The sequence below is a fragment of the Semicossyphus pulcher genome, unplaced genomic scaffold (genome assembly GCF_022749685.1).
Source record: "Semicossyphus pulcher isolate SPU_LCO1_2020_fin unplaced genomic scaffold, fSemPul1.0.p SCAF_16, whole genome shotgun sequence".
Classification (NCBI taxonomy): Eukaryota; Metazoa; Chordata; class Actinopteri; order Labriformes; family Labridae; genus Semicossyphus; species Semicossyphus pulcher.
Genome location: NW_027211670.1, coordinates 2,657,501 through 2,940,000, shown reverse-complemented (window position 1 = coordinate 2,940,000; position 282,500 = coordinate 2,657,501). Strand labels below are relative to the sequence as shown.

The 282,500-nt window shown below is 44.8% G+C and overlaps 9 protein-coding genes across 14 annotated transcripts; 4 read left to right on the top strand and 5 right to left on the bottom strand.

The window, feature by feature from the left end:
• Window positions 1–30,880: 30,880 nt before the first annotated feature.
• On the bottom strand, window positions 30,881–54,484 carry mtr (5-methyltetrahydrofolate-homocysteine methyltransferase). The gene is made up of 33 exons (XM_069664407.1): window positions 54,442–54,484; window positions 53,259–53,470; window positions 52,711–52,800; window positions 51,469–51,538; window positions 51,255–51,347; window positions 50,842–50,948; window positions 50,554–50,613; window positions 49,578–49,672; window positions 49,326–49,426; window positions 48,830–48,891; window positions 48,553–48,620; window positions 48,301–48,380; window positions 47,766–47,878; window positions 47,524–47,664; window positions 47,149–47,334; window positions 46,891–47,070; window positions 46,646–46,762; window positions 46,072–46,212; window positions 45,189–45,278; window positions 44,533–44,685; window positions 43,953–44,060; window positions 43,243–43,343; window positions 42,695–42,762; window positions 40,320–40,440; window positions 39,963–40,044; window positions 39,328–39,426; window positions 38,621–38,696; window positions 38,381–38,536; window positions 37,719–37,918; window positions 37,205–37,408; window positions 36,881–37,073; window positions 36,417–36,529; window positions 30,881–31,503 (listed from the first exon to the last, which is right to left on the bottom strand). The coding sequence occupies exons 1-33, from the start codon at window positions 54,482–54,484 to the stop codon at window positions 31,414–31,416; spliced, it is 3,813 nt and encodes a 1,270-aa protein (XP_069520508.1). The 3' UTR covers window positions 30,881–31,413.
• A 1,006-nt stretch (window positions 54,485–55,490) lies between these two features.
• On the bottom strand, window positions 55,491–65,724 carry bms1 (BMS1 ribosome biogenesis factor). Of its 3 annotated transcripts, none has more exons than XM_069664399.1 (23): window positions 65,646–65,724; window positions 64,099–64,279; window positions 63,762–63,952; window positions 63,558–63,637; window positions 63,247–63,435; window positions 63,018–63,160; window positions 62,476–62,597; window positions 61,735–61,928; window positions 60,891–61,033; window positions 60,301–60,779; window positions 60,032–60,133; window positions 59,797–59,948; window positions 59,600–59,681; window positions 59,265–59,332; window positions 58,923–59,123; window positions 58,623–58,811; window positions 58,185–58,365; window positions 57,794–57,852; window positions 57,538–57,663; window positions 56,842–56,989; window positions 56,545–56,720; window positions 56,109–56,270; window positions 55,491–55,871 (listed from the first exon to the last, which is right to left on the bottom strand). In XM_069664399.1, the coding sequence occupies exons 2-23, from the start codon at window positions 64,269–64,271 to the stop codon at window positions 55,644–55,646; spliced, it is 3,588 nt and encodes a 1,195-aa protein (XP_069520500.1). In that variant the 5' UTR covers window positions 64,272–64,279; window positions 65,646–65,724; the 3' UTR covers window positions 55,491–55,643. The 3 variants fall into 3 exon arrangements, with proteins under 3 accessions (XP_069520500.1, XP_069520502.1, XP_069520501.1); XM_069664401.1 differs by having other exon boundaries at window positions 58,923–59,120; XM_069664400.1 differs by having other exon boundaries at window positions 65,656–65,715.
• Window positions 65,725–86,154: 20,430 nt separating this feature from the next.
• Window positions 86,155–87,896, top strand: adoa (2-aminoethanethiol (cysteamine) dioxygenase a). Its single transcript, XM_069664961.1, has 2 exons — window positions 86,155–86,694; window positions 87,421–87,896. The coding sequence occupies exons 1-2, from the start codon at window positions 86,359–86,361 to the stop codon at window positions 87,868–87,870; spliced, it is 786 nt and encodes a 261-aa protein (XP_069521062.1). The 5' UTR covers window positions 86,155–86,358; the 3' UTR covers window positions 87,871–87,896.
• A 5,010-nt stretch (window positions 87,897–92,906) lies between these two features.
• egr2b (early growth response 2b) lies at window positions 92,907–95,368 on the bottom strand. Its single transcript, XM_069664414.1, has 2 exons — window positions 95,023–95,368; window positions 92,907–94,703 (listed from the first exon to the last, which is right to left on the bottom strand). The coding sequence occupies exons 1-2, from the start codon at window positions 95,183–95,185 to the stop codon at window positions 93,547–93,549; spliced, it is 1,320 nt and encodes a 439-aa protein (XP_069520515.1). The 5' UTR covers window positions 95,186–95,368; the 3' UTR covers window positions 92,907–93,546.
• A 51,851-nt stretch (window positions 95,369–147,219) lies between these two features.
• Window positions 147,220–179,476, top strand: LOC138593410 (uncharacterized). The gene is made up of 48 exons (XM_069664408.1): window positions 147,220–147,274; window positions 150,115–150,369; window positions 150,625–151,171; window positions 152,003–152,195; window positions 152,292–152,656; window positions 153,343–153,468; window positions 153,542–153,739; window positions 154,314–154,454; window positions 155,511–155,771; window positions 156,220–156,400; window positions 156,481–156,647; window positions 156,738–156,887; window positions 157,127–157,305; window positions 157,622–157,794; window positions 157,930–158,154; window positions 158,615–158,724; window positions 159,239–159,454; window positions 159,674–159,800; window positions 159,883–160,102; window positions 160,197–160,344; window positions 160,509–160,683; window positions 160,773–160,950; window positions 161,373–161,499; window positions 161,576–161,695; window positions 162,226–162,376; window positions 162,457–162,569; window positions 162,797–162,947; window positions 163,498–163,746; window positions 163,895–164,107; window positions 166,459–166,640; window positions 166,783–166,966; window positions 167,836–167,978; window positions 169,765–169,946; window positions 171,398–171,657; window positions 171,769–172,006; window positions 172,116–172,299; window positions 172,651–172,777; window positions 172,966–173,052; window positions 173,696–173,881; window positions 174,441–174,715; window positions 174,814–174,962; window positions 175,265–175,349; window positions 176,068–176,188; window positions 177,468–177,599; window positions 177,700–177,987; window positions 178,127–178,259; window positions 178,376–178,523; window positions 178,594–179,476. The coding sequence occupies exons 2-48, from the start codon at window positions 150,125–150,127 to the stop codon at window positions 179,005–179,007; spliced, it is 8,967 nt and encodes a 2,988-aa protein (XP_069520509.1). The 5' UTR covers window positions 147,220–147,274; window positions 150,115–150,124; the 3' UTR covers window positions 179,008–179,476.
• A 2,175-nt stretch (window positions 179,477–181,651) lies between these two features.
• On the top strand, window positions 181,652–197,401 carry bsk146 (brain specific kinase 146). Its single transcript, XM_069665014.1, has 5 exons — window positions 181,652–181,844; window positions 192,325–192,584; window positions 192,696–192,898; window positions 193,157–193,348; window positions 193,431–197,401. Exons 2-5 carry the CDS (start codon window positions 192,413–192,415, stop codon window positions 194,223–194,225), a joined length of 1,362 nt encoding a protein of 453 aa, XP_069521115.1. The 5' UTR covers window positions 181,652–181,844; window positions 192,325–192,412; the 3' UTR covers window positions 194,226–197,401.
• Window positions 197,402–200,217: 2,816 nt separating this feature from the next.
• LOC138593493 (transcription factor 20) lies at window positions 200,218–210,444 on the bottom strand. The gene is made up of 6 exons (XM_069664521.1): window positions 210,281–210,444; window positions 206,477–208,953; window positions 204,959–205,052; window positions 204,541–204,590; window positions 204,305–204,376; window positions 200,218–202,796 (listed from the first exon to the last, which is right to left on the bottom strand). Exons 2-5 carry the CDS (start codon window positions 208,946–208,948, stop codon window positions 204,329–204,331), a joined length of 2,664 nt encoding a protein of 887 aa, XP_069520622.1. The 5' UTR covers window positions 208,949–208,953; window positions 210,281–210,444; the 3' UTR covers window positions 200,218–202,796; window positions 204,305–204,328.
• A 1,972-nt stretch (window positions 210,445–212,416) lies between these two features.
• mprip (myosin phosphatase Rho interacting protein) lies at window positions 212,417–258,123 on the bottom strand. 4 transcript variants are annotated; one of them, XM_069664041.1, is made up of 25 exons: window positions 257,241–258,123; window positions 251,048–251,125; window positions 250,198–250,263; window positions 240,676–240,827; window positions 240,509–240,593; window positions 240,254–240,425; window positions 239,483–239,927; window positions 235,830–235,956; window positions 234,570–234,668; window positions 231,329–231,385; window positions 230,839–230,907; window positions 230,192–230,281; window positions 229,751–229,860; window positions 229,087–229,633; window positions 227,852–227,989; window positions 223,494–226,091; window positions 219,721–219,868; window positions 219,123–219,240; window positions 218,111–218,270; window positions 217,899–218,006; window positions 216,093–216,179; window positions 215,827–215,989; window positions 214,913–214,998; window positions 214,526–214,599; window positions 213,447–213,528 (listed from the first exon to the last, which is right to left on the bottom strand). In XM_069664041.1, exons 1-24 carry the CDS (start codon window positions 257,364–257,366, stop codon window positions 214,567–214,569), a joined length of 5,862 nt encoding a protein of 1,953 aa, XP_069520142.1. In that variant the 5' UTR covers window positions 257,367–258,123; the 3' UTR covers window positions 213,447–213,528; window positions 214,526–214,566. The 4 variants fall into 4 exon arrangements, with proteins under 4 accessions (XP_069520141.1, XP_069520143.1, XP_069520144.1 ...); XM_069664040.1 differs by lacking the exon at window positions 214,526–214,599 and having other exon boundaries at window positions 212,417–213,528; XM_069664042.1 differs by lacking the exon at window positions 214,526–214,599 and having other exon boundaries at window positions 212,417–213,528; window positions 226,032–226,091.
• Window positions 258,124–259,377: 1,254 nt separating this feature from the next.
• On the top strand, window positions 259,378–269,003 carry dhrs7cb (dehydrogenase/reductase (SDR family) member 7Cb). The gene is made up of 7 exons (XM_069664500.1): window positions 259,378–259,545; window positions 262,156–262,312; window positions 263,330–263,442; window positions 265,089–265,299; window positions 266,796–266,888; window positions 267,562–267,723; window positions 267,872–269,003. Exons 2-7 carry the CDS (start codon window positions 262,159–262,161, stop codon window positions 268,078–268,080), a joined length of 942 nt encoding a protein of 313 aa, XP_069520601.1. The 5' UTR covers window positions 259,378–259,545; window positions 262,156–262,158; the 3' UTR covers window positions 268,081–269,003.
• The last annotated feature ends 13,497 nt before the right edge of the window (window positions 269,004–282,500 follow it).

Below are 282,500 nucleotides of genomic sequence, written 5' to 3'. Positions count from 1 at the left end.
TTATTTAGACAACCTCTGAGTCCAATGTTAGCCTGATGTTAGCCCAATGTTAGTCTGATATTAGCCCGATGTTTGCCTGATGTTAGCCTGATGTTAGCTCGATGTTAGACCGATGTTAGCCTGATGCTACTACTGGAGCTCAGCCTATGGTAACGTTGACTGTTGTGAGGATGGCGGCAGCACTGACGATCATGATGGCACATGTTCGAGACGAAGCTTTAGCCAGATTATAGCACCATTGTCTGGGTAACAGTATACCTCTGCATTTTATACTAGTACATTGGTCGCACCGGTGTAAAGGATGCAGCCCACTTTTTAGATGAAAAAAAAAACTATCAAATGTGCATCTTAGACACCGAATTTTACGGTAAGTAAGTCGATAACTTCTCTGCAAACAAACAAAAGATCATGGCGTCTTCCTTGTTCATTACTCTGGTAAAAAAAAAACACCTTCAGCGGAGCCCACCTTATCTCCACCTGCCCGTATATGTATGTCACCTGGTGCCCGACCTGCCCAGTTCTTTCAAAACAAAAGCACAAAAAAAGCTCAAATATTCTAAATATTCGCACTGATGTTTTCAGACATATCTTCCTTTAAAATAATAACAACTAATAACTAAATGAGTAAATGTTAAATGAACATTAAAACTTAACAATGTGAATATCTCCATCACTAGCAATGATTTTTCATCTAAAAGAGCTAGCTTTATTTAGCCCTGTAGGAAAGTCTGGATGCCGATAAATTATTCTCTATTTAAACTGTTTCCAGCTCATTAATTACTTTAGTTGACTTTAGACATCTTATTATACACCCTTCAAGCTGTTCTGGCTGTTACTCACAGCATACAGTCTGTCTTTTTAAAAAACACGAGGCTCTCAGTTAAAAAGCACACAGACAGATGACCAGTTGTGTGGCTCAGTGAAGAGGACACATACAAAGAGATCATAACAGCAGAGCAACATCACATTATATACAGATGACCTGATTTTATACTTCTGAGAGTCTGTGAGCACAAACACAGGGTTATTTTTATGTTTATACTTTAGCCAAAAACATCACTCAGTGTCCCTTTTTACAACTAGCAGTGATGAACTTCCAGAGCCATTTGTTCCTTTCATTTTCACAATAATAGCATTGTAGCATCCTTTTATATGAAGAAACACTGTAAGTGAGAGAGGTGCAGACTGTGTGTCTAACTGAAATAAGTCTGACTGAAATAAGTCTGTCTAACTGAAATAAGTCTGACTAACTGAAATAAGACTAACTGAAATAAGTCTGACTAACTGAAATAAATCTAACTTAAATAAGTCAGACTAGCTGAAATAAGTCTGACTGAAATAAGTCTGACTAACTGAAATAAGACTAACTGAAATAAGTCTGACTGAAATAAGTCTGACTAACTGAAATAAGACTAACTAACTGAAATAAGTCTAACTGAAATAAGTCTGACTAACTGAAATAAGTCTAACTGAAATAAGTCTGACTAACTGAAATAAGTCTAACTGAAATAAGTCTGACTAACTAAAATAAGTCTAACTGAAATAAGTCTGACTAACTGAAATAAGTCTAACTGAAATAAGTCTGACTAACTGAAATAAGACTAACTGAAATAAGTCTGACTGAAATAAGTCTGACTAACTGAAATAAGACTAACTAACTGAAATAAGTCTAACTGAAATAAGTCTGACTAACTGAAATAAGTCTAACTGAAATAAGTCTGACTAACTAAAATAAGACTAACTGAAATAAGTCTAACTGAAATAAGTCTGACTAACTAAAATAAGTCTAACTGAAATAAGTCTAACTGAAATAAGTCTGACTAACTAAAATAAGTCTAACTGAAATAAGTCTAACTGAAATAAGTCTGACTAACTAAAATAAGACTAACTTAAATAAGTCTAACTGAAATAAGTCTGACTAACTAAAATAAGACTAACTTAAATAAGTCTAACTGAAATAAGTCTGACTAACTAAAATAAGTCTAACTGAAATAAGTCTAACTGAAATAAGTCTGACTAACTAAAATAAGTCTAACTGAAATAAGTCTAACTGAAATAAGTCTGACTAACTAAAATAAGACTAACTTAAATAAGTCTAACTGAAATATGTCAGGCTAACTGAAGCTAACCGTTTATTATGTTCATGTGTTTCATATATTTTCTTTAAGTGGTGATATTTGGTGACATCGAGCACGTCACTGAGTGAAACAGGAACCCTTCCTCCCTGCTGAGAGTCAGACACATGCTTCCTCCTCCTCTTTCTCTCTGTTCATCCTTTGAACCTGTTAAAGGTCACCTTCAAAGCATGCTTAGCGTTTAAAGCACACACACATACACACACACACTGTGCTGTCTCTCACCTTCTGACCCTTTAATCATCCATCCCCCGCGCCGATCTTCCTGTATTGTGCTGGTTCTTGTTCTCTGTTTCTGCATCACAGACTGAACATCACCAGAGCTGCTCACTGAAGCTGTAAAAATCCAGATCATGAGTGCAGAAGACCCCGAGTCCACTCACAGTTTGTCAGTTGAGTCTCTGAACTTTATTATTGTATCTGCATCATTGTACACAGAGCAAACAAACAGGTATGAAAGGGGGCAAGAGAGAGGGAGAGAGAGAGAGAGAGAGAGAGAGAGGAGGGGAGAGAGGGGAAGAGAGAGGAGGGAAGGGAGGGAGAGAGGGAGAGAGAGGAGGGAAGGGAGGAAGAGAGAGGGACAGAGGAGGGGAGAGAGGAGGGGAAAGAGGGACAGAGAGGGAGAGAGAGGAGGGGAGAGGGGAAGAGAGAGGGAGAGAGAGGAGGGGAGAGAGGAAGAGAGAGGGAGAGAGAGGGAGAGAGAGGAGGGAAGGGAGGAAGTGAGAGGATGAGAGAGGGACAGAGGGATAGAGAGGGACAGAGAGGGAGAGAGGAGGGGAGAGAGGGGGAGACTGTCAATAATCCATCCTAGACAGAATCAACCTGTAAATATAAACAGGCTCTCTCTGTAGTTTTATCTGACAAACAGGAGGAAGCATTGCGTTTGTAGGGGACTATTTTCAGCGGCGGATTAATCTACATGTGGTGTAGTGAGTATTTTGGGCAGCAGGTCGGTGTGTGTGGGTGAAGCAGAGTGCCTCATTGATGTGATTTCAACAGTGGAGCTCCATGACACAGAGGAAGAGCAGATATGTGATTATTATGTCATTTGATGTTTTTATTTGTTTTAATTGTGAATTCTTCTGTAGCTCAACATCTTTGCAAATGATTAAAAATTCAATAACTTTTCAGGCTTCAATAAAAGATGAATTGATTGTGACACAAACAACACTTGATATGAGACACACTCACTGCTGGTCTGAGTCAGAACGTGTGTTTTACTGACCGGGAGAAAAATAAAGACTCTTTTTGTTATAGCTGCTGAGGCTCATGGGTAATGTAGTATTTAGTACATGCCATTATATCAAACTGTGGATACAGATGACGAGTGTTTCCTGTTCATGTCTTAGTCTGAATGATCTCTCCCTTTGAATTTATGATGTCTTTAAAAACTCAAAGTTAAACGTGACTGTGAGTCTCTGACTGACGTCAGAGTGTAAGTGCTCCATTTAATCATGGTCCTGTTGTAGCCCTGTTGTTGCCCTGTTGTAGTCCTGTTTTAGCCCTGTTTTGGCCCTGTTGTAGCCCTGTTGTTGCCCTGTTGTAGCCCTGTTGTAGCCCTGTTTTGGCCCTGTTTTGGCCCTGTTGTAGCCCTGTTGTTGCCCTGTTGTAGCCCTGTTTTGGCCCTGTTGTAGCCCTGTTGTTGCCCTGTTGTAGCCCTGTTTTGGCCCTGTTATAGCCCTGTTGTTGCCCTGTTGTAGCCCTGTTTTGGCCCTGTTGTAGCCCTGTTGTTGCCCTGTTTTGGCCCTGTTTTGGCCCTGTTGTAGCCCTGTTGTTGCCCTGTTGTAGCCCTGTTTTGGCCCTGTTGTAGCCCTGTTGTAGCCCTGTTGTTGCCCTGTTGTAGCCCTGTTGTTGCCCTGTTGTAGCCCTGTTTTAGCCCTGTTGTAGCCCCGTTGTAGCCCCGTTGTAGCCCCGATGTTACCCTGTTGTAGCCCCAATGGTGCCCTGTTGTAGCCCTGTTGTAGCCCTGTTGTAGCCCTGTACACACTGTGACCTCTGCTGTCATCACACACTCAGAGTTTAGACCTGCTGGCTGTAAATCACAGAGCTCTGACCAACATCATGTCCAACATTAATTATGAATCCACCAATCAGCTGCACTGCTCAACTGAATTATTCAGCAGCAATGCACACATTTAACCACACTTGAGAGATAGAGTGTGTGTGTGTGTGTGTGTGTGTGTGTGTGTGTGTGTGTGTGTGTGTTTGGGGGATTAGCTTTGCTGCCAACTTGGCCCCTCCCTCGTTGGTTTGGCGTCTCTTTAAGAACTCTTTAGCTGCTCTTTTTTTTGTTAAAGCACCAAAGTACAAATCTCTCCACTTCCTGTTCAGAGCTGAACTCTTCTCTCTTAAAGTGTCGTTCATGTTTCTCAGTGTTTGTGATCTCATGTGGACCGACTGCTCGCTGGGTAAAGGAGGAGAGCAGGTGAAAGACCAATCAGAGCCCAGAGACAGGTGGACGAGCTGTTACAGCATTTGCTTGTCAGACTATTTCTCTGTTGATTTTGTGCTGACTGACTTCCTCTCTGCTCACACTTCAGCTCCACAGTGAGTAGAACAGCCTTCATAAAGACATTTAACATTTGAATTAGATTCAGTTTCACACTGATGACAGCGGGACACTTAGAAAAACTACATTATGGTATCATAAATATGCAGTTAGCATGTGAGATCATCATTATTTAACTCCTGTCATGTCTGCTTCTTAGCTCATGTCTTTCATTCACTCCAGTCATCACTTCCTGTTTTATTTTGAAACTCTCTCCTGTCTGGCCCTGATCACACCTGGTATCAACATGTGGTTTTTGTGATCGGATCACAGCCTTAACTACGTGTGAACGCTCCCGGGACGGATGGAGGACACATTCAGATCACTCAGGCCACAGGTAGTCTGGGACGCATTTATCCACATACGTCTGGCAGTGTGAACGCACATGTGTCCTGGGCCACATTAAGCACCACCCACTCTCCCTGTATCCACGGCAACGATCACGTGGATATGGGAGACCATTTCTGTCTCATTGAACATTTCTCTGCCGTGTCTCTTAAAAATATTATTTTTATTTATTTCTCATGTCACCGCAGCGTGTGTAAACATAGATTTACAGTGTGCACGGAAACACACACAGATCATGTGTTTATTCAGTGAGGAGACTGTTTTTAAGTTTTTAATACAGAACAATCCCGAACTGCCGAGGGGGAGAGACGGCGCAGGTCGGAGATATGATCCACAAGCATTTTATCAAGGTTTAAAAATCAAGTGATCCACATGAAGTTAATCAGATGTTATTAGTGAGGAACAGATCTGTGTGTGTTTCTCATGCTCTGCCCCTGACTCCATAGGGTCGTGATCTGTCCGTATTTCCCGTGCACAACCTTTATAAAGAATAAATGACACCTTGCTGTGAATGAGATGAGCCGGAGGTGACCCACGCGTAGTTTATCAGAGTTATTGTGCCGAGCGGGGAGGAGACAGACGTGTAGGTCATATATTTCACTGATAAACACAGAGCTAGAGGAGCATCAGGCTTCAGGATCAAAGTTTCATATCACGTCATCACTTCAGTCCATACTCACCCCTCCCTCCCTCTCTCCCTCCTTCTCTCTCTCTTTCTCTCCCTCCCTCCCTTTCTCTGCCTCCCTCTCTCCCTCTCTCTCCCTCCCTCCCTCTCTCTCTACCTCCCTCTCTCTCTCCTTCTCCCTCCCTCCCTCTCTTTCTCTCCCTCCATCTCTCTCTCCCTCCCCCTCCCTCCCTCTCTCTCTCTCTCTCCCTCTCTCCCCCCCTCCCTCCCTCCCTCTCTGCTCGCCCATGCTCTCCCCCTCCCCCCTGTGAGTCTGCATCAAAGTGTTTTGTATTGTATGAAGTCTTATGAAGGCGAATGAGGTGAACGAGGTGAACGAGATGAACGAGGCGCCATGTTTATTTGCATACAGAGCTGGAAAGTGAGATCCGATCAAAAGTGGTCACTGAAGACACATTTGAGGGTCTCGTTGATACTCGGTGTGAACAGGTTTGCTCGGATCACCCAGGCCTCTGCTTCCTGCTCTCGCTGTGTTTCGGTGTGAAACTTCGCCCGCCCGCTCGGCCTCCTCTGTCTGTATTTGAGTCCTTCACGTGTTCTCTCTATACACAGACCTGACACCACCTGCACACCACATCACCCGCTATATCAGCTAACAACAACCAGCTGACCAAATGCTACGTTAACTAGCATGTTGAGCTAACTAGCATGCTAAGTGTAAGTAACGTGAGGGTTCGATGTGAGGCCAGATGGAGAAGGATAAATTCCTTCTGTTCTCACACTTTGTCAGCTTCACAACAACACTTCCTTGTTATTAATCACATGTCACTGACCTGACCAATCAGAGGCCAGGATGACTCAGCTCAGGTAAAGCCACAGAGGCAGATTCAGCACGTTCTAAAGATGCTGCAGGAAATATTCATGTAAACGATAACTGTGTTCACTTATATTTAACTATATATATTATAATATATTTTATATTACTTATATGTGATAATGATATTTAGAGCTAACATGTGCTTTACTCTGTGAACAATATAACAATGAACATAATATAATATAATATGATATAATATAATATAATATAATATAATATAATATAATATAATATAATATAATCAGACAGTCCTCTGCAGACTGTCGGTGAGGAAACATCCAGAAATAGAAGAAGTTATTTTCTGCTTTAAAGGAAAAATCAAACAGTTTATTTTCTGCTGATGAAGAGATCTCACTACCACAGTGACAGGAGGAAGGTGTGTGTCTTTACTACACACACACACACACACACACACACACACACACACACACTTTCCTTGAGATGTCAGACACACAGGAAACATACACATGCGAGAAGAACAACATTTTGAGGAGACGTCTTTAGGGCAGAAACGATCCTCCTCTGATCACACGACGACGCCACTGCTGTCAGGATACACCTATAGTTATACTGCTGCTGTCGCCGCTGCCCCTGCTGCCCCTGCCCCTGCTGCTGCACTGATGAACTAATATTTTCATCAATGTAACAGAACCTCAGGACATTCCATCACTGACTTACTCGTTCATGAGCATCAGTGCAGCCTGTCATAACCAGAACAGACATCAGAGCTACAGAAACATGACTGTCAGATACTTATGTGTCATTAAATGTTCTTATCACACTGATTAATTAATGCTCCATTAAAGCAGTCACTGTGATCACTGTGGAGCACAACGTCTATCACATCCACACACAGAACAGACACGTCATGGAGAACAGAGGTCAATACAGGAACTGTTAACTACCTTATTCTACTCATCTGTTATAACCACAGCCAGCCCCCCATCCACACACACACACACAGTGTTGTGTTGATGGACGGTAGGGATTTGTGGCGCTCAGAGAGAGGACATAACATTTATGAAACTGGAGGAACTCATTAAACTTTCATCGAGAGAAAAAGAGCTCATCACTTTCTGTGTGTGTGTGTGTGTGTGTGTGTGTGTGCGCTCACAGCTGATGGAGGACTATTGCTTTTTCCGCTCTCATCTCTCCCCCTAATGTAACCCCCCCCTCCCTGCAGCTCACAGGTCGACTCCCCCTCAGACTCAGTGTTTACTGTCTCTCTGGTTTAAAGGAACATTTCAACACAAACTGAGGACCTGACAACGAGCACACAGTCCTTCTGCTGTCGCTCAGCCAGACGGAAAAGAACAAGAAAACATCTTCAACAGCACAAACACGGCCCAGAGGTTACGTTCAGTGACTGAATTAGCTGAGGGGACACCTAGCAGACAGCTAGCAGCTCCCACCTGTCACTCAAAGAGGCTACGCCCCTAATGCTGCATCACTTTAAGCCTTAATATAATGTAAACAGGTGAGTTGTATAAAGATTCTCCCCGTACAGTTGTCATGAAGAGAGAAATGAGCTATAGAGACCCAAACTGTTTTTTGTACCAGGCTGTAAACATGTTTATTTCTGCTGTAAAGTTTAATATGGGGCTCTATGGGGACTGACTCACTGCTGGAGACAGCCCCGAGTGGACACCAGAGGAACTGCAGCTTTGGCAATATAATATAATATATATAATCAGACAGTCCTCTGCAGACTGTCGGTGAGTTATTTTCTGCTTTTTCAGCCCTGGAGGACGATGCTAAACAAAAAGGAGACTTAGATCCTCAGCAGAGACTTCAGACCAGGATAACACAGCTCCTCAAACACTCGGGTCAGTTTACCTGCTGCCACATGTTACCTGTGTTATATATAATATCTACTGTCTCCATGTTCTTCATACCCTCCACATGTCCTGCTGTTATATTACCATCCCTGTGTTCCTGCCTCGGTCTGTGTGTGTCCGGGCTCTGCACATTTTCTTCCTTACATGGAGCTCTGAGCTCTGATGCAGCAGGACGCTGCTGAAGTGGCAGAATGAGTGCACTAAGTTTTATAGTCTCACAAACAGCTCTGCTCCATTGCACACAGGCACAACGCTCCTCTCACTAACATATCATCACACATACACACACACACACACACACACACACACACACACACACACACACCCACAGGTTAAATGAGATTACTCTCTGCAGTAACCTGACTCCTGACAGGCAGCGGGCTCCTCACATGTCTGTCTGTTTCTTCTCCTCTTCTTTATATTCGGATGCTCACTCCATCGTTACAGTATGACACTAACACACAAACATATGAATTAAAAGTTGTCAGGTGTTTATTTAAACCAAACCATCATCTCCACCTCACTCTGACCCTGAGCTAACCAGACTGTAACCATCACAGAGAGAGGTCAGAACACAATCACCTGTGTGATGGTGATGTCAGCTCACCTGAAAGCACAGGTGTTGATGGTTTTCAGTGTAGTGAGTCCCCAGAACCCGCGGGTCAACACCTCTCCTCTGCTTCAGTGTTTCAGCCGCACCAACATAAATGAACAGGAGCTGAACATTCTCATCACCCTGACACAGTGTGCAGAGAAACCACCTACGACATCACATGTGATTAACAGTGATCAGAAAATGAACTGAGCCAATCACTGTGACACTTTTATCACCACAATGGAACTTCACTAACACAGTGGAAAGTCTGGTGATAGAAAGGATGCAGATATATTTGTGGTGCACTGTGAGCAGCCTTGATGTAAATCAAGTCTATAGCATTAGCTAATGAAGACTTCATAGTGAGCGGTGGCAGGATATATGCACAGGCGTTGTCTGAGCGTCCGAAAGCCAGCCAGCGGAGTTTGTTTAGTTTCACTACAGCACGTCAGAGACGGAAAAACAACAGCAACATGAGTGAACACAACACGAGCGTGGAAACGTGAGTTTGTTAACCGTGATGATGTTTGTATCTGTACTTGTTGAAAGTAAATCCGCGCTGACGGGCTAGCTGTTGTTGTTGTTGTTGTTGTTGAAGCAGCTAAGCTAGCAGCACGTCACCAGATTGCACACGGGATCTCGTCTGCGCTGATACGATGCACAGAGGGTTGAAACAGCGGTGTTCTGACAGACAGGTTTCCTTTGATTACACGAGCTCGTTGTTGACAATGTTTCGTTCTGCATGGGAAGGAAGAGGTGTGTCCCTGGGACGCGTTGAGAGAGTTTTTTTATGCTACTCAGCTGTGGGTCGGCTGTGGTTCAGTGGTAGAGTGGGTCGTCTCTCAATTGGAAGGTTTGGGGTTTGATCCCTGACTACTGCAGTCACATGTCTAAGTGTCCTTAGGCTAGACCACAGACTGTATAAAAAGATGGGCGACCTGACAGCTCCCTAACAGTGAGTCCAAACCCTCTCTATCGCCCCCTGCTGAGTGGCTGCAGTATAGCTCATAAAGCCCGCCTCCTCCATGTTAACAGATGGGACATGAGTCAAACTATAAAATCAAAACACACGTCAAATACATTTTTCTCAAACATGGTTTCTGTCATTATAGTTAGTTCTTATCATGCTGATTTATGTCCAAGTGTTCATTTTTCTGACAAGTTAACTTTTAATTAGTTATTTGATGCTGTAAAAATGATGCTTGACAGCTCTGTGGACCAATACGGCTCCTGCAGCTGGAGGAACGGCAAGTGGAAATGTAACTAAAACAATCACTACAGTCATTGAAGTTTTAATACCTGTGAACGTTAACCTCAGACCAACACAAGAAGCTGTTCTGCTGTTAAACACGCCGGCGTGTGGGATCCTTGCTGTTCTTTCAGTAAGTTAAGTGTGTGTTTGGGTTAGCGGAAGTCGCTACGCCGGCTCCACCCGCGGATCTCTACTGCGCAGACTCTGGCTCCAAATGACGTCACCATCGCAAGATGGCAACACCTATCATTGGCATTAGGCAAGACACTGAACCCCAAATACTTAGACCTCTGCCATCAGTGTGTGAATGTGTGAATGCGACCTGTAGTGTAAAAGCAGCTTTGAGTGAACAGAGAAATATGCGCACAGTCTATTTACCATTTAAGACAGAACACAATTCAACGAAACGTCATTGAAACACAAAATATAAAACGTCTCTAAAACATCTCTGTGTGATTGTGGACGTGTGGACTTTTATGTCGTGTTCGAGTGTTCGTGTGTCTCGTTGTAAAATATGACATCATCGTGTGAATAAACACATAATGATTTTCACATGTTACTTTGATGTCTGCAGGCTCTGCAGGTTGTGTATGTGTGTGTGTTTGTGTGTGTTGACCCTTTAATGTCGCTGCTTTGTCTCTGCTCAGAGCATCTCTACAGCCTGCTTTTCTCTGTAACACACACACGCACACACACACGCACACGCACACACACACACACACACACACACACACACACACACACACGCACGCACTCTTTGTGCTGAGACATCAGCAGTCACACTGAGCAGGTATTGATCTGCATTAAGAGGGCTCTTTGTGTGGGGGGGTTTGCTCCTGTGATGTACAAATACACCATATGCTCAGACGTCCTCCCTGTGTTACGATGTGTAGGCCTACAAGCTGCTGTGTGAGCAGTGTGTACATGTTAATCAGTCCTCCAGGAGTTCACAGCCTTTCACTGATTGTTGAGGCCTACGATGTCGGATTTCACTGCAGCTTTTTAAAACGATGCAACAAACAGATTAATCACGACTTTACGATCAGCGATCGGCGTTGTGATATTAAAATGATCGGTTACAGGTCCATGGGTCCTCTCATGTCTGCTTTCATCATAAATGATGAACGTCCCCATCTCGGGACGAGAGCAGTCATAGCCTGACATCACACCATGTGTTAGGTCGGCGCTGTATTTACAGAGGCATACTGCAGCTCGTCTGTTATAGCTCTTCTCCTTCACTGAAGTAAACACAATCTGAAATCGTTTATTGTCACTGTTTGAGACACAGAGTTCAGGATCTTAAAGGCATGGTACTGTGACTGATTTCTACCTTAACAGTGTTTTTCACCCAAAAGGGGGCATGGTCGTTCTGGCAAACAGGAAGTGACGTTTCGCTGCTCTCATCTATTGGCTGAGCGTGACTAAATTGGTGACTAAATGATGTAATCTTCACACGCATGGAGAAACAGGGTTATTGGTTAAATTTGCAGAAAAGTTTCCACAATCAGCGGAAATTGTGAGGTCGAGAAAAAGTTGCGACAGTTGATTCAGTTTGTGTGAATTCGCAGGAATGCAGCATCAGAACTCCCTGCAGGGACTGAACCACATGCAGAGGCTCATATTGACCTCCTATCAGCAATATTACTGTGTGTATCTGTATAATACCACACAGACATGACAAAAAAAGGCCATACTTCCAGTATGCTTTTCAAATTAAAAGCCCGATCTGGCATTTCTGCGGAGGGACTCCCCTCGTTCGTACACAATGCTTTTATTTTGACGTTTCTCCACGATCGTTGTTTGGGAGGTAAAGTCAGACGAAGTACATCATGATAGTAACAGAAACATTTGTACTGCTGCAATCTGTCTCTCTGTCTGTCTCTCTCTCTGGTACTGATTTAGCAACAAAATAAACAAAAAACAAGTAGATAACCAATCAGCTATTAGTAACATAAGACATGTTAATACAGATGAGCTGAAGACATGTTGATGCACATGAACAGCAGCTCTGTCATGTAGCAGAGTCCCTGCATTGCATCAATAATATATGAGCATGATATGACCAGCAGCAGAGCAGATACAGATCCTTTACAGGACCTGATGTTCAAACTGATACTGACTGACACATCAGGAGACATCAGCAGACTGAGGACGACCTGCAGACTGAGGACGACCTGCAGACTGAGGACAGACCTGCAGACTGAGGACGACCTGCAGACACAGACCTGCAGACTGAGGACGACCTGCAGACACAGACCTGCAGACTGAGGACAGACCTGCAGACTGAGGACGACCTGCAGACACAGACCTGCAGACTGAGGACGACCTGCAGACTGAGGACAGACCTGCAGACTGAGGACGACCTGCAGACACAGACCTGCAGACTGAGGACGACCTGCAGACTGAGGACAGACCTGCAGACTGAGGACGACCTGCAGACACAGACCTGCAGACTGAGGACAGACCTGCAGACTGAGGACGAACTGCAGACTGAGGACGACCTGCAGACACAGACTTGCAGACTGAGGACAGACCTACAGACTGAGGACGACCTGTAGACACAGACTTGCAGACTGAGGACGACCTGCAGACTGAGGACAGACCTGCAGACTGAGGACGACCTGCAGACACAGACCTGCAGACTGAGGACAGACCTGCAGACTGAGGACGAACTGCAGACTGAGGACGACCTGCAGACACAGACTTGCAGACTGAGGACAGACCTACAGACTGAGGACGACCTGTAGACACAGACTTGCAGACTGAGGACGACCTGCAGACTGAGGACAGACCTGCAGACTGAGGACGACCTGCAGACACAGACCTGCAGACTGAGGACAACCTGCAGACTGAGGACGACCTGCAGTCTGAGGACGACCTGCAGACACAGACCTGCAGACTGAGGACGACCTGCAGACTGAGGACAGACCTGCAGACTGAGAACAGACCTGCAGACTGAGGACAGACCTGTAGACACAGACCTGGGTGACCACAGGGTGTACAACACGCACGTACCTGTGCTCAGGTCATCATGTATACAAACTTTAAATCCTCAGATCAATCAATCCATCAGTCCAGAGAGTCAGCTGACCCTCCTCCTCCTCACACACCTGTCCAGTATCCCCTCATTCAGCCTGAGCACACACACAGTGAGAGACAGAGCTACACAGGTATCTCAGCCTGACATGAATGTGTTGGTTAAAGTAAAAGAGTCAGATTATAGAGTTAGCATGCTCTGTGCTGTTGAATGAGTGTTGCTAAGCTAACAGCCTGTGCTCTCCTCTGCAGGAAGCAGCTGACTGATGATCACGTCTGATCATTAGTCACTTACAGGTAATTAAGTATTTAATGAAGCAACGTTTTCCCAGGTGTCAGTGAATGTTTCGTCCTCTCTGTCCTCTGCTGCTGCAGGTGAGCTGATCATCGTTTACCTGACTCCCATCAGAGACTCTCTCTAACACACTGACCAGCCCTGATCAGACAGTGTAACACAATCAGACTGATGCAGCTCTGCAGTCATCACACACACCGTGAGCACCTGGATACAACATGATGCAGTCCTGGAGTGTGACTGTGTATCAGAGCCCTGATGTTAGAAAGGACCACAACATACTAGAACAATGAGTTTGGATGAGGGGAGGGGCAAAAGGTCAAAAAAGGTCCTTTTTCTCTGTCTGTCTGTCTCTCTGTCTGTCTCTGTCTGTCTGTCTGTCTCTCTCTCGGGTACTGATTTGGCAACAAAATAAACACAAAACTGGTAATATACCAGTAGTAATAACCAATCAGCTATTAGTAACATAATACAGATGAGCTGAGGACATGTTGATGCACATGAAAACCAAACATTTTGTTCACAGGCTGTTAGAGGTCAGACTGTCGCATATTTGCTCCAACAGTCTGTTTGTATGTCAAAACTCCTCTGATAAATACTAATTAAATTATTATATATGAAGAGTTTCTGTTTAAGGACTCCTGCCATTATACATGTACATGTAGCTTCTGTGAACACGAATCAGGGGTCCGTTTCACAAAGCAGGTTCAACAAACTGTGAGTGTAACCCTGAACTCTGAGTTGATCTACTCTGAGATAGGAAACTCTGAGTTTTCGGTTCCAGAACAGCTGATTTGAGTTAGTTTGATCAACTCGGAGTAGTTTCACCTGGAGTTAAGCGCGTGCACCACAACTATAAAAAGACACCATCAATGGAGCCCCGATTCGACGAGTCACCATGGCAACAGGGAAGGGGGGCTGTGTTTTTCACCCCACTAGAATTGGACATCTTAATGCGCTCATACGGCGAGTTTGAACATGTTTTAAAAAAGAAGTGCAACACCGCTGCAGCTGCAAAAGAGAGGAAGAGGGCGTGGGAGAACTGCTCGGGTCAATGCGTAAGTGTAAATGTAGTCCTTTGCAATCACAAAAATATTACAAAATATAACTGCTTCAATGGTAGCCTATTAATTTATTTCATTTAGGTGCAATCCCACGGGGGAGAAGCGCACTTGGCAGCAGCTTAAGATGAAATATAAAAACATACAGTTGCCTCACTCAGGTGCTCTGCATCTCCGACATTGTACAAAAAACTCCCATTTGCAAAGAAACGCAGCTTAACACACAATATCTGCTGGGATGTGAGAGCCTGACTACGGTTGGTAATGTTGCACATGTAAGGACGGATTAGGTTGTGTATGTAGATGATGGACTGTGACGTGAAACGGTACCGCTCAAAAAGATAATTGTCTGGAAATGCTAGAACATCTATGAATGGTCTGATAACCATCACCCGACGAATATTTAATTCTCTGCGCAGTAATGCTGCACCTTCATCCACGGGATCGTTATCAAAAGGACATGCCATGTTAGTGAAACAAGTCGCCACCTACTGTGCCTACTGGACTTCTAATATAGGCCTACTGACTGATTTTTTTAATGATTTTTTAAAATAACAGACGGCAGAACTATGCTACGCCAAAACTCGCCTGCTGACTGAATGAATGAGGAAATCAAATACCGTATGTGGCTGAAAGAGGGCGGAGACAGAGAGACACTCGAGGTTCATTGAGAAAAACCTGGTCCCGACCAGGTTAGGTTCATAGAGTCTGTTACTACGGTAACTGACCGAGAGCTTAAGTTACCTCTCTCTGTGAAACAGGCTGGAGTTACCCCTCTTTCTCTGGTTTGAGTTACCTCCCTTTGTGAAACGGAAAACTCAGAGTTTCCCTCATTTCAGGGTTAACAGACTCAGAGTTTTCACTAAACCTGCTTTGTGAAACGGACCCCAGGTCATTCAAAGAACCTGTAAAATCTTGGTTAAATCTGTACGTTCATAATGTTTACTTTAATGATTTAAGAACACTGAATTATGAGTCGCTGGTTTGCCTCGGTTGGTAGAGCAGGTGCCCCATGTATAGAGGCCACAGTCCTCGTCGCACTGATCGCAGGTTCGACTCCTGGTCTGCTGATCCATTTGGTGCATGTCATCCCCCCCTCTCTGCTCCCCACATTTCCTGTCTCTCTTCGGCTGTCCTATGAATAAAGGCAAAAAGCCAAAAAAAAAATCTTTTAAAAAAAAGAAAGAACACCCAATTACATGACAAACACATTATTTTATGATTTTGACCGCTCTTTTTCACACAGATTTTATTGTGAAAATCTCTCTTTCTTTTCTTTATCTGACCGCTGTGATTTGTCTTTGTGTCCTAACTCTACAGATTTCTATTTTTACCTCAGATTAAGGTCACACACAGAGAATAAGAGAGCTCAGATCAGAGTGATGTTCAAACATCAGACCTGATCTCAGGTTTACAGCTCGTCTCTCTGCAGGCCGACGGCCACAGCCTGCTGAGACGCCTGATGGGAACCAGTCTGTACATTACCCACAATCCTCCACTGCAGTAACCATCCTCACCTCAGACTCAGGTAAACAAATACAGGTGATAATTCAAACATGTATTCTCACTGTTTATGTGTGCAGACTAAACAGAGAGTCCCAGTCCTCCACAGTAAACAGCTCCACCTGGCAGAGAACCAGCACGCTCCGAGCTGTTTCAACCACAGACTGCATAAAAAGATGGCCGACATGTCAGCTCCCTAACAGTGAAGCCAAACCCTCTCTATCGCCCCCTGCTGACTGGCTGCAGTATAGGTCATAAAGCCCGCCTCCTCCATGTTAACAGATGGGACATGAGTCAAACTATAAAATCAAAATACACGTCAAATACATTTTTCTCAAACATGGTTTCTGTCATTATAGTTCTTCTTTCTGACAAGTTTACTTTAATTAGTTATTTTATTATGCTATAAAAAGGGGGTGTGGCCTTGTGATTGACAGCTCTAACTGCTGTTAAACACGCCGGCGTGACGGATCCTTGACGTTTTTATCAATAATTTAAGTGTGTGTTTTGAGGCTATCACAGGGCTATTTTAGCTATAATTCCGTACAAGGAGAGCAGATGGAGACGCGTCATCCATCTTTGTATCAGTCACAGGACGATCCTGTCACAGATATACAAGGAGGGACTTTTTTGTCAGCTAATGTTTTGCTAATGCAAATTGTTTGCTAGCTAGCTTGTGTAGCAAAATACTTTCTTGAGTGTATAAAGTGTACAATTTACTTGTCCGGTGTTTAGTTTATCAAAGAAGTGGAAATTAAAACGTTTAAATATTCATTTAAAATATGTCAGAAAAATCCTTTTCCACCAGCTAGTCCGTGTGCACAGTTAAAAAGGAAGTCACAACACCAGATCCATGAAGTGAAGCTAAGTTACAGCTAGCTAGCTAACCTTAGCTTGTTTGTTTGCTAACGTTTTGCTAGTGACAAACTAAGTGGATGTGTTTGGTAGCTAGCTTGCAAAATGATTTCGCCAGCTAACGTGATCCATGATGCTCATGGTGGATTCATGTTACGCATATGCTCTAGACCTGCCCTGTTTGTAAAGAGTCCTCAGATCACTTGGTACGATTTGGAGATTTATAAATAAACACTGATTGATGCTAAATTGTATTATGATAAAGAGTGCCCATTTTAGCCACCAATGAATAATGTAGCTAACAGGACAGAGCTAAGGTGGCTAACTGATGTTGTTCACGTCAGTCACGTTCAGTCTGTTTGTAGCGTCTCTGTTTTGGTCGTCGTCTCTCTTTAACAGGAAACTGACTGCAGTTCACCAGATGACCACCGGTGTAACAACAACCCTCTGAAACCTCGTCACAGCGCCTCCCTGTGAGATAATCTCTGTTTTTACCGTGTTCAGTTAACCAATAAAGATGTTCCAGTCTGGTGTTATGAAGTGTTCTTTTATGATCAATCAGTGGAAATACAAATAAATCAGACGGTTTAACATCTAATAACTAACAGACTGTATTTAAGCTTTAATTATTCAAACTATGTTCATGTTTCTGTCTGCTGGTGTAAAAACAGACTTCAGTGTTCTGTATTTGTGTGTTCATGTTTCTGTATCCACACAGACGACCAGAACACACAGCTGCAGCAACACAACCAAAACACAGAGCTGCTCATACTGAGGGTTCAACACTGTGCGCCACCATACACACACACTACACACACATTACACACACATTACACACACACCACACACGTTACACACACATTACACACACACTACACACAAACACTACACACACAATACACACACATTACACACAGTCAGTAAGATAACATAATATAATAATGATGTGTGCAGGTTTACATGCAGTGTGGACGTCAGTGCACACTGAGCCTCAGCACATCCAACATGTTGATCACACAGTCATGATCCTAACATCCTGCATCAGAGCCCTGCTGCTGACACACACACACACACACACACACACACACACACACACACACACACACTGACAGATCATTATTAAAGACAGTCTTTGATAGACATCAGAGTGTCTGCCGGCTGCCTCAAAGAAACACAAATATTCACTCAGAGATTTTTCACGCGTGACTTCACACCGCAGCTCCTCTCATGTTCAAACAGGCTGCTGCCACACACACACACACACACACACACAAACACGGAGCATCGTCTCAGAGCTGAAGTGCAGCAGATGCAGAATCTTCACGCATTCACTGAGCACCGCACTGCGCCCGCTATAAAACACACACACACACACACACGCTGGCATGCGGCTGAACTCCTCTCTGACACCATGACAGCACCTCCCTGCACCTTCTCCTGCCTGCTCTTCCATCCTCTGCAGGATGCGGACTGTGTGAGGAGGAGCTGTCAGCCTTAATGCGGTAAACTCCCCGCCTGCCCACACACACACACACTCACACGGACACACACACGGAACGGAGCAGACAGCCGCAGTGCCCCGCAGCCCCCGCACACACCGCGGCTGCAGCATCACTTACAGTCCGCAGGAACTGGATCTCGTCCTCTCCTTCTCCTCCGTCAGACATGTTCGCGGTCACTCGGAGGCTCGCGCTCTGTCTGCGTGCGGAGTGCGGGCGGTGTGTGTGTGTGAGAGAGACTGAGAGTGTGTGTGTCAGCAGCACAAACAGACGCGCAGTGGACCTGCTCTCCCATTGGATGGCGCGCGCTCACCGAGGGAGGAGCTGCTCAGGTGTGTGCGTGCATGTGTGTGTGTGTGTGTGTGTGTATGAAGCTCAGTCCATCAGTATGTGAAGCCTGTCTCTTTAAATTATATCAGCTGTATTAAATAAATTTTCTACAGCCCCGTGTTTTACTGGAAAACATGAAGAACTTATTTAGATTTTTTAGGAAAAAGTTAAAATGTCAAAAATCTTCAGTTCAACTTTAACCTCCAAGTTAAGAATCTATCTATCTATCTATCAGAGCACAGACATGTGTGGTAGCAGTAGGCTGCTAGGCTACTTAGCTAGTTCCTTTTGTCGTGTGACAATGTGATAATAGCTAGCATCCAGTTCATATCACTTCTTCCTGAACATAACACACAGGGTTAGTAAATGTTAGCGTTACCAACAGACCACTGAGTTTCAAACGACGTCGGCCATCTTGGTTGTTCTTGCTTTAACCAAGGGGCGTTTTTTGGACATCTGGGGCGTATGGTGCGTTCCATTTACCTCGGAAGTCGGAAGTGGGAATGACGTCACACCCGAGTTGCGCTCTAGCTCTAGCCATTGTTAGTAATACCAGTTGATAACAACGCATTATGCTGTATTTTGCGCATGCAAACACGATAACAACATGTCCACTGATAGAAGGTGGTATGTGAGTACGGCTGATTTAATGAGACACAAATAAGACAGAAGTGATAATAAACAGTTAATATTACAGCTTTCATTTACTGTTGATACACGGAGATGTGAGGTCGGGGTTGGTGAGGTTCCTCCGACTTCCGAGTACAAATGGAAGCACCATTAGCCAAACAGACCTGGGGCTAACCGCACACCTTGTAGGGGGGTACGGGGGCAGCCGGCGGTTGTTGATTTTGTGGCCATAATTAAACTGTTCATCTCATCAAAATAACAAATCTCTCTCACTCAATCTCACATATACAGTACAGCTCTCTCTCTCTCTCTCTCTCTCTCTCTCTCTGTCACAGACACACACACACACACACACACACAGGCTGCTACACACATTTAAATAAACTGAAACATCAAGACAACATCCTCTGCCTCATGAAAAATGTTATTTTTTGACATTGCTTGCCTTAGTTACTGTTAAAGCTTGACCAGATGTACTGCAAATGCAACAAGCCTCTCATAATCTCGAGGCTGTATTACTACTGTATTCACAGTATTCCATTGCAGACATCTTGGGGGCAAACAACATGCGACAGAAATAAAATAGCAGGTGATTATCAATAAATGACAACTATGGGCAGAGCCCAAAGAGCTGCGGCCTTGTTCCAGATTGTAGGGCAAACACATGTTGAGAATACCACAAACAAGAGCCAAAATGGCATAAAAAAATCAGTTTGCAAAAGCCGTTCAGCGTTCAGATTTCCCGACTCCCTCGAATGCATCAGAAATGATCGATCCAATCTCCGTTCAACAAACGAGCATTTTAAAAGTTGTTTCTTCCGTGTCAGATCCGTGTTGTGGAGGATTACAGCCCCGAAGTTCTGAGCCAACGAGCCGTGTACAGGGAAGCTATGTCAAAGCTATACAACCGGGGACTCAGGCCCTCCCTACTATACCCCGCTCGGCTCCGCATCACACTTTCCAGAGGGGACAAGAAGTGGCTACGCTCTGCCGACGAAGCAGATATATCGACGGCCTCCCCTCTACATTACATTCATCATAAAGGTCTGACGACTGATTATTACCACTATAAATCCTTCTAGGCTCCACCGTATTTGGGTGACGAGGACCGGCTGGCCCTCGCTGCCAGGGTGGGGTAACAAGGACAACTGTTTTGTGAGTACTCTCCCAAGCAACAAATGCAACAAACTATTAATAACTTTTGAGGGAAGACTTGCGGGTAATGTTTACACTTAGATTTTATGAAACAGTGTATTTTATTTTATTTTTTTTAATTTATTGTACACTGTCCAGAGCCACACAAGAAATCCCAGAAGGGGCTGTGTGTTGTTTTTTCTTTTCTTTTATCATATATGGTTGTGCCCCCAACAAATTTAAACGTTAATTTAGGAGTGTTGAGTTCATTTGAAACAACAAGAAAGGAGCTGAAGTTGACGCAATGTGGGACAGGAAGATTTTCGTTTGGTGGATAATGGATGTTTTAAAGAGCTTGCTGCTATGTTCTTTGGCAGCTGTCTTGTTCTGGAGAGGGAGGGTGGGGGGTGGGTCTTTCAATGCCGGTACCGTTTTAGGGGTCTTTACAAGCCCTGGTTATACACGGGTCGCCTCAGACCTACTATTTGCTTTATGTTCCTATATCAAGACTGATACCAGGAATTTTGATACCATTTGTGCTTATCAACCTACACTTGCAGCTAAGGAGAATGGATAGCCACTTAAATTTCTTGAGCTGGAATGTCAAGGGTTTAAACCATCCTGTAAAAAGAAAGGTGTTCTCCCACATCAAACAATTTAAAACAGAAATTGCTTTTTTACAAGAAACTCACATTCGTAGTTTTGATAATACTCGTCTCATGTCGTGGTGGGCGGGGCAGCACTTCCACTTTACTTTCCAGGCCAAGGCCAGGGGGGTTTCAATTCCTATTAAACAAAACATTCCTTTTGAGCATCATAATGTAGTATCAGATAAAAACGGTCGTTATGTCATTGTCTCAGGGAAATTATATAATGCAAAGGTAGTGTTCGCCAACGTGTATGCTCCAAACGCGGATGATGTGGCTTTTTTTGAACGTTTTTTCTCCTCCTTGCCTGACCTAAGCTCATACTCTCTCATACTTGGTGGGGATTTCAACTGTTGGTTGGATCCTGTGCTGGATCGATCCTCTCCCAACCCTGGCATAATGAGTAAGTCTGCCTCACTCATTCAGTCCTTCCTATCCAATTATGGTGTCTCTGACGTGTGGCGCTGTCTCCATTCAAACAAGAGAGAATATTCCTTCTTTTCACACGCCCATCATACCTTCTCAAGGATCGACTATTTTCTTATTGATAACCAATTGATCCCATCGGTCCGCTCCTGTGACTATCGGAGCATAGTGATATTAGACCACGCCCCAGTTTTACTATCTATGACCCTTCCTGGCCTTCCTCAAATAAATAGACATTGGCGTTTTAACTCGACCCTATTATCAGATAAGGACTCTGAAAGCCTACCTTAGGGGACAAATTATTTCCTACACCGTGAATATGAAAAAGAGTGCCCACAAAGAACGACTAGAATTAGCCACTAAAACTAAAGAAATAGATCAGCAATATGCTCTATCTAAGAACCTAGACTTATACAAAAGGCGAGTGGAACTCCAAACAAATTTTGACCTCCTCTCAACACATCCAATCGAACGTCAACTTCTAATGAGTAAGAGTTTGTTTTATATTCATGGTGACAAATCTGGTAAGATTTTAGCCAATCAGTTGAGAGGATTTAGAGCAAAGTGGCACATCACAAAAATTCAAATGGATGGTGGCAACATCACCCAAGATCACTCCAAAATTAACTATACATTCAGGAATTTCTACTCCCGACTTTACACATCAGAGTTCCCTAATGAAAACATTTTGATGGAGAATTTTTTAAATCGCTTAAACATCCCCACGATTTCCTCTGACAACAAAATGAGATTAGATGAGCCAATATCAAAAGAGGAGATAGCTGCTTCTATCTCTTCACTGCAATCTGGAAAATCCCCAGGACCTGATGGATTTCCTTCATTGCTTGCAACTCAACTAAGCTCAGTTCTATCTGATTCATTTAAACAAGGTAAACTTCCTTTATTATTTAATGAAGAATGTATTACCCTCATTGCAAAGAAAGGCAAAGATCCAACGGAGTGCTCCTCCTATAGGCCAATCTCCTTAATAAACGTTGATGCCAAAATTCTGGCTAAAGTTCTGGCCCGTAGGCTGGAGGACCATCAATCGTATCCGAGGATCAGACTGGCTTTGTCAAAAACCGCCATTCCTATTTTAATACACGCCGCCTATTCGACATTCTGTACTCTCCCTCCGACCCGGTCCCTGAGTGTCATCTCTCTCGATGCGGAAAAAGCGTTCGATCGTGTGGAGTGGAAGTACTTATTTTCTGTTTTGGAAAAATTGGGCCTCGGACCAAGCTTTATCAAGTGGATAAAATTACTGTATCTTTGCCCTACTGCCTCAATCCTAACCAACTCTCAACAGTCACAACCTTTCAATCTCCAAAAAGGTACTCGCCAAGGGTGCCACTTAAGCCCACTACTTTTAGATCTGGCCATAGAGCCACTAGCAATGGCAATCCGTAACTGCGAGGATATTTCAGGGATTCGGAGGAACGAAGTCGAACATAAAGTGTCCCTCTGCGCGGATGATCTTTTAATTTTCCTATCAAGCCCGGAGACCTCCCTACCCCCTATGCTGTCACTACTCAACCAATTCGGCCAATTCTCAGGATACAAAATACATTTACAAAAAAGTGAACTTTTCCCTGTTAACAAAAAGGCACTTGTATCAGAATATACTAACCTCCATTTTAAGATTGTGAAAAAACAATTTACTTACCTTGGTGTTACAGTCACAAGAAAACACAAGTGTCTTTTTAAAGAAAATTTCCTCACTCTGTTAAGTCATGTGAAACAGTGCCTAACTCAGTGGTCACCCCTATCTACATCTCTGGTGGGCCGAATTAACTCTGTCAAAATTAATATTCTCCCTAAATTCCTATATCTTTTTCAAGCTATACCAAGCTTCATTCCTAAACTTTTCTTTGACTCTCTAGACTCAGTTATATCGTCCTACTTATGGAAGGGCAAGCGCCCTCGACTAAACAAAGCCCATCTTCAAAAATCTAAACGCGACGGCGGCATGGCACTGCCTAATTTCTGCTTCTGTGGCAATGGAGTTGAGTTCTGCCCAAAACCTCTCCATCCCAGCACTGCTTGGATTTCCACTCCCTTTCCCCCAATTAAAACAATTGATAATCCGGTTGTCAGGCATACCATGAGAGTGTGGGTTCAGTTCAGAAAACACTTTGGATGGCTTTTCTCTCTCAAGTCCAATTTTATCTAACCATCTTTTTCAGCCTTCCTCACTTGATTCTGCGTTTCAGTAATGGCACAGAAAGGGTATTGAGTGTTTTAAAGATCTTTTTATCAATAACAGCTTTGCAACATTTGAACAACTCTCTGAAAAGTTTAACCTACCAAGCCCCCACTTCTTTAGGTACCTGCAAATCAGACACTTTCTCCATTCACTGATACCTAGTTTCCCTGAGGCATCTGATACTGGCACCGTTGACGCTTTTCTTGGTCTACATCCGTCACGTAAAGGTTTAATATCTATTATATATGACAAACTGGCAGGTATAAGACACGCCCCTCTCGACAAAATTAAAACTGCCTGGGAGCAGGATTTGAACCTCTCACTGACAGACGACGTATGGGTTTCAATCTTCAAGCTGGTTAATTCAACATCCCTTTGTGCCCGTCACTGTCTCTTACAGTTTAAGGTCGTGCATAGGGCCCATGTGTCCAAAGTCAAACTATCTCGTATGTACCCAGATGTGAATCCCTGCTGTGACAAATGTAAGGGAGGTGAGGCCTCCCTCATTCACATGTTCTGGACGTGTCCTAGTCTGGAAAAATACTGGAGAGCCGTTTTTCATACCTTATCCACAATCCCAAATTTTGACCTAGCACCTAACCCTCTGGGCACCCTTTTTGGTACAACTGGAGAGGAAGACGTGCGCCTGACACCAGCCGGGCGCCGCATGCTGTCGTTACTTTTACTAAGATGGAGTGATGCTGCCCCGCCCACCCACGCTCACTGGCTTAGGGACATTGGGCCGGTTTCACAGACAAGGCTTTAATTAAGCCAGGAGTAGGCCTTAATGTGTACTAGTTAAACCAGGACATTTAAGTGGCTTTCACGGATGTGGCTTAAGTTTAGCTTAGTTAGTCCGTGACTATGGAGTCCGGGAGTAAGGTAAGTAAGCCTAAATGAGAACACCTTGGTTAAGCCTCATGAGGTTAAGTATGAGCACATGCTGTTGGTCTAATGGTGCTCATAAAAACCCGGAATGGAATGGAAAACACCATTACTGGTGTGAATCTTGAGACGAAACAATGGCAGAGGCAAAAAGAAGTCGTTCAAAAAACTTTAGTGAGTATGAAAAAACTCTACTAAAACAAATTGTGTCAAACCATCCAGTCATTGAAATTAAATGCCATACTACTGCTTCTGAGAAAAAGAAAAAGACTAGTTGGGCTGCAATTTGCAGTGAATTCAACGCGAATGAAAATGTCACACAAAGAACAATACAACAACTTCAGGTGAGACATCTTCATTATATCAGTATTCGTTATATTCATATTTTTCCAACATCACTTATACTGAATGATTACTGCCTTTATAGACTCTGTGGAAGAACCTGAAACTGGCTTTAAGAAGAGAGACTGCAGAGACCAGAATACAGCGATTTAATACAGGTGGTGGCCCCCCCCAAAAAGACAAGACTGATGAATTGAGTGACTTGCTGTCAGGAATAATAGAGCATCAGCAACCTCTGGATGGTATACCTGATGATGACCATTTGGACAGTTCAGATAAAGAACTTAGCACAAATGGTAAATATGACAAAGTAAATTGGTTACTTTCTTTGGTAAATATATTCAAGTCGATCTTTCTTCTTATTTTATTCTAAGGACCATATGACTTTATTTGTGCTTCTAACGGTGTTCTTTTTCCAGAGGAAATGAGTCAGAACAGCTTGGAAGAGCCGGTGCACAGCGAGTGTATACCCTCCACATCTGCCATTGCATCTGTGAGAGAAGATGCTGCCACCACCTTTCATCAGAGAACAAAAAAGATGACCATGCATGAAAAGTTAGCCAGAGAGATTTCATGAGCAGAAAATGAAATATCTGAAGGAAGAGCATGAAATGAAAATGAAAATTCTACAGGTTGAATTGGATATGAAGTTGGAAGAGAGAGCTATGGTCCAAAAAAGATACAGTTCTGAGACAATTGTGATCACCAGCCATGGTGAACAATATGACATGTAAAGAAAAATAAATGTTTTGTCATGTGGATATCCATGAGCGTCAGTATTGCATCACCACAAACTACATCTTAAGCCAGCCATGGTTTTGACACTTATTTAATTTAGCTGCACACTATTTTTATATTGTACAGAAAAACATTATCAAAGCAAAAAGAACCCATAATGAATACATTCAATATTTAAATGCGCTCATCTAGTTGAAATGCTGCAATGTGAAAGCATGTCTGTATGCGGGTCCTCGTTGGTCATTGTTTGCCTCGGCCATGGGTACATCTGCTTGGTCCTGATCTTCCATTGGAGGATCAGGACAGCAATGCTGCTTCAGGTAGTTATGCAGCACTGCTGTAGCAATGATCACCATGCAGCATCTTCTTGGCCTGAAACGAAGTATATTGCGTAAACACTGGAATCTATTTTTCCATACTCCAAACATACGCTCAACCATCCCTCTAGTGCGGATATGAGCTCTGTTGTATCTTTGCTGCGCAGCTGTTGTAGGATTTATGTATGGGGTAAATAAAAAGTTGCTCTGACCATATCCACTGTCACCAAGGAGTAGTCCACTATGTTGTCCTCTCTGAAGCTGAGCACACAATGAAGAGTTGAGGAAAATCCTTGAATCATGAGTAGCACCTTTCCAACGGGCAACAATGTTTGAAAACTCTAAATTAGGAGTGCATACACCCTGAACATTGATGGAAAACCAGTTCTTACGGTTTCTGTACTCCTCAGCATCGGGAGTTGATGGACACTTGATGGGAACATGACATCCATCTATATAGCCAATCACTCCTGGGAAGTGCCCATATTCATAGAATTGCACTTTGTAGTTAGCTTGGCCAGCAGCATCAGGAAACCTGATGTAAATACTCCTCAGTTCACAAATGGCTCTGCATACTTTGTGAACTATTCTAAATACAGTTGCTTCACTGGCACCACACAAATCACCAGTTTCACGATGAAAGATTCCAGATGCCAAAAACCTCAAAGTGATCAGAACTTGGAGAGCAGTGGGTAAAGGCCTTCCTCTTTGAGACAGAGTGGAAAGTCTAGGTTCAAGCAAACATATCATCTCCAATGCATTTTCTTAGTACATACGAAAGCGGTCTCGAAAAGTTATTTCATCAAAGTAATTTAATGGATCACTCCTATCCACAAGTACTTGTCTGGCTGGCCTCTGTACTGCATGTCGGTCTTCATTAAGATAGTCCAAATAGTCCATGCTTCTTCACAAACAGGACTAAGCAGAAGTTAAACCTGCCTCTTTGAAGGATTAATTTAAGCTTCAATTTAGTCCTGGAGTAGCTCTAGTCCTCCCTCTTGCAATCAGCTTAGTTTAATCCAGAATAGGCTAAGTCTATGACTATTTTAAAATAGGTCTGTGCAAGTTGCTTTAAGTTAAGACAGCTCAAACAGGCACTTTAGTCTGGGACTAGGCTTAAGCCTTGTCTGTGAAACCGGCCCATTATGTCCTGTCTAAACCTTGAAAAGATCCACTACTCAATTTTTAACTCAAATATTAAGTTGCAAAGGGTGTGGGGACCTTTCTTGAAATACTTTCAGAACCTCCAGTCAAACTAAAGGTGTATATCCTGACTCTCTTTTTTGTCATGTCATTCTGTTGATTTCTGGCAGTAACATTCTGTATATTGTTTATTACTTGCTAAACCCTCCTTCTTTTATTTTATTTTATTTAGCCTGATATGTACCCTGTTTTCCTTCTCTTTTCTAAATATAGAACCCGACTTTCAGCTCTTTCCTAATTTACTCCTAAAACGAAATAGGCTGCCCTTTGACACACGGGATTCCAGCTGGTAGATGGGGCTAGTGGGGGTGAGGGATGATTGGTTCGAGTTTATAAGTAGTTCTCTCTTTCTACGGATGCGCTTTATCTGATCACATCTGTTGTGCATTTCACAAATGTATTGTATGTAATATGCTTAATTGTAATAATTCAATAAAAATATTCTTGAGAAAAAAACATTCGGGGCTAAAGCCCCGTATGTTTGGCTCCAACGACGCCACTGCTTTAACCCCTCCTTACATTAGAGACAACGTTGTGATTGGCCTGACCTGAAACAGTTCAGGAGGTCTGTGTGAACAGGAAGGGGCGGAGTTAGACTGTAAACTCAGAGAGACAAACAGGAAGGGTGTTGAAATGATTTATTTTTACAAACAGCACCGTGCTGATGTTTTACAGTGTTTAACTGGTACCATCATTGACACCAACGCTTCTTACAGTGTAAGAAAATACAATAATAAACTGAGCTCAGCTGCAGCACAACAGGGCTGTAAGACACTTCAGTACCTGAGACAGACATCAGGTTAGTTTACCTGGACCACAGGTGACAGTCTGTCCTGTTAAGACATGTTAAGATCATGGAAATAAAATAAACAAAGTAACAGCTGAGAGGATGATAACATGTGGATGACGCTCTCACAGATTCACTGTGGATGAACGTATACCTCTGCTGGCTCCATGTGTTTGAAATGATGCAGGTATGTTCAGAGCAAGAAAACATGTAACATTGTGAACTACTATGATTATTATTATTGTACTGAGGACACGTGAACCTGCAGAGAACAGCTGGTTGTTGTTTAACAGTCAGAAACATGTTACAGTCCCGTCTGTTTGATTGACAGCTCCACATGAGAAAATCATTAATGATCAATGAAGTTTGTTCTTCATTACTCCTGCTCTGTTCTTCAGTCTGACTGAGCACTTTAAAACAGTTGAACACAGAGTCCAATAAAAATAACCATTGATATAAAATCATTGATAGATCCTCTCACTTCTTCAGACTCATCAGTGACACATTATAAAACCTGACAGACTGTAAAAACCACCATAGAGACTAAACAATCAGCAGATATCATGTCAGCAGCCAAAAAAACATAAGATTCTGTGTCAAGGTGAGTAAATGTGAAATGTTTGTTCTGTGAGGATTGAACTCCTGTTGTTTTAAAGGTTGGCACACAAGCTGCATCTCTTTAACAGAAATCTTCAACGTAAAGTTTCTGACAGGTCTGAAGCCTGGTGTGTTTCCTGATTCCATCGTGCTACTATGAGATGTTAGAGCTGAAATGAAAACAGATCTGTTCTCTGTGACTCTGTAAAGGCCGCTGGACAAACATGACGACACATTTTCTAAAGTGTTGCTGTCTGTATTATATATTGTGTAGTTTTCATATTGTTCAACAATGGAATAAAAACAGTCAGTGATACAGATGTATCTGTGATGGGCCCATATCCGCCTCATCAGTCTGATACTATCGGACCGATACTGTCAATCCCAAACTATCAGAGACTGATACTATCAGACCAATACTATCAGACCGATACTATTAGACCAATACTATCAGAGACCGATACTATCAGACCAATACTATCAGAGACCAATACTACCAGACCGATACTATTAGACTGATACTTTCAGACCGATACTATTAATCCGATACAATCAGACCAATACTATCAGAGACCGATACTATAAGACCAATACTATCAGAGACCAATACTACCAGACCGATACTATTAGACTGATACTTTCAGACCGATACTATTAATCCGATACAATCAGACCAATACTATCAGAGACCGATACTATAAGACCAATACTATCAGAGACCAATACTATCAGACCGATACTATTAGACTGATACTTTCAGACCAATACTATAAATCCGATACATTCAGACCGATACTATCAGACTGATACTATCAGAGGCAACTACTATACTGATAGTATCGGTCAGATAGTACCAGCCTCTGATATATCAGTCAGGGTCATTAATGTAGTGCAGCTCAGCAGGAGGGAGCTGTGAGGAGGGTCGAATGTTTAAAGATCATTTTGTTTATGATATTGAAATAGTTTCTTTTTGTTACAGGAGAATATTTAACTTTTCTTAAATTTTATTTAACCAGGAAAAGCCTCATTGAGATGTAAAATATCTTTTACAAGAGTGTCCTGGCCAAGACAGCAGCAGCACATTGTCATCAAACATCAGCTTAAAGATATAATCTTGAAGATTTTCTAATCTAAATAAATGTCTGTAAGTCTCTATCTCTCTCTGAATGAGGTAACACATGGTGACTGAGCCTATGGCCCACTGATGGAAGCCTTTGCATTTGCAGTATATAGTATTATTATGGACTGGGTGTCTGTGGCGGCGCCCAGTTAGTGACGTGTTTTCCATCAGCCAGCAGTGGTTGGTCTGCCAGAGAGGGTAGGCGGAGCTAAGCTCAGCCAGGAAAATCAAGAGTTACAACCAGAGCCAACCGTGGACGTCACACATGCAGCACTGTCTGGATATCTAGGAAGTGTGCTGCTGCAGTTACTGTTTATCAGCACAGGTGTCGCCAAAGAAAACGAAACTGAGATCTTCGAGATTATATCTTTAAATAAAGACGGTAAGATGTGGTTTCAAATCATAAACATTAATAATAACATCTGAGATGTTTGTTCTCATAAAACATGTTCAAACATTTACACAACAATAAAATAATCACTAAAACACTGAAATAAATACACACATTAACATCAAAATACAAAAGTAACACTCCTGTGAAACCTATGAAAACGTGTGTGTGTGTGTGTGTATCTGTGACCCATGTGTGTCTGTAGTGACATCATTACGTTTTAAACAGACTGGATTAGGTTTAAATAAAGATCTCAACACTGAAGTCAGTTGGGCTCGTGGGCCTGATTCTGTCGTTTTGTAGAGGTGTATTAATATATAACAGTCAAACAGTTTTACTGATTTGTTTATCAATTATTTCCTCATTTAACTGCACGCTTCTGAGCTGTAGCCAGGGTGATGTTAGCCTAGCTTAGCATAGAAAGTAATCCCTCTGAGGTTACATCCACACTAAAATATTCTAAAATGAAAATGTCCCCCTTCAGAGGAGTGTTTTAGCACCGTTCAGAACAGGAGCCACGCAGATCACATGACTGACCACGCACACTGGGCATGTGCGTGCAGATGTGAACAGGAAGTTACTTGTCTTCTCTGCAGTTAGTTGCTCAGATGCAGAAAATGTTACAACCTGAGATGTCTTTGATTTCTTTGTTTGGACTGAACATCAAGTTCAATGCAACAGGAAGTAGAATTAAACATGTTTACAGCTGTGAAGTAAGTAAGTGTGTGTGTATGATTCTGCTTGCAGTTATTGATGGTGTGAAGTCAAATGGGCTGTCACAGGTAAGACTCTGAGAGGCACCAGGGTAATGTGTTACATAATGTGGACACTGAGTACAATAAGAGTGATGATCAGTTTACGTAGATTATCATCAGCAGATTATTTAACCTGACTCTCTCCTTATAAACAGGAATGTATTAAAGATGCACCTCTATCATCACACTCCCTGTGTGTGTGTGTGTGTGTGTGTGTGTGTGTGTGTGTGTGTGTGTGTGTGTGTGTGTGCCTGTGTGTCATATTCTGCAGATACAGAGGACCCTGTCTGTGGCCTGTTAAGGTATAAATAAAGACCTGTGTAGTGGATAGAGATGGTGATCCTGTGGTGGATGTGAGCGTCTCCCTGTGTGGGGTGGTCTGACTGTAGACCTGATCCTGGATCAGTCTGACCTGGCTCTGGTCTTGCTGGTCCCTGTCTACTCCTCAGAGTCGTATCCCAGCACAGGAGCCAGCCACCTCTCCACCTCCTCCACCCTCATGTGTTTCCTCCTGGAGTAATCCTCCACCTGAACACAGGAGGAGCAGAGACAATACAGAGGTCAACATCTCGTCCTGTCTGCTGCTAATCCTGCTGCTAATCCCACTGTGATCCCACTCTGCTTTGTGGTGTCCACTCTGTGTCAGTCTGTATAGTGATGTAGAGAGTCCTGCACTGCTCCTCCTTTCTTAGTTAAACTGTAGAATTATTCTCTCTCTCAGATTGAACTTGAGTGTGTTTGGATGTTACAGTGCTGTGTTTGTGTGTGTGTGTTTGGATGTTAAAGTGCTGTGTTTGTGTGTGTGTGTGTTTGGATGTTACAGTGCTGTGTTTGTGTGTGTGTGTTTGGATGTTAAAGTGCTGTGTTTGTGTGTGTTTGGATGTAACAGTGCTGTGTTTGTGTGTGTGTGTTTGGATGTTACAGTGCTGTGTTTGTGTGTGTTTGGATGTTACAGTGCTGTGTTTGTGTGTGTGTGTTTGGATGTTACAGTGCCGTGTTTGTGTGTGTGTTTGTATGTTACAGTGCTGTGTTTGTGTGTGTTTGGATGTTACAGTGCTGTGTTTGTGTGTGTGTTTGGATGTTACAGTGCTGTGTTTGTGTGTGTTTGGATGTTACAGTGCTGTGTTTGTGTGTGTGTGTTTGGATGTTACAGTGCCGTGTTTGTGTGTGTGTTTGTATGTTACAGTGCTGTGTTTGTGTGTGTTTGGATTTTACAGTGCTGTGTGTGTGTGTGTGTTTGGATGTTACAGTGCCGTGTTTGTGTGTGTGTTTGGATGTTACAGTGCTGTGTTTGTGTGTGGGTGTTTGGATGTTACAGTGCTGTGTTTGTTTGTGTGTGTTTGGATGTTACAGTGCTGTGTTTGTGTGTGTTTGGATGTTACAGTGCTGTGTTTGTTTGTGTGTGTTTGGATGTTACAGTGCTGTGTTTGTGTGTGTTTGGATGTAACAGTGCTGTGTTTGTGTGTGTGTGTTTGGATGTTACAGTGCTGTGTGTGTGTGTGTGTGTTTGGATGTTACAGTGCTGTGTGTGTGTGTGTGTGTTTGGATGTTACAGTGCTGTGTGTGTGTGTGTGTTTGGATGTTACAGTGCTGTGTGTGTGTGTGTTTGGATGTTACAGTGCTGTGTGTGTGTGTGTGTGTGTGTGTGTGTGTTTGGATGTTACAGTGCTGTGTGTGTGTGTGTGTGTGTGTGTGTGTTTGGATGTTACAGTGCTGTGTTTGTGTGTGTGTTTGGATGTTACAGTGCTGTGTGTGTGTGTGTGTGTGTGTTTGGATGTTACAGTGCTGTGTTTGTGTGTGTGTGTGTGTGTTTGGATGTTACAGTGCTGTGTGTGTGTGTGTGTGTGTGTGTGTGTGTGTGTGTTTGGATGTTACAGTGCTGTGTTTGTGTGTGTGTTTGGATGTTACAGTGCTGTGTTTGTGTGTGTGTGTTTGGATGTTACAGTGCTATGTTTTGTGTGTTTTTGGATGTTACAGTGCTGTGTTTGTGTGTGTGTGTCTGGATGTTACAGTGCTGCGTTTGTTTGTGTGTGTTTGGATGTTACATTGTTTGGATGTAACAGTGCTGTGTTTGTGTGTGTGTGTTTGGATGTTACAGTGCTGTGTTTGTGTGTGTGTTTGGATGTTACAGTGCTGTGTTTGTGTGTGTTTGGATGTTACAGTGCTGTGTTTGTGTGTGTGTGTTTGGATGTTACAGTGCCGTGTTTGTGTGTGTGTTTGTATGTTACAGTGCTGTGTTTGTGTGTGTTTGGATGTTACAGTGCTGTGTGTGTGTGTGTGTGTTTGGATGTTACAGTGCCGTGTTTGTGTGTGTGTTTGTATGTTACAGTGCTGTGTTTGTGTGTGTTTGGATGTTACAGTGCTGTGTGTGTGTGTGTGTGTGTGTTTGGATGTTACAGTGCCGTGTTTGTGTGTGTGTTTGGATGTTACAGTGCTGTGTTTGTGTGTGTGTGTTTGGATGTTACAGTGCTATGTTTTGTGTGTGAGTGTGTGTTTGGATGTTACAGTGCTGTGTTTGTTTGTGTATGTTTGGATGTTACAGTGCTGTGTTTGTGTGTGTTTGGATGTTACAGTGCTGTGTTTGTGTGTGTGTGTTTGGATGTTACAGTGCTGTGTTTGTGTGTGTGTTTGGATGTTACAGTGCTGTGTTTGTGTGTGTTTGGATGTTACAGTGCTGTGTGTGTGTGTGTGTGTGTGTGTGTTTGGATGTTACAGTGCTGTGTGTGTGTGTGTGTGTGTGTGTGTGTGTTTGGATGTTACAGTGCTGTGTTTGTGTGTGTGTTTGGATGTTACAGTGCTGTGTTTGTGTGTGTGTGTTTGGATGTTACAGTGCCGTGTTTGTGTGTGTGTTTGGATGTTACAGTGCTATGTTTTGTGTGTTTTTGGATGTTACAGTGCTGTGTTTGTGTGTGTGTGTGTGTGCGTGTGTTTGTGTGTGTGTGTTTGGATGTTACAGTGCTATGTTTTGTGTGTTTTTGGATGTTACAGTGCTGTGTGTGTGTGTGTTTGGATGTTACAGTGCTGTGTGTGTGTGTGTTTGGATGTTACAGTGCTGTGTTTGTTTGTGTATGTTTGGATGTTACAGTGCTGTGTTTGTGTGTTTGGATGTTAAAGTGCTGTGTTTGTGTGTGTTTGGATGTTACAGTGCTGTGTTTGTGTGTGTTTGGATGTTACAGTGCTGTGTTTGTGTGTTTTTGGATGTTACAGTGCTGTGTGTGTGTGTTTTTGGATGTTACAGTGCTGTGTTTGTGTGTGTTTTGATGTTACAGTGCTGTGTTTGTGTGTTTGGATGTTACAGTGCTGTGTTTGTTTGTGTGTGTTTGGATGTTACATTGTTTGGATGTTACAGTGTTGTGTTTGAGTGTGTGTTTGGATGTAACAGTGCTGTGTTTGTGTGTGTGTGTTTGGATGTTAAAGTGCTGTGTTTGTGTGTGTGTGTGTTTGGATGTTACAGTGCTGTGTTTGTTTGTGTGTTTGGATGTTACAGTGCACCTACATTACCCACAATGCAGCTTGTCAGCTAACTCTGTTGTTGCAGTTTGTGTGTGCTGTGCTAGTAGCTGCTAATGTAGCCTCTGATGAGCAGCTGTTATGGTCTGTTTCTAACTTGACATGTAAAGTGTGAATTGGTCTCAGTGATAAGAACAAATGTTTGATGTAAACATTTTCTCTCACTATGCATGAATGCTCCCCAGATGGAGCCCTGAGTATAACAAACGTGCTTTCACACCACGTTGATGTGATCAGATGGAGCTAAAGCAGCTATCAGATCCCCTCAACATGCACAACAAATAAGAGTTATAGCTGATATGCACTCTGTAACATTAATCACACTTCATGTTGTCATCACAAGTACAGTTCTCTCGTGTCCTGCAGGTCTAATTCACACACACACACACACACACACACACACACACACACATAATTAAAAGTAGAAGTGAAACATTCACTTCTTTTTAACCTGCTCCTCATTCAAACTCAGCATGTCCTCCATGTTTGTAGTCTTTATTGTGAAGGAAATTTTTATGTTAACCTGTTTGATCATGTGTTTAAATTTCTTTAATATTATAGAGCCAACAATTATGGTATAATCAGCTAAGGTTAATTTTAAGGATATGTATTGTCTGCTCCTCTCCAGGGTCTTGTGCATGATTTACTGTTGCTCCTTCTGTCTCAGAGAGATAGTTGGTGGCCTTGTCTGGGCTGAGAGCTCCAGGGCAAGGGACAAACTCTAGATAGTCAGGCGCTTCAGCTAAAGTCATAACAATAACACCTTACTTTGTCTCTGTGAGAGGGAGTTCTTTCTGTAATGTATAACATACACTGTGAACCTTGAGTCTGTGTCAGTCAGCTAGACAGCTGCGTGCTGTGTAGTACTGGTCTGACCCAGCTCGAGTTGTTAATTGCTTTTACTCATCTTTTAATATTCTTCAATTAAATTACATCAAAAGACATCTATGTTTCCCTAAGAACTTTATTGGTCTCATCATCAGAAATTGCCACCACATTTATAAAATCAGTTTTACCAACCTTTGAGTCACACTTTATAGTCTCTGCTCACTGACTGTTTTTATTCCACTCTCTTTTTCTTTGCTTATTCTAACAACTTCCTGCAAACTACGTCAAAATAAAAGTCTTCCACCTGCTCAGTGCAGTACTCCTTTTCAAATAATGGATATACAGTATATGATATATGAAAATATTTGCGCCGAACAAAAACAAAAGGGAGAGCATCAGAGAGGAGGGTTAGCACTGCAGGTAAACACTGGATCAATAAAGTACATCTATTTATCGATCTATCTACGGACTAGGGATGCACCGAAGGAGAAAATCCGGGCCAATACCGATGTTTAAAACAACAATTTGGCCGATGGCCGATACCAATGTTTTTTCCAATAACTGTAATTTCTGTAATAATTAATGCCCTCATCTAGATAGGGGGCCAAAATTAGCCTTAATTATAAAATTATTCAGGGCTTCACCACGCTCTATGAGAAAGCATGAATTCAATCTTTCAAATTCCCAAAACATCTTTTTATTTAAACTTCTTTCACATAAAATAATCTTTTTTCAAAAAATACCTGAAAAGCCTCTTCAGCCTGTTTTTAGAATAACCTGCTCATAGGACAAACATTTTTCAGTGCTTACATAACTGAACAAAGATGACTTTCTGAAAACATAAAAACTTTTAACACAATTAAAGCAGTTAAATAATAAAAACATCGGCGCATGCCAGCTTATTTGTCGATGGGCCAATGTCTGTCAACACTGCCGCTATCGGCCGATTCCGATGCATCGGTGTATCCCTACTACAAACCAGAGTTTCTGCCTTTCTGTACTGTACCAGAGTATTTTACAACATTAATATGATTATATTAAACATATGATATAATTAATATATCTCTGTGTTATGTGACATTAGGTGTGTATTATCTGTGTACCTGGTCCTTGGTGATCTTTCCCACAGCGAAGTACGACGCCTGAGGATGAGAGAAGTAAAGTCCAGAGACTGAAGCAGCCGGAGACATGGCCAGAGACTCCGTCAGACTGATACCTGCACACACACACACACACACAAACACACACAGTCATTACATCAAACACATTAAACTGTTTAAAGACAGGTTGATGTGGAGGTTGTGTTTATGAGTGTGTCCTGATCCAAAGACCTCCTCACTGTTACAGTCCAGGAGGAGCTCCTGTCTGTGTGATCTTCATGTCAGGCAGTATTCAGTCCTGTTGCTCCCTGTCTGTGTCGACTCGGTTCGGCGTGTTTCATAAAGTCACCCAAAAAACTCAGCCTGTGATGATTCAGTTTCCCAGCAGCAGGTGAGCCTCATGACAAGGTTTCTTGTTGTTTATGACGACACCAGAACCTGTTGAAACAGCAGAATAATGGTCTTACCGGTCTTCTCCTGGATCCCAGCCAGGCTCCACATGGTGGTCTTCTCCGTGTGGTCGGGCTGGCTGGGGTACCCCGCTGCAGGTCTGATGCCCTGATACCTGACTCTGTGCAGGTCTGAGGCCTGCAGCTCCTCCTCACAGCTGTACCCCCACAGGTCCTTACGCACGCGACAGTGCAGCTCCTCCGCAAAGGCCTGCAGGACACACAGAGGAGACAGCATGGCAGCATCAGTCAGCACATCATTACCTGACATATACAGGTCCATACTGGTCTAAACTGGTTTAAACTTGTCTGAGACAGGTCTAAGGCAGGTCCACACTGTACCTCAGCCAGTCGGTCAGCCAGAGCTTTGACCATGATGCTGCTGTAGTCGTCGCCCTGATCCTGAAACTGCTGACTGAGCTCCTCGGCTCCAAACACGCCCACAGCAAACAGCCCCAGGTAGTCCTCCACCCCGCTGCCTGCAGGGGCCACGAAGTCCGACACACACAGGTAGGGCCCCGAGCCGGAGCCGTCCACCTTCTCCACCTGTGACACACACACACACACACACACACACACACACGCACACAGTTTAACCATTAGAAAACCACTTGAGGCTGTCTCCAGCAGTGAGTCAGTCCCCATAGAGCCCCATGTTAAACTTTACAGCAGAAATAAACATGTTTACAGCCTGGTACAAAAAACAGTTTGGGTCTCTATAGCTCATTTCTCTCTTCATGACAACTGTACGGGGAGAATCTTTATACAACTCACCTGTTTACATTATATTAAGGCTTAAAGTGATGCATCATCTTTGAGTGACAGGTGGGAACCGTTAGCTGTGCATGACCCTCACCTGTTGCCGTAAGCCGTGAAATCTGGCGATGGGCTTGGTGTCTCGCTGCACTGTAACGTCATGATTGTACACATTGATGTCATCACCATCACTCTGGGCCTGCCAGAAGCCCACCAGGCCCCGCCCCCTCACGCTGTTGCTGTCAATCATCTTGTGGAGCAGTCGCTGGGCGTCGTCGAAGACTCGCCGCGCCTCCTGACCTGAGGAGGAAGGTGATACTGAGCAGGGTTCGACTGTGACCTGAGGGCTGAGGTCATCAACTCTGAGGTCACTGAATGTCACATGTAGGCTTCCTGCTGTGGCCTCAGAGTTTTACTGATGATGACACTGATGACGTCACTAAACTACAACAGTCACATGCATCTCCCTCAAACCTCTGTATTCACTACAAACTGTTTCATATGTGAACAATAACAAGACTTATATTTATCCTTTAATGTAGCTTAGTTAACAACCAGCACCGTCTTATAGACATCTTTTAACACAGATGTTCTCTTAAACAGGAACAACCTGATTATCGAACATGTTAATAAACTTCAGCACCAGATTATCTTCAGAAACATGTTTTGTCTTCTTGCTATTTAAATAACTGAACCTCTGAGTAGGACAAGACGTGTCAGGTTGGACGTCTTCAGACTGATGAACAGAGTGAGACCTCGTACCGACGGTCTTGTCGTTGAAGATCTTGGGGTACCCTCTGTTGGGGTATTTTCCTCTGAGCTGCCACACGTCAAAGAACGGCTTCCAGTCGATGAAGTCCAGCAGGCGGGTCAGGTCGTACTGCTCGAACACACGGGGGCCCAGGCACTGAGGACGCACTGACACACACACACACAGTATCACACACAGGTTATCCTCTGCATGATATAATAAGGACAGGTAGTTTACCTGTGCTGACTGACCTGGTCTACTCTGAGACGTCCAGTCGATGTGTAAACTCTTCTCTCTGGCCTGTGACAGAGACAGGAAGCGACGGTCCTGAGACAGGAAGATGAGGAGGAGGAGGAGGGGGAGGAGGAGGGGGAGGAGAGAGAGAGAGAGAGAGCGAGAGAGAGGACGAGGAGGAGGAGAAGGAGAGTTCATTTCAAGTTAATCCAGTGTGTTCACACTAACGTACTCGTGCAAACGTCCGTGACTGTGGAGGAAACATGAATGTGAGCTGGTTACAGCACAGGGACGGAGGAACAGGCTCTCTGTGCTCCTGCATGATCACATTACAGAGCTTCTCGTTAAATATAATCGTAAACATCTCTTTAATAAGAACGTAAAGTGAATATGTTGAGCTGATCACGATGGGCTTCACATTGAAGTGTTTTCTTTCATCTTTTTATGCATTAATGATTAAAATTCATCAGCTTACAAATGAATTTGATAAGACTTCTTTTGTAATGCAAACTCTGTTAAATGTAACAAATAACCCACAGTGTGAACAAACTCCTGTACATGTGCCCGTCCTATATATGAGGAGACACACGACAGAAGCTGTGTGTCCTCCTGCAGCTGTGCAGAGGCTCAGGTGTGCTCCTGCAGGCTGCAGTCACATGTGATGAAGGTTGAAGATGCAGCTCTCTCTATGTGGGTCACTCAGTGCTTCTATGCGTCTCCTCACCTTCAGGGAGTCGTAGTGCTCCTGCCTGATGTCCTCGTACTCCTCCTTCAGGTCTTCAAAGTACTCCTCCCTGACCGCCTCGTCCAGCAGCTGAGAGCACTGACACACAGGGAGAAACAGACGCAGGTTACAAACATCTAACACATCCCTCAGATCTGAGGTCTGATCGTCCTCTCTGCTCGTTAGCTACACTTAGCTAAACATGGTGGCTGTCAGACTGGTGTCACAGGAACACCGTCCTGCTGATCCAGGGTTTCAGAGTATCTTAGAGCATCTACACACACGTTCTCTGTTTTCTGGTCTAAGGACAGTCTGCAGTGTCCCATGGTTCTCTAGATTAAACTCTCACTGGTGTGTCTTAGTTAGCAGTTAACAGTTACTGTGAAGCACTGTGTAGCTTCAGCAGAGGCACGGCATGACATCATACACTGCATGTCCCAGGTGTGTTCCTTTACATTTACAGTCTGGGTTTATTTAACAAGACAATCTGCTTCAAGTTCAGTCTCTAATAAAAAATACACGTTTTTACTGAGTATCATTATATTTCAATGTAACCTTTGTGTTCAAATGAACCCTCTGAGCTAAGTTTACGTCAGTTAGTAATGAATCAGTCTGTAGGCGGCTGCAGCTCTCACCACCACAACGCTCCGCGAAGCATCCAGCACGTGAACAACCGGAGAGGAGTACCGAGGGGCGATCTTCACCGCCGTGTGTGTCCTATAACACAAAACACACACACACACACACACACACACACACACACACACACAGTGCTGTTACACACAGTGTACTTTCCACAGTACTACTAACAATCACTGATGACAATAAAAGCACAGATTCATTATAAAGTTCAGTAGAGCTGATTTTATGTACTGTTGACTGATCCACAGCATCATTACAGCAACACTCAGCACGGTCAGGTGTTCTCTTCCTTATCTCACTTATATATATATGTGTGTGTGTGTGTGTGTGTGTGTGTGTGTGTGTTTTACTTGGAGGTGGTGGCTCCTCCTATCAGCAGAGGTGTGTCCATCCCCAGTCTCTGCATCTCCTTGGCCACATAGATCATCTCGTCCAGAGAGGGAGTGATGAGCCCGGACAGGCCGATGATGTCTGCAGACACACAGACACATCAAGCATCCCTGCTGGTGATATTATATATATACGATAATATAACAACATACAGTCATGTGAAAAAATGATGACACCCTATGAAAGAAGTTTTTTTTTACATATTTGGACATATGGATATTTAATAACAATTTCAACAATACTGAGAGATTCAAGTGATATAACTAAACAATTAAAACTGAAGAAAAGACTTTAAAACTTTCCGTAAAATATAATTTAAAAAAAAATGCAATTTCTGTTGAGGAATAAATTAGGACACCCCCACATTTATTCCCACTTAAAATGGCTAAAATCACAGACAGGTGTATCACATCAGGTGCACATGAATAGAACATAGTTACTCAACATTTTGAAGGAGGCTTGCCCTATTTAAACCTCAGACACTTAGTTTGGTGTGCTCCTGATTGTTGAAGTGAGAGTGAAGACCATGGTGAGATCAAAAGAGCTGTCTGAGGCCTTCAGAAAGAAGATTGTAGCAGCTTTTATGAGTCTGGTAAGGTATTTAAAATGATCTCAAAAGAATTTGACATCAGCCAGTCCACTGTCCGGAAAATAGTCTATAAGTGGAGGACGTTCAAAACAACTGCCAACATGCCCAGGTCTGGCCGTCCAAGCAAGTTCACCCCGAGAGCAGACCGCAGGATGCTAAAATTAGTCACCAAAACCCCTAAAATGTCATCATCAAAGTTTAACTTTCATGGGAGGTGTGCAAGGAGGAAACCATTGCTCTCTAAGAAAAATAATGGCATAATGTTCTTTGGACAGATGAGTCTAAAATTGAATTATTTGGACACCAGAACAGAGGACATGTTCGGCGTAAACCAAATACAGCATTCCAGGAAAAGAACCTCATACCAACTGTGAAGCATGGAGGTGGAAGTGTCATGGTTTGGGGATGCTTTGCTGCAGCAGGACCTGGCCAGCTCACCATCATAGAATCCACCATGAATTCTACCGTATATCAGAGGGTGCTTGAGAACATGTGAGACCATCTGTAAAAAAATTAAAGCTGAAGAGGAACTGGACCCTGCAACATGACAATGACCCAAAACATACCAGTAAATCCACCAGGGACTGGCTGAAAACTAAGAAATGGAGAGTCCTGGAATGGCCGAGTCAAAGCCCAGATCTTGATCCCAATGAGATGCTGTGGGGTGACTTGAAACGGGCTGTACATGCAAGAAACCCTCAAACATCTCACAGCTGAAAGAATTCTGCGTTGAAGAGTGGGGCAAACTTTCCTCAGACCGATGTCAGAGACTGGTAGATGTTATTTCAGCCAAAGGGGGTAATACTAGCTATTAGGTGGTAGGGTGTCCCAACTTTTTCCTCAGTTAGAATATGCATTTTTGTTGTTATCTTTTGTTTAATGAGTAAATCAAGGTTAATTTTTGTTGTTTAGCTGCAATTAAATAACTTTCTTTCCCAGAGATAAATAAAAACAAGATTAGACATCGGTATGTGAACATTTCTTAATAAAGAACTGAATATTTAATGGGGTGTCCTCATTTTTTCACATGACTGTATATATATAAAAATCTATAGACAGCTTGCTCTGCCTCATTTAAAGGGGAGGTTATCAGACAGTGAAGCTGTGTGTGTTCAGTGAAGACGGCTGGAGTCAGAGGTCGATTAAAGCTGCAGTAAATGTGACTTTCTTCACTCATTCACATCATCTATAGAACAATACATTATGTTCTTTGTTATTAACATGCTCTCCATTGTTATTATAGCGAACCTAAAAAACAACATATAAGTACACTGATGTACTCTGAGATCTGTGACAGCTCGTCCTGTGTTTCTGTTCATCTGTAAATGATTATATTGATTGATAACTTCTAACATCTATTCAGAAGAATTACCTGAACACAAACATATGTTAAATGATTATGATACCAACAGTGAGGAAAGTAAGAGGGCTGGTTTAGCCCTGAGCAGTGTCTGCAGGCTTCAGCCCAACAGCTTGTGTTTCCTTAGAGGCAAGATGAAGTCTGAATCTCTTTGTTCTGCTCGTACAGGCTTCAAAGCTGTGAGGCAGGCCGAGTGAAGAAGATGGGACAGACAAAGTTACAGCGACTGCAGCTGCTCGTCCAACTTTACATCACATGTTTCCTACATTTATAAAACATATTTGATCAATATTTTTACTTTATTTTTTTTATTTGAATTAAGCACTAAAAATAAACTGATAATCTTATGAACACGTTCAGTGTGTCAGACAGCCTGCGCTCTGTACCTGCTCTGTTCCTGACGGCCTCTCTGAGGATCTGATCACAGGGAACCATCACACCCAGGTCGATCACTCTGAAACAAACACACACGTTAAACAAACATCACGTCTTTGTCATCCAACTTCATCAATGATCAATATTCTTTAATGGGTTATATCTGCTGTTCAAACGTCGACACTATGACAGCACGCTGTTAATGCTGCTACTGCGCCGGTCCTGTCTCCTTCACAATAAAAGCACCATGTTTCAGCCTGTGCACATGGCATCAAATCAACCCGGCCCTGTTTTCCCATGATGCATCAGTATGGGGATGAAAAGGCAATGTGAGGTGAAGCGTGCAGTGAGCTTAACGCTGAGCTCACACAGAGGCCAGCAGAGGATCATACCATCATCATACACACAAAGATCCTGCTGTACATGAAGAGGTCTGCCTCGGACGGATTTTAAATGTCTGATGGAAACAAAGAGATTTACTGCAGCTCATGTTTATATTCCGGTGTGGCAGGAAAAACACCTTTCATACTGTCCTCCTGCAGCAGAGAACCAGTCTCACCTGTAGTTGTTGCAGCCGAGCACCACACCTACGATGTTCTTCCCAATGTCATGCACGTCTCCTTTGACTGTGGCCAGGACGATGGTGCCCTGATACGGATCCTGCAGGAGGAGGAGAGACAACCAGAGGAGGAGGAGCAGACATTTATAATTATCTAGTGATGGAGCTGCTCTCCTGGTGAGAGGGGAGCACTGAACACATGCTGTCACTGCTTTATCATTCTGATGAGCATCGTCAGCTCGCCCTGTAAAGACTGAAACAATCTGTAGGCTCAGGGTCAGACTGACAGACATTTATTCAATCTCAACCTGTGGCTGTTTACATCAGGTGTGTCAGCTCTCACCTGCATCAGCCCGCCTGAAGACCTGCGGATTACTGACAGCTATGTTTAAGCCCTCTCCTTTAATATCACACATGAAGCAAGAAAAGACATGAACATAATCTCCTTAAAGCACATCCACACTGCTGTAATACACGACTCAAACAGGAAGTGAGTTCAGATCAGTGTTGGATCAGACACCGACAGGACAAAGGTGTTAATTCACCTGTGCATGTGTAACTTGTGTTACTCATCAGGTGGAACAATTCTGTCTGTTAGAGTGAGCTGTGGAGTGTAAATAAAGCTGCATCAATAATAATGTTAATGTGCTAGTACTAAGACATCACACACAGCGAGCGTTACATGACACTGATATGAATCCGACACTGACCACGTCCTCCGTGGATCCTGACAGAGCCTTCATCTCCTCCCTCTCCTTCTCCATGAAAGGAATCAGATGACCCACGGCCTTCTTCATCACACGAGCCGACTTTATCACCTGCACACAGGTTAGTATTACTGTTATTATTCTCTTATGTAATGGACACAACTAAAACTGCATTAAAGCCAGTTAACAGACAATATAAGACTTATAAGACAGTGTTATCAAACCTCAGTAAGAGAATCTGTGCTAATGCTAATGCTAACATGGTTTAGGAGCATAAGTTTAATCACCGTTTCAAAATGAGGAAACACAGTGAGCAACTTTAACCAGCTATAAGCAGAGAGGTCACACTGTGATATCAGACGGAGTCCTGTGTGCGTTATCATCGGGAACTTCAGGAGTCACTCAGATGACCCCCTGAGAGAGGACCAACATGACGTGTTCACCGTACAGTCTGAAAAGTGCCTTTAAACTGATCCTGTGTCTGCTCCATCGCCTGATTTTCACTCCTCGCTGTCACAGGTGAAATAAACACTCCTCAGGTGATCACAGATACAAACTGCTCAGGTGATCACACTCTCCGTACCTGTGGCAGGAACATCTTCCCCTCTCCGAACAGATCTCCCACCACCTTCATGCCGCTCATCAGAGGACCCTCAATGATGTGGAGAGGACGGGTGTACCGCTCCACCTGAGCCCGACACTCCTCCACATCCTCCACCACGTGCTTCTCTATGCCCTGACACAAACAACAACAACAACAACAACGAAAGCGACAACACAGGAAGAATTAAAGAGCCAGCAGGTGAGTGAACAGAGAAACAGACAGGTGTCTCTGTCAGCGTTTACTCTGAAAGGTAAAAACAGGTGAAGGTGAGATTCAAACTTTGTCTGCTGAAACATGTTAAACTGATCGGCTCCTTTAAAAGAACCAACTGTCATTAACAGGAACCAGTCTACACAGGTACAGGTGAGGGTGCACACTGTGACATGTCTGAACAGGTGAGCAGGTCATCAGTGTTTCACACCTACAGGCCCATTAACACACTCAGACTTCAGATCTCTCAGTTGATCTTTAAGAGGAACAACAGAGCGCTGAAGAGACTCTGTTTTCATGCTGCTCTGATCTGATGATGTCATAAATAAATAACAATCATTATTGATTCTTCATGACTGCAGTAAGAGGAGACAACCTGTGTATCAGGTGTCCTACAGAGCAAACCTGAAGATGCTTCAGCTCACCTTGATGAGAGCGTACTCTAGCCTGTCCTCCACACTTCCTGCTCTCCACTCGTCCGTCTGAACCACCTTCTTCCCTCCTTTCACGTTGTTCTGCAGACACACACGTACAGTCACTGTGTGTATGTGTGTGTGTGTGTGCGCAGTGTGTGGGGCATGCTCGCCGTAAGGAAACTGCACCTTTAAAAGCTAACTGGTGGTGTACTTTGAGACCGACATGAAGAGGCTAACAGTGTGTGCTCTTGTAAGCAAAGTGGTTGTAGCCTTTGATGACAAAGCAAACGAGAGAGTAACACAAAATCAACTCCTTATAATTATAATTATCCAGAACTTCTGCAGTATTTACTGACTCTGACACTCCCATGAAAAAGTAGCGCAAGCACAGGTGGTAAAAATAAATAGACATACTACAAATAGACGTGTGGGCTGCCGTTGCGTTACCCATACGTTACGTCATCTAGCGTTTCTAACGATGTTCAAATGTAAGTTTAATCAGCGGGATCAGCTCGGTGTCGGTAACTTTTGGAAACAAAATCGCTGTATCCCACTTCCTGTCGGCACACACGACCCCCCGCTGTGTGTGCGCTGCAGCTCCGCTAAAGTAAACGCTCCGCTGCACATCCGCTCCGTTACCAGCCCGTATCTGTGGCCACAGCGTCAACGAGCACTGGGACGATGTGCGTAACTAAAAACCTGCCTCTGTGTGTCGTTTGAACAGAGCGTCTGCAGAGCTGGCCAGGAGAGCAGCTGATGATGTCACCAAACAGACTGGTCCGATTTATTGATTACATTAATGTTTCATCACAGGGTGTGTGTGTGTGTGTCAATCATGTGTAACATCAGCTGTAATCTGTGTGTGTGTGTGTGTGTGTGTGTGTATGTGTACCTGAGCGTAGGTCAGTAGCTTCTCTGTAGCCTCGGTGTCTCTGTTCCAGATCAGGTTCTCACACAGTAACAGCAGCTCTTTATCGATGTCGTCGTACACCGGCAGACTCCCCGCGTTCACTATCCCCATGTCCATACCGTCCTGACACACACACACACACACACACACACACACACACACACACACACACACACACACACACACACAGTGAATACAAACTCTCTGTTCTTAGTCCTCCGTAGAGTTTAACCCCCTCATGTGTGTTTTATGATTCATGGGACACAGAATGATTCACTCAGACTCACACACTCATGATTATCTTTACATACATCAGAGTCACACCTGTGTGAACATCAACTGTTGTTACTGAAGCTGCACAAACTGTCCCACTGCTGCAGGAACAAGATTTACTCTGTGGTGAGTCACAGGATCACATCTTCTCTACTCTCAGAAGGATCTACTCAGATCAGTTCTATGTTGTTAATGTTATAGTAGTCCACAAAGGTTACCTGTGTGTGTTACCTGTGTGTGTTACCTGTGAGTGTTACCTATGTGGAGGGTCACCTGTGTTTACCTTGATAGCGTGGTAGAGAAAGGCTCCGTGCATGGCCTCTCTGATCACCTCCATCCCTCTGAAGGAGAACGACAGGTTGGACAGACCTCCACTGACCCGGGCCCTGGGTAACGTCTCCTACACGCACACACACACACACACATACGCGCACACACACACACACACAAACAATGATAAATGACAGTAAGGATTAACCATATAGTGGAGGAGGAGATGAGCAGGTGTGTGTCATCAGCTTGTGTTACCTTGATGAGTTTGGTGGCTCTGATGAAGTTGATGGCGTACTCATTGTGTTCCTCCATGCCGGTGCCGATGGTCAGGATGTTGGGGTCAAAGATGATGTCGTTGGGGTCAAATCCCACCTTACTGACCAGCAGCTGGTAGGCCCGCGTGCAGATCTCCACCTTACGCTGCGTGTCTGTGGCCTGAGGAGCACACACAGCATATCAGCAAGTGTATGTGTGTGTGTGTGTGTGTGTGTGAGTGAGTGTGTGTATCCTCACCTGGCCCTCCTCATCGAAGGCCATCACCACCACGGCTGCTCCATAGCGTTTGACGGTGGCGGCTCGCAGCAGGAAGTCGTCCTCGCCCTCCTTCAGGCTGATGCTGTTGACCACACACTTCCCCTGACAGCACTTAAGCCCCGCCTCGATCACGGAGAAGTTAGAGGAGTCGATGCACAGAGGGACCTGAGAGGAGGAGGAGGAGGAGGAGGAGGAGGAGGAGAGGTTGATGATAATCTTTAGTCACTAACAGGCTCATGTGATGAACACTGACAGCCGGGCTGCATAGCCGCAGCTGCCTCAGCAGCAAACCATGTGATTACAGGTAACAGGTGTTCTGACAGAGACAGTGTGTGTGTTGATGTCTGTCAGTACCCGTGCGATGTCGGGCTCAGAGGCGATGTAGTTACAGAAGCGGGTCATAGCCGCCGGCCCCTCCAGCATCCCCTCGTCCATGTTTACATCCAGGACCTGAGCACCCATCTCCACCTGGGCCTTGGCTATGCTCAGAGCCTCCTGCGCACACACACACACACACACACACAGAGGACACACAGCTGTATTAAACATTGACATTAACGAGTACATAAACTACATAACTAGATAATAATGATCACCTCATAGTTTCCTGCCATGATCAGTTTGGCAAACTTGCGAGATCCGGCCACGTTGCAGCGCTCGCCGATGTTCACAAAGTTTGTGTACGGACCGATCCTGAACGGCTCCAGACCTGCAGGTGATGCATGTTATAATACATCACATTAACGTTCTGTATGTTGGAGCATCCAACAGGGAGAGGTGGAGAATGGCTCGATACGTTTGTTTTACACTCGCCCTCATAATAAAGGGGTGGAGCTGAAGGTTGTTAATATACACTGAAAACAAAGGGTGAGGAAGGTGGAATCACCTGTGCTATTATTTCTTCTCTTACGATACCATCAAATAATCACATCTGTTCCTGCATGTGCTGCGGAAGGAGAATATAACCTATACGCTGCTAGAAGGCTTTTAATTTGAAACAACAGAACAGGAAGTGTTTGCTTTCTTGACATTGATGACTCAACGTAAATAAATAACAGAATTCATTGTTTGTTTGATATTTACTGTATGTAGAATCACCTCCTTCGTTCATTAGTGTGTTTTGTGTGTTACCTGACAGCAGCAGGTAGTCCTGATAGATATCAGCAGCAGGAGCTCTGGGCCTGCAGTGTCTGACTGCCTCAGATATAGCTCTGTGTGTGTGTGTGTGTGTGTGTGTGTGTGTGTGTGTGTGTGTGTGTGTGTGTGTGTGTGTGTGTGAGAGAGTGAGAGAGAGAGAGGGAGAGAGAGAGAGAGTGAAGAACATTAGATTATAAATGTTCACACAGCATCAAACTACACATTGATCAGAGATCTGACACAGACCTGATGTGAGCCGGAGTCGTCCCACAACAACCTCCAACTATGTTCACCAGACCGTCCACAGCAAAGTCCTGCAGAGAGACAGACAGAGAGAGAGACAGACAGACAGACAGAGAGACAGACAGGAAAATAAAGGATCACATGCAGGAGGGAGGAGACAACAATCAGCACATTTCTCTGGTTTGATTTTGAACATGTATTTGACCTTTAAGTATTTCATATAAAGTTATTCTTATGAGACCTACAAATAAAAGTGTATAAATATCTAATGTAATGAAACCTTTAGGTGTGAGGCTGTGACCTGCGGGGTTTCATCATACCCTCCAAACGTGTTGGGAAGACCTGACAGAGAGAAGATAACACACAGATCATGACATCATCACGACATCATCCAGGTGCGCTGAACATCACAGGTGAGTGTGTGTAACATGCACAGTGTTGTGTGTGTGATGTCCTCGTCTCTCTCTGTATTGACTCTCTAAGCTGATCTGTGTGTGGACCTGCAGGTTAAAGCTCCAGAGCTCAGCTCGACTCTAACACACATCATTCACCATCTTTCGATGAAGACACTTTGCTGCTGTACGGCTGCAACCACCACCAGACTTCCTGCAGACTTTCCAAGTAAAGTTACCTGACTGTTGATCAGTTCTCACTCTGACCATCAGAACGTTACACTGGATCACATGGATGACTAAATACAGCTGAGATATCTTCACATGTAGACTAAAATACATTCTGTGTGTGTGTGTGTGTGTGTGTGTGTGTGTGTGGTTTACCTGCGTTGGGGTAACAGATAATGAAAGCTGTAGTGCTCTGTCCGATAGCCTCGATGAACGGTCTCATCTCTGTCGCCCCCAAAGCACAGTTCAGACCGATGCTGCAGCAGAGACACACACACCAGTCAGAGAGACCAACACGACACAGAGTGTCGACCTGTCACACAGCTGCAGTATGATGCTGGTGTAGTTTGGTGTGATGTAAGACTTCCAGTATTAGTAGTAGTATATGGTCGTGTTACAGTCACTCACCACAGAGGTTTAGCGTGGGACAAACTCACTACAAAAGCTTCTCCTGTCTGACCCGACAGCGTGCGTCCACTGCGGTCCACGATGGTCCCTGAGATCTGAGCCGGAGGGACAGAGTCATTCAATATATGTCTGATTAGCACATGTACATATCCTTACATGCAAAGCAACAGAATAACGCCACAGCAGCTCATGCACAGGCTGGAAACAGGCTGCAAACAGGCCGGAAACAGACTGTTAACGGGCGGTAAACAGGCCATAATCAGACCATAAACAGGCCGGAAACAGACTGTAAACAGGCCGGAAACAGGCCGGAAAGAGACTGTAAACCGGCTGTAAACAGACTGTAAACAGGCCGGAAACAGACTGTAAACAGGCCGTAATCAGACCGTAAACAGACTGTAAACAGGCCGGAAACAGACCCGAGACAGACTGTAAACAGGCCGGAAACAGACTGTAAACAGACCGTAAACAGACCGTAAACAGGCCGGAAACAGACTGTAAACAGGCCGTAATCAGACCGTAAACAGGCTGTAATCAGACCGTAAACAGACCGTAAACAGGCCGTAATCAGACCGTAAACAGACTGTAAACAGGCCGTAAACAGACCGTAAACTGGCTGTAAACAGGCCGGAAACAGACCGTAAACAGACTGTAAACAGGCCGTAATCAGACCGTAAACAGGCCGTAATCAGACCGTAAACAGACTGTAAACAGGCCGTAATCAGACCGTAAACTGGCTGTAATCAGACCGTAAACAGACCGTAAACAGGCCGTAATCAGACCGTAAACAGACCGTAAACAGGCCGGAAACAGACTGTAAACAGGCCGTAATCAGACCGTAAACAGGCCGTAATCAGACCGTAAACAGACCGTAAACAGACCGTAAACAGGCCGTAATCAGACCGTAAACAGACTGTAAACAGGCCGTAATCAGACCGTAAACTGGCTGTAAACAGGCCGGAAACATCATACGTACAAATATGGGCTTTCTCTCGTAGCTCTCCTCAAACTGCAGGTCGATGGCAAACAGAGCCGCCTGCAGAGGAAGCACACAGAGCTGTTACATGTATCAGATCAAATTTAATGTATGTATAACACACTGTATGATGTCTGAGTGCATAGATTAATAAGGTTCAGTGTGTATCGTAGTGTGTAAAACGTGCCTCATGTTTGTTTTAATTGGCTGGTCAGCCTCCTCTGTTCTACCTGCTCTCAGACTGACTCTAATTACAGGTGAAAATTAAGCCAATCAGGTGAGAGCTACCTTTGCGTTGGCCGTGTCAAAGATGGTTTCTACCAGCAGGATGTCTGCTCCTCCGTCTAACAGCCCTCTGACCTGCTCAGAGTACGCCTCCACCAGCTTGTCAAATGCTGCGTACACACACACGCACATACACACACACTTCAGTGCTGTACATGTCTGCTCACTGCACAATAACAGGAGGTTATAATGAAGCAGATAAACAGTGAGTTGATGTTTTACACCTGTGCTCTTGCTGCTGTCACGTGTTTACATGTTTGCTGCTGTGTTAGCGCTCAGCCTGAGATCATTCATATTGTTATAGTACATGACATCTGATGGATCCTGTAAAACCACATGACTACTACTACTATTCATGTTCCAGGGCTCCTGTCTAACCCCCCCCCACACACACACAGTCAGCTGTGATATCTTACTGATGTTCCTGTAGTCGGGTCTCTCCACAGATGGGGACACAGACAGCGTCTTATTGGTGGGACCCACAGCCCCCGCCACGTAACGTTTACTACCTGATAACACACACACACACACACACACACACAGATTACAGCTGATGTTACACATGATTGACACACACACACACACACACACACCCTGTGATTAAACATTAATGTAATCAATAAGTCTGACCAGTCTGTTTGGTGACATCATCAGCTGCTCTCCTCGCCAGCTCTGCAGACGCTCTGTTCAAACGATAGGCCTGAAACACACACACACACACAAACAGTTCTGAGGTCAGCTGGAGGCCCCGCCCCCTTTCTCTACAGTTCTCTCTGATAGGACAGGGAACCTTCCTGGTTTTTATAACGATGTCAGTCTGACATGTGGAAATATAAAAGAGATATAAACACGAGCTGATCTCTCTGTTTCACATGTTTGTTGGAGTTGCTCTCACACACAGAAACTCTGGATGACTTATAGATATTAATAATAAGATTTCTAGAGGACAGTGGATAGAAAGAGTGGAGAGAGGAGAGAGAGGGGGATGACATGCAGCAAAGGGCCGAGGGTGGGATTTGAACCCGGGGACCGAAGCCTCTGTACAGAGGACACGTGATTTAACCTCTGAGCTGAACTGACGCCCCAATTTATTTTAAGTTATTTACCATTAATCTATCAAAAAAACAATGAGATGATTTCATTAGCTGGAAACAAAATGCTGAGTCCTTACAGCTGCAGTGAGAGTATCGTTCTGTGTGAAGCATTATGATGCTGTGTCTGTCTGACACGGGATGAAGGTCGGCGTCTCAGGAGGAGATAACAACAACAAGGTCACAGCAGTGGGTGACGAGTAAACAGCTTGAGAGTTGACGTGTGTGTGTGTGTGTGTGTGTTGTTGTTGTCCACAGAGCAGTTAAAAAACCTGCTAAGACCCACTAACACCCGGCTTTTTTTGCAGAGTCACATGACTCTGCAGTCGGCCCGGGTCATTATCGCCTTGGCTCCGATCAACATTGATGGGAACACAAAACCTGTTGACACACTAAGCTCCGCCCCCTTTCCGGCGCGATGCTATACTCCATACGTAACTTCTGTGACTCCTCGTCATCTCAGCTACAAACTCCGCCCGTTTCCGTCCGAGCAGTGCTCGATCATCGTTCCAAATTTGTCGGCGCCGAGTTTGATAAACAGACTGAATGGGTAACAGATACAATAAAGACCTAAACACCGTAACATCTTCACTGGTTATTAACTCTGTCTCCGGCGCATTTGTGACATCAGACGGTGACGCAGCAGAAAAGAGACCGACAGGAGGATACTTCACTGGAAATGGGAACAGAGACAATCAGCATCCATACGTGGGTTTTCCCGAGTCTGAAAAAACCTGCGTCAACGCGCTAAATTTAGTGGGAAAGGGGGTAGGAGTCTCACCAGGTGTTCCAGTCCGTAGTCTGCCTGAGCCGTGCAGGTGCTGCTGAAGGTGTTGGTCTCTATGATGTCAGCACCGGCCAGCAGATAGTCCTGAAACATTGGGGGTCAAAGGTCACGCATTGTACACAGCTTCAATCACAGTAATAATGCAGGATAATGTACAGACGTGTTCTGCACTTTTAAATCAATTGATCAACTTTTAGATGTCGTACCTTGTGTATATAATGTAGTACCTTGTGTATATAATGCAGTACCCTGTGTATATAATGTAGTACCCTGTGTATATAATGTCGTACCCTGTGTATTCAGTTAAGTACCTTGCGTATATAATGTAGTACCTTGTGTATATAATGCAGTACCCTGTGTATATAATGTCGTACCCTGTGTATTCAGTTAAGTACCTTGTGTATATAATGTAGTACCTTGTGTATATAATGCAGTACCCTGTGTATATAATGCAGTACCCTGTGTATATAATGTCATACCCTGTGTATTCAGTTAAGTACCTTGTGTATATAATGTAGTACCTTGTGTATATAATGTAGTACCTTGTGTATATTGTAGATGATGTGAGGCTGAGTGATGCTCAGCAGGTCGTTGTTGCCCTTCAGAGGAAGAGGATGGTCTTTAAACTCGTCTCCTCTGAAATCTTCCTCCTCTAGTTTCTGCTGCTGGATCATCGTCCCCATTCCTCCGTCCAGGACCATGATCCTTTGCTGCAGCACGGCTCGCAGTTCCGACTCTAATGCACTCCAGCATCCTGGAGGAACAGACACAGGACTTATTTATGGATGGATGGAAGCTAACCCTAACACCTTTACAGTGAGAGAAATACAACTAACTAGCCCTAACCCTACAGCAGCTGGTAAACAAGGTGATGAAATAAAATGAGACAAAATATTAACAAGAGTCCCCTCAGCAGGAAGTGACAGAGCTCTGTGGAGTCAGGGAGGGAAGCATCTCAGATTAACAAACATTTATTTAAAGGATCCATACATTTGTTTTTAAGGAAGTGTCTTATATATGAATCAAACAAGATATTTATAAGTGTAAACTAATCTTGTCAGTGCTCTCTGCTCGACAAACTTTGTGACAGACATTTCTGAACTGATGTTATTTTACTTCTGCTCTGGTATAAAATAAAAATAACAAACACAGATAATCTGTGATGAGTCCATACAGCCTGATCGAACACTCTCCATCCACAGACTGACCTGCTGCTGTCTGATAATTTCATAACTGCTGTGCTGAGTTCAATCATATTCAGAAATAAAAGATGTTTCACATGGAGCATGTATGTGAAAGAGGAAAATACAATACAGTAAATTATTCAAGCATGATGAAAATTATTATTTATCTCTGTCTCAATGTTTCTGTTCAGTCTTATTAATTGCTATAATTATCATTATTGTTATGTACTTTAAAACATTCAGTGTTAAATCATGTTAAATTTAAATAATCAGGAGTTAAAATGTATTAAAGCTAACTCTACACAGGCCACACTGTCACTTCCGGTTGTTAAGTGTAATAGTTCACTGAAGTTACACAGACACACACGTGTTGTAACAAGTGGACAACTGGACAGCACAGAGTTCAGAGTGGACACACACACACACACACACACACACACACACACACACACACACACACACACACACAGATAGATAAAGTTAGCTCCGCAGGCTAACAGCTAACAGTAGTTGAACCGGAGCTAGCATTAGCTTAATTTACCCGCTCCTGTGGGGGCCTGGCGGAGGACGTTAGTGGGCGCCATGTTGGTCCGAACCAGCCTTAAAAACAGTCCCGCTGTCCGCTGAATCCTGCAGCTCAAACTTGTCAACCCGCCGGCAGCTTGTTCTCCTCCTCTGCTCCTCCTCGGGTCCTCCTCTGACCCGATAGCAGCAACGCACGCACTTCCGGCCAGAGCCCTTCACAATAAAACAGTCAACACCTTCTTTGTCTCATATAGCCCAGTAAGTAGTTTTTTAGTGTTTTACCTCACAGAGGAAAAGTTTGCTGACTTGATTGTAAACATGCAAGGTTTCTGGGTATACAAAACTGCAAGATTTTCATTAAATAAACCATGTTGTACTTCAGCAGTATGCTGTATCAATCTGTAATCACAACTACCTCTTAAAGCCATTTCTTTATAAAGGAAATATTGTTTAAATACTTTCGAGTTAAATTGTATTTTCTATTTAAAGTAATAATGTAAGTGGTAAAGTAACCACCAGTTTTCTTGACATACTGTGAAACCAGTACGTCACAAATCAAACTCATGACTTCAAAACTGCTATCTCACAGCTATGATGTACTGAATCCACTTTGTAATCACAGTTAGACAGAAATTCTGTCCATCACATAATAATATGAACCAGGCTATATCTTCAGAAGCGGAAACCAATCCAAATACTGAGGAGATTCTGAGTGTTACTCTGTGATCATGGATGTAAGAACATCTCACAATATGACCTGGAGACATCAGCTCTCATATCAGCACCTGTCAGGAGGAGAATACCTGAATATTGAGTTCCACAGTTCCTGCATACTTTTAAAATCAACTTCTTAAAGACTTATTCAGATCGATTGGTTTCTACAGACAGACAGACAGACAGACACATGCAGTGTAAAAACAAAAAAACTAAACATCAGCTCAGCTTGACATACATAAAAGTGTTGAACATGATGATCTGTGAAGTTTATAACAGGAGTGAATTCAGCTCAAACACAGTCACAAACTCTGTAACATGCAGCTGAAATCTTTTCATGTTAATATTTCTTTTTATTAAAACAAGTTGAAAAAGTTCAGATTTCTTTTACAGCTGAGTGTCAGAAACATGTAGGAAATAAAACAGCTGCTAAAGTCAAACACACAGAGAGTCCACAGCGTGTGCTGCGGTCTGAGTCCACATCAGTCACTATCTCTGTACAGTCTAGTCGTCCTGCGGCGCCCCCTTCAGGCTGGACCTCTGCTTCTTCTGGTCCGTCTGGCCCATGACTCTGTACAGCTTTTTGCGCGCCTCCTTCTGTCTTCTCAGCTTGGCCTCCTCCTGTTTCTCCTTCTGCTGCAGGAACTCCTTGTGTTTGGCGTGCTGCAGCGTGTGTGCCTTCTTCCTCTTGTGGCTGTGGACTGTGCTCAGAGCTTGGAGCAGCGCTGCCACCTGCAGGACGAGAGGAGAAACACAGCGCTGAGATGAATCATGTTTACTGCAGAGTGTCAGCCAGTGAATAAAGGAGGTCACCACAGACCGGCTCCTGTGTTGTGCCTTTCGTTCGTATCAGTTCTTTTATGTTTTCATTGTGATGTCTGAACACACAGAGCACACCTCTGTAACATCAGCATTAATCAGCATTAAATGATGTGCTGCAGAGAGACAGCAGCTCCTGCTCCTGCTCACCTTCCTCTCGTGGGGCTCTCGGATCACGCTGGGTCTCTGCAGGTCTCGGGGGACTTTTCCTTTGGCCTGTTGCTGCTTGGGTTTGCTCTTGAAGGGGAGGGCCTTCTGCAGCTCTTTGGGGATGTGGAGGGGGTTAAAGCGCCTCTCACCCCGGACCACCGGCTGGAGGGGAGAGGGAACAGTTATTTACCAGACAACTGTGTTCAGTGTTGTCAATAAGAAAAGAGTTTGAATGTCTGAAGTGATGTCTTCACAAACACCAATATATCCATTTATTATGATATAAAACAGAAAATCCTGTCATTTACGAAGCCAAACTTTTTTGTTCTACAAGTGATAGAAACAGTAAATCCTAACAAATAAATCAGTGATTACATTTCTGTCTGTTGAACCGTACAGACAAACAGAGGTCAGAGGTCAGGTTCAGTTTACTCACCTTGTACAGAGAGTCTGCGTTGGGTTTGTTCCGGACGCCCAGCTCGTGTTTGAGCTGTCCCAGGGTCCTCATGCCGGCCCAGCGGTCCTTCTGCCCCACGGGCAGCAGCAGGGAGGTGATGGGGTTATACAGCTGAGGGACGGAGACGGGGTACCAGGAGCGCAGGAACACAATGTCTGCACACAGGGACACACAAACATCAACACACAGACAGCAGAGAGGACCCTTCAGAGGAAACAGCTCGATGTGTCTCAGCTTTAATAAAGAGTCAGAATGACGACAACAGGAAACACTGACCGCTCATGAGCAGCCGGTCCTCAAACGTGGCTCTGTACGCTCCTGCAGGTGATGACAGAGCCTTCTTGATCTGACCTCTGACCCCTGACACCGTCCGGACAGATGCTCCTTCAAACTTGGCCACTTCCAGCACCGTGTTGAACATGCCCTGAGAGCACAGAGGCAGAGAGAGCTCAGGTGTTATACAGCTGCATGTTCACACTGTGCATCGACAGCTCCACCACAGATACACCACAGACAGGCATCATGAGAGGTCAGTGTAGGTCAGTGAGAGGTTACTGTAGGTCAGGGCCAAGTGTGTGACACATCTATCAACACTGGAAACACTGACCAGACTTTCTGAGTCTACAAACTCTTCACAAGTCAGAGAAAAACTGCTCCTTGTCTGTTACCTGAGTCTGTCAGATCTACCTGTAGAGGTGGAAACTTCCTGTTTAAGGGGCGTGATCTTGTGACGTCTGCATGTGACTAAAGCCGTGTTCATATGGTGCAGGCCTGGTCTGAATAACTTTAGTTACTGTTCGTAAGATTTATTCATCAGAATGAATGAAAAAACAAACTAACAATAAAGGACGTCATCGATCAGTCACCTGTCATGTGACCTGATGCAGTGCTCAGGCTTCAGTGTCAAATGTTGACCAAGAAGCTGACAGCTGTAGACTTTAATGAGACAGTAATAAAGGAAAGCCCTCCCACCTTGATGAAGGAGGTGTTCTTGAAGATCTTGTAGGGGTACCCGATGAGTTTGAGCTTCTTCACGATGGTCACAGATTTGTCTAAATCCAGGACGACTCCGGTCGCTGCGATACGGAAGTTATTGGTCTGCAGAGACAGCAGGAAGTTCAATCACCTGAAGGCCTTTAACAATAACATTTACTGTTAACATTAGAGAAGCTGAAATTTTAATGCTCTCCTGACGTGATGCTCTGTTAACAGCGACTCACACACTCACCTTAGTGTCTGCCACTGACTGCACAGCCAGGAAGCCGGTGCCCTGAGGAGTGACCGGACCTGCAGACCAGGAGAGTTATCATCATCACACAGATCTGACCAGCATAGACAGGACAGCTCTGAAACACAGCTTCACTATGAGAGGAAGAAATCCTTCAAACCGACGAGCCCATGGAGACTGATCAGACGATGATTAACGTACAGCACTTATCACACCCCATTACAAAGGGCTTTACACAAACACACACCAACACAACAACAACACAACTCATCTTCAGTGTCTTACTCTGATTGTTCACCTTCATCACATGTTCATGTGCATGTAAACACAGCTGCTCAGTTAACATATAATCCTATTGAATAACATGTAGTGTGTGTAAAGTGTGTCTGACCCCAGATGGAGGCTCCACAGTGCATGTGCTGCGGCGTGTACTTCAGCAGGCGGTGGCGTCCGTTATGGTCCTCGATGTGGTACAGAGGGAGGGTCTGAAAGCGCCTCCATCCTAACGACAGGATGAGAGGGTCCCGGGTCTTCAGGATACGACTGTACCAGCGGTGCTTCTTCAGACGCATCTGAAACACACACACACACAGAGCGTTACATATGTGCTCAATGTCTTTACACACGCACGCACACAGGTGTGTGTTTGCAGGAGAATCCTTCATGGTTTAGACAGAATCAAACACACACTTAGTTTCGGTCACACCTGACAAACATCGTTCATACAGAAGCAGTCTCCCTGATCCCACCCTGCTGCTGTGAGCTCTCACACTACACATCAGTCGCTTGGTCACATTAAATAATAAGCTCCATCATCTGTCCCACTTACCTGCAGGTATCCCACGTTGCCCTCGCTGGAGCCCAGCCCCCCGAGGATGATGGGATACTGGGGGTCAAAGTTGGTGACGAACTCACAGGGCAGAGAGGAGATCTCTAACCTGACGTACATCCCCGGCCTGAAGCCTTCGTACTGGACTCTGGTCTCATCGTCCACGTCCTCAAACTCCGCCCTGTTCAGCTGAGGACAGACACAGGTTCTCATTATGAATACTATAATGTATAACTTAAACAGCTGTTATGATGTTATAATATATGACGTGTTATAAACTACAGATGGTGTGTGTGGTACCTCCGCCTGCTTCTGCATCTCCTCCTTCAGGTCGTCGAAGTACGTGGCCTCTCCGTCGTCGTACTCTGAATCAAAGCGCTCCTTCAGACGCCGCTTCTTATCCAGACGCTTCTTCTTCTGCACCTCGTCCTCGTCCACCTTCACCAGACCCTCTGCAGCCTCCTCCTCCTCCTCCTCATCTTCATCATTCTCACTGTTCTGCTGGTCACAAGGTGAACAGGACAAACATCCAGATGTGAAGTTGACCAGGTGCATGAGACACAGAGCTGTCACCCTCCTAACACTCTAACAAACCTCTTTAAAGACACTACACACATCCTGTTGCACATAAACAGGACCCACCTCAGCCTGATCCTGTCCTTTGTGGACCGCTCCTGTTTCCAGATCCTCAAAGTCCCCGAACAGCTCCTCTGGAGTCACACACACACACACACACACGAGACAACATGTTTCATGACGCACACTCTGTGAGCTCCAACAGTCAAACTGCAACAACTCCAACATGAGCAACTACACTGGCTTCCTCCGTCACTAAACATCTAAGATGCTCCACCATTAACCCCCCCACCACACACACACTGAGCAGACAGGTTCAGTGGTAATAAGAGTGTATCTCAGGTGTGTGTGTGTGTGTGTGTGTGTGTGTGTGTGTGTGTGTGACCTAACCCTCCTCTCACCGTCCTGTTTCAGCAGCGTGGCAGCATCCTGCTCCTCCTCCCACCTCCCTGTCATGAAGCAGTCTCTGATGGAGCTCAGCATCTGGACCGATAAACACAAACGTTAATATCAGCTGCACACGAGGACCTCTGTGTGTGTGTGTGTGTGTGTGTGTGTGTGTGTGTGTGTGTGTGCGTGTGCGTGTGTCAGTCTGTACCTCCTGCAGGTCCCAGTCATGTGAGGAGTCGGGGTTGAAGCGGGAGCAGTCGAGAGCGTCTGCTGTGAACTTCTTACTCTTCTGAGGGCGGCTGACTCTGAACAGCCCCCCCAGCTCCTCCTCCTCGTCCTCCTCCTCACAGTCAGCTGCTCCTACACCGGGAACACGACACCCCGAAGCTCAGACATGTCCTGGACCATTACTGTGCTTATACAACAAACAGAGCGTCAGTTACCTGAGCCGTACACCTGCTTCCTCAGGTTGGGGGCAGCTTGTTGTTGCCGTAGAAACGCTTGTGATGCTTTCTGCTGCAGACCCTCCTTCCACCTCAGAGCTCCTGTGGATGAAACAGGAGGATAAAGACAGTGAACCTCCAGGTGTCTCCTCAGCTCCACCTGACAGCGACTTTAGGTTTTGACTCGCACCAGGTGAGGAAAGGAGCGTGTCTGCAGCTGTGTTCTAAAAACACTGAAATATTAAAGATTCAATCATGAATTTATTTACCCTCCTCTTCCTCCTCCTCGCTCTCTGATTGTTCCTCCTCCTCTCCTGATTCACCCTCTGACTCTTCTTCATCACTCTCCTCCTCCTCCTCCTCCTCCTCCTCCTCCTCCTCCTCCTCAGAACAGTGTCCAGAGTCTCCTGCTCTCCCGGCCTCCTCCTCCTCTTCATCACTCTCCTCTTCCTCGTTCACTTCCAGGTCGTCTTCACTGTCAGCGAACGCCGGGACCTCGGCCGTCTCCTCCAGCTTCTGTTTCTTCACCGGAGGAGTGACACTCTTTGTCTGCTCAGACTCAGCCCTCGCCTCCTTCAGGAACACTGACACGTTATCTTCATCTTCATCCTCCCCGTCCTCCTGCTCACTGTCCTCACTGTCACCATCCTCATCATCCTCCTCCTCCTCCTCAGTGAAGACCACCTTCCTCCTCTCTCTCTGGGTGTGAGGGTCCCACACACGTGTCTCCTGAAGCCCCTGCTTCTCTCTAACACACACACACACACACACAGAGTTTAACTGATGTGTCCACACTCTGTTAGTTTCACGTTAAACAGTTGTAAATATAAACACAGGCTGGATCTGTGTGTAGTCTCACCCGCTCTCCTCCTCGATGTCTGTGGACTCCAGCGTGGCCGAGCCGCTGAACAGAGACACTTTACTGGCGGCCATCTTGGCATCCAGAGTAGCATGTGTGTCGATGAGCGACTGAACCAGCTCTGTGGTGGGACGCCCCTCCTCCTGCAGCAGGGGAGAAGAAGACACTTCAGAACAGATACACGCAGTACATTGAACATTATTCTAAACGTTTTATAAACTCTGTTAGAGTCGAAATAAAGTGTGTGAGTGTCTCCAGTCGATGTGTTCATCCTGCAGCAGTGAAACAGGCTGTAATGGCTGCAACATAATCCTTGATGGATCAAAGGTCGTCCACTAAAAGTTCTTGTTGTTTCCACTGACAGGCTCAGATTGTTATTCTAAGTGTGTGACAACATTACAGAAAGGATCCCTACAGAGAGAGACCTTTTTGTTACAGAGGAAGATGATTGTTTTAACCACAAACAGAGGTTACATCGCTCTCTGCAAACACACCAGACTTCATTCATAAAAACGGGGATTTTAGCTCACAGCACACAGGAGCTGCTTGTCCGCTGCTGCCTTACATTATCTGTGTTATTTGGTGTTTAACTGGTTTGTTTAGATCGAACATTATATTTGTGTAACACACAATAACAGCAACACAACTGATCGAGGCAGCAGCAGAGCAGCAGCTCCTGTGTCCTGTGGGCTAAAATCAGTGTTTTTATGAATGGAGTCTGGTGTGTTTGCAGAGAGCGATGTAACGTCTGTTTGTGGTTAAAAAAATCATCTTCCCCTGTAACAAGACAAACATGAATAACACTGAGTTGTTTAAACCTTAGATGTAGAATTCACACACACACCTGCTGTTGATTGACGTGGCTCGCAGGAAGGTCGATATAAACAGCGTCCTTGTCGTACACGACCCCCCCGACCCCCGCCATGGGAGCATAGAGCAGACGCTCCTTCTCGTTCAACGCTCTCTTCTTCTGAGCGTCGGGTAGCGGACACGGGTCAGACAGGAAGTTCACGTCCGACACCTGGAAGTCTCCAACACCTGCAGAGAGACATCACAGGAAGTGTCATTGTGTGCAGGTGCGTTTCATCAGCATTCATTGATTGATTGATTGATTCTTTAATGACCACACAGCCATGCTGGTGGAATTTGTTTTCAGTACAGCTTGGTACAGGTTCCAACATTAAACATTAAACATATAACATAGATATACATACAGACTAACACATTTCACGCATAAGGGCCGTGCTTAATCCTCAGCCTTCAGAGTTCAGAATGTTTATCGCAATGGGAATTAAATGTTTTTGAAGCGAATGTTTTGGAGGCAATTTTCCCAGTGCGGTGGAGTGATGGCTGGCGTCTTAGGGCGACGAAGAGTTCTTTTGTTTTTGATGTGTTGAGTAAGAGCTCATGGTCTGTGCACCAGGTCACTGCTTGGTTGATCCGTGCACGGTAATCAGTTTCTTGATTGTTGGTGATGAGTCCTATGATGGTTGAATCGTCCGCGTACTTGTACAGGTTGACAGAGCTGTGGTGAGATGTGAGCTGCTTTGTGTAAAGCATCACATGCAGTACAAAGGTTGCATACCTGGGATGTGGACCTGGCCTTTGTTCTTCAGATATGTCCCTCTCAGGTAGCCGTAGAGGGAAACTGTCCGATCACACTTGGGGTCTGTCCTCACCCTCTCAGGGTCGGTCAAGTCCTCCATACTGTGTGAATGCAGGGGGGGTAAAGTTAGAGGGAGCACAAAGTAAAAGCATGACAATATAATAACCACACACCGATCAGCTGCATGCTGCAATGTCACCTTTCATCTCCAAACAGGTGAGATGGGGTTGATGAGGTCAGACCCTCTCTCATAAAATGCAGCTTCGTTTGCACAAAGCGTAACAGGACACCAGTCTATCTTTGTGTCTGATAAAACCCCTAAAGCTCTCAGGTGGTTCTCTGCGACTGTTACAAGAAGTACATGTCATGTTTGAGAGTCGATGTCTGAACACGCCCTGCAGAGGCCTTCAGGTCAGTTCAAACAGGACCTGAACTACATCACAAGAGAAGCTGCTGGAAGGAGGAACACTGTGAACGTGCTGTAAGGAGCATGCAGGTAAACTCATGTCAGGTGATCTCACCGATCAGCCAGCACGTAGGGGTGAGACGTCTGCCACACCAGAGGACGAAACTTCATGACGGAGATGAAGCGGCCCAGATTCTTCACCTCCTGAGTCTGATACTCTCCGTACACCATACCTGACAGGTAGAACAGCTTGGCCCCCTACAGGTGAGCACAGGTACACACCGGTTTAAATCACAGGGTCACACTGACACGGAGCACACAGGTAAAGTAGAGGTGGTGTTTACCTGGTAGACCTCGGTCCAGAAGCGGTGCTTCAGGTTCTTCTTGGTCTTCCTCAGAGTCTTGTTGTTCTTGAAGGAGTCCAGGTGAGTCAGCACGCCCATGATGCGAGGGAAGCCGTGCACCTGACAGATGTTCAGGAACTCGAAGGTCTCCATCTCGAAGCCGAAGCTGGCATCGATCAGCATCAGAACCTGGAGGAGAGAGAGACATGTTCAGGTTTGAATAAAGGTTCATGTAACTGTTAACAAGCCTCAGGACGGACGTTTGTTCCATTATCATCTTCATATTTGATCAAATGTCCTCGTTTGCTCACCAGGTCAGCGACTTTAGCGAGGTCGATCATCGTGTTGATGTCGTTGTTACACTCCATGAAAGTGAGACGGCGCTTCTTACCTGAACAACACAAACAACCATCAGTCATCAAACACTACAAACAAAGAAGGATTATGGCCAAGAGATCTTCACAGCAGCGTTGGCGCCTCTCTTCTTCTACATCAGAAATCAGCGTCAGACTCACCAGCGACGATGGTCACAGGCCCGTGAATCTCCCCCAGCTTCTGTCGGGTGAAGTTTTTGATCAGGCAGCGGATCAGCGTACTCTTTCCCACCTTGGGGGGCCCGACTACAACGATGACGATGGGCGGGGGCTCCAGAGGAGTCCGGTCTACCAGAGGGATGTGATGTTTCTTTGTCTTTATGTCCTGAGACCTGAAGAGACGAGGAGTTATTATATACTACAGATGAACTAATGTCATTAATTCAAACAGGTGTCTCTAACATGATTGAGCCTAAAGACTCGACATCTCGTCTCAGTGTGTGGAACAGCACAGATTAAGAGATGCATGAGCGCTGACCTGTGGAAGGTCTTGGCCATCCGAACAGCGGATTGAACCGCGAACGCTTTGGGGTTTCGTTTCCGTGCATCTTCTTCTGTGGTGCCTCCCTGCTTCCTGAGCTTCTTCTTCTCTGCCTTCGGCCCGCTGTGCTTCTGCTGGTGTCGCTTCTGTTCCTTTACTTTCCCGTCCATCCTGTCGACTGAAGCACAAACAGCTTCACTCAAATGCATCTGCACAAAGACCAGCTGGACATATCAGCCTGTGGAAAACACAGCTTCTGGGATCTATGGTTTTACTGACTGTGTCATAGTGTTAGAGAAGTATTACTGACACTAATAACAGCTGACAGAAGATATGATGTTTACAGAGATGTTTCAGGTCTCTGCAGGTAGACCTTTAAACTGTAGAGTCATGAACCTGTTGGAGAGGTTGGTCCGCTCAAGCTCGTGTCCTGCAGAATGACTTTATTCTCCAGGTGTATTTAATCATGTTTTCTTTTGTTTATGAATATTTCTGATCACCTCACAATGATAATCTGCCTTACTGCATTCCATATCATGCAGCCGTAGTTACAATGTATATTTAAAAAACTTTGAAACTACAACATACAAGTCTGATTTGGGCTCACTTCATCTCTGCAACAAAACACGTCCGGCTGTGAACTCCCTGTCAGGTTAGCTCAATGCTAATAATCACATCCAACAACATATGATCAGTTTCATAATGGAAGACAATAATTCACACAACAACAACATATGCAGTCACAGCTAGCGCTAACTAACCATACAGCACCAGACCAGGTCATGCTATAATTACTTTGGTTAACTAACAAAATATTTTAGGAACAGTTGTTTTCACAAGATACTGACGTCACTGCCAGTGTGCTGTTTAACTGTATTAATGAATGACTCCAATATCCGGTCCATAACCTGTCTGCATCGAAGTTTAAAATACATAAATATTATTTTCATCATATTTCATGTTAGTGTTGTATTTCATCTTGTACTTTATTGTACTGTTGTACGTTTAACTTTCGCACTTTGCTTGTGTTTTATGTTCCTATGTATTTGATTTGTTTTTGTCGCGTTGTTGGTGTGAGCCTGGGATTAAAGACTTTCACTGTAGAGGAGTTCTTCTATATAACTGTTGGACACTGATACTAAAGTCTAAAGTGTTTCATAGTTAAAGAGCCGGCATCATTCAGCCATGTGTACAGCAACACACGAAACACACACTGCATGAGCTCTGTTCTCTGTGTTGTGTCAGTGTTACAGAGACGCTTTAAGATGACCTGCTGCGAGCTTAGCTTTGAAACTGGGCCTGTGTCCTTCAGCTAACTTAGTCATGTATGAACACATTAGTTTGTAATTAGTTCAGTGTGAGTGTAACGTGATGAGCGAGGGAACATGATCCAAAAAAGCTACACCATCAGCTCTGTTTATCTGCAGGAACAGAAGCTAAGTTAGCTCGCAGCAGTTAACGTTAGCTTAGCATCGTTCATTGTGTTAAAGTGGCTCCTCACATCTTCTACATGTTTAAATAAATTAACGGTTTATTCACAGTACCTGTGTTTACCTGGGGCAGTCTGCTTCAGCCACAGCTTCTTCTCTTCTCACATGTGTAGTCTGATCCCCGACCCGGAAGTTTACCGGAGCGTCCCTCCGTAGTGAACCGAGTGGAAACAAAAAGTAGAGCTAAAACGTTCCGCCTCACAGTGATGAACTGTTTCCATGGCGCCCCCTGCTGGCCGGCTCGGGATGAACGAGGTGTCTTATGAAGTGGTGAATGTTTCACGTTAATCTGCTGATGAAGGAGAGGAAACAGTTTCAGAAAAATACCTGCACAGGTTGTTTTAAATGACAGAAAGAGAAACGGTCACGGTCAATATCAAATATAAAACATTTTTTACTTTAAATTGAACAGTTTACTGCGTTAACTACAGTTTGGAGTAGAAACAATGCACACGTATTTAAAACATGAAGGCTATATCTACAATAAATCAGATAGATAGATAAAATAAAAGTATATGAAATGTAAAATGTACTTGTAGCATGTTCGCATTTCAGCCGTCCTGAAATAGTTTCCTGCTCCACATAATCCCTCCATGAGGTAGCTTCAGGCGAACATTTCACTGTGGTCAAAAACGTGACCGAGGACGGCTGATTTGTTTTATTGGCGGATGTTTCTAAGTTGAATAACTTCCTCTCGTATCAGCAGAAAAGAAAAATGCCTCTTTCATCTCTTCCCATGGTCAGTGAGAGTTTCTGTTTTATTGATATAATCAGATGATAGAGATGTTTGGGATAAGGGTCAGAATATGGAGACATTTTCCATTTGAATACCATAACCTGAATTGTAATGTGAATGGACGTAACAGTACTGTTTGATAGTTTGGGGTTCTTCTGGTCAGAAACAACAAACCTCCTCCTCTTCTTCTTCTTAATGTTTCTGCTTCATCAAACCAACATGGCTGACGTGTGTCCGGTGAGGAGACGCCGAACATCTTCAGAACAGGAGATCAAAAAGGAAACTTTATTTCCTGTGTAGTCTGAGATGATGGAAATAAAAACAGAGAAGAGAGGAAAAATATGAAGAATAGAAAAAGACCGAATAAAAGGACTGAATCGGACAAAAGATGAAAGGAGAAATGAATAAGAGCAAAGACAGAGAGTTTCTGTGGTGACAGTCTGATGTTTGCTGGCAGATCTTCACACGTTCTGGAGGTCAGAGGTGACACATCTGACGAACCTGCTGCTTCAAAGCTTCAGTTTCTTTAGTTTCTTTTATTTCTAAGCTCCTCTTTAAACTTTAAACTTCACATTTCAGCTTCATGTTTCACAATCAGTCACTGTTAAACTGTAACGACCTGAAACAGCACTTTGTCTATGAACTGAAGTCCTGCTGACTGAACTCTGTGTGACACTGATGGAAACTCACACTCACGTTCATTTACATGATGAATATTATATTTATTTTTTTTAACACTGACTTTTATTAATCACAGAGAAGCTGCAGAGATCGTCGATCTTTCAGTGTGTCAGAGCTGCAGAGAGATTTTTAACCACTAGATGGTGCTAACAGACAAACTACCTCCTGAGCCGCTGCAGTCGGGTTCACAGTCACCGCTACACTCCGACACCAAAAGAAACGTTTTATAACTGAATGTAGAGCCAACACGACGCAGAGTTTGGCTGTATTTTTTCACAATATCTAACTTTTACTGTAGAGCAGGTTTTAATTATTTCTTTGAGTCGTATATTGAGTCACGAAAGAGAAGTCATAATAAAAAGTGTTGGAGGATTCAGGGACTGATGAAAGAGTGATTTAGTGGCGATAAAATATGTTTGTGGTGAGATAGATACACATTTTAAATCTCAGAATCAGAAACGTCATCCTCTCCTTCTTCTCTGTCAGCATTAGCATCATTAGCATCATTAGCATCCTTTCATGAAGTGTCTGATAAACCGAGCTGCCTTTGAACTTCCTCTCTTTAGCATGGAGAGCTTGTTGTCCTCCTGACGATCCATTCTCACCTTCATCCTAATTGTCATTAATTATATTATTACTGTTATCATCATGTGGTTCTCTACAGCTGATGTTTAACCCCGGCCTGCCTGAGGAGGGTGAGGGGATGAGGGGAGGAACACAATAAAATACAAGAATAATGAATGTAGTAACAAACAAAGGCAAACAGAAGTGAATCACAGCTGAAGACAGACCAACGAGAAGCTCATCTAACTCAGTAACACACTGTTAGCCTGAATTACAAACAGTAGCAGAAACTAAAGGCCCTCCACAGAACGAGGCCATGCTGAGGCAGCTCCCACGTCAGACACACACACACAGCCGGGTGACCTGCTGCCTCCTCTCTGCTGCTCTTTGTGCTCTCTCCTTGATTGGTTGACTTGACTCAGGTGAGCTTAATCACCTGCTGGATGGAGGGGAAAGCAGCACCTGCAGAGCACAGGAGAGAGGGACAGGAACACAACACAGCATGTTGACAGGTACCTCTGATCCTACAATACAGAGACACACAGAGCCGACTGCTCATCACCACTTATTCTGACGTGTGTGTGTGTGTGTGTTTTTTAAAGAGTTAAAATGTGAGCTGAAGTGGAGACCTGAGAGAAAGCTGCACAAACTGTTAGAGGAGCTTCGAGCTTCAGTTAAAGACTGAGTGCAGACTGAAGCTCAGGTGTTCCTCCTGACTGAAGCTGGAAGAGTTCAGGTGCAAAGGTTCAGTTTGAGCTGGAGTGAAGATCAGAGAGGAGTCAGAGTCAGCCCAAACACACACAGTGCTGACGGGAAACAAGTGTAACACACGGAGATTCTACAGTCAGTAAAGAGTAACCATGGTGATGAGTCAGTCACATGGTCATGTTAAGAAGCACTTCAACAGTTGATTCACTTTCTACTCTCAAAGAATTAACAATCAATACAAACATCAGAAATAAAATCAACACACAACTCAACAACTTGTTCTTTCTCTTTACTGTGAGTGTGTGTTTCTGAGTGACAGGCTGGTTCATTAAAGTTGATTAATTCTGCTGCTGCCGAAAACATCGCGTTCACCGTCTGTAAACATCTTTTCATATGATCCACTGTTAAATGTCAAAATGAAAGATTTTGACTGTAGTCTCTGTGCCTCCCTCTACATGATCGCCATGTTTCCCATCAGAAGCACCACCCTGAGTGGTTGTCTGATGATGGCTCTGTGGTTATTAACGTAACATTACAGCTTTCCTCCCACAGTCTTTGGACTGTGGGAGGAAGCCGGAGTTCCCGGACGAAACCCACGCATGCACGGGGAGAACATGCAGACTCCACACAGAGAGGCCCACTACGTCTGAACCGGGACTCAAACCAGGAACCTTCTAACTGTGAGGGGACAGTGCTAACCACTGCTCCATTGTGCCACCATCAGGACCCACAGTGTCATTTTACTGAAATGCTGCTGTTCAGAGGACGATTGTAAAACTCAAACTATTAAAAGACGTCAACAATAATGTGTGTGTGTGTGTGTGTGTGTGTGTGTGTGCATGCGTGCATGTGTGTGAACAGTTGACTCAGTTTATTAGTTTACATGTCGTCAGTTTCAGAGTCCTCAGGGAGCATTAAAGGCTCACAGCTTCGCACACACAGAAACATGTCTCTTCATCATCACACCGTACAGAGTCACTGCACTCTCACAGAGCTACATATCGAATAAAGAGTCCATGTGTTTGGTAACATACAGTATATCGTATTTATATTGAATATTTGACCAGATGAGGACGGTCCGAACATGTGACCCGAGCAGCATCATAAAATGTAAAGTAGCTCCATTAAACTGATTTATTCTCAGACATGTTTGTGTTTCAAACATCCGCTGACGGTCTGAGAGAGTCTGCAGAGTGAGAACCAGCAGATTAACAAGACAGATGAGGAGGAAGGAGCTACATGCAAGAAGAAAGTATGAACACATTCCTCCATAGACATATATATGAGGAGAACAGTTTGATATCAATACAATGAAGCAGCAGTTATTGTGCATCTACAGAACATCAAGTTTAAAATGTCCTTTTCTTCTTTTTAAAGCTGTTAAACTTCAACATTTCTCCCATTAAAAGTGGAATGTTTGTCAGCAGAGGAATTCATATTCTTTAGTGGTTCACTGAGTTACATGTAAACATGTAAAGTCCTGCACAGAAACTTAAAATGCTTTGAATTGACTGTTTGACTTGATCAAAGATTAAATGTTATTAAAGCAATACCACAACATTACTCCAAACAATCACTTAGTCATTAGCTAACTGTTAACTTAGTCATTAGTAAACACTTAACTTAGTAATTAGTAAACAGTTCACTTAGTCATTAGTAAACACTTAACTTAGTCATTAGTAAACAGTTCACTTAGTCATTAGTAAACACTTAACTTAGTCATTAGCTAACTGTTAACTTAGTCATTAATAGACTGTTCACGTAGTCATTAGTCAACTGTTCACTTAGTCATTAGCTAACTGTTCACTTAGTCATTAGTAAACAGTTCACTTAGTCATTAGAAAACACTTAACTTAGTCATTAGCTAACTGTTAACTTAGTCATTAATAGACTGTTCACGTAGTCATTAGTCAACTGTTCACTTAATCATTAGCTAACTGTTCACTTAGTCATTAGTAAACAGTTCACTTAGTCATTAATAAAACAGTTCACTTAGTCATTAGCTAACTGTTCACTTAGTAATTAATAAACAGTTCACTTAGTCATTAGTAAACACTTAACTAGTCATTAGTAAACTGTTCACTTAGTCATTAGTAAACACTTCACTTAGCCATTAATAAACACTTAACTTAGTCATTAGTTAACTGTTCACTTAGTCATCAGTAAACTGTTAACTTAGTTATGTCATTAAAGGTAACTTCACTTCTGTGTCTACAGAGCAACATAAAGTCTAATGGAAACACTGTTCACAGCTGACACGCTTGTAACAGGTGGTAATCGATGATGATTAGATCATTCAGGTCTCTCTCTCTGTAACGTCTGTACCCACTGAGCATGCTCAATAGCTCAACTCTGATTGGTTTATGGCTGTCAGAAACAGTTTGATGGAAGGAGTCAAACACAATATCTCCACATAAGGACACATGTTCATCTGTTTATCTGATCCGAGGGGCCATATTCGTAAACAGCCAAGACGGCCGCCATTTTCACTTTGCTCTAAAGTCAGGATCAAACAAAAGTGTAGATGGTGAGTGTCAGCTGAACCATGTCATGTCTGCCGTCTGTGTTTTTTGTTAAAGGCATTAATAAGACATAGCTAACCAGACTGGCAGCAGGTTTGATTGCTCTGATTGGTTGAAGCTTCAACAGACATTTTGGTCTGTGCCTGTTGTTAAAGCTCTTTGTACATTCAACATGAACAGAGAGCTTCTGAACGTATTAACATTTGTAAAGTGGTCACCTGATACCTGACGGGAGCTTAGCTTCCTGTTGGTCATCTCACCCGTGCTCACAAAGATCCTGAGCCTGGTTCAGTTAGGAACACTGCTGTTCTACACATGTAAAGCTCAGCTTACAGCGCCCCCTACAGGCCTGGAGGCTGCAGTTGTGATGACATGCAGCATTTTCCATCTGTTTTCTGTGTCTGTGTTTGGATTCCTCATTATTTGTATTTATATTATCATATTATTTGTTTCCTTTTTGCTGTTAATGGATCAGTTGGTGTTTTCTGCATGTTTCTGCTGTCGTGTTTGTTTCAGGGTTTCTTGTGTTCTTTCTGTTTCTTTATGAAAATCTTTTGGACCTTTGAAGCACCTTCGCTCAAACCAGCCAGCGTGTTGTTCTGTAGTTCTCTGTGCAGATTACTTGCAAAGTGCCTGAAAGTACACTTAGTTTCCCTGCTGGTATTTTTCTTTATATTTGCTTGTTTTATTTTCTCCTGTCGAAGTTCAGAGATAATGTTGTTGTATCCGTCAGTTAGTAATCTCCATCTGTTACTCGTCCTCCTCACAGGTTCTCACAGGATGAGGAAGCTGCAGGTGTCAGCTCGTTAAGGACAGGAAGTAGTTTTATTAAAGCTCAAACTGCCTTCTCACATTATACTTAAATTAATTCTTGTGACTGGTGTTTGGAAAAAGACTTAATATATAGACTCATAAATCTAAAACATTTTATTATCCGTCCATGTTTTTCATGTTTTTCACGTTTCTCATGTTTTTCACGTTTTCCGTATAAAGCAGACGTCCTGCGGGTTGAAGAGGCTGCACAGTGGTTAAAGTCTCCTCAGATTGACACTCATGAGGAGGTCTGTAAAAACTGAGTGAGCACTTATTCTTAGTTTAATGATGTTAACATGCATGCGTCTGTGGAGGAGATATAACACATCGAGCAGACTGAGCAGAGAGAGAAAGAGAGAAAGAGAGAGAGAGAGAGAGAGAGAGAGAGGAAGTAAGAAAAGATTGTTTTTCACAGCTCTTCCCACCAGGAACACACACACACACACACACACACACAAACACACACTCAGAGTAGAGTGAGCTGATGAATTGGTCCACTTTGAGCGCTGTGCTGCTTTCAGAGGTATGATCCGTCATTTAGCGAGACGACCTGATGTTATCAGAGAGATGAAGGAGACCATCACAGATCTATAACCAATATATCCACCTCACTGAGTCTGACCCACACACACACACACACACACACACACACACACACACACAGTCTGAGGTCAAACGTCTGTCTCAACACTTTGAGGTGTAAGATGGTCAGAGAAGTTCCCTCCACATGGGCGGGCATCACTTACTAACATGCATCATAACCAACATGTTGCAACACTGCTGTGAATAAATGTCATCAGTTTCATCATGTTTAGGAGCAGGGTCAGACTCTTCTGCTTTCTCAAACATGTACCAACATCATGGAGCCAAACAGGAGGAATATATCTGTTGTAATAAGAACCCGTCAGCTTTTCTCTGACATTAAGTTAGCTCTTCATTAACCTCAAACCCTCTCTATCGCCCCCTGCTGCCTGGCTGCAGTATAGGTCATACAGTACAGCCCGCCTCCTCCATGTTAACAGATGGGACATGAGTCAAACTATAAAATCAAAATACACGTCAAATATATTTTTCTCAAACATGGTTTCTGTCATTATAGTTAGTTCTTATCATGCTGATTTATGTCCAAGTGTTCATTTTTCTGACAAGTTTACTGTTAATTAGTTATTTGATGCTATAAAAAGGGGGTGTGGCCTCATGATTGACAGCTCTGTGGACAAATGGGGCTCCTGCAGCGTTCTGTTCCCGAGTAGCGGAGTAGAGGAGGAACGGCGAGAGGAGACGTAACTAACACTAACACTACAGTCAGTGAACTTTCCATCAGCGTGAATATCTGCTTCAGACCGACACAAGAAGCTGTTCTGCTTCAGACTGAGCCCACCTGAGGGCTCCAACACGCCAAGGACACCTGAGGGCTCCAACACGCCAAGGACACCTGAGGGCTCCAACAAGCCAAGGACACCTGAGGGCTCCAACACGCCAAGGACACCTGAGGGCTCCAGCAAGGACGCCTGAGGGCTCCAGCAAGGACACAAGGTAAAGGTGTGTAAAGGGGCAGGACACCACGTGATCCACTTTACCATTTCAACGACCACATGACCAGTGTAGTCTCATCCTCAGGGAATTAAATCAAATCAAATCAAATCAAATTTTATTTGTATAGCGCCAAATCATAACCAGAGTTATCTCGAGACACTTTACAAAAAGAGCAGGTCTAGACCGACTCTTTGTTATGTTATTTAAAGAGAAGCTCAACATGAATCACCATGAGTAGCACTTAGCAACATTCGGCACATTGGCAGAAAAACCTCCTTTTAACAGGCAGAAACCTCGAGCAGAACCAGACTCATGTTGAACAGCCATCTGCCTCGACTGGATGGGCCGAACATGGGATAGAAGGAGATGCAGGATAGAGACAGGCAAAGAGAGCAACGACAACATATGTTCTTGTTACATGAACAACAACAGGTAATACATACTTATGGTTACAATGCCGATAATAGTGGTACACTAGTGTGAAGATTAGCAAAATAAATAAATAAATTAGCGAGAGAAGCAGAGTAATGATAAAGGCTGAGGTAATCGTAATTGTAACAGTTGAAGTCAACAGGTCTACTATTAGCATTAGCAGCAACAATAATGATACTATGGGGAAGACTGATGTTAGTAGTTGTTGCAGTCGAGCAGGTCCACAGCAGCAGGTGGTCTGCAGCAACGATCCCCAGGAACCTTCAAGACAAGGGAGCACAAGTACTCCCGGGAAGATATGTGGTTAGTAATGTTAATGGGACCAGAAGATACAGAGTTAATGAGCTGCATTAATATGAGAGAGAGAGAGAGAGAGAGAGAGAGAGAGAGAGAGAGAGAGAGAAAGAGAGAGAGAGAGACAGAGAGACAGAGAGAGAGAGAGAGAGACAGAGAGAGACAGAGAAACACAGAGAGAGACAGAGAGAGAGCGAGGAGCTTGGTGTGTCAGACCCCCCCGGCAGTCTAAACCTATAGCAGCATAACTATGGGCTAGTCCAAGCCTGAGCCAGCCCTAACTATAAGCTTTATCAAAGAGGAAAGTTTTAAGTCTACTCTTAAAAGAAGAGAGGGTGTCTGCCTCCCGGACCTTGACTGGTAGATTGTTCAAGAGGAGGGGGCCTGGTAATTAAAGGCTCTACCTCCCACACTACTCTTAGAGACTTTAGGTACCACAAGCAGGCCTGCATCCTGGGAGCGCAATGTTCTAGAGGGGTAATATGGCACTATGAGCTCTTTAAGATATGATGGTGCCTGACCATTAAGAGCTTTGTAAGTAAGAAGAAGGATTTTAAATTCTATTCTAGATTTTACAGGAAGCCAGTGCAGAGAGGCTAATACAGGAGAGATGTGATCTCTCTTCCTAGTTCTTGTCAGCACACGTGCTGCAGCATTTTGTACCAGCTGCAGAGTTTTTAGTGACTTATTAGGGCAGCCTGATAGTAACGAGTTACAATAATACAGCCTGGAAGTAACGAATGCATGGACATAGTGGCGTAGTTTTTCTGCATCGTTTTGAGACAAGATGTGTCTGATTTTTGCTATGTTGCGAAGATGAAAGAAGGCTGTCCTTGATATTTGTTTTATGTGGGAGATGAAGGACATATCCTGATCAAATAGAACTCCCAGATTCCTAACAGTAGTGCTGGATGCCAGGCTGATGCCATCTAGGGCAGCTATATCATTAGAGAAAGAGTCTCTAAGGTGTTTTGGGCCGAGCACAATAACTTCAGTTTTGTCTGAATTTCTGAGTAGAAAGTTTCTAGTCATCCAGATCTTTATGTCCTTAAGGCATGCTTCTAGTTTAGATAGCTGATTGGTTTCGTCTGGCTTCATAGATAAGTATAATTTAGTATCATCTGCATAACAATGAAAATTAATGGAGTGTTTCCTCATGATATTACCCAGAGGAAGCATATATAAGGTAAAAAGAATCGGTCCGAGCACAGAACCTTGTGGAACTCCATGACTAACTTTGGTTTGCATAGAGGACACATCATGAACATTAACAAACTGAGATCGATCTGTCTATAGTTAGCTAAGGTGCCTGAATCAAGGGTAGGCTTTTTAAGAAGTGGCTTAATTACAGCTAGTTTAAAAGACTGGGGTACATAGCCCATCGATAAAAACATATTGATCATATCTAGTAAAGAAGTGCTAATTGAGGGAAAGACTTCCTTAAGCAGCTTGGTTGGAATCGGGTCTAAAAGACAGGTTGATGGTTTAGACGAAGATATCAGATAATTTAGCTCAGGAAGGTCAATTGGAGAAAAACTGTCAAGGTAAACATCAGGTTTTTGAGCAGTTTCCAAAGATACATCTGCACCAGTTAACGGCAGGAGGTTACAGAGTCTCTAATCTTTAGGATTTTGTCATTAAAGAAGCTCATGAAATCATCACTGCTGAGGCCTATAGGAATACTTGGCTCAGTGGAGCTGTGACTCTCTGTCAGCCTGGCTACAGTGCTGAAAAGGTACCTGGGATTGTTTTTATGTTCTTCTATGAGGGAGGAGTAGTAGACACCTCGAGCATGCCGTAGGGCCTTCCTGTATTTATTAAGACTATTTTGCCAGAGTAAACGAGACTCTTCTGTTTTGGTGGATTGCCACATTCTTTCAAATTTACGCGACATTTGTTTCAAGTTATAAGTTTCTGAGTCATACCATGGAGCTAGCCTCTGTCGTTTAATAATCTTCTTTTTTAAGGGGGCAATCGAGTCTAGAGTACTTCTCAGCAAACCTGCAGTACTATCAACAAACTGATCAAGCTGAGAGGGACTAACATTAGCATCAGAGCTTTCTGTAGTAAACAGATGTGGTAAAGAATTAAAAGCAGCTGGAATTGTTTCCTTAAATTTAGCTACAGTCCTATCAGACAAACATCTTGTGAGTACATTTTTGTTAACTGGAGAGTAGTCGGTTAATAGGACATCGAATGTTACTAAATAGTGATCTGATAAAAGAGGGTTTTGTGGGAAGACAATTAAGTTTTCGGTTTCGAGGCCATAAGCTAGAACAAGGTGGAGGGTGTGGTTAAAGCGGTGAGTAGGCTGGTTTACATTTTGAGTGAAACCAATAGAGTCCAAAAGGGACATAAATGCCATGCTAAGACTATCATTATCAACATCTACATGAATATTGAAGTCCCCTACAATAATTATTTTATCTGAACTCAGGACTAAATCTGATAAAAACTCTGAGAATTCAGTTAGAAAATCAGAGTATGCGCCATGAGGGCGGTATACTATCACAAATAAAACAGGCTGTAAAGTTTTCCAAGCTGGGTGTGAAAAACTCAGAACAAGGCTTTCAAAAGAGCAGAAACTAAGTTTTGGTCTAGGGTTGATTAGAAGACTAGAACTGAAGATAGCTGCCACTCCACCACCTCGACCAGTGTCTCGAGGAGTATGAGTATTTAGATGACTGGGAGGAGTGGATTCATTTAACTGACATATTCTTCCTGACACAGCCAAGTCTCAGTTAAAGAGAGTAAATCAATATGATAATCTGATATCAGATCGTTCACTAATTAAAACATCTGTCGTGAGAGCAGCAGGATGTGGTTCATTCATACCTTTGTGTGAAAATAAAAGCTGAGCCCGAAGAGGCCGCTGTCTTAAAAGAATCATAACTTAATACAGAGAGCCTTTATTTCTTCTGTCAGCAGATTTAAGATGGAACGACTAACGATGACAGGGCTCGAGCCCTCCATCTCTTCTGTCCCACACATTATAACACTGATCGTGAAATGTTGGAATTTGAGGCTCTATATTTATCAGCATGACTTTCAAAATCAGTCTGACACACACACATCATGCACGCACCCTGAGAGCAGGCCTGTTCAGTCTTCCGTGACCTGTGAGCTGCTCCCTATCACTCGCTTTCACTTCCTCCTTCTGGATGTGTGGATTCCCCTCATGACTCACACTCTGATTTGTTTACATCACAGACTATTTTAAATGTAACAACACAAATGTGCAGACATCGCTCCATTTAAGGTCAAACACTGTTTGGACTTTGGTGACGCTGACTCTGTGGAACAAATGATTTTTGCCATATGTAACTTTTACTTTTGCCTGACTGATCATTTGTGTTCTTTCCTTTAACACAACCTGCAGATATGCCCCCCCTCCTCCTGACCAGTGCCCAGTGTGATGAGCTGTGAGCATCGTATCAGTACCAGGATTTCTCTGATGGACACCAACTACAGGCGTTCTGTTTCAGCTGTGGAGCGCCTGTCCATCTGTCTCTGCTGAGTGGCAGTTTCACTGTATCTATCAGGTCACACGTGGGCTGAGATCTGTCTTACTATGAAGCCAAAATAAACAGATGTTACTGAGATTTAATGACAATAAACAGGCTGAAAGGATGCTGAAATAACTACATCAGGATGCAGGTTTGTAAACAGGCTGAGTTCATGCTTTGTCAGGTCTGTCTGCAAGACGACAAGAACACTACTTTAAAATGACAGTTTTTTGAATGGGGCTTGGTTTGGATGCAGTGTCAGGATGTCAGGAGACTCTCAGCACTGATAGACTATCATGGTAAAGGATCTCTCTGCTCTGTGTGAATACATGACGGTCCTGTATTTGGTCTCAGCTCACTGACGTCCTCATTGTTTCAGCAGCATCAGCCACGGGACAAGAAGTTCCTTTGGTTCCTCACCCGACAATAACGCATTGAAGTCAGATTCTTGAACCATCTAACACGGCTCACATGCTCTCTGTGTCATTTAACCACATCTCAAGGCTGCATGACGCCGCCTCCCTGCTCTGTCTCCTGTACGTCTTCCAGATTTAATCAAACATACACATAAGCGCACATACTTTCCGACAGTCTCTCCTTGAAGGCATTCAGTGGGTTGCATTCAGTCAATCACATCAACAGTAAGTGTTGCGGTCTTGATGCTAAGCTAGGCTAACATCCTGACTCCAGGTCTGTACTGATACACACATGAGGTATTCAGTTGGTGAATATATGTACTGTATTAGTTTCTGTCTTCTCCTGGTTATTAAAAATCTTCATTTCACACTCATGAATCTTTAGTGTGTTTCTTCAACCTGAGCAGGTTAACCTGCTTCATGTGTGTGTGTTCTGTAGTGAGTGTTGTTTCCTGACAGGAAGTGATTCACTGCAGAGATCTGAGTCCATGTGCTGACAGTCTTTGTGCAGCAGGAACATTATTCACATATTCTGTATTATCCACTTGATCAATGAGCCCCATCTCTGAAAGATTGTACTGTCTGTTTCCTGTGTGAGTCACACACACACACACACACACACACACACACACACACACACACACACACACACACACACACACACACAGGAGAACAGCCTCTGTCACAAACACGCTGCTCTCTCCTCCACCTGTGTGACTCTCATGTTTTTAAGTCATTCAGCTCGTCTCTCTGTCACTTCCTGTTTTCTCTTCCTGTGTTGCTGTCCTCATTTTCACCATCATCTTCATCATCTTCATCTTCATCACTAGTGTTGCAGGTTGATGGCTTTGTTTGTTGTGTGTTAGCAGTGGATCAGTCAGTGTTCCATGTTCTGATGCTCATCCTTGGACACATCATCACTGTGGTGTCCTGGAGTCAGTGGGTGTTTCGGGTCTGCTGGTTCTGGTGTTCAGACCAGAGCGAGGTCCACCTCCTCTGCAGCCTCCATGATGTCGCTGTGGCTCCACTGGCATCCACATGGTCCTCCAACCCCCCCTGCACCTGTCCTCCTACAGCTCAGGTATTTCATCCTCTTCCTGTCATGTGCCTCCTCCATCCTCTCCTCCCAGGGCACGGTTAGCTGACCTGTGGCCTCAGAGACCGGAATGATGCCTCAGTCTGGCTCATATAAGGAACTGTGAGCTGCCCCTCGTGGGTCAGCTTCATGGCCCAGCCTGGTGCAGCAGAAGGAGGCCTCCTGAGCTGCTCTTGGGTCTTTTGTAGGAGCTCACTGCTGCTCTGATTCCTGCGTGAGCAGACCTACTGTCACTGATCTCTGTGTTACTCTGAGGCTGTTCTAAGCACAGCGGTGCTGAGCTAATGCTAACATTTGAACATGCTAATATTCAGATTTTCCATATACACCATCTTATTTGTGTTGGCATGCTAACATTTGACATTTAGCTTCAAACACAGAGCACAGTGAGGCTGGTGTTGGTTTTATGAGAGAGTGCTGGATGTGTTGTGATGACACACGTCAGACATCACCACCAGACTCTTCACAGAATCCATCAAACAGTGGAGGTATTTCTGTCTGAACCAAAGTGAACCATCCTCACAGATGTGGGATGTGGTGAACGTGTGAACGTTCTGTAGGGTCTCTGTTTCATGGTGATGTCTCCTCAGCTGATGCTTCAGTCTCTTTGAGTTCTCAGAGATGTCTTCTCTCAGTCATCTCAGGAATGTCCAACAGGAACCAGAGGACCAGTCTCCCCCTCTCCTCTCCGCCACTGTCCCCCCGATCCACAAAGACCTGCACAGGTCCCGTCCATCCATCCGCCCTCCATCCCCTCGTTCGTCATCCGTCCATCCATCCACCCGTCAGGCCGTGGCGGAACCCAGCGCGGCCGACAGACGTGAGCCGCCTCAGGTTGACTCTTCTCCTACGAGGGCCCCTCTCGGAGCTGTCCAAGGGCCCGTCGGACCCCGCCGTGTCCCGCCAACTCAATCTTAGTAGTAAACAAAGTGGAGGGAGCGGGAGCCGTCCCATCAGTCTCCATTATGGGACAGCGTTGTTGCTCGGCTGTCGTGTTCCTGTGGTACTCCAGGGGAGATGCTGTCTCATACATCATCAGGGAACAAAGGCTCTGACCGGGGGGGAGGGGGAGGAGAGGGGAGGTGGGTCCTTCCTGCCTCTGAGACACAAAAACACACACTCAAACACACACACTCCCACCCCCACCTCAAGTTCCACAACCATGAAACCTCCTCTGGGGGCCGATGGTCAAGATGAGGAGCGTCTCTCTGTGTCAAACTGGGTACTTGTGTTTATTCAGACATGATGTGTGTTCAGCAGCATGTCAGCTGACATCAGGAGTCTCAGGTAACTCGTCATGTGACGTCTGACCTGACTCAGGTGAGGCTGCACAGAGGATGTTGAGCTGTCATATAAACATGTGGGAGTCAGGCTGGGTGAGAGGAACATGTGAGGAACCGTGTTTTGGTTAACTGACTTTGACATGAAGGAATTGAGAAGGTTCTAACTGAGAGACACTGATGCTCCACTCACATAGAGCTTATTCTACGTGTGTGTGTTCTCCGTTTTAGTGTTCAGTTAAACACACACAGAGGATCATGTGTCAAAGACAATGTGCTGCCCAGGACCAGCAGGGTGAGGGCCCGCCCCACTGACCCACAGAAACAACCCTCCTCTCCTGCCTCTTACTGAACAGTGTGTCATCCAACGCATAGCTCATCTCCAAACACACCAGGTCCTTGACTTAAAGCTGTGTGAGAGGTCAAAGGTCAAAGACTGCCAAATCCACTGCGTGTAAAGAATAATGTACATGAAGCTGTCCACATGTGTTCACATTAGTATCTGCTGCTGTGTGCTCGGCAGCAGAGAACAGCAGCAGGTCTGTGTCAGAGGAGAGTCTGAACGTTAGCATAGCAATGAGCAGCTCTGCTGCAGCGCTCGCCCTCCCCCGCTCACTGCTAACTGTAAGTCAGCTGGTCTTCAAGACAAACACTCTTTAAAACACTGAAGTTTGTCATTCTGTCCATCACATCAGAATGTTTCTCACTTTCAGCCGGGCCTCAGGATCGATGGACGGTCAGCTCGGAGTCTTTTTAAACCATCACACTGGACAGGAAGGGTTTAGCATCCAGAGTTAAATGTGCACTTGCTTCCCCTCTGACAAGATTGTTATTCTAAGTCATGGCTTTGCGTAAAGCTCAGGATTTTGTTAGCCTAGCTTAGCATAAAGACTGGAAGCTGGGGGAAACAGATAGCCTGGCTATTGTTCTAATTGTTATAACAACAAACTTCTGTTCAGAGGTCATTCTGACACATTTTTCTTTTCCTAGCGTGGCAGCAAAAGGCCTCTGTAAATGTGTGTGTGTGTGTGTGTGTGTGTTTGGAATAAGGTAAGGTAAGAGTACCTGTAGGAACTTTTTCAAACATAAAGCCAGCATTTGATATTACTCTCACAGTGCCTCTCGCGGAGCGTTGGCGCCCCTCCCGGAGCGTCAGACAGCTTACACAGGGCTGATGGCTGCAGGGAGCAGCAGCAGAGACAGATGAGCTGGTTCTGCCTCATTGTTTTACACTCTGCTCCTCTGGACCCTGACTGATGGAGACGCTGTGAGTCCACTCACAATCACAGGAGCCAACAAGGTACATCAGATCAGAGCGTCTGTGCAGGTCAGAGAGGACAACTACACACATTAATCATCAGGTGAATCATTAACACCTGCTCTACATCAGACAGGTACACACTCACAATCGTTTCAGTCAGGTTAGTGGGAGAGCTCAGAGTGTCACAGGTGTGTATAAGCAGTAGAAGCAGCAGTGTGAAGGTAAGTAAAGGTGTCTCAGGTAGCAGCCACATGACCTGTGACCCCTGATTCTTTAATGACACATATTTCCCTGCTCTCCATCAGAGTGACGCAGTCTGTAGATCGACCCTATGACCCCAGAGCAACAGGAGGCGTGGTGGGACAACAGGAGCTTTACAATAAGACGATGAGGTGTGTGTGGGAGCTTTGTCGTGAATAAACTGAAATATACAGTAAATTATGTATCAGAAGAAGAACCCAACACGTGTTTGCACTAAGACCTTCTGATGCACACAGGGTCTGTAAAGGCTCTCAGTCCTCTGATGGATGTACAGTGTGTGTGTGTGTGTGTGTGTGTGTCAGAGAGAACAAACATTAGCATGGCTTTGTCTCCTCCTGCTTCCACTAAACTTATGCACACATTCTTTCCTGCATGCTGATGGCTCTGGAGCCTTGGCCGGGGATGTTAGCGCTCTTTGACGGCGGACAGAGTGGGCTTCATTCTCAGTGCTGGCCCGATTCACTGAGGCCATGGGGGGCAACACATACAGAGTCCTCATGTTCTCACACACACCGACAAATAATGACAACTCTGAAGACAGAGAACAGGCGACGCATTCAGCAGAGACAAAGAGCACAGTGACTGTTCGCTAAGTGATCCATAAGCAGCTGTAAGCATTGTCTCAATATGCTGATTCCAGAGACGCAGGAATGTGTGTGTCCGTGTGTGTGTGTGTCTGTGTGTGTGTCCGTGTGTGTGTGCAATGCTTGGTAGTTATACCATACCTCTGCATACTTCAATAAAGGAGCAGTAAATTCACCTGTGCCTCCTCACCTGTGTGCACGTCTGTATTTACATATCAATATGATATACAGTGTTTCTGTGTGTGTGTGTGTGTGTGTGTGTGTGTGTGTGTGTGTGCGCGCGTGCAGACTGTGTGCGTCCTGACAATGACTCGGCCCATTGACAGTCCTTGGCGGCGGCTGTGAGGACGTTGTGATGAAGCTGGGTGACTCCTGTGAAATGTCAGTCATGCACATTTTAATGAGCAGCAGAATAAAGTGCTCTTTCTGTCAGCAGCAGCTCGGATGCTAATAAGAAGTCACACAAACCAAATGTCTGTACAACTTTGTCCTCAGAGAACACAACTCAAACAACATTGTTGTATGCAACTTAAACTCAGGGCGCTCTCGTGGCCTCTCTGCACATCGCTACAGCAGAGTGAACACTTGTTTAATAAGAGAGATAATTATTTGATCTCTTACCGATTATATAAGTTTGCCCACTGACGAGCGGTCTCTAATTATACTGGTATGTTTATTTTAGCAGTGAGAGTTAAAATGAATTGAGCTCTGCCTGTCGTCTGTGTGTTCCTTATCAATAATGTCATGAGCTTTCTTCTGCTCTGTTTGGTACACTGAGAGCACGGAGGAGCTCCACAGGAGGTCTCTCTCCCTGTGTCCAGCACACTGTGGAACTCCTCCCCGCTCTGCAGGACGCTTGGCATTTAAAACATATACATTTCATATTCTATATTTCACTTATAATTGAGCTGTTGTTCTGTAACTACGGAGCAATGTGGAGTTTCCTTACATTAACAAGTTCTGTCTCACCTTATTTTGTTGGTGACAAATGCTGATGAATCTGCTGGGCCAGAGACAATCGGCCCTGAGTCCTGGTTGTAACCAAACAGTAAATAAAGAGTTCATTGTGAGCATGGATCCACTGAGTGGAAGCACACACAGGTTTGTTCAGTCGCTTTACTCTTACAAGGTCTTACAACTGTTTGTGTTTTTGTGCATTACTGTAAACATGACTTATAATGTAACAAAGTGAACAGCAGCATGTGGAGAAAACAATCAGATAAAGATTAAAGAGAATTCCGTCACATAATGAATGTGGAGGAGCCGTGTACAGGGATGTGCAGAGAGTTACCAGAGATATATGACTGTAAGATACACAGAAACAAACAGACATGGAGAGCTTCATGAAGACGTTCTTAATGTGTTCCTCTGCTATCACTGTTTCCTCATAATAATAATAATAATAATAATAATAATAATAATAATCTGTGGTTGTTTCCCACTAAAGCTCCACCTCTACATTACAACCAGCCAATGAGCTGATGCTTTTTTGATCACATGACTCAGCTGAGAGCTCACCTGTGTGTCTGACCCTCTGTGATCTCAGGGGGAGAGAAATTAGTGAAACATGTTTCATCTAATGAAGACACGTCTCTAAGCAACCGCCTCATCTATAACAGTGTGTGTGTGTGTGTGTGTGTGTGTGTGTCTATAATGAACTGGCCTCATTATTTCTCAAGAGGATATCGTTCTCTTTGTATCTCCCTCACTCGTCATGCTTCATACATAATGCAACACACACACACACACACACACACACACACACGCACACACTCAGAGTTACTCACTCAAAATAAAGAACACACACGTGCAAAGAGGTGCTCAGGCCTGAATCCACACACAAGTACGACTACTGTCCTCTGTATGTGACGACAGACATACACACACACACACACACACACACACACACACACACACACACAGGGATGAGTGTGTGTGAAGCAGTGACTCAGCCTGTGTTGTAGTGTGTGTGTGTGTGTGTGTGTGTGTGTGTGTGTGTGTGTGTGTGTGTGTGTGTGTGTTTTGTTGTCGGGTTAACTGTCCTCACTTCCTGCTGCTGAAGGTGGGAACAGACCCTCACAGGTGGACACCTGACTGGATTCATGGGTTCATTCAGAGCTTCAGGTCCACACACACACACACACACACACACACACACACACACACACACACAGACACTCTGACGCTTTCACTCCTCACTGTGTGTGTGTTCACTTCACGCTGCACAGACAGACCCCTGCAGGACTCTGCTGTCCTGTCTCAGCCCGACAGACGGTCGAGCAATGAACTTGTATTTATACAACAGCAAATCCAATCATCTCTGGAAGCTGTGCAAACACAGCAGGTGTAGACCGCACAGGTAAGTGGTACACGGATTGCACCTAAAAAGCACTCCAGGTGCTTTACAGCAGGGGCTCTCAAGCTTTTGGGGGTCAGGGCCCCGTCACAGGGGAGAACACTTCCAAGGACCCCTCATAACCGTAACACACATTAAACAGATGTTTAGGACCATCTGCACTCTGAGATTCCTGTGGAACTATCTGTCTTGTAAAACTTCTCCACCTAAACACTTCAGACCTGTTTCAGACGAACAGAGAAACATTTCATTAGAATCATGTTCATGTCACTGACAGACTTTAACACAGAGGCTCGTTTGGTTCAAGCTGCTTGTGGACTCGACATCACTTATACTTTTCAAGTGATCTTAAAGCTGTGAGAAGATGAACAGCAGCAGGAACGGTTCGCTGTGACCTCAGTGAGCTGACTGATTCATGACAGACTGACCTGATGTGTCACAATCAGATCAGCTTCTATTGGTCCAAGCTCACGTGGGCGGGAGGAATGGACACAATATGCTGTTTCATTGGTGCAAATGGTCCTCATCTGTACACATGCAGCCTGTAATGATACAGCACAATTTAATTAATTATTATTAATTTATTATGATTATTTCACGGACCCCCAGGATATGGTTTGCTGACCCCCCATGGTCCTAGGACCCCACTTTGAGAACCATTGCATTACAGTACATGTCACAAATTAGCACCATACAAGGCCACTGATCTAATCTAATACTTCACACATTCACTCACCTCTGTCTCTGGGAGTAGTGCGGGCTTCAGTATCGTGTCCAGCAGGGGAGCAGGGGATTGAACCGCCAACCTGCCTCTGAGCCACTGCTGCCCCTTTGCTGTATGTAGAGAGCCAACATTAAGGCATGCTGCTAGTTTAGATAGCTGATGGGATTCATCTGGCGTCATTGATAAGGATAACTGAGTATCATCTGCATAACAATGAACATTAACAGAGAGTCCTGATGAGTGACCTTTAAAATACACTTTAATATAACAAGAACAAAGAGCAGGGCTCTGTCTGACTCCATCATCAGCCACACACAGACAGCACATTGTGATTTACAGACAGTTATAATAGTGACACTTTACTTTATTATCTACACACACACACACACACACACACACACACGCGGACTCAGGGTGAGGAGGATGTTGGGGGGCTGCAGTAGAGGATGAACAGAGCGGAGGATGTGGGAGGGCTGCGGGGAGTTCAATGCCCTGCCTGGCCTTCCCCTATGATCCGCCCTCAGGAACTCTGGGAAATGTAGTATTCCTGAAATGTAGAGTAACTTATTTTTATAGTTGTAGTTCTGTAAGTGAGTGATATAAAGTTACATAATCACACAGGTGTTACTGTCTAATAACATGTGGTTTTCCAGACCTTCATATTTTATGGTTAAGTGACTAAAAACGCTGAAGTGATTTTCAGAACTCAATACCCCATGATGCTTTAGGTTTTGTGCGCAGGCGCAGTGAGCGGGGGGTACCGAGAAGGCGAGTCTGTGGAAAATGAGTGGAGGCTAGGCAGTTGTGTGAGGGTAAAGTGACTCTTCATCAGCATGAAGTGTGTTTTATTTTCCGTAAAGTCGTTTTTCTGTCTGTTGTGAAGTGTGACCGAGCAGCTGTGTGTGTGATCTCTGCTGACTGAGGAGGACTAACGACACCTTTAAACGCTTTATCAGCGGCGGAGCGACACGGACAGGGAGAGCCGTTAGTTTTCAGGATGCCGCGGGACAACAAGACTCCTCTGATCCACAAGATCGCCAAGCAGGCCTACACCACCTTCAAAGACTTTAAACCTGAGGCCAACAGGGACAACAACCTGGTCCCGGACAGACACGCTGACCTAGTCTCTTTAGTGACCGCTATCAGAGCCGCAGACCTCAAGATCCCCCCCCGGAAATCTAAGCCGAGCCCCGGGGCAGCGGGGCCCCAGAACCCCCCGGTCACCTACATGCACATCTGCGAGACGGATGTGTTCAGCATGGGGGTGTTCCTGCTCCGGAGCGGGGCCTCCATCCCGCTGCACGACCACCCGGGCATGAATGGGATGCTCAAGGTGTTTGCACCTCCTCTCTGTTTACCTGTGACAGGTGTTAAAGTAGATCCAGAGTGATGAATGCTTTCTATAAAAAGTGCAGAGAAGATAAACACAGCTAAAGTATCTATACAGATACTATGAATAATATTACTGTTTGAATAATATTACAGAGCATGCACCTGTTAGGGCCGCCATGTTCCTGTCACTGTAAACATCATATCAGATACACGTGCACATACTATGTGCACAGACAGCACGAGTGATTGGGCCACAGACCCTCAGGGGCCCTTAATGCTACTGTGCATCAGTGAAGTGCAAAATAAACACACAGGCAGTGGCATGGAGAGCTCATCAGGTGTGACTCTGTGTCAGGATGGAGCTCAGAGCCGATGATGGCCTCCTGACTGTTAGGAAAAGTTAAAGAACACCAACATGTAATTTGACTGTCACAGAGCAGGAAGCACGTTTTTATTAACCCAGCCTGAACTCACTGTGATCATAAAGTAATATCTGAACATTAATGAGCAGCCTGGCACGTTCTCGAGTCACTGATGATGAAAGAATAACATCAGAGGAGATGGTTCTGTTTGTGTGTGGTGAGCAGTCTTTGTCCTGAGAGAGCATTTAAACTAAAGAGTCAGAGGTGGTCCAGGTGAGAGCAGCAGGTAGTGTGTGATAGTGACATCAGAGTGTTTACATGTTCAGGTAACCTTTGTGTTTGTCTGTTTCCTGTGTGGCGTTCAGGTGCTGTACGGGAAGGTGAGCGTCCGTTGTTTCGACAAGCTGGAGGACCCCCTGACCGGCTCCCTGCCTGAGTTTGAGCCTCCTCTCGCTCCTCCTCAGACGGCCTCTGTGCGGCGCTCCGTGCTGCGCTCCGTCGCCGAGTACTCGGAGAGCAGCGGGCCGTGCCTCCTCACTCCTCTGAGAGATAACCTCCATCAGATTGACGCTGTGGACGGGCCCGCGGCCTTCCTCGACATCCTAGCTCCTCCGTATAACCCAGAGGACGGGCGGGACTGTCACTATTATAAAGTCCTGCACAATGTGGGAGAGGAGGGGGCAGGAGGAGGGAGCAGAGAGGAGGAGAAGGAGCAGCAGGAGGAGAGAGAGGAGATCTGGCTGCTGGAGGTACCTCAGCCAGAGGATTTCTGGTGTGGAGGGGAGGCGTACCCGGGCCCTGCAGTCTCTTTCTGATCAGAGCAGCAATAACACATCATCCATCCACAGGGGGGTGCTCTGTCCTTCCTGGCCCCCTTTCACAGGAGGTTATTATTACCTGAACTCAGGGGGGGGGGGGGGGGGGGGGGGGGTGCCTTGCTCAGGGACACTACAGCAGGGCAGAAACAGGAGCATGAAGCTTCACACAGACACAGGTCCTCTCAGGGCGTCTGCAGAGGAGGACCCAGCCGCTCTGTGGGTGTCTCCTCCACATCCTGACACGTCTTACTGCCAAAGCCTGTAACTCCACCCGTTCCTGCCTTACGTGTGAGAACTGAATGTAAACTTATTAAGATGCTGTTTCTCTTCGACACACATTTCTTCTTTCAAAGTGCACTCACTCTTTATGTTACTTTACTTTGTGTTCTGTGTTGAACTCATCCAGCTCCTGCTCAGGAGGACACATCTGTGTTTTAACCCTGGGCCCTGTCTCTTTAACGTTTAATAACCAACAGGAACACACAGTGTGAGAGTGTCTCCAGTCGATGTGTTCATCCTGCAGCAGTGAAACAGGCTGTAATGGCTGCAACATAATCCTTGATGGATCAAAGGTCGTCCACTAAAAGTTCTTGTTGCTGCTCTGCTGCTGCTTCTGTCTTTTACTTAGTTTGTGTTGTTGTGTGTTTCAAAAGTGCGGTGTTTGTTCCAAACAAACATTTAGTCACACATAACACAAACAAACTGAGGAGGCAGCAGCAGCAGAGCAGCAGCTCCTGTGTCCTGTCAGCTTAAATCAGTGTTTTTATGAATGGAGTCTGGTGTGTTTGCAGAGAGCGATGTAACGTCTGTTTGTGGTTATAAAAAACAACAAGAACTTTTAGTGGACACACTTTGATCCATCAGGGATTATGTTGCAGCCATTACAGCCTGTTTTAACAATGTGAGCCTGTCAGTGGAAACAACTTCAAACCACAGATGATATTAATAAAGGGCCCTGGTTTAAAAACATCAGATTTACCTTTACAGGTAATCAATCTTCTCTATATTCTCTGAAGTCATGACACCTTCTGTCAGTGATGTTGTACTTTATATTAAAGACTGAATGAAGTCTTTAGAGCCAGTTTATCATAGACTCTGAATTTCAAAATAAAAGCTCTGTTAGAGATCTTCACTCTGTTCTCTCGTACATGTAGCTCATTAAACACTACCTGTTTGTTACCTGAGCTCTACCTTGATGCTCCTTCGGCCTCAGTTATCAGACTCAGCTCTGTGTGACGATGACTGTGTTCCTCTGATGATGGTGAATGTATGTACAACAATAAAATACATGTGAGTAACCATGGAACATCTCCTGTGCTCACTGTGGCTTCTCCTACACCATCATGGCCGCATCATCATCTAACAGCCTCATCCATCTATCTATCTATCGATCATTCCCTCTGTTAGAATATGTTTAAATAAATAGTGTGATGATCAGGCGTGTGATGCGTCTGCAGACTTGACCTCATTGGTTCACAGAAAGAACCTGCTGTGTTCAGAGTTTGTTCTCATCAGACTCTTGGAGCTGTCAGCATCGTGCATGTTGAAGGCAGAGATCTAACTGCATGTGCTCATCATCTGGAGAGCAGACGGGCCTGCGGTGGCTGCAGCTGCTCGGTGACTGCAGAGGTGAGATAGATGAGCCCCGGAGAGGAGGGTGTGCAGCTGCTTCAGTAAACTGACTATAAAAGGAGTTCTGTAAACTGTATTATGTAAATGCATTTCTTGGAGAGACAGAGAGAGTAATGAGCTCAAATTATTAAAAGCCTTCAAAGTGAGTTAGAGAGGGAGGCCTCAGCTCCTGCAGGACACTGACCTCCATCAGATCCAGACCCAGACGACTTCAGCGGACAGAGCAGAGGTCAGCGTCCGGACAGAGCCGCCCTCTCCCACTCTGCAGCACAGTGCGGCCTTTGTGTCAGGACACGGATGTTGTGTGTCTCTGTAGTTCATGTTACAGTGAATGTACTCTTTATGTGCACGTGTGTGTGATGAGGTTTCAGGCAAATACATCCTCAGTGTAAAACAGAGACCGCCGAGTTCTGCGCCTCGTGGAGCCGAGCCGTTGGGGCCTACAGGTCCCAGGATTCATTGCGGCCTCAGCCTCACTCCGCTGCATATCTTACTCTGTCTGGAATAAATACGTGAGAACATCCAGTCACACAGACTGTGTAACAGGTCTGAGCTTGTTGGACGCTGTCCTCTCGGCTCATTGTTTAGCTCACGTCAAACACAGTCTGCAGCTCTTCTGGATGTTAACTCATATATCTGATGTTAGCTGACTCTGAGAGAGTCAGATCTGCTGAATGATGGTGAATATTTGCAGAGTGCTGCTGTGAACGTGTGAATGACTTCCTTTACCTGCTGGTGTGAAAGCTCTCTGTCAGCCTGAAGCTCTCTCCTCCGTCACACAGCACACCGGCTCTCTCTCTGCTTGCATGTTAAAGATCCTCCAACACAGAGCTGATATTCATGTGTTCACACATTCACGTGCTGTCCCTGGGCTCAGTCAGGTCACTCTGCCGCTCATATTAAACATAATTATCCTCCATGTTCAGAGTAACGTCTATGCGGCGCTGCATCAGTGAGGGGAACACTGAGCAGCCGCTGGGCCACATGTGAGGTATGAGAGCCAGACGTCCCCTCCTGCTCTGACAGAGGGATCATACCAGTGAGGAGGTGTGCTGTGATGATAACACACAGACAGGTGCAGCTCTCTGATGCAGCTGTGAACACGTGACTGTGAGCTCATGCTGCTGATTGAACAGGTAACAAGGTGTTAGAACACATTCATTTCATCGTCACGTGATCACAGGTGTGACAGATTCCTGCAGGTTCTTAAAGATTGAGCTGTCACTCTGCTGTGTCCATCACACACCTGTCTGATCATGGCAGATCCCTGATACGCAGAGAGCTCACAATCACATGACCCGACCGTCCACTCGTCAGTAACTCACCTGTACACTTCCTCCTGGACGCAGGTGCACACTGCTGATGTCGGTGTCTCTGAGCTCTGTTTGTTTTATGTAAATTATTTGTATGATTCTGTCAGGTTGTTTATGTTTTCACCTGCTGTTAAAAATGAACAAACCTGTGACCGGACTCACCGTCAGAAACTCCGTGAACGAGTTTGAAAACAGCGCGCAGTCTTGATGTTTACTTGTATATGTACAATGTTTGTCAATAAAGACACACACAATAAATAAATAAATAAATTTTAAAAAAGAGCGGTCAGTGTGAGGAGGGTCGCTGTGTAGAGCTCCGGCTCAGAGTCACAGCTGCTTCATCCCGCCGACATCTCACTCTCCGCTCCGAAGCGCAGCAGCTTTATTCTGCAGATACACGCGGTGACGGCCAATCACAAGGAGACAGATCACAAACAATTACAGCAACAATCATTGATAAAAATGAACCTTTAAATCTGACATCAAAATATCAAACAAAAAAAGCTAAAACAGACAGGTGAGTTCTGTTGCCATGTGTTATTGTGTTCTTTGTTTAAACTCTCCCCGTCAGGATCACACTGTGGATATATTTTATATTATTATTAAACTTGTTCTGTGATTGACTGCAGCCCTCAAACTTGTGATATATTTGATCATCTTTTCAATGAAGACTGCATGCTTTCATATCATCAGCATCTCACGAGCATCGCACCTGATCAAACATTCAGTCTGAGTGTGCTGCAGCGATGTTTTTATAACTGCGTCATTAATCCGCTTCAGAAAAACACTAAAGCTCAGCACAATATGAACATAGACTGCATCTATATAAATGTATATAAATGTATGTGCTCAAATGAAGCAAACTGAATCATGTGTTTCAGATCCTTTAAACAGGCGCTCTCTGTTGATTTCAAGTTTTTAAAGTCTCACTTAATGACAACATTAAACTGTATATCATCATATATCATTATACTGTATATCATCATATATCATAGAATCACACCCACCGGACACAGCTCGCGCTCGCGCTCAGCGCTTCTGGCCGGTTCATAAACATGAAACACGCTGAACTCTAAAAAATGTAATGCTGCAAAAAAACGTTATAACTTTAATTAATTTTCAAACGTTCATAAAGTTGTGTTTGTGTAGTGGTCTGTCTGTGTGTTGATATATTGTAGGTGTCCGTATTAAACCTTTGTATTAGTCCAGTGTAACTCAGCACAACTACAGAGTGTTGAAGTGAAATAAGTAGTTTATATATATATATCAGTGTGATGTCATCATCATTTAAGACTCATTATTTAATATTAAACAAATGTTCCCATTCGAGTCTGTCCTCTGACTTTTATTCTGAAAATCTGAGGCTTTTATCAGCCTGAGTGGAGTTTATTTTGGAGAGTAAAAAAGGTGAATATAATGTGTCTTTGACTGTGTGATTACTCTTCACCCTCAGTCTTCTACATTTAGGACAACAAATACAGAAGATAAAAAATAAAGTTGAAATTGATTTATAAGAGAGCGAGTTTTCTTTCACCTTCAGCTGCGGAGAAAAACGGCTTCAAGCTGCAGAGACACGGAGCTTTAAAAAATGTAGCTGGACTGAAGAAGTAAAATAAGAAGCTTGGACACATGTTGTCAGCGCTCATAAAATAATCAGTGTTTTATGTTTCATATTTCTGTATTTTGTTTTTAATGATTATAAACGAGACAAATGACTGAACATGTAGAAGTGATCATCTTTTTCTTCTCAGGTCAGCTTTCGCTTTTCTTTCTCCCAGAGAATCTCTAACCCCGCGAAAACTCTGTGAACCTCTTTCCGTCCCGGTGTCCGCTTCTAACGGTGCCTGCATTAACACTGTGTGTATAACCTCTGTGACACATAAATAAGAGTGAGTGGGTGAATCTGAGAGTAAGAAGCGTTCAGTGACGCAGAGCGGGATTTACCCCTAAAGTTTCCAACATCAACATCTCTAAGATTCTTTAATAAACACGGAGGATAGACTTGTGTTTGATGCAGCGCTGTTTGGTTCCTTGAACGCATCACGGTGATCAGAGTAATAAATCAGACAGACAGCAGCACGTGCGTTTACCTGAACATTTAATAAGTGAAACACGTCACAACACAGAAACACTCTGAGTTACACGAGACCACATGAGTACAAAAATAAAGTTTCTCATTAACTGTACACACAAAGACACACACACACACACACATACAGAGTGTGTTAGAGCGTGCTTATATCGGGGAGTACACACACACGCGCGCGCACACACACACACGCACACACAGCAAGGCACTGAGGCAACACACACACACACACACACACACACACACACACACACACACACACACACACACATGTTATACACACTGTGTCAATAACTTAAACTCTTCTGTCTTCAAACATTATTGCAGTTATTTCACACTGACACGCGCTCACTGTGTGGCCACGCCCCTTTCTTCTCTCCGATGTTTACTTCAAAGTTCAGCAGACTCTGCAGGAAAAGTGCAAACGTGTCTCTCTGTCTCTGGATGGAGCAGGGCCGAGTGGATGTGCGTAATTACGCACGGCTGTTCACAAGTTCCCTTTCATCCCCGGCCTGTTTTTCTCTCAGAGTAAGTTTAAAATCTTTATTTCACAACAGTTTCAGAGTCAGTGTTTAACAGTTCTTTGAGGGGTTAGTGTGCGTCACGCTGCCACGGTAACAACAAGGTTTTCCCGGGAAACTACGAACAGATTCCGCTGGCTGCGCTGCGCTCCACCCCGGAGCTGCTGGAGGAGGAGGACGAGGAGGAGACGGTGGAGGACTTCCGCTCCTTCTGCCTCAGGTGGATCTTCGTGTGTCTCTTCCGCTCGTCGCTGCGCGCGAACTTTCGGCCGCAGAAGTCGCACGCGAACGGCTTCTCTCCGGTGTGCGTGCGGATGTGCGTGGTGAGGTGGTCGCTGCGGCTGAAGTTGCGCATGCAGATCCGGCACTGGAAGGGCTTGTGTCCAGTGTGGATCCGGATGTGTCTCGTGAGCTCGTCAGAGCGCGAGAAGCGGCGGTCGCATCCCTCAGCCGGGCACGGGTACGGCCGCTCATGGATCGGCGTCTTGCTGGGTCTGTTCGGGTACTTTCTGGGCCGCAGGATTGGCCTCAGGGGCAGGTTCTGCGGGCTGTAGGCTGTGGGAATCCTCGGCGGTCCCCCATCTGAGCCTCCACTACCGGGACCCCCCAGCGTAAAGTTCCTGATAGTGTTGAGCGGGGTCAGGGGTGGGGGCGCACGGAAGGAGTCGAGCGGACACGGACCGAAGGGTTTCCGGTCCTGGATCCCGGCCGGGTGCATGTCCCGCTGGCAGGCCGGCTGGAAGAAGCCCGAGTAGTCCGGGATGATGGGGAAGAGCCCGGGCGCGTCCGAGCCGCCGGGCTGCTTGGGGGAGGAGTAGGAGGGGGGCGGGTAGGAGGCGATGGGGCAGGTGGAGGTGGACAGAAACGCGGAGGGGTCCTGGTACATCTCCACGCAGCCGGAGGAGGTGTAGGGAGGCGGGGGGGAGTACAGGTGGTGGTGGTGGTGGTCTAACTCTGCCGGGTTCTGCGCCGCCATGGTGCAGCTCAGATTTGCGCTGGAGAAGTGATGAGGAGATCCTGAGGACGCCGGAGAGGAGGACGCTGAGGAGGAGGGAGGAGGAGGAGGCGGCGGCTGGGCCACGTTGAAGATGCCCGACACGATGTTGATGACTCCCTCGGGGGTCCAGTTCCCCGGGTACTGGGAGTCGATGGAGAACTTGCCCATGTAGGTGAAGGTCTGGTTGCGATGGTTCGCGGGCTGAGAGAAGCCGCCGGAGTAGGAGGAGAGGTCCAGAGAGCGTTTCTCTGCGCTCATGTCTGCGCTCATCAGGCCGTCTGCGGGGATCAAACACAGAAAACAGGTGAGCAGAGAGGAAACACCAACAGGTCCGTTCATTAACGCCCGACAGGAGAGCGAGGGTACAGGGAGAGCAGGCGCGCCTCTGCGCTTTTACGCACGGGCTTAAACATTCATATAAGAAACATTAGAACTTATCACTTTGACAATTTAACAAAATAGTTTTCATTATTTTGTGGAGAAGATTTAAAGTTGTAGTGATTCAAACATTCAGGATAAAGAAAACTGTTCTACATTTTTCATGTTACGCTCTGAAACAGTAAAAACCATCAGATGTGTTCCGCTCCCGTTTCTCACCTGCTACATTGATCTGGTCGTAGTGCGCTCCCAGCTCGCTGTTGGGGAAGATGGCCACAGAGGTCGGCAGGCTGGAGGCGATGTCATCCATAGAGTATACGCTGTCCGGGTGCACGAAGCCCCCGAGACTCACCGGAACCTTCTCCAGAGTTTTGGCGGTCATGGCGGAGAAATCAACGTGTTTCTGATGCTTTCCTCGGAGATGTGACAGGTAAGAGTGTGTGACCTGCAGTGTGTGACCCCGCAGTGTGTTTCACCCCTGCATGCCGCTTTGTGTGTATGAGGAGGAGCTCGGTGTGTCCGCTGCGGCTCACGCGCTCTGCTGATAAACTTCACAGCGCGTAAAGTGGCTCTTATTGAGGGTCGGGGGCCCGGGCTCTGCTTTGTATATAAGGAAACCTTTTGAATGCGGCCGCCACGTCATTGCCCAAATAAGGAGTGGGAGTGGAGATGAGAGCGGAGGGGGGGGAGAGGCGCTGAGGGCGCTGATTGGCTGGGAGGCTCCGTGACGATTTCAAAGGGAATCACTTGTGAATGGAGAACCCGCTGCAGCGGAGATAACACGGACTGTTTCCACTCGCTGCTGCACGGACATACACACATTTAAACACACCAACATTCAAACACAGCTCAGAGAGAAGTCACACATCTGATTTATCACAGTTTATATTTAATAATAGTTCACAACATTCATATTGTACGTCTTGTCTTCTTTCTAATCGCGCTCTGATATCAAAAGAGGAATTCCGGTTGCTTGTTAACCCATAAAAGGTTGATTCCGGTAACTGGGGAACGTCCCCCCTTTTCCATATTTGGTTTCCGGAATGTGATCATCGGAAAGTGACGAGTTTTGCCGAGCGGAGCGGGAGATAGAAAGCCGCAATCGAATTAGAGCTCGCGGACAGAAAAGCGGAATTTACTCCTGCATGCGCTCGGAAAGTTGTGTCATTTGAATAAGCTCTAGGAAAGATTCACCGAGGAGTCAAATATAGACGCGCAGAGATATTTACAGGCACCGACAGGAAATATACATGTGTGTCAAGAGGCGGGGGTGGGGGGGCTTTTAAAATAAACACAGAGTGAAGGTGACGGAGGATTATTATTACTGTTTTTAAAAACAAACTACCTGACATCAGACTGGATCAGAGGCGGAAACCCCTGATAATACATTCATATGAAGTGTTTATGTGGTTAAACAAAGGGCTTTTATTTTGTGAATCTTATATAAAGTTAAAAAACACGATCGCTTTTATAAAGACACTAATTTAAACCCACTGAAGGCATCTTTCACTTTCATCAACTTTTTATTTACTTATTTATTTATTTATTTATTTAACACTTTCCAATAACAACACTGTTAAAGTCGTCTCTGGGTTGATTCACAATGAGTCCTGAAATATTCATGTTGAGGGTTTGTTTATTAGTCCCAGGAGATATTTATGCCCTCCTGTGGCCTCCTGAGGAACCACACACACACACACACACACACACACACACACACAGGTCGTGGACTGTCCCTCCGTGGGAGGGTTAGTTGACAGACAGAAAACAGAAAATATCGAGCGCTCGGTGGAATCTAGTTTCCGTGTGTGTGTGTGTGTGTGTGTGCGTGTCTGTGTGTGTGTGCGTGTCATCATGCTGTGATCTATATTTAGTTTATTACTGATGACTGAGTTCTGAAGTCATTTAAAATGTCACAGACGCGGTAAAGAGCGCTGTGAGGACAATAAACACAGGATGTCTGTTGGTTCAGAGAACATGTGAAGGTTTCATCAACATTTAAAGCGTTAAAGGACACAAAGTGTGACTCAGACTGTCATCAAACAATATACAAACACAGTGTCAGCAAAACAACAGGGTTAGAGTTTTAATATAAATGAAATCCAGTTGTGTCAGTGAATAAGTCCTCAGGTGGTCACACCGTGAGTGATGAAGAGCAGACGACGCGCGTGAGACGAGCTGACCAGGGACAGAACCAACAACAAAGATCATCAGAATCAGGTTTATGGCCACGTAGGTTCATCTGTCCTACTGTTTGACCGCAAGACACAAAGAAATTATAACACTATATATATTTATATATATATGTGTGTGTGTGTGCTGAAGAGGTCCGGTTATGCCAGAATGTGCAGGATGGAGTCAGAGTGCAGAAACGTACAGTATGAAATATAGTGTCAGTGTGCATGCAAACATAAATAATCAGGTGTGTGTTAATGTGACGTCACTGTGGGGTCCAGTTGTGTTCACTTGTTTGTCTCAGTGTGCTCAAATATGAACGGTAACAAATGAGAACCGTCTCTGCACAAGTAACAAAGTGATCTGAAGACTTTTACATCCGTTCTGTTTTATTTATTCGTGAATCAACAAGCCAAACAAAAAGATGAAAAAAGAGACAAACAACAAACAAAAAGATGAAAAAGAGACAAACAACAAACAAAAAGATGAGAAAAGAGACAAACAACAAACAAAAAGATGAGAAAAGAGACAAACAACAAACAAAAAGATGAGAAAAGAGACAAACAAGAAACATAGAAAGGTTACGGCAGTGTAAGTGGTGATATCATTACAGCCTGGGAGTAGAAATTGGGTTGGCTCAGGTATGGTGTGTACGTGTGCGTGTGTGTGTGTGTCTGTGTGTGTGTATATATATATATGTATATATATGTGTGTGTGTGTGTGTGTGTGTGTGTGTGTGTGCGTGTGTGTGTGTGTTTCCTGTCTGGCATTTGTGGAACAAAAATAAGAAACTAAATAGCTAAATAAAAACTCTTTGATGTCGTTGTATTAATAGAATAATAATTATCATAAACATTATGATGACATAGTAATAACCTCATAACATATAATGTAACATGACATGATATAGCACAGTACAATATATTGATGTATTACCACAATACGATATAATAAAATATAATTATACTAATACTCATAATTAATACTTTTACATAGCAGTGAGGGGTGAGGCCAGGCCGGGGCATCGGAGCGGCGAGCATTCTCTTTACATGTAACATGAGCTGTGACTGATGAGACCAGTGTTTAGATAGCTTCACAAACACACACACACACACACACGCACACACACTCTTCACATTAATCAACATTTGGGTCAATAAAGTGATCGATAAGCGCCTCGTTCATGAGCACAGATCTGTGTGTGACTGACTTCCTGTTTCACTTGTTTACACTCTGAGGTTAAATCGGACCAAACTAACCGTCTTTATCTGATGCTGTGATCGTTACCTGTATCATCAGACGTTATGTCATCACTAACATGTGACATCACAGCATTCATGAAACACAGAGCAGCAGCAGCAGCTCAGGGGAAGTCCCTCTAACGTCCCATCTCCTGTGTGAGAGCTCCACCTCCGCACACGCTCACACAGTTATATTATGCTACACCCAAACACGGTTGTGACCTTAGATTAGATACGTTTCCTGCTGGTTTGAAACCTCATGTTATTATTGATAATATTAATGCTTTTAGCCCTACAGTAACAAAGAGCTGTAAGTGGATAAAGAGAGCAGAGAGTGCTAACAGGAGGAAGTGTCAGTTAGCATTCAGGCCCTGCTGGGGATGTGTCACACACAACACAATGAAATAAGCAAATGGACAAAGGTTCGTGTGAAAAAGCATCAACACAGCAAATGTTACGATAGTGAATTTAAAAATTTAAAGCAGTTTTATACCAGTGAGTTTTTCTCTTGATCTCTGACATTGTGTCTAACATCAACACATTTCATGGAGCTGGTTAAAAGCCAGGATGCAGGAGGTCATGGAGAAATGTTTGAGCGAGTGAACAAGCTTCACCAGATCACTGAACAACAACCTTTCAGACACTCAAGATGGGATGAACCTTTTTACATGAGATCGACTTTATGTAACTTTATTTTTTTTATTTTTTTTACAGTTCAGGCTGTTTTATCGATTTTATTTTGTTCTATTTTATTGTTCCTGATCATCTCTTTGTTATTATATCTTCCTTTGTTCTTATTTTTTTATCTAGACTTTTAACACCTACCTCGTTACAAACGCATGATAGTGTTTCCTGTTTTATCAAGTCCATTATTTATTATGTTCTTTTTGTGGGGTGACGGCCATTATATAGTTTTAAGTGATTTACTTTGTGTTACATTACTGTTGGATGAAAGTGCTGAACAAGTAAAGTCTGACTGATTGATTGAAGTCCACACTAAGCTTTCTGACCCAACGTTTAAGATTCAGAGGTTACTTTCAATTTGAACCTCAGATTTTGTGTCGGTCACCTGAAAGAAGTTGTTAGAAATCCTTTTTAACGTTGGTAAGGACTTTAGGTGAGTTTGAAGATATTTATCATTAGGTTTGATAGGCAGGAGGAGTTGTGTGTTGACAGCGTACAGGTGGAATTAAATGTTAAGAGAGAAAAGGATGGGACCGACCAGTGAGCCCTGAGGGACGCCATCATCAGAAAGATTAACAAGAAAGACTTTATGTTCCCCTGAAGACGGTTTGGGTCATTTCTAATTTACAAAATCTGAATCTCATGAAAGGAATCTTTGTTTACACCACAGAATAACAATCATCATCTGGACATAATATTACATTATGGCCTGATGGAGTCTCTGCTGCACTCCATCGACTCTATAAAGTTAGAATATATCAGAGAAGCTCTTTGCTCTTTGAAGTGGCTGACCCAGTGAAGATAAACCTGTGGAACAACACAGCCTCCTGGTTTCCTCCTGTAATCCGGGCTGGTTCGCGCTGAAGCGTCACAGAGATTAAACAGGAGGACGTTCTGTCTGTTTAATTGTCACAGACGTGAAGAAGAAAACCCACAGTGGATACAGTTTGCTTTTGTAGCCCACACACTTTCTCTGTGTGGGAGTTCAGCAACTGGGGTGTGTGCATGCAAATGTGTGTGTGTGTTTATGTGTGTGTGGGGGGTGGAGAGAGACGATGAGTGTGCAACTGTCAAAGTGAGAAAGCTAATTTGGTTTATATTTAAATCTGACCCATCTTCCACTGACTGATGAACAAACACCAGCGGCTGCCCACACACACACACACACACACACATGCACACACACACACACACACACACACACAAACACACAGTGCGGACTCTCGGTGCCCAAATATGGAGCAGTGAAAGGTTGATTCAGGACATTCAGTGTCCCACGTCTTAAGTCATGTTAAATATCAGATATGCAGCTTCAAGAAAAACAGTCAGACGGGAGGTTTCATTGTTTACCTATTATTCATCCACACGATACTTCACCTTTAAATACATGACTTTACTTACACAGACTTTTGTTGTTCAAAGACGACTGCATATTTTCTACATGTTTTGGTTCGAGATGACCAGTAAGTTCAGACAGTGTGTGAGGGTATCCAGTAGATGTGTTCATCCTGCAGCAGTGAAACAGGCTGTAATGGCTGCAACATCATCCTTGATGGATCAAAGGTCGTCCACTAAAAGTTCTTGTTGTTTCCACTGACAGGCTCAGATTGTTATTCTAAGTGTGTGACAACATCACAGAAAGGATCCCTACAGAGATAGACCGTTTTGTTACAGAGGAAGATGACCCCATGGCCTTCCTGCAGAGTGCTCGGACACCTTCATACCTGCTGCTTGGATCCTCGGACAGAGCTCTTTGTCCTTTTCAGATCCAGTTTGCTGTCAGGACGTATTCTTGCTCTTTCAGTGGTACCTCTTTCTTATTTCAAGGGTCAATAACGAACTCCTCACAAAGACACTCACAGGAGAGTCACGCTGTCAGACAGACAATAAGATATTACACGACATATGAATAAGAGCTGAGAGATGACTAATGTTGAGATAAAATCCTCTCTGGGCTGAACCTCAGGTCTAACACATTGCTTCAGCCTCCATCAGTCTGACACAGGAAGCTGCTCTGTGGTCATTAACAGAGCGACCCTGTACCTGCAGGCGTGAAACAGACGAAACGAGGCCTACACAAGCTTCAGCTGGTCTGTGAGTGACACACCAGCTGTTCTGTCGCAGTTATTGTTACTTTTCTGTGTTATATAAATGTTAATAAGTGTGACTTGTTGTGAACTCTGTGTGTTTACGATCTCTGTTCTCATAAACCCTCATCATCTGGATCTACACCTGGAACATCAGTCTTTATTCAGCGGGATAATTCCTCACCCACCTCCCTCCTCCCACACGTGTGTTCCTCCCATCCTGTCAGTGCGTATGCTCTAATAAAGAACAATAGAAAAATAATCCCACAAAGAAGAAGCATCATCCAACACCAGCAGCGTTAATCCAGAGACCAACAATGGAGCTTCTCTTCAGGAACATTTACACCAACATGCTGATCCTTTCACGTTCGTCAGGGTCTGAAGTGATTTCTTCTCTCCGATCAGAGCGCCTCTATACGACCATCACTCATAAAATCAGACAGATCATCTCTTTGTAGAGTTGATCAGATATCACACCCAAAAAGACGTGAAGTATTTGAAAGTGTGCAGAGAAGTCCTCATGTTTACCTCTCAGGTGTTCGCGCTTCAGTCATGACGGTCATGGTTAGCCTAGCTTAGCGTAAAGGCTGGAGGGAGAGGGAAAGAGCTAGCCTGCCTCCATCGAAGATTAAAAACCACCTTTAGATGAACACTGAGTTGTATTTTGCCTGTTGACGTGCAGACCTCTGGTGATGAACTTTCTCGTGATGAAGCAGCAGGATGTCGTCTGCAGCTTCATCCTGCACATGCTCACATGCTCACATGTCCAATAAAACAAGACAGTAATGTTGTGCATCACAGACGACACTCAGGTTGACTTCCTTTACCTGAGTGACCACTGTCCTTTAAAATCACTATCACAGCTTGGGGCAGTAACACACTGCATGGTAGTGTTTATCAGTTAAAGAACGTCGAGGCAGAAATCATCGTGTCTGCAAACAAAGGACAGAATCAAAGTAATTGCTCAGCTTGAGCTTTGAAGAGGAGAAGTCGTGTTGAAATGTTTCTGACTCAGATCTGAGCTTCAGCTGAAACATGACGCAAACAGTCAAACTGCTTTTTATCGTCTTCAACATGAAGAACCAGACGTCTCAGGCAGGACAGGATTCAGAGCAACACATTCATGCTTCATCTCCAGCAGAGTGGACGTCTGTGACGGCCTCTGGTCTTCAGCTCCTTCACCAAGCTGTTGCAGAGTTCTGACAGGAAACCAAGAGAGCCCAACTCATTGCTCCGGGTCTGCAGTCTTTACAGCAGTCCCATGTTTCTAACAGAGCAGGTTTTAATGTCCTTCTGATAAATCATTGATAACCTCATTCTAACATACGTTTCTGACCTGCAGATCTTCAGTGAGACACAAGCACAAGCTGCTTTCAGCTGCGACGTCCTTCAAACAACCCAAAGACCATTTTTAATCTACAAAAGTTTTAACTGTTTTTAACTCTTTTCATTGATTGTGTCCTGCACGGCAACGAGTGAATTTCTTCGCTTATGTGAGCTAACAAATTCTAACTGCACATATATCTGTAAATATATACAGATTTATCTCACTCTAAGTGGAATTTCCTGTGCTTTTATTGCTCGTTGTTTTACACTATTATCTAGCTCTGCTAGGCTAGCAGTTTCCCTCTGCTTCCAGTGTTTATGCTAAGCTATTAAAGTAACACAAAATGTTGCAGTATTTTGTGAAGAATGATCCACAACACTGCACCACAGTTTCATGCATTCCCGCACGATGTGTGTGTTTCTGTATTCATGGTCAGTGAGTGTCAGTGATGCTGTCTGTGTTTAAACCTGTGTGCACACACCTGTGAACAGAGCAGCACCAGACGCTGAACCTGCAGCATGAATGTGACGCTGTGATCCAGAGGTGAGCAGGAGGTCCTCCACTGTTCTGCTCACACGCACGCTGACTGTCTTTCTAAGCGTCACACACTCACGTCCTTCTTTAGCCCAGAGTGTGAGCGTGTGAGAGTCAGCGCGTTTAAATCTGAAGTCTCTCTTTAAAGCGGCGTCCCTCCATGACTGTGGGCTTTGTCGCATCACAGACGGACAGCTTTCATCGCTCGCTGTGTGAAACATGAAATGCTCTGATATCGCTCCAAGACAGAGACAGAGCGGCTCTTTGTGTCTGACCTGCAGCCCGTTCATACTGTAACTGTTACTCTGCACAGGACGGCTCAGTCAGGTCCATAGACTGTATAAAAAGATGGCAGATGGCCTCCCTAAAAGTGAAGCCAAAACATTTCGGGCGCCCCCTGCTGACTGGCTGCAGTATAGCTCATAAAGCCCGCCTCCTCCATGTTAACAGATGGGACATGAGTCAAACTATAAAATCAAAATACATGTGAGATAATTTTTTCTCAAACATGGTGTCTGTCATTATAGCTAGTTATTATCATGTTGATTTATGTCCAAGTGTTCATTTTCTGACAAGTTTATTTTTAATTAGTCATTTGATGCTGTCAAAATCTGTCATTGAAGTTTTAATACCTGTGAACATTAACCTCAGACCAACACAGAGAAGCTGTTCGGCTGTTAAACACGCCGGTGTGCGGGATCCTTGCTGTTTTTTCGCTAAGTTAAGTGTGTGTTTTGGTTAGCGGAAGTGGCTGCGGCCGCTTCACTCGCCGATCTCTACTGCGCAGTCTCTGGCTCCATATGACGTCACCATCGCAAGATGGCAGCGCCTATCACAGGGGCTATTTTGGCATCAATTTCGTACAATGGGAGCAGATGGAGACGCGTTGTCCATCTATATATACAGTCATTGGTCAGGAGTTGTCACACACAAACACGTTTTACATCACGTGTCCTGGTTGGAACTGACACCATCAGGGTCCTGTCTCCCCCAAGGAGAGCTATCCCAGCCGTCCGAGGAGCCTTCTAGCTGTGAGGCGAGGATGCTAACCACTGCATCACCATGCCACCCTCTCTTTGGCACATTGTCACAGTTCATTCAAAATGTTGAGGACCCAGATACAGACTTGGATATTATGAGTTGAATTAACAAAATGCAAAACAAAAAGCAGAGCAAAAAACACGTACAAACAAATCCAGGGAACACGAGGAGCTATGAGGAAAAATAACACGATGGATGCACATGGACAGACGACAAAAATCCACAGGTAGCACGAAATTGAACCAGCAACCAGACAGGGGAGCACAAAGACTAAATAAACTAAGGGGGTTAGACTAATCAGACACAGGTGAGACAATCAGGGCAGGGCACACCATCAAACAAGCGGGAAACACAAAGGCAGGAAGTGGATCAACACGAGAGACAAGGTGACAAAGTAAAACAGGAAATGATCTAATCAATGAAACAAATACAATACTAACTAAACAAGACTAAATCCTGACAACACAGAATAAACTAAATGCAAAACTAAACGATGACAACTCATGACAAGAGACAAAGTGACAAGGTAAAACAGGAAATAAAATCAAAACACCAAAATACAACATAACTAAACTAGAATAACTCATGACACACAAATCAAAACCATCATGTTGTCATTTTCCTTGTCTTTGGAGGAGTTCACTTTCAACGTCTCTTTTCGCCCACAGTTATGCTCAAATTTCCCCTCATCTCCAGAGGACGTCCATGTTGTTGAGCACTAACTCAAACGATCCTCCAACGATCCTCCTACGATCCTCCAAAGATCCTCCAACGATCCTCCTACAATCCTCCTACAATCCTCCAACCATCCTCGTTCTTTAAGATGTAACCAAAGTGCCTCCCTGTGTATTTCTGCTGTGGGACAGGCTGGTAGATCTGTGCATATCGAGACAACCCTGTCAAAGTGTCCTGTCCTCGTTGACTTCATGTAATTACAGTCATGATGGTTTCATCATCATCACTGTGTCTCTGACTGCAGGTTCACACACAGTGATCTCATACACAGTTACATACAGCAGATATGTCTGTGACTGCATTGATACATGCATAGATGCTTCTGTGCGGGTCGGTTACAGTAGAGACGTACGATGGAGCGAAGGCACAGAGATGAGAGGAGGAGCGAGTGAACTAAACATGTGAAGTGAGGCAGAGGCTGTTCTGGACGAAATGAACCTTGTGAATGTGAAACCTGTTCTCATGCAGTTCCTCTCATATCGACACTTCATCACCGCCTGTGTTCGACGTCTCAGAGCGTCGGTTTGTTCCTCTCCAACACGTGGTTAACAAGAGAAACAGCCTGTTCGGTTGGGTTTAGGTGAAGTTTAGAAACACATCAGGGCATGTGTCAGAATAAAACCGACTTTCACTTCACACGGGACTTGATCCCTGGTGTGCTGTTGTTTGATCCAGACTCTGTCAGTGTTCCTCTCAGGTCCCCTCTTTGGCTTCTGATTACGTTAGTATGAATTCTTGTGTTTTAGTTGCTGTAGATTTAAGTACCAACAGTGAGTGGGATCAGCCTGCACGAACACAAATGGTTTGTGTCTGTTGCTCACAGCTAACATTTGTTTAGCACAAAGATGAACACATGATCAATACCACATCGTTAAGTCGCTTGTAGAGCTGTGATTGGAGATTATTTAGCCTAGCTTAGCATAAATACTGCAACTAGTAATATACTCTGACCAACATCAAGTTTTCTCTCTGTTGTTAAACACCATAAAAACTGCAGACTTCAGGCTGACTGCAGGCTGGATCAAACTTAGCAAACATGGACTGTTCCTCCTCTCCTCCTTCCTCTCCTCCTTACTTCTTCTCTGTCCTTCATGTCTTCTGTAGTCTTAGATGCCTCATGCTCATTCACCTGATGATGCTGCTCTCTGACAGAGACACTGCAGCTGCAGAGGTTCACCATCATGTGTGCACACAGACCACAGCCTCACCACAAGAACACACACACACACACACACACACACACACACACACATGCACCCTTTCTGTTCACAGAGCATCATAATAACAAACTGGTAATGCTGAGAGTTGATCAGATGTGTGTGTATGTTGTCAGTATGCAGGTTGTGTGTGTCCTCCCTCTGCGCTCACACGGACACGCTCGCCTCTGTAAAGTTCCACACAGTCACATCTGTACACTCATCTTCACCCTCCTCCTCCTCTCTGGTCTGTTCCACTGTGGAAACACCACCCGGCTCTCTGGTGGAGCTGGGGGTGAATTCACACTGACTGACACGAGTGTCACATCTGTGAACAACATGTTAGCGTGTTAGCGTGTTAGCACCACAACAGACCAACATCCTCTGACCTGTCTGTGCACCGGTGTTGTAGGCAGAAATGTATTATTGGGTAGGCCTCAGAAAAAGGCACAGCTTCCACAGGACTGTGAGACTGTTGTTGACCCCCGAAACCTTTAACACAAAGACCTGAATAAGCCAGGTAAGGTGAAGAGTGTTCATATATATATTGATATGGTGTATTAATTATTATTTACAGTTGAGCAGAAGCCTCCTGATTCGACTGTGTATAATAAATCTAAATGACTTTAGGAAGCGAACGTATTCAAATTGTTTATGGTAGGACAAAGAGCCTACGGCAGGCCGCCTCGGTCTGTGGATTATTAATGGGAACCACTTTTTACCAAAAGGCCTACCTGAGCCTACGCACCTGGTGCAACTTTAGTTCTCACTGTTGTTACTGTGACATGTGTTATTTATTATTCATTGTTTACATTTAATGTTCAACATCGTATTTAGTTTAACGTCACACACACACACACACACCATGTGTCACATAGTACGTCCAACAGGGCGGCTAATAGCGTCAAACGCTAACCATTAAAGAGACATGTGAAGTATGGAGGCCACACACACACACACACACACACACACACACGTTCCTCCCAGCTAATATATAATCAGTGTGTGAATAAATGTCAGGAGTGTTTGACAGAGACATTAAACACACACACATTAAAGTGACAGATTCACACACACACACACACACACACACACACACACACACACACACACACTGAATATACATGGACATACATACATAGTGCACTAATGAAAAGTGATGGCACATTAACACACACACACACACACACATTAACACACACACACACGCTGTCAAACCATGATGAAGCGTGTGACTAATGAGCCCCTCCCCCCCTGTACAGCCCGTATTTATTGTGTCCCTCGTCACTCACCGTAGATCATTTGCTGCCTCTGACACGTCCTGCAGACGAGCACCGACAGGAAACTAAAGCACACACACACACCCACACACACACACACACACATACACACACACACACACACACACTTTAAGGTGAGAGAGCGATGGTTGAATGACATGCACCGTCTTCTCTGCAGTGAAAGCCAACAACATCCTGACTCCATGCATGGGCCGCTACAGATAAATCAGTGTATAGCTGCTTTCCCACTGGTCAAAAACCCACTCACACCCACTAACACCCGGCTTTATTGCTTAGTAGTCCAATCGGCATTCAAACCCAGGTCAAATGACTCTGCAGTACACCGGGGTAATTTCTCTGCTGCCAATGCAAAAAGAGACAATAGGCATCTATTAGCGGGTCTGAAAAAGCTGCGTCAGTACATAAACAGTGAACGAGCTAGCAAGCAGGTATGGTTAGCACAGACACAAATAGCTGCTAATGAGTGCTAACATGAGGGGACACCTAGCAGACAGCTAGCAGCTCCCACCTGTCGCTCAAAGAGGCCACGCCTCTAATGCTGCATCACTTTAAGCCTTAATATAATGTAAACAGGTGAGTTGTATAAAGATTCTCCCCGGACAGTTGTCATGAAGAGAGAAATGAGCTGTAGAGACCCAAACTGTTTTTATTTCTGCTGTAAAGTTTAACATGGGGCTCTATGGGGACTGACTCACTGCTGGAGACAGCCTCAAGTGGACACCAGAGGAACTGCAGCTTTGTGCCTGATGGAGGTTTAAATGCAAACACACAGTGACTTACAGATGGCCGCTTGTCTTCAGTCGATGGTCCTTGACATCTCGTTGTCTGACAGTGGATTTTTCTGCTTTAAAGTTTATTTCAGTGTTAATTCTTTTTATACTTAATAAAATGGAACAATTGTGCTTGTTTTTAATGCAGTCAAAGTTTCATCTCTCCTGTGTTCCTGTTGTAATCCAGCCGAGGTTTCTTGTAAGTATAGTGTGATATTACTCAGAGCTGCTGTGTGACTTCCCATCAGGCCTCAGTAATCCTCTCTGTATCAGAGCAGAACAATGCTCCCCATGATGCGTGCTTCAGACAGCGGCTCATTGACAGCCGTGTGCTCAGCTGCCGATTGTCTCAGAGCTCCGCTGACAATAGCTGAGTGTGTGCTGAACTCTGCAGCGTTCATCAGCCTCGTCTGAATGCTTCACATTTTCAGGAATGTTTCTCCAACGCCTCCTCACTCTCAGACGAGGAAACAGCTCGGCTGCAGGGACGTCCTCAGATAATACCACTGTTTTTCTCTCAGCTCGCCCACGGACGCAAAAATGTTTGCACACTGTGGCAGAGAAGAAAGGGAGGGAGGGAGGGGCAGATAACAGAAGAGGGGGGAGAAGAGAGGAGGAATCAGGGAGAAGGAGGAAGACAAAGGGGAAAAAGGAGACATAGCGATAAAGAGAGGAGGAGAAGAAAGTGACATTCTGGGGCAGAAAAGGGAAGATGAAACAGAAAGGAGTGGGAAGGAGAACAGAAAACATAGTTATCGAAAGAAAAGATAAAAAAAATTAAGAGAGGAAGGAGAAAAGGAAGTGCAGTCGAGAGAAGAGGAAATAAAGAAAGGAAAGAAGGAAAGGTTGGAAACAAGGGAAGGAGTGGAGTGAAGGAGAGGAAAGAGGAGAGATAGGAGGACCAGAGGTGAGCGGAAAGACAATGAAAGGAGGAGAGAAGAAGGGAAGGAGAGAAATAAAAGAGCGAGGGAGTGAGCAAAAACATTAAAAGAAGGAGAGAAAAATCGAAAGACAAAGAGTGGACAGATGAAGAGCAAAGAAAGGACTGAGAGAGGAGAGGAGAACAAAGGGGAGAAGGAGGAGAGGGGGGAGGGAAGGAGCAACCAGGAGAAAGAGGAGAAGGTTTGCTGACGAGGCCTTTGGGGTTTGACGGCCGAACGCTCGACGCGCCCACGCCACACCGGCCGCTCGATTACCAGGCTTTTATTTCAGCGGGGGCCCCCCAACACACACACACACACACACACACACACACACACACGTGCGCACACACAGAAGATGAGATGTTTATCCCTGATGCTCCACAGGAAACAGACTCAAACCCCATCTCTGCTGGAAGTGATTTAGTTTCCTGTTTGATCTTTTATTGTTCGTCTCCGTGGTGACCAAGTTACACAGACTCCAAGTTACTCTGATTTTAATGATCAACTCTGGGAGATCAGCAGCAGTGAAGCCGGCCTGATGAGCTGATTGTCTGATAACATCTGTCCCTCTTTATCTGCATCGCTGCTGTCGTGTGCACCTGCATCAGGTACACCTCCTCCATCATCGATACACCTCCTCCATCATAAGGTACACCTCCTCCATCATCAGGTACACCTCCTCCATCATTAGGTACACCTCCTCCATCATCAGGTACACCTCCTCCATCATCAGGTACACCTCCTCCATCATCAGGTACACCTCCTCCATCATAAGGTACACCTCCTCCATCATTAGGTACACCTCCTCCATCATCAGGTACACCTCCTCCATCATCAGGTACACCTCCTGCATCAGGTACACCTCCTCCATCATCAGGTACACCTCCGGCATTAGGTACACCTCCTCCATCAGGTACACCTGCTGCATCAGGTACACCTCCTGCGTCAGGTACACCTCCTCCATCATCAGGTACACCTCCTGCATCAGGTACACCTCCTCCATTAGGTACACCTCCGGCATCAGGTACACCTCTTGCATCAGGTAGACCTCCTCCATCATCAGGTACACCTCTTGCATCATCAGGTACACCTCCTGCATCAGGTAACCTCCTCCATCATCAGGTACACCTCCTGCATCAGGTAACCTCCTCCATCATCAGGTATACCTCCGGCATCAGGTACACCTCTTGCATCAGGTACACCTCCTCCATCATCAGGTACACCTCCTGCATCAGGTAACCTCCTCCATCATCAGGTACACCTCCTCCATCATAAGGTACACCTCCTCCATCATTAGGTACACCTCCTCCATCATCAGGTACACCTCCTCCATCATCAGGTACACCTCCTGCATCAGGTACACCTCCTCCATCATCAGGTACACCTCCGGCATCAGGTACACCTCCTCCATCAGGTACACCTGCTGCATCAGGTACACCTCCTGCGTCAGGTACACCTCCTCCATCATCAGGTACACCTCCTGCATCAGGTACACCTCCTCCATTAGGTACACCTCCGGCATCAGGTACACCTCTTGCATCAGGTAGACCTCCTCCATCATCAGGTACACCTCTTGCATTATCAGGTACACCTCCTGCATCAGGTAACCTCCTCCATCATCAGGTACACCTCCTGCATCAGGTAACCTCCTCCATCATCAGGTACACCTCCGGCATCAGGTACACCTCTTGCATCAGGTACACCTCCTCCATCATCAGGTACACCTCCTGCATCAGGTAACCTCCTCCATCATCAGGTACACCTCCTCCATCCGGTACACCTCCTGCATCAGGTACCCCTCCTCCATCAGGTACACCTCCTGCATCAGGTACACCTCCTGCATCAGGTACACCTCCTCCATCAGGTACACCTCCTGCATCAGGTACGCCTCCTGCATCGTTACATCGTTTAAAGGATGAAAAAGTGAAAACACGTGTTCCTGACAATGACGTCCACCTGCCCAGGTAGATCACGTGATGAAGCTCCAGAACAGCTGCCGTGTTGTTGATCATGTTTGTGACTTCTCTTTCCTCTGAGGTGAACTCTCCCTGCAGTCCGTGTTTCTGAGCTCTAAAGCCAAAGACTCGTCACACTGACATGTTTGTAACCCTGAGCACATTTATTCATGCTAAATATTTATCATTAACTGCACGCAGACAAATGTGATGAGATGATGCAAAAAGAATTCATAAAAAGGTTCTATTTATTTATATTCTGTTAGACAAAGGAGATGAGAGTCGTCTGCAGGACGGAGAGACGTATGAATGAAACCCCGCTCTCCTCTCTCTCTCCTCATTCTCTCTCTTTGTCTCTCGACCGTCCTGTCACTATCCACCCACATGGTCAGATTCCCCTCCCTCCCCCACAGGGGGGTGAGGCTGCTGACCATGTGGAGGACGGCGGCGTGTCTTTCTTGTGCAGGGCCGTGGGAGGTGATGTGGTGTAGGAGGACTGTCCTCTTTCAGGCCGCCCGTCACACAGAGGAGAGAGACACACCGTTACTGTCTCACTGTGGTTGTTCTGCTGCTCGAGTAGAGGAGAGGATGGAGGGAAGATTATTCTCTTTACTTCCTTCACTGTAACACATTTAAAATATCTGCTGCCAGGCAATGTTCATCTGCTCTCTAACTTTGAAACATGTTCCGAAAATAAATCATTGACATGCAGAAGAGCTTGAAACCCACACACAGATACGTGTGAACATTATTTAGGAGAGAGACCATTCCCCCTTTCTGCTCCCTCTCCTCTGCTCTCCATGTGATGATGCTCTCAGCGCTCAGAGGACGAATCATCTGTGCTCATCTCACACACAGAATCATATGTTAATGCAGACGGCATGAAACCTGCTGCAGGTAAGAGGAAGGAGAGAGAGAGAGAAACCTGCAGCAGGTCAGAGGAAGGAGAGAGAGAGAGAAACCTGCAGCAGGTCAGAGGAAGGAGAGAGAGAGAGAGAGAGAGAGAGAAACCTGCAGCTGGTCAGAGGAAGGAGAGAGAGAGAGAGAGAGAGAGAGAGAGAGAAACCTGCAGCAGGTCAGAGGAAGGAGAGAGAGAGAGAGAGAGAGAGAGAGAGAAACCTGCAGCAGGTCAGAGGAAGGAGAGAGAGAGAGAGAGAGAGAGAGAAACCTGCAGCAGGTCAGAGGAAGGAGAGAGAGAGAGAGAGAGAGAGAGAGAGAAACCTGCAGCAGGTCAGAGGAAGGAGAGAGAGAGAGAGAGAGAGAGAAACCTGCAGCTGGTCAGAGGAAGGAGAGAGAGAGAGAGAGAGAGAGAGAGAGAGAGAAACCTGCAGCAGGTCAGAGGAAGGAGAGAGAGAGAGAGAGAGAGAGAGAAACCTGCAGCTGGTCAGAGGAAGGAGAGAGAGAGCCGGATGCATTCACTCTCTTCACTCTGACCTTTATTTTTACAAAAACAGAAATGGAAAAACAAGCTGCTATGATCAAAAACAGTCATGCACTTTGTGCACACACTGTGCAGAGCTGCTGCAGCGTCTCTGTCTGATGCTGCATGTGTCTGCATCTCTGCATCTTCAGATGGACACAACTGAACACAAGCAGGCTCTGCACACACAGCTGGGATCCAGCCTGATGCACCGCTTCTTTCTTTAAGGAATACCTCAAAGAGTGTGTGTGTGTGTGTGTGTGTGTGTGTGTGTGTGTGTGTGTGTGTGTGCGTGCGTGCGTGCGTGCGTGTGTGTGTATCAGTGCACAGGTTGATGGCATGCACTACAGTAAATTCTCAGTCATTTATTACTGGTGTCTGATCTGAGCAGGAGAGCTGAGGTCAGAGCTGAGGTCAGGATTCACTCACAATAAGGAAACACAGGAAACTGAAACACAGACAGGATGTACGTTCGATCTTCTCTCAGTAACAGTGGAAATACATGTCAGTCCAGTGTGAGACGAGGAGTCAGCCCACTCCATGACGTGCTTCACCAAACAGACGTCTCACAGTAATGTGTGTTAGAAGGATAAACATGAGAGGGGGCTGTGACTCATCAATGTTTTTTTTAAAGATTATTTTTTTGGCATTTTGCCTTTATTATATAGAAAGACTGAAGAGAGACAGGAGACGTGGGGAGCAGAGAGTGGGGGAAGACATGCACCAAATGGATCGACAGAGCGGGAGTCGATCCTGCGTTCAGTGTGTCGAGGACTGTAGCCTCTAGCAACGGGGCACCTGCTCTACCAACTGAGCTAAAGCAGCACCCCCATCGATGGTGTTTGATGTTTGCAGGATCACAGCAGATACTTGTGCAGAACCTTTATGAGACATTCCTTAAGTTGTTTCTGGAGGATACGTTAGCATTAGCAGTTTAGCTCTTTGACAGGATGCTGCTCTCCTCTCTTCCTCTGAATAGGAATCATCCTTTAAAGACATGAGACAAATAACATCATCCATCCAGCCTATCCCAGCTGTCTCTGGGCGAGAGGCGGAGTTACACCTGGACAGGTCTAATTAACATAAGAAGTTAGATGATCTGTTTTATCTTGTTAGCTAGTTTAAGCCAGCTAGCTTGGAGAGCTAATGTGACAGGCTACTGCTATGTTCCCTGCTAGCTAGCGTATAAGCTTAACTTGCAGGCCACAACAACTCACCAGCTATCCTAACAGGAAGTGACGTCATCATCAAGCTGTCAGGATCAGCTGACTGCTGACATGAAGGTGATTAAAGATGAGGAGAGTTTTCGGACCTAGATCAGCTCTGCTGAGGAGGTGTTCACCACGACTGTCTTTAGCGTCATCTCTTTCATTTAAAACGTGTTGTTAAACAGGATACCGGATTCTACCTGTCAATCATCAGTTTGTTCAAACGATCAGATAAAGTACTTATACAATGTTGGCCCGTCTCTACCCCTCACTAGCTAACAGACAGGTGTTTTATACGCTGTGTGAACACAGCAGTCATTATGGATCAGTGAATCCAGCCAGCCACGAGAGCAACACCAGTCATCAATATATTTGTCATTTTTACTGAAATAGAAAAATAGGATGAGAAGTTGAAAGGCTTGGATAACTTTAGTTCTTTAAACCTGAAACAGGATCTGATGCTGAAATGAAACTAAAGCCGTGACACTGATCGTCAGACGTCTCCTCAGCACTCCTCCTCCAAACCCTGTGACGGTCTCCAGGTTTGAACGTGCCGGCTGCACCGCTCCTGTCTCTCTCATCCATCACCAGCAGCCTGTCTGCTCGATCACTCGGGAGCAGCCAGAGATCAGCAGGTCACTCAGAACCTGTTTCCTCTCATTAAACAGATCCCCTGCTCCAGTCATTAGACCGAGCCGGCTCCATCATTGACATTTGACTTCTGTACCATCATCATCAGAAACATTAATGCTAATATCCTGCTGCAGCAATAAAACCGCTCCCTCAGACCACAGAGAGAGAGACTGTGCGTGTGTATGTGTGTGTGTGTGTGTGTGTGTGTGTGTGTGTCCTCCTCAGTGACTGCTCTTAATGGCTCTGAAGCTCCTGACACAGACGGAGCTGCTGGATGTTTAAACGTGGAGAAGCGATGATGTTCACTAACAGAGCTCTTCTTCATATTCTTTCATGTTGCATTGAGTCATCAGACTGACTGCAGGTTCATGTTTATATGGTCGAACCTGTAAACACAGAGCACATTATGAACAGAGGGAATTTATTATTAACTCATGTAAATGTGCACGTTTGTATAAGTTAGTTTAATATTCCACTTAGTGTCTAAATAGGTGAGCTAAGCTAACAGTTACTCTACATTCAATCACGCTTCACCACAAACAAGCTAAGCTAAATTAGCTTACTACTTTAAAGCTTCTTTCTTTTACAGTGAACCAGTTTATTCTGGGTCAGTTATTATTATGGTTTTATTTATTTATCATGACCACTCTGTAGCCTACTGAAATTAGCAGCTATAGCTACCATCAGTTCAAGCTAATAATGAGACATGTAGTTAAACTACTAACAGCACTATCTGTAGCACCGTTACTGCTCAGCACTGTGTTTAACACACTGAACATATAACATACTGTATAATATCATATCATATATAATATGATGAACATTTTAAATATATTTACAAACTAAATTTAAAACGTCACTGAAATCATCTCCAATGATCAGAGAACTCTCACATGCTGCTGCTGCACACTGTTCACACGTGACTCTGCTCTTCTTACAGACACGTGTGTTCAAGTAAAAAAAAAACATTCACAGAAAGATCTTCAACATGTTTGACAGACAAAGTAACCAGATGTGACAGCTCTGCTCCTGTCAGCTCGCTGGAAAATCAAACTTTACGTCTATTTTGTTTAGTAAAAGTGATCATCTGTTCTGACAGCATGTTATCCAGAGTTTACTCACAGTACATGGAGAATGCATCACCTGTCAAACATTGATAATATTGTGACAAAAAGCAACATGTGAACATGTTAAATGTTAGCATCAGTTAGCATCAGTTAGCATCAGCTGTTCGTTAACTCGTATCAACACAAACTCAGTTATGAGCTGATAATAGTTTGTGTGATAGTCGATAATTATTCATAATAAATGAATGTTCATGAACACAACTGTTTAAATCTAATAAACTTTATATGTGCACCTGTACTTCCTGTCTGCAGGTAGAGTGTGAACAGTGACACACGTCTCTGGTGACTTCATGTGCTTATTTGAACTGAAACGCACCAACAAACACACCAAACCCAGTGACGTTTATATAAAGATGCTTTGGACTCAAATAGTAAGAGTATGTCACAAGAACGCCGATGATACATGAGCAGAACTTGCTTCTGTGTACATATGTGTTTATATGGACTGCAGTGAGACCAGGAGCATTTGAACAAACACAATCAAAAGGTTTTAACAGTTAGTTACTGATGAACTGAACACGTCTCCTGTGGTGGGACTGAGCGTCAGCAGCTGATGCTCAGACTGATGTTTACCACCGAAACAAGGAGCAATATTTCACCAGAGTTTACTTTGTTTCAGAGAAAACACAGACGGACAGACAGACAGTGGCAAACACATTAAGCAAATGGCGTCATTAGAGCCTGTTAATCTTCACCTGTTGACTTCATACTTGTGGAGCGCTCCATTCATCTTCCTGCACCTCCCCGGAGCACCTCCCCGGAGCCCGTCCGGTGTCAGGCTGCCTGATAAACGACCTCAACTAATCGCTCTTTAATTTACTACCAGTGAACGGCTAGGTAGAGTCCAACCAACCACTTCCTGTCTGTGTGTGTGTGTGTGTGTGTGTGTGTATGTGTGTGTGTGTGTGTGTGTGTGTGAAGTCCAGCCATTAGTCTGTGAGTGCATTAATCATACGTGGAGGTTCTCTCACTAATAATCTGCTGTCCATCACAATAATTAAGCTGTAGCAGCAGTAATTAATGTCTGACAGCAGCCTCACGTCCTCACTCGCCTCCTGTCTTCTTCTTCTTCTTCTTCTGTTGTTTCCCAGCTAATAAAGACCCCGACACACAGGGGTTCACTCAGAGTCAGGTGTTTAACGTGTCGCACACATCATGAGGTTACATTTGATCACTTTCATGTGGAAACAAACAAGTCAGGCTGTGCAGGTGTCGGCCTGCTGTCGAGCTCAGATCACGGACTGTAAGTAAACTGAGTCACTCTCTGGTTTGTGTGAAACATGTTCCTAATAGGTTTATGGTCTCAGTCTCTAGTTTCAAGTCTTCTTCCACACAGCATGATGTTCATTTAGTCACTGATGCCCCCATTTAGAGTCACACAGACCAGAGAGTGACAGGGCCTAACCAGAGCAACCTGAAAATGTTCAGCATTCAGTTGTACTAAAAGACACTCTGAGGAGCATTTATAGCTAGCCACAATTAGCATCCAACTTGATATAGCAGGTAATGTAAATTACAGGTGCACCTTGCTAACCAAGCTAATGGCTCTGGACTCGTTCTTTAACCACCGGTTCTGGGTCTGTGTACTACCTGAGAAGATCCGAGAGACCCGGCCGTGATTAGAAAGGGTTCATGATTAAAGTGTGTGTGACTGTGTGTGTATTCTCATGAGAATGTGCGGGAAATAAAGTGGAAAAAAACAAAGAAAGAGCAACAACGAGTCGAGTGGAATGTCACGTGACTGCAGGTTCAGAGAAAAGTTGAAGGCAAAGCCGGTAAAGATGGATACCTTCCTCACTGATGTGGACAAGAAAGCTAAACGAAAACAAATATAAAGAGTTAAAACCTTGTTTTTGTAAATTGTGGACAAAGATGAAGAACAAAGTTGGCTGAGGATGGACGGACAGGCACAGGGGTGAAGGCTGCATCACACAGGTAGGACAAAGGTTTGTGTTGACAGCTGACTGAAGGTAACTTGTTGACAGCAGTCAGCTGTGAAGTCGGTGCTGATCGGGTCTGTTTCGCAGACCTCTACCTTGCTCCTCTGCAGCTCCACCCTCTTGTCCAAATATGGTCACTTCCTGCTCCAAAAAACACAACATGATGTCAATGCCGAACCTGAGGCTTCAAAACAGTCATCCACCAACCAACGGGCCACGCCCACTTCCTGTGTACAGTCTATGGATCAAACAATTACACTATACTCGTTAATGTTCCGTTTTTATGGGTCAATATTTCAGAGCTAATTCTTTAATGAATGAGTGACAGCCAATCAGAGCCACGGAACCAAACAGACATATTAATACATTAAAGCTGATTGGCTCTCCTCTAATAGTCCGTGTGATTAGTGTTATTACCAGTCAGGTGACCCATTAACACACACACACACACACACACACACACACACACACACACACACACGCACACACACAATGTGTAAATGGAGGCTGGATGTGTGTCCCCTCTGATGTCTGATCGTCCTCATTAACTTTAACTCATCATTTCATGCTCTGTTTCAATGTGACATCAACCCTGCTTTTAACGTGAAACACTACATCCTGTGTGTGTGTGTGTGTGTGTGTGTGTGTGTGTGTGTGTGTGTGTGTGTGTGTGTGTGGGAGGCTGTCAGTAAAACAAATGACCTCAGTATCATCAGGCAGTCTGCAGTCCTGTCGATAGCTAACAGATCTGATGTTGTTCCTCACAGATGAAACATTCTGGAAACCTGGAAATTTGATTTTAAATCAAATCCGACTTTTTATTGTTGAACAAACGAGAACAACGAATCCTGAGATGTGACACCCTGTTTAATGTGGCTGTGTGTGTGTAGACAGTGTGTTTATGTGGCTGTGTGTGTGTGTATTAATATACAGTGTGTTTATGAGGCTGTGTGTGTGTGTGTAGACAGTGTGTTTATGAGGCTGTGTGTGTGTGTAGACAGTGTGTTTATGAGGCTGTGTGTGAGCAGAGGAAACCTCCAGGTGTCAAACCAAACGGTCCCATTAACCAATTAAAGGCTCGTTAGCTCCCCTCACTGAGTTAATAAGCTGATGACAGTCAGGGAGATAACATGATGATAGCATTACACTGAATATCAGAGGGGGGGTCGACATGAAGGAAGAGAGGGATCACCCAGTGACCTGTGAGCCGTCTTGTTTTGTACCTTATCACAGTGTTACTCTCAGGCTGTGATCACTCCTTACCAGCAGGAGGTCACAGGTAAACACAGAGAGGAAGGGTGTGACTGACTGTGTGTTCTGCCTCTGACCTGTAACCTTTGATTATTTGAAACACCTTCTAACTTTGTAATTCAAGGTCTTACGTATGTAACAGTGAACGTCTAAAACATACGAGTTCAGCTTCTACCAAATCTGAAATATGTCACTGAAGTTTCTTTAAACCTCCCCTTGATTGGCTCTCAGGAGGGCGTAGTTAAGCTCAGATAATTATTATCCTGCAATTAAACCGTAGAAAAGTTACACAGCAGATATTTGGCTATTTACAGCCAATATTAGCCTTTTACACATCCAGGGTCGGTGGTTATCCTCAGTGATGGTCTTATTTCAGCTACAGGGCACTGATGATGTGTGTCAGCGGGGGGTAATGTAAGTATTCAGCTAACACTGCAGAGTCATTCAGCATTTCATTCACATCTTTAATACGACATGGGGCATCTCAGCTAACGTAGCATGTGTATGCTAACTGCTAACTATGATACAGGTAACAGAGCAGTCTGTCACTCAGCGTTCAGTGAGCAGATAATGAAAGTGTGATAGCGCAGGGTGTTCACAGATGAGCTGTTTGTGACTGAACATGTGTTTTTACTCTCATCTTTGTGGATGTTTGTCACACTACCTCTCTGTACTTCTCTGCTCGCTGAGTGAAGCAGCCTCCAGGCTCACGTGACCTTCACATGACCTCGACATGACATCAAAGCAGAGGACAGTCAGAGGAGATATAATTCTTTACTGCAGTGATGAAACCTGGTGTTCAGTGTGGATAAAGTGATGTGTTAACCAGCAGAGGACAGTTACTAATGAGCGGCTGAACTTGGAGGTCAAAGGTGAACAAACTCAACTCCTCTCTGACCTCTGCCGACCCCTCTGCCACAACCCTGACCCTTTAAACGGGCTCGGACCCTGTATTAGAGTTCACACAGCCAGACCCTGAACGCACCATCCATCAGCATCCCAACATGGCCGCTCCTTCCTCCTCTCTATCTGTGGGGAGCTTCAACATAAACCGGTTAGTCCCAGACGATAAAGACAAATAAACTGTGAGAGCCGTTAAATGATATGAATGAAAGAATAAACATAATGTTATGAAGTTGATGAGAAGGTATTAATCATGTTTAAGTGAGAGACAGATGGAGAGAGAGCAGGAGGAAGTGATGAGGAGGACACAGAGAAAAGATTGGATCCATATCTCCACATCCTCTGACTCTATGAGGATGAATGTGCAGGGATATGAATGTAGAGATATTACTCACCAACACATGAATAATAATGTGATATGGAACAGATGGAGAGTTATTCAGTGTGTAAATGTCTCTTTATATTCAGTCATCAGGCAGTCTGAGCACAGAACTGAGTCTATATGAACCTGCTACAGTCTGAGGACAGATGGATTAATTATTATACATAATATTAATCAAGCCATGTATAGTGTATATTCATTAATAATACACATTTAGGCAGGCATTCTGTATTAAAGAGGCATTCTGATATTTTTCATCCTGGACCCTATTTAATATATTTTTGCGTGCAAACAGTGTGTGAACGTCTCCTCTAGATGTGTTCATCCTGCAGCAGTGAAAATGGCTGCAACATCATCCTTGATGGATCAAAGGTCGTCCACTAAAAGTTCTTGTTGTTTCCACTGACAGGCTCAGATTGTTATTCTAAGTGTGTGACAACATCACAGAAAGGATCCCTACAGAGATAGACCTTCTTGTTACAGAGGAAGATGATTGTTTTAAACACAAACAGACGTTACAGCGCTCTCTGCAAACTCACCAGACTCCATTCATAAAAACAACGATTTTACCTTGTAGGACAAAAGAGTTGCTGCTCTAGTGCTGCATACATTTCCCCATTTCACTGCTGCAGTCTGAAGAAATCTGCTGTAGACTTAAAAACCTTTTGAATCAAGACATCAAATAAATAAACAAATAAATAAGATAGGGCTCAGTTTGTAACAAAGCAGAATTCCCCTCCACACACATATTAAGCTTTGACGTTTGGTTATGAAAACATTTGTTCAGACACAAACTAAAGGTCAATTCCAAAACACACAGGAATGCGTGGATGTTTACTGTGCAACTCTGCAACCACACACATACACACACACACACACACACACAGCGGTGGGTGGGAAAGGAAATCCCCTCTGTGTTTTCTTCAGCTTCAGTTATGAGAGTGTGTGTGTGTGTGTGTGTCTGCGTGTGTGTGTGTGCGTGCGTACGTGTGCGTGTGTGTGTCTGGCATTCAGTAACAGGTTGAGCAGCGTCTGGTCTGAGCACGGGGTTTTCCTCTCAAATCGAGCATCAAAATCACCTTCACCATAAACTGACTGTTGTTAACAAAAGACTGAATTTATCTGATGAATATAAGATGGCAGATGGCAGACAGCGTGTATGGCGTTGTGTGGGTGAGCGGTTTGCTGATGTCAACGTTGTGAATCGACTGGCCCATGGTGGCGGTGGGGTTATGGTATGGGCAGGCATATGTTATGGACAACGAACACCGGTGCATTTTATTGATGGCATTTTGAATGCACAGAGATACCGTGACCAGATCCTGAGGCCCATTGTTGTGCCATTCATCCACGACCATCACCTCATGTTGCAGCATGATAATGCACGGCCCATGTTGCAAGGATCTGTGCACAATTCCTGGAAGCTGAAAACATTCCAGTTCTTGCATGGCCAGCATACTCACCGGACATGTCACCCATTGAGCATGTTTGGGATGCTCTGGATCGACGTATACGACAGCGCGTTCCAGTTCCTGCCAATATCCAGCGTCTTCGCACAGCCATTGAAGAGGAGTGGACTAACATCCCACAGGCCACAATCAACAACCTGATCAACTCTATGCGAAGGAGATGTGTTGCACTGTGTGAGGCAAATGGTGGTCACGCCAGATACTGACTGGTTTTATGACCCCCCCCTATACAGTAAAACTGCACATTTTAGAGTGGCCTTTTATTGTGGCCAGCCTAAGGCACACCTGTGCGATAATCATGCTGTCTAATCAGCATCTTGATATGCCACACCTGTGAGGTAGATGGATTATCTCGGCAAAGGAGAAGTGCTCACTAACACAGATTTAGATTTGGTCTTAGATCAAAAACAAAAGTGTTGCGTTTATATTTTTGTTCAGTGTCGATTCCTGCCAACCAAATATTCTGCAAACACTAACAGAACACCACAGAGCAGAGATATCACCTGACCAGGTGTGTGTGAAGAGGAGAGAGACCCAGGTAGGTCCTGAACAGACCGGAGACACCAGGTGAGGAAACAGACACACACACAGTCGTCTCATGCCTGTCAAACCTGCAGCAGGGCAAAGACTCCCTGTGTGTACGTCGTCCATCAGAGTGATGTTAGAGCGATCAGATCAGGGATCAGTTTCTCTGTAGCTGCATCGATCCTCCATCAGTGAGGGCATGTTGATGGGCCTCATTAAAGTCAGCTGTGTCCATGTGAGCCATCATTCCCCCCCATTGATCTGAGCTGACATTCAAACGCTCTGCTGTCTGCCTGTCTGTCTGTCTGCCTGCCTGCCTGTCTGCCTGCCTGTCTGTCTGCCTGCCTGTCTGCCTGCCTGCCTGTCTGCCTGTCTGCCTGTCTGTCTCTGCTGGCAGCACTAAACAGGACCTGAGTCATGCTTTCTATCAGACCTGTTACTTCCTGTTTCTGCGTGTCTCTTTCATGTCTTTATGCCTGTTAAAGAATCGTCTTAAATATCACAATGAGGAGGAGGAGGAGGAGGAGGGGGAGGACTCTCAGTCATGTGACTGTTCCACGGTTAATATCACTACAACATGTTTCAGGACGTTTCCACAACAGTACAAAACATCAGACACACACCTGAGGGAGCAGTAGCTCCGCCCACTTAGTGTGTGAATGTTCAGACTGTTACCTGCTGCTTTCACACCTCGACTCACCCAGACGGTTTACTGAGAGCTGCAGGAAGAAGTCTGACCAAAGTCGGGGTAAAAGGCTTCAGACATTTACATTCACACCTGCTGCTCGTCCAGACAGAGTGATGACATTCACAGGTGAGCAGAGCAGGTGTGAACGAGTCAGAGGGGAAAGAGGGAGGAGCCAGCAGGAGGAGGAGTATGCTCTTTTTGTTCTGTATTAAACAAAAAATTAAACACTGAGTCACTGAGTGTGATCTAACTGTGTGTGTGTGTGTGTATGTGTTTGGTGTGTGTGTGGGTGTGTGTGTGTGTGTGTGTGTGTGTGTGTGTGTGTGTGTGTGTGTGTGCGTGCGTGCGTGTTTGCGTGTGTGTGTGTGTGTGTGTGTGTGTGCGTGCGTGCGTGTTTGCGCGTGTGTGTGTGTGTGTGTGTGTTTCCTGAGAGCAGTGGACCTGCCTGATGTTCTCTTCAATGCAAATAAACAGTGATGAGCTAATAGAGGTTATCAGTGACGCACACACACACACACACACACACACACACACACACACACACACACACACACAAAGGGACACAAGAGCCAAAGTACTAAATTACTGCAGGAACATGTGAACAGCCTCTTCACACACACACACACACACACACACACAGGTGTGGAGTATGGTGGAGTATAATAATATAATGCGTCACACATAAAGAGGCTCTCCAGCTCTCGTCCTGGTTCATCTCTTCACTCCTCTCTCCTCTCTCCTCCTCTCTCCTCTCTCCTCTCTCTTCTCTCCTCTCTCCTCCCCTCTTCTCCTCTCGTATCCTCTCTCTCCATGGTGTCATCACTTCTCCTCATCTTCTCTCCTTGTTTCCTCCTCTCCTCCATTTTTTCAAAAGTATACTTTTTTATTCTTACAAACATGCTACACACGAAAAAGGCCCAAAACACACACACATGCACAAACAGGGCTCCATGTATTAATGGAGAGATGTCAGAGTGGCGAGCAGTGGGGGATTCAGTGCCTTGTTTAAGGACACCTCGACAGAGGCAAGGACACGGCACCACTCCAGCTATCAGCTCCAGTTTCGCTGCTCGGTCCGCACCAGGACTTGAACCGGCCACCCTCCAGTTCCCAAGCCGAGTCCCTACAGACTGAGCTGCTGTCTGCCCCCATTTTCCCATCTGCCCTCCATTCTATGCTGCGCCCTCCTCCTTTTCCCCCTCTCATCTCTCATTCTCTTCTTTGCCCTGTTTCTGCTCTCCCTCTCCTTTTTGCGCAGCTCTCCACCTCCTATTCATCCTTCATTATATTTCACGTTCTGCTCTCCACCTCTTATCCTCTTCTTCTCTCGTTTTGTCTGTGCTCTTTTCCTCTCCATTTTACTCTGCACTTTTTCCTCTTGTCCCTCTCTCCCTTTACTTCTCCCTTTTGTCATCTTCACTTCTCTCCTTTGCTGCTTCTCTCCACTTCTTCTCCCTTTCATCTCACAATTGTTTCCCTTCCTCTAATTTTCCCTCCTGTCTTCCTCTCCAATCTTCATTGTTTGATTTCTATATTTTTCATTTTCTGCTCTCCATCCTTCTTATCTTTTTCTCTCCTTTTCCTCCTCTTTTATTCTCTCCTCTCCTCTCCTGCTTCTCCTCCTCCATTTCCATCTCTCCAAGTTTCCTGCTTCAGTTGCTTTATTGGTTCATGACTGCAAACAATATAAAGATGCTGAAGCACATTAACACAAACAAAACCCAGATACATTTATTCATACTTTTGTTCACAAAGGTCACATGAGATACAATACGTCTCCTGCTGGACGTCCTGAATTAAAACAATAAAAAGGTTTCATAGAGAGACGAAGAAATAAAGCATCACACAACTGACATGATCAGTACCACTGGGATCAGTACCAGGATTTCTCTGATGGACACCAACTACCATCGTCCTGTTTCAGCTGTGGAGCACCTGTCCATCTGTCTCTACTGAGTGGCAGTTTCACTGTATCTAGCAAGTCACACGTGGGCTGAGATCTGTCTTACTACAGCGCTATGAAGCCAACATAAACAGATGTTACTGAGATTTAATGACAATAAACAGGCTAAGAGGATGCTGAAATAACACACATTACACTACACTACATCAGGATGCAGGTTTGTAAAGAGGCTGAGTGTGTCAGGTCTGTCTGCAAGACGACAAGAACACTATCTTAAAATGACTGTTTTTTGAATGGAGTTTGGTTTGAACATTTCTGATGGTTGTAGTCCTCTCATATGAAAAATTTGCTTCACTTCCTTCACCTCCGTCTTTCCTCTCCTTTTGTTCTTCCTCTTGTTTTCACTTTCTCGTCACCTTTATTGCATTTCACCTTTCCTCTCTCCTCCCCTTGTTTCCTTTTCCTTTTCTTCACCATCTTCAACTATCCCCTTCTCTTCTCTCCTCCTTTTTCTCCCTCTTCATATCTCCTCACCTTCTCTTCCTCTACGTTCATCTCTCCCCCTTTCCTCTTTACATTGGCTCTCCTTGGTTTGTATTTCTACTTCTCTCTTTTTCTTTTCATTCTTCCTTTCATCCCTGATTCTTCTTCTCTCCCTTTTGTTTCATCCCTTTGTTTCTTTATCTCCTCTTCACTTCTCTTTGTCTCCTTTCCTATCCTCCTTTCCTTTCTTCTTCCTGCCTCTCATTCCTAACTCGTCTTCAGTGACAGTTTGACAAAGATAACTCGTATCATCCTGCAGTCATCACACACACACACACACACACACACACACACACACACACACACACACAGAACAAATGGTCCCGCTGCCTCCCACTCGCTCTGAGCATCTGACATGTAACTGTGATGAATGTGTGACCTTTGACCTCCAGTCCTCCTGATGCTCCAATCTTTAAACAAGTTCACCTTTAATTACCAGCGCTGATGTTAACATGCAAATCATACACACGCACACACACCAAACACACACCTACACACACACACACACACACACACACACACACACAGGATCCCCCACAAAAAGTCCAAAAAGTTCACTTTTAATAACGGCTGCTGCTGATGAGTGTAATACAGACCCCCCCCCCCCCCCCCCTCACACACACACACACACACACACACACACACACACACACACACACACACATGATTACATTATGTGTCTCACTAATGATGCTGGGGCTCTCGTGTTTCCTGTGTATAAATGTGATAGGAGGAAACCGTACCTGTCCCAGCGCTGTAATGCTGTTACAGCAGCAGAGGAGACGCTCACACACTGCTCCCCTTTCACCGAGGGGGGGGGTCGTAATCACACGTTATTATCAGTGTGTAGTTTAGATAACGGGGGAGGGGTTTGGGGGGTCTTAATGTTGTGACAACAGAGTAGGAGTGAATTAGACGGGGCCCTCACCTACAGGCTGATAACAGAGCTCATAATTGAATGCCATTCAGTTCAGCAGACAGCAGTTAAACACGCAGCCCCGTCACACTGCTACATTCATACTAATGTTAGCATGGACTGTTAGCATGGTTTAAACATTCAACTTGTACATTTTAAATCATACCTTACATGTCAATAGTTACCTTTGTTTACTGCTGAAAGCTCTGTAGCTTCTGATGCTCCTCATCACTCAGCCTGTGAGTGTGAGTCACTGTGAGGTCATCTGTTAAAAAGCCTCCAGTGTGAAACTGGATGTCGCCATCTTGTTTTTCATAAGCCTGAAGAGACCATAGACGAGAGGGTGGATACACAGTCCTACGTCTCTGTAGTCTTACCAACCTGTCAATCACAGGTAGCCCCACCCTAAACCCGCCCCTCTTTCTGGTCGGTGTGACTCTAACTGGGAGCATCAGTGACTAAATGAACATCATGCTGTGTTGAAGAAGATTTGAAACTTGAGACTGAGACCATAAACTCATTAGGAACATGTTTACTGAGGGAATAAATCAGGAGAGGAGGAGGACTATTTTCTCATAGACCTCTATAGGATCACACTTCTTTTACAACCAGTAGAGTCGCCCCCTGCTGGACGTTAGAGAGAAAGCAGGTTTAAGACAAAGAGGCAGGACAGTCTGTGATAGTGAATAAACAACTGTATGTATCTTTAAGGACTACAATCAGGTGACCATAGTTAAATATATTTTTAAGTGTGTCTATCTCCAGGGAACAGAGGGAGTGTGTTTCTTTGTAATAAACTTGTTGCAAACAACAGCTGTGTCTTCATTCAGGCGCTGCATCCTTCGGAGGAGGCGGTCTATGAAGGATGCATCATTCATCGCCTGTGTAGACGCTGAACTATAATGTGACGGCCTGCCCTAAACCTTGCATCATCAAACACCGCTTCTGTCGCCTAGCAACAGGTAGCTAGCTGTCTAACTAGTTAACATAACTAACGTTACCTTATTATTATTATTATTATTATTATTATTTTTATTATTTTAAAGATCATTTGTTTCAGGGGCCCTTTCGTATTTGTAACATTTGTATTGCAGCTGTTCGATTGAGTTGACACCAGAAACGAGTCGGCCATCTTTCTTGAATTGGCGCACAATGAATCTCAGGATGTGATCCTTCGTGGCCCGCGAAAAGGAGGACACATCTGAGGAGCCTTCGAAATGGGACAGCGTTTGATGCGCCGCTGTGACGCAATCGGCCTTCAAATACGTCCTTCGAAGGCTGCGGCCACTGGATTGGGACACATCTAAGGTAAAAATAAAGTTATCATGACTGTGACGTTTCATTCTCTGGCCGTCTCTAATCAGTCCAATCTACCACAGGCCGGTTTAAACAGTATGATCTCAACTCAGGGTTTGTGTCTGCCGTTTGTTGGTGTATTTCTTTACTTTTGGAGCTTAAATAATGATCATGTGTTTAAACAATATAACTACGACAAAGTTCAGCTCCTCGTGCAGCAGAACTCACTGTTGTTTTATGTTCTGCTCCTCCATTCCACACATGCTGCTGTTCTTCTTCTTCAGAATCACATCATCGGCTGTTTCTGAGACAATTAACTGACTCAACTTTGCGTCTTGTAAATCTTATCCTGACGCCAAATCAAGACAAACAAATCACCTGCACCTGCGTCTGTCATTAAGAAAGCTCCATTATCGCATTTATTGGGTTTCAGAGCCACAGGAGGACGGCCGAGGAGCAGCACGCCGGCATTAAGCCGAACTCGATCCAGCTGTCTGCGCGCTCTTTAGCAGCTTTTAATTGGAGGGGAACAGGAGAGACACATCATTACAGGCTAAAACCACCACAACAGGGTATTGCTGGGATTTAATTACACCCGGCTATTGTTTAATTTGCCTCTCAAAGCTTCAATTAAGCAGAAGCGGGACTGTGAGGGTTCATGTTTCAGGCTCGTGTGTGCTCAGGAGAAGTTCAGATAACATCACACGCAGGAGATCAGATGCATTTGTCATGTTTGACTAATGACAGCAGAGAGGAAGAAACCCTGTTAGAAAATCATCAGCAATCTGTGTGTGTGTGTGTGTGTGTGTGTGTGTGTGTGTGTGTGTGTGTGTGTGAGCTGCTCGGAGCCCTGCTGATGTATTTACTGTTATATTGAGCCGTGCAGATGATGTGATCTGAGGGTGATGGGCACCAAATATAGAATGAAGGAATGTACAGAACCTCCTTATTAGTTTTGTTGTTATTTAATCTGCATCGTCTCCCTGCTGCAGATGAAACTCTGAGATCTGCATCCACAGATCGCTGGAGCTGTGACTCACTGAGGGACAAACTTTTAACTCAGTCATCTCTGAGAGGTGCCACGGGTCACAGCACCAGCATCTTCTTCTCCTGTGAGTTAAACGCTGAGGCACATCTGCTCTTTATGTAAGAGATGTTCATTAAACAGACGTGGAGCAGTAACAGTGTGGACTGCGCTGGTTTGATAGTCTGCTCATTAAGAGCAGAGACAGCTCCTGCACACTGATGTCTCAGTCCTCACACCTTCGTCAGGTAGAGCTGAGGAACACAGACGACGCAGACAGATACCAGTTATCTGACAGTGTGTAACTGTTCAGAGCTGCAGCTGATGAGCTAATAAGCTAGCCTGCAAACTGACATTACAGTGAGTGTTCGTTCTTTAACAGCAGGCTGTGAGGGACACAACAGTGATGTGACTGCTGCATGGAGCACATGTAAAAAAGAGATTTTATATTTATATCTACATGGAAGTAATTAGAAGATAAAGAGCACCATAAACACCAAGAATACATCAGATATATTCATGTCTTCAAACAAAGCAGTGTAGGACATATTACAGGGATTTTGACTGCATCTCCATGCTGCAGGACATTTTAAATAACGATAGATAACGCTTGGAGGGATGAAACCTCACTGTTCAGGCTGTTAAACATCACTGTGTCACACATCAGATCTTACAGCACTGACTGTGTCTGTGTCTCTGTGTATCTGTGTGAATCTGTGTGTGTGTGTGTGTGTGTGTGTGTGTGTGTGCAGTATTTTAAAGGGGTTATATGAAAGATTTCACATGTATACATCAATAAAATATCATTTTTTGTTGCCAATGTGTGAAGGGATTGTAGAGGACATGATAAATTGAGACCTTCCCCAACTTCCTCCATTGCCTCTAACAAAGCAGTAATGTAAAGCACTCAGGACGTTTTTTCCGGGAAACAAGAGGATGTGACGTATCTGCGCGTTGGCGAGTACCTCTGCTGAGAGCTCATTCTACGCCACTACAGTCAGCAGTGTGCAACACGAGACAACGCAAGCTGTGAAATGGAGACGGATAATGCCAACGAACGACTGCACCCACAACAACACCAACACAAACTACACACAAGAATAAAAACAAAAATAGGTTTTATCTAGTGAAGCCCGTCTGACCAAACAGGAAGTGGCCGACGTCAGGGGGAAAACTAGAGTCAACATCGGCAGGGCGTGTGAATCATGGAGACCTTCGATTGATTTTGGGGATCAAAACAGACCCAACTTATTGTTGTCACAGAAACATCACCCGCGTGCAGCGTTCTCTCACCAAGTGCAGCGTTTTTTCTCTCACAGCACAAGAACTTCATCCCAGCTCTCTCCAGCCGCCCTGCCCTGCCCGGCTAATGTTGGCTGATGCTTGTGATGATTTGCTGGTTCACCGGCATAATTTGCTGTTTTGTTACGAAGCACAGATCCATGCAGTGTAGTTATGTTAGAGCTAGCTGGCTAACCTTAGCATGCTGGCTAACGTTATGATTATCAAAATACTATCCGATTGTGTATGTCAGAGTTGTCAGTCTAGCTTGACAAATAACTTCTCCACCTAACTGAGGTATGATGACAAACAGTGTTGGTTTTGGACAACATGATGCCGGTCAATGAACACGACTCGTCAGTGAAAAGTAAACAGAGCCGGTGAGTTCTGACACTGAGCATGCTCAGTTTTGTGTGTCGGCAAAAACCCCGGATGCTCGTTCATGTATGTGAGTGTCGACTGAAGTTCCCTCAACGGCCGACCGTGTCGCTGGAATGAGGACTTTCTGAAAGTTACATAAAGCACCTTTAAAGAAACGGACATGAAGCTGCTTCTGAGGGGCTACAAAGGGAGGATGTAGGTGTTATATGATCGACGGTGTGTGTGTGTGTGTGTGTGTGTGTGTGAACCTTCACAGGGCTGTCTGTTCAGTTAAAGTCAACATGACCTCAGACAGCAGGTGGAGATAACATCTGTCTTTGTGTCTCTCAGCGTCTCTGACTGTCCTCTTATCAAACAGGCTCCTGTCACCTCTTTATTAACGTGACTACAGAGAGGATTCATATCCTCTGACCTCTGACCTCCGGACACATCAGACCACACATTTTCCTCACTTTGGTTTAACACCTTCAGTCTGTCTTTCTCCAGGAAGCCGGGTCTTTGCTGTAAGGCAGCCATTTTTTATTTACTCCTGACTTTTATTGCAGTTTCTAATACTGACCCGTATAATGTCTGTTTTTGTAATTGATTTTATTTGACTTGCATTGATAAATGCTGCAACAATAAACCCTGTGTTTAGTTTCATTATACCTATAATGAACGTATGATGTTTTATTTGACTTCAATATGTTGAATGAGTTTAAACTCTTCCTGAATTATTCACGGTCAGGGCTGAGCTGTGTCTTTGTGTCTCTGTGCCGAGGACATTTGTCCTGCTGGATCGATACGGTCGCTCATAACTTATCAGCAATCAATACCTCAGGCTTTATGCTAACCTTTATTCTCCCCTCAGCCCACGTCTTCCACAGCGGGCTCTTACTCAGTCACAGTCACATCCTGAAGCTGCTCGGTCACAGCGTGAAGCACAGAGACGGTCTCAGCTCAGGATGGAGCGCTGGAGCACAGACTCGTCCTGCCTGTGACTCAGCCTGTGACAATAAAGACACCATCTTATATAAAGAAGCTAAGCTAACAGGCTAAGTGCACTAATGTTGACAAATAGAAGCTTGACTGTTATCATGATGACATGGTTAGCCTAGCTTAGCATAATGACTGGACTCAGGGGGGAACAGCTAGCCTGCTCTGTCCAGAGTGAACGTAGCTTCCTGGTCGTACTGACACACAGAGAGATGAAATGAACGTGTTGAGGTTCTAAATGTTTTTGTGTCCGTCCGGCTCGTCAGCCTGGGCTGTGTTTCTCTCAGTGCATGTGTTTTCTGTTCGTCTGCACATTAAACTACAGATACAAAATGCTTGTTTGCAGCTTCAGAGGGGTCTGAACTCAGCTAACTATTTCCCCCTGCTTCCAGTATTTATGCTAAGCTAGGCTAACCTGATCCTGACTCCAACCTTGCACTGAACACACAGACATGAGAATCTGTGACATTTTAAAAAGGTGCCTCTTTTTGTCCTTATGTCCCGGAGCTGTAAGTCCGATTGAGTCACCAGCCTGGTTTCCAAGATGTCCGCCTGTTCCTCCAGTATGTTCTGTTCCTGCAGACTCAGCGGCCTCTTTGTCACCTCTTTGTGTCCGACTCTTCGTACTTCCTGTCGGCTGCTTCCTCCTCAGAGAGCAAAAAACTACAGACGAGGCCATTAAGGCTGACAAGTCGTTGCTGCTGTCGTGTCTCGTCCACAGAACAAAGACTGCTAGAGATGGATGAGCTGTGTGTGTGTGTGTGTGTGTGTGTGTGTGTGTGCGTGTGTGTGCATGTGTGTGTGACGAGCACAGACTCATAACTGCAGAGTAACACACACACTGCTTTACATCGAAGCTACAAAATGAAGGACGAGCAGCTGAAATAATTCATTTCCTTTTTTGTTTGATGATTTTGATCTCATCAGGTTTGTGTTGTTCAGCACATATATTTTTATATGTATTTATTGATACTTGATTCCTGCAGAGGGCCCTCCTGATCGATGATCTTACTGCTGCCTGTTTCGTACTATAAAGGATGTTCCTCAGAAAGATGTCTCCAGTGTGAGAGGCGACCATCAATAGTTACTTGTTCTTACACTGGCGCTGACACACGCTGTTGAATGTTAAATGATCATCTGGACATTGTTGATAATCACAGTAACTTTGGGTCACATCATCATGAGCTGTGCAGTAAGAGATCTAATGTAAGTGACCTAACGTAGCACAAACACTGATGAGAAGTGCACTCAGCATCTTGTCTTCCTCCTCCTCCTCCTCCTCCTCCTCTTCTTCTTCCTGTAGAAAACTCCATACGAGGCCGTTATGGCCGACGTGTCGTCATCCCCGCCGTGTCCCGTCACACAGACAAAGACAGAGGATGCTGTTGGACGGCTGAGATGCAGACCCTCTGACGGGCTGCTGTCCTCCTCAGCAGGCTCAGGATGCAGCAGAGAGCAGAGACACTTCGAGGCCCATTCACAGAGACAGCGTCTGTTAATGTTTAACCACAGACAGGAACTGATGCAGGGCTTCTGCACGGACACACACCACTACACACACACACACCCCTCCCCACCCCCCACGAACCTCCTCATCTACAATTCTTCATCTTTGGAAGATTTAAACAAATGAAATATTTGATCAATGAAGAGTTTGTATCATGAAACAGACTTCCCAGGCCTGCTGTATGGGAGCACTGCGAGCACTGGGAGCACTGGGAGCAGAGGGTCGTCCGTCTCCCATGTGACAGTGAGGACTCCTCCACCAGGCCTCCTCCCAGCAGCAGCTCCTCAGCTCCTGCTCCCCCCTGCTGCTCCCTCTGTCTGTGGATCCATCCGTGCTGCTGACTGTGGTCCAGAGCTGCTGGGGGTTCATGGTCTCCAGAGGGGAGGAGTATTAATGTCATCATCATCATCATAATCATCACCATCATACAACATTATGTAGCTTGGTACAGATGTTCATGCTCTCAGAGGATGAATCTGAAAGACCTCCAGCAGGTCAGAACTTGAGTCCAACAGATCCTTCATGGATTTGTCAGCTGTGAGTCCTTTAGGTGGAGGCAGACACAATATCATATATCCTCATTATATATGAGAATGTAATGAAACACTGATGTTTACGTGTTTGTCAGGTTATGATTGATGATGTCCGTATCTGCTCAGGACATGGTGCTAAACACAGATCCTCATCACCAACAGTTATTAACGCCTCGAGCATCAGCGATTTATTTACGAGGATGTCGAGAAACACAAAAGCTCACATGACAAACGAAGAAAACTCTCAGACCATCGCCTCGAGAGGGGTTTGATCGTTGATCCTGACAGGTTTCATGTTTGGAGCAGGACAGACGAAGGTGGAGTTCAGAGTGAACCTGAGGGACTTCAGGTGAACGTCCAGTCAGGCATCTATAGAGAAGAAGACACACCTGTCAGTCACCGTCAGCTGATACAGAACACTCAGGTAAACTGTCAATCAAAGTATGATTGAATAACACGGACAGGATCATCCTGCACAATGACTGAATCCTTCTTCAGTAAGAGTGTGTGTGTGTGTGTGTGTGTGTGTGCGTGTGTGTGCGTGTGTGTGTGTGTGCTAGCCCCCTGCTGTGTCTTTTGTCCCTCCCCTGCAGGAGGTCTATAGAGCAGACGTTAGAGAGTACATCACATCCTCAGTGTGTGTGAGTGTCTCTGCCCATCACTCACACTGCTTCAGAGCGTTCACTCCGACACGTCCTCCTGTAAGTTTGCTTTGAGTCGATGCGCTGCAGAGGCTCAGCTCCTGAGGTTCTCCCTGCTCGGCCCGGTCACATCCACACGTCCTGCTCCCTCCTGTGTGCTGTGAGGAAACCTCCTCTGACTCCTGTTGGTCCTGAACGCAGAGGGATCTGTCAGCGCGTCGCCTCACAGGGACAGCACCGTCTCGTCCATCTCAGCGTGTCTTTGTCTCTCTGTCAGGACGAGACAGGAACGTCGACACAGCAGCAGGAAAGTCCTCGTGTGGACGTTCTGCAGGAAGTGGGTCAGAGAAGAACACAGAGGGGAGTCATGGGAAAATATATGTAGAGCTGAGGAGTCAAATACCAACCTGTCTGTTAGCATGTCTGTTAGCATGTAGGAACAGAGAGCCACGAGCACACACACAGTTATCCACAGTAATGTAAACACATGACTGCTTCAGTGATAAAGTCATGTGTCCTCTTCCTGCCATCAGACCTCAGCAGACTGTCGCTGTGCACATATCGTTCATTACTGTCTCAAACCAGTGAGACGTTATGAACACACAGCAGCTCCACGTGTGACGATGGTGCTGCTGAAAACACTGGGCTGTTACAGAGAGCAGCCAATAATAATAATAAGACTATTTTTCTATTTGAAAGATTGATTTATAATTTAGTTTTTCATTTATTCAGAAGCACGCGTGTGTTTTTTATAATGAATTGAAAGATTCTTTAAACTTTCCAACATTTTCTGTCCTCATGTAAACATTTCAAATGTGAATATTTTTCACTTTGTTTGCAGTTTATCTCAGATTAAACACATATTCTAGTTTCCTTCAGTCTGCTGCTGTCCGTCTACATCCCAGGAACTGATCCACAAATGAAGGACCTTTAAAACCCTCATTTTATTTGACGTATCCTTCTTGCCTCTGCAGCATTTTAGTATTAAAACAGATTTAAAATGAGCTCCTCCACGTTGGTATAAAGTCGTACAGATGCACTCGATGTCCTAAAAGTCCCTGAGAGGAAGGAGCAGACTCAGACACAGAGACGATGACCAGAGGAAAGTCCATCAGGACACAAAGAAGAAGCAGCTTCAGTGTCAGCAGGCTCCTGATCGTATCCAGTGTATTTCTGCTTCTGTCAGTCTTACACAGAGAAACAGAGACGATCCTGGTCTGCAGCAGCATCACAGATAATAAAGACTGTGTCCGTGCTGTGTGACTGCACACACACACACACACACACACACAGTTTCACAGCTCAGCCTCAGTTCACACACAGATATAATCTCTGATTCCACTGCTCACGTCTGAAAGTTAAAAATGAGTTCCACCATCGACAGCTTGTTTCTTTGACTTCCTGTCATAAAGCTTCATGATGAGACCGTCAGCAGAGCACGCTGCAGAGGAGATCTTTGATCCTCTGAGCTAAAGTGTGAGTGAGCTCATTAGCTCGTTAGCATGCTAACATGCTGAATTAAGAAGGTGAACGTGAGAAATATGATCTGCGAAGCATAAGTATTAATGACATCATCACTTTGTCATAAAAACAATAAACATGGAAACTGAACAGAGAGTCACAGAGCTGTCAATACTCAGAGCATCAAAGGGGGATTCATCCGCCACTGAAAATAGTCCCAACAAGAAATATGTCCTCCTGCTGGTTTATTAAAAACTGAATTTATTTTTATTTTCCTGGATCATTTGAACGTTTCGTAGTTTGTTCTTTAATTATAAAAACATTCTTTCATTTCTAAACTTCAGACCTTTTAAATGTTTACGTCTGAACAGTTGATGCTACCTCAGACAGAGTGTGAACTCATGTAAAACCTGTGTCTTATTTCAGTGAGATCAGGCCGTGCACACAGTGTGTGACCTGTGTTTATCAGGACACAGTCGGCTGATGTTTCGGGCTGATGTAGAGATCATCGTGAGCTGGTCTGAGCTCCTTCTAGCTTCATGCTGACAATAACAGAATTTCTTCACCCTAAAAAAAGCAGCAGATCCTGATGAGTCCGTGATACGCTGCGTCTGAATGAAGCCCACATCTGAAGGAGGAAGTGGCCTTTGTGCAGCGTGGAATCCCTCCTGGGTGTGTGTGAAGGTGTGTGGGAGTGTTGTGTGGGCCCTCCTCATACAGAGGCTCTAAAGAGCAGCCTACACACTCAGGACCCGCCTCTCTGCCTGCCTGACATCCAGCTGGAGCATGTCAGCAAAACAGCCAGCCAGGCAGAAACCATAGAAGAAGAAGACAACAAGAGGAGCGCGGATGACAAAGGCTGCGGGAGAGAGAGAGTGAAGGGAGGAAGAGAGTGTGAGGTGGACAGGCAGCAGAGTGTGTGTGTCGGTGGGACCGTCCTGGTGTGCAGAAAGGCCCACTCCTACACACACATTCCTCTTTTTATATACAAGTGAGTGACAGAACGCACACGTGCACGCTCGACAGCTGCACACAGAGTACCTGTGAGCACCACATCTGTGTGTGTGTGTGTGTAGGAGGCGATGCTCTTATTCTGAAAGCAGCAGGAGGCCTCGGGACCTGATCAGGATGCTCTCGGCAGGGTTTCAGACCAGAGCCTGATGCTCCTTCAGAGTCTGCCCAACACCAGATGAGCCGTCATTACAACATTTGTGCTTCATAGAGACGTTCCTGTCACTGTAATACTCATCATGAAGAGCTGCTGAGTAACATACACAGAGAGTCAGGTTAAAGTTACAGTTCATCAGTGCAGCTCGGTAAGGTCGAGATATACAAGAAGCAACAACAAAGTGTTTAACAGCAGCATGGTCACACTGATGCAGCACAAATAACATCCATTTATAAGTGTAAAGTTAACTGTGTGTGTGTGTGTGTGTAAGCATATCATTAGGCTCACCTGTACCTCCTCCTGTAAGAGTCAGAATCATAAAGGTTGACACATATTTCACATGAATAATCATCAAAAATTCATTGTAACTGTGACGGCCGTCCTGCAGAAGAACTTTTACTTTGATCATTAAAATTGATCTGATGATGTTACTTTATTTGAGTGTACATTTTAAAGCAGTGTCTCTGCTCATGTGTTTCTGAGCTGAGCTGCTATTACCTCAGTGAGCTGGATGTCTGCGTGTGGAGCCACAGACAGTTTGAAGAGGACCAACGTAGAACACATGGATCTGTAAACGTGCTCACATGAGGAACAGGTGGATGTTCTGCAGGTTCTCTGCAGCCTGCAGGTCTCCATCAGTCCTCTCTGTGTGTGCATGTGATGTGATGAAACAGACTTTCTGCATCATGTGTTCACAAACAAACTAACAGTATTCAGGTCTTAATACGATCTCCTGCAGTGTCTTTAATCAACACATTCATATTTATTGATACAGCACCAAGTCACAAGCTGTCTGACAGACGTGCTGCTGGAGACCAGAACACCTGAGCAGACTCGACACCGTCACTGACTGACACTCTGTTTGTACTCTCTGATCGTGTGTCATCCTGTCATCTGTTTGAAGTTAATATTTACTGACTCAACAAGATGAGATCACACACACACACACACACACACACACACACTTATAATAGATCACAGCAATATTAAGTGAATAAAGAACAGATTAAAACGTGTTCAGCTCTGTGTGTCAGACTGCAGCAGCATGAGGACAGAGCAGAGAGCTCAGTGACGCAGCGCCCCCTGCTGCTCAGTGACAGTACAGCAAACAGCTGAAGGACTAACACACACGGCACACACACATTTACAGGTTTATACTTTTTGATGATCAAAAATAAAACTTGAACAAAGATCACGCTGTGATTAAACAGCTGAGAGAAATGTGCCAGGCCGTCTGTGAAGCAGCTGAATTATTGTAACTGAAGGTTAAACATTTAATACATTAAAAAGAACAGTTCAGAACACAGGCTGCAGCTCTTCCGACCGGCTGTCAGACTGACAGAGCTATTCTCCTCCAGTCTCTGTTGTTCATCTGAAACTGTCGTCTTCTGTCAGTCAGAAAATGAGCCTGCAAAAAACAGAGTAAAAAAACTGTCAAAGAACCACCGACTGAATAAATAAAACAATAATTCCTAACGTTATTGTGAATGAAAAGATTTTTTAGACCATTTCATTCTGTAAATGTTTTACCTGCTGCTCTGTGTGAGTGTCGATAACATATTAAAATTCAACTCTTTGTTTTTTCATCTGTAGAAAAAACAAATTTTTGTAAAGTTTTGATCAGTCCTCGTGTCTTTGTCCTCTGAGATTCTCACATGAAGACTTCAGCAGAGGTTTACACACACACACACACACACACACACACACACACACACACACACACTACATGTTAATGTCATGTGTTTCATCTTTAAACTCTGCCTCTGTCTTTAAAAGATGATCTGTATTTACATCTGAATTAAGCTTCTTAACTGGAGCAGGGCCAAACCATCACACCGCTGAGCTGCTGCAGTCTCCTCCCGAACAACACGCATATCTTCGGCCTCGTTTATCTGGAGGACGGACTGTTCACACGGGCAGCGGCCCTGCTCCTGCTCCTGCTCCTGCTGCAGACTCATGATGAGTCCTAACGAACAGATCTGACGCTAGCACTGAAGAAAGTAAAAATGATCCAAAATGAAGCTCGACTCTCGATTTCTCATCTCCCTCATGTTTACAAAAATATAATTTATATCAAGTAATAAATCCAAGTAACAGTAACACAACATACTAAACAAAGATTGTTCTTTTAATGGAGTCATTTAATTCGAACTGAACACAAATATGTGACACGTTTCTCTCTGACATAAAGCGTGATGACGAGTTGACAGGAGCGCGCTGCGTCTTTAAATCTGACTTGTTGTAATGAAGAACAAACTCACCTGAGTGCAAACGTGTGTACAGGTGATGTCTGAACATTTGTGTTGTTTGTTCATAACATATAAATGAATCTCATCTCAGTGGTGGAGGTGAACTGAGACTTATAAACATCTTCATGTAACTTTGAACCAGCCGTCATCTTTAATGAGGTCAATAACACATAAGAACATTATCTTATTATAGATAATTATATGATATTATTATTATTATTATCGTATTAGTGTTGTTAGATAAAAACATCTTTGGGACGTCACTCACCTGTGTGTTTATTTATTTACAATAACCTGACATGGTTTAAATTAAATGTCATGTTCATAATAAAGTCAGTGAACGCGCTTCAGTCTAACATGTTTAAACAATTAACTTTCAGTCAGGAAACCTGTGCAGCGTCCTGGTTCATCTCTGCGCGGCAGCGGCTCTGTGCAGGAGGCACAAACAATGACGGTGCTCCACCTGGTGGTGTCAGAGCTCCACCTGGTGGTGTCAGATAGAAATGCAGCTTGTTAATTCAATACACCAGAAAGACAATACTTGTAACACTCACCTCCACATCTGCAGTACACTGTGCATCAAAAAATCAGCAATACAACAATAATATTATATTATATTACATTACATTACATTACATTACATTATATTATATTATATTATATGACACTATATTATATTATATTATATGACACTATATTATATTAAAATAGAAAATGTACATGTCTGATTATGTTGAGGAAACACAGATCAATAATTCTGCTCATGAAAGATTCAACATGGACTGCTGTGGCTCAGTGGTAGAGTGGATCCCCTTTCAATTGGAAGGTTGGGGGTTTGATCCCCGACTGTTACAGTCACATGTTGAAGTGTCCTTGGGCAAGACACTGAAGCCAAAATTGGCTCTACTAGGTGCTGTGTGAATGAGTGAATGTGACATGTAGTGTAAAAGTGCTTTGAGTGGTCGCAAGACTAGAAAACAGACATATAAGTACAGTGTTTACCATGGAACAGATCACATGACACCTGTAACATGTCAGCAGCTTGAAATCAGTCAGCAGGTTCATCACTATTAAAGAAGCTGTTGTACAGAACACTGACAGAGGCTCCTTGAAGTGGAACATAGAGGAGCTGATGGTTCACATAAAAAGTTATAAATTAACAGACAAAAAACAGAACTCTGCGGTAAGCTCTTTTACTTTCACTTCCTCATCATTGTTCATCACAGAGCCGATCATCACAGTGGAGCTCATTTAAATCAACATCGTGCTGTTATCAAATGATTTCATCTGAACACGTTTTGAGTCAGAAATGACGTAAAACACTGTTTAAAAATGACAAATAAAACTTCTTAAACTAATGTAAGTTCTTGCCCAAAATAGGCCCAAAACACAAACTTCACTGACCTCCACAGACTGTACCACAGGAGAGTCACTGTGGTGATCGATCTGTGCATCATGTTTCATTTCTTTTAGAACAGAAAATAAATCCATCACTCAGGTGAGATTAAAACAAACATGAGTCATGGAGCTGAAGGAGGCGTTCAGTGACCACCGGTCAATAAACGGTCCTCCTTTAATGTCAGTGTGTTGATGTGAAGCCATTAACACTACGTTTCTATTCTTCTGAGTTTACTTTGGTTGACTTTAAAATGTACCAAAAATCATTCATTGTGGAAATGTTTAATTTATGGGTCATTAGTTTATAAGAGAATCACAGCATCTAATAGTAACTGAGCAGCGATTTAAAGACGTTTATTAGGCTCATAGGCTAGTTACACATTATTAATTCACAGTACTGAAAAATAGGCCAACATATCAAGTTATCAAGTAGCCTATGCTGACCTAATCCCAGATTTGACTGTTTTGTTGTTTCTTTGCATTTTTTCTTTAGCACCTTTGATAGGGACCAAAATTATCTGTATGACTGACAGATTTAACCCTTAACTAGAAGACACTGCTGAGGTAGGCCTGCTGTAGGCTGTGTTCTATTTTAGTTCAATTTTAACGGTTATTCACGAGGCGCTTTCACAATGCTGCATTCAATACACCGGTAAAAGGGACTGTCTGATTTAATAACCTCCCGTTATACCTCTCTGAAACCTGTAAAGACGATAGTTTAGTTTACTAGTTGTGCTCAGCCAAACTGCTGTTTCACACTTGAATCAAAATAATAAAGCGATGAGTATATGATAACTTAGATGTAAGTTTTCTATATTATCCTATATTACTGTTGATGATAAACATGCACTAAAAATTAGAGGACGATTTTAAACCTCAGTTCTTAAGCAGCTCATACCATCAGGACGCTTTGATGAACAAAGGTTGAGGTGAATGATATTCACGATATTTATTAACAATCTTTGTCCATGAACGTTTTTCTTTATTAGGGAATGCGTATTTACTATCTTTTCCGTGTAACCTGAACGCAGCATAGCGTTAGCTAGCTACCCGACTAGCTGTAGCAAACAATGTGAAAATGTAACGAGTTTTGCTTAAATTGCTGCATTTGGGACTTATATACAACCATGAAGATATTCCGGAATATCAGAACTATACCACAGGTTATTTAAATGCTCGTTATTGATCAAATAATGTTGATTACTTTAAAGTTTAATCCTTGTACTTCAGGTATTGTTTGCTAACAGTAGACAGGACAGCCTAGCTAGGTTGTGTATTTCCATGGTGATCACCTGCAGCTGGCTGAGAGTCACAGCCCACTACTGCGAACAAAGGAGGGCACCATGAGGCACATGAACAGGTATCTACAGAGTCAGTTATCATTACTTTACTGTCTGTTTTGGTCAGTGCCGCTTTCACGTGTACCGTGCACCAGTAACGTTACTTAGTCAGGAGCGGGAATCACTGCCTGATAAGTTACCGTTACTTGACCGTTACTTTGCTGTTACTGTCTGACAGCAGTCTAAACTGTCCCTGTTTAAAACAGTAACAGGTTTGTATGTTTGGTTTTATCACTTTAGCTGATAGAAGTACATGTGTTCCTAAAGGCCCACGGTCTTCTTTTGAAGATATATGAACTCCACATAAAGTTAAAGCAGAACCCGACCGATGTATGGGTGGACCCAATAAGGTTCTATCAGTGAGCTCTGTTGGACAAACTACACGATGACACCTGTCCTAAATCACTCCAAGTATTACTTTATATGTTCTGAAAAGCAGAGGTTTGATGTCGGCACATATTTAAAACATATAAATCAGTCATCATATCGGCCTGATGTGGGCATACGGCTCAGGCTCCTATGATAATGTTAAATATTCTTTAATAAAGTTTTATGTTTCTTTGTATCTTTGTAGAAGCATACTGATGTCAAATCTGAGCACATAGAAAAGATCCACTTTCACTCCAGCTAAAATAAATCACATTGTATCTGTAAGCTGTGACTTTCCCTCTAAAACCAGTATAGGGATTAAAATCCAGTTTCATTAAGGATCTATGTAGGCAGAGGGAATCCTGTCAAGCAGCTGTCTTAGTTATTGATGGGAGACAAAGGAGGGAAGCTGAGACATCATTTCCACACTGAGGTTGGAGTTAAAATAACCCTGATGGCTGTCTGTTCATAAAGCTGTATTCTGTCTGCTGGGTCAGGACCTGTGTGTGGTGTAGGACTCAACCTGTGACCTAATGTTTGATTTTACAAAGATTAACTTGACCGTTGTCAGCTGCTGTATGTCCTCATCACTCCCCTGGCTCAGTCTTCTCCTCCATCTTCAGGCCTTCTCCATGCAGAGATCTCCAGCCTACCCTGTGAGGAGACTGCAGACATGATGCTCTGACCACAGAGGCACAAACTGTAAGGTATGTTGGACCACCGTCGTCTTTTAAAGGGGAGTTTACATGTTTTTACATTTATTGGAGTCCTCATGACTTAAGGGTACAGACGTGTGTGAGTGTCTCCAGTAGATGTGTTCATCCTGCAGCGGTGAAACAGGCTGTAATGGCTGCAACATCATCCTTGATGGATCAAAGGTCGTCCACTAAAAGTTCTTGTTGTTTCCACTGACAGGCTCAGATTGTTATTCTAAGTGTGTGACAACATTACAGAAAGGATCCCTACAGAGAGAGACCTTTTGTTTCAGAGGAAGATGATTGTTTTAACCACAAACAGATGTGACATCACTCTCTGCAAACACACCAGACTCCATTCATAAAAGCATTTTACCTTACAGGACACAGTTTGTGTCTGTGTTTTGTTTGGACCAATACTAGGTGTCTGCAGAGCCAGAGGCTGCAGATTCAGGACCGCAGTTCTGGGACCACAGTTCAATCAATCAATCAAATTTTATTTGTATAGCGCCAAATCATAACCAGGGTTATCTCGAGACACTTTACAGAAAGAGCAGGTCTAGACCGACTCTTTGTTAAGTTATTTAAAGAGAGGCCCAACATCAATCCACCATGAGTAGCACTTAGCAATTCGGCACATTGGCAAGGAAAAACTTCCTTTTAACAGGCAGAAACCTCGAGCAGAACCAGACTCATGTTGAACAGCCATCTGCCTCGACTGGATGGGCCGAAAATGGGATAGAAGGAGATGCAGGATAGAGACAGGCAAAGAGAGCAACAACAACATATGTTCTTGTTACCACAACAACATATGTCCTTGTTACATGAACAACAACAGACACATACTTATGGTTACAATGCCAATAATAGTGGTAGACTAGGGTGAAGATTGGCTAAATAAATAAATAAATAAATAAATTAGCGAGAGAAGCAGAGTAATGATAAAGGCTGAGGTAATCGTAATTGTAACAGTTGAAGTCAACAGGTCTACTATTAGCATTAGCAGCAACAATAATGATACTATGGGGAAGGCTGATGTTAGTAGTTGTTGCAGTCGAGCAGGTCCACAGCAGCAGGTGGTCTGCAGCAACGATCCTCAGGAACCTTCAAGACAAGGGAGCACAAGAACTCCCGGGAAGATATGTGGTTAGTAATGTTAATGGGACCAGAAAATACAGAGTTAATGAGCTGCATTAATATGACAGATAGAGATAGAGAGAGACAGAGAGTCAGAGAGAGAGGAAGAGAGAGAGAGAGAGAGAGAGAGTCAGAGAGTCAGAGAGAGAGAGAGAGAGAGAGAGAGAAGCTTGGTGTGTCAGATCCCCCCGGCAGTCTAAACCTATAGCAGCATAACTATGGGCTAGTCCAAGCCTGAGCCAGCCCTAACTATAAGCTTTATCAAAGAGGAAAGTTTTAAGTCTACTCTAGTAGTTCTAGGACCCTTGTGTTTTTGCGACACTGCCACCTATTGGAGGACTGTAAAAAAGCAACTAATGCTGTTTTCCGTTCAAATACCACTTTTTTGTTGAACAACGTTTAGTTTTAAAAGTTTATTACACCCAAATACAAATTCTAACAACAGTATAATGGTTTATTACACCCAAATACTAATTCTAACAACAGTTTAAATGTTTATTACACCCAAATATATATTTTTTGTAATAATGTAAATAGAAAATTCACACATTCTTTAGCTATTGAAGTAGAATCTTTATTAAAATACAAAAACAGAACTAACAATGAAACCATTTATCTAACAGAAAAAAACCCCATCAAACTACATACTACTACCTAACTACTTAAACTGAACGTGACAGGTGGTCAGTGAACACATCCGGCATTCTTCTCTGTCACCCCAACAAACAGGCAGAGAGACAAAGACGCAGAGACCGAAAGGAAGGAACAGAAAGAACATGTTATTGATGTCTGACTCTTCAGAACCATTAATATTCAAAGTTCAAGTTGTGAAGTAGGTAACAGCACTACCTACCATTTTAATTATTTCCCTTCTTTCCTTAGTTGCCTATCAATGCCTCTGCAAAATTCCTCCAATTCACTAAAACAGTAAACAGACAACATCATCAATGCTGGGATAACAGAAATATCAGTAACACTTAAAAACATTATTACTTCTTAATTGAACTTATATTGGTAGATAGCTTATTAAGATTGTATGACTTTGCAAAAAATAATTCACATTCTCTCCTCTTACCTTTGTTGGCAAAAAGGAGCAGAGAGTCCTGCAAGGACACATTTTCCAGCACAGAAATTCCATATATAATGGCCTACAAAAAGAAAGAGGTTCATTAAAAAATGATAGATAGATAGATAGATAGATAGATAGATAGGTAGGTGGAAAAAGTGCAGGAGCAGGAGCACATACAGTATATTACAATGGTACTCTTACCTCTGGAAAAAGAACACCAAGGATGAACTGCACTTCATCTGTGATGCTCAGTTGTGTTGGTGTTCTATGCAGTTCTGCTTTGAGACAGGCGAAAAGGGTGTCCTGTTCTTCGCTGTCGCAGAAAAGGCCTACATAAATCCTATTAAGAATGAAAAATCTCATCCAACATTACAAAAAAAATCAAAAGGAAGTCAACTGTCTGATAACACTTATTGTGGGGTACACAGACAGTCAGCAGTTTAATTATAGGAATATTTAAACCTAACTAAAATGGTAAGACATTAATACAATAAAAACAGGCATTCACCCTGAAGATAGTAGGCAACAGCTGATTTAATGTAGCTGACAGACAGAATTTAGACATTCCATGTTATATTCGCCTAATTTGAGGTGAAATGTTTGACACTTGGTACACTTGCCCTGAACTTTATCAGAGATGGAGCCATGGCAAAAATGCTTTGAGTTTGTGGTCAACTCTCCCACAAGCGTGTGATTTCCCATCTAACAATTCTACTAAATTCACCATTAAATATTCACTTCAACAAATTTCAATTGATGTTGAATTACAAGGGTATTCTTGTAACTCTTCAACATCGAAACATGGGGCAGGCAATACCCTTTCTGTGATATATTTGTTTAATTACAAGGGTGCTAAATACATAATACACTTTTAGCATAGAATAAAATGGCCCTGTGTTTTGGCGATGGCCTTGTCCAGTAACTCGCCTTATCGGCCCAAATTCAGAAAATGGTTAGAGCCACGAACGCTACAAGTGTACCGAGTTTCATGCTTTGAAGAAAAGGTAAACATGTTTTTCCCATATCATCCATACTATTGCTTTCATCCTCTTTTTAAGTTTATTTAAAAGCACAGGTTAAAATTACGTTTCATAGTCGTTTCGGATTCAACTAAACTAAACTAACAAAAACCCCTTTTCACCAAACAGTTTGTTTCCAGCAAGCTATCATTAGCTAGATGAATGTTTGTAGTGCCATTCAGTCTAATCACAGTAGTAAATACAATCATATCATATTAAATGTATCACAGTAAAACATTAATTTCGCTGTCAAATTCAAGACAACAGAATTGTTATATAATAATACTCACACTTCGGTCGTCAGCCATGTTCTTGATAAAATGTGGTCTTCAGCTATCCAATGCAGGTGGTGCTGTCTCAAACTACAAGGGTCCTAGAATTGCGGTCCTGAATCTGCAGCCTCCGGCTCTGCAGACACATGCTACTCGTTTGGACACCTTGTGTTGTTGTGTTGAGTTTAATCCGAGCCAGCTCTTTAGAACAGTAACACAATAATAAACAAACTAACCGATCCAGGCAGCGGTCGACCAGCAACTTCCATGTTATGTGAGGTAAAATTACTATTTTTCTCAATGGAATATTTAACATCGATATACACTGTAAACCAGTTCCTGTGCGGTGTCTACCTGTCTGTATCAGGGAGGAGGATTCAGCCTATGGGGGAGACTGCAGATTATTTAGGTCTTGCTGTGCAGTTCTTCAGATCAGAGTTAGACGACATCCTGGACAAGACTTGCAGACTGCAGTGTGACTGCAGGGACGACGCCTACGACCTGATGTTATCTCCTGTTGTGTTTCATTTCTTCAGGTGCACGTTAGTTTTAACACAACAGTACTTCCAGATCGTTGAACTAGAGGTAAAGAGTGAAGTAACGGCACAGATTTGAAATTTGCCTCCCAGCAGAGTCCCAGTTTGATTTAGGGATGCACGATATTGGATTTTTTGCCGATATGCTATATGCCGATATTTTACAACTCATTTAGCCGATTACCGATACTGATATTTTTTTCCCACACACCTAATTGCAGAGATCAACTCCTTCTTCTGTATTGGAATAAGCGTACAGTATAATGGTTATGCTCTTATCACATTTGTTACAACGGTCAGGGTGACGGGTCTTGAGATGGTTAATCAAGTCTGTAGTGTTGAAAGACTTTGCCTTGGCTCCTCCTCGCATCACCGAAGCTGAGCAGTCGTTGCAAATAGCAGTTTTGCTATCTATTTCGGACACTTTGAAAAACTTCCACACCGCGGACATTTTGGCTTCTAACTCTCTCATGCTGCAGGTAGACACACGTGACGTCATCACGCTGCGCCGTGCAGGTCTTCTTCGTGCCGGGGACATTGCGCCGAGGTCGGGCATTTAGTCAAGTATGCAGCAGCCAATTATTTTATCGGTTAATTATATCGGCAGATATCGGCCAACACACCAGTTAGTTCATTTTGAAGCCAATATCGGCCGATACCGATAAGGTGGCGATAATATCGTGCATCCCTAGTTTGATTTGGTGATCTAAATGTGCTTCTGTGTAGCACTGAGCAGGAAGAGGGTGTGCCTGGGGTTGCGTATTCTGCTCTGTTTCCTGTTGGGACTTGAACATCACAGGTCACATGCTGTGTCACACAGCAGGTTAGTGACTCAGCAGCTGGACAGGAATGTGAAACCTAAGGCCTCTGTTGCCCTTCAGTTCTGTTTTTACTGCTTCATCCTGACGTCGCCTCTCAGACATGTCATATGCTGAAGGCTGAGTCTCACAGCAGATATTAGACTTTAACTGACTGACTGCTGTAGGTCAGTGCAGTCAGTGTGCAGCTGCTCTCTGCTGGTGAGGCGGGACTGTTTCGAGGAACACAAGAGTTTGGCTGTTGTTCCCAATCAGCTGTAGACTTGTTAGAGCCTCACTTTAACTTTCAGTTTCGTTTCTGGCTCACCAAGCTCATAAAGAAACCCGGGGGGGGGGGGAGGTTTATAAGCTGAACAGGAAGGTTTGTAGTCAGTAGTTGAACTTCTGACTGAGACGAGACGAACATTCAGTCATTAAAATAATCGGTAAGAAAGATTCTTTCTGTTCTGTCTGCATGCAGATCTGTGCTGTAGTGTATCCACCTGCCTGTGTGCAGGATGCTAATGCTAACTAAGTGCTGTTTTAACTTTTACATTAACAACTACAGTTTGTATCGGTAATGACACGCTTAAACTAAATACAAAAGAGTGTATTGATTGTATTGTTGACAGGCTGGGGCAGTGATGATGATGATGATGATGATGATGATGATGATGATGATGATGATGATGATGATGATTGATTTTATTATTGAGTCATGCATAAATAATGTGCCCTGGCGAACAAGACACCATCATTCAGAGAAAGAGAGCAGAAACCAAAGTCTGTGTGTGTGTGTGTGTGTGTGTGTGTGTGTGTTGGATGAATGTTCATGACTTTAGTTTAATCATTTAACCACTTGCCTTATTTATTTCTCATTGTGTTGTGGCTGATGATAAACGCTCCCTCAGAGGCAGCATGAAGCTCTGCAGGGAGGTTAGGACTAGGGTCAGAGGTTAGAGGTTGTTCAGCCAAAGATGAACCTCCTTCTGTAGCTGTTACATGTAACTCTGTAGCCATAAACAAACACGGGTCACTGGGTGTGCCTCTGGTGGAAGAGATGACTCACATTATTATCACTGTGCTCAGTTTGTTGTCTTACTGTTTGGGCGAGCTGTTAGAGGAGGGTATTTGTGTCTGTGATTCATCTCTGTTGCAATATTACAGGTTTAGTATTTTCCAATCCTGACATGATAATAGCATATAATAATGATAATAACTGTGCCTGTGTATTGATCCCAGCTCTCTCTGATTATGTCCAGTTTAAAGAAGCATCAAAGCTCTGACTGTTTGAACGTGTTTAATCTGAGCCTCCGATGGTTGCACACAGTGTTTATCTCCTCTGTGGATTATTAGTATTATTATGGCTAAAAAGATATTCTACATTACATTAGATATTTGATATTATTTTGCTTCAGTAAGAGACAGATACAGTATGAGCCCATGAAGGTGATGCAACCTTCCTGCAGGAAGTTGTGATGTTGCGTTCCCACAGGTTGTACCAACTGCTGCAACGTTTCTGCAAATTTGACCAGTCGTCCTGTTTCCCCACGCCTGCAGAAATATGGACCTCCTTATGTCTGCAGTGTGGAATACACATAGAGCATCTTTTCCTGTAATATCTGTGTTACGCTGTGTGCTGGAGAAATCCTTTGTTTCTGCTGTGAAGCAGACAGCTGATCGGTGTGGTCGTCCCTCTCTCGTCAGCTTCCTGATCCGTCTTTAAGCAGACTCTACACAGTGACGCCACGATAATAAATCCAGCACTCGATGTCGTCTTGTGATTTTAATCGATGTTCATGTGCTGAGAACTGTAAGCCGTCCACTTGCATGTAGATTATCCTTCGCACATATGAATAACATTGGATGTGCACATGCAGTGCCAGATGAGCATTTAGTGTCATTCAGTCTGACGTGTGTTATTTGGCGTCTTCACACAGAGGTTGACCTGAAGTGATGTGAGAAGACAAACAGCTGGCTCAGCCGGTCGATGGCTTTATTGCAGTGTTTGTCCCTGTCGCTCACAGTGAATGTGAAAAAAGAAAAAGCCTCTGACGTTTTTGGCTGCAACAGAAAATGCTGTGAGTTTGTGCTGAGCAGACCTACGCCTCCTTTCCTTTCTCTGTTTGTTCAGCCTTGATTCCTTTCCTTGCTTGTTTGTCCCTCCCACCTGAGATTCGAGTAGAGGAGGCGAGGAGGAGACACAAGGAGTGAGGAGTCAAGGAAACAGGCGGTTAGGAATCAAGACATCCTTCATGATAGCGCGCTGAGTGAAAGGCAGGAGGAGATGAGGAGCCACAAAATAGAGACTCTACATATATAAACACATACACATGCTGGTCCACACTCACATCAGTTTAACATCACTTTCATAAAGTGATTTGTTTCAGAAAGACACCTGGCAGAGTTGAGAGAACAATCCTCTTAGATAAGGTACATAGATTGTAGAATCTGTTGGCAGGCACATGGATCTTTAGAACAGGAAGTGTTCTGGTTTCTGTTTGTAGTCCGAGTAGTATTGACCAATCACGTATCAGCAGGTTGCAGCGTATGCAGGAAAAACAAAAGCAGGAGGGACGTAATCTGCAGCGTGTTTCTGCTCTAGATCACAAATTCAACTTGAGACAAAGCTACTGGACGCTGCGTCATGAAAGCCGTTCAGAGCTTAGATTTCCTGACTTCCCTGAACACCTCATAAATGATGGCTCCGCCCTCCGTTAAAGTAGTTTTCTTCTCCTCTTGAGGACAGACCTGACAAAGCTTCATGTTGACTTGTTCCTAATCTGCATCATGATGTTGTTATTTCAGCAAACTGAAGAGCCGTTAATTAAAGTCGATCACAAGAAAAGTTTCTGTTTGGGCTTCATCCCGCTGAAGTAAGCCAGAGTGCAGCCTCTGTGTAACTTACTGTTTACAGTGAAACTGAGACTCAGCACAGACAGATGAACGGGCGCTCCTCCAGGGGATGGGACAAACCAAGAGATGACAGCGTTTATTTAGCAGACATATCTGGAGGGAGAATTTCACTTTGATCTGAACACACGGTCGCTGCTCAAGCTGCTGACTGGACTGTAAACAATGCAGCGCACGGAGAAGGACGTCTGGGCTGGAAGTCGTTTATAGCTAATCGCTGGCTATATAATGCCAGCTAAATTCACCGTCACTCCCAGAGGATGTATCGTTGTCAGACTATAGCAGATGAGTTTAGAGATTGCAGTGAAGCCTAAAATGAATCTGCTGTGCAGTGTTTGTCTGTTAATTGCAGTGTCTCTTTTTCTCCTGATAGATAACTGAAGATGGAGAGAGTCCTGGAGAAGCTCGTGAAAATGGTGAAGCAGCACCCAGATGGGATTCCTCTGAAGAAGGTGGCTGTCGCCTACAGCCAGATGTACCACAAGAACCTGACACTCTCCGAGCTGGGCTTCGACTCCATGACCAGCCTGGTCTCCTCTCTGGACAGAGATCTGGTTGTGATTGAGGAAGTGGTGTTTCACAAGGACCAATGGCGTAAAAGGCGGGCCAAAGCTCGAGCTGGATCATCAGAAAAACACACAGAAGACAGCGAGGGGATAGAGAAGGTTCTACAGAACATAGTGACCATGATGAAAGAACACCCAGATGGGGTTCTTCTGAAGAAGGTGGCGATCGCCTACAGCCAGATGTACCACAAGAACCTGGTGCTGTCCTCGCTGGGCTTCGACTCCATGACCAGCCTGGTCTCCTCTCTGGACAGGCACCTGGTTGTGGACGAGGAAGTGGTGTTTCACAAGGACCAGTGGCGTAAAAGGCGGGCCAAAGCTCGAGCTGAATCTGGAGCATCAGAAACAGCAACAGAGGACAGCGAGAGGATCGAGGAGGTTCTGCAGAACATCGTGACCATGATGAAAGAATACCCAGCAGGGATTCCTCTGAAGAAGGTGGCTATCGTCTACAGCCAGAGACACAGACACAACCTGGCCTTGGCCTCCCTGGGCTTCAAAACCATTTCCTGTCTGGTGGACTCTCTGAGTGGAGATCTGGTTGTGAGGGGGGAAGTGGTTTTCCATCAGATCCACCAGCCTGTGAGTCGGCCTGCCTCTGTGAAGTCTTCAGGAGACAGCAGGCCTGAGACTCCACAGAGCTCTGAGTCCCTCAGGGCCTCCCCCCGTGTCAGCGTGTCACAGGTGGATGTCAGCTCTCTCCGTGTGCCTCCAACTCTGGCAGGACTCAGCTTCCTGGGTCCTTCTTTGATTTCCTCTTCCTGTTTACCCTCCGCCCAGAGTCCTCCTGTGAATCAGCTCCCGACTCCAACCAGGCCTGCTGACACCCTGACCCAGCAGCAGCTGTACCAGCGGGTCCTACAGGTCAGTGATGCAGACACATACAGAGGCTGTGTTCACCTGTCTTAGACAAACATCACACATCACCTTCAGCTAAAGACATTACATGAGATCTGTTCACAGTTCAAGAGAAAATAGATCTGATTGAATGCTGTCTTAAATCTTGTTACAGTCCCTCACAGCCGGGCACAAACATGAACACAGAGAGAAACAGGTACTCAAACATCCATACATGCTTTAATAAGTCGAGTGACGACAGGAGGCCTGCAGCATGTAACACTGTCATTAAAGACATGTTAATGGGAAACTGATCATGAGCAGCATCGTCATGAGAGGTGAATAATACAATTAATAATCAGACTTTTCTCTGGTCAGATGGTTTAAACTGTTTAAACTGTGGAGTTGAACAAGTAGCATCTAGCTGAAATATATAATAAAACTTCATGCCTGTTGGTTTCAGGGGACATAAATGTTTAACCATCACACACATGAAGTTTCATTATTAAGGCTCAGCACGTTCCTTAAACAAGCTGAATTATTGTGAAATCAATGAAATAACAGAGCATGTTCTTCACCTGCTCTGTGTGTGAAGGGTCTTCAGATAACGTCGTTATGAGCTGATGCCATATCAATAAAATGGATTGATTGAAAATGGTGTTCAAACTTTGTTATACAATGATATGAGTTCTATTCAAAGTGTTTGAGTTACAGAGAGAAAAACAATGTGATATCAAGTCATGTGATGTGAACAAACAACGATAACGAGCTAATAACTTTGATTAAAAGGCTGACCTTTGACCTTACCACAGTCACTATCAGTGTGGCCTCTGTCCAAGTGTTGCTGATATGTTCCAGGTGATGAAGAGGTACCAGCTGACGGTTCCGTCCATGGAGCAGCTGCAGACCAACTACTTCCAGCACTTCTCTGAGCAGCTTCCTCTCTCTCAGTACATGTCTCTGTACGACAGCTGGGAGGCCTCCTGCCCCGAGACGCTGCCCTCTGAACCTGCAGCTCAGCCACACACAGGTGTACAGGACACACCTGCAGGTACACAGACATGACAGCATTCAGCTCCATGCACATAACACAACAAAAAGATCATCACTTATCTGAACAAACATGTGTTTCCACATGCCTCCACAGCAGCACAGAAGCTTCTGAAAGAGCCTGATAAAGAGCCGCAGCGTCAGCCCGCTGCATCCAGCTTCCTGTCGCCCTCCGACTTCCCCGCGCTGGGACAAGATGTGACCAAAGAGAAGAAGAATAAAGGTAGAGACACACCCAAGAGAGAGGGCTGTGCCCCCATCTTTAAAGAGGCTTACCATGCTCAGCTGAGGGAGGTGCAAGGAGCTAACGTGAGGGCGGTGGAGGCTGTGGAGGAGGAGGATGAGGAGGAGGCCTCAGGGAGGTGGAGGAGGAGAATCCTGGATCAGGACCAAGTCAACAGCCTGATGGAGGACGTGATCCGAAACATCGCTGCAGAGGGAGAGCTGGTCACCAAAGAAAAGGTGAGGAGGAGACACAAACATATTTTAAACCAGAGGCGAGAGCCACCAGGTGACTAGCTTAGCTTAGCTTAGCATAAGGCCTAGAAGCAAGGGGAAATGGCTAGCCTGGCTCTGAAAGGTTAAAACAGGCCACCACCCCCTTCACCTGGATAAGTCACACTTTATATCTGTGTGAAATAGATGGAGCATGCTGTCTGTGCCCTCCTGCCTCCAGCTTCATGTTCAGAGACAGACATGGGAGAGGTTTCAGATGTAACTTTCACACAACACAGATGAGTCTGTTTCCAACAGGCTGAGCTGTTCCTTCACAGTAAAACACAATATATCTTATTTAATACATGTCAATGAAAACTGTGAAGTTTCAGTGTCCATAACTTTGTCCTGTAATTAGATGTCAGTAACAGAAACACAAGCTAACAGCAGCAGGTTTCAACACACACAGCGTGGGCCCTTTCAGCTTCTTAGACCGCCCATGTTGATCAAGACATCAGGATATATAATTAGATAATGCTATTTTAATGAGTATCCTGATTAATCATCAACATGTTTTGATGAAGGCTCTAGTAAAGATAATCAGTGTTTATTGTATGGTTTCTCTTCGGAGCAGGTTTTACCCTGAGTCTGCCAATCTGTGCATGTAAACATATTAAATCAATATGAAGTAAATATTAATCTTGTTGTTCCAGGTGATATCCAGGGTGTGCCAGCTGATGCAGATTCCCTCTTTGGAAGCAGGGAGGATTAAACCCTGGATGATTCCCGCCCTCAAAGACCTTCAGTACATGATGAGAGAGATCAACATGTTCATAGAGGTGGGCTCATGCTCCTGCTCATACATGTTTAAATATGAATGTTTGGTCTGTATTCAAGTCTGTTTTCTGTCAGTGCACGGAGGCGGTGAATTCCATCTGCACCCTGTACGAGCTGGGACAGTCTCTGGCCGGCCTGAAGGACAAGAAGCACTACGAGGAGCTGAACCTGGGGCCGCTCTGCAAACTGCCCCTCATCCACCGCATGTTCAAGATCGACAGCAACACCAAGGACGACGATATCCGCCAGATCGAGACAGTCGAAATCCTAAAGGTACGATGGACACGCTACATGACCTGTTAGCAAACATTCACCAACAAACCTTCAGGATGTACTCGTTCACGTCTGCAGCTTGAGCCTTGTGTGTACGCTTGAGGTTTTATGGTTTACATGTTTGTTTGTGTTTTTACCCTTTGAACCTGAAGCCTGCAACGTGTCATGACGCCCCTGCAGCATCTGAACTTACACATCAGCTGTTAGAAGTCTCTGGAGGAGGTCAGAAGTGATGTTTGTATTAGAAGCATCACACACCAGGTCAGTCATGTAAAATGATGCAAATGACCTGAAGGTGTCACACAGCATAAATCCCTGTGGCGGAGGTTTCCATGGTAACATTCAAACCATGTCTGCAGCTTCAATATAACAGAGCACATGCAGACCTTTTCTATGAGTTCAGAGAGTTACACCTAAAACATGGACAGAACAGGCTCCTTTTATTCAGCTGGCTGTGAGTCAGAAGCTTTACTGGCCAGGTGTGCACATGCAATGATGTCAGGACTGCACGCTTCAAACAACGACTACAAGGCTACAAAGGTATTACATGAAATCATGTCTCCTCTCTGTTCAGCAACTTCGTATCTTCAGGAGGCAGAGCAGTAAACCCAAAGTGGACCTGGCTGAGTTCATGAAGTATCTGGCCGATCACTACAGCTGTGACTCTCCGTACGAGCTGGGGATCAGGATACACAGCGTGGGGCTGCCCATCGCGGTAAGAGAGCATCAAGGTGAACTCATGGCGACGTGTGTTCTCTCCATCTGAGCCTGATGGACTCTGGACGTCCCAAATGTGATGCACATTTAACATACATGTTCACAGTTTGATTATATGGAATGACAGTTTGTATGTGTAGAATTAATCTTTGCTTATATGTGGACAAATAGTCAGATTATATGGGCTTGTGTCTGGGGCTCTCCATAGTATACAGGTGAAGAGTGTAGAGAGGGGCTGACGTGGGGGCTCAGGTGGAAGCAGGGTTTCTGTGAGAACAGCACCTGTGCCGGTCCACGTGTCCAGGAAGCTTTCAATGTTTCTGACAGACGGGTAAAATTACGGTCCAATATTATCTGCATAGGCAGGCTGTATCATGGGCGCAGAGTCGAGTAAGGAAATGACTGAATTGTCCCTACAATAATTTAGTCTAAAAATGAATTAATGAAACACATAACTGTTGCACTTTCAACCTGCGGAGGAGTCGTGCATGAGACAGCTGTCACTCTGTCACTGTAAACAAGGACTCGTCTGCAGCTCAGTTCACACTCTTCACTAAACTGACATACAGCCCAACATGTCTCATGCTCACATGACCACTTTCTGCACCGCGTCCGCGCTGCCCTGCATGCACTCTCTCTCTCCCCGAGGGAGGGCAGTTCGTTATACATACTAATATTAATGAATATATATTGATCAGGATATACTTCCCTGAACTATGATGTGAGGACTTCACAGGCAGTGGAGAAATTCAAGCCTCCATAGCCGCCGCGGCTGTCATCACAGCGCTGTCATCTGGTGCGCTTGCTGCAGCGATAACATCGACCAGTTTTATTCTGGCTCGTACATGCAGCCTTACATGTGGTCCATATATTTAAACTTTAATTATTCAAACCTTCATTATATATATTCTAACAGTCATCCCATCTTTTCAGCCTTCGTGACATACAAACAGATAAAGTTGCATTGAATTGTAATTAAAGATATATTTGGAAGGCCTCAGCACAGTACCTGTGTCTTGGTCTCACGGTGGTCCTCTGCTTCACTCCTCCTCAGACTTTAATCAAGGTGAGTCGTAGTGAGCACCTCTACCTGGATCAGGCCAGGGAGGTGATCCAGAGGGAGCTGGAGGAGGAGACCCTGGAGCGGCTGAGGAAGATCAAGAGGAGCGTGTTGGATCCAGTGCAGGGAGCAGCCTCCTCCTCCTCCTCGGGCAGCTTGGACCTCCGGAGAAAGTACGCCTCCCTGACGGCAGCCGAGGTGGTGCTGGCCGTCTTCTCTAACGCAGAGGGCGTGTTCAGCCCCAGGATGGCTAAGGTGGGTTCAGGAGACTGACACCTGTTCTCTATCAGTGAATCCTTTGTGGTGGTAAAGAGGAACTTTAACATCAGTGCTGTGTAGTTTATTACACTCTGCTCTGCTGTCAGTAAAGACATCAGAGGGATAAGTGGCAGAGCAGTTTGAACTGATGTACAGAATGTACTCATCTTTAATGTGTCACAAAATTTCACACAAACATGGGAAACGCTTGTTGGAAATACGTGAAAGTTAACATTTACTGAGATTCTGAGGTCACTTCGGTCGGTTCAAAACGTAAATGACAAAAGTGTATATATATATATATATATATATATAAAGTTAGAAACATGTTGTTGTTCAAAGCTAAAACTCTGTAATTTGCATGTTAATTATGTTCTATAGATTTACTCTTTGGTGTCGTCGTCACAGAGAAACACTCTGAAGTCTTTGTTTCATGTTCCTCCAGCACGTGCAGAGCTTCCTGCTGCAGGTGTCAGATAACAGGCTGGCTCGAGCTCTGTTCCAGCTCTCTATCTGTGGAGGCTCGCTGGCTGTCCCTCAGGACCTGGTGCCCAAAGAGAAGACTCCCAAAACCTCAGGACAGACTAAAGCAGAGGACGACACCACCCTGTCCCTCCCCAGTGAAGGTATGAATGCAGGACATCTGATAATGTCTCCTAATGACGTCTGTGGTCCACATGAGTGACGTCTGCTCTCTGTCTGTCAGTGAAAGTGAAGCAGTTCATCAGAGACAGCCTGTCCTCTCAGAGCTCAGCCTTCACTCTGGCACACATGGCTGCTCTGGAGAGGAAGCTGACCAAACACTTCCAGGTCAAAGACTTCCTCTCCTTACAGCAGGGAAGCTTCCTGGACTTCCTGGTCAAACACATCCAGGTACCAGCTTTTTATTTTAAGTCATCTTACATGTCTTTATCAGATCTGTGCTCAGTGATGAGATGTTTCCTCCTGTGTGTCTGTGAGCAGCTGCTGCAGGACTCTCTGGGCTCCACTCTGATCCTGGGCAGCAGCAGCAGCAGCGTGGAGCTAACAGGCTGCGGCTTCAGGCCCTCCAGACAGGACGTGTTTGAGTTCATCAACCAGTGTGGAGACATCAACTCCACTGATCCAGAAGAAGTGAGGACTTTACATGGACACACAAAAACCATAATTCTCATCCTGTTTTAAGTCCCTCGATGTGCAACACGTCCTCTGCTCCTCTGTGAGGTCCATTCAGACCAAAGATTTACAACCACTGGTTTCTCAACGTTGTAGTCCGGCAACAGTTTCAGCTCCTCGCGGTGAATCTTTGGTCTGAGCTGGCCGTTCCATACATGTTCTCCCATCTGACAGTGACACCCTCCTTCCTCCCCCAGCTCTCCCACATCGAGTCAGCACTGAGGGCCCACTTCAGGGTCCGGGACAGTCGGGACCTGGGCTTAGGGACCCTGCACATGCTGGCCGGTCTGGTCCAACGGCAGAGATCGCTGTCTGGAGGAGGACTGAGCCCGGTGCACTACCAGTCAGCCCTGTTCGCCAGACACAGCAAGCCAAGGTTAGTAAAGTGTTATCAGACAGATAGTCCTGATGACATCACTATGACATGATCAGAAGCTGCTTTAGTGCGATAGGAGACAGAAATCTCCCCAGGTGATCTTACCTGTGTTACCTGAGTTATTTAGTGAAGAACGGGCAGGTCACGTGGTACGAGCGCAGAAACATCCAAACATCGATCAGACATTACTTCTGCCTCAGAGCTACGGATGAATCATTCTGTAATATCAGTGAAGCTCAATCATGAACTCTGTGAACGTGTGCTGTAACGAGCTGTTCTCCTCCTCTCTGCCCTCTTGTCTGTCCTCCATGCTCAGTGCTGAAGCTGGGGCTGAGGCGGTGGGACAGCTGGGGGAGATGTCCAAGGAGCAGGCCCTGTGCAGCCTGCAGTCCTGCCCCCTGCTGGAGGATTTGAGTGAGTGGAGTCAGTGGGAGCTGGTGTTCAAACCGCATCACGGCCCCATCAAAGACTTCATCGAGAGACACGCAGGTGAGAGTCAGACACACTGAGTCACCTGTATGCACAAAATACACCTCTGTTTCACACGTACACACTCAATGATCAAGGATGTCGTCAGTAACACTGTTCATGTGTTCTTATTGTGTGTCCTTGATGTCCTGACAGCTCACACAGGCCTGTCAGCGCTGGAGGTGACACCTGGGCTGCTGCTCAGGATCACCTCACACACAGGAGACAAACATTTCTCAGCCGCCGTGGCAGCCCTTGACCCCGTCGGCACAGCCGGGCACCTCGTGTCCATGGTGGTCGCTGACGGCATCGCCAACGCTCCCACGGCCCTCCTGGCCAATCACGTGCAGAGCTCACTGGCAGCCGCTGTGGCTCAGGAAGGTAGAGATGCTTCAGAGCGGGTTCACTTAATAACTGTGTTTCAGCTGTAAATATTAAATATCGAATGTATTTAAATACGTGCTCTGTCCTCAGGCTGCTTCCACTGATTTAATTTAAAACAACAACACGGTTTCTGTCCAAACCAGCATTTAGCAGCGTGTCAGATCAGCCTTAAAACCTCACAGTGTTAACGTTTCCACATCACAGCATCAACACTTATTACTGTTTGATGAACAAACATGAGTGGTCCTCCATCAGCAGTAACTTTATGAAATACAGAATTGAGCTTAAACAGCAGCTAGCATCGATCACAAGGTTAGCAGCTCCTGTGAATACTTCTTCATGATGAAACACAGAGTGTCTAAAGTCTCTCAAACACAGCCGTAGGAGTTGTGTGTGGACACGAGGAATGATGAGCTGTAAACGATGGTGTGGATGTGACCCAGTTTGTGCTCCTCAGATTTGTCCCAGGATGAAGAGGACGTGTGGTGCTACAGCAGAGTGGCTAAATTCCTTCTGGACTGTTTCATAAGAATCCCCTCCAAAGTCTGCCAGGCGCTGCTGAAGAAGGTCAGTGCCACTCTCTGCTCGTGCACGTCAGCCATGCTTCCTGGAGTTATTTTAAAGCAGGGCTCTGATCTTAGAGTAAAGATGTGCATGTTGTTTATTTACTCCCACGGCTTCCTCAAAGGAAACAGAGGCCTCCTGGTCTACTTAAATCTATTTAATAATCTGTTCATTAGCACAGGACCAACAGGTGAAGACAGGATTAGCTCAGTCAGTGTGAGTGTTCAGAGTGATGGGCTTCATATCTTTATCTCAGTGTCTGATGAGGAACAGAGCAGCTGAGTGTCTCTCTGACCTGACGAGTGGGCAGCTTCTGCTCCTCACTGAGCGAGGAGGCGGCTGCTGTCACTTTCACAGTCTTCATGCCAAACACAGACTTTCCCAGTGAGCAGCAGCTCTGCAGCTTCCTGCTTCGTCACAGCATTACAGCTAACTTGCGTGAGCTTGTTGTCATTACTGTGATGTGTGTGTGTGTGTGTGTGTGTGTGTGTGTGTGTGTGTGTGTGTGTTCCTCCAGGTGTTTCTCGAGCCGTTCTCTGGTGTCCTGGGTCAGACCAAGTCCAAGCAGGTCCTGGTCACCATGGCCCAGTCCGACCCGAGGCACCTGAACTGTCTGCACCGGCTGGGGATCCTCCTGGGCATCACAGAGTGGATCAAAGACTTCCAGAAGAAGTTGAAGTCATCTCAGAGTCAGAACCACTGCGACACACACACAGCTGCTGAGGAACACAAGGTCAGAACACACAGACGAGTCCCATCTGATGTGGGGTCTGTATTCAGCCAAAGATCCTCTATGAGGAAGAACACCCACTCTGTAACAGCTCTGTGCAATTACAAGCTGAATGCAGCACTGGAGCACAATAACAGTTCTTGCTTTGTAATGCAGTTCTAGCACAGCTTTGGCTGCTGCAAAGCTCCAACTGATCTAAAGTCTTTATTGTCTTGCCTTCAGTCTAATTTGATGGGTTCTGAGAGCAGCAGTCTGTCGGCTCTGAATATGAGTGAAGACGAGTATCTGGAGGAAAACATCCTGGACGACAGCTTGGTCTCCTCCTGTCTCGACCAGAGTCTACAACAAGGTGAGGGACAGAGGTTTGAGTACTACAGGAGCTGGTTTCCTTTTCATTCCTGCTCTGTGATTAATGTTCGTGTTTCTTCTAGTCAACGGTGAGCATGCTGAAGAGGAAGAGGAGGGGGAGGATGCAGAGGAGCTGTATGAGCTGGCTTCTGTGCCTAACGGAGAGACGTCAGAGGTCAGCAGTGAAGCTGGAGGAGTTCAGGACGAGGAACAGGAAGTGTCTGATTCTGATGAGAAGGATTCTGCCGACAGCCAATCAGAGGCCTCGTTAGACCCCCACAGAGCCCTCATCGAGGACATCAGGTTTGATCTCGGACTAAACTGTGTGCATTAAAGCACGGTCAGTTTGTTGGGCTCCTAAAAGTCCAGCTGATCTTTACTTCTGTTTCCTTGACAGGAAGAGTGAGTTTGGTGTCGGTGTGGAGCTGAACGCTGAAGGCCAGAAGCTGATGCAGGTCCATCAGGACCGGCTGGGCCGCAGCTTGGACCGCCTCTCCACAGAGCTCTACAGCAAAGACACACACTTCGTCCTGGAGCTCATTCAGGTAGCTCTTCTTCTTTGGAGTTCTCTGTTTGCATAACCTGATTTAAACATGAAGTAAAGATCATAATGGTAACATCAGCACTGACAGAACTTACATCACCTTTAGGTTGTACTCATGACAATAACTAAAAACACTGATGTATGCCCTTTGTTGTTGTTTGTCAGAACGCTGATGACAACAGTTACTCAGAGGACGGTGAGGTTCCCGCTCTGGCCTTCATGGTGCAGAGAGACTGCATCATCATCCTCAACAATGAGACCGGCTTCCAGGAGCGAAACATCCGGGCCATCTGTGACGTGGGCCGCAGCACCAAGGGCAAACACAAGTACGGGTACATAGGTGAGTGTGTGCTGACTGACAGGAGAACAGAGAGTGTATGAGAGGATGAACTGACCCTAACGTCGTCCTGACTTCTCCACTCATCACAGGACAAAAAGGCATCGGCTTCAAGTCTGTGTTTAAAGTCACAGACTGTCCTGAGATTCACTCCAACGGCTTCCACCTGCGCTTCGACAAGACCTGCGGCCCCATGGGATACATCCTCCCCCACTGGGCTGAAGACGAGAGGCCTCTGGACGCACAGCTGCAGGACATGAACCTGACCAGGTAAATTCTCCAACATCAGAGTAAGGTCATGAGAGTGTCACTGCAGCGCTCCCTTCATCCTGTCTATCTGGTGTTATTGGTCATAAAACTCAGCTGTCATGAGTCAGTCTTTGTCCAATCAGAGAGAGAGCGCTCTCTCAGCACCAAACAGGAAGCAGCAGACCTGGTAGAAAGTAAATAAGCTAGCTGCCATGTAGCTTATCTGATCTGATCCATTATTTATAGGAAGAGTGAGCAGACATCTTCATTTTGATAAGTTTATCATTTCCTGAGCTGCGAGCTGACAACAAATTAATTAAATTAAATTAATTACTATTAATTGTACATGTTCTCTCGACCTGTGTGGACAGTCTCTGCAGGAGAAGAAAGAGCGATTACATTAGCATGTCTGATGTTCTCTGAAAACCTGTGATTTTCATCAGCTGGACCACAAAGATCTGCCTCCCTCTGCGCTCTGAGAGCCATCAGACCAGACACCTGTTTCATGACGTGCACCCCTCCCTGCTGCTCTTCCTGCACCGCCTGCGCTCCATCACCATCTACAACCAGGTAAGGCTTACACCTCACTGTCAGTTATGCACGCTCAAACAGCAGAGGAAGAACCATCACCTTTTTTCTCCTCCAGAGCGAGAAGCGTCTCATGAAGATGACCCGCAAAGACCTGAGTCACAATGTGCTAGAGGTGGAGCACACGGAGGGCATCGAGCGCTGGCTGGTGGTCAAAACTACGGTGCAGCCCAAGAAGGTAAAACACACACACACTCACATCAGTGGGAGTCTTCATCCTCAGGCCCACAGGTTCCCACGCAGCTGTTCCTGCTCCATGTATCTGTTCCCGCTCCGTGTATCTGTTCTCGCTCCGTGTAACTGTTTCCTCTCCGTGTATCTGTTCCCACTCCGTGTATCTGTTCCTCTGTGTATCTGTTTCCGCTCCGTGTAACTGTACCCGCTCTGTGTAACTGTTCCTGCTCTGTGTATCTGTTCCCGCTTTGTGTATCTGTTCCCGCTTTGTGTATCTGTTCCTGCTCCGTGTATCTGTTCCTAGGACAAAACAGACACATAGACATTAACAGATTTGAATGCTTTGTCAGATCTGTCTTAAAGGATGCTTTAGTCTCTGCTTCTCTTTCTTCTTCTGTCACCTGTCTTCCTCACGGTTACCTGTACAGGTGAAGCTGAGTGATGCTGAGACTGTTGGTCATTGAACAGAGACTCAGCTCCTTTCTGTGAGAAACCTGTTGTTCTACTTTAAATAATGACGTTCATCTGTTTCAGATCAAAGAGAACGTTGAATCCACAGAGCTCGCCCTCGCCTTCCAGCTTGACAGCAACATGACAGGAAGTGACATCGTATTCCAGCCTCAGAAACAGCCTGTGTTTGCTTACCTGCCGCTCCGCAGCTTCGGCTTCCGCTTCATCATTCAAGGTGAGGATGTGGATTAGGATTACAGAGCCGTCAATTGTGGACCCTCAGTCTGTGTATTAAGAAAGGAATGTGTCCTCCAGGTGACTTTGACATCCCGTCCTCCCGCGAGGACGTGGACAGAGACAGCTCGTGGAACCAGTGGCTCCGATCTGAGATTCCACAACTCTTCCTGCAGGCCATGAAGGTCTTCAATGTAAGATCATTCTGGTGCTTTTATACTGAAATCCGACAACAATGCCGTAAAGAACACCTGTCACTATGCTGCCTTCAGGAAATAACCTGTAGCAGTCCTTTGCTGTGGTGTTTCTATGAACCAATCTTCTCTGTGACGTCCCCCTGAAGACCCTGTCAACCTTCAGCAACACCTGAGCTGTGTTTGTTCACACATTAACTACACTGCTGCTTTTCTGCCTGTGTCAGGAGCATCCAGAGTTCATGGGGCTGAAGGGTCTCTGCCAGTTCCTGCAGTTCATCCCCCTCCCTGACGAGGTGTTGGACTTCTTCAAGCCTGTCGCTGGGCAGATTATTCAGCTGCTGAAGGGCAAGGCCTTCCTGCCCACACTCAGCTCAGGTATTACACTGTTGTACTATATATACTATTATACTGTATTATACTACACGTACACATGCAGGCTGTGCACATACACTAAAACGCAGACCAAAGTTAAGCATTGGCATGTTATATATAGAAAATATTAGGCCTGATGTAAGATAGTCCCCTTTGTATCCAACCCTGTAATAACCTCTCTCTTCTTCCTCTCCTCCTCTCCTCTTCCTCTCTCCTTTCTTTCCTCTCCTCCTCCTCTTCCTCTCTTCTTCCTCTCTTCCTCTTTTCTTCCTCTCTCCTTCCTCTCCTCCTCCTCTTTTCTTCCTCTCTTCTTCCCCTCCTCCTCCTCCCCTCTTCCTCACTCCTTCCTCTCTCCTTCCTTTCCTCTTCCTTTCTTCTTTTCTTCTTTCTCTCCTCTTCCTCTCTGCTTCCTCTGCTCCTCCTCTCATCCTCCTCTTCCTCTCCTCTTCCTCCCTTCTTTCTCTCCTCCTCTCTTCTTCCTCTCCTCTCCTCCTCCTCCTCTCCTCTTCCTCTCTTCTTTCTCTCCTCCTCCTCTCCTCTCCTCTCCTCTCAGATGGTCGGGTCGTGTACAAGCTGCCCTCCCAGGTGGCTGTCTGTCAGGATGCTGTGATCCGTAACGTGATTGGTGAAGACGAGCTTGAGCGTCATCTGTCCCTGTCTTACCTCCATCCTGATCTGAGCCGTGCAGCCCCCACCTCCCTGCTGACTCACCTGGGAGTCAGGTACCTGCGGGGATCTGATGTCACCACGGTAACCACAGCCATGGCCAAGGAGCTCATGAGTGTGGACGGCATCCATTCAGGTGAGTGAGGGAGAACCAGTGTGTTCTTTTCAAATCTCCCCTGATAGCTGTTCATTGTTTGGGCTCACAGGTAGAGGTCAGAGGTCACAGAGTTTATGTCTTTAATGTGAACCTCAGCGACTTTACGACCCTCCCTGATGTGTTGCAGAGGGTGGCCTGCATCAGCTGGCCCAGCTGCTGGTTTGTAACTTCCGCGCTCTGGAGCACGGCTACGGAGAGGCAGACTCCATCCTGCAGACCCTCAGAGAATTACCCATAATCCCCCTGGCAGATGGACGTGTGGTGGCTCTGAGTGGGGAGGGAGTGTTCTTCCCGATGGAGGAAACCCAGACAAAGAAGAAGAAAGCTCAAGCTGACACAGGCAAGTTTAACATGGACATGATGCTGTTCCTCCTTCTCCTCTACATGACATCATTACGATAGTCAGCATGTGAGTACTCATCACACATGTCCTGTGTGTGAAGCCCTGTGGGCACAGGACCAGTGTGACTGTGTGGATTAAACTCTGGAAGTGTATATTCTGGTGCAATGAGCAGCCATTTATTACATCAAACACCAAGGTCATGTGACGGTATTAGTGCGTGCGTGCGTGCGTGTTCGTTGTGCAGGTGAGTGTTTTGCAGCACCTGCAGAGGATGAGAGGCTGTGAGTGCCTCCTGGCTGCAGAGAGCTTCACAGATAAACAAAGGAAGAGAAACAGTCAGATTAGAGGCCAGCTCAGTTTCACAGGTTCTCGGTGTCCAACAAACTGTGATAAACTGCTTTATAAAAACACAACAGATCAGCAGGAAACGCTCTGAAACAACAGATCATGGTGTGAATCTGTCTGATAAACACAGAAGCACATTCCAACATTTACTCGTTGATCCAAATGAAGAGACAAACTGTCAAAGAATCAGCTGCTGATCAGCTAACAACGAATCATTTGATCGTTTCAAACGGTGTCATGGCGACGTCTTCCTGCCAACATCAGCTCTGGTTCATCAAACACATATATAAAAATTAAAGCTAATGAAGTTAAGCCCGCTCATTATGGACTTTGAAAGACAAAACGGCTAGTTGTGGTTGCATTATGGGAAATGTAGGATTCAGTATTTGTTGTTATAGATATATTATATAGGTTGTTCAGAATGAAAGAATATAACATTTAAAATAATCCAGGAAATGACATCACAATAAGACTTGAACACGAACAGCCGTTCTTACTGTCTGCATGGTGCTGTGAGGCTCTGAGTGTCCTTGTTTCTGCTGTATAAACACACTTAAACTTCACATGTGTGACTGAAACCTCCTCTGACCTACTTCCACTCTCTCTGCAGTGTGAGGGAGCGTTTCCCCGCTGATCTCTGTGCTTCTCAATATTTCATCTCTGAGTCTGAGTGAGCTGTCGCTCTGCAGCTTCACGCTCTTCTCCGTCCATATCACTTCATCACTCAGCACACTTTAAGTCACTGACCTGAAACACGCCCGAGTCAACACTTTAAGACCCACTGATATTATATCCTGTTATATCTCTGCTCTTCTTCTGTTTCACATGTCGTGTGTGCGTATGGAGGGGAGAACTTTTTATCATGAATGTGTGTACTCTTTCATACAGTCAGAGGGCTCACAAGAGGCCTGTGTCCCGTCTGGAGACGTGTTTCCTCTAACCAGGCAGTGTTCATGTTTTTAATAACATTTTATAACTTGTTAGTGAGATTGTTGTTCTGGTTTTCCGTGAACCTTGAAACAGAAGAACACAACAGCAGAGATCTGCTTTGTAAGAGGAGAAACATTCTGATAGCAGGTCCCATCCCTGTATTTGTGAATCAGTGCTGTGCGGCCTGGCTCAGATTAAAGCCTTTGTAAACATGAACAAAGACAAACACAGAAGTAATGATAAGAACTTTAGTGTGGAGATAGTTTTACACACGTCTCTTCAGCGTCAGAAAAACACAGATTTTTAACATGAAACTGCTTAAATCAGTGTGTTTGTTGGTTTGTATCTCCAGGTCAGTTTGTTGTGGTGAGCAGGAGCCCTCGATGGATCATTCTGCTCAATTAAACCTCGTATAAGATAAACACTGATGGAGTCCTCACCTATAAACATGCTCAGTACATAGAGACAAGCTAAAATAGAGTTAGCGGCTGCTCAGCTCGCAGCTCCTCCTCATGTGATGTGTTGGAGAGAAACTTTTTATTCAGTGTAGCTCTGACTGACGTTACAGATTGTTCTGTTGTTTGTTATTGTCACTGATAAAGGACCTGACATCAGGAGCCAGCAGCAGCCATGACACCTCCATGGCTGCAGAACAGAGAAGCTTAGTGTGTAGGATCATGTTTTGGAGCAGAGAAGAGACTGATTTCTGCTGGGACATATTAAATAACAGCTGCAGATGATAACTGATCCTACATTTAGGCTGTACCAGAGTCACTTCTGATCCTTGTATCAGAATGTGAAAAACTCTTAAAGTGTTTAAGATTCTCTCTAATAACTGAAACATCATGCAGTAAAACTGAAAGGCTTGAAACTCTGAAACTCGCTGCACTGTGTGTACATTTGAGTCACAAAGTCAGACGTAGCTCAGTGTAAGACTCTTTTTTTATTAATGATATAACTTGTAATACAACACTCTTTTAAAGTAACTGCACTATGCTGACTCAGTTCCGTGATGATATTTGATGCTGTACTTTGTGTTCTTATTAATTACCTACTCTTACACCTGTCCACAGGTCCTCTGTCTGCTCTGTACAAAGACGTGAGTGTGGTTCACCCGTCTCTGTTGAGCTGTGTGGATCCTCTGGAGAGTCAGCAGGTCAGAGAGCTGCTGAAGAGACTCGGAGTCCACGACCTGGAGCCTCAACAGCTGCTGCAGCAGCACATCTACCCGACACTACAGAGCAACAAGTGGAAGGTACAATACTTTGGATCGCATGGATCTCATGGATCGCATGGATCGCATGGATCTATGATCATTTTACACAGGAATGTCCTCTCAATGTTTCTTTCCCTCTGTTATCTTCCTCTTTCCCCATCATGCCCCTCTGCCCCCCCAGTCAAAGCCCCCTGCAGTGGTGGTGAGTTACCTGGTCTTCATCAAGCAGCACTCGTCCTGCAGTCAGGAGTACGCAGACACTGCAGTACCCGTCCTCACCAACAGGGGGCTGCTGTGTCCAGCCAACGAGAGGATGCACTTCTCAGAAGAGTATGGAAACATCAACCTGCCATCGACACTGCCTGGTATGAGAACACACACACACACACACAGAGTTTAAAAAGTGCTGATGCAGCTGAACATGAATCTTTAGATACCTACAGTTCTGTTCAGAGAAAGCAGTTCAAATACTCAAAACACCAACATCATGTCCTCAGCTACTGCCACCCCTGCAACTGTGGGGTGGATAATGGATCAGAACACAGGAAGGAGAGAGGGTCTGAACTCTAACGATGGTATACGAGGTTTATGAGGCATATAAATAGTTAGTGTGTGTGCAACTTATTATTATTATTTTTATTTTTGTGCTATAATTATGGAGCAATCTGGCTCTGGGGTTTCCTTTGGGATTAATCAGGGCATAGCTTAGCGTCTAGCTTAGCCTGCAGCTGCACTCTCAGAGACACGATGGTTAATGCAGGAGTAGGAGATGACAGAGAAACATCAGAAACAAGTTCAACAGAAAATTGTTCTGCTTCCCTGAAACATTCACGCTTCCTGAGACTGCCCTGTCCCACAGTAACTCACCATGACCATGTTCACATGCACTAAATAGTCCTCAAAGCTGTTAACAGAGCGGGCTCAGGAAGAGACCACATGTTACAAACTGCCATAAAAGATTTAAATACCCCAAAAATTATGTTCCTGTTTAATGTTGAGTATCTGTCAGTAACTGTACTCCGCACACGTTACAGAGATTGAGAGCGCTCCTCAGCAGTGATCAGTCCTGTTAGTGTTAAACACTCTGCAGCCGGTCCCTCTGAGATCACACTCATTATTGCACTCGTGTTTCTGCTTCAGTAATTATCATCGGCTCTCTCCAGCTTTGACTCTCCCTCTGACTGTTCACTGTCCTCCTGTTGGTGCGTGTGTCTGAACCCTCCTCTCTCCTCAGGCTGTGATTGGCTGCTGCTCAGTCCCTGCTACGTGCAGACAGACGGAGACGTGGCCGGGTGGAGGGAGCTGTTCAGCAGGCTGGGAGTCAGAGACGGACTCATCATCCGCAAGGAGAGACGCACGCTCACTGCCCAAGAGCTGGTGAGGAGCACGCCCCTGATCTGTCACCTCACAGGTTTAAGAGTCACACTCAGACATGAGACCAGACAGAGGTCCTGACAGGTACATAAAGACCGAAGCCAGGTCCTGACGGGTACAAAAAGACCAGAGCCAGGTCCTGACAGGTACATAAAGAACGAAGCCAGGTCCTGTCGGGTACATAAAGAACGAAGCCAGGTCCTGTCCGGTACATAAAGACCAGAGCCAGGTCCTGACAGGTACATAAAGAACGAAGCCAGGTCCTGACGGGTATAAAAAGACTAGAGCCAGGCCCTGACACGTACAAAAAAAACAGAGCCAGGTCCTGACAGGTACATAAGGACTGAAGCCAGGTCCTGTTGGGTACATAAAGACCAGAGCCAGGCCCTGACGGGTACAAAAAGACCAGAGCCAGGCCCTGACGGGTACATAAAGACCAGAGCCAGGCCCTGACGGGTTCAAAAAGACCAGAGCCAGGTCCTGATGGGTATAAAGACCAGAGCCAGGTCCTGACGGGTACATAAAGACCAGAGCCAGGACCTGACAGGTACATAAAGACCAGAGCCAGGACCTGACGGGTACATAAAGACCAGAGCCAGGTCCTGACAGGTACAAGAAGACCAGTGCCAGGTCCTAACAGGTACAAAAATACCAGAGCCAGGTCCTGACAGGTACAAAAAGACCAGAGCCAGGTCCTGACAGGTACAAAAACAGCATTGCAAGGTCCTGACAGCTTGTGTGTTCCATGAGGATGAAGGCTGAGGATGTGTGTTGTGAGGACACAATATTTGCAGGTTGCATGGACACCAGAGGCAGAACAGCATCCTCCTGCATTACAAACAAACGATGAGTCATGATGGTGACTGAGGAGATGATTAAAGGATGAAGTTACGAACCATGTGATGAGTCACAGCTGGACCGCAGAGAGCAGTATGAGCTTTAAAGATGAGCAGACAGAGCAGCTGAGCGTCAGGACAGACAGGCTGAGCCTGTTTCACACTGAGCTGCAGGAACAGGGAGTGTGTGTGTAGATCATCAGTGAGTGTGTGACCTGCTGTCAGGGAACACAGGAAACACGGCCCTACATTATTCAGGCTTTAAAGACGCATCAGATGCAGATACACAGGAACAACCCTGAGAGACTGATCTCTGTCTGCATCATCATGTTTAAATATATCTCTCATAATTATAGCTGGAGCATTCATTGTTTGTGGGCCTCACCTCAGGCTTCAGTCTGTGCATCATAACGTTACATGTGGTTAAAACCTGCAGGCAGCGGGGGGTGGAAGCGGTCCTGCCGTCGGGGATCGTTGTTTGCATAATCCTGTTTGAATTGAACCAAAATTAAAATCATGTTATGTAGAGCATAAATTACAGGAGTTACATAACCGTTACGTGGTACAGATTTTAGAAAGCACGTCACTATGAGTAAAACATGTCGACACTGTGTTGGAGATGAAACCATCAGATCCTCTTTACTCTGTTTAAGCTGTTCAGAGTTGCTCTAAAGTGAGAGCAGGGCCGAGCCGGCAGCTTCTTATCATCACTGTGTTTGTTTGGTGTTAAAACATGAACGTGTGAAGAGAGATTTATTTATAGAACATCGTCACATGAAGCTGTTTGTCTTCAGTAGTTTGTCTCATGATTCATCCTTTGTATTTGTATATCCTTGTATGAAACAATATTTTTATTTATCTTTGATAACCTATAACTCATCATCCCTTTAGCCTTCATTAGCCTGTGATGATGTGATGTAATGATCCGTGTGTGTTGTGTCTCTCTGCTCCAGGCCCTCAGTCCGTGGTCAGCAGAGAGCTCTCGGTGGATTCAGACTCCAGGAGACGAGTGTGTGATCGATGATTACCCCTGTGAGGAGTTTCACACTCTGGCCTCGGCTCAGCTGCCTGGCTCGCTCCTCCTGCAGCAGAGAACAGCCCTGCTGGAGCTGCTGGCCAACAACTGGGATACTGGGTAACACACACACACACACACACATACAGTACTATGTTCTAATTATAATACACATAACTTTGCATGACTGACATATTTAGAATAAGTACCCGCCGCAGCCTCTAAGCACTTCAGGACCACTGTTTTAGTGTGTTCAGGCAGAGATGGAAGCGATGACGCAGACACACACGTTTGCTTGATAATAAGGACTCATCATGTTCCTGAGGCTTCGAGCCCCTAAACAATATCAGCCTTGACTAGCATGTGTCTTATGTTAGCTAGCTGCTGTTACTGAAGCACGCTGCCTATTTATCAAGCGGGTTGATTTTAACGGTTTTCCTGACTGACACCCACCAAGCGAGAGAGAGAGAGCGAATCAGAGCCCTTCCCACGTTTCAGGTAAAGATGTCGTTCAGCCCTTAGAACAGCGGTGCACACTGTGTCAGATCGACGTGCTCTTACTGTTTGTCCCTGTTTGCTCCGGCGCTCAGGTGAGAGCATGCCCAGTTTATGTCACTGGTCATGGGATATTTGTGTGATATTTTCAGGCGTGTTAGCATGCTCATCAGTTTTTAAAACTCTCTTTATATGAAAATGTGTTGATGTGGACGCAGCCTCACTAACATGATGTGTCTCTTTGGACAAACAGATGAATCCACCTGGTGTCTGTTAACGTAACATAAAGGGTCAAAGGCTTCAGGGTGAGTCGGGCTCAGGTTGTCTTTTCCACTGTGGACATTCAGTCCTTACCGGGGTGAAGTGGGGACGAGCAGAGACATCAGTCTGAGGATGAACTCTTCACTAGCTGTGTGTGAGCCGAGTTCACTCGACCACAACGTGTTGGCGTTTAAGCTTAAATGAGGTCACTCTGTAACATCACAGCTGGATGAATAATTAACACATCACACTGATCCTGCATCATTTAGATTTACATGCCTGCAGACCATCCTGTTCTCCGTGCACACGCTCATGAAGAGGAGTTTATAACCCTGCTGCAGTGTGGAGCAGCACTGGAGTACATGTTGTGTTCTGGTCCAGAGCTTCTGAGCTGTAAAAAACCATGTTCTGCTTGAACACTCAAACGCACCACACCATCAGCTGATTGAAATCATGGTGAACATTAGACTGAAGCAGGGAACCACTGACAGGCTGCACAGATGATTCTGTTTCACCAACGGCTCCGCAGGCCCATGTGCAGCTAACTCTGCTCTATGACTCTCTTCAGTCTTGCTAACGAGTTGATCTTTCTTTGGAGCGTAGATACGAGTTCAGAATCACGTGTGGCGCTGCAGAGAGCAGCTCGCTCTGCAGAGGAATGTAGGTCACACAGATCTGTCGCTCTGTCCTGGAATCAAAGATCTGTGAGCTGCAGAGGCTGACTTTCACTGCTTCGTTAAAGAAACACTGTCCTTGTTTTCTTCCACTGCACGATTTCCCAAACATGAATTATTCTCCTCTCTCCCTCTCTCCAGGCACCGATACTCTCAGTACCTGACGGCTCAGGTGATCGATCGGGATGGGCGACAGATCAGAAGCACCAGGTCCTCCTTCCACCACTTCCTGTGTTCTCTTGAATGGGTTCCAGCCTATCAGTTGCTGGAGGGGGACCGGCAAGAGAGGAAGTACTTGCGTCCAAACTTGGTGTACCTGACCTCCCCTGAGATTAGCAGCCTGCTGGGGACGCACGTCTGCTACGTGGACCTGGAGCCCAGCGAGTTCAGCAGAACTCTGGGTAAAACCCTGAAACACAGATCTACTGTGGATCCATGTCTGAGTTTATTCATGAACACTGCAGGTTACAGTCAGTTACATCATTCTCACTCTGTCCCCTCCCCTGCTGCAGGAATGAGACAGTCTATCTCAGTGGAAGCTCTGATTAAGTACCTGAAGGAGTGGTGTGTCAGACCCGAGGACGAGGACGAGGAGCAGAGACCAGCTGGTGAGGAGACCGAGGGGGCGAGCTTCACCTCCACCGTTGAGCACATCCACAACGTGTACATGTACCTGGACATGAACTGTCCTCCAAGAAGCCTGAAGGAGCTGTTCCAGCACACACCTGCTGTCTTCATAGAGTACCACAGGTACAAATACGTCATAATCAGGAGAAAAAACACAACCACTCACAGTTTAAAGTGTAACTTTGGTGACCTGATGCCTCAAATCAAACGTCCCCTCCCTCCTCTTCACCAGGAGAAATGATGGCTGGTGTTCCGGGCGTTTCTACCACCTGAAGGAGGTGTGCTGGAGCGACCCCACCTCCATGTTCCAGCGCTACAGACAACTGACTCAGGGAGCGGACAGCCCCATCCAGCAGCCCAAAGTCCTGGTTCCTTTCTACGGCCCGCTGGAAGGCATGAAGGCCTTCTTTACCAGAGTATGTGCTCTGATTCTGGTGTTTGCATGTCTCAGTTTGAGTGACATCTCACCTGTATAAAATGTTTTTCTCAGACTCCATTAAGCCCCTCCCTCCTGTAGTCTCTACTCTACCTTAAACACTTTTCATTGTGACAACAGGTCCTTGGTTTCAGAAAGAGGTAAAAGGAGAGCAGGTGTTCAACTCACTAGACTGACATGTCTCATTCATGACAGTAACTGCAGGTTTTAGACTTCAGTTCAGAATCAAAGGATTGTACTGTGCAGGCTGTGTCTCCACATCATCACTAATGCTCACTGTGACTGTGTGCTTATACTCTGACTGTGCTTATACTCTGTATGTTGTGTGTAGCTGCTGAATGTGGACCTCAGCCCCAACATGAATCAGTATGTGGGTCTGTTAGAGCTCATCTGTTCATCGTGTCCCAGTCCCAACGCTGAAGTGCTGCAGGACGTGTCCGTGCTCTTTGCCAGACTGGGTGAGGACCATTACTTTCTTCACTCTCACACGTTTATCATTCTTTATGTCTCTCTGATCAACAGCTGGCAGCTTTCCCTCCTCACTAGCCTAACATGTCCTCTGTCTCTATTAATACAATACACTGTAATATAATAGGCTGTATTGTAACATAATATCATAGTAAATTATTATTTCTTATTTCAACAGCTCAGAAGTGTATGATGCCAGTATCAGGAGACCAGGAGAACATGGGTCAGCCCTCACTGGACCCAGGTTACTGCTCCAGCCTGAAAGGTGTTTTCTGCACACACGGCCATGATGCACACACACACACACACACACACACACACACACACACACACACACACACACACACTCCTGGACCTGCCATTAGCATGATGAGTTAATCTAAACAGCATCATCCAGCAGCTGTGAGTGTGCTGATGTTCTGACAGCAGCTGGGAGGGATTAGCTTGTACAGTCATCGGAGCTAACTGTCCTGTGTGTGATGTTTGGAGGTGTGACAGCACTCAGGTGTTTACACCCTGCAGCGACAGTAACACCTGTGTTATTTTAATAAGATAAAACTGTATACGATGTGATGTTTGGGCTCTGCACTCTGTGTTCTTATTAATTAGTGCAGATAAAGTATCATTCAGATTAGACCACCTCACTGTTGGTGTATTTATATATCATGAAGAGAACAGTGAAGCATGTGGGGCCCTAAAGGCACCCTGTGGAGTGTCTCTACCATTAGTAGAAGCATGGTTTAAGCTACAGTGTCTTCACACATGAATCCCTTCTGTGTGTCATGTACACAACTCATATATTCAGAGCAAGGTTTCTATGAAGAAGTAAACTCATCACAGCAGCGCTGATGACCGAGGAGCAGCAGAGAGCTCAGAGAGAGTTAACCCCATCTGTCCTCTGTGTGCAGGCATGGTGTCTGATAGGAGGGTCTTCCCCACCAAGGAGAACACCTGGGTCAGTCTGGCACGCAGACCCATGATCGCTGACAGCAGGGAGCTGGAGAAGGTGTTTAAAGCTCACAGGCAGATCTGTCTGCTCAACCTGCCGCCAGCAGAGAAGAAGAGCGCTCCCAGGAGCAGGACGGGGACCTCTGGTACGTGCTGTCACCTTCTCTTCTACATGCTGTCTGATCGATACCTGTTACACACTCCAGGCAGGGAGTACGCCCATTAATACACAATTATATACCAGCTGTTACAAAGTCGGATCAGGCTTGTTACAAGAGTCCACACACACACACACACAAACACACACACACACACCACACCACACGCACGCACACACACTGTGTTCAGACAAAAAGCAGAACAAATAAAGACACAAATACTGTGTATACATGAGAATAAATAAAGTGTTTCAGCATGGAGCTTCTCCTGACGTTGCATTAGAAAAGGACAAACTAAACTCCATTTAGAAATCAGTCATTTTAAAGTAGTGTTCTTGTCGTCTTGCAGACAGACCATCCAAAGCATGAAGTCAGACTTTTTACAGACCTGCGTCATGAAGTAGTTATTTCAGCATCCTTTCAGCCTGTTTATTGTCATTAACTATATCTCCACTGGTTCTGTTTAACTAACATGACCCAGGGAGCTTGAGGGCTGGTCCGTCACACAGGTTCAAAATAAATCCTGACTGTTTTTATGTGACTGCAGCGGCAGCAGAACGAGCTAACAACGAGCCGACCTTCAATGAGAAGGACCGGTCTCTGTTCCTGGAGATCTGTGGGATCCGGCTGCTCTCCAACTGTGTGAAGTATGAGCCTCAGACAGAGAACCTCAGACCCTGTCCGACCATGCAGGCCATGGTGCGCTCTGTGGTCCCCTACATCCAGAGGTTCCTGCTCCATCACGACGAGCTGGCTGAAGTCTACTCGGAGCTGACTGACAACAACATCGCAGAGAAGATCAAGAAGCTTCAGTTCAACCAGGTCAGAGGATCAGAGTGGGTTGAAACCTGCAGCTGGTTCATGAATGTACCTCTGAGATATATACCAACCCTGACATGATGCTGTCTGATGGTGTGCAGGTGGGGAAGCTGTACATTCGCTACCAGCTGGATGTTGCAGACAGCGAGGAGGTGCTGGTGGAGCTGCAGGATGTCATCTGTCTGCTGAAGGACAAGAAGGAGCTCTACATCCAGAAAGATCACCTCTCAACCAAGCTGGAGATCTGCAGGTGTGTGAGGAAGGACATCCACTCTGATGTCAGAGACAAGTCCACTTCAGCAGAGAGGTGTTAGACACGGGGCTCAGAGGTGTTCACAGACCCAGTCTCTGTACGACAGGACTGTGAACGCTAACGCTCCGCTGCCTCTCTTCTCCATCTGAAACTGAGTTTATTAGAACAGCTGGAGGAGAGACCAGTGAGCTGAGACAGGACTGACACTTCTCAGCGTCCTCACATCAACACCTCAATATAATACATTCACTTTCTGACGTGTGTGTGTGTGTGTGTGTGTGTGTGTGTGTGTGTTTCAGGGAGCTGGTGAAACTGTTCTGCACTGAGATCAGTCACAGGAAGGAGCTGATGCGATTCCTGAGCGGCCTGATAACCTCGATCGATGTGAGTGAAACATGATCTCTAAACCAGGGGGGGCTCACAGTCACAGAGGTCAAAGGTCAACAAGTTTGATCCCTCTCTGTTTAATATCTGTAGTTTGTGAGCACAGTTTCCTTGCGGCCTGCTGTTACATTAATTAGTGACTGACTGATTAAAGGTTGTAACGATGTCACTCTGAAGTTTAACTCCTAATCACACACCAGAGTCAGACTGAAGTCACACGACTTCTTGAGTCCGCTTTAACTTTAGATGATTCCAGGTAGTGGATCAAACACTGGGCAGCACATGTTAATGAGATGAGACGTCTCACTTAGTTTGTGTCTTTAAGTGTGTGCTACACAAATATTATGTTGGACCTGACACCAGCTGATCGAGGCAGGAGGGACCGGAAAGTTCTGTGTCCTGTGAGGTAAAATGTGTTTTTATGAATGGAGTCTGGTGTGTTCGCAGAGAGGGATGTAACGTCTGTTTGTGGTTAAAAAAAACGACCTTTGATCCATCAAGGATGATGTTGCAGCCATTACAGCCTGTTTCACTGCAGCAGGACAAACACATCTACAGCAGACATTCACACACTGTTTGTACCTGTGAGTCATCAACACCCCAAAATATGTAAAAACAGGACCAGGTTTGAAAATACTGAAAGTTCCCTTTAAGGAAGTCTTGTCATCCTACGCCTGGTTATGTCTGAGCTTTGCTGCTGTTGTCCAAATGTGTGCAGGACCAAGACCCCAGGTCTCTGCAGAGATTCTTGCAGAAGGAGGACATCAGAGAGCTGCCCACTGAGGAGAAGCCGTGGGAAGTCCCAGAGCCCCCCACACTAGAGATGCACCTGGAGAGAGGTACGCAGGGCACACAGGGCTCACAAGTTAAATGGACTGTACTTATATAGCGCTTTTCTAGTCTTTGCGACCACTCAAAGCTGCTTTTACACTACATGTCACATTCACCCATTCACACACACATTCACACTGATGGCAGAGGCTGCTACGTAAAGTGCCCAACTGTCAATCAGATAACACATTCATACCCGTTGGCTAGGCCACCGGGAGCAATTTGGGGTTCAGTGTCTTGCCCAAGGACACTTCGACATGTAGCCTGAGGGAGCTGGGGATCGAACCTCCGACCTTCCGATTGAAAGACGACCGACTCTACAGCCACAGCCGCCCCAAGTTAGCCAGCACTGCACTGCAAGCAGAAATGATGTGAGCTGTTGTCAATGCACTATGTGACTCTGACAAACCTTACTGTAGCCGGTCACAGATGGACCTGTCAGTGGTTGTAAGGATGAGACGTGACAAATCTTTTGTCTGTTCTTCTTCTGATGTATAATTTACAGGATTATGAAGCTTTATAAAATGCTTCAGACATGACCTCACCAGAAACACTAATGTACACTGGAGGAGCGTTTCTATGCAGAGCTCTGAGGGTTCAAGGACAGTGAGTTTTTCATGATCACAGTCTTCATTAAGACCTGACGCTCTGTGTGCTGAGAGCTGCACGAGGCAGAGAGGTCAGACAGCTCTATCAAATATCTTGAGTCTGATCACTCAAAGTTGTGCTTTCAGCCTCAAAGTGACACAGCCAGCTGTGTTCCACCATCGATGAGACGGTCACGCTGCTGCCACAGCGTCATGTTCGAATACCTGCAGCTGATCAGACTCTGACGCTCACTGCAGCAGGAGACAGAGGCACTGACATCTTCCATCTGCAGCTTGACCCTGTTTCCATTATCATTTCACAGTATTCAGAGAGTCTCAGTACACCAGTACACACACACACACACACACACACACACACACACACACACACACACACACAGATAGCTGGTGTGTTTCTCAGATATGCTAATTCAGTTTGTTCACTGTCGTGTGTGGAGACATAAAAGAACAGCTGTTGCCAAGGCTCAAAGAGAGAGAAGCAGATCCTCACTGCAGCACACACACACACACACACACACACACACACACACATACACATATCTATGAGGATTAAAATGATCAAAAGACTTATGTTTATGACATAAGAGCAGAGAAGCTTTTCTATGATGTGTTGTACAGCTTGTATCCGTCCTTTCTTCTTCTTCTGTGGTGTTTAATGTGATTATTTGTTTTACTTCAGTGCTATCCAGGAGTAAGACCTCCATCAGCCCCCCTGAGGAGCACACTCGCCCTGCACAGGAGGACGGGGAGGAGAAGCTGGTCTGCTGGCCTCCTCGAGCTTCTATTCTGAACACAGGAAGCAGCCGCACAGGTATGCTGAGGAGGAGGAGGAGGAGGAGAAGGAGGAGGAGGAGGAGTCAGCACGATGACGCTGCAGGTTCTTATTTGTCATGTTCTCTTCATGCTAACAGCTCATGCAGCCGGAGGTGTGGTGGAAGCTGTCATGAAGATGTGGCCGCCTCCTGCAGCGCCTAAAGACAGAGACCCAGAGAGAGACATGGCCCCTCGAGGAGGTAGCCTTATTGTCCCCCAGAGTCCCAGCAGCTATGAGGGCAACCAGCCAATCAGGAGCAACTATGAAGGGAACCAGCCAATCAGGAGCAGCAGACCTGCAGAGCAGCCCGGCCCTCAGAAAGTCCTCGTCCATTCAGGACAACTGAACCCTGCAGCTGTGCCCACAAACACAGCAGGAGCAGCAGGTGTGAACATGTCCTTACAGCCTTCATGTGTTCATTTTCTAAACCCTGACTGTGTAAAAGGTTCCATAACTCTGCACACTGTGTTCATCAGTTCATCAGATACAAACCCTCTCTGTTCAACTCTCTGTCTGTCTCACAGAGCGCAGTCAGCAGAGTGAGTCTGACGGAGCAGAGAGAGGAGAGACCCTCACAGATCCCAGACCAGCTCACAGTCCTCCATCTGCACCGCCTGCTGAGACAGCAGCCAGCGAGCCGCCTGCTCCAAACAGCCTGTAGGCTTCTTCTGCTGTCACATCCCACATCTGAAAAACTAATGTTGGTTTTTACATAATCCCAACTCCCTTGCCTCCTCCTTCTCCTCCTTTTTCTCCCTCTGTCTCTCTCTCAGCTCCGTCCCGGAGGCCATGGTGCTCCCCAGTGTGTTTCAGGGGGCTGCAGCAGAGGCCCAGCGCCCCCCCCTGAACCTGGACTTCCCTGTGTGGAACGCTCAGGCCACGCTGGAGGACATGGAGCTCCACTGCCAGAGACCCAACACCGTCAGTACACCTACCGCTGCATGGTGTCCAAGTGTTAGTGAGTGTTCCTAACTCTGCCCTCGTCCTGTAGGTGGTGTTATCAGACGACCCCATGGACAGGGGGGCGATCGGAGAGTGGGGGGAGCAGCTCGTTAACTCCTTCCTGTGTCACTGGAGAGACAGCGGCGCCCCTGGAAGCCCGGCCGAAATCCTGTGGTGCAACCAGAGCGGAGAGAGCGGCCAGCCGTACGACTTCAGGCTGACGTTCGGTCCTGCAGGGAGGCCGGGGATGGTGTACGTGGAGGTGAAGGCGACCATCAAGAAGGATAAGTCGTTCATCCACCTCTCCGCAAACGAGCTGGACTTCGCCCTGAAGGAGAAAGAGCGATACCACATCTTCAGGGTGTACAGCGCCGGGGACTCACACAACGTCCGCCTGTGTCGCATCCAGAACCTGGCTCAGCACCTGCACACCAAGGACCTGTCTCTCTACCTGTTCGTATGAGGACCTGTCTCTCTACCTGTTCGTATGAGCACCTGTCTCTCTACCTGTTCGTATAAGCACCTGTCTCTCTACCTGTTCGTATGAGCATCTGTCTCTCTACCTGTTCGTATGGGGACCTGTATCTCTACCTGTTCGAATGAGCACCTGTCTCTCTACCTGTTCGTATGAGGACCTGTCTCTACCTGTTTGTATGAGGACCTGTCTCTCTACCTGTGCACCTGTCTCTGTGTGTAATCCTTCCTGCACTGAGTTTAGTTCTGTGAATGTGACACTTGTTCTGTTTCTTCCTGCTCATGAGAATCTTTGCACATTCCTTTTTCATCAGTGTGTTTTTACGGCGACAGACGCCGCTGTTTTCTACAAAGTGTTTTAAATTGTCCAGCAGACAAACTGAATGTTTTTAACCTTTTTATTGCCCCTACCTCACCCTGACTCCAGCATTCCTGTAGAATAAAACCTTTTTCTGTCAGTCAGTGACTCTGAGTCCGTTTGTCTCCTGCAGTGATGCTTAGAATGCTGCTTTAATTTGCATTATAACAAAGAGGCAGGTTCTATGGAGGCTCTTCTGGATGATCACACTGTACTTCTCTCACTTTACCCTGACAGAACGACACCAAAGGCCTGCGAGTCTCAATGATAGAATCACCATCTATGAATCAACAGTAGGATAGCGATGCTTGCTAACAGGACGTTTTTTCCCACCATGTGACGAGAGCTGGTGTAGAGATCACTAACACCCTCTGGGCTCAGTACCTCCCTGTTTTTCTCCTGTGATGCAACCTCTTGGTAACCACGGAGCCGATTCCAAACAACCGGACGTGCTGACGGGTCGCTGAGAGACAGACGCAGAGACGGCATGTTTGTGATCACAGCTGTATTAAAGCTGTAGTGTAATGCTGCAGAGGTCGCTTGTTGGTTCAAATGTGCTGCAGAAACTTCCTGTCCACTTCATTGTTACTGAGTCATATCAAGTCCTAACATGATTAAAGAGCATGAAGGCAGCAGGCATGAGTCGCACAGTGTAATATCACAGACACACAGAGGACGTCCATGTGAGGTTTGTTCTCCATAAAAACACACATTTATATTAGAGGTGGGACTCCTCAGCACTGCAGACTGTATGCCTCATCTGGTGGACTTATGATGCATTCAAGTGCAGCTTGTAAACTTCAACCCCAAAGCGCTTCACTCGTATATAAGAATCAAAATGTGATTTTGGATATGTGACACAAAGTTTCAACCAAACGATGTTTATAAAGGGGAATGTTTATTATTATCATTATTATTACTATTATTATACATATTTTTAGGTCTAAATGACTCGCAGGTATAAACAGTGTCTGAATGTCTCTAGTAGATGTGAAACAGGCTGTAAAGGCTGCAACATAATCCTTATGGTCTGTTGCTGCGTCCATCAGTCAGTTAGTTTGTGTTTAGCAGCTTGAAATGATTATTTTGGATCAAAAACAATATTTACATAACTAACAGTTACAATAACTCCATACTGCCCGTTCAGTTGTCTGAGGGTTTCAGAGTGCAGCAAGAGGTTAGCTAACGCTAAATCATCACCCTCTTTTGGTGCTAGCTTTGTTAGCAAGCTGCAGCCCTAACTCCTGCTGGCTGTGGTATTATTTGGGATGCAAATATTTGCTTGTAAAAGAAACACAACACTCCTCAGAGTGTTTTTAAGTACAACTGAACCCTGAAGGAGACATTCTCAGGTCGCATTGGTTGTGACTTGTCAATCACAGGTAGCCCCGCCCTAAACCCTCCCCTGCTTCCTGGTCTGTGTGACTCTAAATGGGAGCTTCAGTGACTAAATGAACATCATGCTGTGTTGAAGAAGACTTGAAACTAGAGACTGAGACCATAAACTCATTAGGAACATGTTTACTGAGGGAATAAATACTTATTAGCCCCATGTGCAGCATCAGGAGCAATATAATCTTTTTCTTAATAACTCATAATCTTGTGCAATAGAAGCTCTCACTTTGTAAAAACTATCAATACTACTGTGAATTTAACTGCCACCATCTCTTCCTGCCTACTTCTGTAAATAACTATTAATATTGTTTTTTCTTCTTGCACTGTCTCTTCTGCATTAACCCATACACTTTATATTTACACTTATATTTGAGTTATTTTTTGTACTGTATTTTTGGAGCTATCTGGCACTATAATTTCCTTTGGGATTAATAAAGTTCTATCTTATCTTATCTCATCTTATCTTATTTTATAAATCAAGAGGGAAGGAGGACCATTTTCTCACAGACTCCTATATAATCACACTCCTGAAATGCCCAACTGTTTTAAGATGTTCTCATTTTTAAAACATCCTTTCACTACTTCTTATAACCAGTCTATAATTTAGCATTTAATGAACTAAGTGATAGTTCCGACGGACCCTGAAGGCAGCATAGTCTGTACGGAGACAGGAGCAGCGGCGGCTCCCGGCGGAGCTGCGCTGCAATTGGCCAGAGCGAAGAAGAGGGGGAGGGCTTTTCTCCCCCCCCCCCTTCTCTTCCTTGCCTCACTACTGGTGCTCCTTTCCTCTGCTGCCTCCCCTCCCCTCTCCTCTCCTCCTCCTCTCCTCCTCCCATCCTAGAGGACGGAGCGATGCGGAGACAATAGGACGCAGAGCCGGAGGAGGCTGCAGGATGCTCGGCTTCATATCCACCGTCTCTCGGCTGCTCGGAGGCTCCTCTCGGCTCTCAGACACCCGGCGCTCCCCTCTCCTCTCCTGGCCTTAGTATGCGCTCAGACCCCGCGGTGTGTTCAGGTGCAGCCCGGGCTCACAGGGCGGAATCCAAAGCCCCCCTATGGAAACCGACTGACGGGTAAGTACCGGAAAAAACCCGGCTTCTTGTATCCTCACCTGCACTCACCCGCATCTCCCTCACCCAATCACACAGCAGAGAATTAATAACAGGAGGTGTTACACTGTGTGTTATTGTGCTCAGTTTTATTCATCAGGCCCGTTCTGTGCAGCGACACACACTGGAAACAATGTGTGTGTGTGTGTGTGTGTGTGTGTGTGTGTGTGTGTGTGTGTGTGTGTGTGTGTGTGTGTGTCCGCGCGCATGTGTGTGTTATCCTATTAATTTCCAGCAAACAGCACAAATGCTGCTTGTTAGCATCTTAGATTGATCACAATATTACAGATCATTAGAATTTATGTTATTGATCACATCCGCTCCTCCTCACCCCCGTCATTGGAGGAGGGGGGGGCGCCGGGTATCTGCAGCAGTGTGTGTGTGTGTGTGTGTGTGTCTGTGTGTGTGTGTGTGTGTGTGTGTATTGTGTGACAGTGATCCTCCTGAGTGTGGGTGCAGTCTGAGGACACACTGCAGGTGGATCCAACATGACGTCGCCTACAGGACAATAAAGAGAGCAAAATGTTTACATCCTCGTGCACGTGATGCGTTCACGGCTCACCGGGCCAAAGTGCACTGATATCACTGCTTTCTTTTTCACATTATTGAACTCGCTGCAGATAAATTCTGCAGAAGTCATGTAGGAGGGAACGTTATTAATCTTCTGTTTCTGCTCTGAGACACTGTGGGAGGGTTTCTGATCAAAGTGGGTTTAAGCTCATTGATGGCATGTAGAAGCAGACACATCAGACACACACACACACACACACACACACACACACACACACACACACATGCTCACACGCTCACACACACACCCAAGATAACACTCCAGATGATGAGTCACAATGTAGGTCACACAGACGCTCCGGTGTGTCTCGCTGGCAGCGGTGGAAACTTCAGCACAGCTTGTTCTCGTCACATCAGAGTTCAGCTTTGGTAGAAAATATTTAATATTTATATGACATATACATATATATGTCATGTAATATATGAATGTATATAAAGAAATGATGGTCCAGTGCAGGTGGTGCTTCACTGGTCAAAAGTCCTTTGTCTTCACTGGCCTGATGTTTCGCTCAGAGAAGCTCAGATTGTGTTAGCATGTTGCTCTGCTGCGGTCCACGTGATAAACTGTGTACACATAGAGAGTGTGTCACACACACTGTCTCTGTTTCGTGAATGGATACTAATCAGGCCAAAGCTTATACAACACATTTGATAACCCATTAGCCATTAGCATTAACCACTTCCTGGCTAACATTATTGCTAATACAGGAAAGCCATACATTCTTTGCTACAGGAATTTTAGCAAAGATGTAGCTGAATGCTAACGTTACACAAAAGCTAATGTTAGCATTCAGTCTCTTCATAGCTATCATTGCTGCTCTGTTGGGTTACACAGTGGTAATGTTAGCTAAAGCTAGCACGAGCAGCTGTTTAACTGCAGCTAATGGGTTATTAAAGATGTTGTGTTAACTTGAAGCACGTTTTATGAAACCGTGTGTTGTTCAGTTTGTGATCACATGAGGAGCAGAGATCAATGTCTCTGATTATCTTCTGTTCTTAAACGAGAGCAGCAGAGCAACATGTACAGAACAGCTCCTGAGAGTGAGCGCAGAGGCCGCTCATGTGTCTGTCAACATGTGGTTAAAAGGATATTTTACACTTTATTGGCAATTAAGTAGAAAATCAGATATTAATCAGTCATCAATCAGTTCTTATTTATATCATCAAACCATAACCAAAGTCATCTGAGGAGTTTATTGACAGTGAAGCCAGTAGAGCACCATAATGTTTTATTGTGTTTTATAATATATGGATCTTGACGTCTGCATGAATATTAAAGTCTCCTATAATGAGTGTTAACATGACAGCACATTGTCATGTCTCTGTGTGCGCTCGCTCTGCATCATTCATTTGGACTGCAGATATTTTACTGATGACAACATGATGAAGTTATGTGATGGTTATGTGTTAAAGATTTACATTTTTGAGCTCATGAGCGCCTCCCGCTGGTGATAATCGGTAATCACGAGCGCACACCTCCCAGATATCCAGACAGTGTTGCATGTGTGGCGTCCATGGTCGGCTCCGGTTGTAACTCTTGATTTTCCTGGCTGATGGTCGCTTTCCTTTTCAGACTGTTTGCTTCATCTGAGCGTCGAGTTTGTTTCTGTTTCTTTGGATTTTCACTTCTTTCTGAAGTTGTATCTGTAGTCATCCATCTTGTCTTTGTTTGTTCAGCCATAGTAGATTACTGTTTACTCGCAACACTTGCAGAGAGCAAAAAAGCAGCCGCTTAGCTCCGCCTACCCTCTCTGGCAGACCAACCACTGCTGGCTGATGGAAAACGCGTCACTAACTGGGCGCCGCCACAGACACCCAGTCTGTAATAATACTATATACTGTAGTTTAACATTTAAATCAACTTCATAAAGTGAGAGTGATTCCAGGTGTGCAGAGTGAACCTTTAAATACAGAGTGTGGGCCTGTTAATGAGAAGGTGTAAATGTGCTTTTAGGCTCTTAAGGTTTTCTTATTAGAAACAGGTCAGAGGTCAGAGGTCAGCTGCAGAAGGAGGAGGGCTGAGTGGTGATTGTTGTGACCACAGACTGTATAAAAAGATGGACGACATGACAGCTTCCTAAAAGTGAAGCCAAAACATTTCGGGCGCCCCCTGCTGACTGGCTGCAGTATAGCTCATAAAGCCCGCCTCCTCCATGTTAACAGATGGGACATGAGTCAAACTATAAAATCAAAATACATGTCCGATAAATTTTTGTCAAACATGGTTTCTGTCATTATAGCTAGTTATTATCATGCTGATTTATGTCCAAGTGTTCATTTTTCTGTTTAAGTTTATTTTTAATAAGTTATTTGATGCTGTCAAAATGATGATTGACAGCTCTGTGGACAAATTAGGCTCCTGCAGCCGATCAGTTCCGGGTGAGCGGAGCGGAGGACGATCCGTGAGTGTAAACGTAACTAAAACAATCACTACAGTCGCTGAAGTTTCCATACCTGTGAACATTAACCTCAGACCAACACAGAGAAGCTGTTCGGCTGTTAAACACGCCGGCGTGCGGGATCCTTGCTGTATTTTTGCTAAGTTAAGTGTGTGTTTGGGTTAGCGGAAGTGGCTGCGGCCGCTTCACTCGCCGATCTCTATTGCGCAGTCTCTGGCTCCATATGACGTCACCATCGCAAGATGGCAGCGCCTATCACAGGGGCTATTTTGGCATCAATTTCGTACAATGGGAGCAGATGGAGACGCGTTGTCCATCTATATATACAGTCATTGGTTGTGACCTGCAGTCGGAGCTGTAAACGTGTCAGGAACGTGCCACACTGTGGATTGATGTCAGTAGATGCTGCTGGTGCAGGGAGGACTGACACACTCTTAACTCTCTCTACACACACACACACACACACACACACACACACACAAACACTCACTTCCTGGCACTTTGCTACTGAACAGTCGTTGTCATTGTGTCGCTCTCCCTCTGTTTTCTCTCTCATTATTTTCTCTCCCATGATCACACACACAAACACTTTGATCGTGTGTGTGTGTGTGTGTGTGTGTGTGTGTGTGTGTGCTGCAGTCCTCTGATCATGCCGGTGTTTTTAAGCAGACCCAGATCCTGTGTGTGTTTGAAAATGCAGGGAGCAGGTCGTGTGTTTGGCTCTTACATTAGTGCAGACTGAGAGGTCGTGAGATGTGCAGAGGATGGAGACGCCGTGGCTCTGAGGGTGGAGGTCAGTGTGGTTGCAGCAAGTGCTGGTGCTGGTGCTGGTGCTGGTGCTGGGGTGGATGTGGGTTTGTGATCATTTTCTTGGCGCGCTGAATGCCCGCTGGTTGCATAAGCAGTCTGGGATGTATTCGGCTGCAGCCCCCGGTCCTTGCTCTGATTCCACAGAGGGCTGGAGCTGGTGGCACAGAGTGACAGTGAGGAGGAGGAGGAGGAGGAGGAGGAGGAAGAGGAGAGATGAGGAGAAGGAGGAGGACAAGGGGAGAGGAGGAGGGGGCCTGGGGGTTTGGGGTTGGATTTGTGCTCAGTTGAAAGGAAAATGACGCACTTGGTGTGATTTTCCAGGACGCTGCGTCTGTAAGCCTGTGTTGTGTTCAGGTGCAGATCTAAGGAGGACAGGATGTTATGAAACGGTTGGTTTCAAGTCTCAAACAAACCCTCACTCATACATTCAGGTCTTTGCACAACACACTCACTTAGCCTTACACATATCAGTTTATCATTAGTTATTGTATTGATTGAATTTGGGGATAAATCAGAAGAGGCCCAACAATCAATCAGTCAGCTGATATTAACCTCCAGCATCGGGGATGGATGATGGATGGATGGGTGGGTGATGGATGGATGGATGTTGGATGGATGGATGGATGGATGGAATGATGGAATGATGGATGTTGGATGGATGGATGGATGATGGATGGATGGATGGATGGATGTTGGATGGATGGATGGGTGATGGATGGATGGATGGATGATGGATGGATGGATGATGGATGGATGGATGGATGGATGTTGGATGGATGGATGGGTGATGGATGGATGGATGGATGTTGGATGGATGGATGATGGATGGATGGATGGATGGATGGAAGGATGGATGGATGGATGGATGGATGGATGGATGGATGGATGATGGATGGATGGATGGATGGATGGATGATGGATGAATGGATGGATGGATGGATGATGGATGAATGGATGGATGATGGATGAATGGATGGATGGATGGATGTTGGATGGATGGATGGATGTTGGATGGATGGATGGATGGATGGAATGATGGAATGATGGAATGATGGATGTTGGATGGATGGATGGATGATGGATGGATGGATGGATGGATGTTGGATGGATGGATGGGTGATGGATGGATGGATGGATGATGGATGGATGGATGGATGTTGGATGGATGGATGGGTGATGGATGGATGGATGGATGTTGGATGGATGGATGATGGATGGATGGATGGATGGATGGAAGGATGGATGGATGGATGGATGGATGGATGGATGATGGATGGATGGATGGATGGATGGATGATGGATGAATGGATGGATGGATGGATGATGGATGAATGGATGGATGGATGGATGATGGATGGATGGATGATGGATGGATGGATGGATGGGTGATGGATGGATGGATGGATTGGTGATGGATGGATGGGTGATGGATGGATGATGGATGGATGGATGGATGGATGGATGGATGGACGGACGGTGCATCAAATAGACTTCCTGTGGTAGAACACCAGCACCTCACATTTGTAACTGAGCTCAGAACACCTGCAGAGTAACAACAGCTAAGGATGTGAACACATTTGATCAGAAGATGTTGGTGCTGATTTCATACATCATCTGCTGATCAATAGAGGTTATAAACACTGTACTGTGACCCTGCTGTGACCCTGCTGTGACCCTGCTGTGACCCTGCTGGGACCCTGCTGCACTGATTTACAGCAGAATCTCCAAACTCATATTCATATATTTAACATGTGTCTGCATGATAGCTGCTGTTCAACGTTAGCATGTGCTCAGAGTCACTCTTTATTACAAAGACTCTCACGTGATTACCAACCTTTACGTCAAAGCTAAGCTAACAACTCTGTAAGCGTTCACTGAGACGTATACCAGAGCTAACGACGGACGAGTTAGCTGTGGACACACGAGACGGAGAGAGCAGTCACAACGACAAACACCACTAAGACACAGAGAACAGAGCGCAGGTTATTTAAGATGAGACCAGGTTTGATGGTTGTTAACACACCTGTTCACAACCTTTATTCAGGTTAAAGGTTAAAGGTTAAGATCTGCAGGTGACTGTGCTGCAGCCTCAGGTACCCAAAGATCACCCAGAGCTCCATCATGGCTCCATGTGCTGACCAGAGGCTGCAGGGATTATGGGTAATATGGTTCTGTACAGTGATCACTCACAGACACCATCAATCCTCTGAATGAACAGACAGATGTTGCAGCTGTAGGTCACACCTGTAGGTCACACCTGATAACCTGCAGGCTGAATGTTAGGACGAGGTGTACGTCCCATTACTTCTGTCCAATCAGGTTTCGTCCCTGTAGGATTCTGTCCAATCACAGGCTCTGCAGGTGTCTCTGTGCGACACGCAGCTGGTGACTTACATCTGTTGTTATCAGTGAGCGTGTGTGACGCAGCACACACACATTTATCCCGACCTGGTGACTCATGCAGTCTGTTCATGCTTAACACACACACACACACACACACACACACACGCTTGCTCTGTCTCACCTGAAACAACCACGTTCAGTCTCTCACATTATTGATTATATTATTGATTATTGTCTTTACAACATTAACAAGCAGCTACTTTGTCTCAGTGTGAACTCTGGTCAGACCTTTGCAGAGGAGGATGAAGGACTTTAACCAGCTGGTTAGCTAACGTTAGCAGCAGCTCCACTCTCACATTTAAACAGCTTTGTTCACTGAAACTTTCTGAGGAACGTTTATGAATGAAAAAAGAACAAACAGTTTAAAGTCAGTGTCGCTCTGATGCTCGTCTGTGGACACATCCAGGCGAGCTGCTGCTAACGTTAGCTCGCCTTCCACCTTCCTCACCTGCAGCTCCAATAACGCCTCAGTCAGAGGTGGGCGTTTGCTGCTTGTGCAGACAGAAGCTGCACACTCACTAGCTGTAGTTGTTTCCGCTGCGTCTGACAGGCTGATCTACATCATGTACACATGTCCAACGTTTCCCATAGGCATGAGCTGCCCTATAGAGAGAGTTCGATCACGGCCCGACATGCTGCTGCTCTGTGAGCAACCGAGCAGCTACTAAAGAAGCATGCTGACAGAGTCCACTCAGGATGATGAGGCTCAAAGTGCGCTGAATGTACGTGAGTCTGTTTGTGTGCAGCGTGTCTCTCTGTTTTTAATCCTGTCTAATAAGCAGAGTTGGTTAGACTCACATACACAAACGTCAGCTGAATGTAGTTAAACTCATCATCATTAAGAATCTGTATCGTTCCTGCTGCTGTCGTCTTAAAACATGAGCACAGCAGCAGCAGTGAGGTCTGCAGGAGCGGCTGACCCGTGTCCACACCTGACAAACACTTCTCAGGAGGCGCTCGTCTTCAGCAGCCACTGTGCAGAAACTCCTTCAAGTCAAAGTGTGACTCCTGGATTCACAGCTCCACAGATGAGCCTGTGTGTGCACCCGAACACGCTGCAGACATGAGAGCACGGATCTGAGCTGTGACCAAAGCAAACACACTCAGTTTGTCATGAAGCATGTGAAAGGTTGTTCTCTGTGTGCACGGGGTCACAGCAGACTCTATCTGGCTCATCCCACCTGTGATCACAGGACACCACGATACAACACACATGTGAACACCTGCAGCAGTGACACACAAAAACTTTTTGTTTCAAACGTCTGGTCTTTGCTTTTTAGATCAATAACATCAAATGTCATCACAGAACCATTTTCTCTGCCCCTCACAGTTAGAAGGTTCCTGGTTCGAGTCCCTGTTCAGACGTAGTGGGCCTTTCTGTGTGGAGTCTGCATGTTCCCCCCGTGCATGCGTGGGTTCCCTCCGGGTTCTCCGGCTTCCTCCCACAGTCCAAACACATGCTCGTTAGGTTCACTGGTGACCGTAGGTGTGAGTGTGAGCATGAAAGGTTGTCTGTCTCTGTGTGTCAGCCCTGTGATTGACAGGTGACCTGTCCAGGTGTAACCCCGCCTCCGTCCCCAACAACCCTGAACAGGATAAGATATACGCAGTGTGGCCTCAGTGATAAAGTGCTGCACATATAGATGCATTTTTATGTTTATCACTCTGCAGAACCAACACACACACACACACACACTGTGCAGCATGAATCCTGCAGTGCTACAGTGAACACTTCTCACCCTAGACATAAACAAATGGCCGTCTCTGTTTACAGCTCTCTGCCTCCCTCCTGTGTGTGTGTGCGCGTGTGTGCTTGCATGCGTGCGTGTGTGTGTGTGTATTGCACGTGTCCAAGGGCTTTTATTTAAGGCAGAGAGAGATACAGTACATCCTCTCTGCGCTGCCATTTGTCACCCAAACTGACTCACCCTCCTCACCTGCTGGTGTCAACTTCCTGTCTGCTTCACACACACACACACACACACACACACACACAGAGGAACACAAAGGCCTGCAGAGGGGATGAAAAGGTTCTAACGCAGCCTTAATGTGTGTGTTGTTCTGTCTCATAGCAGGTGACAGAAACAGATTTAAGGATCTGAGGAACAATCAGATTGATCTAAGATGTGTCTGTGTGTATGTGTGTATGTGTGTGTATGTGTGTATATGTGTGTGTATGTGTGTGTCTCTGTGTGTCTCTGTGTATGTGTATGTGTGTATGTGTGTGTCTCTGTGTGTGCTGATGATGAAGACGTTGCTGTAAATATGGCCGCTGTCCAAATGTTGCTGCGTTTCCTGCAAAGAGCGTCAGGAAGCAGATTCACGAGTGTGTGCTCAGGGATGGAGAGAGGCTGCTTTCCAGCTCCTCGGGTTATGTAATGAGTGTGTGTGTGTGTGTGTGTGTGTGTGTGTGTGTGTGTGTGTGTGTGTGTGTGTGTGTGTGTGTGTGTGCGTGTGTGTGTGCGTGTGTGTGTGTGTTTAGTGCCGATATTTCTTCCACGTGTTCCTGGATCTATAGCGCACGGGTCAGGACTTGGCAGGTCTTGCTGCTCAGGAAGAAAAAATCACTAAGAATAATCACACTGCAGCAGGGAAAGGATTTGCTCGAAAGGACTGTTATTGGCTGTTTGTGTGTGTGTGTGTGTGTGTGTGTGTGACTCAGCTCACAGCCCTGACATCCCCCTCGGCTAGTAGCATTTAGAATTGCTTGCGCCTTCACTGCAGATAATTAGCATTTTCAGAGACGATCACGCTGCAGATCAGAGCAGACTGTGAGCTGCAAATACACATACACACACACACACACACACACACTCCTGTTATATCAGAACATGTCTGATCTGTGTGATCAATATGTCGGCACCTTCACAGACGACATGTTTCAAGCAGAAGCAGGAGGTTGAGATGTTGCTGTGACGCTCTGAACATATCAGCCATGTTTCTACTGCAGGAAGGTTCCTCAGGGACCAGGAACCTTTAAAGTACCTCTGTGTTATTTATCCCTACATTAACTGATGATGTTTTCAGCTCTCTTTGTCTGTTTGTATTTGTTCAACTTTTGCAAATGCTTACAGATACAGTATGTGTTCTTCTGTGGTTCTCGTATTGATCCTGCTGTCGGCCTACTGACCGATCAGGAAGGAACCAGTGGTGTTTGAACGTGTCTGTCTTTAGGGGGTAAAATAATAAAAGCCTGGTCTCTGCGGTGCAAACATACAGAGTTCCATTGAAGGTTTTCTTGTTCCTGTGGAATCACAGCTTACAGTTTACTTTCATTGAAGAAAATAAAGATGCCCGACACGTCTCCACCTCCTCTCATTGTACTAAAGTGTATCCAGAGTGTGTGCGGTAGTATCAGCAATATCGATGTCCCGCCCCTTCCTCTACCCGACACACACCTTTACCTTGTGTCATGGCGTGTTGGAGCCCTCAGGTGTCCTTGGCGTGTTGGAGCCCTCAGGTGTCCTTGGCGTGTTGGAGCCCTCAGGTGTCCTTGGCGTGTTGGAGCTCTCAGGTGTCCTTGGCGTGTTGGAGCCCTCAGGTGTCCTTGGCGTGTTGGAGCCCTCAGGTGGGCTCAGTCTGCAGCAGAACAGCTTCTTGTGTCGGTCTGAAGCAGATATTCACGCTTATGGAAAGTTCACTGACTGTAGTGTTAGTGTTAGTTACATCTCCTCTCGCCGTTCCTCCTCTACTCTGCTACTCGGGATCAGAACGTGGCAGGAGCCCCATTTGTCCACAGAGCTGTCAATCATGAGGCCACACCCCCCTTTTTATAGCATCAAATAACTAATTAAAAGTAAAGTTGTCAGAAAAATGAACACTGTGACATAAATCAGCATGATAAGAACTAAATAGAAACAGAAACCATGTTTGAGAAAATGTATTTGACGTGTATTTGGATTTTATAGTTTGACTCATGTCCCATCTGTTAACATGGAGGAGGCGGGCTTTATGAGCTATACTGCAGCCAGTCAGCAGGGGGCGATAGAGAGGGGTTGAGCTGTGATGTCGGCCATCTTTTTATAGTCAATAATGCTGCCTGTCTGTATGTGGTGTCATTGTTTCTCAAGCACAAACATGATAAAACAGATTTTCTTTTGTTCATGTGACTCATGTTCTTCTTGCAGGTTTCTAGATCACAGTTAAACTCTGACAGCATCGAGTAGACAGAACCTTGTTGTTCCTTGAGAAGCTGGGACACGAGAACAAGAATAAAAGTGCATTTTTACACCGAAGATGTTTCCTCTCTTGTTTCTGCACAGCCTCACCAGGTGTTAGCTGCTCTCGCCCATCCTCAGAGTTCGCACCCCAGTTTCTTCCCCTGGTCCGTCCCCTAAAGCCGTCCCCACAATGAGTTCCTCTCCGCTGGTGTCTCGAGCCAACATGGACATCCTGGACGAGCTGCAGCTGATCGCAGCCCAGAACCTGGAGCAGCTGGAGGTCAACAAGTACTACGAGGTGATCCGGGAGCTGGGGAAGGGCACCTACGGCAAGGTGGACTTGGTCATCCACAAGATCCGAGGTGAGGGGACACAAAAACACACCGAATGCAGGAACATGCCCAGACAAACATGCTGCTTTGAGTATAAGAAAGAAACAAATAAAGTCTATTTCTCTTGTTTTGACCCTGAAGGTACAAAAATGGCACTGAAGTTCCTGAAGAAGAAGACGACCAAGCTGAAGTCGTTCCTGCGGGAGTACAGCATCTCCCTCTACCTGTCGCCCTGCCCGTTCATCATCAACATGTTCGGCATCGCCTTCGAGACAGACGAGTACTACGTGTTCGCTCAGGAATACGCTCTGGCAGGAGACCTCTTCGACATCATTCCTCCACAGGTGCTCCATCTCATCTTCTATTCTGCTTCTTTGGATCTTTTCGCTCAAGGACAAAAACATGCATCTCTTCAAGTCCTTCTGAAGTTAGAACACAGTTAAATTAGACCAATGAGAAAGAGACATGTCCAAGGGTTGACTTTATTTTGACATTTGTTGATCTGCCTCATTTCTGAAAAGACTTGGTATTCACAATAAAAGTACCAAAAGTATTTCACCTCATTGGCATAAAAGTCTAATGTCCCCCGTCTGTTCCTTCAGGTGGGTCTTCCTGAGGTGGTGGCAAAGCGCTGCGTGCACCAGGTAGCCATCGCTCTGGACTACCTGCACTGTAAGAAGCTGGTCCACAGAGACATCAAGCCTGAAAACATCCTCATCTTCGATCGAGAGTGCCGCAAGGTCAAGCTGTCCGACTTCGGCATGACCCGACGAGCCGGCTCACCCGTCAAAAGAGTGAGTAACCCTTCTGTCTGTCTGTTATCTCTGATTCTCTCCTGTTTGCACCTGGTGTTCACCTGTTGGGCTCCCCCTCCAGGTGAGCGGCACCATCCCCTACACGGCCCCTGAGCTCTGCGATGTGTCTCGCCACGAAGGCTTCTGCGTGGACTACAGCACTGACGTCTGGGCCTTCGGCGTGCTGCTCTTCTGCATGCTGACGGGAAACTTCCCCTGGGAGAAAGCTCTGCCGTCCGACTCCTTCTACCAGGAGTTCATCCGCTGGCAGAGGAGGAGGACCAACACGGTGCCGTCCCAGTGGAGGCGCTTCACCGAGCAGGCGCTGCGCATGTTCCGCCGGCTGCTGTCTGTGGAGCAGGACCGCCGATGCTCCGTCAAAGAGGTGTTCGGATACTTCAGCCACTCCTGGATGCTCGACGCTGAGAACAACAACAACCACGGCAACAGCAACAACCACAGCAACAGCAACACCAACAGCAACAGCGGAGGAGGTGGGGAGAGGGTTGGTGGTGGAGGAGGGGGTGGAGGAGGCGGAGGGGTACGAGGTGAGGTGGACGGTACTATTTCGTCATCTTCATCCGGTGAGGAAGACGAGGAGCTCCTGGTTGAGAGGATGAAGCAGCAGACTTTATCTCCTCTCTCCCCACTCTCACCCCTCTCCCCTCTCTCCCCCATGTCTCCAGTGGGGGTGGAGCGAGGGAATGGAGGCGGGGCTAAAGGCGGGATGATGGAACCCGGTGGCGGCCACCATTTTGTGTCCGTCTCCACCAACAGCTCCGTGTCGTCCACCAACAGCTACGATCGAATGCCGAGAGAGAGCGGCTCGCCGGGCGGCCGCATGCTGGTGGCCACGCCCATCGAGATCTGCGTCTGAGCGCGTCAGAATGATAGCGTTGTCACAGACTCACCCGTACACACTTTTATACCTCTCTTCAGCTGCTTAGATGTGCATGCGTGGAAAAGAAACAGACACTGAGTAGTTTGGACGGGAAGAGCACACATGGAAGACTTTGACAGGATAAGTAGAACAAACATTCCTCTGATCGTGGCTCGTGAGAAGTCTCATCTACACCTTGATTACGATTCATGACGTTCGTGAAACCCAAAAGAAAAAAGAAAAATTGCTTCCACTCGAGATTCTGTCACTAAAACCATCCAGAAAGAAGACCAAAATGTATTTCTTAAAGCAATACTTCCAGCAAAAAAAGCAGACGGAGACACAGAAGTGTTGTCGTGCGGTGTGATCTCTTCAGGACGGAGCGGCCGTTTGTGAACGCAGCCCGGCGACAGAGGAGTCGTGTTTTAGACTAAAAGACTAAAAGCGTTTGAGGAATAACCTGTAAGATAAAAACGTGCGAGCGGTGGTTTTAAATGTTTCATGTGTAACAAAATGTGAACGTGTGAGCGTGTTCGTGTGGGTTTCTGCTCGTATGAATCCACAGGAAGTGGACTTCTTTTCTTTTGAGAATTTTTTTATTTATTTGAATCTAAAAGACGACACTCTATTTTTTCTATTGTTTTTGTAAAGCAGCTTTCTTTGTTTTCAGTTCGACTTCACGTTGTCACTGTTCCAGACGTTGTCTGGTGTACATATCGAGAGGAGGTTTGACGGCTGGTTTTCAGGTGGATATTTTCAGCTTGATGTCGATGGCGTCAGACCAGACGGAGAGAAAGCTTCTGATGATGTCTCTGTTCCCCATGTCAAACACATCTACTTCACAAAGACTTTTTTCTACACCAGATTCTGTTTTCTTTGAAGCTTTTTGCGAACGTTCGGTTTGAATCGCTTCTGTTGACTTTGAAATTTTAGCATAAAAGAAAAAATGGTTCTTAGCATTTTCAATTCAATCTAAAAAAAATCAGAGAAAATGTTAAAACGTCACTTTTATAAACTGCATGACGAGTAGCTCAAACTGACAAAACACTGAACCGGCTTCACACAAAAAAAAAACGTGTTAAAAAAGGATAAAAAGAAATGTAACATGTCGTGATGTGGATTTTTTGCCGTAGCACAATTTCTTGCATTTTGTCCCAGAGTGAATATCGCTGTCATGATCTCCTGAGACATCCTAGGGCTAAAACTCTGAACACTCACTGCCTTCACACGGCGGCCATTTTCTTCTGACCTCATGCAGGACGTGGAAGATTAAAGGCTTTGATAGTGTACCTCATTAGCTACTGTTAGACAAGCGCTAACGTTAGCATTTAACTACTCTCTAGCTAATGTCACCCTTTGATTGTGTAACAGGGTGAGATAAGTTTCTTGCTTACGGTAAGGTAAGCTAGGAGTGGCTGGATGCTAACGTTAGCTGTGAAGTGATCAGGGAATCGTTGAATTTCCCAGTTAATGCATATCCTGCGTATGTTGCAGCTGTCACACGGTAATGTTAGCTTGGAGGTTGTGAATGCTAACATTAGCTGTTGTCAAACAGAAGCTAACAGGTTTTACAGGTGTTGTTTACCTTGAAAAACGGCCTGATCGTCTCTGTCCGGTGTCTCCAACATGCGTTACGATCCTGAACACAGCAGGACAAGAGGATATCCTGACGTCATGACATCAGAGGAAAATGGCCGCCGTGTGAATATAGTGATGAATTAGTTTCTATTCAGTGTATTGTATTTGTATTGCTATTAACGTTGTGTACATTTGACCACATTCAGGAGCAGAAAAAAGCAAAGCATGAGGACACAGAGTGAAAGTAGGGACTTAAATTATGTACTTTAGAGGTTTTTGCTTCTAAACTGCCACTTTTAGTGAAGTAGTGTGGCCTAGATGTTTTTTTTAAATTAACAGCTAAAAGTAATCTGTTCCTTTCTTTGACTCATGAATATTTCCTGAATAATTTGAAGAAAAAAAGCTTTGGATCCTGCGCAGGAATGAGCGTTTAGTGACATAAATCTGCATGAACTTGTGTGTGCTGAAGCTCTGTTGTGAACCCGTCTCTCCTGTCACAAGCTGTAGTCTCTGTAGACGTAGCTGCACACCACATGTTCCTTTATGCCGAGACAGTCAGACACACTGACTGACGATCAGCTCAGCTCTTACAGAAAGTGATCATGTTCACACAGCTGCTCCAGGACCAGCCAGCGACGATGGTAACAACTACATCTTGTGACAATCTCTGACCTCATCAGCAGCTTCTGACTCAGAACAAAGGACGCTCCTCACTCGCTCTGTGGACACGCTGTCCTCTGCAGCCAGCTGCAAGCTTTCACATGATGCATGAAGAGGAGATTCATTACCTCATCATGGTCTCTTAACCCTTCGACACATGATCTTCACTTTATTAAACCCTCCGTTTAATTACAAGTCAAATGTGTAAATGTAGCAGACGGGTAGTTATGGCTCTAACTTAAGAAAAGGCATTTTCTTTGATGATAAAATACAACACAGACATCTTCATAGTAAAACACTCTGCAGGTTTTGTTTAAACTTTCATTCTGACCAAGTTACAGCAAACTGACTGGAACGAATGAGTGCCGAGGAAAGTCAATAATAATTCAACACGAAGTCTCATCTGATCATTTGACCCAGAAGCTCCTGAATTGAGCGTCGTCCTACAGATCGATGAGATATTTTCAAAAGGTTTTATATCCCAACATGAGGTCACGTCCTCGACCCTGAGCTCACTGAACTCTGTAATGTAAATTAAAGTTACATGAACAGGAACTATTCGAACTTATTACTTACAGAGCATTTGTTAATCAGAGGAGAGACCACACGGCACACCTGCACGACAGGTTTGTGGTTCCCTGCTTGTAGTGGAGATCACAGCTCATCTTATGTACGTTGAAAAGTGAGCAGTGTGAGCAGAGCATCAGGTAACAGACACCAAAGGTTGTGACTCAGAAGCTGCCCCACCCCCCCACCCCGCTCTGACGTGACGTGTTGTAATACAGCTCGGTGTCTCTCTGTCCGCTCACATGTTCCTCATCATTCTGCTGGAGTTTTAGTGAGTAGATGACCACAGCACTAGAACTCGTATCCGGTTCTGTCTTTGCAATACAACTGTCTTCCTGTAAGCTCAGATTAAGTCAATAAAAAGAGAATTCTTGTTGGACTTTGTGTCTTTTTCCCCGCAGGCCTGCGAGCTCGTCTCGTCACCAGAGGACAAAATGTGAATTTATGGTGGAGTATCGAGTCTGAACATGAAAACATTGTGGTCCATGCATTATAAAAAAATGTTCTTTTTTTTTGCCTTCAGTTCATCAATTTAGTGAAACAATCTTTTTCATTCAAGTGACGTGAACCGACCTGAACACAAAGCAGCATGGGACACAGAGTCCAACACGTTCAGATTCACGTATAGAATATCGTGACGGTCACACGATGACACCAACAGTTTGTTTCCAAAGCAGAATGTTTAAAGACATGTCTGAGTCTTTGGGTATTTAAATTCAATCACAGATAGACAGCTGTCCTCTCTGAGCCCGGGCACACCTGGTATCAACATGTGGTTTTTGTGATGGGATCACACCTGGATAGCCTGAAGTACAGGTGTGAACCACACACAGGAAGGATTGGGGACACATTGAGATCCGATCACTCAGGCTGCTTTTGGTCTGGTACACATTTATCCACATTCTCCTGGCAGTGTGTATGACCATGTGTCCTGGGCCACATTAATGACCGCCCACTATCCCGTATCCACGGCAACTATCTGGAGAAGCGAAGAGAATTGTTTTGTAGCATTTAGCATGATTTACGAAGATCCCTCTGCAGAACAGCAGCTTGTAGTTTCATAATCTCGATAGCTCAGGACGAAGCAGAAGTAAACATAAAAGTGTCAAAATCATAACATTAGTTATAAATAAAAAAGGACCCAGAATGGAGCCCTGTGGGACACCACTTTGTGTATTTAACCCGCTATGAACCATCAACTTTGACACTCAAGTAGTTTTTAAATCATTTATCTGTTTCTGAAATACACCTCACGTTAGCAAACCGCTACAAAACACAGTGATCCAAAGTGTTGCCGTATAAAGTGAAACACACTGTTTTACATGTATTCTGTATTTTACCTTCAGCGTAAAGAGACTTGTTTTTAGTTCTTTATACAGACTGTCAGTCATGAAGAATTAAACCCTTCCTAAACCTTTGCTAACAGAGCTCATATACGGGCCTGGAGTCGTGTGGGCTCAATGGATCTCAACCTTTTCATGCTGGACTGACGTGTGCTGCTCCAAATCTCCAAACCATTTTACCACTTTCGAAAGTCAGATTTCAAATCAATCAATCACTCAAATTGTATTTGTATAGCGCCAAATCCTACCCAAAGTGATCTCAGACACTTCACAAACAGAGCAGGTCAAGAGCGTACTCTTTGTTATTCAGAGAGAGGCCAACATGAATCACCATGAGAGACTGAGAAAACTTCCTTTAACAGGCAGAAACCTCGAGCAGAGCCAGACCCATGCTGAACATCTGCCTCCATTTAAACACAACCAGTGGCTCAGCGATCATTTCTGCAGCAAACCATCAGGGCCAACTGGTTTCTTGGTATTGATCTTTTTTAAATTTCAATAGGAGTGAAAACAAAAACATCTTTTGTTTCAGTCCGAACATTTAGAGCACCTCTTTTTGTTTCTTATAATTCAGCAGCATGAATGATTGCAGAAGCACGTTTCCATCGCCTTAAACATTTACCCAAAGCTAGGAGGATTATTGAAGCTGCCGGGCATTTCTTTAACTGATGTCTGATGTACCTTCATGGTTTGGACAGATATACCTGCTCCTCAAGTGCCTCAAACCTTTGCGATAAGCACGATTTCACTCGTGCCTGCCATCTGCACGTTGATCTGATTATTATGTGTTTTTGTGTCCTTTCCCCTTAAAGAGCCTCTGAACCTCTGGCTCTGTAGTAGTACGTGCTAAAGGCTCCACTACGTCATTTAGTGCTGGATAGGTTCAACAACACATTGATATTTAAACATGAAGCGACCTCTGCTCATCCAACAGGTGACAAAGACGGCTCAAACAGGTCAAGTGAAGACCGGGGAAACGTTGAGCGCTAACAATAAGCTGACAGCTGCGACATCACTCTGATGAGGTGTGATAAGTCTGCTCATAATAAACCTGTTAATGGAAGACAGGAGGGCGTGTCACTGTGGAGAAAGCACAGGTGTACTGTATAAATGATGGCTGAATACCTTTTAGCTGCTTCAGTTTAGGGTCCTGTCATGATTTCATGGGGCAGCTGAATAGAGCTGAGTAGTGATTAATGTTAGACACCTGTCTGCTGTATGAGATGTGCCGAAGCACCGCTTTAAAATGGACTGTGCTTAAATATCTTTTTTCTATTGTGTGTGACCACTCAAAGCTGCTTTTACACTACGTCACATTCACACATTCACACACTGATGGCAGAGGCTGCTACGTGTCATCACATTCGTACCCGTTGGCTAAGCCACCGTGTCTTTCCCAAGGACACTTAGACATGTAGCCCGAGGGAGCTGGGGATCGAACTTCCGACCTGCTGATTGAAGGATGACCGACTCTCCCACTGAGCCACAGCCACCCCGCGCCTGTTTTTACAAACGTTTCACTAATGCAGCTTAAACATGTTTTCAATAAAATTATTTTCAAGAGGAATTAAATAACTCACAGCCAAACGGTTCATTTATTTTTCCTCAACTGTTAATGTCATTTCTTTCAGGCTGGGAGGAACATTTGGTTTGTGCTGATTTTGTCCTGGACATGCTTTGGTGGTGGTTTTTAACTTAACATCATCCTGCTTTCTTTAACAGTCACGTGTCACTCACTTTTAATATTTGCCCTGGAAAATGTAAACAAAGGCAGCGTGCAGGTAATCTCTTCGTCTGACCTTGACTTTGAGTGGTGGACAAAAACAACTCCACAAACCACATCGTTGAACAAAATATTTATTTTTGACAAGTACATGACCTCTGAAGCTCCGAGAGGCGACCGAGACGGTACAAAAAGTCTCCATAAAACAAAGAGCATGAAAAAGTGACATGAGTTGGCAGTCCGAGTTCAACCTCAAACTCAGCAGAGCGCTGACGGACACACGGAGGGGGGCGCTGGAATGTGATGATCAGTGAGCATCAGGACTGAACGGGTCCTGAACATCAATCGCCCAGAAACAAGAAAGTCACTCAATGAAATCATGACAACATCTGAGATTCAGCCCTGAGATACACACGGACACTTTAAAATTCAAACATGTCGTAAAGACTAAACCAAAAGCTGTTTTTGGTACAAAGCAAATATAGAAATAAAACATTGCAGTGAAAGTCTCGACACACCTGCAACTCAATTATTAATAAAATCAGAAAGATGGCACAAATCAAACAGACGTTGTGCTACAGGAGAAACAGACCTGTGTGTGTGTGTGTGTGGACTGACGCTAACATGGAGCCATGGCTTACTGCACCTCACTCACTGATCTCTGACAGCACAACGCTGCCCCTACTGGTGCTGAACAGAAGTGCACTGAGGCGTTGCACCTTCAAACAAACAGGAAGGCTGACAGGCCGCAGCCCTCACCTCATCACCGGATTCAAAGCATACACCTGGAACTGATCTGATGAATGAGTCCCAGAGAGTCAGAGTGAACCTGCAGGTGAGGGTTCAGCAGGTGTTAATAAGAACAGAGAGTGCAGCAGGAAAGTGCGTACAAGCTGCCTTCATCATCAGGAAGAGGATGTTCATCCACTGATTTGTCTTTGCACCACGAGCTCGCGAGAAGAGGAGAAAGTGTGTATACCTGTGTACGTCAGGTAAGGCTTTTTCAGGTGGAAACACCGCATTGGCCCAAAGTCAAGAAATAAAATCAGGTATAGTAATACGAACACGGCAACGTAAACCAAAGATTCTCAGTGTCAGCAGAAGGACATGTAAACATCCTGATTAAAGTTTGACACTGGTGAAGCCATGAGCTAAAGAAGTGATCGTAGCTCCACAGGAGAAAGTAAACAGCTGATGATGAATCCCTTCACTCCGAGGAAAAACTAAGCTCCCTGTGATCTTTGATCCTCTAACAGGGCGTCAAGACGGCGCACTGAATCCCATTGAGATAAGGACTGATTTAAGGGCCATGCAGAGGAACACAACACGGGCACAGGTTTGATGTTTCTCTGACCTTTGAACCTCAAAATTGAGCCTGAAAGACAGAAGAGGAGGAGAAAGAAGAAGGTAATACTGCAGCCGGAGCAGAGGACCGGTCGTGTTCAGTGCCTCTCCTCAGTGCTTCCTACAAAAACGGCTCACATGGGGAAAATACATTCAAACACACTTTTAGCTTCTTCCTGAATTCACACGGCGGCCATCTTCCTCTGACGTTACAAGCAGGACGAGAAGCTCATGATGTTCTACATGTGACAAGTCTGGAGGGACATCGAGACACATCAAGGAAAAAGAACATATTGATCCTTCATTAGCAACTCTTCAACAAAAGCTAATGTTAGCATTCAATGACTTAGCTAGCATTACAGTTTGACAGTGTTACATGATACAGGAACAGGAGTGAAATGTTAGCTATGATCGGTTGAATGCTAACGCTAGCTGTTGTGACTTCCTATTGAGTTACAGACGAGTTGTTTTGGTAACTCATTAACAACTGATAGGCTAGTCAAAACAGCTAACGTTAGCATTCAACCACATCCTAGCTTGCAATACTGTTAATGAATTAATATGACCATTAGCTAGAAAGTATCATCATGTAACACTATCAGACTGCAGTGTTAGCAGGAAGTGCTGAATGCTAACGTTAGCCATAGTTTAACCGAAGCTAACGGGTTATCACATGTTTAAACACAGACTGATGTTCCCCCTGACCTCAGCATCGCAGCTCTTCAGCTGCTGATTCAGAAGCTGTGAAATGTTTGTCTTCATGATTGTCAGCTTTTTAGGTCATCATGATCACAACATGGACGCTCCTCTCCCTGAAGGGAAGGCAAAGGGAAACGGCCGTGATGTGAATATTTTAAATAACATCAACCGGGCCCAACGCTCGGCCCACGTGTCGTTCAGGTGTGTCTTCACACTTGTATCTTGTGTGCTGTGTTTGATCTGGATCCCTGCTGTGTTGGTACCTTGTTCTGTCTCTCTGGACCTTCCAGCACTTTAAATAAAAACCAGCGTCTCGTTATCTGGCTTCAAATTTCAACACTGGACATCTTCAATAACTTAAAAACACACAAACCTGCAAAAGAAGCCGAGAAGAAAAAACTGCAGGAATAAATAAAGCAAATATAAAGTCTTTAAAAAATTAAATATCTTTGATTGTTATTCATATTTAATCCTGAAAAAAACTCTGTATAAATAAATTGGGAACACAAGTTCAGCATGTTCCTGTGTGAGTGTTTCTGCAGTCTGTCAGTGACTCCGCCCACTGAGAGCACAGGGTGGAGTTAAGGTTTACTGGTGCTAGCTGTCAGTCAGAGGAACCCTGGTCCACAGTCGCCGGATGTTGTAGGGGAACGTCTGCAGGAAGAAACAGACAAAGCGATGAACTCATCTGAACACACGTGAACAGACTGCTGCACATCACGGTCACAGCGTCACGGCCTGGGTGGACGCTGTGACTCCACTCCCTGAGGTCGAGATCAACACAGCTGAACCAGAACTGTGCTGGAGTCGCAGCTTTTGTGTTGTCGGTGTACAGTCCCGATCACATGACCTTTGATGAGTGCAGAGCTGTGATTTTACGCTGCATTCAAACACGTACGTGTTAAACCAAACTATGTACACGTCGGCGCCCGTGGGGGAAATACGTCGATGGGTCACATTAATGGAGACCTTGTGGAAATTGGCTGAAATTATACGGCTGTGAAAAAGTTGCAGGTGAATTTACTGAATCACAACTTCCTGGAGTTCTGGACAGGTCAATGTGTGATGTCAGGCCTCATACTAATAACCATCCATTAATCCATTCATTCTTTATTATTCTATTTACTGTGATGAAGTCTGATTTTAATTACTGTCAGGGATGCTAACAGGTAAGGGGTAAAACAGGAGAGAACACTGTGTGGATTTTGTTTTTTTTTATCCATCCAAGAGAACGACGCCACCCACGATCGATTAACTAGTGGCACTAGGCAATCAATCAATCAAAAATCAGGATCAGATTTTTTGTAGGAGACGAGCAGATAGAACACAGACCTGTGTGTCTCATGCTCTGTACCTGCTCAATAACGTCGTGATCTGTCCGTATTTCTGCGCACAGTTACTATAAAGTATAAACTGTCCACATGCTGTGAATGACCCGAGCAGGAGCTGTGACCTGCGATCAGTTCATCAGAGTTTATAATAACGCAGCGCGGGGAGGACACGGTTCATCACGCAGATCTGTCTGTCACTGTGAACAGAGACTCCAGTCTGCTGTGGAGTAGATATATCTCACACAGAGCTGTAGAGGAGCGTCAGGCTTCATGGTCAAACTCAGTTGTATATCAAGTCATCACTTCAGTCCCTGATCACCTGCTCCCTCCCTCCCTCCCTCCCTGTGCTCTCCCTCTCCATGGGTCCCCGGCGTCAGGCACGAGACGCCCTTCAAGACGGTTCTCGGGGTTTACATTAGCAGAAGGCTCAAAACCACATCGATAGAATTCTGTGCTCCTGACCAACACTAACCCGATCAACCTGGCCAGGCTGCTGATGTACAGGGTCTCTGTGAAAGGAAATATGTACCACAGTGACGTCCTCACATTGATCGTTCTGCTGGATTAACAGCCCTGAACTAACATCTATTCATTTGTGGATGGACCAGGTAATGTTCTCATCACTACAGCATTCAGTTCAGCTTGAAAACAGTCCTACACTTCCCATAATGCAACTCATCAGCATCTTTCATTAGACCCCATGCACCAAGATTATAATGTAGGTCATTTATTGGAGTTACTCGGCTTAAACTAGTTTGGAAACGACTTTGCCGTCATCCTGACCTCTAACGTGACAGCTTCCTGTTCGCAGCGCAGCAGGAACTTACTGACCTCCTGTGGTGTCTGTTCGCGCTGTCACCTGTCGTCCCAGCGGGTCCCTGCAGGAGATTTGAATGTCTTGTTCTAGGGAGGAAGGAGGAATCATAGACGTCAACATTTAAGTGGAGATAACAGTCAGACAAAAACAGCAGCCGGCTCGGCTCCTCTACACCAGCAGAAACTTCCTCTGTAATGTCTCGCCCATCTGATGGTCAGGGACGTTTGTGTATGCAGGTATTCGTGCTCACCTTGTGCTTCTTACACTTCATGGAGAAGTTTTCTTCAATGAGGACGCAGTCTGATGAGAGAAGAGAACAGGAGGTGAAGAGCAGCTCTGATTCATCCACAAGGTTCAACCTCCCACACGAGCAGGTTCAGACTGAGCGGAAGTGATGACAGCCGAGAACACTTTACAAAGGAGTTATTTACACACACACTGAACCAGCGGGGGAAGGATTATTATTATAGACAGCAGAGACATAATCATTTAAATTTGGACAAATGAAACCAACAGCAGGGAAAGAAAACCAGAGGAGATAAACCAGCAAAAATAGCACAGTGCACACTGTACCTGTGTGAGTGTGTGTGAGTGTGTGAGTGTGTGTGTGTGTGTGTGTGTGTGTGTGTGTGTGTGTGTGTGTGTGTGTGTGTTAGAACAGCACCTACCTGACTGCAGAGCACACCTGTAGTGGTATTTGTTGGGACAGCCTTTGAAGAAGCAGCCCAGTGTGGCTCCTGAGTCCTGACAGGCTGAACACGTCTGAAACACAGCAGGTCAAAGGTCAAACACCGACACTGTCTCATTGACATATTAACAGTCCTACAGGGGTGTTTATCAGTACGGCATGGAAACGTCCTATATTCATCAGAAGCTGCAGCACTTCATGGGTCACTTGAATGGAGAGACAACTGATCATTAGTTCAAGACGGTGTCATTGAAAGTGAATATTAGCTGCTCTCCTGTTCAGGTGTCCCAGAGTCTCTGAGGTCACACAGGAAACCCCTTCAACACACGAGAAGTGACCTTTGGTCACACGTGGATCAAACACTGGTTCTGCAGCCTGCTCGCAGCACTCTGAGCCCGAGGTCTTCAATCCTATTACCTCGTATACATCACAACATGTTCTGAGGGTGTTACTAAACAGAGCTCACCTGTTTACATTATATTAAGGCTTAAAGTGATGCAGCATTAGGGGCGTGGCCTCTTTGAGTGAAAGGTGGGAGGTGCTAGCTGTCTGCTAGGTGTCCCCTCAGCTAATTCAGTCACTGAACGTAACCTCTGGGCCGTGTTTGTGCTGTTGGAGCCTTTTGGAGATTTGTTCATGTAAATATCAGACAGATAATCTGTGTGTGCGCTTTATTGGACTAACAACCGTCTCACACACAGTTTACACTCAGTCACAGGATACTGTGACGTTATTGTTTCAGGCCGCAGTGACGGGACAGCTAGTTCTTTAAAACCAGTTGTGTGAGGTTCTCCTGTGTGGCGGAGATAATAACTCCATCAGCAACACCACAAATACAATCTCAGTCTGTGTGAAACACGATTGTTAACTAGCTCATTAGCTACTACTGAATTAACCATGGGCTCAGACTGTTTAGCTGTGATAGCTTAGCATTTGCTAACCCCTCGCTCCTCTCAGGCTCCACCCTCTCTGAGGTCCTGAATGAGATTCAGATGTTATCTACCTGGTGTAGGCGCCCTGGTAGAGAAAGAGCTGCTTTGTGGTACTAAACATTAACATACGTTAATACGCCCAAGTTACATACTCAGGTGACAGGATGAAGACTTTGATTAAGGCCCTCTGAGCTCTGGCTGACAGCTCTGGGGTAAGAGGACTGTGAGGTAGTACACACACACACACACACACACACACACACACACACACGCACACACACACACACAGACACACAGACACGCAGATACACACACACACACACACCCTTCAGCAGTGTGAAATCTGTCCTATTGTTGTGATCTCATTGTCTCAGAGCTGCTGCCAGCAACAATCATTACAATCTTCTTCTAACAGACATAAATTCATTACTCATGCTGACTCATGCTCTGATGTGAACACGCACATTAATCTGTTAGTCTCCTCCAGGCCTGAAAACAAACACACTGTTCATGTTTCTTCATCCTAAATGTTCTGTTCACTTCCATCATACAGAGAGCAGCTTTACCGTCTCCTGCGCCGCCTTCACCGCCTCCTCCAGCCCGTACATTCGGCCCCTCACCAGGAACACGCCTGCAGACCAGATCCCACAGTCCTCATGGAGCCAGTACTCGCAGGGCTCCACGGGCAGCACAGGGGGGCTGTACCAGTCCTCCACGTCCGCTGAGCCAGCACCAGTCCGGGCCCGCTTAGCTGCGGGGCTGCTGGTTCCGTCCCCAGTCCAGCGTTGGCTCTTCAGCTGGGCCCCGGGTCTGAGGGGCCGCGGTGTGAGCGGACACTTCCTGCCCCGACCCCTGATGCTGCAGGCCGAAGAGTCTGAGTCGCTGAAGTCGTCCTCGTCCTCTTTGAGGCCTGAGATGCTGGCTGGTGTTTTGGTGCTGGGCCTGTACCCCTCGGGGTAGTAGGGCCCGTGGAGATCGCCCAGGTCCATGGCGTTGGCAGAGCGTCCACACAGGCAGCAGACGAGGGAGCGTCTGTGCTGGCTGTGTGTGGACGCCCGGCCCAGCTGCAGACAGGAAGTGCTGGGTACTGCTGCAGAAATGAAGCCTGCGGGATGAGCCTGCTGCTTCCTGTGCTGCGGTTTGACCTCCTCGGGATAGTTTACCACAGAGCAGAGAGACGGAGAGGACTGCTGACGCTGCACACGCACAAACGGAGAGAAACCGTCCGACCTCAGGTCCCTCTTCTCCTCCTTGTAGTTGACGTACTTCAGCCTGATCTCCGGCTCCTTAGGAGCAAACATGGAGGAGGAGCAGCTTGGTTTGACCTTCTTTCTCCGCCTCCTGGGAGTCTTGGCAGTGGGAGATGTTTTCTTACCTGTGGCTTTACCTTTGTGTTTCTTTGGAGAATGTGATGATGGAGGTGGTGGAGGAGGAGCTGGTTTTGGTGGGGAGACTCTCGCCACATGATTTTCCACTGACAGTTCAGGGTGGGAGAGATGCTCCGGCTCCTTCTTTGAGTTTTTGTGCACAGCTAACTGAGGGCTTTGTGATTTCTTAGAGTTATGGATGATTTCAGAGTCCGAGGTAGAGTCTTTGCAGTCGTTAATGTTACTAGTTTTACCCCTTTTCCTTGGAATTACTGCTTTCTGTTGTGTTTTTGCTGAGAGACACACACTCGCTCTCCTTTTCCTCTGTCCTCCTGACAGGCTGTCCGTCCTCTGAGGACCTGAAGACTTTGAATCACTCGCTGCCTTTTGGGAAGTTTTCTTATTGGTGCGAATGCATCCTGACACCTTATACCTGCTTGAGTTTATGTTCATAACTATGGTTTCTAAGCGCGTCCCTCTGCCGGAGCGCGTTGGCAGCTTCTTTTCTTTCAAAGTCCTCTGTAGTGCCTTTGTGTTCCCGTTGATGTGAGGAACGACAGCCTGCGGTTTGTTTTCTAAAACATCCTCCGTCAGATCGATCAGAGGCTCTAGCACCGCCTTCCGTCTGTGGTTATTTTCATCACTTGAATCTAACCTTGTGGTGTTATCATTGATTTCAGAGCCCGGTGGAACACCCCCCTCTGAACTCAAATCCTGCCACGCAGCCTCCTCAGTCGTCTCCAGGTAAGAGTTGTCTCCGCTGGGGGAGCTGGAGGCTTGAGGCAGGACGAACACGTCCTCCACATCGTCCTGAAAGGCAGCTGAGGGAGACACTGGGTCCTCCAGAGGACTGATATACTCCCTGCTCAGTGAACACAGGTCTCTAACACCCACGCTGCTCGAGTCCACCACCAGGCCCTGGTCCTTAGAGAGGAGGAAAACCACCTCAGGGCCCCCCTTTTCCTCTTCCTCTCCTGTGGCTGGGGGGAGTGTTTCAGGGGAGGATTCAGCACAGACTCCTGAACTGGACCAGGTATCACCCTGGCCATTCTCTAAACCCCAACACACCCTGTGCTCCTTTTCACCATGTTTATCCACACCTCCATCGGTGGACATGACTCCGCCATTAAGCTCTTGACCCTCTTGTGGTAGACAAACCCCCCCATCAATCTCTGGTCCCACTTGAGCCTGAGACAAAGACTGAAGAAGTGTCTGAGCAGCGAGGTCCACAGGTCCCTCAACCTGCTCCACATAATGCTGGTTCAGTGCAAAGCCAGTGTCCCCGAGTCCTTTATCTGAGTCACAGGGAGGGTGGAGGGACAGCCTGCTGACAGGCGGCACGCTGAAGGACAGGGAGTCGTGGGTGGAGAAGACGTGAGACCTGCTCACATAGGACAGGGTGACTGTAGTGTGGGAGAAGGCGTTGTCCGGTTGGATCTGATCCCCGGGTTGCAGCGTGATGTCCGAAGATCCGATCTGTGAGAACCCGGGGGTGCTGGTCCCAGAGTTCTGGTACCAGCCAGGGCTCGTGACCCTCCGCAGGGCATCGAGGGAGGCAGTGCTGAGGACACATTCCTCTCCTCTCCTGGTCAGGTCGATCACAGCGGGGAGGCTGGAGGTGGAGAGGTCCTGAGGCTGTAGATCGTCTATGCTCCCAGGTGGCTCCTCCATAACAACTGTAACAGACAGAGACACACATCAGTTACCACAGACACGGCCTGCTCAAACATGAATCTGCTTTGTTCTGATAACTTTGCTGTGTGGATGAAGGTCGGGACATTCCTCTTGTATTTTGAAAGCCCGGTGTGATCCAGTAAAAGGATGTGATACAGACTCTCAATGTCGACTCAGGAAACACAGAGAAACAGTTGGATAACAGGTTCGGCAATACATTTGAAAACATTTTGAGTCTATCAGCTCTTATTTGATAGATTTCACATATTTAGTGTCAGTGTTAAGATTAAGTTGTGGGCTGTATTTATTTTTAACTTGTTAATGTCTATGTGAGAGAGCCGTTTGTCTGAGCATGCTTCTTTTAACTCACTGAGCTGTTTACCGACAACTAGAGATCAAAGTTAACAAGTTGGCCACTAATCTTCCTCACTTTAGCTTATGTTGTGTTTTAACAACATAATGTAATTTCATATAAAGAACATCCAGCGCAAAGTTTAACCACAGCTCATCATCTTCCAGCTACAGTCACAGCGTTGACATTAGCTGGGAAACTGACGGTTGCTTGAATTTAATGACCGTTGGAGAACATGGCAGCGGTTAATGACAATTAACGGTTTAGTTATTTCCAAATTTATATTTATAATATTTAATTTTACTGTACCAGCTTATGAAGTCTAGTGGGTAACATAACAACATCACCCAGCTGACTTTTCACCTCCGCCGCTGACAGGTCAGGGTTGCTATAGAGCGTTAGCTTAGCATAGCCGAAGCTAACGCTAACAAGCTAGGCCCGGCTTAGGTCCGGTAACCTTCCCGTACGCCTAACTCTTTTAAAAATCCGTCAGATTTAAGTGATTTTCATGTAAGACAGAGTATTAAAACGTCACAGGACGCGACTTTTCAACTTTACCAATTCGAAAAAGATAACTCCTTATTTCGGCTTCATCGTTTCCCATAAGAAGGTCTTTATTTAGAAAAAATACCAACTTTAATAGCTTAATGATCTACACCGCACGTCATTGCTTACTAACTTTGTTGCAATCAAAACGGTCAAACCAGTCTGAAAATGTTACATCTTTTTTCCGAAGGTAGTTCTTTCCTGTATACAATGGATTCCGAATGTTAGAGTGAACATAACGGATTCAAAGAAGTATCAGTCTTTCTATTTAGATTCCAAAAATAAACGATACTTGAGATTTTATTAAATTGCGGATTACTTTTCATGGAGTTTGGCAACACGTTCTCCCCATTTATATCAACGGCAGGCATCAGGGCAAGGCCCGGCTGGATGAAACAAAGACGGAGCGGAGGTAACGCGCTGAAACTTACCCGGACGGGAGAGACCGCAGCGTGTTTAACCGTCCAGGGAAGACTTTGTTCCGGCCTGCATCCCCTCCACCTGCCCGGCTGCTCTAATGACCACTGTTAACACTACACAGACAGACACAGAGCCCAACATTAAATAAAGATCTACACACTTTCCCGGAACACACTACTCTGATAGCAACAGCGTCAAGTTCTGTACTGTATAATCTCCCACTTCCGGATGCCCCCTTCACAATAAAACAATTAATGTCGCGTTCCAGTGTTTTTTCTTCATTTATTTGAACTGTAATGAATAAAAACTACAATATAACCAAACATGAAAATGATGTAACTTATTTAATGCATGATGGCAGGAAGGTAGCCCATGGTCGAGTTCCGTCAGAACAATGTTCCATTCGTCCAACTGTTGCACGTTGCAGAACACTGAGACCAGGCCCGACACACCGGATCAAACTCTCTACTTTTTCTTATTTCTCGAAGGGAAATAATTACTTCCAGCTGTGTGTTGTTTACCGGTTTGTAGCTTGACGACTCACACTGAGCAGCAGTGGAGCAGCTGTCACTCAGCTGTGGAACTGAAAGGCATTATGGGAGATAAGTGGCCGAACCTGCCCCGGTCCAATTTACCGACCCAGAGAATATGTGGTGCCATTTTCTTTTTTATATTAACATAAAACAACTGAAACAGTCTCAGAGTTTGAAACACAGGTGTTTCTCTGATATACATGTAGGTGGTGATCGGTTGTAGATCGTTGTAGATAAAACACCTAAGTGAAATTCAGCTTTTGGACCAAATGAGCTTTTATTCAGTTTCCCACTACCTTTAAGTTTGTTTTTTTAGAGACTTTTTTAGGGAAAAATCGATGCAGCAAAGGGACTTTTAGTTCATACCGATATTAGAGACAGACTTAAGGAAACATGTATAATAGAGAAGTATTTTCTCTATTTTTTAAAGATGTGTTTTCCGGGATGTTAAAAATATACTGATGTAGAAAGAGCCCTCATGGAACTACTAACGCTACTTATTTTTTAATCCATTTATGGGAGCGTGTTTGCTCTCGTACTCTTAGTTCAACTTCAGACTGGATGTGAGTCTGGAAAGTAAAGATGTGAAACCTTTAGATTACATGTCTCCTCTTCTTCTCGGAGATCTAACATGTATCTAAGAGAGGCCACTGGGAGGTGAAACTCTCAGTGCTCTGTCTCCTGGTTTTATTGCTGTTTAACTTTCCTACATTCTGCTAAAACACACGGATATTTTATAGGATGAATAGTTCAGTGGAGCATAAAATAGGACCTCTTACCTTCAATATTGTAATATGTTATCAGGCGGATTTCATTTGTTTTTTTAATAATGATATGATTAGATTCAACCAGCTGTTGTGTCGAGTTGTAGACACATTTATACACTAGATAAACACTTGAAATCATACTTAAGTTGTGGATCAGAGCTCAAAATGTGTGTTTGACACTTTTTTCATCTCGTTCCCTGGAGCAGAACATGTTAAATAACCTCTGGACCACTGCTTGGTGGAGGTTTTTCTTTAGAATAATTCATGTTAACAATATTCCTATCCACTGTTCATCACGGATTTTAAAGAGCCCTTTAAAGGCACATTAGAGGCAGTGAACAGATTGGAAGAGTTTCATTTGAGCTGTTCACTTCAGAGGCTTTAATGTGTGCAATCTAGATAATGAGCTCAATGATGTGTGATTAACTTAATATTTCATGTGTAGAGCAACTGAATTATTTTTTTCCCTGTATTGTGTGAATTTCTACAACAGTTTTCATCAAGTGGGTTTTTATGTTCCTATTTTATTTTGTAGTTTTGATCTTAACCTGTTAATGTCAAGTGGGATTAACTTTCTACTGTCCATATTTTTGTCTCTTTTCATTTATCACTTTTATTTTTTATTTGCGTTTGTTCTCGACTTTTTCTTCTCTTTGGTCTGAAGGTTTATTCTGTTCTTAAGTTCCTGCCTTTGCTTTGTCTGTCCAAACACTGTTTGTAAAGGTGCTATATAAATTAAGTTCTGTGAACAACTTGGTGTGTGTCTTTGTCATTATAAAGCTGCATTTCTTGTATGAAAGCAGTTGCACAGTTATAATAATTAATAAACCTTAGAAACAGCCACAAAAAGGGTGCAAAAATATTTATTGCTAATAAACTTGTCGTCAGTTGGTGTATATTTGCTTTATATTTACAATAATAGAGTACAGAGGAGTGGGAACGTGAAAGAAAAATCCCAACCGTTTAAATAAATACAAAGGGACTGCCACTGGACAGACTACAAACAGAACCAACAGCTCCTCTACAGCTGGAACAAAGACTGCAGCCAGAAAACAACTCGATATAAATGTTCATATATATAAATTTTAATTATAATCAGTGAAGCCATCCACGTGCGCTCAGCCGTCCCCCTCTGCAGGTCTCTCTGGTGAGCTCAGCCGTCCCTCTCTGCAGGTCTCTCTGGTCTCTCTCCTGCGCTCTGCCGTCCCTCTCTGCAGGTCTCTCTCCTGCGCTCTGCCGTCCCTCTCTGCAGGTCTCTGTCCTGAGATCAGCCGTCCCTCTCTGCAGGTCTCTGTCCTGAGATCAGCCGTCCCTCTCTGCAGGTCTCTCTCTTGTGATCAGCCTTCCCTCTCTGCAGGTCTCTCAGGCTGAGGATTCAGGGAACATCTGTGATGTTGGTGTAGGAGTCAGGCGATGAAGCATCATGGTGGCTGTTAGTGTTCTGATGAAGACGAGCTCTTTAGTTTGTTGACGGAGCGTCTCGTCCGTCTGTGCTGCAGTTCTAACGGAGCGTCGGAGCGTTAACGTGCAGACCTGAACGCCACACCGACTCCTGTGGTTTCAGTTTGCAGCTGAGTTAAACATCACATTTCTGCCTTTGCAACAGTCTAGAGTTAAAACAGTAGCTTACACAGTCAGAGTTTAGTGTTTGCAGGACATTAAAAACAGTATTTACAGTAAGACATGGCAGCAAAACATACAAAAAGTCACAGTTAACTGAAGTGCATGGAATGCAAAATCTAGACATGAAATTCAAACTTCATACCATGTTTTTAATAATATATGATCCGTGTTTGTGACCAGTGTGTAGTGTTTCTAAATTAGTAATTACAGAGCTAAAATATAAGGTGGGCTTCTACACATGCAGGCAGACATGAAGCGTCGCTGTCAGAACTCCTTGGCGTCTTTGTTGTCGAACAGGTGGAGCCTCTGCTCGGCCGTCAGCCCCTCCTTCAGACTCTGCAGGGACAGAAAACACTCGCTCATAATCACAGGGACTAACAGATGTTCTCTTGTGGACAGATGTTCCTGAGCAGGCAGTGTTTCTCGTGTCTGTGAATCTGTTGTCACCCAGTGAACACATGAGAGCCCACACACCACCAAACAGCTGATTAAACGCCCCTCCACCCTGTGAGCGGTGGAGCCCCGACACAGAGGAGAGGCAGAGACATCAGATGAGTCAGGAATATAACTAAAGAGTGTTTGTTTAACTTCTTTATCTTTGGATTGTTTCAGGCCTGAGTTTAAAGTCAGCATATGTTAAATCTCTCTCTGTCCCCTCGCAGCGCTTTCCACGTCTGCGCTGCAGCTTAACTAAAAACAATGACAGCTAGCAGTATTAGCCTTTAGCTGCAGCTTTCTCATAACACCACACCAGTGACTGGACCTTTCAGTAACCTTATATCATGGGTATATCATATGTCATGTATGATATGTATCGATCAGCCTACCTGAGTCTCATGTTTCACCTGTAAAGGTATAAAAAAAGTGATGTAAGTTGTGAGTTTCGGATGCCTTGCAAACCCAGCTAGCACTAGCATAAGGTGACTTGATAGCGTTTGCTGATGGCCGCCTCCTCTGTGGACTTGTTGAAAGAGGAAAACGGGTCAGAGATAAATGATAACGTGTGCTCAGACGTAAAGAGCTTTGGAGCGAGGCGAAGGGAAGACTCAGTATTTGATATGTAGTTATATATTTGACTCATCTGATGGTTTGTTGGTTTCGGGGCTCCACAGCATAAAACCAAACGTGTGATGTGACGGACACACACAGAGTAGTGTTTGTTATAAACCCAGGGATGTTTCACACACACACACACACACACACACACAAATCTCCATTCACTCTTCACCGTCATGCGTCCGTGCAGTGAGATCTGTGGATTTTACTGAGTGCTTTAGAGGTGGAGGACGGGAGGAGGTGCTTAAACCAGCACAGGTGCGTCTGGTTTGTTTACCTAAAGGAGGAGGGGGAGGGGCCTACAGGTCCTCTGCAGCCCTAACTGTCCCAGGGCATGTCTCGACTCACAGACTGAGGACAGAAACGAAACACACCAACACGTGTGTGTATTAGGTGACTGCTTGATCACAGTGAACACTGCAGCTCTGATGGAGGCACAGGTGGAGGAACAACTCTGAAGTCAATGATGTGCAGTGGACATGCAGCGCTGCATGCAACTCTGCAGGCGACCAGCAGGGGGCAGACCGCCACTGCTCAGTGTGTGTGAGGAGGAGGACGCAGCTCTGCTGTCCGTTCTGAATGTGATGCAGGTTAAGCATTGTGACAGGATGGGTGACACAGTTTGATGCACGAACACGTGAGCAGGACGGAGACCGACTCTCACCTTTGACCTCATGGTTCGCTCCGAGCGTTTGGCTGCAGCAGCGGCCATCTTCAGGATGTCAGGGTTACTTTTGGACTTCATGATATCTGAGAGGGAAACGTGTCAGAGGTTAGACAGAGGGAACAACAGGGTGCTAAATGCTAATCTAGTTAGCACACAATGAGCCTCCTTCACTCAAACATTTGACAAATGCAGGAGTGGCCCACACCTCCAAACTGAAAACACCAGACAAGATAAGGAGGTAAAGGAGATAAGGAGATAAAGGATACAGCTGAGAAGGTGGAGCTGGGAGCTTCAGCTGCTTTAGAGGCACAATGTAAAGAGCCGTGGTCTGAGCAGAAGATGAAGTGTCTCGTGCTGCTGCAGAGCGTAAACACGCTGTGGGAAGTGCTCTGGTGGACCTCGGTGAAACAATGTTGGATTCGGATTTTAAATATTTTTAGAACCAAAATAAAACAACTGAAATACACTGAGTGCAAAGTGACCATCCTGTTTGCCACATCAGAACGTCTCTGTTTTGCCATGGTGACTACAGCGGCTCTTTCTAACACCTCCTGCATTACACGCTCAATAATCCCTTTCATGCACCACTCCTCACTGAAGAGTTACTGAGCATCTCTCCATCTGATCCCTTTGTCTCTCCCAGGCTGTTGTTTATGTCGGGCCTCTGACACCTTGCACTGCTTCTTCATGTGTTCTTCATTCGACGTTTGTGTGTTTGTGACAAATGAAGTGAAACAGGCCTGACATAACTCTGAACACAGCGCTCTGATGTAACATGTTTCCAACAGTTTGAGAGGGTTTGATGAATCGGACTGTGAAGCTCGTTAATCAAACATCAAAGAGAAAAGCTTCAGGTAACAACAGAAGTTCCTTCTTGCATTTGACCCTCCGTGCTTCCTGTAGTCTCGTACCGTATCCTCCTCGCTCCACCTCCTCCAGCGTCGGCTCCCCGAGCGCCTCGTGAGCCAGCTGCAGCTGGTCTCTGAGTCGGCCCAGGTCCCGCTCCGCTTTGGCCTTGACGATACTCAGCTCCGTGTAGATGTCCTTGTACTTATCTGTCGCATACTTCTTGTCCTGGAAACACAATGTTGGTCAGGTCAGATTCATGTCGTCTCTCAGACAGGAAGTCATGGACGGTCACAGTTATAAAGATGATCTGAACAGGGAACAGACGTACTCTTTGGGCAGCTTGGAGCTCGTCTTTCAGGGAGTTGATTTCCTGCTTCAGGTACTGAACCTCTGACTCCTTCACCCGCAGCATCACCTGGAGAAGGAGATAAACAAGAAGGAAGAAGACCTTTACCTCAAAATACAGACGTAGGCAGTGGATCTATAGCTGATCAAACTATCAGAACACCTGACGATGAGGACGTCTCAAAAATTAAAGGTTCAAAAAACCTCATGTTTCTAAAGTCAGAACTGTTTTAAATGTTTTGTTTTTTATTCTGCAAAATAGGATGAAAAAAACTTTTAAAGAGAAAATGATGAGAAATAATGATGAGATGTTCATGTAAATAAATGTCTGTAAGTCTCTTTCTATCTCTGAATGAGGTAACACAATGCTGACTGAGCCTATGGCCCACTGATGGACACCTTTGCATTTGCAGTATATAGTATTATTACAGACTGGGTGTCTGTGGCGGCGCCCAGTTAGTGATGCGTTTTCCATCAGCCAGCAGTGGTTGGTCTGCCAGAGAGGGTAGGCGGAGCTAAGCGGCTGCTTTTCCGCTCTCTGCAAGTGTTGTTAGTAAACAGTAATCTACTATGGCTGAACAAACAAAGAAAAGATGGATGACTACAGATACAACTTCAACAAGAAGTGAAAATCCAAAGAAACAGAAACAAACTCGACGCTCAGATGAAGCAAACAGTCTGAAAAGGAAAGCGACCGTCAGCCAGGAAAATCAAGAGTTACAACCGGAGCCAACCGTGGACGCCCATATTTGCCTTTTATCGCCACTCGGTGCCGCCAAATTGAACTGAGATCTTGGAGATTATATCTTTAACAACAATTTCTTCTGATGTGTTGCCTCGCCTTTCAGCTCAGGCTGTACAGATGACTTTAGGGATAAGAAAGACTAACAGATGAAATCACAAACTGGTGAATCATTTCTGTTAGAGAGTTGCAATGATTCAAACCACAGACGTCATGGTCTGTTTACCAGATGAACTGGTCTATTTATTTAATACTTAATCACGACCGGAAGCTAAAGTATATATTATTTAGGAGCAATCCAGCGGAGAAAAACGTACATGGAAGCAGTTAAAAATAAAATACCAGAACATCATTCAAAGGTGCGGCTCAGGCAGAACAGGCTCATGGCTGAACCTCACTTTGATCATATTTTAAATATTAAACTAATGAAATATCATTCAGTGGCTGTTTTAATGTGCATTAGCTTTATCCCTAACATGATGCTGACTTCACATACATTATAATTCATGTTGATTAAACTGAATGTTTTAGTTTAAAATAAAAAATCCAACAACTTACAGCGTCTTATCTGAGTGCTCTCGGCAGTGGTGGTGGAAAATCTAAAAATGATGACTTTGACACAGATTTGTCTCTTGATTTTTTTTTTATCATAAATATAAAAGACTTTTGCAAAGCGGTCAGAGCAGCACAGAGACGCAACGTTTCTTCTTTTAATTCGGTAACCGCTCAAACACACGCGTGAGACGGGCTGAATGAATGAGGAAGTCGAATGAGGGTTTTATATTCTAGAGGGAGGAGACAGAGCGAAACTCTGAGTTTCCTGAAGAAAACCTGCTTGCGACCAGGTTAGGTTCACAGACACAGTTACCATAGTAACCAACTCAGAGTTAAAGTTACCTCTCTTTCTGAAACGGACCCCAGGTCTAGACCGACTCTTCGTTATGTTATTTAAAGAGAGGCCCAACATGAATCAGCATGAGCAGCACTTAGCTGCTGTTTGCTGTTTGTATTCAGGATGTTAACCTGACAGCTGTACGAGAGCCTCACCTCTAACTCGTACAGCTCTTTGCCCTGTATCGTGGTGTCTCCTGTTCCGTCCTCAGACGTCATCGAGCGCATCTTGGTGATCTCTGCTGCCAGACGGTTGTTCAGCTCCTAAAAACCCACAAAGAACAAGTTCAGAACAGTTTATCAGAGCGGCAGGTGTGTCCCTGTGTGAACATTAGCACACAGGTGTGCGTGTGCGTGCGTGTGTGCACCTGGTTGTGTGCGTTGAGCTCCTGGTTCTCTCTCTGACACTGCCTGAGAGCCTGCCTCTCTGCCTCCAGCGCCTGAGCCAGGTGGGCGTTTTCCAGACACTTCTGTGAATACTGCTCCGACAACACCTCAATCTCCCGCTGGAACGAACACAGCTCCTCCCTGAAACACAACACAACACGGCGCTGAGAGAGAATACAGCACGAGAGGAGGACGCACTCAAATCCTGTGTTATTCTTCTGTGTTTGGTTCAGAGCCACACAGACCTGCGAGCAGTGAGCCGCTCTGTCAGCTTAATGAAAAGCTGTTTGATTTACTGTCAGCACCTGCTCACACGTCACCGTGTGCTGCAGACAGGTGAGAGTGAACACAGAGGAACTCAGCACCAGTCTCAACATGTCCTGACGACAGCTGCAGAAACTTTATCTGATCCAATCAAAGCTTTAACGAGCTCAGAGACCGTCCTCATGTTTTCATCAACACTACAAGAACTTTTTATGCCACCATCCTTTTTTCACACCTCGTGCGTGGCTGCTTTTCTCTGAACTTTTCAGAAATTATATTTATTCATTGTTTGAAAATTGTGCAAAATGCTGATTACAGTTCCCCAGATCCCACCGTGACGTCTTCAGATTGTGTCTCAGCTACTGTAACACCTGACGAAGAGAAGCAGCACATCGGCACATGTAAGAAGCAGGAACCTGAAAGTGTTTGATGTTTGTCCTCAAAGAAGCCTGAACATAAAAACTGGAGATAAATTTGTATTTTACTTTGAACGATTAACCCTTTCATGTTATTGACTTGTGAAAGTGTGAGGGGCGTCTTCCTCTGGTTCGTGCTCATAGTGAAGAAACCACCTCAGGCTGGATAATAGCACACAGGGGAGATACGAGTTAATGTTACAAAGGTGGCTGGTGAGATTATATAGATTATATAAACACTGGAGGCTTTTTGTCTCACATGTGCATCATCATCAGAGAGAGTGTGTAAGTGCAGCTGCAGGGTGAAACGTACTCGTGCTGTCGCCGGATCTCCTCTATGTCTGCGTTCTCGGTGTTGCTGTTGGCCTTGCGAGCTCTGTCCAGCTCCTTCTCCAGCTCTGAGCGGTGGGCGTTCTTCATCGCTTCGATCGCTACACAGACGCAAACAAAACAGCTTTAATACGTTAAGTATCACTTTAACACCTCGTCTTTGATTACTGTGAGCGACAGCATCATCTTATATTCCTGTAAAAACGGTCACAATAACAGCTTTTTAATGTCAAGCGTTTTTAGAAATCTAACATGCTCTTTGTGAGGTCAAAGGTCAACTCAATCAGCTATCATTGTGTGCAGATATGAACACCAAAGTAAACGTAAGCAAGAGCTCTTTATCTGAAGAAAATGTCTCATGTAATCAAGTGTTTAACAGTTTCGTTTTCTGTGTTCATGTCGTGTTTTTCATCAGCTGTTCGGTCGACTGTTTCTACTCCTCATTATTATGGGTTATATATTTTTGTGGCTGTCAGCCTGCTCCATCTCAGCCTCTCCACACACGGTGTATTGAGTTAACTGGGTTTCATGCAGTTGTATGTGAACATAAATAAACACAAATGCTATCAGCTGTGACGTACCAGCGATGGTGGCTGCCGTCTCCTCTGCCAGCAGCCTCTCCTTCTCCTCGTGCAGGTTCTCCAGTTCTCTCTGGTGTTTCCTCTGCAGCTCGTCGATCACCTTCTGATGGGACTCCTCCATGGCTGCAAAGCCCCGCTCGCAGGTGGCCTGAGAGATAAACACGGTGCACTTGTGAGTTCACGGCTCACCTGGACACGGACCAGAGGGTTCTCCTGAGCAGGAAGAACCCCGTGGACCTGACAGTGTAAACCAGTGCATATTAATATCCTGCAGATCACTTGCAAGCGACAGCCTGTTAGCCACGAGCAGGTCGAGCCTGTGTGAGTAAAGAGGAGTTAAAGGAGAGAGAGGATGAAGAGTAAACTGAAGGAGGAAGAGACGACGAGAGAGGAGGAAGATTTCTGTCCACGGACGGTGTTTATAAAATCACTATTTCAAAGGAGTAACCTCTGGGAAGCTAACGACCAACACCTGCAGTTCCTCTGGTGTCCACTTGAGGCTGCCTCCAGCAGTGAGTCAGTCCCCATAGAGCCCCATGTTAAACTTTACAGCTTTGGGTCTCTATAGCTCATTTCTCTCTTCATGACAACTGTACGGGGAGAATCTTTATACAACTCACCTGTTTACATTATATTAAGGCTTAAAGTGATGCAGCATTAGGGGCGTGGCCTCTTTGAGTGACAGGTGGGAGCTGCTAGCTGTCTGCTAGGTGTCCCCTCAGCTAACTCAGTCACTGAACGTAACCTCTGGGCCGTGTTTGTGCTGTTGGAGCCTTTTGGAGATTTGTTCATGTAAATATCAGACAGATAATCTGTGTGTGCGCTTTATTGGACTAACAGACCGTCCAACACATCTCACACACAGTTTTTAAACTCATTATACTGTTATTGCATTTACGTGTTAGCACTGATTAACAGCTATCTGTGTCTGTGCTCACCACACCTGCTTGATACCTTGTTAAGTGTATACTGATTTATTTGTGTCATTTCAACACAAATAGAAGGTCATGTAGTGGTGAGAAGGATGTTAGCTAGATAATTAGCCAGCTAATAGATGAGCTTCAGGCGCAGGCTGTTTAACTTTGATAACTTAGCATTTGCTAACCCCTCCCTTCTCCTCAGCTCCACCTCCTTCTCCAAATATGGTCACTTGTGGCTCCAAAAAAACCAAGGCAGATGACTAACTAGTGGGCGTGGTCACTGTGGTTACGGCTGTTATTTATACAGTCTGTGTTCCTAACAGAGCACATGTTGTTTGACAGTCTCACCTAATGAGCAAATCCTAATCTGCCTGAGGGCCAAATCTGTGCTGGAATGTCGGGTTAAGCTAATAGGCTAATTCAATCATGAATAGCGGGACGTCTGAGTACCTGAGGTTAAATATATCTAAGGTGAGGTCCTGCTCAGCACCTCAGCGAGGTACAGAGAGAACATTAATCCTCATCAACACACTGTCAGAGCGAGCGAACACTCTGCTGTCACAGAGCAGGTGTCACCAGAAAGGATTTCAACGGCCAGACTAAACACCTCGCCCTGCTTCCGTCCTCCATTCACTCCCACTAATCTGAGGACTCAGTGGACGGCCTGCGGCCCTCCCTCTGCCTCAGTCTGACTCCCGCCAAACAGGGGAAATGGCGGTCCAGCGTGTTTTCACAGGGATCAAACCCCCAGAGAGCTCAGACCCAGGAACCCCCCCCCCCACAGAGCAAATGTAAACTTCCTGCTCTGACATCAGCACAGGCTTTATTTAGACGCATGTCAGGCTGTGTATGTGTGTGTAAATATATCCCGGTCATGGCGGGGGCACAGACTCAGACACAGCACAGTTTTAAGTCAGCTAACACACAATCCCAACATCCAACACAATGTTTAACACACCTTTCTAAAGTACCTAGGGCCTTTAAAGGAGCAGGTGCATTCATTACATCTCATCTCAACTCTTTCAACCTCGACTTTTAACCTTCTCACTATTTTCCATTATAATCTCATTTACATGTAACTGTGTTTTTTAAGATGGGCCTTATTTTGACATTTTTTCTAAACGACCAAAAGGAGGAAAAAGTTTTGGGATTGAACTTTTGCCCCAAAGATTGCGTTGCAGACTGTTTACCTGCTGACAGTTAAAGCAAGGGAGCAATTACTGAACTCAGAATCATGCGCCTCTTGTTAACAGCAGTTAACATTAACAGTAAAGGAGTTAACAGTAAGAATCATAAGCTGTCGTGGCAAGTAAAATTCACACTAAGGCGAGCTATCAGTTACTAGCGTACCTAAACCAGCTGGACTCCACCTCAGTGAAGTAAATCTATAACAGTAACCATGGCAACAGCTCTGTGACATCCTGCGGTTTGTTCCTGTGTCAGTTTCCCTCGCTCAGCGATGGAGGATGGGTTTAACTTCTGACTCCTGCTAACATTAGCCACTGCAGATGAAGCTGGAGCTGCTGCTTCACTGACGCTGTCTATGGATTAAACTAGAACTTAGAAGTGCTAACAACCAGAGCTAGCTAACAGTGACCGAATAACTACAGGCTTATTTATAAGTGCCATGTGCATTTTTAGTTTGGCTAATCCCATCTGCAGCATCGCTATCAGAGTCACCGGGAGGCTGCACTGAGGATGTACTATCAGTCACACTAGCAACAGCGTCAGCATTAGCCGCTTTGCTAAAGCAGTCAAACACTGCACTGCTTCAGATTTATAGACTGTTGAACTTGTGAGAACTTAAGACGCAACTAAGACGAAGATGCAGCAGAGCAAACTATCGAACACTTTGCTACTAGACTTTCTCTACATGAGACCACAACATGTAGAGAAAGTCTAGTAGGTCTGTATGCCGGCGGCTTCGTCATCACCAGGGGGCGGATGTGTGCTACGTTAGAATGCAACGATTAAGATAAAACGACATTAAATAAGAATAAAAGTTAACGTTAAATACCGATAGGAGCACCGTTTGTCCATGAGCTAATCGATACTGACCAATCACGTATCGGTTCTCAATACCCATCCCTTTTCATAACAGTATTAAAGCTATATTCACTATATTGGCAGCCATAACAGTGATGGAGGAATTATATCCTCTAAAGTCGAAGTCTAAATTGGTGGGGCTACAAAACCGACAGAACAGAAGAGCCCACACCAAGTCATTTTACAATCCAAGTCAAGGCCTTTTTAAAAACATGTCACTGCCATCATCGGCAAATACAGTTGGTGATGGAGTCCCTTATATAACTTCCTATCACATGACCAAACTCGATTATCTACTAATTCTGTTGACGGAAGTTTAGCAAGTGGAGGATTGACATGTTATCAATCGTTATTAAGAAAAAGAAGGGATTAAAATTAACAGCCAAAGAAGAGGGCGATCAGATCTGTACAATGTAGCTCAGAGCTGTATTGATTTAGCAGAGCTGAGTCACAGGGTTAGCTTAACGAGCACATTGAGCTAAGAACAGAGGAACTCATTTCAGAGGATGAAGTGATTTGTAATGTGGAAGAATCTGTTGTGTTGAATTGTTTCTCTGAATAATGCATCTTCAAGTTCAAAATAGGTTCCTCGGTAGACAACTACTGCAGGGTCAAAGGTCACGTAAGCCTACAGGAGGTTAGTTTTCATGCAACACAGAAGGAAAGTGGTTTACAGAACAAAGAGCGAGAGTTTGGTGGGCGAGGTTAGGAGGGGAGGAGGGTCGGGAGGAAAGGGGATCTGGGAATGCCACAAAGGAACACAAGGCATCACAGATGGACGACGGCAAGGACAAGGAGCGCTTCCACCTTCAGGTTCTCCAGGTCTCTCTCGTATTTCTGCCGCAGAGTTGTAATGTCTCCCTGCTCTTCGCGTCGTCTCATCTCCTGGGTCATCACTGACACTTGGGTCACCAGCTCCTGAATGCGCTCCTTCAGAGTGGATGTTAGAGCCGGGGTCTGGTGGGGCGGTTGGTCCTCTGTTGGGATCTTGTCTGGGTCTGCCGGAGTCATCAGGCTTCTCAGCTCTTCCATTTCCTGATCGAACCTCTCCGTGAGGTCTGTCCTTTCTGTTTCGTGCTTCTTCTTCAGGTTCTCCATGCAGTTTGTCAGTGAGTCGATCTCTTTCACATTTTCTTCTGCTCGGAGTTGTAGCATCTCCCTGGCCTTCACAATCTCCTGCCTCAACTTTTCAGCGTCCAGCTCGTACGCGTCTTTGACCTCTCGTAGTTCCTTGCTATGCCTGGCTACCATGTCCTGGAGCTCAATGTACTTATCCAGTGAGTCAATGGGCTCTCCTTCAATCTGGATCAAAGTTTGTGGCCCCGTGGCGGCTGTCAAAGAGACCTTAGAGAGTTGACTCTGCAGATCGTCCACTGTAGTCTGAAGACTTCTTGTGGCTTCTCTCAATTTGATACAATTTGGACAATCCAAGCCACCAGTCTGAACTTCTGTCTGCTTCTGTTTTAGTTCCTTCTCATGTTTGACCTTCAGCCTGGTGATCACATAAAACCTGTTGGCTTCTTTTAGGGCATCAAGCAGATATTCAGAGTATGGTCTTTGCTCTCGACCAAAACTGAAGCTTGATAAGGCCAAAGACAGAAGCTTGTCATCCGTGGCCAACTTCACACTGGATGCAATCTGTCCCAGAACACTTGACTTTGCCTTTAAGGTCTCTGTTAGCTCTTTAAGAATCAGAGCATTGGTTTCGTTATCGAGCCATCCGTACATTGCAGTAAAGTCTGGCTCTGTCACAACCTCACTTTCACCTTGTGGATAAATCCTCCTGGAGAAGAGCATTAAGCGCTTCTGTGCCAGCATCTGTTCTGCAAAACCTTGTTGCAAGCGGTGTCTGTCTCCTTCTGGGTTTATTCTGGAAGAACCCAACAGCTGGCTCCAGAACTCTCCCTCCATCACCAACCTCATGTCTTTCTTACTCACACAGAGTGGCTCTTCTTCTAAAGAACCAAATAAAGTGCTTTTTAAACCACTGATCATTTTCTCTACATTAACATCTACCTTTGCTAACATCTCTAAAACCTGATTAATCGCCTCTGACCTCATCTCCATCTCTTCTACTACTTGCTTTATCTGTCCTTTATGGTCAACCTGCGTCTCTCTTGTCTCAACACACTCACTAACTGTCTCTTCGACTCTACCTGTCCTCATTTCTAACTTCTCTCGCAGCATTCTTATTTCGTTTTCTGCTTCTCTAATCTTCTCTCTACTGACTCTCTCTGTCTCCTGATTAAGTGCGATTAGTTGACTGTTCCTGGCTTCGAGTTCCAAACACCTCTGCTCTTTAGAATGAAGGTTTGCCTCCGTCTCAGATAACGTTGCTTGTGAGGCTTCCAGTAGCCCTTTGAGTTGCTCTTTCTCTGGCTGCAACTCCTCTTCCTCATTATCTGCTTGATAGCCCAGGCCTTTCAGCGTGGCATCTTTCAGCTGCAGCTTCTTCTCAGTGTCTTTCAGGGTGCTTCCAAGCTCCTCCAACGTAACCAGGGCTTCATGAAGCCTCAGAGATTTCTCATTCAGCTCCCTCTCGTAATACTCTCTGTCTATAGCGTTGGCCTGGTTTTCAGCCAGTTCAGCCTTCAGGCTTTTCAGCTCCTCCAGGACCAGATGATGCTGTTTGCCGCCCTGATTGGTGATCAGCTCAGCTTTTAGTCTGTCTATTTCTCTGTCGGCCTCGGTCAGCTGGTTCACTATCTCCTGACATCTTTGTTTTAGTGCCCCGTTTTCACTTGTCAAAAGTTCGACCTTCTGAGAGAGCATCCCAACCGTCATGTCGTTTGTCTCAGAGTGGTTTTCGATTCTTGAGAGGGGGCCGTAGGGGCTTTTCAGGCTTTCAAAACCTTGCTTCTGAACCTTCCCCACTAAATCCTCCATGGTTAGAAGACGGGCTTCGTATTCACGGATGCTTTCTCCTGCCCGTGCTAAACTCTTCTTTAATGTTTCATTTTCTACCTCCTGCTGGTACTTCCAAGTCTCCAAGAGCTTGTGAAGCTGAAGTTTCTCTGATGTCTCTTGATTACAAGGATGGGATCTTAACAGTTTGGCCAGCTCCTTAAGGGTCAGAGGTTTATCAGTTATAAAGTCTTCTAGCTCCTGGATTGCCTCCGTGCTGTCCATGAGCAAGAAGCTAACAGTTTTTTGCACCGGTTCAGGGGGAGGGCCTTCCAGAATGGGTGGTTTTTGGGGTTCAGAAAAGTAAGGGTCCTTGACGGGTAGGTGAGAAAGTGAGAGGCCAAGCTGTGCCTGCATATTGCGTTTTTTCAGCTCTTGCAGCTTCAGGAGCTCTTTGGTCTCCTGGTACTTCTTTGTTAAGCTCTGAGCTTGAGAACTAACCAGTTCGGGCCTCTTCGTCTGGGGCGTCACATCGGCCTCCAGACCCAAAGGGGGCTCCAGCTTGGAAAAGGGGGACCAAACATTTGGTTAACACACAGCAGGGGACACACAAAGCTTGCTAATCATTTTCAGGGTTAACTACCAATCATGTCCCTTTAATTGCTATTAAAAAGTGACTTTACAATTAGCTTTCCCCCACGACAACCCCACATTAAATGAACACATAAATTAACAGTGATTCAAAGCAAATCCAAAGGTCCCTAAAGTTTTAATGGTGTGAATTCAAAGCAAAGGAAAGAGATTAAATGGCCAGGGTTAGTTAATCACAACAGAGCATGCACATTAATGGTTAGAAGTTACTTCATGTGGTCAGTAATATTAGTTTCAGCTAGATGGTTTACTCATGGATGGAAGGCATACCGGCTCCTACAAACACATTTCTGAGGTTCTCTGGTCCAAGCTCATGTCTTGCACCAAAGCATTTTTGTCAGAGTGGAGATGGTGAACAGTATTACCCAACTCAACCTAAATATAGTTTCAAACTCTCTCCATGATTCACTGCAGGTCATTTAAGTGTTCTGCTTCTACAACAAAAAGCAACACAACAAATGCATCCACTCACAGCAGTGCCTCACTTCACTCACACCGAGTCGTCTCTAACAGAGATCATTCATCCATTCATCTGTCCACACACGAGCACAGAGTCTCATCCATCAGCACACTTGATGCCATCACAAAGCTATTCACATGAATGTTAACAGAACAACAGATGGATGGTCTGTACAGCAGTTAATAGAAGATGACAGTCTGACGTCCATGCAAATAATTAGAACACAGGCCGAGAGGTTATAGTTCAAACATGTTGAGCCAAACGTGTCAGAGCTACAGTGACCACGGAGGACTACAGCACGCTAAAGAATATATTTATATGGAGGGTAGAAGCTGCTAAAATTAAAGAATAAAGAATTTAAAAACTACATCTGTATAACAGTGAAATACAGCAATAATTCACTTTGGGGAAATTAATATGGTGGGAAAATATTACATAAATGTATGAAGACATGAAGTAAATATAAATACATTCAGAATTTATTACGGAAAAACGTTAATAAATAGGGGAAATAATAAGATAATGAAAACAAAAAACCGACATTTCAACTGATTTTATTAATTAATTAATGCCTACATGTATTTTAATAGTTTTGGTACATTAAATGGCATATTCATTAAGTTTGTATGTACTAAATACTTATTTTGTACCTTTTTGCCAACTTTCTTCTCCATAAATTATAAAGATATTATTAAAAATTATGAAGAATCTCTGCAATTAATTCAATCAAATAGTTATTTAGGAATAAATAAAAATAAAAACCTGAAAATGGGAAATAGAGAAAAATAAATGTTTTTTTTTTTGTTTGTTTTTTTATGAAATAAAAAACTTTATAGTTAAAAATAATCTATTACTTTTAATTTAGAGTGAAATAGTCCTCAAAAAGTCACAAACACTAAACTAACGTCCTGCGGCCTAAAATCACACTGAAGGAGCTGCTGGCATGAGTTCAGTCACAGACCTCTAACAGAGATTAACCAGGAGAAGCCAATGTAGTAATAAGATCTCTTTTTACATGCAATGACCTCATGCAAAGGAACATTTCTGGAGCTGCTTTGTTGCTTTAATGTCAGTTTGTTTGATGTTTCTTCAGTACGAGTACAACATGCAAAGGATGTTACAAAATGGAGGAGAAGACACGGCTCAATATACGCATCACATCTACAGCTTTAAAGCGGAGCACAGTCAGTGCATAGAGAGACAGACTCACCGGGGAGATGTAACCCGTCCGGACGTCATGCTCTCTCTCCAGAGCCGTCCTCAGCTGCAGCTCCAGGCCCTGCTTGTGCTTGTTGGAGTCGAGCAGCTGCTGGTGACAGCTCTCCAGCTGGGCCTTCAGGTCCTCGATCTGCAGAGCAAGTTATCAATAATTACCTCTTAAATGGAGTTCTAAAGAAATGTGAATTAGCCTATAATTAGCCACTAGTGAACTACTGAACATGATTTTAAAGAGTGCATTTTTAAATCACAGGCGGGAGAGTTTGATCAACACCAGGGAAAACAATGAGCTGCTGAAACTATCCACCTTATTCCTAGGCGCGCTGTTGTAGATAAAATTGTGAGTGCAACTTCCGGTGTGATAGCAGAAGTAGTAGTAAGCTAGTTACTGCCGGCTTGTCTGCTCATCGACAACAGCGGTACTTTCGAAACAACAAGTGATTATAACTCTGATAACTGTTATTTGTGTTTTTCTTTGTGTTTTTTTTCTTTAAAAATGTGCTGGCGTTACTAAAATATCCTTGCGGAGCTCTGGTACCTGTTGCGCGGTTCGTGGCTGTACTAACAATCAGACAAAGCTAAAACTGTAGCTTAATGAACAGTTTCAGAATTACAAGAATATCACCTAATGTTGAAACTAAAACCCAGGCCCGGTGATGTGGGACTTAAAGGTACTGGCTGGGCTCTATGTCTGCCTTTAAATACATGAGGTCGTGTCCCACCTCCTTTAACTCCTTTTACGGTATGATGACATTATCCCGTTTTAGGTGTGTTAGACGTTAGACCCACATGTTTTATTTCTCGAACGCTCAGAAAAAGAGGGTTAGCTTCAGCCGTTACCACGGAAAACGCCGGTTCCAGTTCAGTGACTGACGCGGCGGCGGAAGTCGCACCCATAATTTACACAAAGGATCATGGGGGGTAGGAATAAGGTGGATAAAACTGATGTTGTTCTTCTGTAAGAAGCTCTTCACTGCCCTGTGTTGTAGTTTTAAGCGTATCATCTGAAGCTGTGGAGACCTTCAGGATCCTGTGCAGAAGCTCGTCCTGTCAGTCTGTGAAGCTGACATGTTAGCTAGCGTACAGAGCTGATAACTTAGCAGATACCTTTCTGCTTATTCAGCTGGTTTGCAAACTGTTGTGACTGAATGTGACCCTGGCTGAACAGACGGGGAGGGGGACACCTCATCCTTCACCCCACGCTCTCACACTCTGAGGTAAACGTACCCCTTGCTTGTAGTTGTCCAGCAGCTGCTCCAGGTCTGCGGTGTCTCTGCTCTGCACCGTGCTGGGCAAAGGGACCCTCCTCTCGTCCCGTATCGGCGTCTTCTCCACCTGCTGCCAGTGTTGTTCGATCACCTCCTCCACCCTCTGCTGCCTCTCTAATGAATCCATCACTCCCTCTCCGCCCTCATACTCTGTCCTCCCTCCATCTTTAACCGACGTATTCTCCGCTGACGAGCTGGTCACAGACTCGTACCTCTTCCTCCTCTCCTCCCTCCTTCGGCTCCTCTCCAGCTCTCCCAACTCTGCCTGCAGGCTCTCGGCCTCCTGAGCTCTCTGCTGAGCCAGAGCCTGAGCGATCGGCCTGAACTCCGCCCAGTCGAACGTCTTGGATCGACCCTCTCTCCTGCGCTCTCTCGCTCGGCTCTTTGTGACCCCCGGGGTGGGTTCTCTCTCCACAGATGAGGCCTCAGAGGAGGGAGAGTCCTGGGTGACGTCGGGCCGAACCAAACCCTCCAGAGGAGAGAACGAGCCGTGGTCCTCTGTGGAGCTGGAGGCAGAGAAAAAGCATTTATATACATCAAATCTTTTACACGTATATAAACACCTTTATAAGCGCTTTGCTGCTACATACACTCAGAAAAACAGCCGTGATGATCGTACTGACCTGGCCACATCAGGAGCAGTGGAGGGTCGGACGTTCTTCATCACCGCCTGGATCCAGTTCCTGCGTATCCCTGCTGTCATGGCCGACAGAGTGTGCACTCCCTCCTGGGTCTGAACATTTAAAGACACCATTAAATATATAAAATAATCTACAATACCTACTGATGAAGTCATACAACAATTGCAAAAATAGCCAGAAGCGTAGTTTACAGGGACCGCAGTAGTTAAAGACAATAATCCTGATGTAAACAGCTACAGGGAGCAGAGAACACTGACAGAGACATGACGGCAATGAAGCTGTTCAACACAATATTCTGATTGGATATCCTGACAGAGGCTTAGAAATAAAGACGTGTGTGATGAGCAGCTTTTAATCTGGTTTAATGAGCACGCTGAGTAAATGAGCAGCACAGACGGGTGTGCTCCAGGAGGAGTCTCTTACATGGATCTGAAAGCCGTAGTTACGCTGAGCCTGATATTCTGTGACGCTGTAACATGAGGACAGATCGATCTCTCCGTCCAGGTCAGAGGCCTGAGGACATATAGAGAGGAGACAAGGGAAGGAGACAAGGAGAGGAAACCCAGAGAGGAGACAAGAAGGAGACACAGAGGGGACACAGAGGAGAAAATGAAAGAGGTGATAAGGAGAGGACACACAGAGGAGACAAGGAGAGGACACACAGAGGAGACAGGGAAAGAGGAGACAAGGAGAGAAAAGACAAGGAGAGGACACACAGAGGAGACAAGGAGAGAAAAGACAAGGAGAGAACACAGAGGAGACAAGGAAAGAAGAGACAATGAGAGGACACAAGGACAGAGGAGACAATGAGGACACACAGAGGAGACAAGGAAAGAGGAGACAAGGAAAGAAGAGACAATGAGAGGACACAGAGGAGACAAGGAAAGAGGAGACAATGAGAGGACACAGAGGAGACAAGGAAAGAGGAGAAATGAGAGGACACACAGAGGAGACGAGGGAAGAGGAAACAAGGAGAGGACACACAGAGGAGAAAAGGAAAGAGGAGACAAAAAGTTAGTTGAACAGTTAGTTAAACATCATGAACAGTGAAATGAACAGGAAGCGCTCACCTCCTCTGCGATGGAGTCCTTGTAGTATCTCAGGCTGTGATCCGTCAGAACAAACCAGAACTTCTTCCACTACAACAGACAGAGAGCACAGAGCTCGCTCAGATCATCACATATAAGAATCACTTATTGAACCTGCAGTCGATCAATAGGAGCTGCCCTGTGCAGCTCACAGTCTGTCTGTGCATCATTTAAAGAGGTGTGTCAGAGCGTTCAGGCTCCGCCCTCGTCTTTTAAGTCCACTGAAGACAAACATCAAAGTGTGACTGAGCTCTGAAAGGCCACAGAGAGCTGCAGACACTCAGGTGAGCTTCAGGTGGAGGCTTCAGATGCTGTTTGAACTCAAAGGTTCACTGAAGTTATATTTAGTTCATGTGTTAATTCAGACTCAAACATCAGCAACAAAAAGAAGGATTGATTTTATGGATTTGGTATTTGTATTTTGTATTTGTAGTTATACGTATTAAAGGCAGACCATGAGCCGGTGACGTACCTGTCCTTGCTCGTCCAGCTTCACCATCCAGCCTTTCTTGAAGTTTAGTAAATCAGGCTAAAAACAAAAAACACAAAAGACGAGTTAATGAGAAAATAATACTGTAAAAACATCTTCAACATGCACAGATTCAGAAGCCGTTACGTACACACCATGTAGTGGGGCAGATAGGCAAACAAGTCGTGCGTTTTATATCTAAAGTATGAAAGTTTCAGCCTTTAGATCTGACCTCTGGTGACCTTGCAGCATTGCACTGTCCAGTTTCTGCTCATCTCTGTATTAATCATGTTTATCTTTGACAGTGCATTTCTTTTCTAAGAAAGAAGCTTGTTAACATGTTGATGAGACACATGTGAAGAACAAACACGAGGAGAAATGTGTTTAAAGAACATTTTTGTACACTTTTATTTCAACTGATAAAAAACTGAAGCAAAAGCTTCAGTGTTGTGTTTATCAGCCGCTCAGTATTTTAGTTTTGCTGCATTAGATTTATAAAAGAACATAAACGCTCAAAATGTGGTTTGTTCTTGTGCTTTACATGATAATCTGTTAGCATGGCTCAGCTAGCTTGAGCCACTCTTTAGAGTGTCTCTGCTTCTGTCTTTGTCACCACGTGAAAATGCTGCTTGCTCGTTTTTTCTTTTGTTTCGTTTGTTTACTTTGTAAAATCAAAGTTTTAAGCAGCTTTTTTTTAACTCTTAGTGTAATAAAAGAGTTCTAAAACACATAAATCTCACTGTATTCATGTAAAGGCCTTTATGCCTCCAAAAAGTGTAAAAATATCATTTGTCAGCCTGAACTTTGTCGTCCCTCTGCCTCGTCCCTGTTCACACCTGAAAGCCTCCTCGTGAAATAAACTTCATATTTATATCAGATTTATATCATAAACTCTTTCAACACTGAAGACAGTTTCATACTTCAGTCATAAACTGCACAATACCTTCATTTCACAAGCTTTTGTATCTGCTCCACTAGAGTTTTCTCTTCTAAAATGCTCGACAGAAAATCATCACTTACCTTTAACTATAACAACACTGACAGTCACATTCAGATACACAATCACAGTGCTACTGCTGAAGAAAGCAGCATGCTCAGTCAGACAGCGGAGGGGAGAAGTTGACCAGAAGAATTTAAATCGGATATGATCAGAATCAACTTCTGCCTGATCTGCTGCTGCAGCTGAACACAGTGATCAATAACACACACAGGTGCACCGTGACCTCAGGAAGCAGTGGGAAGATGTGATACACTCACACACACACACACACACCCAGACACACAGCGGTCTCCAGCCGACAGAAATACATGAGCACACACGGCACAGAACGAGTGCACAGCGTGTAAAACCTGCACACAGGAGGAGCAGAATGAGGAGAATAACCTGGAGAGGAGAGGGGGAGGAGGGGGCTGCACTGCCCCCTGCAGCACGGAGGTTTGGCCTACGACATCCACACCACCACAACAACGCCAAAGACACATCAGAGAAAAGGCATTTTCAACTTCAAATAGAAAGAACACACCGAACTGTTTGGATTTCATTAACAGCCCAAGATTTTAAAGTTATGTTCAGACCGAAAGAAAAGGAAATCAACCGCCTCTCGTAACTCTAAGGACCTTGACAGCAGATCTTTCTACAGTGATTCTCGTTGGTTAAAATTAATGCATCAATATTGTTCCTCCAGATACATCAGAAAACTAAACCCTGTCTTGTCTGTGTTCATATCATCTCCTGTCCTCTCACACAATTGGTTAACCTCCCCTCCTCCTCCTGAGCTGTGTCCGATGAACTCTCCTGCTGCTTCCAGCTCCTCGAGGCTGACCAGTGCCCAGTGTGATGAGCTGTGAGCTCGGATCAGTACCAGGATTCCTCTGAGGGACACCAACTACCGGCGTTCTGTTTCAGCTGTGGAGCGCCTGTCCATCTGTCTCCGCTGAGTGGCAGTTTCACTGTATCTAGCAATTCACACGTGGGCTGAGATCTGTCTTACTACAGCGCTATGAAGCCAACATAAACAGATGTTACTGAGATTTAATGACAATAAACAGGCTGAAAGGATGCTGAAATAACTACATCAGGATGCAGGTTTGTAACAAGTCTGAGTTCATGATTTGTCAGGTCTGTCTGCAAGACGACAAGAACACTACTTTAAAATGACTGTTTTTTGAATGGGGTTTGGTTTGAACATTTCTGATGCAACGTCAGGACGTCAGGAGAATCTGAGAGTTGAGAGGAGACAAAGTGAAACACTGTGACTTTGCACGTAATCACTTCGCTCTAAATATTCCCTTAGCTTAAAAAAAGAGCATTTCTCACGCTAACATCTGTGCAGTGTATTGAAAGTTGCTCTTCATCCTTTAATTTAGAAACTTCTCCTGTAGATCTTTGTTGCTGTTGTAGGCCTCCACAGAGATGTTTCACAATGTTTAATTCTGCTAACTCTGTTACCTAACTGAGTCCAGGCTAACAGCCTCGACAACCCGCTGACCTCTCTGCACACAGCTGAAGACCTGGCACTGATGCTGACCCTGAATCTGCAGCTTAGCAGAACAGCACAGGCTTTGTCTGGGACACTGAAACACACTGAAACCAACAGGCCTACAGAGGGAATTCAATATTCAAGAGGTAGTTAATTTCATAATGTGCTGTTATTTCTAACACCTTCCTCTATCAGAGTCTGTGTGCAGCTTTTTAGCAGTACTGTGGGACAAAACCAGCTGCCTGACGTGAGGAGTCAAACTCTGCTTTCATGTGTAGAGCTGAAACCATCACGGCACGACAATTGGTTTATAGTCAGGTAAAAGTGCTCAACATGACCCGACTCCTTATTCAGGTTTCAGTATTAAACATGAACAGACGCCCAATCGTTCTGCAGTTTCATCAAAGGTCCATGCAAAGATTGAAATTCAAGTGACGCTCTGTGATCACATCCAAACAGCTTTGAGACTCTCCTGACTTTGTATCACCAACAGTCAAACCAAACTCCATTCAAAAAACAGCCATTTTAAAGTAGTGTTCTTGTCATCTTGCAGACAGACCTGACAAAGCATGAACTCAGACTTTTTACAAACCTGCTTCATGAAGAAGTTCCTTCAGCATCCTTTCAGCCTGTTTATTGTTTCTTAATGAGTCAGTTCGTCTATGGGAACATGTTGATGTTTGGTGTTTCTCTGCGTCATGACCTCTGACAGAGACAGTCGATGCTGTGGGGATGAAACATTGTTGAGTCAGTTTTTAGCTCACCGTCATGACCGACTCGGTGGTCCTCCTGTCCAGGGACTTGGCTCTCCTCAGAGGAGGCAGCGTGGAGGGAAAATCCAGACCCTGATCACGCCGCTGATCCTGAACACGAACACGAACACGAACACGAACACGAACACACACACACACACGAACACACACACACGAACACACACACACGAACACACACACACACACACACACACACACACACACACACACACACACACACACACACACAGAAGGTTTTTTACTTAGAACATGTTTAAAGCTTATTTACTCAAGATAGTGTAAACAGAGAGACACTTGGACTCCTCACAGATCATTTTAGCACATTATCAATGTATTTCTGTTTGAGGTCTGAGGAGGTCTGGGACGATGTGCTTAATTTCTCCTGTTTCAGTACTTTTGTGGTACCTGTGTGTAGTTTCAATTAAAGTACTGCATCTTATATCATAATAACAAAGTTTGTACACTTTTAACACCGAAGCAGGGAAAAGATAAACTGCATTTCACAAGTTATATTTTTATGTGTCTTGTACTTGAATTTAAGATGATTAAAACAGGTAAAATGCTGCTACATTCAGCTGTTCCTGCTCTTGTGCCGCGTGAAGCTTCCCTTGCCAACACTAAATGTGTGTGTGCTGTTTGAACGCTACAGTAAGGTTAACAAATAGGTAGGTCACTGGGTCGATCCCAAACTTCTCTTCCCCTTATTCCCCGTCTCTTCACTGTCCTATCAAAAAAAGATTAACGGGCCCAAAAAATAACAGTGAGATAATGTGTGCATGTGGTACAAAACACACTGGCAGTACATGCATCTTTATCTGTGTGTGTAAGAGATAGTTTATCTGCAGAGTGTTGCACAGCCTCTCTGTCAGTGTGTTCCTGACGTTCAGAGGCTCGGGTGGGAAAGGGAAGTGTAATCATCAGGGGAATCCAACCACAGAATGGAAACTGGAAATTAACACAGCACACACTGCTGACCTTTGACCTCAAACCAAAACAAAGACAGGACAGAGAAACAGAAGGATGGCGGGACGAGGCCAGGGCGGAGGGAAGAGATAGAAAATAGAGGAGGGGGACAGGAAGTCGAAGAAGAAACACGCTCGTAGGTCACAGCTGCTCTGCTGCCATGTGATGTTTTTAAAGACACTGTTTACAAGCCTCACACACACACACACACACACACACACACACACACACACACACACACACACACACACACACACACACACACACACACACACACACACACACTACCTCTCTGTTGAAGCGCCGGTGCTCGCTCCGGCCCTGTCTCGCTCCGCTCCTCCCCGACTCCTCAACCTCCATCTTCTCCTGGTTCTCCAGCTCCAAGGCCTCCAACTTCTCAATCACACCGGAGCGACTGAACACACACACACGGACACAGACACACAAAGGGTTAAGTTCAAGGGATCACTCAAAGGCACCACAGTCAATGGGACAGGGAATCTGAAGTCCCAAACCGTGAGAGGAACTAAACTCAGGATTTAAACTTCAGCTTAAAGTCCACGTCACACGTTCCTCTTCGTGCTCCCATAACTTCAGAGGAAGTGTAAAACACATCCAGGCAAACAGACTGATAATGGATGGAGGAGCAATGGGAGCGTCTGAGTGGACACTTTCCCTCTTGAATGAGAGACGGCAGCAGAAATGTAGACATTAGTCTGGATGAGAAAACGTTGAGGGAGACGCCGTCAACATGTCTTCAAGAACAGGAAGTGAGATTGTACTTTATAGTCTTCCGTACAGCAGCACAGTAGCATGCAAGCTAATGTTAGCCCCAGAGTTGGAATGTTTTTGGTCTTCTTCTCTCCGTCTCTCTCAGAGGCTACTGTCGCTCTGCTCTTATCAATCCTAAATATCAGACATGTTTAAGATTATGTGGACGGCTCCCATGAGTCCATGAGCCGCTCAGAGGGTTTAAACTGGATCTGTGAAGTCCTCACATCACCACTTAATCTTGGCCGAGCATTAGTGCCAGATTCCTGCTCTGATAGTCGGGAGGGTTGAACCGGGTATAAGTCACAGACGTTGGCTTTATGTGGGAGCCCCTGGGCTGAAGCGTGTAGTACTAGTTCATACATGTTGTCTCGCTTCCTCTCTGACCTTTGCTGCTGCACCAGCTGAATATTACAGGGTTAATGTAGAGAGGAGGACCAGAGTATCACAGAGCGTAGAAGAAGAGTTCGTCACAGACATGAGGACTACTTTAAAGTTCTCTATGCGACAAACTGATGTGTAAAACATCTCTGTGCTCCATCTGTGACCTTCCTCATCGGTGACACAGCACACCGCCAGCACGTTCCCACACAGGAGGAAGACTCTGCATCACACAGAGGAAGAGGGAATATTAGATTACCCTTCTGCCTAAATGTTGCCCTTATTTGGGGACTCTTCAGCCAGAGCCCAGGTCCTTAAAAGGGAATAAAGGAGACGGGAGGAAGGACAGCGCGAGGCCAGACGCCCACTGTAGGATGTATAATCTGAAGCCAGACAGTTAAACAGAATATAGATTTCACAGAGCCTCATCAGGAAGGTCTCATCAGGAAGGTCTCATCAGGAAGGTCTCATCCAACGGAGTGATGAAAGTCTGTCAGGAGAGAGCCAGCAGTGCAGATTTATCTGCTGCTTCTGATACCTGATCAAGGCTTTAATCAAGTTTGTCTTCAGAGACAAATCACACCTGAATCAAGTCAGACGTGATCATTTAACAAGCATCTGCTGTGCAAAGAAACTCCCTCCGTCAGTACACGTTACCCACTGTAACCCATTGAAAAACATTAAGTAGGTTTGGCTCATAGGACAGTGTCTTCAGGTGATGAAGGTATGTCAAGGGTTAAAAAGGGATCATTAAGACGTGGAGCATGTAGGATTGCTTTTGTGCCATCCATCCGTTTTCTCCCATCTCCAGGGGGTCTGGACGCGGAGGCAGCGAGTTAGCCCAGACGTCTCCTCCTGCGGGATGTGGAGGAGTTCAAAGGCCAGATGAGATATATAATCTCTCCACTGAGCTCCCAAGTTGGACATGTCCCTAAAACCTCCTCAGACAAGTGTCCAGGAATATCCTGAACAGGTGGCTGTTGGAGAGGCTCTACTCTGAGCTCCTCTCTCTAAGGCTGAGCCCAGACACCCTGTTCAGGAAACCTTTCCGTTAGCTCTATCTGCGATCTCATCCTTTCAGTCGCTATCCAAGGCCCATGAAGACAGGTGAGGGTCTGAACACAGATCGACAGTGTCTGGGGTAAGTTAAAGTCTGAAATACACACTGTAATGCTGCAACACTGAGATATTTGGTATTTGTCGCTTGTTTCCTGTAGAAAATGTAGAAATGTCCAAACGTTATGAAGATAAAGGATGTGTTCGCTGTCAGTCTGTGAATGTGGCTCAGGAAGCAAACAGAAACAATTGGGACAGCAGGCCGTGTGCGGAGGTACCAGTGTGTTAAAGTCAGGGCAGAAGGAGGGTTACACACTGGCTCCAGAGGACCAGTGGTGTGTTTATGGGGCAGTGTGCTGGCAGTCCTCCTCTTCCTCTCAGCCCCGTCATGGAAGGAGGGGCTGAACGGGGCAGGAAGCTGTGGGAGGAAAAAGATGACCCCCACCTCACCCACTTGGTGTGTACGACCTTTGACCTCTTCATAAACGGCAGCAGACCAGTGAATGGAAAGTTCAGAGGCAGTGTGTTTATCCAGTGTGTGCTTATAAAGGGGGGGGGGGGGGGGGGGGGTTCTCAGAAACACACGTCAGAGGGATAAATTCATCTGATTTCACCAAACACACTGGACTCCTCCCTGCTATTAAAAACACACAAGCTATGAGTGTACGGGCACATCAAGAGATCTGGAGGTATGTGCGTCACTCTGTGTGTGTGTGTGTGTGTGTGTGTGTGTGTGTGTGTGGTGGTACACATGCCTTTAAAAGGATAAAGCAGAGGCTCAACTGTTTCCAGAACAATTGCATGAAGCTGATTCAGAGGAACAGTCCACTAACTGCTGCATCAGAGGCTCGTTTAGCTCTTCACCTGTCAGTAAGGTGCGATCAGGTGTATCTCACCTGTGTGCTAATGTGTCCGTAATGTTTCAGTAAGCCTCCTTCAACAACATTAAATACGTCCTGGACAAGTTAAAGTTCCACAGAGCCTGGAGACAGGACTGTTCAACGCAGGACTTATAGGTGTTACAGATAACAAACAATACCATAATTATGTCGTCTTTATTGATCAATGTTGATATTTATCACAATAAATAATTCAATAATGATATTTGATCAATTGTGGCTTAATGAAAACTGTAAACTTCAGCTCAGATATTTTGAAATCGACTGCATTCATTTCAACCTTTCTTCTTCATGGAACACAAACTAAGTTGCTGACAGTGTGTCTTATTACACGGGGAGATCGTGCCGTGTTTATCACACAAGTGGAAGTCTTGTGCCAAGTGAACAAAATGCAAGCTGGGCTCCAGCCAGGCTCTGCTGTGTTTGCAAAACACACAAAGGACTCAAATTTGAACGTTGTTGTTGGTTTTAAGGATCAAAATATTAAGATTTACAACACAGATAAATCTTTCCAAATGTCAGGACTGTCTGCCTTCAAAGATCTGTTTGGACTTTGGCAAGTCAGAAAGAACCGCTGAGTCCAGGTGAACACATCAAGAGACAGAGAGTGTTAAAGTGTGTTCAGACCAAAGTGACGTTTGACAAAACAAATGATATTTGCTCTTCGGGACAAGAATAAAACTCCACCAAACAACCTTTGTGCAACGTCAGGAAGTCAGGAGAATCTGAACGCTGACAGGTTTCATGACACCGCCTCAGGACAGGATCAGCTTTTCCTCTGAGCACACATTACCGTCTGAACTCTATCATGGACCAACAGCAGGAGACACTGACCTCCTCTCGGGGCTGAGCATGGCGTCCTTCTCCTGCCTGTCGGGGCTCCTGTATCGGCTTCTCTTCTCCGCCTTCCTGGCCTCGGCCTCCAGCCTCCTGGAGCGCGGCGTGTCATGGTGGCTGAAGGAGTGGCCCCCCCTCTGGTGGGCCGGGTGGCTGTCGGTGCTGGTCACTGTGCTGCCGCTGGCGTCCGAGTCCAGAGAGCTGACCGAGCCGCTGATGTGGGAGCCGTTAGAGAGCAGGGAGCTTCCGGAGGGGAAGGGGTCGCTGGGGGCCGGGGAGAGGCAGCGTGGGAGGCCCCCTAGGCTGGAGCAGGAGCCTGTGGGGGAGAGCAGGTCGCTGGGGGCCTGAGGGGCAGAGCCGTGCAGCGCCACGCTGCCCCGATCCACCTCATCACCGTTTACTGAGCCGGCGTCAGAGCCCGGAGTCACCAACGCACCGTCACCTGGACAACAGAGGACATCCACAACCTGTTAACACTTCTTTAACAACAGTTCAGGTTTCATCATTATATGAAACTCATTTTACCTTTACTTGTTCGAGAACATTTGTTTTATCTTTACATTAATGTCATGTTTATGTTTTCAAATAAAATCCGTATCAGCTAGAGCAGAACTTATAACTTTACACATGTTTGAGGCAGAGAAGAAGATTCTCCAAGAACTGACATCACTATCAACAAATCAAAGTATTTATTTCTGTTAGATTTAAGTGTTCAAAGGTCATTCATAAACACTAGCCACACTTCCAGTTGTCGTTGTTCCTCCTCACCTGCAGGGGGCAGCGGTGACCCTGGAGGCAGGTCTGCAGCAGCCCAGACGGCGGCCCCCTCGGCCTCCCTCTGGTTCAGCTCCTCCTGCCAGATGATGGAGCTGGAGTCTGGAACCTTCTCGGCCTCGGGGATGCCGGAGCCGGTCACTGCGACCTTGGCTGGACCCGGCTCCTGGACGAGGTCACATGATCAGTCAGGAACAATGACAGGAGGAACATTATATATTAAACTGTGAGCTGTGTGAGGAGGGTTACCTGGGAGGTCGTCGGCTCCACCTTGCGTTTCTTCTTCTGGTTCTGTTTGTTGGTCCGTGGGTACACCACCAGCTGATCGCTCCACCTGCACACAGACCGGAGAGTTTTTGATGCTTGTGCGTGAACTTCCTGTCCTGCTGAGCCAATCAGCTGACACACAGACTCACCCGTTGATGATCTCCTTGTTCTCTCCTCTGATGAAGTACTCCTGCTCAGGTGTGATGATGCACAGAGAGTTCTTCTGGCCCGTCTTCGGCTCGGCGTCGATGACGTCTGTGCAGAGGTTCATGTTCACCGTGCCCTGAGGCAGCGTGCTCGGCTACAAGAGACACAACAGGAAATGTGTTAGCGTCCAGATTTAACCTGTAGATTCAATGACACCTGGAGAGATCGATGACTGACTTCAGCAGAAGAAAACTAGAGAAGAGTTGATCAAAATAAACAAACTTTACAGTATAAAAGAAGTGAAAGTCGCCACCTGATGTGCTGTCAACCTGCATTCGTTCTAATGTCCAGCAGGGAGTAAAAAGAAGTGTGATCCTATAGAAGTCTATTAGAAAATGCTCCTCCTCCTCTCCTGATTTATTCCCTCAGTAAACATGTTCCTAATGAGTTTATGGTCTCAGTCTCTAGTTTCAAGTCTTCTTCAACACAGCATGATGTTCATTTAGTCACTGATGCTCCCATTTAGAGTCACAGAGGCCATAAAGCAGGGGAGGGGTTAGAGCGGGGCTACCTGTGATTGACAGGTATGTTGTCAGGGCTGTTCAGGGTTCAGTTGTACAACACTGAGACCCTCTGAGGAGGCGGCTGTTTATATTTTAGTGGGTACATTTTGTCTAAAGCCTGTTTTTAGCTAAATTAGTGTCCCAAGTAAAATAACAAACACTGATATTAGCTGGTGCTGACGCTGACGGAGCCTTTACTAAACACTCGCTTCTCCCCAGCTCCACCCTCTCGTCCAAATCTGGTCACTCCTGGCTTCAAAAAGATGTGGCTTCAAAACTGTAGTCCACAAACCAAAGTTTTACGTCACGATGGCCACGTCTACTTCTTGTATAAAACCACAACACTACAGGACACATGTTCAGAAATTGTTAGCAGTGGAACCAATGAAGGCAAAGAAATGGACTAATGTGGAAAAAGTCTCTGGGTTGATGATCTAACGGCTGACTGCCTGATGAATCACTGATATCAGCACATTAAAAACTCAAACAGAGACAATCTGAAGGGAACATGTCTCCCCTAATCCCTCGCTCCTCCTCTGCCTCTCTTTTCAAACAGGCAGATTTCGGGGTCTGTACTGTACGGACTCTCGGCTGTTATCACCACGTCACCATGGCCACCAGGCAAATCCTTTCAGTCGCAGCACACAGGGAGTGAAAAGAGGAGATGACAGCTGACTGAAGCTGCTTTGTGAGTGTGATCAGTGAAGAACGCAGAGCCGGGCTGCTCTGTTCACCACACAGACGAATACTACTGTGAGAAACCTGACATCTCTTGTGTGATTAATGTGTGATCAGTTATTGTCTCGTTAACATCAGAGCTCAGAAATCCCCCAAACTTCCTCCTGGTCCTGCTCTGATCCTGCGGCTGTGTTATCAGGCTTGGCTGGACTCTGCAGGCCTCAGATGTAAAACAGGTGCTGGGTCTGGCTCCAGCTCCTTTTAAGGCCTCTGAACACAGATCCAGCTTTATTAAGATCTGCCTGTACGCCCCCGGGGGCTGCCAAATATGGCAATTACACAGCAACGCACTTCAGGACTCAGACGCTGCGGAAGAATTTCCTCCAGAACAAAGAAACAATCAAGTTTAGAATAAGTAGCTGAGAGGCCCTTCAGCACTGTAGCCATCAGACGAGGACGGGGTATATGGTGAACATTCAGATTCATTCAGACCATATTTTACCATCACAGCACAAACAGACAGATGTGTGTTATGTGAACATTTTACATTCAGTCTGTGTTATGGTGCCAAATCATCGGCATGATATTGTAGCTAATCAATAGAAGCCGAAGCCCAGGTTAGTTTGCTTAACTTTGTACGCATGTTTTCTTTTCAGAATCTAACAGCCAATAAAGAGACGTTTACAGAGTGACCATAACTGAGTGATCCGACGTCTCTGCCCAAAGAGGGAGTCATCTAACTGGTGTTACGTATTATTTCTCCATAGTTATATTATTGCTCTGCCTTTATTTATTAGTCTCTTTATGGATAAGAAAACAAGTTGGAGAAAAAGGTTACATAATGTCATGTTTAATGGCATGCAGCCTGTTTAATATCAAAAACACATTTTCTTACAGTTTGAGCAAAATAATTATAGAATTTTTTATTGAAGAAATCAGTGCACAGTCTCATGCCACACGTTCTATTGTTACTGCTGTTTATATATCTAACTTTTACTTTCTTACATAGGTGTTAACGTTTCAGGAGGACAGATCGATTGATTGCTGTATAAAACACATGGTGTCCTGCTCTACAGACGTAAAGTGATGGTGTCCCCTTAGACTTGAGAAAATCATGACGAGCATTATGTTTATGATATTCTGATACTCTAAAGACCAAAGAGTTAATTAAGAGAGAAAAGTGGGCTCATCATTTAAGTCTTGATTATTTTCAGTCCAAACTGAAACAGATCTCTGGCTCTTATCAATCGACGCCTCTTAGGAGGCAAACACCTCAACAACATCCTGTTTTACTGTCTGCAGCAGGGGGACCCGTAACAAACGAAAACATATTAAAACTATATGAGCTCAAATAAAAGGAGGCGAGTTTGATCCAAGAACACCGACACTGGAAACCTCCCCCTGTCCGTGTTCAAAACCCTCACAGAGCCTGAAGGTGAGTTCTCTGTGTTTTTGGTGCTGTTGGGTGGAGTCTGGACTGCATGAGTCCTTGAGCTGGTCCTGGTCCTGGTCCTGAGAGAATAAAAGCCACTTGTTGCTCATGAGCTGCCCTCTGCAACTGGCACCAAAACAAAGGAGCACTTTCTGCCAGCGCTGCCATTCAAACACATGAATTGTTGTGGGTTTGATTTCTACACAACTGGGCCAATTCCATATCCTCCCATTGTCTCTGGCCTCCACGGGGTCGACTATATTTAGCTCTGCAGCGCCATAATAATAAAACCAACACTTTCTCACACACTGTCACCCTGACTGACATGTTGCACACAGAGACACTGAACCAAACAGGAGAGCGAACTCCTCGCGTGTCTCTGAGGTAATTAGTCAGAGCTAAAATCTCTATTTGTTTATTGGAGCACATGTTCACTGGTGAAAACTGTAAAGACGGCATGAAGCACCAGCGGAGCCAGCTTCAGAGTGAAGTGGAGTACACCCACTCCATAAAGAATAATAAATCCTGCAGGAGGCTTTTACAGGCCCAGCCAAAGGAGAGTCCGCCCAGCAGCTCTGCAGAGAGACTGCTGTTTTACACGCTGCAAGTTTCTCCATCACAACTCCACCCAGACAGGAAGTGCTGCTCCGGCCTCTCCTCACACTGTGAGCACTCCGGCTGTCATGATGGAGCCACTTTCAGAAAAATAAACAACTACTAGAGATTGTCTGATACCAATTTTTCTGCCTGATACCGCTCATGAACAATTGCATACAGACAATGAATGCCTTTTTTAATATCAGCGTTGCTCTGACTGAAGCCTGTTGAATCTGTAGGAGCTGCAAAGACGTCGATCTTGTGCCTTAGAGGTATGTGAACCTGTGCAGAAATGTAGCTACATGTAGCAACCGCAAAAACGTCACATGTTCTGCTGGGGTGCATCACTCTGAAAGTACAGAGACCACTGTGTTTGATGCTACTTTGTAGCTAGCTGCTACAGCCTGTTAACTTCCACATGAAGCCTAATCTCAAACAGTGATTGTCAGTCTCAAAATCTATTGGTATACTGGTCAGAATTTGAATTTGAGTTAAAGTGAATCTACTGTTTAACATGTTTTCAGTCCAACATGTTCCTCCTGTTTGAAGAACATGACAACGTCAACAGAAGCCCAGCACAGTGGCAAAGAACCTGCTAACTGGGATTTAGGTGGTGAAGTAACTGAAGGGCAAAGACACACAAGCACAAGAGTAAGGCTGTAGGCTACATACGTAGGTTACAGTGTAGGCTCTGCATGGATTATATACACTAGTATTAGCCAGGCTTAGGCTAACACTCTGCTAGCACTGCACTGCTGTTGCTAGAATCACATGATCAATTCCCTGAAATAAGTGATTCAGTTGGTATACAGTCGGTGCAGGTGTAAGCCATGAAACATCCCTGCTTACAAAGAAAGTACATGAGACGTGAACGCAGCCTCCAGGTCTGATAAGTGCCACAGAGCTGCTCTATCACTGACCAGCAGGGACTGGAACATGGTGACTTCAATACATTCAGCTGTTCTAAAACACAATCTGAGGAGTCGGCTGTCGATGTGTTCAGTAAGTACATTTAGGTCAAAGCCTGTTTTTAGCTAGCTAAAACTAGCATGCCGTGCTCCCCAGGCTAGCGCCAGGTGATGACTTTGGTTTGCTCTTCCTCGACTCCGCTAGCTCATCCAAATATCACATCATGTCTCCTAAAATCAAGACGGAAATACCAAATTTGAGGCTATAGAAGTCCACAATCGTGACAGTGGCTACATCCACTTCTTATAAACAGCCTCCGGGGGCAGCACAGCGCACGTCACTGAGAAGGCTACTGTCAAGGAGCTGTGAGGAAGAACTGGGAAAACAAGCTGGTTATTTCCAGCGCTGATAAATGATGGAGTCTATAACAATAAATACAGAGGTATTTCTCAAACTGCTATCTGTATCATAAATCTTTAGAAAGCAGAAAGTTGTCCAAGTGAAACCTGACTGAGCTGCTTTTATTTTCTAAACTATGATGTAGGACAGGATCCGGCCCCGTCCTGCCTCCTCCTCCTTCTTTAACACGTTCTCATGGTCATTGACCTTTGACCTTTAAAACTTCAGGGTGGTCTCACTTTTCTTCCATGCTTGTGGAAAATTCTGTCCCCCCCTGACAGTCTCACTTTGTATCCATTTATCTAAATTTGATTAGTCTTTAACAGCGATGTTCTCCTCTCTCTGGTGCAGCATCAGCAGAGCGGGGTGCAGGAATGTCTGGGTCTGGGGCAGATGTGACGTTTCCTCTGTGGTTTTTAGGGGCTGCAGCTCCTTTTCTCTCTCCCTCTGTGGGCTGAGAGCTTACTGCAGTTCACCAAATAAGGGCATCGCAGGAGGAATGCTGCTTTACATGGGAGAGCATCTTTGCCTCGGCTCGTGGGGAAAATAGTTGAGCTTTAAGAGGCCGTTGCTTCAGATAGCACCCTGCTGTCTGCTGGGAGAAAATAGCACATGATGTCATTGCTCCCTGGACCTCATGATTCAGATGTTTGGAGCATCACTACCCAAAAATCAGCCGTAGCTTTATAATCTGTAGTGTGACGTAGAGACTCGCTGACACTGTCACAAACTTATATCAACAACACCCTGATCCTAGACTGACTACACACACAGAAAAGGCAAGAAGTTATCAATATCATGCTGTTAAAATAAGAACGAAAGCCACAAGCCAAGATGAGGTTATTTACAATCTTCTTCAATATACTGAAATTCAAAAGCACATACACAAAGACATATTACCGGTAAAAAATCCAATAACTCTTGTGCCAAACACATACGTTTGAAAATGACAGAAAAATGTAAATAAAATTATGAAATCGTCTTGCAACAATCGACTGGACTATTTCTGCAGGAAGTTAATGCCTTTACACATATTTATCAACACTTTAAACCAACAGTTTATGACACTTTAATTAGGGAGCAAGCCGATTATGCTACCTTTGGAAGGCACCCAGTTTGAGGCCTTTACGTCAAGCTAAGCTAAGCTAAGCAGCTGCTGGCCTAAGACATTAGAGTCATGGCAACTCATAATTTCATACTTAGTGGAGCTATTAGTTACTAGTGTGTCCAAACCAGCTGGACTCCACTGTAGTGAGGTAAATCTATAACAGTAACCATGGCGACAGCTCTGTGACATCCTGCGGTTTGTTCCTGTGTCAGTTTCCCTCGCTCAGCGATGGAGGATGGGTTTAACTTCTGACTCCTGCTAACGTTAGCCACTGCAGATGAAGCTGGAGCTGCTGCTTCACTGACGCTGTTTATGGATTAAACTGGAACTTAGAAGTGCTAACAACCAGAGCTAGCTAACAGTGACCGAATAACTACAGGCTTATCTATAAGAACCATGTGTTTTAACTGCATCTTTAGTTTGGCTAATCCCATCTGCAGCATCGCTATCAGAGTCACCGGGAGGCTGCACTGAGGATGTACTAGCAGTAACGCTAGCAACAACGTTAGCATTAGCCGCTTTGCTAAAGCAGTCAAACACTGCACTGCTTCAGATTTATAGACTGTTGAACTTGTATGTGAGGTCTCTGGTGTTTCCCCCTTTAGACGCAGCTACATGTTTACATAAATTGCAGGACGATGCAGCAGAGTTACATTTGGTAACACTTTGCTCCGCTGTATAAATCTTCTAGACTTTCTCCACATGAGAGCACAACAATGCAACGTCACTGCCTGACAGCGGCAGCTTCCTCATCACTAGGCGACGGTCAGCTATGATAGGTTGAAACGACTGTTAAAGTTAAATACTGATAGGAGCACCATTTGTCCATGAGCTTATCAGTACTTTCGGTACCGACCAATCAAGTATCGGTACCAAAAAATACCGGTTTTCAATACTCATTCCTCGTGTCCGGTCTGAGGGAAACACCAAGAAGAAGTAAGCTCTAGTAATCACAAGTTTAAGTCTTGATGGAAAAGACAAACAGTTCCCTTTGCTCCTGGAACGTCTCTTAAAACATCTTGAACAATTTGGACGGTTGTGACAACAAACAAATGAAAACATTTCAATCAGCAAAAACATGAACATGAGGCTCCACTTCACTTCAGCTTGGGTTTGAACCTGTTTAATGTGTGTATCAAACACAACAGATTTATGTGTGTAAGGCACAAACCTCGTCTGAGGGTGTTGATGAACAGCAGCAGAGATAATGTGATCAAAGCAGTCATAAGACAAAGAGGTGGGTGTGGCTCCTGTAAATCTGTCCTCTGTATAAAGCCACATGAGAGGGGTAAATAATATGACTGTAAACCTCAAACTAATCACATCTCCAGTCTGTGTGAAACAATGATGATCTTGATGAGATCAACAACATGACTGTGTGGTTATCAGCTGCACAGTTCCTCTGCTCGGGCTCTCAGCACAAAGCAGCCATTTCCCTGACCCACTTTCCTGCCTCGTGGAGCAGATGAAAAGAGCGAGGACAATGAGGCAGACAGTTTTGGAATCACTGTTACAATGAGAGGAAAACACAGCAGGCTGGGTGTCACTGGAAACACATTACACAGTGGAACCACGCACACGCACGCACGCAAACCCAACAGAGTTTCCTCCCATTGTCATCACTGGAAACACAAAGAGATCCACCACATGTGACTTCAAACAGCTGCTCAACACAGCGAGGAGGAGCCCGGCTGCTACAGAGTGGGATCATCACCTCCACTGTGCGGCTCGCTCACAGGGAAACACCTGCTCAAAGAACCGCTGGGATTCAGATTAAAAGTCAGTAAAAAACAGTCGAAACTATCGCTTACTTGAAGTGTAGCTTGCTTTACAGACAACATGCCACACAAATGTGTGTGTGTGTGTGTTCTGGCAGGCCGGCTGGTGGTGTGTGGCCCCCACTGTTTACATACAAACAGTGTAATCTGCAGCCTGATCAGCTGGTATGGGTTTGGTCACCCGTGTCACATTCCCCCAGCGACACACCACAAAGAGGCTTACAGTGGTCAACAAGAGGTGACTTCCCACAGACGAGTTTCACTGCACAACGCTCATTAGCTGCTCCATAACAGTCGACCAATCATTACATCTACTTTTAGTGTTACCTTGTGGGTAACGCATGCATGTGACATAATCCAGCAGGTTTGTTTTCTGAAGTGAGTCTATCTTGCATGAAGATGGTCTTTTCCTTGCTTGAGTCTCTGCAGTCGGCTATTTAGCAGCTACGAGTCAGGCTAAAGCTAACTCAATCAGTCTAAAGAAACCAGGGGTCTCCCATCTACGTGAACCAGTTAGCAGCTACAAGCCAGGCTAAAGCTAGCAGAATCAGCTTTACGAAACAAGAGGTAACTCAACTAAGTTAGCTTGCTTGCAGCTTACAGCTAAGAAAAAGCTAACAGAATTAGGCAACCTTGGAGCTACTTAGCAGCTATTAGATAGGCTAAAGCTAACAGAATCAGCCTTAAGAGACCAGAGGTGACCCAACTACATTAGCCAGTTAGCAGCTACAAGCCAGGCTAAAGCTAACAAAATCAGCCTTTTAGAAAGTTAGGTCTCCTTTTTATGTAAGCTAGTTAGTGGTTACAAGCCAGGCTAAAGCTAACTGAAGCAACTAAAGGAAACCAGATCTCTTCAGGTATGCAAGCCAGTTATCAGCTAGGAGTCAGGCTAAAGCTAACTAAATCAGCATCAAGAAACCAGCAGTCTCCAAATTAATGTTATAGTGTGTTAAAATAAATGTACATGTTCAGTCTCTGTTAGCCGTTAGCACTGTCATTAACAGGTGTCGTGCTAGTACTTCTGAACTCCAAACATGTTCTGATGAACCAAAGAATAAAATAAAATAAAAATAAGATTATGAGTGTGAAACTACGAGTCCACTAATGGCTTAAACTAATAACTACTAGTGGACTTAAGTCAGAGGCAGCCTTAGAGTTTATCCAGTAATCTATCATAAACATGAAGCAACAATGGATCCATTAGTGTCAAGATGTGTGTTAACATCGTATTTCACATATGTGTGTGATGTTGCTACAACCGAATCAGAGTCTGCAGCATGATTGCCTCCCTCTGTTAGAGAGATCCTGCTGACCCCTCTGTGAACTAGAAGGGAAAGTTTCAACACTGTTTGCAACACTGCTGACTGATGTTTTTTTAACCCCTGGGAGATAAGCCTGCAGTATCCTCATTATATTACTACACTAGATGAATGACGATCAATATGATCACCAACTACTCCCAGACCAGAGAATTTAAAAACATGCACGTAAGAGCAGAGCAAGCAACAATGGTACACTCTACTACCCTCCATGTCTCTCTCCTGCTGAACAGTCTGAGGCTGAAATGAGCCGGTGAAAGGAAGGGAAGAGTACAACTACGAGCCAGAGAACAAGGATGTAGACAATGCACAATGTTGCATGATGAAGGAAATGTTTTAAACATGTTTGTAACACACACAGTGCGTTTTAATAAGAACTACTGGATTTAACTGAAGATTTTTTTTAGTTCAAGAAAACTCAACAGAGCAACTGACTACACAGAGCCCCACCAAAAATATGATCATTACTGCAACACAACCAAAAGATTCACAGATGTATCAAGATTTTTACTAAATATTATTATAATTATTTCTATTATCAAGACAGATTTAGAGACTCTTTCTGAACATTTCTGATTTTGTTACAAACATTGTGACGGCATCAGGACACTTAAGCAACTCTGACAGCCAAATTCTAGATGTGTAACAACCTCTGGCTCAAACTGTTTCTAAAGTCATTACAGCTTAAGGTTTAGTCCCTGTATGTGGCTCCTGTGAATGTGGACAAGATGTTTAACTTACCGACTCGTCCAGAGCAAAGCGCAGACAGCCATGTTCGTACAGCACAAAGAATCTCCGCTGCCATTTCTGTCACAAGAAACACAAGCAGTCAGAACCGTCTGAATTTCAAGTCACTAAGGCACAGACACGTTGAACATAAGTGTAACTGTTGGTTGGACTTTAAAACACTTCCAGCCTACTACCTGTTTTTTGTTTTTTTACTTTTTTTTTTTTTTGAGAGAGGACAGTGGATAGTGGCGTAAATGAGGGAAGAGAGAGTGGGGATGACACGCGGCAAAGGGCCGCAGGTTTTAATCATGTGTCAGTTTGATTTAGAGAGGAGAGACTTATGTGGATGATTCAGCTGATAAAAAACCTTGCTAACACCTAAGGGTAATTTTAGACTTGGTTTATTGTGAGCCTACCATGCTGCTGCTCCTTCATTGCTTAGTGTACAGTGACGCAACAAATAAACAATGCATACTTGTTTATCCTTAAATTCGTCTTAAAGTTGAAGTGGTCGACTTGTAGGGGGCAGCCCTAATTCAGACAAAACACTGCACCTTCCTACAGGGCTGTGTGGAGCTTTAGGGTTATTTATTGGTGACATGAAACATTCACAAATTCATGTTTTATTTCAATGATTAATGTTCTTTTGCTTCGGTTTCTAGATTCCTCGAGCACCACTCCTCTCTCTCTCATGCAGCCTGGGTTGAGATTGTCTTTGTAGATCCTTTTTTAAAGATAATGAATGTGTAATTAACAAGGATTTTATCGTTTGTGAACATGTGGTTTTAAAAAGGATTGATACATCGGAAACCTCCCTTGTACCTATCGAGCGAACAAACTTGGAGGCCTGTAATGCTCTTACCCGAGATCTCTGCATCGGATTGTCAAAGTCAGTTCCCTCGGGGGCCAAACACAGCCATCCACCATAAATAGGTTTAGCCTGTAAAAGAGAGAGGGGGAGAGAAACAGAGCAATTTAGGTAATCATTAAAACCAGGAGAGTGTGTGAGCTGAGGGGGAGGGGAGGGAGAGAGAGACAGAGAGGGGCGGGGGGGGGGGGAGACAGATAGAGAGAGAGAGAGGGAGAGAGGAGTCTGTTGGGGTCCAGATGTTGCCTCTGTTAGTTAGTGAGCGTTGTGCTGTAATCAGGTCTGTTTGATGACTGACTGCCTCTCCTTCCCCACAGCAGATGAGACCACTGACAAACACACACACACACACACACACACACACACACACACACACACACACACACACACACACACACACACACACACACACACACACACACACACACACACACACACACACACACACACACACACACACACACTCCTGGTTCACATTCTGGACCGGTTTGACCACAAACCAGTGCAGAGAGTTCAAAAGACGTGGAAACACATAAACACAGAGCAGCAGGTCGGCTCGTAAACCCTCTGAGCTCTGCAGATGAAGCGAGCTTACATCAGTAGTTGTGATTGTTGTGATGTCATTTCATAGCGTATCTTTGAGTCATTTATATCCCTGGAAACTGTACAACCTAACCTAAATAGTGATGTAACTAAATATAAAAATACTTAAAAGTATTGAAAATGTGTCATAAATTGACATGTTCTTCATCAGAATCTGCTAAATAAACAAAACATATTGATCCAAATCTTTTCTGATTGTAGAAGCATGAGCTTCATGTTTCTGAACACTCCAGAGGTGGTCATGTTTAGGAGCACAGAGTGCAGATGTCCTAATGGTTTGATTTGCAATAGAAATACAGTGTCTCGTCTACATTGGTGTGTTTGCTCATTGTAATGTACTTTCTTGGAGTGTTTTCAAATGATTCATATTTTTGGAACCCTAAAGGTTATTAGGTTATATATTTAGATAAGTTATGCTCTTGCTGTTATGGGTTTTATTTCACATGATGTTAAACAGGATTAAATAACAATCCCCGACTTTAAGAATGCAGCCAGCCCCGCAGTTTGTGAATTTTCAGCACGTTTATACCATATGTGTGTAACGTCGTGTTGACTCAAAAGATGGAAACCTTATTTGTTGGAATAAAGAATAAAGGTTGTAGATAATTGATTTTTTTTCTTGAATAAATGTAGACTGGATCATGCTGTCAACAATCTCATAGTTTGCAGTGTTGTGACCCATTTTTCAGCCTTTTAGCATAACGTAATGAAGTCATCACCAACATTATACTACATGATGTTAAGAGAAACAGAAGTGTGATGCAAACAGAGACCTGCAGGACGTCTGTTTCCTCAGGTTAACCTGCTGCTCTTTGCTCTGCACTAACTCTGACTGTCTCTGTGCTTTAACTGTTAACCATTACCGAGCAGCTCTCATATCTGCACTCACTCCTCCACCCCTCTCACAAACCTGAAATGTCTCTGCTGGAAAGAAGGATCTGATTATTAGTCTGCTCTGTCTCTCAAACTACTCCATGTCACTGCATGCCCACCATAAATCTATATGTGCCTGGGTTGAGCGTGTACGGACGTGTCTATGAAGGCAGTTTGGATGAGCTGAAGCCATTTAAAAGGTTATTTTGTAGGGGAGGCATGTTGTGACCCAGATAAATCACATCAGTCTGTTAATTAGGCACAAGATGACAAATGATTTCCCCTTGCTGAGATGTCCTGCACTGAGACGGACAGACTGAGGACGGCTCAGACTGGAGAGAGAAAACAGTGTTACAGGGAGAGAACATGGAGCAGCTGTTTGAGAGCAAGCACGAGCACATCCTCTGTCACATACTATACTACGAGTTCATGCACACCTCTCATTGTGCAGCTGCCGCCTTACATTTAAGTTTTAGATAACTCCTCATTTCATCTGCCATGAATAAGTGCGCTTCCCATGAGTGGGACGTAGAATTAAAGAAGAATCAAAAGTTCAGCTCACACAGCGCCGTGTCAATCACAGCCAGTTAGTCCTCCAGTGTAAAATAATGCATGCACACTAATGTTGTTGCTGATGCTAATGAGTCATATATATGCTACATATTTTAGTCTTATTTCACACTGATCAACATGGAAATATCATTTGATAATTCTGCAGGTTTGATGAATATCCTGATGCTGACAGAAGCCTGAAGAAAACACACGGTTCATTTTGTAAACATGAGCTAAAGCAGTCACACATTCGCTCTTTGTTCTTTTTTAAAGTTAGATAAATAAATGGTTAAAAACGCTGAACCACTTCTGTGTTAAAAGTCAGAGCTTCTCTGTCGCTCTTCAGTAGACAACGGATGTCCGGAGAGGGGGCTGGTAGCCATGACGCCACTACCGTCTATATAACTGAAGTCATGTGACCAGTTTGGTCAACATTTTCCTCATCCTTGAAGAATAACAGGAGTTCACTTTCACCTTCTATTTTGTGCCTCTCTGTTCATTTCCCATCTTTTCACAGAGGACATCCACAATCTAAAACAAAGCTAAAGGTGTGTGCACTCCATCGGGTACTTTACATGCAACCAGAAAACTGCAGACTGACTGCTTGTTGTCCATATTTAGGGCCTGTGTGCACTAACGCAGGTTTTTGCGCAGGCAGCGCCTAGTTTCTATTCATCCAACGCAGCTCAGCGTTTTCAGCACCTGGCGACCTCAAGAAGGGGCGGGACTTCAGATATCAACTTTGTCAACAACAATGGCGGCAGTGAAGCTAATCCTTTAGTTTTTAGGAGTTCAGTTTCCAGGTGTAGAGCGGCTGCTGATGCCAGGACTCGATTCCTTTCATTGTTTTTATGTTTTCTTTGTAACATTTCCTTGAATAAAAGCAAATATGAAGCATTCAGAACGCTTTGAAACAGACTTAAGTCACCAAGTGCCACAAGACAACTTTCGTAACCTAGCAACAGTAAGCCCCAGTGAGAAACGCTCTGAAATTGAGGTAGTGGGTGCTGCCAGCCTAGAAATGGCGTTGGTGGACACAGGCCCTTATGCAGAGTGACAGGTTGTAAGGTCTATCCATATGGAGTTAATTATTTCCATCAAAGTAAAATTCATGGCCATCCCCTCTCTCACCCAGCCCGACCAATCCACAGTCAGGTGTTAGCTTCATGTGGAGGCAACATCGTGTAGCAGCTAGCTTTAACCTAGCAACAAACACAGTGTCCTCTGTAGCTTCTACAAAGTGGACCAAAGCAGCTGTTAGTTTGTTTTATCATGTCAAGTAGTTTCACTTCTGAGGACGTTACCATCAGAGTGGACTCAACACAGAAGTATACATGAGGCTTTGACGAGGGCAGAGCCACAGATATGAAGTGATGGCGTCATAAAGTGATTAAGTGGCTCTGAGCACAGCCTGTTAAAGCTTCACACTGTGTGTAACGTTTGACTCCACTGAGGATCATTATAGGCTCACATGGTGGGAAACACTACTCTGATTTCCCGACCCCACACTTCCTCTCTCCTCCAGTGACTCCTGCTCCCACTCCTCAGTCCCAGCACACCCTGCTGTCTCCCTGCGTCTCTCCCACGTACGCTTAAACTTCATCCTGTCTGCATCCTCCACCTCTGCCCCGCCTCCCACCTCCTCCTCCTCGCCGGACAGCCTGATCACTTTCCAACAAGCTCCATGAACTTCTTCAACTCTGGCGGGACAAACTCTTCATGTGACCGAGTGAAAACCGTGACAACAGACCTGGAACTTGTAGGGAAATAAAACCTCCTTCTGGAGCACATTAATTGAAATAAATGAATGTTCCTGGGCTCCAGCAGCAGCAGCAGCCCCTCCCCCAGCCCACCTTTTATTCTGACGCTGTTGAACAAAGACTTTGTTTATATTGGATACTGTCCTTCCGACATGCAGCTCTCTTCCTTTGCATAACTTTTCCATGTGGGCTATCTGTTTCAAAGCAGCGTTCTCAAGTTCCAGCTCTCTTTAAGATCTGAATTACTTTAATTTAGGGCTCAAATTCACTCAGCTAACCCGCGTATTCATGGTGTTTAACAGCATTACACAGCCTTACAGGAGCTTTCGCCTCTCCGGGTTACTGAGTTTATCTCCTGTAAGTCGGCCCGTATCAGTTTCTCAACACTGGGAACATTTTATAAAGCCTTACCCTCACCTCAGAAGTTTAACACTGTTTATGTGCGGTTATACAACACAGCTTTAGGCCAGTAATGGCCTGGAGCGTGGAGGTAGCTGGTCTGAGCAGCGTCCACATACAGTCCTTAAAAAACCTGCTCCCTGCTGTCTGTTTGGATAGCTGACAGGCTGGAGACAGATTCAAACAGCCTGCGGGCGCTGGATGAGCGAGGACGGATGGCGTATCATTCAGTAAGCTTCTCTGGTTCCGTCAGAGAGCGAGGGCCGGGTCACAGGGAGATTAGAGGAAGTGATGTAACAGTAAGCCATCTATCTTCACTCAGGAGTCTGAAGGGTTAACCTGCAGTACACTCAGTGCAGAGAGCAATACGCACTTTAGAAACAGAGGATGCTGACGTTGCTGTTTGGCTCTAAAGCTGCGTTCAAGGGCCCATCTGGGCCTCAAGTCTGGGATCAATTACAGGACACAACAGAGACTAAACTAATGATCTAAGAGGCAGAAACAAGCACTCAGAACATGCTCTTAATATGATCTCCACTGCTTCACTTTATCTTTGCTCCACTCATCTGTGCTGTTCTATAATCAGGTTCAAGCAGCTTCCTTATAAGGAACCAGGAAACAGGATTTGAAGTAAGTTCCTGGGACTTCATTTTACCTTCAAAAAGTTCCTGCTTAAGGGGGTAGTAACGTTCCAAAAGTAAAGGACCTTTGGGGGTGGGGCTGCAACGCTGAACATTTCTATTCATTCATTTATTTCAGCAACAATTTTGAAAATTACAAAGTCTAAACTGGTGGTTTGCTTTTAAGTTTTTGTGCTTTGACCTTCCAAAATCAAAATCCAGCTTGCTGTTGCTGTCAGTCACTTCAGATGGCATCATCGTATCTGTGAACAATAAATAAATGTAAAAACAGCTTTCAACACGTCAGCAGACTAATCAGCCCAACAGAAGCCGTAGTGAACCCTTTAGATCCTTGTCAAGTAGCTGCTGGACTAAAAGTTCCTGTTACTTTGGGTGGAAACGTGACTACAGTGGTCTCTGGTCTGCCTGGGGTAAAAACAAACAACTGCAGATAAACAACAGCTGAAGGTTACACAATCAAAGACAACAAGCTGGAAGCCAAATGTCGTCTATGTAGCTGTACTGTAAGAAAAGAACAAGAAATGCACAGGAAGTCACTCTACAGACACACAGAAGATGTAGAAACGTTCTCTACACAGCAGCTGTGACTGTTCCTTATCAAGCGCTTTCATTGATTGTATCACATTAAGATAAGACCGTCTCTTTAACTCAATTTGAATATCTAACTTATTTAAATACAAAACAAATATTACAGCATGTAAGGTATTTCCACACTACGAGGACTGTGTAGCCGTCTGGCCTACATTCTCATGAGCTGGACAAGCTGGTTTCACCGCCAATAATCATTTAGCACTTTCCAAACATTGGCAGCAACAACAGAACAAGAAAAGACTTTTTTCGATGACAATTAATTAATAGACTTTAAACAGGGGGTGTAAGAAAATATGAATACACTTTATGTCACAAAATCATGTTTTAGATACTGTTCTTACTCCTGAAGCACTGTACAGAAGTTAGTTTAACAGTTTATATTCAAAATCTTTAATTTTACCAAATAAAGGGCAACTGCTAACTCTTCTCAGCAGATAGCATAAAATCTTGTGGTGGATGTTGAATGTTTCAGGGACTGAAACAGTCATTAGGAAAGCCAGTTTCTGATGCAGATCACACTGTGCTGATTGCATGTTTTGTCCTTTATAAAGTGGCAGTTTTACTCAAATTAGATTTTAAAGAAAGTACAATATATCGCCTTGTTTACAATATCATAATGTATCCCGGTGTATTGAATCATAACCCGTATCTCCATACATATAGTATCGCCAGATTCTTGCTAATTCACAGCCTTATTTTAAACCATTGACAGGGGAATCTAAATATACTTAATTATACAACATGAATATTATCATGTGCATTTCTTACCTGTGTCAGGTCCTGGTCGGTGAGCAGATGCAGCTCTCGGGGTTTGAAGCAGTTCTGACATTTGCTTTTGTTGAAGAAGTTCGCCTGGAATTTCCTGCAGGGGTTTTCTTTAGCGGTAGACATCATTTCACCTCTTTTTACACTCTCTGTGGATCTTTGATGAACAGTGCAGCTGTAATCCTGCTCTTTTCTTCTGCTTATTCTATCCCAACTTGTTAAAAGCTCCTGAACTCCGACGCATTTTCAAGTAAAAAGAAAAGACCAAACAGGATTGAATTGTTCGGGATTAAACTATTCTTTTTTCTATTTAGTTGTATCCAATTGCTGCTTCCTGGTGAATAATTAGCTGCCATTAAGCCAGGATTCCCATCCCTCAGTCAGTGCTGGAGCAGCTCAGTCCATGGCCTGCACCCACAAAGCGCAGAGAGGAGGCTAATATCCTGTTAGCTTCCAGTGGATTCCCACATCAATAATGTGATGGCCACAAAAACAACACATGCGCACAGGTATCACCTTTAATCTCCGAGGCGACAGTGTCCATTAAGTAACAACAGACTCCCATGTGAAGGCGAATAAAGCTCTCAGTCAGACAGCAGGACACTATCCCAGGAGGAGCAGTCAGTCCATGCGAACTTCATCCAGTGATTTTAGCTAGCGACGGTTAGCCCTGTTAGCTGGCTCGTAGATAGCCAATGAAACCTCCCCCTATTGGCTTTAACTTGACTTTTAAATTAAGAGACGGTCCGATAATCCGAGTCGTCCCCGTGCTTTAGTCCGTGGTAGACCCGCTGCATGCAGGCAGAGCAGCTCTGTGCCGGTCACAGGCGGCAGGAGGAGCATTCAGGGTTCGGTTCCATAACTAGCCTGGTTAGCAGCGATACGTTTATTTTCTTCTTTCCCAACGGAGCGAGGGGGAGCGGACAGCACACACACACACACACACACACAACCACACACACAGGCTCCTGGAAATCTGTGGAAGTCTCGCGATAACTGCTCACTGCCGCCGCCCACAGAGAGAACACAGCTTCTGATGAGCTTTTCAATATATTATCATATAATATAATAATCAATTCAATATATTATCATATAATATAATATAATAATCAATTGTCTACAAGAATATTTGTTGTTTTTTTGTCCATTGCAGAAAGGCACAGTTGGCTTTTACTCATTGCCCTGAAATGGGAAAAATTAATTACATTAACATGTGTACTTTTTATTTTCATCTTTCTTAATTTATTTTATTATTATTTATTAGAAGTAGAAACAAACATACAACACATATAAAGTGAACTTAAGCCTCTTACCCAATATGTTTCCTTTACTTTATTTGACATTATCATTATGTAATTAAAAACCATATGAATATTATTTTTTATGAATATTTGATATTAATTTGATATAATGTTAGTTTTCCGAGAGTAGTCATACCACATGTGACACATCAGTAGAGTATTAACAGCCAAGTGTTTTGTATTTAATTTTAGTTTGTGTATTTCATAAGTAAAAGTACTCATTATCATGCATAAAAGCACAAACTTAATACTTCTACATATATTCCATTGATGTTTATTAAAGCTGCTGTGAGGAACTTTTGGTTTGTGTGGATTTTGGCGCCCCCTGTGGACAAAGCCACTGATCTCTTTCTGATTTTCTTTCTGTCTTGTTCATGCTTAAGTGGTGCTTTTTAACAAGAAATCTCATCCTGCTTTCTTTAACATCATCATAACATCATATCTGTCACTCACTTTTAATATTTGCCCTGGAAAATATAAATATTGTATTGTTCATGATGTATAAATGTGTAAGCAGCTTATTGTTTCTGTATTTGGTTCAGATGGAGTTTATTTGAAAACTATACTGCTGGGAAGATAAATTGAAGTCTACAGTCTCTCTTAGTGTATAAGTATTTCTTTTTGTATCAAAGAGGGCTTGATTTATTTATCTATTACTTTAGAACAACAGTAAAATGTAAATCCTAGCCTCTTAACACAAAGTGCTTCTGAGTCTGACTCGGTCCTTCCCGTCACACTGGCAACAAGGGAGCATGCCTCAGATAGTATTCTCTGCATATGTGTGTATTAATGTCTGACTGAAGCAGAGGCTATTATAAGCAGTAGTTTCCAGTGGACAGACTGACAGACGGACAGACAGAGACAGACAGAGAGAGACAGAAGGACAGGGGGGCCGAGCTGTGTGAATGGACGAGGGTCACAGAGGGAGGAGAAGGACTCTGTTATCTAACTACACCCGGAAAAAACAACAGTCAGTCCTGCTGAAGGATTAACCCCCTGATCGCGCCGTAAGTTAACCAAGAATAACACAGATTACAGGTGTGAGTCTGTGTATGTATGTATGTTTGTGTGTGTGTGTTGTGTGGTTGCTATAGATGTGCGCTCACACACTCACACACCCCACTGGGATCCTGTGCAGTGTGTCCGTGGAGTTGTAAATACAGGTTTTAATGTGGATTAGCGGTGATCTTAACGTGTTGAACAAAGTGAAGCGGGGCATGTGAGGTCATACATTGCTTGTAAATGTGAGCCTCCTCAGTTGCCCCCCCTTGGGGTATCTTATGACAACATCCTGGAGGTGACACAGTGAAAGGCAGCATGGGCAGAGTATATTTAGCTGTTCTCCTCAAACACACTTTACAAGGTAAGTGTGTTACCAAGGACACCAGGAGTCTAACCTTAAGCTGATTAACTGTCAGGTTCATCTTGCGTCTTTATTCCACGTCAGACAGAGGAGAAAATGCTTTGAAATGCAATAAAAAAAAATAGATCAAAAAGCAAAACAGTTGAACACTTCCATACGAAATGTATTTAAATGTAGTAATGCTAGTTTAAAAAACTTCTGCAAATCCAACACGTGTGTTTTTGAAGTCCAAAGTTTTGTAGTTGGCCTGAATCTTTTGGGCGGGACAGACGATGTAAGACACTTCTCTATTGGCCAGTTTCGATCAGAGTGACACATCCATGACAACAGTGCAACAGTTTGGATCCAAATCTGCAAACAAATGAGTTGATTGGCATTACTACATGTGTTTATTACTCATTTATTTGACTTCATTAAAACATGTTGTCACTGCAACCTCATACGTAAAACTTGTACAGTTCTCACAGTCAGAGCAAATGCAGGTACACACACAGTGTAAACCTGAGGAAGTCTGCAAGTAACAGTAATAACAAACGACTCTGGGGAGGAAATTGGTTTTACCTGGTTTAAGCATGTTTTGTTTTTCAATTTAAAGTCATAGTTTGAAATTGAAAATAGCCCTCTAACATTGGTGCAGAATATGAAGCTTTATTGAGCAGCTGGTTAGCTTAGCACAACGACTGAACAAGCTAACAGGAGCCATAAAAGCAACAGGCTCCAAAACTATCACAACATGATCTGTTGGTTCTATCTGTAGAAATGAGCTGACATGTTGTTTTAAAGGGTCTCCTGGTTGAAGTTAATAAAGCAGACGCGGTAACTGCCACTGTAAGCCATCATATCACACAGCACATACATTTATGTGTTTCTATTTTTGTGTGGAAGCATTTTTCAGTCAAACTCAAAATAACAGATATTACAGCTCGCAGAGGGACGTGCCATGTCAGCTACTTTATATGACGGCTATTTATATGCCACACTGTGTTATCATGTCCTTCTGCTGAGGTCCACGTTCAAATCCTCTAATCAGGGAATCTGACAAACCGTCTCTTGATTGATCAGCAACTAAAAAGACAGTGGATAACGACACTCCTGAGGGATTACATGCAAAACATTTTCTGATCAATCAGGAAGTCATTGATAATTGGTCAGATTCTGTAGTATTTTGTTGTTTTTTTACTTGTGGTTTTTGTGTAAATTAACAAATGAGATATAACATGTAAAATAGGGACATTTAGTGTAAAGAATGCTGCCTTTGAACAGAGACAGGCTGGCTGTTTCCCCTGTTTTTAGTGCTAAACTAACTGCTCTTGGCTGTAGGTATGAAAGTGGTATTAAACTTAAACTAACTTAAACTAACCTAACTTAACTGACACCAAAGTCAATAAGAAAGCAAATTAGCATATTTGACATAATGTCAGTGTGATGCTTTAAACACCAGGTCAGCAGGTGAACATGTTGAATTAGGTTGAAAATGGACCCAAATGTCATTTTGAGTTCTTCCTGTGCAGACAGGAAGTGTCACATGATAAGAAGTATGCCGTTTCAGAGTTCATCCTGCTGTTGTGGGAACACTATGAACACTATGAAATGTTACTGTCACACACACACACACACGCACACACACACCTACACACACACACACACACACACACACACACACCTTTCTGACAGAAGATGCTGACCTTAATGATATTGATGCTATTGATGAAGATGACACTGAGGATGTTGTTGATGTTGATTAGGATATTCATGATGATGATGATGATGATGATGATGAAGCTTCTTTACACCCTGTGCACTTCCTGTCAGCAGCAGTGTCTGATCACACTTTTGAAGCTGTTTGTTGCTTGTGTCGTATTTACTCTCAGCTGTACGTCGCTTTGGACAAAAGCGAAACTGTAACATTGTAACATTTAGACTGAATTAATAAATGATTATAAACACTGTAAGGGCCTGACTGTTGTCCTGATGAATCCTGCTAAAAATCTGTTATTGCTATTGTTCCATAATTCAATAAATATCAAACACCAAAGAGAGAAATCATGTAGAGAACTGAATTATAGCTTTCAGGTAACTGGGATCTGCTATGTATTTACATTTAGTCTGATGTACTTATGACACCGTATTAGTTTACACACCTGAGGAGACCTGAAACCTGATCTGATCTGTCAGTGCAGACTTTCCGGCTCTTAAATGCAGGTCAGTGGGTGTGTTTTGATCCTGTTGTGATGCTGTTCTCCTTCCTCCTCAGATCATGGTCCTGCCCTCGGTGATGGTGCTGCCCATGCTGATCGTGGTGGCAGCGGGGGTGTACTACATCTACAACGAGGTCCTTCACTTCATGTCCAAGTCTTTAGTGAAGAACAAGGTGGTGGTGATCACTGATGCTGTGTCGGGGGTGGGGACAGGTGAATTATCTCACTTCTCTTTTTCTTGACAAAAGGTCGAGGGTCGAGGGTCCACAGCTGGCGTGACTCTGTCAAAACATACAAATATTGTCACTCTTCAGTTTTTTGCATGAAAACAACAACTGGATCAGAGGTGTTGTTTACCTGCTTCCTGTCCTACTGATCTGCTAATCCGCTGAGGGCATTAGCTTCATATTCAATAAAGTAGTTACTGACAGTTAGATGCTTAGATCTGTATTGTTTTTTCACATCTGACTATTTAATATGAAGCTACAGCCAGCAGCCATTTACAGACTACAAGGCTAGCCTGGCTAAATGCTAAGTTAAAACAATCTGCTTAACAGCACTTCAAACTCACATCTTACATTTATTAAATCTGGTGCTCCAGATTACTTCCTGGCAGTCACTGTAACAGCCAGAGTTCTGGTAAATGAACATAAAGCAATTAAATGTTTGTATGCTAAATATGAAACAAGCTAGCAGGGGATTAGCGTAGCTTAGCATGAACACTCAACTAGGGGGGGACAGCTAGCCTCAGTCTGTCAGTCAAAGTTGAAGTGTCTTAATGTGGATGGAGGCGGGCTAGCTATTTTCATATTTTAGTATGTGATCACAGCTAAGCTAACTGGTTAGCGGTACTATTGTTGTGTTTGGTACACAGACAGAAGAGAGGTATACATTTTGTCATATAGCTGTAGCCAGGCTTTATGTAGAGGCCAGAACAACCTGCTTCAAGGCCCCTCTAAAAAAAAATGTTCATTAAAATGTTTTATGTCACTTATTTAATGAGAACAGAAACAGAAACAAGACTTCAGGGAGCCACTGCTCCTGGTCATGATCACACATCATACTGTATATTAGTGAGCTTTAGAGGTCCTGTTACACACATTTCTTTCCTTAGACAGAGCAAAGCTAAACTACAGCAAGCAGCAGGTTAGCTGTGTCTTGTTAACTCTCAGTAAAAAAGTGAATAAGTGTAATATGACCATAAATAAGTAATCCTGTGTCTCTGTTCAGAGTGTGCCCAGCTCTTCCATGAGGGCGGAGCCAGACTGATCCTGTGTGGGACGAGCTGGGACAAGCTGGAGTCCCTGTACGACTCTCTGACCAGCGATGCTGACCCCAGAGAGGTACATGAAACGACTGCATTAGTTTCAGTTTGAAGCTTCATAAATCAGTCAGGCTCTCAAACCACCTCTCTTTATTGTGGTGCTGTGTCATCTGATTGGTCAACGTCCCAGCTGAGAAACAAATCTTTCACTGTGGACTCACTCAGTAAACACAACTCATGTCTATTAATACATGCTGGAATCTCACCACAGAGCAAAGGCCTTACCTTACCATACCAGAGAGAAACACAACGAGTAAACACATGATACTAACAGCAGGAGAGTATCAGGCTGTGTCCTTTATCTCTGCTCCTCCTACATGACCACCGTTTCCTCCTTCAGTCAACACAATAGCAGGATTTCCTCTCTGACAGCACACTGTCCTCCAGGTATCTTATATACACAAACCAGAGCAGATGGGCCTACATGGAAAAAGCAAAAAAACAATACCATCTCATGAATCTCAATATCACCTGATTAGCAAACACATAAACTGATGGCAGTTGATGGTTAGATGTCGTTGACACAAATTACTGCTTTCTAGGATCGTTTTCCTCTGGAGCATCACTCACTGGAGGTCACAGCTTTCTTTCCTTGTTTGTTTCCTCTGCAGGGTCCATAGTTAATGTGTCTGTGACAGGGTGTTGCTACCAACATGGCAAGATGTATGTACTGTCATAATGAGAATTTTCTGAGTTATATAAAGATATTTTTATGTTTTAATGACATTAATGATTCAGTTTTCAAATGACGTCTTTCATGTTTTATCTAGAAACTTGTAATAGAGGAAACATGCCTCGTTAAGACAGAAACCTTTAAAAACTATTTAAACTATACGTTTTAGAAGCTGGGAAACAATAGGTTAAAGAGATAAGAACACACCTAATCTTTTCATGTGGTATCGTATCGATTGTACTTTATCATGTCGTATCGCGTCGTGTCGTATCGTGTCGTACTATATCGTATCATGTGGTATCGTATCATGTCATGTCATGAAACTTATAAGAACTTAACGTGCTGTAATGAGAAACAGACTGCTCAGGCAGGACAGATTAACAATGAGTGGTTTATATGTATTGATAAATCTTTTACTATGGTTAGGATGAAGACGTGGTGATGATATCATATTATCGATTTGAAGGTTGTGTCGAAATGTAAACAGTCATAAAAGATGGAGAATATTGGACCCTCTGAACACCACACTACCTCCAGCTCCTTCATTTGTCCCAATACAGCCCTTCAGGCTCCATTAAACCAGGCTAGAGACGGCCACAACATCAGTCACATGAGTCACATGTCTGTAAAGGTTCTCAGTCATCCTGGTCACGATTCTTTAGAACTGAAGAAGCCTGAAGGAGGTCTTCAAGAACTTCATCCAAGTCCACTCTGGATTAATCTTTGAGTAATGAGTCACATCACAGTGGCTACTTTCACTTCTAATGTACAGTCTATTATTTCCACACAATGTAAAGCTCGTGTTCTCATCCAGCAATCAGTCAGAAAGAGTATTCCCAAAATGTTGAACTACATCTTTAAAGTGGAATAAGTTTGTATTTAGTCATAAAGACAAATATACCTTTAAAATACTCATTCAAACGAAAACACACCACTCAGATTAACACACATGCATGTTTGTAGTGACATAATACACTCCTCTTTCCCTCCAGACGTTTGCCCCAAAGTTGGTGATCCTGGACTTCAGTGACATGGACAGTGTGGAGGAGGTGGTGGCGGAGGTGGTGGAGTGTTACGGCTGTGTGGACGTGCTGATCTGTAACAGCAGTGTGAAGGTGAAGGCTCCGGTGCAGAGTGTCTCTCTGGAGCTCGACAGAAACGTCATGGACATCAACTACTTCGGCCCCAGCACTCTGGCCAAAGGTGGGCCGTAAAGTCACCAGCTAATAAGCCCCACTGCTTTCTGTATGTGATCTGTTTCATCACATTCAACACATTTACCCTGCTGCCATTTCCCTCTGACGTCATGCTGAGGGAGGAGATCAAATGTTCATATGTTGTAGTGCTTAGTTAAAGGTTGTATAACCCATTAGTTACATGATAGGAAGGGCTTGAAGTCCTAGCAAAGTCACTGGTCGTATGCTAATGTAAGTTAGAAGAATATATTTCTTTAGACTTGCTAACAACAACGTTAGCCAGGAGGTGGTTGAATGCTAACATTAAGTATCTTGTTTTAACTTTAAATTTGGGCCATTATCCAGAAACAGTGCTGCAATCTGATCAGCATGATGACTCATTAGCTACCCACGCTAAGACAACAGCTATATAAATTCTTAGCTAACATTATCATTAGCAGGCATTTGCTCCTTTTCTGTAACAATGTCAGACAGTAGTGCTAGCCAACAGGTGTTGGAGCTGCTCTCTGAGAGTAGCATGTTGTTTTACCTTTAATGTGGCTTCATGTCTCCACATCGTCACTGGTTGTTGTATTTTTGGTCGCTGATCGATCAGGAAGAAGTGAAATGATAATGTTTATACAATTTGCAAACCTTGCACACAGACGCACAACATCATGACGTGTGAACTTTCCACTCTGATTGTGATGTCAGAGGAAAATGGCCGCCATGTATGATGTACTGAACAGGCTCCAGAAGTAAAATATCTGGGCCTTGTATCAGATTCTCACCTCACATGTGATCAGCATGTGAAACACTGTAACCTTCCGGTCACAAGCAGCATCTTCAACAATCAGGCCTCTGATGATGAAATATAACAGAGCCATGAAGATTTTAGACAGGATGCCGATAAGATCACATCACTGATGTTCTGAAAAAAATGTAATATGTTAAGTTTTGATCATTTTATTAAATCTTAAACTCGTCCATAAACGCTTACATCATCAGGCTCCTCAGGTGCTCAGTGACCTCGTGGTTCCTCTGAGAGTATCAGGCTCTGTAACACGTGGAGCATCTAACGGAGACTGTAACTTTGTTAAATTATGACGTGGACGAAGTGCTGTTTCTGTCAGGGATCAATATGTGAACGCCTGAGCTGCAGAGCTCAAACTGGACCCTGACTGGGAGCATTTTAAAGTCAAACTGAGACAGTGTCTGCAGAGGGCTCAGTCTTGTAGTCATGTTATTGTGCTTCCTGTTTTACGTGTTTTATTGTAGGACATTCTGTATCCCGTGTTGTTGTGTCTGTTTGATGGTTGAGTCTGTTTTGTCTCTTGTGTATTCGTCATTGATTTCATGTATCTTAAAGGCCCATTGAGGGACAGACTGCAAATTAGCCAAGGTTATAAATGCTGTCGTGTGTGGCATCGGTTTACTTTCATACTTGTCCCTATACAAATAAATATTCAATCAAATGAAAATTTGAATAGAAACAATTTCTAACATTTCCAAATAACTTGTCAGGTGTTCTTCCAACGATGATCTCCAGACGATCGGGCCACATCGTTCTGGTTAACAGCATCCAGGGGAGACTGGCCGTCCCGTTCAGGAGCTCATGTGAGTTATTAACAAAAGTGTTAATGAACGTTTCTGAAAGGGTTAAAACAAGTAAACTCTCACCTGTGTAGCTGTTACGCGTGGGCAGACAAGCCAGAACCTGTATTATAGGTGATGGTGATTTGAAGCTTCTAGTTTGGTGTTTTGGCTGTCGCCATCTTTAATGTGTTCCAGAAGTGACCCTTAATGAAACGTAAAAAGAAAGCTTGAAATAGTAAGAGGGTAGAAGGAGGTCATGTTTTAAATGAGACCTCAGGTAATCTGGATGCTTGTTAAACTGAATGCTGCTTCACCTCACCTGGTTTACATTGTGGGAACACGTGGGAGTAAACCTGTCCCAGATCACCTGAGGGGGTCTGCTTCCAAACCAAGAAGGAGGCGACATCAGACGTGTGTTTAGGGTCGAATCTACGACAGAAGTTAGAAAATATGTTTAAATATAAAGTAGGTGAAATGAACTTTTACAATCTGTGCAACTTTAAATAAAATAAAACCGTCCGTAAGTGTTGGCAGAGTTTCAGAGTCACAGTGCGGCGTCACAGACAGGAAGTGAGAAAACAATCAGACAAAGTATGTCCTCTGTAATGTATGGAATGACACCACGGCAGGGTCACACCTCTTTGTGCACAAACATTAATGTGTGTGTGTGTGTGTGTGTGTGTGAACCTGTCAGACACGGCCTCGAAGCACGCGGCTCAGGCCTTCTTCGACTGCCTGCGGGCCGAGGTGGAGGAGTTTGGCATCGTTGTAAGCACCATCAGTCACACCTTCATCAACGCCTCCGAGCCGCCGCCCGTCGAGGAGCCCGCCCCCAAACCCAGCACGCTGTCTGCATGTGAGTAACAGGACGGGTACGGAGGCTGAGAGGGTCATGATTCATGACATATATAACCACGTCATGGCACGGAGACAGGAGAGTTAATGTTTATCACGACTTGTTTATCTCTGGAGTTAGTTACAAACCTGTGTGTGTCCCTCCACAGTTATCGCCAGTCAGCTGACCCACGGCGTGCGCCCGTCCGTCCTGGCCAATGAGATCATGCAGACAGTGAACAGGAAGAGGAAGGAGGTGGTGCTGGCCCACCCCATCCCCCGCGTGGCCCTGGTCCTGCGCGCCCTCCTCCCCTCCTTCCTCTTTGCTGTGCTGGCTGCTGGAGTGAAGGACTCGGTGCTGAACGAGCAGCTGCAGTAGAGGAGAGCGTGAACGTACAGAAGTGAAATAAAGATGGCTGTGTAATGATATATTCTCTACAGGGCTGGATCATCGTCCACCCAGAGCAGGAGACTGGAGACACTTAAGGCCTGATGGCTTCTGCTTCATCATGTGGAAATCAGATTGTTGTAATTTAATAAAGTTATTATTCCTATGAGATCAAAATAGATGTTTTTATCATGAAGCCGTGCACAGATTGTCACATGCACACCAGAATCTGCCCCAAACGTAAAAAAAAATGGGTTTTTGTTTATTTCCTGTAAAACGACTGATTCACTCCGAGGCGTTTAGTTTCCAATGAAAAGCTTCAATATGACTTACAGGACTGTGAGCTAAGCAGCTCAGTGATTTGGCTTCTGTAAACACCAGTCAGTGTCCGTCTGTCCTCGCTTCCTGTTTTAAAGGAACATGTAAATGTGCAGAATCAAACACAACTTTAACGCTCCTGTGAGGAAGAGATTCCCTGCATGCTGCCTTTGTTTACGTTTTCCAGGGCAGAAATTTAAATTGAGTGTCACATGTGACTGATGAAAAAGCAGGGTGAGACTTTTGGTTAAAAACCACCACGTAAGCATGAACACGACAACATCAGCACAGAGATCAAAGGTACAGCTTTGTCCACAGGGGGCGCCAAAATCAACACTAACCTAAAGTTCCTCACAGCAGCTTTAACAGTGTAAATTAAATGTCTTTGTTCAAACTGTTTATGGTCTGCATTATATGAAACGTGTCCTTCATTATATTAAAATCCTGTCTTCACTTTTTAATGTAGTTTTCATTGTTCGTGACAAAGTCTGTTACTGCTGCGTTTCATGAATGACCCACAGTAAACATGCTCGTGCTGCAGTTAAAGATGGCCCTGAATGTAAAACAGATGATCTGATGAATGTAATAAAAATTAAAAGAGAACAACTGTTGTGCTTCTTACAGTCTACATGTTTGTGTAATGTAAGAGAACAGCAGAATCCTCTGTAACTTTTACTAATGAAACTGTCAGTAGTTAAAATGTCAGTGTATTCTTTATAACGCAGTCTAAAGCTGTATGAATGAAACATGTCTGCAGATAACTGGCTGCTGTGTGAGTTCTGTTCAAAGTTTCACTGTAGGACTTTATTTGGTGTTTGATCATTCATCATTTGAAGGTTTCATGTTTTCCATATCCATTATTGTCCATAACATCACACTGACTGAATGTATTGATCCACTATTTAATGTATGACAGAATGATTCCAGCAGTGAATGTATTTCTCTGTCTGTCCTCTAGGTGGCAGCAGCACACAGTTATTACTGAGACAGGAGGTCAGAGCCTGACTTCCTTTGTTCATGTGTCCTGTTGGTGTGATTAACTCACAGTTTAAACTTATTTCTCTCTCTTTGTCCCCTCCTCCCTTGGTGTAAGTGTGTGTGTGTGTGTGTGTGTGTGTGTGTGTGTGTGTGTGTGTGTGTGTGTGCGTATGCAGGTGTGTGTCTTTAGGTTGGTTTATGGGTTCTGATTTTTGTTTGGTTCAGATGTTAAATGACCATCATCACGTAGAAAAATAATGTGGCAGTAGTTTACTCCCCTTCTCCTTTTTGTGCGTTAAACGGTCACATGACATAAAAAGCTGCGTCACAAGGACGTCGATGTTCTCAGATGAGTCTGTGTTTGAACCCTGACCTCCTCAAAGCAGCACAACAAACCTGGTCGACCTTATTGAGCAGAAAAAGCAAATACAATAGTTTTTAAAATATAAACATATTAATTAATTTTTATAATTTGTCTTAAGAATTAAAAACAAATTGATGACTTCAGATGATTTCTTGATCCAGAGAAACGTGTTCCTCTAATCTTAATAAATGGCTGTGAATGCTTTGCAATGAAAGGTGTAAACAGCTAGGTGTGTCTCTACATCAAACCGTCGTCATGCAGCGATGATGTCATCAGATGCAATCCGTCCAATCACATGTCACTCAGAGATTTATTGCTGTCATCACTTCAGGGCTGCAGCCTGGCTCGTTTCATCCTGCAGGACTACACCGGAGGATCAATGCAGCTCTGAGCAGGATGTTCACTAACAAATCATCCAGGTTCATGTCACTCTATATCAGGAGTAACATGTTAAAGTGCTTCTTCCTGATGTTAATGAGGAGTTAATTCAGTCCACTGTGTGTGTGTGTGTGTGTGTGTGTGTGTGTGTGTGTGTGAACTGTTGTGTGAAGTCCAGCTGGTGTGCGTGCGTGCGTCTGTCCTCCAGGTCACGCTCCTCGGGGGAGTGCAGCATCTTTTGTCCGTGCTGTCGGTCAGGAATGTGTCTCTGATGTTCACATGAATAAATGCAGCTCTCTGACACTTCCTGCGTCACACCGCAGCGACTCTCTCAGCTGGACTCTTTAAATTGGCGTGTTGATCGAACACATTAACATGTGTCACGCAGCGCTCACGTGTCATGTATGTATCAGTGAATGGAGGTCAGTCCGTCTGTGTGTGAGTAACAGTTTAAAGGTTGAATCAGGCTCGTCCTCAGGTGAGGCAGACAGACGGGTGGATGTGTGCAGTCATATGTGAGACTGATGACAGGATAATAGCTCCTCTCCATCAGGCCGTTGATCACATTATTGTCCTGCAGCCATATTCAGAGCGTTGCTGTGAGTGTGAGCTATGACTTATAGATGAGCATCAGCTCGCAGGGTTAGGTATGAGCGGGGTGATCACCCTTATCAATTTTTAACGCCCTGGTTATTGACACTGAGCTGACTTATGGAGGTGATGCAGAGGCCATGGTAATGATTGGTTAAGCTTTCACACACAGCAGCTCTGAAATATGACATGATGGGGACGTTACGGCTCCGAGGAGCCTTAAAGTAAAGTCTGCTCAGTCTCTGTGTCCGTCTGCTGCTGGACGTTTCTGCTCTGACTGTGAAGACAGACCTAAAGACACGTCGGATACAGTCAGAAAGCATCACACTAACAAATACTGATCATTATTAACATCGGACATGACAGTGGTTCCTTCTCAACACCAGACACAAAATAAACTTTCGGTCCTCTGTCTGTCTTCTGTTTCTTTCTCTTACAAGTAAAAATGACCTTTGCATCTCTCACAATATTTCATTAATTTCAATGTAGTTAAATGTTGCTGTGTTTCTGGTCATAAATCTTTATTATTGGATTGAATGAGGCCTCCGTTCCTCTCTGAGCGTCTGTCAGCTCTGTGTTCGGTTGTAGTTCAGTCTCAGCGCTCTCAGCAGCTTTGCTTCTAAAGGAGAAAAACTGTCAAATATAAAACTGTTCATGTTAATAATGACTTTAAAGAACTGTTTATTAACCAACATTGTGTGAAACTATGGGCTGAATCGGTCAGCAGGGGGAATGAGACATGTGATTACTTGAAATGTCCCGGTCAAGCTGCTGCTGCCAGCTTAAACTGAGCGTGTTCCTCTGTCCCCGACAAAACTCCCTCATCCAGTGATATGATGATGAATCAGTGACGATGATGTGACTGAAAGCAGTCAGAAATGTCCGTCCATCCTGTCTGTTGTCACGTTTATTTCCACTCTGTGAGATCAGGTTCAGGTTACATCAGCTTTATCCTCCTACAGGAAGTTAAGGAAGCGTTCTGATGTGAGGACTCGCTGCGTTCAGGAGAAACTCGAACACATTGATCAGTTTGTATCACAGGCATTAAACCTGTACAGGAACTACTCACAGGTTCAAGCACACAGGTATGACGGATTTGTTCATATTCCGTCAGTCCTCCCGTCCCTCCCTTGCGTCCTTCAGAGGAACCCGAGCTGGTGCCCGGAGCGCTGCAGGATTAAACTTTTCTTTGAGGTATAATCTCAGCATCACACGTCATCTTGAGGAGGGATTTCTTTAGTCGTAGAAGTCCTCCTAATCCCTCACTCTTGTTTGCTTTAAAGATTACACATATTTAATCTTAAAGGGAAAGTTTGCCTTAATCTCTTATAAATCCCAGCATGCACTGCTTCTCATGGCGCTTCATTTCAGACACTTTCTCACAGATGCACAAGAATAGGACTCACTGCCAGCCGCAGATTACAGACGTTTCATGTGTGTTACCATAATCCTCCTCTTCGGGCAGAGCAGCATGATAACGTGTCTCATGACCTCAGAGCAGGAGCACATACAATCATGTTAGCAGCGGATGTTAGCGTGTTAGCGTGTTAGCGGGGAAGTTTAAATCTAACTTTATCAGCAGTTCACTTTCGAACAGATGAAATACATAATGTGCAAACTGAATCTGATTCATGTGATGAGAGCACGTCCTCTCTGTCTGCCCGTCAGCAGCAGCTCGTCTCATTGATCGGACTGCGTCTCACTGCAGGTGTTAATAAAGTTGGAGTCTCCGTATTGATCGTCTGCCTATAATCAGTCCATGTATTGGGCGGTAACTCAATGTTCAATGTCAAGCCGGCTGACGTGTCGCCTTTATTACTGCTCTAAGTCTTATTGTCACACACACACACACACACAAACACACACACACACACACACACACACACACACACACACACACACACACACACACACGCACACACACACACACACACTGTTACTGTCAACATGTTTATATGCATGTGTGTGTGTGTGTTTGTGTGTGTGTGTGCGGGCTGAAGGCTGGACGTGGAGTCGATTATTTCTTATTGTGTAATGTAGATATTCTTAATAGAGCTCTAAACAAGAAATGCTGCTCCGGATAGGACAGACAGGATGATGACGCCGTTAAATCAGGATGGAAAAGTAACAGACAGTAGAAGTAAAAATATATATTGATATAGAATGCGTAAAAGGATGGAAAGTTAAAACCCATTTGATAAAGAAAGGATGAGAATTCTTATTTTTTATTTAACCTTTATTTTAGCAGGAAATAATCCCACTGAGATACAAGAGCTCTCTGACACGGCAGCAGACTCAGACAGGCAACACATTCATCTACTAATAGCTCAACAGCATTCAGCACCAGCACAGGTGCATTCACTGATCAGATGCTCCTTAATTCAGCTTTTTAAGTCTTCCACATTAATACATTTCTCCAGTTTGAGGTGACCCTGTCGCTCAAACCAAGATGAGGGAGCAAACACATTAAAGGCACGTTTACTGAAGACAGATCGGGTTTGAGGAATGACAAACACGTCCAGCCACGGAGAGTTTTAGGAGACAGTAGAGAACATGAGTAAGAAGGCAGGTCATGTAGTAACACCTTGTAAAGAAACATGTACCAATGTTCCATCCTGCGATTATATAATGAAGACAGGCCAACTGTCTCATACAAGATGCAGTGATGGGTGCGGACACCCAGACCACACACGAACGCCGCATGGTACACTGAGTCCAGCATTTTCAGAGAAGACGAGGTAGCGTGTATGTAAAGAATGTCACCGTAGTATAACTGCATTTGTTTGTAAAGAAGAACCCTGATTTCACTCTCAGTTTTTTTGTGAGGCTCTCGATATGATTATTAAAAGACAGGTTATTATATGTCGTCACACATTCAATAACCTCGTCCTGTGATGTAGTAATCTGATAACCTTGTGTTCCTGTCTGTTTTGACCTTGAAATGCCATCATTTTATTATTTGGGTTCATTTCCACAGATTTCTTTGTATGACATTAAAAGCAGCTTGTAGGTCATTCATTGCACTAACTAAGGCAGACGAAGAAGTATCAATAATGGTATGACCAGCGTAAAAATGAAACTTTGTGTCCATAAAATGTTTATATAAATAAATAATGAATAAAATAGGACCCAGTATGGACCCTTGTGGGACACCATTTTATATATTTAATAAACAAGAAGACAAACCATCAGCGTGGACACCATGTGCTCTACCACTAAAGACATTTTCTTCAGGAGAACGCAGTGATCGACGGTGTCGAAGGCCTTCGATTGATCTAAGAAAAGTGCAGCACAGTGTTCTTTAGAGTCAGTCACATTTATGATGTAATTAAGACCTTCACTGTAACAGTAACTGTACTGTGTTATATAATAAATATGTGAATAACGGATTGCATTAAATAAGCACCATAAAAGTCACTAAACAAATATTATGAAGATAAAAAAAGAGTTCCCTTTTACAATAAATGAAAACTGATCAGCTGTCTGCTTCACAAACAAAGTATGTCTCTGGCACACAGCGTTCCAGAGAAAAAATGCTCTCTCAGGGGATCAATATTTTGGTTGCAGCAATCGTCCACAATTGCAAGGTCAAGAAAAATTGCGAGGATTGGCTGAATTTGCGTGAATTCACAGCAAAGTAACATCACAACTTCCTGGAGGGACTTAGAGAGGTACCTGCAACATCATATTTATAAGGCTTGGAGGTTACAGACTATCCCTCTGAATTACTGCTGACATGTCACCAGCAGCACCTTAAAGCAGAGACTCCCACAGACACAGATGTAATGTGAGCTTCAGAGTGATGCAGATGGTGACGGTGTGACACCTGATCTCAGCCTGTCTCCCTGCAGCTCTGATGCTCCTCTCTCTCTCTGCTCCTTCTAAGAGAGCTGTGGGAATCCAAATGCAACAATATTGACGCTGTGCAATTAGAGCGGGTCATTAGGTCTGCTGCTGTCTCACAGAAAACAGTTACATCACTGGAATCCTGCCTGCACGGGACGACACACACAAACAAATAAATTTCAACACACACACAGTCCCAACCCCCGCCCCCCCCGACACACACACACGTACACACTCCCTCCCTGAGCCTCCTCTAAATTAGAGGGGGTGATGAAGGGAGGAGGGGAGGCTAATGAAACAGAAGGGGCACAGAGCGAGCAGATTTCTAAAGCTGGATGCCTTGACCTCAGATCGGCTCCTCACCTTCTTGGCCTCCTTAGGCCACCGTACTGTGACCCACAGAGGCTCCAGGAGAGGAGGGAGCTTTGTAAAGACTTGATTGGATTTTTCACTGAATGAAATAAACGCACATGAACGTGGGGAACAGTTCCTTTCAGCGCCTTGCCTCACTGACAAAGCAGCTGCCGTGTGTGCTTCGGCAGGGTTATCTGCTCATAAAGGATCATATGTGGGTGACCTTTGACCTCTGAGAAACACTACAGAGGCTGTGCTTAAAGGAGAAACATACTTGTGCACACACAGGCTCTCTGAAATGTAAAAAAAGAGCTCCTCAGTCACACATGAAGGATCTAATGTAATCCCTTCTGGTCACGTTCTCTACATGTGAACATCTTATGAAAAAGGATGAAGGCTCTCTGACTGACTTTAATCAGCATCAACACATATCACTATTACTGTGCGGAGCTGCCACTATGACCTCCTGTAGTTCATGGTAACCTGAGAGTAGTTTTCAGACTCGGGTCAAATTAAAATCAAAGTCAGGAGTTTGTTTCGTCTGTCTTCTGGAGGTGGTTCAGTCTGCAGCGTCTGACCGAGAGCGAACGCTGATCTGCTGTACAGATGTCCAAATGATGTGTTGATGTGTGGATGTTCTTCCTCCTTCAGCCGTGTTAATCCTCCATCTTAAAGAGGTCTCAGGGTGTGGCTGTGATGATTTGCTCCCCTCTGCTGCTCTGTGAATGTAGCTGTGCTAATTGTACCGTTAGCACCAGCAGGGCATTAGGGCAGATTAGGGTCGAGCAGAAAGTCAGCTCCCTCTCTGTTCTTTAAACAGCATCAAAAAAGAGGTCTGCAGTGTAAAGGTCAAAATAGGTGTGAATGTTGCTTTGCCTGTTTTGGAAAGATACAAAACAATGTTCAGATTGTTCTGTTTTAAAGGTTTAAATAAATCTTAACAATTAGATTATTTTAATGTAAAAACACTAAAATAATAACTCTTTAAATGTAAAAACTTCATTAACACCAGTAAAACCTGATATCTGCAGAGCACTTTATCTTCACTGGTCAGTTCTGCAGGTTCAGACCAAGCAGCAACCTCTGCAGTTCCTCGAGTGGCCACTTGAGACTCTAGAAAACAACAGCAGGAATAAACATGTCTACAGCCTGGTACAAAAAAACAGTCATTATTTATTCAGTCTATGGCTAATAACCGCTAGCTACACTGAGAAGCATATAACCTAGCTTCATAGCCGTAGCTGGCCTGTTAGCCTCGAGTTAGACGCCTATGTTTCAGCAACAAAGATTCATGTGGCCCGCCCATAGTCCTCAGCCACAGGCTTCAGCTGGCTCGCGCTCTGCCTCTTTGCCTGCCTCTGGATATGCCTACTCTGGCATTTCCAATATGGCGACCCCCGGCGCAGGCGAAATTGGGACTTCAGAGTGCTTCTTCAGAAACCAATGGGTGACGTCACTGAGACTACGTCCATTATTTATACAGTCTATGGCTCGGATGAGATGAATCAGAGCTGCCTGATTGGCTGACCATATCATGCTGATTTATGTCCAAGAGTTTACTTTTGATGAGTTATTTGATGCTGTAAAAAGGGGGTGTGGCCTCATGATTGACAGCTCTGTTGACAAATGGGGCTCCTGCAGCGTTCTGTTCCCGAGTAGCAGAGTAGAGGAGGAACGGCGAGAGGAGATGTAATTAACACTAACACCACAGTCATTGATCTGATGATCTTTATGTACACAGTCAGAGTCAATGATCTGGAGCAACACAGCACAGAACGTATTTATGCTAAAAAGCGAATCAAAGATTACTTTGAATGATCACAAGCTTCCTTCTGACGCTCAGAACATGTAAAATAATCTATCTAAAACAATCAGTGCTAATGTTAGCCAGCTAGGCTACCTAGCATACACCTTCCAAATGTGTAAGGTTGAGGACAGAGAGGTTGAGTTATATAATGAACTGTTTTGGTGTCTCTTTCTGTATCAGTCAGTGTAAACAGGCCTGAATGAGGGTCAGTTTGGGGGAGCAGAGGGGGACACAGACGGAGGAGGGGGACAGAGAGAAGGCATGCATAGCTGTCGACAAGGACGGAGGCAGGAACTCTAATTGTGTGTTAAGAAGACTTTTGTTCTCCTGCACAGGCGGACAGCATGTTTCTTTATGCACTCACTGAAAAGATCTACTGTGTGTGTGTGTGTGTGTGTGTGTGTGTGTGTGTGTGTGTGTGTGTGTGAGTGTGTGTCGTCTGGGTGTGTGTGTGCGTATTATCTTTGTGTGTGTGTCTTTACATGGCCGCTAACAGGTCTCGGATCAGTGCTTCTGAAAAGAGCGGCTGCTAACCGTTGTGTTTGTGCTGCTGGATCTCTGGCCTCTGATTGGCTGGTTGGGCGGGTTATTCTGGAGGCCATGTGGGCTGTTGGGTAATCTCTGAGCCCCGTTACTGGGACCAGACTGTGTACTGGAGCCGAGGAGGTGGCTCCTGGTGTCTACATGTGCTTCTGTTCAACAAGCTGGTGTTCAGCATGTATCAATGAACAGATCACTTCAACATGTTTTTGCACTCATAAGAATACAGGAAACAGATCGACCAGTTAGTGATGTAAAAACATAATAATGATTATTTAATGAATAACAGATGCACCTACAGTAACACTGTTTATGAATACAGTCAAAGTAAAGGGAAGTTTCATGCTGGATGTTAAAGATGTGAATGTTTGATTTGATGTGTTTTAGGCTGATTATAATCCACAGGTTAGATTCACTATTGAAGGCTTCTGAAGAATCTGGTGCCTACATTACCCACATTGCAACTGGACCGCTGTTTGTTCAGATTGAGGCTAAAGAAGTTAGCAGCTAGCAGGTGACATCACTTAAAGCAGCTGTATCTACAAACAAAATGTGTTCTTTGAGCTTTATTAAGAAAATGAACTTAACTGTGATTCTGTACAACTCACAGGACAGGTGATTATTGTAGTGATGGTGCTCTGACTGTCTGACACCCCATGCTGTTCAGTAGGTCAGTCGTATAAATTAATTACGGTATAAATCCTCAACTGTTAACATTACCTTGCCACCAGAAACACGTAAGTTGCCGTAGTTTCTAGTAAACCAGGTCGTTGTTGTGATCGCTCACCTGCTCTGGAGAGCAATCCACAGGCTTCATGTCAATGTTGCTCTTCATCAGTAAACGAAGATCAAAGTTGCATCCTGTGATGAGAGCAATTCCTCCTCCTGCAAGTACTCACCTGACTATCCCTGTTTAGCTGAAGCTAACAACGTGTTAAAAGATGTCATACAGAGGTAGACCTATTCTAACCCACAATACACTGCTGTGTTACTATGCTAGCTATGTTAGCTTTAGCATCTTTTTTGGATTTAGCAAATTCCTCATTTAGTTATTTTATATAACAAACTAATTACATGGATGCTGGTTTAACATTTTTCAGTCACAGATTATATTAAAGATAAAATGAGAACGTTAAAGTCGAGGTGAAATGAAAAATGTCATTTTAATCCTTTTAGATCACATCCCCGTTGTGCATCTATTTGACAATTTAAAAATACAGAAAATCAATTTCTTCGTATTCTTATATCAAAATCTGATCATTTTTTATTCCGGTAAAACTAAATTTCATGCATGCTTACATAAGTTAGCACCAAACAATTTCAACCAATCAATCTGCAACATTTAGCCGCAGAGCACCAAGAACGCTCGGTCAGTTAGCTCGCTACTGCGCTGTGGAGAACGTCTGTCTACACCCACTTCTCAACGATCAAATCAAATCCCTCTAATGATATGTCCCGCCTGCACATCCTGTTTCACTCGGAAATACGTCACGATACGGAAGCTAGATACTCTCGAAATGCCGTTTCAGCTCGACTTAAAATTTTTTGTAGCTTTTGCTCAGGCTAGCTGTGCTTGTTTAGCTGTGTTGAGTGCATCAAGTGTAACACCAAGGTAATAAGTCAATTGTGAAGTAGGCTCATGTTCTCATAGACTTCTATGTGCTACTAGTGGCCCCGCCCCCTGCTGTTCATCAGAAAGAATGCAGGTCTCAGGCACGTCTGCATGTCTTCACTTGTGAAACCAAGAGGCAGTGTCCTCTTCTTATACAGTCTGTTACATGTACAACCATGTCTCTCTAACATGTGTAAAGCAGCACGCTGCCACCTACTGTATCGGAGTGTGTTTTAGATCGTAGTCATCAGCTTGTGTCATGTGATCAGCCTGTCACTGTGTTCATGTGGGGGCTGACGCAGAGCTTTAATATAAAGAGCCCATTAATGTTCATCACCAGTGTGACCGTGAGTCCCTGAACACCACGTCTGAAGCATGTTTTTAATCAGATGTTCAGAAAGCAAACTGATCTGAACTTTGTCCACAAACACAATAACACGTGTAGTCTTTGTGATGCCTTAGCATTAGCCCGTTAGCGTTGGATGGATGTGCTGAGGTCATCAGTCCGGATGGAGGCTGCTCTGGGATCGCCGTGCTGGACTCTGGGGACTGTGGGGCCGATGGAGGGGTCCTGCTGGCTGAGCTCTCCTCTCAGCTGAAATGAAGCAGAGTCTGTCTCTGTGGGAGTATTAGAGTGTGGAGCAGCTTAGACGGGGCTCAGACAAAAACATGGAAGACGTTTTTTAAATATTGTAAATGATGTAAAAGAACAGATTTTGACTTGCTGAAATAAAGCAGGTCCTTTTGGGTTGCTTGTCTCCATTCTGTTTATGACCCACAGAAATGATGACCTGTGCTGATGACTGACAATATGTTCTCATACACAGAAGACATAAAAGAGAAATACAAGGAACACCTGGCTGACGCTGAGAAGCTGTCTCCCATCTGAACTAGTGTTAGCTCAGTTAGTCAAATATGTGGGTTACATCACGTGCACGACTCGGCGACCGTCAGTAACGACAAAAGATTCTTTATAAAGACGATATGAAGTGTAAATAGTCCCACAGCTAATGAGTGTGTGTGTGTTTGTGTGTGTGTGTGTGTGTGTGTGTGTGTGTGTAATAATTCTGTCCATTAGGTGAGCAGCATATGTCACAACTCAGATGGGCTTCAGTCTCAGAGGGAATACATACACACACACACACACACACACACACACACACATATACACACACACACACACACACACACACACACACACACACACACAGCCTCTCAGGATTATTGTCTCTGTGTAACGTTGTCAGTTAAAGAGACTTGTGTGTGTTTGATGAACTGTAGTTAGCTGTTCAATCAGAGGCTCCACATTCAGTTTATCTGCCACATTGACTCTGCTCATTATAGGTGAAATCATCATTTACAGTATGTTTTAGAGACATTGAAAAACAGTCGAGCACAATGTCTTGTTAGCACCAATGCTACAGCCAGTACAATACCAGCATGAATCCAACGAACTGAACTAAATCACTAAATCTCAGATTACTGTAAAGAACATTTTGAGCTGACCTTCTGTGTCATGTTTAACTTTAACTGGTGAATGTGTGCTCCGGCTGTCAGACTGTGCTGAACAAACCATCAGATTATTGATACTTTAGCGAGCAACCCAACAAGCTTGTTACCTGACAGTTAGCTAACTGAGCTGTCAAACTCGTTAGCTTGAACACCTCTAAACTGAAACTCAAACTGAATAAACTAAAGTTCACACCTGAGGGCCAAAGGGCCGTGTGCAGCTCCATGTGTAAGTCACGATTCTTGATCTACTTGCAGGCAAACCTTTGAAACACAGAAGTATAATGTCTAGAAGTATAATGTCTTCTTCACATCCAGCTAAACTGGCACGCTGGTTTGGCTCCGTCAGTCGAGCAGGTGGGAGGTAAACTAATACTGAAAACCTGATTTCTGAGTGTCACAATCAGCCCGTCTGGGGTCCATGTCTGAGTTCTCCATGAAGGAGCCGCCAGCCTGTAATAAGGTGCAGCGTTTGGGTTCGGGTTCCTCAAGAGCGTCTGACCAGCAAACGCCTCACTGTCTTCTTTTTTGTTCCTGCACGATCATCCCACTGCGAGATAAACGCATTCAGAAAATCAGGAAGATGATGATACACAGCGGTCTCTGACGCGGCGGCCGCAGGTTCAACTCCCACCCTCCCTCTGCTGCATGTCAGTCCCCCGCCAACCCCCCCCCTTAAAAAAAAAGAAACATTTTGGTGCAAAGTCCTTAAATTCTGATCAGCAGTGTGCAAGCCTGACTGTAACGTGTTAATCATTGTTACACATCCACAGCTAATCAGACTGTTAGAAAGCTTTCTTCTTAAAGTCCACCCAGACGCTGCTTATTTATTATCGCTAATTTGACTCTGTGTGTGTGTGTGTGTGTGTGTGTGTGTGTGTTTGCCATTGTGTACTTTTGTTTGCCCATATGTGTGTGTCCCATTGAGAGCCAATGAGATGAAGGCCCGAGGGAGCAGCTAAATGAAGAGGGTCATCAGTCTGAGGCTGCTCTCTGCTGTCAGGACACAGACGGGGGGGGGGGGCGATCATATCTAGCTTTAATAACGGCTACAACGTGACAATGGTGATTGTTTTCAGATGCAGGAGTCCTGCTCTGACCTGAACAGAACTCAATCATGTGTTTCCTGACAGGAGTGGATTACAGAGTCACATATTCCACTCATCCACACCTGTACGTCTGCAGCTCCTGAACATGATGACATTTGGGTAAATACATTGGGGGTGTAATCCTGTTTGAGATTAGGGGTCAGAGGGGGCTCTAATCTAATCTGGTGGTGGGAGATGCAGCAGGGAAAGTTTAATCCCTCGTTCAGCCATGATCCATCCTGATTAAAGCGACCCCTCTGCCGTGATGTCACACAGGAATATGGGCTAATATTCGGCATGTCTGCTCGGTCCTGCTGGAAAAACACGCTCAGATGGCGCTGACGGGTCGCTGATACATGAATGTTAATGAGGAGGAACAGAAGTGCTATTGTTTCAGTTCCAGAACATCAGTTTAAAATGTTTAATCACTTTATATCCACGATAATGTTCATTGTGATGAGATGAGCCAGAGACAGACAGATTATAATCCATACGAGCTGCTGCAGATTCTGTGAGCTGTGGGATGACAAAACTAAAATATAATGCATGTTCAAAACGAGCCTGAAAAAGCCCGGTACACTTTAATGAGTGGTCGTCCGTCTGTCGGTGAGAGCAGGTTCTCTAAAGGTGAAACAGGAAGCTGGTGGGATTATTCCCATATTGCTCTCCTCTCTGTGTGTCTTTTAATCCCCTTGTCGAGAGTATCTCTGCACAAACTGGGATAACAGATTTATCCTGGATCAGGTCCCTGTCGTTACATGGTCTCTGTGCTCTCAGAGGCCACAGGAGCAATAATCCATCTCTCTTTGTAGCAGGATGTTAAACAATGCCAGCAGATGTGTCTGGAAGCCTGCGGAAATGAGGACAGGCACTCCAGCAGGTAGTCCTAATCTCTTCTTTCACTACACAGTCTGTCCTGCACACTGAGTACTGGACTTTAACCTGTTGTCCCAGGATGGATAGAGCTGGCACTGCCACTCTGTGAGGCTGTCTGTGTGTGTGTGTGTTTAATACATTTTAATGTCA

Bases quoted from the DNA above. Each gene is read 5' to 3' on its own strand.
- mtr (XM_069664407.1), bottom strand. From the start codon at position 54,484: ATGGCGCCCACTAACGTCCTCCGCCAGGCCCCCACAGGAGCGG. The intron at 50,614-50,841 runs GTAGCTCTCACC...CTTCCTCTGCAG, and splicing joins TTGACACGGCCAACGCAAAG to GCGGCTCTGTTTGCCATCGA. The intron at 42,763-43,242 runs GTGAGACTGGTT...TGTTTGTTTCAG, and splicing joins CTCGGCTGCAACAACTACAG to AGTGATCGACCTGGGTGTGA.
- bms1 (XM_069664399.1), bottom strand. From the start codon at position 64,271: ATGGACGGGAAAGTAAAGGAACAGAAGCGACACCAGCAGAAGCACAGC. The intron at 61,034-61,734 runs GTGTGTGTGTGA...CCCCTGCTGCAG, and splicing joins GCCACGTCAATCAACAGCAG to GAGGAGGGGCGTCCCACCAC. The intron at 57,853-58,184 runs GTCAGACACACT...CCTGGTCTGCAG, and splicing joins CTGTGGAGCCTCCATCTGGG to GTCCGGTCACTCCTCAGGGC.
- adoa (XM_069664961.1), top strand. From the start codon at position 86,359: ATGCCGCGGGACAACAAGACTCCTCTGATCCACAAGATCGCCAAGCAG. The intron at 86,695-87,420 runs GTGTTTGCACCT...TGTGGCGTTCAG, and splicing joins GCATGAATGGGATGCTCAAG to GTGCTGTACGGGAAGGTGAG.
- egr2b (XM_069664414.1), bottom strand. From the start codon at position 95,185: ATGACCGCCAAAACTCTGGAGAAGGTTCCGGTGAGTCTCGGGGGCTTC. The intron at 94,704-95,022 runs GTGAGAAACGGG...TGATCCCCGCAG, and splicing joins CGACCAGATCAATGTAGCAG to ACGGCCTGATGAGCGCAGAC.
- LOC138593410 (XM_069664408.1), top strand. From the start codon at position 150,125: ATGGAGAGAGTCCTGGAGAAGCTCGTGAAAATGGTGAAGCAGCACCCA. The intron at 159,455-159,673 runs GTCAGAACACAC...TCTTGCCTTCAG, and splicing joins CAGCTGCTGAGGAACACAAG to TCTAATTTGATGGGTTCTGA. The intron at 167,979-169,764 runs GTGAGGAGCACG...TCTCTGCTCCAG, and splicing joins CGCTCACTGCCCAAGAGCTG to GCCCTCAGTCCGTGGTCAGC.
- bsk146 (XM_069665014.1), top strand. From the start codon at position 192,413: ATGAGTTCCTCTCCGCTGGTGTCTCGAGCCAACATGGACATCCTGGAC. The intron at 192,585-192,695 runs GTGAGGGGACAC...TTGACCCTGAAG, and splicing joins GGTCATCCACAAGATCCGAG to GTACAAAAATGGCACTGAAG. The intron at 192,899-193,156 runs GTGCTCCATCTC...CTGTTCCTTCAG, and splicing joins TCGACATCATTCCTCCACAG to GTGGGTCTTCCTGAGGTGGT.
- LOC138593493 (XM_069664521.1), bottom strand. From the start codon at position 208,948: ATGGAGGAGCCACCTGGGAGCATAGACGATCTACAGCCTCAGGACCTC. The intron at 205,053-206,476 runs GTAAAGCTGCTC...GCTGTGTTTCAG, and splicing joins TGAAGGCGGCGCAGGAGACG to ACGTGTTCAGCCTGTCAGGA. The intron at 204,377-204,540 runs GTGAGCACGAAT...CTTCCTCCCTAG, and splicing joins TGAAGTGTAAGAAGCACAAG to AACAAGACATTCAAATCTCC.
- mprip (XM_069664040.1), bottom strand. From the start codon at position 257,366: ATGATGTCTACCGCTAAAGAAAACCCCTGCAGGAAATTCCAGGCGAAC. The intron at 240,594-240,675 runs GTGAGTCTGTGT...GTCTGTGTGCAG, and splicing joins AACAAGGAGATCATCAACGG to GTGGAGCGATCAGCTGGTGG. The intron at 213,529-214,912 runs GTGAGAGTCGGT...CTGTCCCTGCAG, and splicing joins AGCGAACCATGAGGTCAAAG to AGTCTGAAGGAGGGGCTGAC.
- dhrs7cb (XM_069664500.1), top strand. From the start codon at position 262,159: ATGGTCCTGCCCTCGGTGATGGTGCTGCCCATGCTGATCGTGGTGGCA. The intron at 263,443-265,088 runs GTACATGAAACG...CTTTCCCTCCAG, and splicing joins GCGATGCTGACCCCAGAGAG to ACGTTTGCCCCAAAGTTGGT. The intron at 265,300-266,795 runs GTGGGCCGTAAA...ATAACTTGTCAG, and splicing joins CCCCAGCACTCTGGCCAAAG to GTGTTCTTCCAACGATGATC.